At 36.5% G+C, this 225,000-nt stretch overlaps 5 protein-coding genes and 1 long non-coding RNA gene across 8 annotated transcripts in view; 1 reads left to right on the top strand and 5 right to left on the bottom strand.

Annotated features, from left to right (window-relative positions):
* The window catches only part of LOC136846479 (uncharacterized), a 191,342-nt gene extending 170,124 nt beyond the window's left edge, over nucleotides 1-21,218 (bottom strand). Inside the window, exon 1 of the mRNA XM_067117339.1 lies at nucleotides 21,156-21,218. The gene's annotated coding sequence lies outside the window, so the exon portion shown is untranslated. The remainder of the gene's footprint in view (nucleotides 1-21,155) is intronic.
* A 14,224-nt stretch (nucleotides 21,219-35,442) lies between these two features.
* LOC136846444 (uncharacterized) lies at nucleotides 35,443-37,369 on the bottom strand. The gene is made up of 2 exons (XR_010855396.1): nucleotides 36,699-37,369; nucleotides 35,443-36,375 (listed from the first exon to the last, which is right to left on the bottom strand). It is a non-coding gene; the product is annotated as an uncharacterized lncRNA (long non-coding RNA).
* A 3,537-nt stretch (nucleotides 37,370-40,906) lies between these two features.
* LOC136846466 (influenza virus NS1A-binding protein homolog B-like) lies at nucleotides 40,907-74,394 on the top strand. The gene is made up of 13 exons (XM_067117267.1): nucleotides 40,907-41,869; nucleotides 59,516-59,643; nucleotides 64,799-64,909; nucleotides 65,123-65,254; nucleotides 65,463-65,603; nucleotides 65,940-66,119; nucleotides 66,415-66,549; nucleotides 66,692-66,821; nucleotides 67,193-67,651; nucleotides 69,557-69,682; nucleotides 69,837-70,010; nucleotides 70,158-70,328; nucleotides 70,567-74,394. The coding sequence occupies exons 2-13, from the start codon at nucleotides 59,521-59,523 to the stop codon at nucleotides 70,839-70,841; spliced, it is 2,157 nt and encodes a 718-aa protein (XP_066973368.1). The 5' UTR covers nucleotides 40,907-41,869; nucleotides 59,516-59,520; the 3' UTR covers nucleotides 70,842-74,394.
* Nucleotides 74,395-77,537: 3,143 nt separating this feature from the next.
* LOC136846472 (uncharacterized) lies at nucleotides 77,538-91,889 on the bottom strand. Its single transcript, XM_067117281.1, has 7 exons — nucleotides 91,758-91,889; nucleotides 89,104-89,223; nucleotides 87,943-88,103; nucleotides 87,648-87,742; nucleotides 84,098-84,283; nucleotides 82,494-82,658; nucleotides 77,538-79,011 (listed from the first exon to the last, which is right to left on the bottom strand). Exons 2-7 carry the CDS (start codon nucleotides 89,198-89,200, stop codon nucleotides 78,051-78,053), a joined length of 1,665 nt encoding a protein of 554 aa, XP_066973382.1. The 5' UTR covers nucleotides 89,201-89,223; nucleotides 91,758-91,889; the 3' UTR covers nucleotides 77,538-78,050.
* Nucleotides 91,890-94,255: 2,366 nt separating this feature from the next.
* LOC136846455 (mitochondrial ribosome-associated GTPase 2) lies at nucleotides 94,256-107,535 on the bottom strand. 3 transcript variants are annotated; one of them, XM_067117247.1, is made up of 10 exons: nucleotides 107,418-107,535; nucleotides 104,804-105,092; nucleotides 103,971-104,117; nucleotides 100,787-100,903; nucleotides 99,057-99,184; nucleotides 98,468-98,558; nucleotides 97,879-98,017; nucleotides 96,734-96,881; nucleotides 96,331-96,415; nucleotides 94,256-94,641 (listed from the first exon to the last, which is right to left on the bottom strand). In XM_067117247.1, the coding sequence occupies exons 2-10, from the start codon at nucleotides 105,056-105,058 to the stop codon at nucleotides 94,510-94,512; spliced, it is 1,242 nt and encodes a 413-aa protein (XP_066973348.1). In that variant the 5' UTR covers nucleotides 105,059-105,092; nucleotides 107,418-107,535; the 3' UTR covers nucleotides 94,256-94,509. The 3 variants fall into 3 exon arrangements, with proteins under 3 accessions (XP_066973348.1, XP_066973358.1, XP_066973338.1); XM_067117257.1 differs by having other exon boundaries at nucleotides 107,441-107,493; XM_067117237.1 differs by having other exon boundaries at nucleotides 107,186-107,492.
* Nucleotides 107,536-111,057: 3,522 nt separating this feature from the next.
* LOC136846432 (uncharacterized) lies at nucleotides 111,058-170,073 on the bottom strand. Its single transcript, XM_067117219.1, has 15 exons — nucleotides 169,907-170,073; nucleotides 167,375-167,479; nucleotides 166,426-166,938; nucleotides 166,160-166,279; nucleotides 157,982-158,221; nucleotides 155,055-155,125; nucleotides 148,687-148,755; nucleotides 134,840-134,870; nucleotides 120,656-120,731; nucleotides 118,921-119,132; nucleotides 115,467-115,506; nucleotides 114,741-114,855; nucleotides 113,458-113,574; nucleotides 112,697-112,966; nucleotides 111,058-111,577 (listed from the first exon to the last, which is right to left on the bottom strand). The coding sequence occupies exons 1-14, from the start codon at nucleotides 169,920-169,922 to the stop codon at nucleotides 112,697-112,699; spliced, it is 1,995 nt and encodes a 664-aa protein (XP_066973320.1). The 5' UTR covers nucleotides 169,923-170,073; the 3' UTR covers nucleotides 111,058-111,577.
* Between the last annotated feature and the right edge of the window lie 54,927 nt (nucleotides 170,074-225,000).

Genomic DNA, 225,000 nt, shown 5'->3' with positions numbered 1-225,000 from the left:
ACAACCTCAATAGGGGGTTGTAGGCTCCAGAGGTCTCTCGGCTTCTGTTATAACCAGTCTGACGCCCCACTGCCAGCACACGTGATCTCTCTCTCTCTCTCTCTCTCTCTCTCTCTCTCTCTCTCTCTCTCCTCTCTCTCTCTCTCTCCTGCAGAATATTCAACACTTCCACACATGTAACTTGACACAATTCGCATTCTAAAACTGAAGTGGACATTTAATTTTCAAACTTTTCCCAAGCATGTTTGTAGTCTTATATCCCCACGGTTCTGATTGTAGTACATCCAGTTTTTAAATATAAAAGTATGAGAACAAGCATACATTTCTGAGCAAATATATAAGAAAAACGTACTTTGACAAAACTGGCTTCACTTTGTAAAGTTGCCTTTCAAATATACTTGGTCAGCCACAGCGAGAATGCTACTTCCCAAAAACGTCCCTCACTGAAGATTCACTCTTGTTCCTAGGCCACCAAAACAATTGGTCATCTCTTGGTGATTATTATCGTACAAATGACAAACAGCAACAAAAGTTATATAAACACAAAGCAAACCATTACAGTTTTAACCAGATTTCAACGTAAACGGAACCAAACGTCTGACAGACGTTCTTTGAAACAGATCGGTAATGGTGGCAGTTATAACCGGAGGGTGGACAAAAGCTAGACTAAACAGAGTTTAACTCTCGTTCGGCCTTTCGGGGCTATTCCAAAGTCACATATAGGCCTATGGCAGTTATATCTTAATGATTTTTCTTTGTGTTTTTATTGTTTTCTGGGTACCCATATGCTTATGTGATTACTGATTTACCCTTGCTTTTTCTTAAGGTTATATTCCGTTTGTCCCCTCTTGAACTCGCCGGTACTCTAACCTTGACGGGGACTTCCCGAAATGTCTATACTTTATTCCAGAAGTCTGCTTGCAGACAGCGACTGGACTTCTAAATTGTTATACAGACATTCTACATTTGTGATTCCTAAAGTGTCTACATGATTCGCATGGTACAAGGCCAAATCACATTAGACGCTTTCTATAATCTCTTCATAACTGCGCAGAAACGATTGCGTCACATCCGAGGAATTTCTCATTCACAAAAACATTCTCTCTTATCTGAAACTGGGATTATTTGGTTGTTTTACTTTTAGGTATGCAATGAAGGGGAATTTAAAAGAAACATCGAGTGGTCTGGTAAACTGTCTATTTAAGCTGATGATGTTGACAAGAGAGCATTAGCAAGCAAACTAATTCATAGCAACAGAGATCTGACCTAACCTAATCCCACTAAACCTGGGACTAAGCTCTTCCCATTTCTTTGTTACTGGATGTAATTGCCTTGGGAGTAAAAGAATTTGGATAAAACATAAAACTGCTATTTGATAACTGACTAAATTTTCACCCACGATCTAGCTTAAATGTCTGATACTGCCTTCTGAAAAGCATTCTGACAGCATGCAGTTAGTCTAAGTTCGTGGTGATAACAAGCAAGGAATAAAAGTCTTTTTGCAGCCAAGTGTCATAAAAAAAAGTGTGAAATAATACGTAATAAAAAGCCTTAGGGTGAGACGTGTAATAAAACGGACGAAGTGCTCTGCAACACTGGTTTTCTTTGAATTCAGAAGCGACAGTCGCTTTGTATGAGACTAGTATCAGTATCCTGAGATAATGTGTGAATTCGAATCAAAGAATATTATAACTAAGGACTTGTTCCCTGGGTAATGTGACGCTATATCCAGTTGCTTGAACTCTGTAAACATGCATAAGGATCGATATTTAATATAACCTCTGTCTTGAAACACGTAAATGTCTCTTCGCCAGAGTCACATGCTGAAAAATAGATTCGAAAGATTCATTGCAAGGAAATTGAAGAAAGCATCATTCAGTAGAAAACCACTATGAAAGGAAGATTTCTAGAGAACTTAGGATAAGGAGCTAGTTCGAAAACAAGCAGGACGGAATTACTGAGTAGGAGAAATTATCATTAACAGGAAACAAATGCCGAACAATCATTACTAGAGAAGTTAAGAGGAATTACAAGGTTTCCTGTTTGGCAAGATATGCAACGAACGCAAACAAGGTCTTGGATAAAGGCAGTGGCGTGATCTCGCTAGGCATGAAAATATTGGAATAAAACGGCCACTTAAAGCTCAGAGTGCAAAGGGTGAACTTGGTTATTCAAGGTCAACATTTTCAAAACGTTGACTTGTAGAGAATAAAAGTTGTTCAGGCAGTTTCAGCCGTAATATTAGACACGATTGATAAACTTACCTACATCACGTGTTCAAGAACACGGTCTATAGTCTCTCTCTCTCTCCTCTGACACCACCTTTACTCTACGAAACAGACTCTCTCTCTCTCTCTCTCTCTCTCTCTCTCTCTCTCTCTCTCTCTCCTCTGACACCACCTTTACTCCTACGAAACAGACCTCTCTCTCTCTCTCTCTCTCTAACACCACACCTCCTCTACTCCTACTCTCTCTCTCTCTCTCTCTCTTACGAGTCCTAAGCATTGATGCACCTAAACGGACCTCTCTCTCTCTCTCTTCACCTCTCTCTAACACCACCTTTACTCCTTCGAAACAGACTTCTCTCTCTCTCTCTCTCTCTCTCTCTCTCTCTCTCCTCTCACCACTCTACTCCTACAAACAGACCCCTAAGCTCTTCACCTGATGCCACCTTTACTCCTTCAAACAGACTAGACTTTTCTCTCTCTCTCTCTCTCTCTCTCTCTCTCTCTCTCTCTCATACGAGTCCTAAGCACTGATGCCACCTTTACTCCTTCCAGACGGACCTCTCTCTCTCTCTCTCTCTCTCTCTCTCTCTCTCTCCTCTCTCCATGAAGAGGTGAGAGGTATAGGAACCAACCAGCAGGGTAATTTTCTTTTTTTGTCTGTCTACTGGATCCCGGGAAATTCCTCAGGGGGAGCATCCAGCAACATTCAAGTGGGCCATCGCCAAGAAGGGTTCTTATCCATCCACAAATCTCAAGTTCTCGGAGAGAGAGAGAGAGAGAGAGAGGATTCCTGTCCTTGATACGCCAGGATAACTTAACGAAAATGCTTGTGGGTTTTCAGAAATAGGACTGAGTGTATCTTGGAGAAAGATCAAATTATTCGTTTTAGAACATTTATCCCGAGCGTTGAATCTGCTTTTAGGGAAGGAAGTGTTTAGTTTTGATTATTTAAATTATTGTGTTCATACCAAGCAACTACACATTTTGTGTGTTGGCTGGAAAGTGAAGAAATGACAAATGGCCAGGTAAGAGAGCATTAAGCCTAATTGCTCATTCATGCACTCCTCTTCTAGACAAAATTGAATCTTAAGCAAATTGCTAAATAAAACGGGGGTCATCTCAGTCACCAGGTAGCCTCGCTGTCTCTTTTGTGTAGGTATTGTTTTGGTCATTGTTCCACTGGGCTAAAAGAGGGCCTGGTCTCCGCCCAGATAGTACCACTTTTACCCTTCTCAAGTCTTTTCTCTCTTTTTTCATGTGTTGGGTAAACATGGGCGATATTTATTCATTTCTTATTTCTGTTTCATTTAAAGAAACTGAAATAGTTGTCAGTTTTACCATAATGACTCGCAACATTAACAGTTTTGGTGTTATTACTGTAATTGACATATTCTTGACATCAAGAAGCATTGCCATTTGACCATTGGGAATATTATCAAGAATATAACTTTGACTTTTTTTTAGGGCACATCATCCGACTATAAAATAAGTTTTTGTTCAAGGAGACACATAATTTTGGTCCTTTTTAGGGGCTACCGCTCTGAAGATATTGGCAATAAAATCTTTCCATTCCCTGTGGTCCTGTGACATAACCATCTCTAAGATTTATACGTCTTATTTTTCTTCCTATTTCCAGAACCTCCTAGAAATTGCCTCCCTTTCCTTGAAAAGAATTCTGATTGAATACTTTTTTCTAAGTAAAAGCTTCAGAACTTTTAGCGCTTATAGAAGAGCAAGTCAGAATCCGCTGAATTTGAGAGATAAGCAGCACTTACTGATTTCATGAGATATAACGATAAAGATTCTTCCTCATTCACTTAATAAATCGTGACATACAAACCCTATCCATGTTTCGTTTCTGTGGCTTCTTTTTTTTCCGAGTCATCACGAAAGGTCCATTGGAATTCCATAATGACCCATAGGCCTATCCGTTTCTAGCCGCCATACAAGTTCAGTCGATATTTCCTGTTCAGTATCTGTTGTGTTCAAAGATCTCTTGATCTCAAAAGAGCGGTTGGAATTCACTAACGATCTCCCCAGGCTTATCAAATCCTGGCTGTTCTACGTCTATAAGAAGAGGAAAAGAAAAACATGTAGTTCGGTAAGAAAACACTGGCAGAATCTAAAGGAAAAACTTGTAGAACAACATTTTCAAGGACATTTCGCTAAGCCTACGACGCTGGTACAGTCTTCATGTCATAAGTATGCATGGCCATTCTGAGAGAACGAAGTGCTATTGTCATTCGAGTGGCTTCTTATCTTTTGTCATGAATCTCTATTTTTAACGGGTATTTTCCTATATAGCTCTATGTGCTTGGGGAACTACCACGACATTAGCGGTTCAAATGCCTATGTAAATGGCACATAGACAACAACGTGAATCTTCTATGTAAACTGCACCATATACCTCTATGTTTCACTCCCCCCACGCCCCCGTTAAGTACTTTTTAGATTTCTCTCTCTTCTCATTAAAAAAGAGAGAGAGAGAGAGAGAGAGAGAGAGAGAGAGAGAGAGAAGAAAAGTTAGAATGCAATTATTATGAACTAATGAAGAGCTTGAATAACTAGGTAGAGAAATACACGCATAGTAATACGGTGCTTGAGAGCCGCATTGTAGTACCATACTATCCCTCAGTTAACCTTTCTTTATATAAAATGGCCTATCAGGACTTAAATTAAACACAAATGTCAAAACAGATTGAGTTTTTTGTCTCAGAAGAACATAAAATATAAGAGAATCTGTCTTTCGAGTGAAGTTTGGTCATGGTCATATCGGAGAAATCGGAGTCTTGAAACTAGGCTTATAGATAGCGCCATAGTGATTTTAACATAACATTTCTTTGTGTTTAATAATTTTTATCAATCACGTACTAGATTATTAATGTATTATTATTATTATAATTGGAACATTCCATGTGAGCTTTCCTGACCTTTCTCCGATTTTCAAAGGGAAACAAATCAGATTTCGACTAATAACAGAGACCTTAAAAATCACAAAATTGCCCAGCACCACTCTGAAACGAAATTTATAAAAGAATAACAAATTAGAGATTAAAATTATTGGCCAATCATTCAGTCGTTTCCAGAAGGAACACGTAAACATCTCTCTCTCTCTCTCTCTCTCTCTCTCTCTCTCTCTCTCTCTCTCAACAGCAATATGCCATCATAGTTTGCCGAGGCTGTAATATGTACAGCATTCAAAGCTACATTCGCTCAACGAGGGTGAAATGGGAGGAACCACCGGCTTTTGCAAGAGAAGAAATTGGTCACGTGGATTCGGCTTTGCTCGGAGGGAGGGTGTGTGGGAGAAGGGGGGGAGGAGTTCAACTGAGGGTCATGTTAAAGGAGGCGGGGTAGGTCTAGGCGTTGCGTTGGTTGAATGAGAAGTAAAACAGTCACGTGTATTTTGACCTTCGCAGGAGGGATCAGGCCTAGACACTGGTTGAAGGAGACACTAAACATGCATGGGTCAAATGTCGAAGGAATTGTTCTAAGAGTTGGTTAAGGAAATGCTAAATAGTTGTGTATTTTGACCCTTGTCGTGAGGGAGTAGGGCCTAGAAGTAGGTTGAAGCAGAAGCTAAATAGCTATAGGTCAAATGGTTGAAGTTAAATGGTCAATTGTATTTTGACCCTGTCAAAAGGGAGTAGGTCTACACGTTGGCTGAAGAAAAGGCTAAATAATCACGAGTGTTTTGACACTCATGACTCACGTGGGAGTATGTCTAATTGTTAGTTGAAAGAGAAGCTACAGTCACCTGTAGTTTGATGATTGCTCCTTTCAGGAAGGGATAGGTCTACAATTTGGTTGCAGAAGAGGCTAAAGAGTCACGTGTATTTTGACTCTGTCATGAGTGAGTAGGCTTAGACGTTGAAGAGATGATAGCAAATAATCACGTTGCTCACAGACTAAGAATTCTATGGGCGCGTAGCCCGTCAAGCCGGAATAATCAGGATGCACAGGTTTTTCTCGGAGGCTGAACTGAAGTTTTTCGAGTCTCGTTTGTACGCATATATTCATATTTTATGATTTCCTCATCTTTATTCATTATACTTTACATGTATACTTTCTTACTTTTTACTTATACTTTCGCGTTATGGAAGAAAACTGATCTCGGTTGAGTAAAGATATACTCCCATAAGAACTACGCCAGGCATAATGTGAAATTTACCGCTTTCAGGGCATAGAGAAGGGAAAGGTCCGGAAAAATCTAAAAAAAAAAAAAATTAACCTAACATAGCTTTTAGGACTGAATATATCGTACTTTCACCAAATTTGTCCTAACGTGCGGGTGTATAGCCAAGTTTTACATGTACCAGATACGCATTTCATTCAATATCATTTATGCTATTTCTTGTAATGTAAAGGATAATTTGTACGTATTTATTTACTTGTTCGTAACGGCTTTTGCCAAAGTCTTCTTCAGGGCTTGAGCAAGGCTTAGGACTCTTGTTTTACGAGCTTCAGTCCTGAGACTGCAAACGGTAGAGTAGGCTTAACCCATTTCTAACACGACGAGATAGAATATTCAAGAAGGTCTTGCATTCTCTTGGCATTAATTCGTGCTTCGTTAACATAATGAGAGAGAGAGAGAGAGAATCTAAAATTTTTACCAGATGTGGGAGTGAGTATGAAAATTCGCAACACTAATCGATGAAATAATTGATTAATCACTCAAGAAGCATTATTATTATTATTATTATTATTATTATTATTATTATTATTATTATTATTATTATTATTATTATTATACCGAGAGGAAGGAAAAAATACGTTCCGATGTATTTCAGAGTCTGTCACTCGAATGACAACGCAAGACGTCTTGCCAACGGGTAATAAAAGATCTGTGTAATCTTGCATGTCTGTTGAAGTACCTGTCGCAAGAAAGAGCGATACCATAATTCTGTCGCATTGCAATCATACGTAATTATTACTGAAACGTGTGTTCCAAGTCGTTCAGGGAGTTTCCATTTCATTTTCGCGATTCAATTGCATTTTTAGATGTTTCAAGAAGCATTTTCCTATCACTTTGTCTTCAACTTTCGATTTTTTAATTGTTCATAAAAATGAGTTCTGCACCAAGCGAGTTTTGGAAGTCAAGATCCAGTGTAAAATAGTGGGAATTAAAAGTACTTGAAAGTTGTTTAAGATCGACTTTGAGTTAAAAAAAAATGGATCTTCGAGTCAGGCTGCTTGGCAGAGCATTGCATATTTATACTGGGTATAATGTCATTGGCCCTAATAATGAAATGCCACAGACAAACTGACAATGAACGAGGACATTGTATTAATTTTATGTCTGTCGTGGACTGCACCTGCACATGAGTCTAGTTGCTACTTAATATCACGTGAACCAACGCTCTCATGAACATGGCTTTTGTAAAACCTGTTTTTTGTATTCAGTCATGTTCCATCAACAGCTCATCTTGTAATGCACGTAGTGTTTTGGGAAATCAGTTCCCAAACAATGAGAGAGAGAGAGAGAGAGAGAGAGAGAGAGAGAGAGAGTTAATACGATGTCAGCTCTATAAGCGCAAAGCAAATGGCTTCTTTAGTCGCATACCACCGAAATTTTTGCACCAAAGGACAAATACAGGAGACGAAGTTATATTATCGTCCTGAATATATTCGAGTTGATCTGAGACTGACATACAGAACATAACGAATCCAGTTTTGCCGCCAAAAGAAGAAAAAACAAAAAACAAAACTTGATCTACCCAGACATGCCCGAGTGACGCCGCGCGCCGCCAGGGGAGTGACGTCACGGCCGTCTAGGAGTGGCCGACCTGTTTCTCTATCGTAAGACTATCACGGGTCTCTCTCAACCTTTTCCTGTCAAGTATCCCCGATGTTATTAAACCTTACACTCTTACCCATCTTGACCTGGAGGTAGATGAAGAATGGTTATGGACTAAGGCTAATGAAATATAAGCAAAAGGTTAAAACAAATTTTTTTGAAGTATTGTGACTATAATCAGTCGCTACCATTAGCTATATCCATCGCCCCACACCTCTCTCTCTCTCTCTCTCTCTCTCTCTCTCTCTCTCTCTCTGTGCGCGTGTGTGTGTGTGTGTGTATGTGCGCTCCTTGTCTTGTTCCTCTAGAGGCCTTGGTCTGTAGAATATAATGCATAAATCTATGAACCTTGAGGCTGATTAGGCCTACAGAACAGGCCCTGGAGTCGTAGCGAGTCCGGATCTTAATTAATGTCTTTGCGCTATGGCTTCTACGAGGTAGCACACGTAATAAATCCTCATACATCCCATTTGGAAACTCGGAAGTGTTAATTTAGAATTCAGGGAACCACATCCATTCTGTGAGAGCGTACAATTGGTAAGCAATGTATGCATAGTCAGAGTAATTCAGAAGGGCATATAGTCACGTAGCCACCGATGAAACACATTAAATTTAGTCGTAAGTTATCAAAATATAGTTTACACCATAAATCACACAGAACATACATGCAAATATGCGTTTATATATATATATATATATATATATATATATATATATATATATATATATATATATATATATATATATATATATATATATATATATATATATATATATATATATATATATATATATATATATATATATATAGCTACAAAATACATATATATATTATATAGCACAGGTATATATATATATATATATATATATATATATATATATATATATATATATATATATATATATATATATATATATATATATATATATATATATATAAATATGCGTTTATATATACATATATATATATATATATATATATATATTATATATATATATATATATATATATATATATATATATATATATATATATATATATATATATATATATATATATATATATATATATATATATATATATATATATATATATATATATATATATATATATATATATATATATATATATATATATATATATATATATATATATATATATATACATATATATATATATATTATATATATATATATATATATATATATATATATATATATATATATATATATATATATATATATATACATATATATACTGTATATCTATATATATTATATATATCAATGATTATACAGTCACATACTTGGGAAAGTATTAAATGCAGCGAAATGGTCTTAACAGACTGACATAGAAGCAGCAATGAAGACCATAGGTTTGCACCAGATTAGTAGTAATGGCTTGTTGAGAACTGGCTAGCGAGGGCCTTTAAGATTCACCACAGGCAACCCTCTGCCGCCCCACAGTTTAGAAAAATGCAAGTTGAGAAATGCTATGAATCACTAAGGTCAGACGAAGTGCGTTTAAGGGAGAAAAGACCTTGGGTAGATCTGTTACTATTTTGGGGTAGTCAGGCGGGAAGGGCTAAAACTCTGACGATAGAAACAGATAATTTAATGTTTTCATTTTGTCTCCCGATACAGAAACCCGTTTTAACAATCGGCAAGGACGAAATTCTAAGGACAAACGATTCATATTTGACCAATTCTTCAAGCCACTATCTGCAAAACTTGCGGATACAGGCATAATGTCAGTTTTAGTCTAAAAACAAAGACATAAATATAGAAGTGGATATTCTAAATCCTGTACGATAATTAGGCTTACATTTACAAACCTCCGCCTTTTCTAAGGTACATCTATGAAGTCCTACTGCTGTATATGTGAATTTTAGAGTATCAAATAAAAAGATAAAAATACCATTAGAGAATAATGCAGTAGTAGATTTAAACCCTCCATAACGCCTCAATCAATCATCACTTTCAATTCGCCTGACTTTTCAATTATCTCACTTTCATGCCTCTCAACACACACGCGGTATGTATATATGTGGTATATATATTAGTATATATATATATATATATATATATATATATATATATATATATATATATATATATATATATATATATAGTATATGTATATCATTTTAATGATTTACACACACACAGAAGAACACATAAAAGATATTCAGAGGTCTATATATAAACAAATCATTTATAACTAACTATCATTTTTAATGAACTCTTTACATTGATGTTCACTGACCAATCTTTCTCTTTTAGTTTTCTGTAAAAGAAAACTATTGTGCCGGCTTTGACTGTCCGTCCGCACTTTTTTCTGTCCGCCCTCAGATCTTAAAACACACTGAGGCTAGAGGGCAGCAAATTGGTATGTTGATCATCCACTCTCCAGTCATCAAACATACCAATTTGCAGCCCTCTAGCCTCAGTAGTTTTGATTTTATTTATGGTTAAAGTTACCAATAATCGTGCTTCTGGCAACGAAACAACACAGGCCACCAAAGCAGGGTGAGAGTTTCATGGGCCGCGGCTCTAACAGCATTATACCGAGATCACCGAAAGATAGCTCTGTTTTCGATGTGGCCTTTTTGTACGCTGTAGCGATCGCTTGAACTCGAAAGCAGGAACGTAGCGCGCGCGCGTGTGTGTGTGTGTGTGGGGGAGAATGAATGTGTATGTGTGGTGAGTGACTGAATGTGTATGTGGCGAGTGAATGTGTGTGCAGGTGAGATGAGTGAATGTGTGTGTAAGCGTAATGAATGAATGTGTGTATGTGGTGAGAGAATGTGTAGGTGTGATGAATGAATGTAAATGTGTGGTGAGTGAGTTAAGCATACCTTAGTTTTACCAGACCACTGAGCTGATTAACAGCTCTCCTAGAGAGGGCTGGCACGAAGGATTAGACTTATTTTACGTGGCTAAGAACCAATTGGTTACTTAGCAACGGGACCTACAGCTTATTGTGGAATCCGAACCACATTATAGCGAGAAATTAATTTCTATCGCCAGAAATAAATTCCTCTAATTCTTCATTAGCCGGCCGCAGTAGTGTGGTGAGTGAATGTGTGTATGTGTGTGTGTGTGTGTGAGGAGAATTGAAAGTGAGAATTGACTGAGGCGTTTCGAGGGTTTTACTCTACTTCCATTGATCGAAAAATGTGATTAACGTTGGATTTAAAATAGGAACTGCACAGGAAGTTTAAGTAGCAAGCAGACGGGTCAACTCGGATACTAGTAATTACATTTTTAGGAGTTTCGTATGGCGCATGAAGGCTCAGCTGAGCTCTTTATAGTAATTTGCCAAGCGTGGGGACTCTCTAAGCTTTTAGACTCACTCTCTCCATGAAATAATACTGTCAAGATAAAAAAAAAAATAGCCATTCACATTAAATTTCTGAAAGGGTTTTCGTTTCAGAAAAAAAAAAATACACCAAAACTAGACGGGGTGTGAGCGAGAGTTTGAGGATGTTATTTACGATGGGTCTTAAATTAGGTATCCTGTTTAGATTGCATACTCCGCCTCCCCCCATCCCCGCCACTCCACAGCATCTCTCCTCCTCATTATCCCCTTCCCTCGCTCTTGTCACAAATCTAATCCCCTCTCCCCTGACCCTTTAAAACTCGACCGGCGACAAAAAATAAGAAAAAAAGGTATAACCAAAAAGTTTATACAAAGTGCTACCGAATCCTAGCTTTGGCCTCCTGACAGAGGCCAGCACATCACATGACAAAAGCTTATCGAAACGAATGAATTAATGAGATTACTTTAAATCCTCTAGGATGAGAAATGAGATAGAAATTTGGACCAGATTGAGAAGATTGCGTACATGTATAGACTTAGTGATTCGCCATTCTAACCGAATGACGTGCACTCAAAGTTCGGTGCTGCCCGTTCAGCCTGTTTCTTAGTACTATTTTTGTACTATGTTTTGTTCTGGTTTCTTGAAGCCATTATTTACTCGACAAAATGTTTTCATGCGTTTATATCAACGCGTTAAAACGTCGTATCCTCTCCTTATTTAGACTAAAAAGGGAATGTCACATGTAATCTACACGGTGATAATTATCGTACACGTCAACTTCGCATCGTTATGATAATGAAGTGAAAGTAATAGCGAGGAGTACTGTTATTATTAGCATCTGAATATTTTTTCCTGCCCGCAGATTAAAATCGGCGAATTTTAGGCGGCGGAATATATTTGGATGTGTTTTTTTTTTACTACTACAAGAAAAGTAGTCCCTGCCTAAATTATGATGTCTTATTACACTTTACAGTCTATACACAATAACTAAAGGTATTAAAAGTTTGACATAACATCCCGTTGCACAAATAAAAACCTGATTTTGTTTGAGAAAATGGTCTAGTTGAATATAAATGCTGTGCAAAGTTCCACAGCTGCCATTTGAATGGCCACCAAACCTAGAGAGGCCTGAACCGGCTTAGTGCCTTCAACTAGGCGCAGATAATTTACAGAAACCGAACGTATTTTTTTCATCTGCCGACAACCATATCTCATTATCACTCTTCATCAACTGGATACAGATAGAACACGTTTAGAGAAGACGGTTTAGCCGCGCAAGTCTGCAGCTCTATAAAACCAAACAAAACCGGTCAGACAAGTTACCTTGCTATATGCCGGCGAAGAGCAGTTTGCGGTTGCCAAGGTTCTGAAAGTTTTCAACAAAATTTCCACATTCTAGCAGCATTTCAAGTCTTATTTCTAAAGTTTAATGTGATATTCATCTTCTGTGAGACCTTGGGCAGTGATAAAGTGCCTCTAAGGAATCGTTAAATGCGTAGATTATTCCAAAGCGAAATTTGTTATCCAGACATGGCCTAGTCCTACATACGCCCACGTTCGCCAACAGTCCCTCAGAGGCATTTATAATAATCTGCTCGACCAAATTCAAGAAATTATATAATGATGGCTTTTTTTCATTACATGCTAAAGACTGTCTCAGACTTTGCTTCATGTGATGCGTGCATTAAAAGATGAAGTAAGTGGACTGCGGGCTAACCTTACCAGGAACAAATGAGAGGCTGCCTGCGCGCAAGTGCAGATGACCGTTTTAAATGCCATGATGCAGAGCTATCAATTTATCTTCTCTTAGGGAGTGGGTTGCTTTGCGTGGGGGAGAGGTCACTGAATTCATATGTGGGAAAAAAAAAAACAGCACTCTGCATACTAATTGGCGACATGTTATATGTCGTTTAAACGAGATGGTACTAGTGCTATGTAATTTAAACGAGATGGCACCCACTCTCTAACTTACGCCAACGTTTATAAAGGAAAAAATGTCGGTTAATATTCATGGGAATTTACTGAGAGCTGATTTTCCTGTAAAGAAAGCACGTGCAAGCAATAAAAACTTGTCAAACAGATGGGGTAAGTTGATTATTTTTACTATTAACTGGATATCGGTTAATACTGCAGCAATATCGTCCTATAGTTGTGGTACGATTTGAATCTTTCTTCTGACTAATTCAGACACGATGAAAATAAAGCGTTACTGAAGCACATTGACATTTTAAAGCCGTGTCAAATTACAATGAATGTTGGATGGAGGGGCGGGGTTTGAAACACAAGAAATGCACTTTTTTTTTTTTTTTTTGGTAAACCAGTGTAAACTCGAAGTACAAAGGGGGAAAAAATAGTATTAGACTTGCTTCCGGATGGAGTGAAAAACAGAAGTGATAAATACCAAGGCTTTTCCTTCATTTCCGTGTCATCTAAATAGAGGTCCATCTATTTTTGCAAAGTTAATACCCCGCTGAGTCCGCTACACTACACCTGCTTGTATGACAGGTGGACAATGCGACGAGTAAGCCTGGTTTGTCGTTTCCAACCTTATGTTTCGCTGATGTTTTTCTCCTGAAATACAGTGTTCGAGGAGAGGTATCCCTGGCCCATTCTGTTTTTCACAGTCACTATAGAAGTTCTAGTGTCTATTCTGGTTCTGTAAAGATATTTCAACTATCTTCAGTGCGCCGGTTCTAACCTCCCTGGGCTGAAAATGCCCCAGTGCTTGGCTCTATAGCCTAAGTTTCATCGGATTCATTTCTCTTACTGACCAGATATGTCTGGTATATTGCTTCCCTGTGATGCAGCCTCGTCTTTCTTTCTTCATTTTTGTTGTTTTTGTTGATTTTTGCTGTTGTGTTTAAATACTTGGCTGGCAAAGGACATTGGGTTGACCCCCCATAGGCCTAGGAATTAACAAAAAAGTCTAAGAAATGGATAATTGTTGTAAAGCCAGGAATCTGTATAGTGAGAGATCATTTCTCAAAGGCATTCCTCACACCCCTCATTCCCTTTGTCCAACAAATGCAGGAATTTAATGCCTTCTTCTGTGTCTCCAAAGTTTACTGCATGCTTACGTCATTATTTTCCCTCGAAACATGAACAGAGACAAACAGTGTTTGCAATGAATGGCGTAAATTGTATTATATACGCGTTTCTGGATTAAACACAAAAAATTCAATTTACTCTCATAGAACTATGAATTATGTTTAGACTTTCTTAGATTCTTTGTCTATATGAAGATTTCTCTTGATTTTAACTTTAATTCAGATATTTTCTTTCTGTTTTCTTAAATTTCCACGGACAAGCGTTTTACTCTGTAGAAACTGACCTTGAAGATTTGAATACCTTTTAGGCTAGTTCTACAAAAATTCTTGTTAATGTTGAACAAATAATAATAATAATAATAATAATAATAATAATAATAATAATAATCGAATTCGAAAAATTTGGACAAATCTTCATTTGTTTCAAATTTTGGTCATGATGAAATCGTGATACCTGATAATTACAATAATAATCCTCAAAACAAAACAAATATTATTTATATATATATATATAATATACAATATATATATATATATATATATATATATGTATATATATATATATATAATATATATATATATATATATATATATATATATACAAATCCCAGTAAATGGGACTAGAGTGTGTTCTCCAGCCAAACGTCCTACGTATTAGTCACCATGGAAACAGGCGTCGTAGCTTTCGGACCTCTCTCTCTCTCTCTCTCTCTCTCTCTCTCTCTCTCTCTCAGCTCATCCTTCCTCTCGCCAACATGGTCCTAAATTGGTTGTTATCAAGAGATCTCTTTCTTATTTCGACCACGTCCCACTCTGTCCCACACAACCTCTGTTGTTTGGTCGTGGTTTCTCGATCCATTCGTCACACAACCGTCTAGATCTCTCCCGTATGTGTGCTGTCATATATTTCCTAACCTCTCTCTCTCTCTCTCTCTCTCTCTCTCTCTCTCTCTCTCTCTCTCTCTCTCTCTCTCTCTCTCCGCGTACATGCACAATCGCAGGATCGCATCGTCGAGACGCGCCAGATTTGACATTAAGATGTTAATCGTATTTGTTTGGCTTTTTCATTTGTCTCATAGTTTATTCCTCGCTTTCCCTGTTGGGACCCTTGGGTTTGTAGCATTCTGCTTTCCCGACTAGAGTTATAGCCTGTCTTTTTTTGATGATTATGATAATAATAATAACAATAATAATAATACTTTATAGTTTGACCGAGAAGTGCTCGGTCACATGTGTTATCGTGTATTATACATGATGATATATCTTGTATTAGACTTAAACCCAATGCTAATGACAGGGATAGTGCCACAATGTGGCTCAATCATTTTACATGTTATGTTTATGTTTTGGAGATACTAGTTCCCCATTTTCTCTTTCAATCCACTCAATTTAATCTCATGTATATAATAATTTCAATTTCAATTCTCAACCTCGGCTGCACTCATTGCGGGTGGATAGTTCACTGCTTATTGTCAACATAAGCACGCTGACTGAAGGAAGCATTCCCAGATCGTTCCAGCCTTGCTCAAGGTTCGAACCCGGGTTACCTAACGTAAAGAGAGAGAGGGAAATAAACCTCCATCTTACCTGCCTTTTCAGCCAGAACAATTTGAATGTTCAGGAAACACAAAGGAAGGCACGGAGTTCTACAGTCTAGACCTGATTGAACCGATTGTCTCTCGTCTTTGTAACCTCCACAGGACGTGATTTAAAGCATGAAAATTATGAAGTTTTTTTTTCAGGCCTCTTACTGAAGTTTCGTTAACGTAAAAATAATCCTTATATATACAAACAAATATCTGTATTAACTACATTCGTCCAGGAGATTATAAAAACTTGCATCATTACGGAACAAGGAAGAAGGGCATTGATACACAAGTATTGCGAAAACAAAGTGACACCTGATAAACTCTGCCGAGAAATTCCCTCTGTAGTGATATTTCAGCTAAGTTATTCCCTCGGTATCTGGGTTCCATCCTCACCTTTCCGACTGTCTCTTAAATCACGCCATAATCTAGTGCAATGGGTTATTATTTCTTGTGTACTTCGAGTGTCAGAGGCAGAAGAGGAATAAGCTTGACATTGAATCTCAACTCCTGTCATCACACGGGATTTCGAAAGTGGGTGGAAAAATCTCTCTCTCTCTCTCTCTCTCTCTCTCTCTCTCTCTCTCTCTCTCTCAATGATAGGTAATGACATGATAGCATTAACGTCTTTGTTCTTCCACTGTAAGTTAGTTTAAACTAGTTTTCCGTAAACCTAAACATCGTCAGGCCTGGACAGATAACCTAAGAGAACATCGGCCTAAGAACACACTTCATAAACTATCGCCCACCTTCATTTGTTTTCTTAAACCGATCGACTTTCTGAGTTGTGCGTTCATTATGGGACGATGTATACAACGCTTTAATAACGTTTAATCACGGGAATGACGCAACAACACCAGCGTTTAACACGACAAATCAGTTCAAGGGGAAAAAAATAACGCCGATGGCTCTGTGTTTTGGCAGCTGTTTACCGTGTTTTGGCAACGATGGATTGAACTAATACGTTCACAGGTCGATGTTATTTAATACGTGTCAGACTTTGTCACTGTTTGTGCCAGACAGCGTTCTCTCTCTCTCTCTCTCTCTCTCTCTCTCTCTCTCACGCAAATCTTGGCTACGCGTTCTTATTGAGTGGAGAAGCCGATGCATGCAAAGAAATTATTAATTTCATTATTCTTTTTTGAAGTGATGAACTGAGACTAATTCTGTGCATAATATTAATTTATTCAATGTTATTTCATTTTCGTCTGCTCAATGTTTGATAATGTTTACTGACTGACAAACATGAAAACGAGAGTGGGATCTCTCTCTCTCTCTGTCATATATACATTATATATACAATATATATATATATATATATATATATATATACTATACATTCACTAGACACTCGAACGTGTATATAAAAAGCTAAGAAATATACATGCGTGTGAAGTGTCAGACACACCCACCAAAGGTTTTGACATTCACCACCATTGATTCTCCTTCATGCATCTTATACGAAGTGAGGCCAATCGCCAACACACACGATAGTGACGTAGCGACCAAACATGGCGACCACGTATCTACGAGAACTGGGATACAAGTGGCGCTTTCATAGACATTTTAACAATTCTCTGGAGTTGAATTTATTCTTGCGTACTTCCTGGATGAATTCGGATGTAGATGGGTTCAATGGTTGCTGGATTCATCGAAGCGAAAACGAAAAAAAAAGCTTCATTATTTCTATTGCCCGTATGTATTGGTAGGCCTATAGCTTACTTCTATTACCCTTATGTATTAGTAGGCTTACTGATGTTTGACATTTTGCCCGCATGTACTGGTAGACCTATTAATGACTTCTATTGACCATCGGCCCATTGCTTTATTGCCTGTATGTATTGGTAGGCCTACGCTGACTTCTATTGCCTGTACGTGTTGGTAGGCCTATTGCTAACTTCTATTGACCATATGTATTGGTAGAGCTATTGCAGACTTCTATTGACCATATGTATTAGTAGGCCTACTGCTGATTTCTACTGACCATATGTATTGGTAGACCTATTGCTGGCTTCTGATGACCATATGTATTGGTAGACCTATTGCTGACTTCTATTGACCATATGTTGTGGTAGACCTATTGCTGACTCCTATTAACCATATGTTGTGGTAGACCTATTGCTGACTTCTATTGACCGTATGTATTGGTAGACCTATTGCTGGCTTCTATTGACCATATGCATTGGTAGGCCTATTGCTGACTTCTATCGACCATATTTATTGGTAGACTGACTTCATTCCTCTTATATAATGGTGGTTCTATTTCTGACTTCTATTGGCAAAACAAATGTAAAGAGGAAAGAGAAGGTGAAAGGCGAACGAGAAAGGAGGAAAATATGATATCCCACTGCAATTTATAGCACTCATTTTGCGAAGTAAAAAGAAACTAAAGTACAATGAAAATCAATGATGAAGGAAATAAGAATGCAACAAAATCATTACGGGAAAGCGTAACAATGAACTAGATAAAAGTTAAGTAAAATCAGGCAAAAGGAGTATTCCTTTTGTAAAAACGTTGCAAAAGGGGAATTCGAAAATGCAAAATAGTAACATCAGCCTAAAAATTCATCCAGCGAAATTATAAATTGCATGCTAGCTGATTCTCCTTACTTCGTCTGCTATGAGTTTTCCCAGAGAGAGAGAGAGAGAGAGAGAGAGATTCTAAACTGGTATCAGGACTACACAGTATCAGACCAGCGCGAAAACACTGGTACTAGCTGGGTCTCGGAACACGTGCTCGAAGTAGACTTTTAGGTACGAAAGGCAGACATAATATGCACGTAATGCTGTATATGACTGTGTATTTACAGCACAGGAAGAGCTACTTATTTAGTCTGACGAATCCCATGACTTCTTTGCCTTCAATACAGCAAACACACCTTCAGGGGGTGTTTAGAAATGTGTCTTTCATCATACATTCGAAAAAAAAAAGAGCCGATTTAACGGAAGCATGATTTGGTGTTCATGTGTATCATCTTCATATGCTTCTTTGTTTTCCTTATGAAATTTATTTGTAGGAGGCGTTTAGCTTTCGTTTCTATTATTTTTATCTTTCTCCCTTCATTTTTCAGTCTCGAATGCATTTACAAGCATTTTATCTGGCGTTTTTCTCTGCTATCGTAATGTCCTCTCCGAAGGCATGACGTCAGCACCAGGTGAGTCACGAAGAGGTCGATTTTTCAAATCGACCGTGCATGACGTCACATGGTGCACTCATCGGTAGCTCTAAGCAAGCCAGTACCTTCTTTCCCTAGCACGTGGCAACCCGTGGGCGGGAGTTTTCACGAATTTGTGACAAAATCTTGAGGTTTTGGGGATTTTGTACGTTGTTGCCATGGTGAAATGTGCTATTTACGAATGCTGTAACAGAAATGGACAATGTTGGCCGTGAACAGGTCGAAATATGTAGGAAGTGGGTGAACATCTGCAGAAGAAGTGACCATATAAACACCAAAAAGAACGTGTTCCGTTCATTTTCAACAGAGCGGTTATGCAAGAAACCTCAGGCATGAATTGCTTAACTGCTGCCCTGCGAATGAAAACAAATGCAAGAAAATTGAAGGATGACGCCATGCCGAACCAACGTTTACCTCTGCATGATAGGGCCATTGTTGACTCAGGTATTTAATATCTTGACTCTAGTTTGGTCTGGTCTACCTGTTGCATTTAAAACTGTGGATAAATTTATTAACTATAGATTTATATAGACTTCTATCAACTAAAATGCATAGATATATCTCCCGTTCGATTCCTAATGCAAGTAAACCATAGGCCTATTTACCTGGTTAAGTGTGATAATACTGAATTAGGCCTAGACCTATATATGTGTGGTTAAGGATAACTGCAAAGGGAATATACTAGTCAGCATGAGAGATAAAGACGCGAATATTTTATTGAAATAGACCTACTTGTCGGGCAAAGGAAGGGGACAGTTATTTGCGAGAGAGAGAGAGCGTTTTGCGTAACTGAATGAATCACATGTTTATAAGGATGACTCCAGCAATTAAAGAGCATATACATTATGTAATGTCATCCATTCGATTCCTAATGCAAAAAAAAAAAAAAAAACAATGTTCGCAGTCAAGATTGACAATTGTAATTAGGTCTAGACCTATGCTGTGTTGGGAATAACTTCAAAGAGAAAATGCTAGTCAACACGAAAGCGAGAGAGAGAGAGAGAGAGAGAGAGAGAGAGAGAGAGAGAGAGAGAGCAACATTTTATTAGAATTGTTTTCAAGTGTATGAAATAGCCAGTTTGTTTGGTAAGAGGAAGATTATGAGAGAGAGAGAGAGAGAGAGAGAGAGAGAGAGAGAGATTGATTTTCTTGCATATGAATAAGCCTGCTTTTATCAGGGGTTTAGGAAAATGAAAATGATAGTTAATTATATATATGTGTATATATACATATATATATATATTATATATATATATATATATATATATATATATATATATATATATATATATATATATATATTATTTACAAAGCCTGTACAATTACGAGGATTTCATCGAGTGGGACATTGTGTCAAGCAAGTTCCGCGAGCACATAGACTCATTTCTCATGATAATAATAAAATTACTACTAATTACAGTGAGAAAACAGGAAAATCAGCCGAATTCTCGCCGCTATCCACTTAGATCTGTATCCAGGGGACGTTTCAACGCACACGTGACACTAATGGCTTTGTCTTGTGTTATCTGATTAAGCTCGGAGCTCTCAAGTACCATGAGACTCGTGACGAACGTTTGTATATATATACTGTATGTGTGTGTATGTATATATATGTATATGTACATATATGTATATGTGAAGTGCTGGTCAGAAACAAAATTATTAAACATGACCTGTCTCTCACAGAATCGCCTAGTTCTTAATACCTAACCAGACATGAAGTATTCTACTAAAAGTCAATGAACCAGACATGGTAAATACCAGCAATAAGCCATATCAAAACGCCTGTCATTTTCAGCTTTGTAGAAGTTTAAGATAGCTCCCATAATATATATTATACGTAACCATACACAGCTAAGAAAAATTTACAATTCACTACGCGGCCACCGATAACCATCGACCAGTGGCAAATGCCAGTAACCACAACCACTTATAATCAGCAAAACAGTAAAATTGATATAACTGTAATACACTGATCCGGAACTATTATAAGTCTTACCGTGATGTTGATAAAACCAGTTAGTAAATCCAGAAGCACTTTTTCCACTAACACATCCAAATAGACACTGATTTTTCCTCTTTTACTGGTTTCTAAAGTAGATCAGATATAAAGGAAACAAGGACGCCTAACTATTTGAACTATAGCTAAGGGTACGCGACTGCCATCTATTGGCCAGATGGCAAAATATCTGGGTCCATTCCCTGAAAAACAAATCTATTGGTTCCCCTGCTGAGCTAATCAATGAATTATGTACCTGGTGGCTAGTCGACTGAGGTGAGTCGTATTCAGAGTAAAAAAAGAAGTGTATGGGGCTAGCAACTTCATCCCTGTAAGACCTTCAAAGAACTGGCTAGCAACTTCTATATAATTTATATACACATACATATTGATATATAGACACATACATACGCACACACATATGTGTATATATATATATATATATATATATATATATATATATATATATATATATATATATATATATATATATATATATATATACCAGAGGGTGTTCGTGTCCCAGTCCTTTGCAGGTCTTACAGGGGTGAAGTTGCTAGCCTCATACTCTTTCATACTCTGACTTCTACTCACCTCAGTCGACTGACACCAGGTACATAATTTAATGATTAGTTCAGCAGTGGACCAACAGATTTTTGTCACAGGGAATAAGCCCAGTCGCCCTACCTTTGTATAATATGTGTGAGTGTGTTTTCTTACTTTTGTAAATAAACCTTTTATGTTTTGTCATCTTGCCAACAGATGGTAGCCTTGTATACAAACCCGTAGCTTTAGTTTGAATAGTCTATAATCCTTGTTTTGTTTATATTTGATTTACTTTAGATACGAGTAAAAGGAGGAATAAGTCTGCTTTGGATTTGTTTGTGTAACAAGTGTTTCTGGATTTATCTACTCAAGACAGCAACATTTTGGTAAGACATATAATTGTTTCAAATCGGTGCATTTCAACCATTATCTATTTGAATGGTATTGTCAGTTATAAGTGGTTTTATTAGTTGTGCATTGGTGGTTGGTTGATAATTATTCTTAACCGCATAGTGCCTCCGTATATATATATATATATATATATATATATATATATATATATATATATATATATATATATATATATATATATATATTTCCCGTGCAGTTACGACGTGCTTTTTGTCGTCATTGATCCGTTATCTTCCGTGTGCAATTGCAAGCATGTCTTTGTTCGTTAGTTTTTGTTAGCGTCACTCGATATTCACCAGTGTCTTGTTTGTCATTCTTTTTCTTTCTCCTCGCGTTATCCATGTTTCTCTCTCTCTCTCTCTCTCTCTCTCTCTCTCTCTCTCTCTCTTATCTCGGTCTCTCTCTTCTCCGCTCTCTCTCTCCTTTTCTCTCTCTCTCTCTCTCTCTCTCTCTCTCTCTCTCTCTCTCTCTCTCTCCACCCTTTTTTCTCACCCTCCTCTATCTCTCTTTCTCTCTCTCTCACCCCTCTCTTAGTCTCTTTCTCTCTTCTCCCCCTCTCTCTCTCTCTCTCTCTCTCTCTCTCTCTCTCTCTCTCTCTCTCTCTCTCTCTCTCTCTCTCACCCTTTTTCTCACCCTTCCCTATCTCTCTCTCTCTCTCTCTTAGTCTCTTTCTCTCTTCTCCTCCCCCCTCCCCTCTCTCTCTCTCTCTCTCTCTCTACGACCGTTACCCGACACGTGTTCCGCGAAGTAGGGCACGTTACTCCCGGGAATGGGCGGGCCGGGGCGGGGGTTAGGAAGTGGGGGACCCTTCGAATTTTTCTTTACACTGGGTCCCCTAATCATCAAGGAGCAAATCCATTTCAGTTTGCGCATGCGCGCGTGCGTTTGCGTGTGTGTGTGTGTGTGTGTGTGTGTGTGTGTGTGTATGTACGGAAGGGACCGTTTCATACACTCAAAACGGTTACTGGACGCTGGGAGTTGGGGGGGTATTTAAATTAGTTATAAATACTTTTTTTTTTAGGTATCAATAAATATTAGGGGAAAAACGGGAGTATGTCTTATATAATGTCTTATACAATGTCCCTTACGAAGACATCTCAATATGTGAAATATCGCTTTCGGTAAATAATTTTCCAGCTGAACATTAAAACTCTTTTTCTTTCTTTCTTTCATATTTCTATAAAATCTGGTGATTAAATCACCTTTCTATTCTCCTTCAGTAAAATCTGGTTTTAAATCCCCTTCCTATACTTCACCACTAATTTGATGGTTAAATCATATTTCCGTTCCTCACAAATAAGATCTGGTAATTAAATCACCCTTCCATTCTCCACCAACAGACTCTGGTGATTAAATCATCTTCCCAATCTCCACCATTCAAATCTGGTGCTCTGAATGATTCTACTTGTTTGCCTTGACTCTCGAGGTGATTCGTCTCCGTTGGTCGGTCAGAATTCTGGGGTCCACACCACGCCTCTCATCACATAACACCCCTTACCTCACTCTGCTTTGGTCAAGGTCTCCTGCTCCCCGTAGAGGGGTAGTGCCGTCAAGGGTCTTTGCAGCGTCCCTTCTGCCCCTAGCTGCAACCTCTTTCGTTCCTTTTACTGTGCCTCCGTTCATATTCTCTCTCTTCCACTTACGTTCCACCCTTTCCTAACAATTGAATGACCTCACAGGTCTCAGCGCTTGGGCTTTGGCCTAAACTCTATATTCGATTCAAGGTCTCCTGCTGGCATGAGGTCAGTCTAGCCTGAAGACCACAAGGCAAACCTATCCTTCCATTTCCTTTTGAATTATCGGACGATGTGATATAAAATCCTAATTTCTCGAGAAATCGTTTTGATGTATAAGATTATATTTAATAGGAAATAGAATTTAAAAATGTTAATTTCAGAGCTTGGTTAGATTAAGTCGTTAAGCAACGGGACAAAACACCAGTTTTGCAATTTTCGGAATGCTACTGTGTATATATGTATATGTATATATATATATACTATTTATATGTATTATACGAGTACATATATTATATAAATATATATATATATATATATATATATATATATATATATATATATATATATATATATATATATATATATATACATATACATATAAGCGTATAACTGACAAAGTGGCTTCTGGATTCCCCAGCATTCCAAAACTAGGACAAGAAGAAGAAGAAGAAGAAGAAGAAGAAGAAGAAGAAGAATAAGAAGAAGAAAGAGCGACAATCCTATTCAGGTTAATCTGATACAGAACTTGCCAAGCTGAGATGGATGTTCTCTCTCACGTGGTATCCTGAGACGCCTTCTTTCAAAGTTTGAGAGTTTTCCCCGGTCGAGTACGCTATGCACTTTTTTTTTTTTTTTTTCTATTCTTTTGCCCTCGTTATTGGCAACACCGCTATGACTCGCGCACCTGAGATTTCGACGAGGTAAAAAGATTAAGATTTTTACGTACCGAGGAAGATGTCTCAACGCGAGATTCAATCGCGTTTTGATCCTTCTGTGAAAATATTAGCGGCAGTAAACTCGCCCTTTTTTAAACTAAAATTGCAAAAATGTTTGATCTATCTGTGAAAATATTAGCGGCAGTAAACTCGTCCCTTTTTTAAACTGAAATTGCAAAAATGTTTTGATCTATCTGTGATAATATTAACGGTAGTAAACGTGTCCCGTTTTTAAACTAAAACGGCAAAAATGTTTTGATCTATCTGTGATAATATTAACGGCAGTAAACTTATGCCTTTTTTAAACTAAAACTACGAAAATGTTTTGATCCTTCTGTGAAAATATTAGCGGCAGTAAACTTGTCCCTTTTTTTAAACTGAAACTGCGAAAATGTTTTGATCCTTCTGTGAAAATATTAGCGGCAGTAAACTTGTCCTTTTTTTTTTTTTTTTTTTTTTACTAAAACTGCAAAAATATTTTGATTTATCTGTGAAAATATCAGCGGCAGTAAACTTGTCCCTTTTTTGGAACTGAAACTGCAAAAATGTTTTGATCTTTCTGTGAAAATATTAGCGGCAGTGAACTTTTTATTTAATTAAAACTGCAAAAATATTAATATAAGTTTGTCAGTTGTGTCCTAGTGGATATAAGTGCGTTTAATATTAGCTAATATTTCATGTTTAGTTGCTTTAGCATACAATTAACCTGTTCTGCGCTTGCGATCATAAATTATGTAAAATATTATATTATATGTTACGTGTTCTGCTAGTAAACAATACGTCTAAACGAGTGTTGAGGGAAATAAGTTGCGCTGAAATATGAATTTTCCACAAAGAATCCTCTCAGATTTTGCTAAGGAATCTCAATGGATTCCAAACTTTCAAAAGTGATATGTATGCAACTGGTCGGAATTATGATTAGATTTCGTGCGTGGAAATTCTGTTGGGTAGACTTTATTGATGCAAGCAAGCAAACAGGGAAGCAGTTTCTAATTAACCTTAATTAACCTGCCTAATACGAAGGCAGCAATTTTAACCGACCCCGTAAGCGGGGTAGCGCCGCCAGTGCACCTCACGCGGTGCACTGTAGGCATTACTTAAGGTTCTCTGCAGCGTGCCTTCGGCCCCTAGCTGCAACCGCTTTCATTCCTTTTACTGTACTTCCGCTCATATTCTCTTTCTTCCATCTTGCTTTCCGCCCTCTCCTAACAGTTGATTCATAGTGCAACTGCGAGGTTTACCTCCGGTTACACCTTTCAAACCTTTCCTGTCAATTTCCGTTTCAGTGCTGAATGACCTCATGGGTCCCAGTGCTTGACCTTTGGCCTAAATTCTATGTTCAATTCAGTTCAGTTCAGTTTTAACCGAGCTCTGGAGATCCCCCATTTCTCCGACTGCGTTTTTCTTATTTTAGTGTCTCAGAATCTTTCGAGTGCGAAGAAGCTTCTCTATGGCTGAAATTCTTAACCAACAGTGACGTCATTTCCTGTGATGACGTAACGGGAGTACGCAGGAAGTCGTTGTTATGTGGTGTTATAATCTTTCGTTAGGCAACGCTCAAGTGACATTCTCCGAATGCAGAAATGGAAGTTCCATGGCTGCTAGTTGATTTGTCTAGTTATCTTTTTGGTTAACTTTATCATTCTGTATCTTTCTCGCGTTTCTACAGTGCATATTTCTTTATTGTTTTTACACAGTCTACATACATATATTTAAAGTTTATTGACGGGTTTCAGCGTCGTTGAGTAAGAGAGTTTTTTTTTGCGTGATTAGAAAATGATAAGATTTTGAGCTCTTTCTAGACTTTGGTTGTCTTATCACAAATGATGCTTCACCTGTGTTCGAGAAAGAATAGTCGATTTCAGAAGATACTACCTTATTTCAGACTGCTACTTCATATATATATATATATATATATATATATATATATATATAGAGATATATGTAAATATAGGATATCATATTTGTAAACACAGTTGGGTAGTAATGTTAATGTTTCAAACTCCGATGACACCAGTCACATCTGGTGGGTATGGTCTGTTTATCACAATGTCCCCTGAGTCTATTGTGATTTTTAGCCAAATGAGTTTTAAGGCCACTCCTACACACCGGCCTATGGGGATATGGATCTAACGGTTGTGTATGTTCGTCAGTACTGTTCTTGTAGTATATATATTTGTGACTTCTCACTCTGTATCAGTCCTTCGTCAATGGCTTGGAAATAAAGTCGAAACCGGTCAGGACCTACACCCCCGTTTCTTATTTTCACCTGTGTAATGTGTGATAAATGAATCTATCAAAGTGATAATAATCATATATTATATATATATATATATATATATCTATAAATGCATCTATTTATATCTATACCATATATAATATATATTAATCTATATATATTCTTCTCTTAGAAATTGTCAGATAGTTTCTGATACATCTCAGCACACATACACATACATACATACATATAAATATATAATATATAAATATATATTATATATATAAAATATCCTATATATATGACATTAATCGTAAATCTGTTATCAAAAACTATTATTAAGAATTTTCTCTAGTAAACCATGTCAAACGACATTAATCTCTCTCTCTCTTCTCTCTCTCTCTCTCTCTCTCTCTCTCTCTCTCTCTCTCTCTCTCTCTCATACAAATGTCTAAAACAGTCCATTGCTTTAAAAACCTTTCTTATCAAAATCCTAACATTAATCATTAAATCTTCAAATGTTCGATTCTAAATCTTCCATCATTCCTTTATTAAATGTCTAAAAAGTCCATTGCTTCAAAATCCTCATTCTTTGGAAGCTCGAATTTCAAGCGAATGGCCCCTGTGGTGGGCTTGTTCCATATGAATAGGGTTCATCTTCTGAATAATAATAATAATAATAATAATAATAATAATAATAATAATAATAATAAAGGCATAGTTTCACCGTTTCCTCTCACGCTAAGCTTCCCACATTTTATCTTTCCTCTTGTTTGTTTAATTCATAAAAAAAACTAAAAACTAATATCGCTATTCCTGAAACTCGTACCATTCACCCTCGAGCAGATTTTTCAGAAGGAAATCGTTTTTTTTAATTACGTCACCATTGAGACATTCCTCTAACGTGATATTTACCCAAGGAAGGAAATACTTTCGATAACTGGAATATCTTCTTCTTGCCTACATTACGCAGAAGTTACGGCGTGCCAAATACCTTGCCTTAACTCAGCATTATAAACTATTCTTGATGCGATCCAAATTGACTACGATAATCCTGTTATTCTGCAGCAACATGGAGAGAGAGAGAGAGAGAGAGAGAGAGAGAGAGAGAGAGAGAGAGAGAGAGAGATTACGTCATAAAATCACGATAATTGGGCCAAGATTTACAGTGTGAATTGAACACAGTCACACGCCGGTTTATGATACTCGTTATCGATTTGCTGGTCAAAAGATTTTGTCGACACACATGTGTGAGGTACACACACTCTCTCTCTCTCTCTCTGACGGCGCTTATTGGTGCGGTGTAAACCAAGCTTATTCAGCTGCTCGCTCACAACAAACACTCGCACGTGACGAGAGAGAGAGAGAGAGAGAGAGAGAGAGAGAGAGAGAGAGAGAGAGGCGATTAAAACTTTTCACTAGTATGTCGTTTAAGCGTGGTGATTTTCAGTAAGATTTCCAAACAAAATTACTGAAAACAATTCTTTAATTAGAGCAAAAAATTAGTCACCAGGTAAAGTATGCTACCTGCAGAGTAAGTAACAAATGTACTGTGCATAATCAAATGTGTAGTGCATTAAGAAATGTACAAAATATTAAGAAATGTATAGTGATTTAAGAAATGTACAAAATCTTAAGAAATGCATAGTGGATCAAGAAATGTACAAAATATTAAGAAATGTATAGTGCATTAGGAAATGTACAAAATATTAAGAAATGTATAGTGCATCAAGAAATGTACAAAATATTAAGAAATGTATAGTGCATTAGGAAATGCACAAAATATTAAGAAATGTATAGTGCTTAAGAAATGTACAAAATATTAAGTAATGTATAGTGCATTAAGAAATATACAAAATATTAAGAAATGTATAGTGCATTAAGAAATGTACGAAAAATTAAGAAATTTATAGTGCATTAAGAAATGTACAAAATATTAAGAAATGTATAGTGCATTAAGAAATGTATAGTGCATTAAGAAAGCCTTTTATTTTTGTAGAATCTCATTACAGGTGGAGGTAATTCGTGGTGTGGTGTCTTTTTAACATATTTCTTCCTAAAAAACAAAAATGATCATTCTAGCAATGCTGAACTGGAAATAACTTAATTACACACACCTGTGTGCATTCCTCTGTGAGTTTCGAGTCTTATCAGTGAACCTTTTTTTTTTTTTATTTCCCTGGCGATATGAGTTCTTCTGTATGAGCACTGGATAATGAAAATAAAGGTAAAGAATATATTTTTAATACGATCTATGTTCGAGCTTCCGTGCTTTATATCACTTAAAATTCAGTAGAGCAAATGAGACGATTATCAATATGAATATGGAATACACCGATTTTAGGCTGTCAAAAAATTAGGGGTCACTTTTCATTAGACAGTAAATTTTACTTGTATTCTTTGTTCATATATGGTCCAGAAATGTCCAATACAAAGTTAGGGTATAATAAGAAATGTGCAATAAGTGAAGAATATAAGATATTTGCCGCGCATAGAGAAATGCGTAGAATATTAAGAGATGTACAAAATATAAGCGCATAAACAAATGTATAGTATATTAACAAATGTGCAAAATATTAAGACATGCACTGCGCATAAACAGATACATAGCATATCAAGAAACGTACAAAATATTAAGAAATGTACTGCGCGTAAACAAATGCATAGTATATCAAGAAACGTACAAAATATTAAGAAATGTACTACGCATAAACAAATGCATAGTATATAAAGAAACGTACAAAATATTAAGAAATGTACTGCGCATAAACAAATGCATAGTATATAAAGAAACGTACAAAATATTAAGAAATGCACTGCTCATAAACAAATGTATAGTATTTTAAGAAATGTACAAAATATTAAGAAATGTACTGCGCATAAACAAATGTATAGTATATCAAGAAACATACAAAATATTAAGAAATGTACTGCGCATAAACAAATGTATAGTATACTAAGAAACATACAAAATATTAAGAAATGTACTGCGCATAAACAAATGTATAGTATACTAAGAAACGTACAAAATATTAAGAAATGCACTGAGCGCAAACAAAAGCATGTTATACTAAGAAATGTTAAAAAAAAAGTCTCTCTCTTGTGACATACACTGCGTATTGTGGCATTGATCATTATCACTTCGTATCTGTATATCTCGTCACTTCAGTTAGACAGGAGATCTGCTCCCCTTCCCCCATTATCAGTCGACTAGTTTATGAGCCAGTGAGGGGATAGTAGGTTGTACAGTTGTGCATAGTAGGTAGCTTCGTCAGAAAGGGAAATAGTACTTGGCTCAATATATATATACATATATATACATACATATATATATATATATATATATATATATATATATATATATATATATATATATATAGAGAGAGAGAGAGAGAGAGAGAGAGAGATCAGAGAGAGAGAGAGAGATTTGGTAGATATATATAGGGAAATATATTTATATATATATATATATATATATATATATATATATATATATATATATATATATATGTGTGTGTGTGTGTGTGTGTGTGTGTGTAGAGAGAGAGAGAGAGAGAGAGAGAACACACAACAACCATTGAACTTCATCAAGCCCACAATTCCGTGAAAGTGCCCGTGAACAAACATGGTGGGCACAGGTGTTTTCAGAGCACCGGCAGCGGCAGAAGCATCTGTCTGGCTCCCCCCGACCCCTGTCCTACAGCCACGGAACGACAGGTGTCGCAGAAAAGCGACGAAGCAATTCAGACAATAGGTTTGGTTCTCCGAACGCGGAAGTACTGTATACGTATAGGGTCGTTCGTATGTCGAGGAGTATATAATCTAATATTTGGCATATCTTCAAATATGTTCTCCCCCACCAGTCCTCCTCGTCTGCTCTTGAGTTTTCCTTCTTCTTCTTCTTCTTCTTCTTCTTCTTCTTCTTCTTCTTCTTCTTCTTGTATTCATGACCGCTTTCGTAATTGAAAAGAAAACAGGGACGTCTAACATTTTTTGATTTGTTTATATCTCTTTCTATTCTCGTTTTCCGTTTATTTTTTTATATTTTTTTTATATTTCTTTCTATTCTCGTTTTCCGTTTTTCATTTTGTCTTTCCCTCCTGTGTACAGAAAACGAACCATTCGAAAAAGGCTTGAAAAGTCTTCATGTTTTTTTTTTTACAAGTTGATTGAAAGAATTACATTCCCGACTTTATTTTTCGATTTCCGAAGGCCTCCGAGTGACAGCGCTTGGAGATTCCTGTTATCGTATAGTTTCATTCCTTTTGTACTCTGTAAACTTTACTGATATATATATATAGTGGTCTGCGCTACACGTGTACGTATGTATATATATATATATATATATAATATACATTATATACCTATGTATATATATATAGTATGTATATATATATATATATATATATATATATATATATATATATATATGTGTGTGTGTGTGTGTGTGTGTGTGTGTGTGTGTGTGTGTGCGTGAGTGTGCTTCATCAGTAGCCTCGAACAAAGAACACCTGAATGACCCATATTCTTGGTTTATGGCAACGTGATAGCCATGAGTTTAATCACATCTTTCATTAGACATTATATATATATATATATATATATATATATATATATATATATATATATATATATATTATATATATATATATATATATTTAATATATATATATATGTTTATATGTTTATATATATATATATATATATATATATATATATATATATATATGTGTGTGTGTGTGTGTGTGTGTGTGTGTGTAGAAAGAGAGAGAGATAGAGAGAGAGTAATCGTCTTTCGCAGTCCTATTTTTAAACGAAATCCGTACTACGTGCATGTCATCATGTACAGTACTCACGCGCGCCAGAATTCGCATGAATGACAGAGTCCTATCCTCTTGGCGACGCATTTTCCCGTTAGGGAGACTCCCTAATGACGACAGGGGGTTTTGCATACATTCATATGACTCTATTCTTTCGTGTGTCCTACACTGATTGGCAAACTGCCCAAAACAAGCCCTGCCCCAAAAGGACCTGTTACGTATGTATAGATATATGTGTGTTAAAACTAACTTATCACAGGAACTTTATCGTTGGCAAAACGTTCACTCTTCATGAAGATTTAAATATCTTTTCTCAGCATCCTCGGGTCAAATAAACCCCTCCCCCCAACCCCCAATGTCGTTTCCTCCATCAGTCTAGAGCCACATCCAAAATTCATGGATCCTTTGAAGGGGAAGAATCCCCCAGAATCTGTGACGAGCGAACAGTTCTTCCCCCTTCTCTCTCTCTCTCTCTCTCTCTCTCTCTCTCTCTCTCTCTCTCTCTCTCTCTCTCTCTCTCTCTCTCTCTCTCTCTCCCATTATCCGTGATCATCAAAAACTCCTGCATTTGCTTCCAAAATCTCTCGGAGTTAATATCACGCGATAGACAAAAGCATGCATCCTCTAAGTTTGAAGTTTCAAGAACCGTACACTATATATTTTTGTTGAAATCAGAATAGAGTTGTCTACGTCACGTATTCTCGTTCGTGTATAATAATAGCACGCGCCAATGGAATCTTAGAAAAACAGGAACTTTGGGTCAGTAATGCTAACATTATATTCCTTGAATTCCTCTTAGAATTTTGAAGTCGGCTCGAAGAGAATAGAATTACATTTTTTATTATTATTATTATTATTATTATTATTATTATTATTATTATTATTATTATTATTATTATTATTATTATTCAAATAGCTTTCTTAATGCTATAGGTCCTCTGCTGAAGTCTGTTTTGATGTGATTGACGAAATTCACATCAGTCCTGTTCTATACACGTTATGAGACCATGCCTTCAAACAGAAAAAGTAAGTATACCTTAGTTTTACCAGACCACTGAGCTGATTAACAGCTCTCCTAGGGCTGCAGGCCAGAAGGATTAGACTCATTTTACGTGGCTAAGGACCAATTGGTTACCTAGCAACGGGACCTACAGCTTATTGTGGAATCCGAACCACATTATAGCGAGAAATGAATTTCTGTCACCAGAAATAAATTCCTCTAATTCTTCATTAGTCGGCCGGAGATTCGAACTCGGGCCTAGCGAGTGCTAGCCGACAACTCTACCGACTCATCCAACGGGGAACTGCTTCAAACAGGAAATAACCATCATCCCACAACTCGCAACAGACCTTATGGGGTCTGATGCGAGTGGCAATGACTGACAACGAAGCCACAGGCATAAAATCTCCCGACGAGGATTGGCTGAGAATTAGGAATTCGCGAAGTTACACAAATTCTCAAGCCAGTAGGACTAAATTCTGAGAACAGCGGGCCTCCTAAATTCTCTCCCACCATTTTTGTGGGCTCCTGAATTTCACAGAATTATTTAAAAAAAACTTTTTTCAGCGAATTATCTGAATCGTTGAGTTCCACCAGGGAATTCTCTCTAAAGATGAACTGTCATAAGTATTAAGACAGACTGGGAAGTTGAACAAGTTGCTGGGAAGTTACAGATATAAGGGCGAAGCGTGTCCTATCAGTACTTCTGGTTTAGGCAGACAAAAAATGACACATCAATGTATTCATCAATACAGGAAGAGGATTGATGTAGCGATAAACCTATTTTAACGGAAACAATCGTCCAAGCTTATGGGGTCAAGCGAGAACAATAGTCCCAGATGAATGACGTAGGTAAGTTTCGAATCTCTGTCATGTCTGGATCAACCAGGATCCTGAGATCAACGTAAGTCTGAAGTGACTCCGCGAGTGAATAAACTGCTCCATCGACCATGAATGAGCATGGTATGAGAACACCTTAGCCGTCTCAGCGGCATTAAAAGGACCAGCAACCATCACACTGAGACTATTCTTGCGCACACTTTTGGAAAGCTCACACGCCCTCAGAATGAGACTAAGCCATCAGCCTTGCCTAATATCGTTATTTTTCCCACTGAGCTGTTTTTGTCGTTGTTGTTGTTCTTGTATGGTCAAAGAAAGGCGGAGACTTCGAAGGTAGACCTTGAATACCTTCGATTCCACGAGCACCAACTGACATCGACGTCAGCGGACACGGTTTCTGATGAGACTACGGAATATTGCACTTGCCATTCGGTCATCTGAATATCTCAGTCTTTCTTTCTATCTTCCCTTTATATATATATATATATATATATATATATATATATTATATATATACAGTATATACTGTATATACATATATTGTATGTATGTATACAAATGTGTGTATTTGCGCATGAATGTTTGTATGTTTAGACTTCCATGAACAAGTAAGATGCCAGTGACAATTAAACAGATTTTAAAAGTAAAATGTTGGGTTAATACGCAATACAAAACTGGTATAAATCTTCTCATATATATATATATATATATATATATATATACATACATATATAATATATATATACAGTATATGCGTGTGTGTATATATACATCTAGCAACGTTCTAGAACACAGTACATTCATGACATCGTATATACTTCAAATATATACCAAACTGACCTCGTATTTATAAAAGTCATCCACTCCAAATAATGAGATTAGCGAAGCGCTATCTAGACCGAAGTGGTAGATCTGTGAGAATAGGGGAAGCACTATTTAGACCGAAGTGGAAGATCTGTATAGGGAAAATGACTCACGGATGTCATTGTTTATCAATTTTTATATTTGATATTTGTTCTGTCATCTTCTAATTCAAAGTTTTATGATCTTCTCCTTTCGACCGTTTTTATCTAAGTGTAATTATTTCAAAATGAACACTTGTTTCACACATCGTGTGATTTCCGGGAGCTCAGAGCAAACTCGGCGGGAATGATGACTCATCAGCGCCGTCATTTTTACGAATATTCCCAAATTTGTCGACGATATCACAGCAACCAGTTCCTAGAGTCGTGAAATAAACCTTTGTACCCTTGGCACGATCATCACGAGGGTATTGGAACCGCAAAATGTGCTCTCATTGTCTGGGATCCTTTGTAACCTTAGTTATAGACTATATACTCCCCCGCCCTCAACATACGCCGTTTTCCCCCCGTGTAGGAGTCTGGTGCCATAAAAACATAGCCTTTTGTTTCTCTAGAGTTAAGGTTGCTTGCTTGGGCCCTATTTTGTGACTCCAGCAGGCAGTGGTGCTCAAATACAACTCAGTGAACCGGTGGCCGGTAGGCCGGTACGATCCTCGGCCTAGCGACCATACGGCGGGAATTGCGTCACTCAACCTCGGCGCACACGTGCTTGATTTCATCATCTGAAGGAGGGTGGCGGAATCGTCCCATCCCTCAAATGGCGGGTAAGGGGGAGGGTCCACGTCGCCTCCCTCATATAGGGGGTGAGGGGGGAAGTGGGTGTGGGGTCGGTCCTCCACTATACGAGGGGCCCAGACGAACACATCCGTCGCCTAACTGTTATTTAAACAACTAAGACTTTCCTTTTGTACAGTAAAATAATGACATAGTACAGAACTTTATAATAACAGTTGTTTCAGTCAGGAATGAGTCAAATGAGTCACTTTATTAACTTCAGGAATGCCACCTTCATTAGACACTTTTTAATATTCTGAATTCTAAAAAGAGGAAACTACTGGACTCCGATTTGTATTTTGATGGCTCGCGCACATTAAAGTGGCCTTAAACGCTGAAATAGGCAACAAGAAAGACTTTGGAAATCATATATACATTTATTTCATTCATTACATTTTCGTAACATCATTAGCTTGTCTTCACTCTTCCTGATAAAGTTATACAATAACATTTACGTATTAGGAAATTAGTTCTAATCTACATTCCATTAACACATGTATTATAAGAGCCAGGCTCGCTAATAGCAACCACAATTATAGAGATATGTATCAAATATATTTTTATGGCGCATGGCTGGCATCCGGGAATACATTATAACCCTGAGAAAATTTGTAAATGAGAGATCACAACACCACAACCCAGTAGAGTAAATTACGACAAATAGCTTGTAAATCAGAACACTTCCTAGGCTTACTAGAGGGCGGACTAGCTAAATAAAATAATGACTGCAGCGGAAGGATGCGCGCCTTTCCAAATCTCTCGTACAGAGAGAGAGAGAGAGAGAGAGAGAGAGAGAGACTGAGGAGAGAGGGTGTGAGGATGTGGGATGGGAGAGAGAGAGAGAGAGAGAGGAGTGACTGAGGAGGGAGTGAGGATGGGAAGGAGGGAGAGGCGAGTAGAGGAGTGGAAGGGAGGGAGGGAGGGATAGAGAGTACTTGAGATGAGAGATGGAGAACTGCGATTTATTTTTCAAATGGTGCAACAGACATGTGAATGTTACCCTTTTTATAAATACAGGCATTTCTACTGTACCTAGCAGAGAACTCAGTAGCCTCTATCATACCAATAAATATTCAGTAAGCTACCTCATATAGTGTAAATAAAATACTAAATCAACTGTAGAATCGGCCACGGGAGACAGGTGTGAGTCAGTTCTTGCGACGAATTATTCTAGACAGGAGAACGCCTAGAATGTTCCACGGCAGATGTTTCCAAGAACCTCGGTTGTTTCCAAGAACTAGGGTTGATGTTCCCAAGAACCGGGGTTGATATCATGGCCAATAAGCACACCAGTATCTGAGGGCAAACGGAAACTTCCTGTGATTACTTATGACTCTTACATGAGTGATCACTGCTTACTTAGGTATAATTTTTTCACAAACCTCTCTCTCACTACACAAGATTCGTTCAGTGTTACTTAACCAGATTCTTCAACGGAGACTTTTTGGATCTTGAGAAGTCTAATCTTAAAGCATATATCATTTTTCATTACTGTTGTTGTTATGCAAACATTTCTCAAAAGGAATAAAAATTGAGAATAGAACGCCTTATGTAAAATAAAAAAAAAAAAAGCAAAGGCAAGTTGTGCATGAAAGACGGATGGAATGTGAAACACTTACCTGCGTTGTCAAGAAAGGCAGTTTCGTCACAGAAGTTCAGGCGGGGTTCATCATCAGAAGGGGAAACAGTCCAGATTACGATCTAGGTTTGGTCGGTAACGATGAACGTTTTGCCACCTGCACTCTGTATAGTCCTTCACTTTGAGTTCACACGCATAGGAGATGTCCTCTTTAGTCATAGTAAAGCTAAATGCCCTCATCCTGCCGAAGTGCTGATCTGGAAGGCACTGGTGATCAAAACCCGGGCGGTATCTGGGATCGTCAACGCAACCGTACATAACGAATCCTCCCGGCCCTGTCTTGGCAGCACCTCCGATAAATTCGGAGAAGCGATGTATCTTCTTCATGGCGGTACAGCCGAGAGACGCTGGGTCAAATGCGTCAACTTCAGTTCCACCTGTTGTATCGCCAATAACATTGCCACCGGTGGAATTTGGGGACAAGCACTCTTCCGATGCTTGGGGTGTGGTCACATTTCCTGAGGCGTTTGGTGGTAGACTCTCATAATGTGAGCTCACAATGAAATATGTCACCGCGGCACTGCTGAGACACCCGATAAAAAGGACCAACATCGTCAGGATAAATAGACCAAAAAGTGGCCGCTTGTTGAAGAATTTTTTCCAAGCTCCTACGATCTCCATCCTTGCTGTGAGAGGCTGCTACAGCAGACTGGCAGGCGGTTAAGAAATATCTCTCTTTTATACCTTCTGAAAATGTCTATGAGTAATAATACGTATCCTAGTTACGTATCTTTCCCCACGTGTACGTACTAACCAAGGGGCAGCCCTCCCTCAGGGTTAGGCCACACCAGACGCGGCAAGCGTGGAGGTTGCAGGGAAGAGGTTCCCGCGACCATTTGAAATGTAACGTATCTTAAGTGAGTGGCCACACCGGGCCAGCGGGAAGACTCGACCCTCTGCAGTTACCGCCAAGCGATGTAACATGTTTTAAAATACCGCGGCGGTTCCCGGCGTCTTCGCCCAGGACCACACCATTTTCCATCAGTTGCCGAAGTGTCACGTATTCAGTCGGTCGTGATTGGACATAATGGCGACACAAGAATTATTTGGGGATGGGTTTCGGAGGAAAGCTTTGTGGAATCCCCGTGATCCACTCCACAAAAATATATATATATATATACACGCATCCAGAAAGCAATGACCTCATTCCTCACTCCTTAATTATTTCCTTAAATTTCCTAAGGGTCGATGAACAAATAAATAAAGGCAGAGAGATTCTCTCTTCAAAGGCTGCGGCGGTGGCGGTGGCGGTGGCGGCGGTGGTGGTGGCGGTGGCGGTGGCGGTGGCGGTGGCGGCGGTGGCGGCGGTGGTGAGGTGGCGATGGCGGTGGTGGCGGCGGCGGTGGCGGCGGTGGTGGCGAAGTGGCGACGGTGGTGGTGGTGGCGGCGGTGGCGATGGCGGGCGGCGGTGGCGGGCGGTGGTGGTGGCGGTGGCGGTGGCGGTGGCGGCGGTGGTGGTGGCGGTGGCGGTGGCACACACTAACCAGTCGGCCACAAGAGGTATAAATGAATACCATCTCCCATCAGCCCACCCGTCGAACTCAGGTGTTTCGGATATCCACCCACCTCTGCCATGGTGTGCGTTTGTCGCGCGTAGCCATATTATGACTATTTATCACATCACCGTGATTCATATACAATCAGAAAGCTACAAAACGTCCTTTAATATCCAATTCACTCTACCTCGGAAGTAATATATTTTCATATATGTTACCGAAGGAAATTTTAGGTGATAATAAGTCCACCCGTCCGTGGGATCGAACCAGCGACGGACGGGGAATCAGGACTTACAGTGACACACTAACCAGTCGGCCACAAGAGAGGTATAAATGAATACCATCTCCCATCAGCCCACCCGTCGAACTCAGGTGTTTTGCGTTTGGAGACGATATCCACCCACCTCTGCCATGTTGGCGTGTAGTGCGTTTGTCGCACGTAGCCATATTATGACTATTTATCACATCACCGTGATTCATATACAATCAGAAAGCTACAAACGTCCTTTAATATCAATTCACTCTACCTCGAAGTAATATATTTTCATATATGTTTACGAAGGAATTTTAGGTGATAATAAGTCCACGTCCCGTGGGATCGAACCAGCGACGGACGGGGAATCAGGACTTTGACACACTAACCAGTCGGCCACAAGAGGTATAAATGAATACCATCTCCCATCAGCCCCACCCGTCGAACTCAGGTGTTTTGCGTTTGGAAGCGATATCCACCCCACCTCTGCCATGTTGGCGTGTAGTGCGTTTGTCGATGTAGCCATATTATGACTATTTATCACATCACCGTGATTCATATACAATCAGAAAGCTACAAACGTCCTTTAATATCAATTCACTCTACCTCGGAAGTAATATATTTTCATATATGTTACCGAAGGGGAATTTTAGGTGATAATAAGTCCACCGTCCCGTGGGATCGAACCAGCGACGGACGGGGGAATCAGGACTTACAGTGACACACTAACCAGTCGGCCACAAGAATCACGGTGATGTGATAAATAGTCATATATATATATATATATATATATATATATATATATATATATATATATATATATATATATATATATATATATATATATATATTAAATGCATAAATGGTCTCTTTGGCATAGCATATGATCATAGTCTCCAGTTATCTGGACACCAAAAAACAAAATCAGCTGGCTTGCTCAGAAACTATATGCCTGGCGGTAAGGTTACGAGCGAAAGCACCGGAATGAGCGTATTCTCTAGACCTTGGAGCGTAGAATGTTCTCGTCAGCCTTAGAAGGGTATCATCAATAATGCAACAAAAACAAAGCCACGTGTGTGTCAGAAAAAGATTCCTCCTCTTCCTCCTCTTCCTCCTCCTCCCTGTTATGAAATGCTGACAAAATAATCAAAACCATTAGGCTTCGCGAGCGTGTAGCGGAACGAAACTGAAACATCGTAGGTAAATATCAGGACCCACTTATAAATATATACAGCATGTATGACGTAATACGATGGTTCTTCATGTATTTCTTGGTATCTTTCCTAGATAGTGACCCCCAAAGGTTTTCGGGGGTCGTAATCTAGGTCTCATATTTCTTGGGGGTCATTATCTTTATGATATTCTCAGTCTTTTGTTTATATTTTTCCGGTAATCTGCAAAAGGGCTTTTTACTAAACACGCCGCAAAGGTGGATACATACCGGGTTAAAACCCGTGGGGGTCACTATCTAGGAGAGATCCATATCTTGAAACAAAAAATAAAGTACGCAGAACACAAATCTCACGGCATCACAAATGCAGTGGTCAAGAAGAAGAAAAAAAAAAATATGGTATCCGGCGTTTAGGGAAGGAGGATGACGTCACCAGGACTAATTCTCTTTGTCGCTGCGTGGGAAGGGCGAATGGGTTTGCTTCCCCGCCAGCGTGGAGGGATGTGGCCTCAGGTGCCGATCATTGTTTTTCCTTATACTGTTTTCTTCCTTTTATCTTTCCCGTTTGTGTTTCCCTTTTACATTTTAAGTAAACGGCCTACTCTTCCATTTGGTCGTACGAATGACTTTATTTCTTTAGGAAAACATTTGGAGAATCAAAATAAACTTCATAAACCCGACTTAGCAATCTCTGCCATTGTAGCCGTAAGCGGCGATACCGCGGATGTTGTAGAAAATTCGATCTTATGATTTTTTAAGGTACCGTCAGTTTCTGACTCGATAAATGAAATTTAGAAGGATGATTACATGAAAATGGAGTAATTTAATTCCACAGTCAAATTCAAATGTAGAACAGAATAGGCATGGCAGAGAAAAACGAATGTTTCCTGTGTTTATGTTACCTCACCTCCGCCATCTTCCGAAAGCCAACGACATAAATTCTGCCACGCCAATCGCATCTACTTTATTATTTTTTGCTGTTTTAGTATGTTATAATTTGTTCTTGTTAGTTGACGAATTCTATTCCAAATGAAATGTATATATTATGTCCAAAAATTCGCTATGAGTAACGATTATGTTAGCGAAGAAAAAGATCTAGACAAATATGGCAAGAGCGCCAACAGCTTTCGTTCGTGTGTTCTGGTCCAGTTAGTCTAGAAATCAAACAGTGAAGATGCTTATTTATATTTCCCATCATTCAAGGTAACAACAGTTATAATTAAATGTTCAATTTATTCGCCATTATGAACCATTCTCTCTTCTCCGGTATACCTCCGCAAAGACTGGTCATGCGTATTGGGAAGGTCGAACCTGTAGTATTGATCAGTTCCCTTCGTGGTGGCTGAACCGTACCTCTGTCTCTCACACAGAGCCCAGCGCCCTTCGTCAACACATCGTTATCAGAGGAGCATCCTCCCGACTCTATTGTCTCTCTCTCTGTGGAGAGAATCAGGGGAAAGGCCTCTATCTCGACTTTTTTTTCATATTACCCGCCACTCCAAGCTGAGTCTCCCTGCGCTGGGTGGACCGTGCGCGAGACAAGAGAGCGGCTGCTGCTAGTTGGTCGAGTTCAAATCTACGAGCTGCACCAGTCCCACGGACGGCCCTTTTTGACAACCAGCCAAAGGCAGTTGACAGGCCAGCAGCAGCTACTCAAGACCCGAGCTTGGCTGCCTGCAGTAACTCCACGTGCGTCAGACGTAGAAGAGGTAGAGTGAGAGTAGTCGGACTTCGTCTCCTCTCTTCTACAGTTCCTCTCTTCTGAGAAGCACGGGCTTTGGTTTTTACCCTTTCGTATCCCGCATGTATTAGTCTCGCAGTGTAATAACAGTTTGTGATGACAGTTTAACCAGTAAGAAAACACCGAAAGACATCATTGTTTTCATGAAAGAGTGAAAAGGAGAGTCGACGTCCATTGGAAGGAAGCAGCTCTACTTCGTCGGACATTGGAGAGTCGCTCCCTGCCGCCGTCATCCTGTGAACCCAATTTCTATATCTCGTCTGCCACCCCATCGCAACATCAGAAACCTGGAGGGGCGTAGCGTACCAAGGCTGGCTCAATTCGTTTTGCGTTTTTTGAACAATATGGACGTTGTGCCCGTCATTCTCTAGCATTAGCTACACAAGGAGTGGCTCTGTTGGGGAGGTTCCAGTTTCGACAGTTGGAATCGAAGGAAGAAGAAGAGTGACAATCGGAATTTTGACCCTGTGCTTCAGTTCTTACAATAAAGGTAGGTCATTCTGTGATCTGTTCTTTCCAGTGACAATCCATTACGATTGACACATTTTTATTTAACAATTTTAGAAGCTATTTTCGGGGGCGGTTAATTGTTTTGACAACAGCCGTAGGACGAAGCAATGTTAGTCTACAAAAGTGAAAGTAAAGGCATATTGTATTCCCTTACCTTTTTAGTTCTATAGGCCGTGACTGTGTTTAGTTTATAATAATTTACGCAAACCTTGATAACCTAAAAAGATAAAATATTAAAAAAAAAACAGCCAGTAGCGCAAATGATACCAAAGCCCTCTTCGTAAAAAGAATGGGCTTGATTTAACTTAGATACTCAGAAAATGGCTTATTTTAATTTCACATCAGAAATCGAGGTGCGACTTGCAACCCGATTGTTTTAATTTCAGATCACCAATTGAGGTGTGACTTGCAAGCTGCATATTTTAATTTCAGACCACTAATTGAGGTGTGACTTGCAAGCCAAATTGAACACTGATCAGTTTCTTTTGAATGAACAAGCAGAAATAGGCCTAGCGGCTTTGATCGTCTCTGTGCACATGCGCGGCACGAAATAAGGCCACATATTGTGCCCATTTTTCAGGAAGCTGTGATACGCCTAGTATACTTGTGCACACGAAATGTGGCTAAATCTACACTTCCATGATTAACGATGTAACTCACAAGTTAGGTTATTATAAGAAGTTTTAAGTAGGCTTATTTTGTATCTAGAAGTCACAATTGCTCATGGATTTTTGCGATACAGATGTCGATTTTTACAAAGATCCGATTTCAGGTTGTGAGTGACATAATCTGAAGAGAGGTGTTTGAACACAGTAACTATGCAGTTGTTTAAAGCGTTGGATGAAATATTAGATAACTGGGAAACTAGTGAAAATAAAACATACTTAAACCACTAGATTATACCACTAGGCTAGTGCAAGTTTTGAGGTTCAAAACTTGGAAAAGAAGTGAGCTTAGTTAGAAATTGCCATAATTTTTCTGAAGTTTTTCCTCCCATCCTTAGCATTTCAATGTGGACAGATTACCAAGGATCCTATGTGTAAACCATTATTATTATTATATTATATGATTGAGCTAAAATCTTTGGGGAACAGGCATAAAAAATTGGTCATTTACTTTCAATCCAAGCTCATATTTTTTTCATTGTACAGTCAACGATGAGTGCTCCATTTTAAATGGGGAAAACATTATTGGAATTGACTATGAAATTCATGAATGCCAAACCCTGTGGGGACATGACCCCCTCACTTATTAATTATTTGTGCTCAGCAACCCCCAAGCTTATGCAAAATTAAACTTCCATAATGTTTTCAAGCGTAAATCACAAATGGTGTGTACCAGGCCAAGTGTATTAACTTCAGTATTTTAAGGTCCTCTTGACTCCAAATGTATTATCTTAATGTTTGGTTAGTAGACCCATCCGTAAGTTATTTTGTGTATTTTGTAAGAAATGAAATAGCCGAGCTGTTTTCCTAATGGCTAAATGTGACATAATATTCAGTGGTTATGCTCTATGTAGGTACTTTGTAATAGCATGATATATCAAGTCACCAGAATCCCCCTTCTAATTTTCCATTGTTATGCAAGTTAATATTTTCTGTAAACGATACCTTATATATATATATATATATATATATATATATATATATATATATATATATATATATATATATATATATATATATATATATATATATATATGTGTGTGTGTATATATTGCAACTGTCCATTTTGTCAGAATTAGCTGAAGGATTGTGCAACATTGCCAATTTGTTTTTCAAAAAGGACAACTCCATCAACAAAGGAACTACGTTCATTACCTCTGGCTTTGTTGGTGGTGTGTAAATTGATTGGCTGGTAAAGGCAGACAATGTTTCACCAGTTACTCTATGAACAAGTAGAAAAAAAAATTGTAATCAATCATTGATAAGCAGCTCTTGTCTTACTTATAGCGTGTGACACGGCAAACATGCAGTACCCTTTTGTTTTTAGTGACTAGAATGAAAATATAATCAATATTTCGTCGTTTTTAGTGAGTAGAGAAAAAAATATGGCAAATATACCCTCTGACAAAACGGTAACAGAAATGTTTTTCTTACTCTGCTACATTGAAAGCACACCCTAGGCCTAGCCGGATAACGTTTCTAGTCCTTTCGCTTATCCGGACCCAAGCAAAGCCAGACGGTCCGGGATCGATTGGGGAGAGGAATGGACGGATGAGTCATGTTCTCTCTCTCTCTCTCTCTCTCTCTCTCTCTCTCTCTCTCTCTCTCTCTCTCTGGCGAAATTCAGCACAGGCGATGACGTAACGAATTGAATCAAAGGATTTCTTTAAGTTTGGCGTTTTCTAGATTCAAATGATCTCGTAATCTATAAATGGAGATTTTGGATCCGCGTTTAACTTAAAATGTTGTGGGGGTGTGTTTTGGTGTATGTTAAACACTGATCAAAAGTAGTCGTAAAGTAATTTTTATACTGTAAAAACCTTCACAGGTGTTTAGCAAAATAAACGTAAATTTATCCAAGAATTTTTTTAAAAGCAGTAGGCGGCTTCCCGGCTGCTTCATTTAAATTCATCAGTGAGACCAACCAGCTTTGGTAACCAGATCTCTCTCTCTCTCTCTCTCTCTCTCTCTCTCTCTCTCTGAGGGCTGGTAGCCTTACATGATTTGAGCATTGTATCATTGGCAGTTCTGCAACGCATGGTTTTCCTCTTGACTTGTTTGAAAATAATGCCAATTTGAATTTTCTTTGTGTGTATGTCAGTGTGCCTGTGGCTGAGAGAGAGAGAGAGAGAGAGAGAGAGAGAGAGAGAGAGAGAGAGAGAGAGAGAGTGTTAGCCGGCTCCTGTAGATCACGCTTAGTGCTGTCTTTGAATTCTGCTGGTTGCGTCATCCAAACTGTTATTGTTCGTGTTATAAATGCGTCTTGCTAATATTTATAAGACACACCTCGAGTTGATTGCATATTAATTGATTTCAGAAGCCTTTCGGGAACTTCAGAAAGCAACAGATTTGCGTAGGTTCACCATCGATCAGCTCCTTTCAAAGTAGGATACTGTTTTAACACTTAGCCTATATACCCAATCAAGTTGCATCCGGTTAGTCCTGGTAACCGTACAGGTTTCAAAGACACGACAACCCCTCCATTTTAAAGTGTGCTCTTAAGACTTGGTTTCGCCTGCGCGTCCATACTGCAAGGCGGGCGTGGAAAACTCTACGGGATTTGCACGCTTGTTTCCGTTGCTCACACTGGGCCTATAGTTGTGTTTTAAGTTTTCTCGTTTTTTCTCCTCTATTTCCTCTCTACTTGTAAGGCATGTTTTCTTGTGCGTTACGTTTCAACCCGTTCTTCATCCTTTATGCTTTATCATAGTTTTGTATTACTTTTATTATATAACGTGACCTTGTAGGTAACCATTCTTATGGGAAAGCAAGTGGAAGATGAAGATTAATATACAGATTTTAATCAGTCAGTAAACCCAAATGTAAGTAATTTAGATTAACTAAATCTCAGTTGAATAATAGACAACTGTAACTGCTAGGGAGACTTGTCAAGTTAAGAGGAGAATTTAAGTGCCTAGCGTTTAGTCAATTGTGGTAGGTTGGAGTTGTGTTGGGTGGTGGGGGGTAGATGGGAGAAAGGGGGGGGGGAGGGAGTATTACCTCGACGAGGTAATACTTCCCGGAATGTAACCATTCACCAGCTCTCTCTCTCTCTCTCTCTCTCTCTCTCTCTCTCTCTCTCTCTCTCTCTCTCTCTCTCTCTCAGGATGGAAGACGACTGTATCGCGGGATGCTTCCGTTGTTTACTCAGTAGAGTCTAGGTTTCGAAAGATATTGACGAAATCTTAAAAAAAAAAAAAAAGCCAAGACCCTAAGAGATGACAATTTTCCTGTGGGGTTTGTATTCTTCCACAATAAATAAACACTGGAAGGAGAATTTCAATCAAATTGTCCTCGAAAAACTTAATTAACACGTGTAAAGATGGCTTTGTTTCTTTTGGAAGTTTTAAAAATGTAGAAATAATCTTAGTTGATTTTCAGTATTCTAAGGCTGAGTCCTATAGTTTCAAGAGTAGGCAGATGGCTCCTTGAATTTTATGTTCTGCACAGTTTGCTCGTGCAGTCTGCCTCGAATTGTATCACAGGGATGTAAGAGTTTTGACATGTCCCAGGCTAAAGAATTTACAGACTGTAGCCTCTCGTGTCGAATTTAATTCCAGATATTCAGACCACTGACTGTTCACAGTACCGTAAAACTCTGAAGCACTGACTGACATTGTCAAGGTTGTTGATGGACGTAAGCCTATTAAGCGATTCTCCCTTTATTTTACAATTACTTACATTTTTATCTATATAATTTATTTTTTTCTTTTGTAGTAACTGATCTCTTCTTTCTGTATTTCTTATTGCCCTCTGTTACGTCTTTCAAATGAACGCCATATTTTTGGAAGCTTGAATTTCAAGTCAGTGGCCCCTGTGGTGGGCTTGTTTCATATGCATAGGATTCATCTCCTGTATAATAGTAATTCAGGCTATGTTTCTGCATTTAAATGTCCACCCCCCTGTAATTTTTAAATATTTGTGTTTTCTCGGCAGGTTTGTTGCAGACTGCATAAAAATTAATAAATAGAGGCGAAGAATTTTCAGTATAACTGTTGGCAAGGTTTTCATGTTCCAAGGTTGTGTGGTGTTGAACCTTCACGCGTTCTTTCAAAATGACGCTCAATTTTAAAGTACAGTGAAGCTAGAAGCTTTTCCTTGCTGACATGGCAGAGTTGTGACTCTCTCTCTCTCTCTCTCTCTCTCTCTCTCTCTCTCTCTCTCTCTCTCTCTCTCTCTCTTCTGTGTGTGTGTGTGTGTAGGAGTAGGTCTATTTAGTTCTCTCTCTCTCTCTCTCTCTCTCTCTCTCTCTCTCTCTCTCTGTGCTAAGCAGTGTGTAGTTGTATGCCTATATGCCGTAATGAATGCGCAGTGGTTACTAGGTTTGGACTCATTTATATGCCCCTAGTTATCTGTTGTTGCATAAGGTACAATTTTATTTGGAAGTTAATGTCAAGATCGTCTTCAATTGTATGCCTTTGGAGATTCTAATGAGAGAGAGAGAGAGTTATTACTTAAAAATATCTGAGCATTAGGAAATGATTGAGGAAGAAGTCTTCACTTAAAAATCAGTAAATAAATTACCAACACGTTCCATCTCTATGTGCGTTAATGCATTGGACGCAAGCTTGCAACATGCAAAGCACATTTTTTTCTACCAGTATTCTGCCAGTGAATATCACGAGGCCAGAACAGGAAGTCGGAACAGATGTAAAATTTGCGTGTGCATTCGGAAGATTGCATTGTCAGAGCTGTATTGCAAAAAAAAAAGATTCTCGCTCTTGCAACGTGACCTATGTTTTAAAGGGCCACTGGCATAAGCCTATTGGAGCATCTCTTCGGCTCCTAGCTGCAACCCCTTGCGTATTACCATTCTTCCATCTTATTTTCCACCCTCTCCTAGTTGTTTCACAGTGCCACTGCGAAGTTTTCCTCCTGTTACACCTTTTAAAGCTTTCTTCACTCTGTTTCCCTTTCAACTCTGAATGACCTCATTGGTCCTAGCGCTCGGCTTTTGGCCCAAATCTTATATTCCAGTTCTGATTCAGCGCACAAGCTGTCCTGGGAATAAGGTATTTCACCTGAGTTAAGAGTAAGTTGTGATGAATTGAAATTATGATATTTTGTGCAATTTAGGTCGGTACATCTGTTAGGTGAGATGGGTTTTGACTTTGTTTCATATGGGTACACTTGATGTTTCATGTGGGTATTTGCTAGTGGTCCCCCCCCCCTCTCTATCTCTCTCTCTCTCTCTGTAAGTGTGTGTGTGAAAAGTAAGATTATGCTTTGATTTTGTTCATATGGGTATATTCTCTCTCTCTCTCTCTCTCTCTCTCTCTCTGAACTAAGATTAGGCTTTGATTTAATTCATGTGGGCATTTGCTGAACACACTCTCTCTCTCTCTCACTCTCTCTCTCTCTCTCTCTCTGAAGTAAGATTAGGCTTTGATTTAATTCATGTGGGCATTTGCTGGAACACACTCTCTCTCTCTCTCTCTCTCACTCTCTCTCTCTCTCTCTCTCTCTCTGAAGTAAGATTAGGCTTTGATTTAATTCATGTGGGCATTTGCTGGAACTCTCTCTCTCTCTCTCTCTCTCTCTCTCTCTCTCTCTCTCTCTCTCTCTCTCTCTCTCAGTAAACTTCACTGATGGAGCAGCAGATGCCTTGGGATGGAGACGAAAGGAGGCCTTGATCGAGCAGCAGTGAGTAGTCAAAGAGAGTTCAGTGACCTCACACACACCTGCAGTAGCAGCAGGATCCAAGATGGAGGGAGGTGGTGGGTGGGTAGGGGAGGGTGATTGGCGGTTTTCGAGGATTGGGTGCGTTCCGTTGCGTGTATATGAATTTTTAAAATTTAATTTTTAGTTTTTTTATTGTAAATGGAAGGGCTCCGGAGGTCCTTCTGTTGACAGTGCTTTTGTGTTGAAATTCTGACGAAAGCTTCTGTCTAGAATTGGGACAAATGTATAATCGTTTGAGATTCGCAGATCTCTCTCTCTCTCTCTCTCTCTCTCTCTCTCTCTCTCTCTCTCTCTCTCTCTCTCCATCCAGACAGAAGTCCTTCTAAGTTGACAGTGCTTTTGTGTTAAGATTCTGTCGAACGCCTTTGTAGGTCTAGAATGGGGACAAATTTATAACCTTTTTAGATTCGCACATGTATACTTGACTCTCTCTCTCTCTCTCTCTCTCTCTCTCTCTCTCTCTCTCTCTCTCTCTCTCTCTCTCTCTCGTGTAAAGTTACGGTGAGTATTCGCATTCAGCTGTGTTCGCACACACAAACACAACACATGACTCCACGCGTACTTGGTCTGACTCGCATTTGTAACTTGAATAAATGTCAATTTGCCTTTCTTTCGACCCTAGGTAGACTACATAAACGATTTCAAAGCCTCCGTGAATGAATTTCGATCTCTGGAAAGTATATAACCGGCAGGGAAAATGCTCTTAGAGGCAGCGGCTTCCAGGATTGTAAAAAAAAAAAAAAAAAAAATTATGCCAGGCGGTTGGGCGCCATCTCAGCCTTATTTCGCCTAATGCCATTAACCGGGAGACGGAGCGAGCGAAGCCGTACTGGAGTAGGATGTGGCCGGTAGGGGGTGTGGTCATGGAATGGCCCCCGCCTTTTTTTAACTCTCCCGCAAACGGTCTGGGGAAAATATAGCAAAGAGCTCTTGTCTTTTAACCCAGTTATTTATGGGTTGGTGACTCGATTTCAGTGCTATTCAACAGATGGCATTTACCGCGGTTGTTGAAGAGTAGGTCTAGATGGTACAGGTTTGACTTGATTTTTCTCTCGGGGGAGGGGGCGGGTCCAATTTAAAGTTTGGATTTAAACACAGAGTCTTGAAAGGGATATATGCATAGATATGTGGTTTTCATTAAATTTTAAGGCCTAAAAGAACCCTCCACAGCAGGTGAGTCTGACCTTGCTTTGCTTTGTGTATCATTGTCTTACGAGTGGAACTTTCAAATCGAGGAGGAACAGCTTTTCATTTCAGCCACTGCATTTCTCGTCATTAACGACCTCAGTTTGTGTGACGCCAGTGTACGTATGGTACAAATAAATCGATGAGGATTTTCCCCACCTACGCTTCCTGGTTTCTTATTCCTTGTTGTTGGGAGAACGAAGTGCTGGTTGATGCAAAAGTGGCTTTACATGCTACCTAAGGCTCAGTTGCCTGTCTTTTGTTTGTAGGCTAATATTACTTAAGGGTCTTTGCAGCGTCCCTTCGGCCCCTAACTGCAACCCCTTTTCATTCCTTTTAATGCACCTCCGTTCGTATTCTCTTCCTTCCGTCTTACTTTCCTTAACCTCTCCTAACAATTGATTCATAGTGCAGCAGCGAGGTTTTCCTCATGTTACACCTTTCAAACATTTCTACTCTCAATTTCCCTTTCGGCGCCGAATGGCCTCGGGTTTCAGCGCTCGGGCTCTGGCTTGTATCTTATATTTCAATTTCTGTATTTTAATTTCTATCTGTGCTCTTTTTTTTTTTCATCGAGTCGCAAATTCATGGGATGTTTGCTTAGCATGTTGCAATGTCGGGTATGATGATGTTGAATCATTTTAATTCCAATATGTGTTCCCAAAAGCCTTGGAAAGCTGTGATATCGATTGGTATAAGTAATGAGGCTCGCTTTTAGTGAAGTGTTAACTTCTTTTAATTTTCTGTGATGACGTCAGGAAGTAGACTAATTAATATGGAGTCAGGTTAAGGAGGAAATGTTCCACTGAGAGAGAGAGAGAGAGAGAGAGAGAGAGAGAGAGAGAGAGAGAGAGAGAGATATTGTGATTGTGTTTGTACGCGTGCTCTGCCCCTTTTTGAACGATACGTTTCTTACAGAATATATTGTGGATTTCAGATAAATCTGAGTAAGTTGACAAAAAATTGAATTACAGATATATCGGAAGATAGGCTGATATAAAAAGTGCGATGCGCGCTCTTTAATGTGAAATGTGGAAATGTATCTCGAATCTGGCGCTGAGCGATTGCATATAGTACCCGGCAACTGGACTGTGAATGTGTTCGGACACGGTTGGCGTGGTTTGCTCGACAACCAACCCCTCCCTCCTTTATTTATTTTTTGTCCACTTAAGACTTCCAACCCTCCCCCTTTATTTATTTTTTGTCCACTTAAGACTTCCAACCCCTCCCCCCTTTATTTATATTTATATAATTTTTGTCCGCTTAAGGCTTCCAAGCTGGCGAATGCATTCGTAGACGGCTTTGAACAGCCCGATCCTCTCGTCAAGTTCAAGACTGGGAACCGATCACTGTAAGCCTTCAACAGCTTATGTATTTGTTTGTAAAATTTTCTTGATATGATTTTTAAATAAAAAAAAAAAAAAAGCGAACGGTTACAAAAGTTTGTAAACCTCGCGGTGACTGGAGCTTAGAAAATCGGCCTATAAATCCAAAAAGTTGGCGTCATATTTGTAAGAGTAAACGCCCTGAATGTGGGATTCCGACGTGTGAAAGGTCGATTGAAGAAAGGAAGTTATTTGTTGTTTTATTTGTCTTTTTTTATTGAACGGTTAATCCTTTTAAAGTTTGGGTTATTGTAAACTTGTATTCTTTGGAAAATGAAACTAGGAACTTATGACTTTTTAATGTGTGTATTTATGGTACTATGAAAATGTTTTCTTCGCTTTCAGATACGAAAGTTAGATCATCCGAATTTTCAATTTTCCTACTGTTATGGGAGAGGGCAAGCTTAAGTTTGCGTTAGATTACAGTCACTGTAATATAATACAGGTTGAAATTCTAGATGATGCTGTCTCGAAAGTTGAGCGTAAATCTTTTATGGTGCTATAAAGTGCCCATAGTTTCGGGAAACCGAAGCCTTACTTTTTGGCGTTCAATAGACCCAGGTCATATGACACCGATATATCCTAATGTAAAGTTGATTATTTTTTAAATGTTTATTTACCGATCTCTTGATCCTGCGAAAAGATAAAGCTCATTTGTGTAATATCTCTTCATACTCTATATTTTAAATTATACAGTTGCAGTATTAAGGAAAACAGTGATATAAAAATTCTTCACATGACTGGCTGTGTAATTTTAGCCTATAGGAAGTCGTATCCTTTGGAGTGGCTCGTGCTTAAAATAATAGTAATTACTGTGATAGCAATTAGTTTGAATTAGTTACCTACTCACTTTTAAAAACACGCTGACGTTCCTTTGAGGTGTTAAGTAGGGAGGTGCAAAGTACTGGCATGGGTCCACTGGTCAAACAATGCCAAGGTTGGCTGAGCGCCAGAGAGAGAGAGAGAGAGAGAGAGAGAGAGAGAGAGAGAGAGAGAGAGGGGGCAGCAGAAAGGAAGGGGATCTCTCTCTCTCTCTCTCTCTTCTCTCTCTCTCTCTCTCTCTCTCTCTCCTCCTAACTCTACCTTCATTAACTGATAAACAGATGTAGGGAGAAAATGACTCTCTCTCTCTCTCTCTCTCTCTCTCATTAACCGATAGAGAGAGATGCAGGAAGAAAAATAACTCTCTCTCTCTCTCTCTCTCTCTCTCTCTCTCTCTCTCTCTCTCTCTCTCTCATGTTAATGAAAGTAGAGTTAGGATCGAAGATTCAGCTCTGGTCGTGAGTATAGTCACTATAGTGTGTAGCTGTCCGTTCTTCAGTCTTCCAAACTGTAGTTATAGTTACCACGGCAACGAACGAGTCCTCCTCCTCCTCCTCCTCCTCCTCCTCCTCCTCCTCCTCCTCCTCCTCCAGTTCGGTAACTCTTCTTTAAGGTTAGGGAACCCTCATACACTACTTTGGAATGGCTACAACCTCTCTCTCTCTCTCTCTCTCTCTCTCTCTCTCTCTCTCTCTCTCTCTCTCTCTCTCTCTCTCTCTCTGTGTGTGTGTGTGTGTGTGTGTGTGTGTGTGTGTGTGTGACACAAAATCTTATCTTCACATGAATAACATATGTTTTGCAAGTGCTGGGAGGGAGTCAGCCTTCATGTTATTATAATGCTATCATATCAAAGATGTCAGTTCCCAGAAAAGCTGCTGTGGTTTTGTTGTGCCCTATTGTTTTTCTTCGCTTTTTGTTGTTTTTCTTCGTTATTTGTTGTTTTTCTTAGTTTCTCACAGTTTTTCTTCGTTCTTTGCTGTTTTTCTTTATTTTTATTCTTCGTTCTTTGTTATTTCTCATCCTTTTTGCTCTTCGATCTTTGTTTTTCTTCATTGTTGCTCTTCGTTCCTCGTTGTTTTTCTAAGTTCTTTGATGTTTTTCTTCGTGGCTGTAGCTAGCGACCAGCGGGTTGTAGCGACCGTGACATCAATGGACTTCATTGATATACGTTGTTTAAATCCATGTTTTTGTACTGAGGATTCAGGTTGCGTGACTTCTTGTAGATTGTAGCGTTTCTGTGGCCCTGTCTACTTAGTACCCCTTTTCTGGTCTGGCACTGTATTCATGGTATCCTCTTCTGATGTGGCACTGTATGTGGTATCCTTTTCTGTTGTGGCACTGTGTTCATGATATCCTCTCCTGGTGTGGCACTGTGCGTGGTATCTTTTTCTGGTCTGGTACTGTATTCATTGTATCCTCTTCTGGTCTGGCATTGTATTCGTTGTATCCTTTTCTGGTCTGGCACTGTATTCATGGTATCCTTTTCTGGTCTGGCACTGTATTCATGGTATCCTTTTCTGGTCTGGCACTGTATACATGTATCCTCTTCTGGTATGGCACTGTATTCATGGTATCTTTTTCTGGTCTGGCACTGTATAAGTGGTATCCTTTTCTGGTCTGGCACTGTATACATGGTATCCTTTTCTGGTCTGGCACTGTATACGTGGTATCCTTTTCTGGTATGGCACTGTGTTCATGGTATCCTTTTCTAGTCTGGCACTGTTTGTGGTATCCGTTTCTTGTATGGCGCACTATTCTTGGTATCCTTTTCTGGTCTGGCACTGTATTCATTGTATCCTTTTCTGGTCTGGCACTGTTTGTGGTATCCGTTTCTTGTATGGCGCACTATTCTTGGTATCCTTTTCTGGTCTGGCACTGTATTCATTGTATCCTTTTCTGGTCTGGCACTGTTTGTGGTATCCGTTTCTTGTATGGCACACTATTCTTGGTATCCTTTTCTGGTCTGGCGCTGTACATGGTTGGCACTATACATGGTTTCCTTACCTGGTATGACACTGGATTCGTGGTATCGTCTTCTGCTGATGTGTATTGATATGGTACTGTATTCATGGTACCCTAGTCTATGATAGGGTACCAAATTCGGTAACCTGGTTTTGCATTGTACAGTATTACTGGTATGGGCGGTACTGTCAACACTTTACTTGAGTGTTTGCGTGAGAAAATCATTATGGATTTACATGCACATGCGATACTTTTATGTAAATCATTCTGGTTATGCACGCAATCTCTCTCTCTCTCTCTCTCTCTCTCTCTCTCTCTCTCTCTCTCTCTCTCTCTCTCTCTCACACACACACACACACACACACACACACACACACACACACACACTATCTGCACGTGAATAACAATTTTTTTTCGGAAACCAAACCGAAAATAGTATTGAGATTCTCTCTCTCTCTCTCTCTCTCTCTCTCTCAATGCATTCCTTGACTGTTATTTTTTTTTACCTCCCGTCCACTCCCCAGAAAAAAAAACAATTTACCTATATACCAAAATCGTCTATTCAGTCCACTAGAAATTATTTGTTTCTTGACGTAGTTACGTCTAAACGACGTCATTTATTTAGGGGTGCTCCTTAGTAATTCGTTCTAATGACGTACACCTTGATGAACGCTGCGTTTTATTTTGACTGTGTTCTAATTGATTTAATTGTGCCTACGTCCACGTCACGTGCTGTAATGTCCAGGATAAATATAGAGTCTACTGCTGCGGGCGCCATCTATAATAATCCAGTAATGGTGATATGGATTATATAATGCTCTCCTTTATTCCTTGGTGACGCGCAGTTCTTTGTACCTTTGTTTTTTTTTTTTTCAAGGCTGAAAATGCTTTTATATTATTGTTTAATAAAAGCGTTTTCAGCATCGAGTCAATTCTTGTCATACTGAAACAAAAAATAAATATCTTTCGAGCTGGAAGAAGGCTTTAGCAGTCTGATCAAGTTTTTTTCAACATGAAAGCTATTTTTAAAGCTAATATGTTCTTTTCATGCAGATGGGTTTATCAAGCTGAAAAAGCTTAATCTGGAATAATAGTCTTAAGCTTGACAAACCCTTTTCAAGCTGGAGAAAACCCTTTCAAGCTGAAGACTTCTTCAAGCTGGAAAAACCCTTTAGGGTGAAAACTTTTTCAAGCTTAAATTAAAGTCTTTTTAAGCTTAAAATTTTTTTTCGAAGCAGAAAAACTGCTTTTTTCGTGCTGGAAAACAACCTTTTCAAGCTGAAAAACTTGGAATAAAATTAACAAGCTGAGCGCGCCAATTTCAAGGTAAAACAACTTTCTTTTTCAAGCTGAAAACGCCATTTAAGCTTAAAAAATTTTTGTTTTAAGTTGAAAAACTTCCTTTTCCAAGCTGGAAAAACTTATTTATTCAAGTTGAAAATCACAATTCAAACTGAAAAAACTTCCTTTTTCAAGCTGAAAAACTCCATATAAGCTGAAAAAACTTCCTTTTTTAAGCAGAAAACCCCCATATAAGCTGAAAAAACTTCTTTCGCTGAAAACTTCCTCTTCAAGCTGGAAAACTCTCCCCCCCTTTCAAGCTGGAAAAACTTCCCTCTTCAAGCTGGAAAAACTCTCCCCCTTTTCAAGCTGGAACTACCCTTTTCTAGCTGGAAAAACTTTCTTCTTCAAGCTGGAAAAACTACCCTTTTCAAGCTGGAAAAACTTCCCTCTTCAAGCTGGAAAAACTTCCCTCTTCAAGCTGGAAAAATTCCCTTTCAAGCTGGAAAACTCTCCTTTTCAAGCTGAAAAAGCCCTCTTTCAAATCAAACACTGGGGAAGTAACTGAAGACGAATATCACGTCAGGGTGTAAGTAACTTAGTAGCCATTGATTGGTTTGTGGTGGATTGCTCGAACCTTGAATCCCACGACGTGAGCTGGAATAGACTCTGAGAGATTGCCGTGTCCTTGTTTGCTGTTGCTATGAGTGTTTTTTTTTTTTTTCTTCTTATTAAAGGAAGCCGTGCCGTGTTTGTGGTTTTCCAGATTACCTTCGTATATGACATACGTCTGTGTATATATACAAATTAGGGTGTGTATATACATATATATATATTTACCTGAGGAGAGAGAGTTTTGGTCTCTGAAATATAGCCTTTATTTTCAGCATTTTGGCGTTTCTATGGGCTCTGTTATATTTGATACAGTATGTACATATATATTTATATAAATTTGTGTATATGAAGCCAAAATGTGTAGGGAAATATAAATACCGGGTTATTAAAATATTTTGGTTTTTACAACCGTGATTAAAACGGTATGGTGCCAGCAACTTAATCCCACTAATGACTTGTTGAGAAGCTGGAAAACTAAGATAACCCCTCCCCCCAATCCCCTAGTGGTAAAATGACCCAAGAAATTTTGTGACAACACTCGAATAATTTTTCAGAAATTGTACAGAATTATGCGCATAATTACATAAGCGAAGCGATTGGTAACAAAGCTCCTGATTTGACCAAGACAAGAGAAGACTTTTGAATCAACTCTGTCAGCAAAAAGACGCTTCGGTAGTTTTGAAGAGTATTTTCTAAGATTTCTCGTATGTTCAGACAGCCAGTGTACATTCCAAGTCGCGTGGATGTGGGAATTGGCTCTGTCCTGCAGTTGGAGGGTAGTTTTAGGAGACGTCAGGGAAATAGTAAGGAAGAATTACAATGCTAGCTAGCATCGGAATGCTTCAAGAGAATCAGTGGTCTGCAGTCATGTTGCTGTTCAAATTTGCTGTCAACATTCTTATTGAAAAAGATTGCGACATGTAACTTGTTTCAGATGATGGCTAAACCAAAATAGCTTTAGTTTTAAGTTAGGGTCATGTGATTAGGAATTAACATACGTCACAGATTTTCGTAGCTGGACCTCGTACTAGTGAAGTGCGCACAAATCCCTACATAAGATACAGAGATACATTACATTACTATCCCTTCAATTGAAGCTCTAACATAGGTAACCTTGTAGACACCAGTTCTCGGCATTTGCAACATGTTTAAGTCTCATTAGGTTTCCTTAGGCCTAAGCTAGCCTGGAGAGATGAACTAGTTTTGTTAGGCCTAACCTGAAGCCCGCATATGCTTTTTTGTTTGTTCCTGAGCTGTTCTTGAAGTTCCTTTCGTGCCAGTTGTGGAAGTACACCAACCAATACGAGTCTCTCTCTCTCTCTCTCTCTCTCTCTCTCTCTCTCTCTCTCTCTCTCTCTCTCTCTCTCTCTCCTGGGGAAGTCCCAGAGACACTTTCGGCGCGCAACGCAAGCTAGCTTCATTGTGCACTGTTCAGGTCTTGTTCGTAGCTTCAAGGAAGCCCCTTTGTTCAGTAAACACTAGACACATTATTGTTCTTTTTAGTTACAGAGCTGTCTCATCAGTTGCATTGCAATTCGTAAATAAGGGTGATTTATTTTTCAAGAGTTAATAATACTACGGCTCAATAAATGCATACATTGAGCTTCAGGAGAGGGCCATTGCCGACTTCTGATTATATTTATATCTATATTCCAGTTTTAGAATCTTAAATATTTATCTGCCAGGGAACACCTTCACACAGACACTGAAGAATAAACTGCAAGGATCATCTTTACCCCGAACCGCAAAGGCCATCATTTCTCGAAAAACATTGTTGCTCAGAAGATGAGAATGGCCTTCTCATGCCATTGACGAAAAAAAACCGGCAGTGCAACAACTTTGTTCTTGTGTTTAGTAACGAAACAACTTTGTTCCTTATGTTTAACCCGTAGCTTGTTATTATGAACAATATAGCAGATTTTTAAGAGAGAAAAATTCAAATATAATGGCATAAATGTGCCACCAATTTGAACAACAAAAAAAAGTTTCGATTAAACAAAACTTTTGATAAGAGGCTCAGTATTTGTGTACATAGGTCTATCTCTCAGGAATTGTGTCCATAGGTCTAAGTATTTGTGTACATAGGTCTATCTCTCAGTATTTGTGTCCACAGGTCTGTCTCCCAGTATTTGCGCCCATAGGTCTGTCTTAAGTATTTGTGCCCATAGGTCTATCTCTCAGTATTTGACCCCATAGGTCTATCTCTCGGCATTTATGTTTATATGTGTTCATAGTTCTATCTCTCAGTATTTGCGAAGAGGCCTCGACAAGATAGAAGAAGCAAAATCGAGAGAGAGAGACTGATTGGCAAGTAATTAGCCAATGAAAGTAACCAATTTCGACGGTGTCTTTGGAATCGAGTTGTTCGTTGTATGCAACAAAGTCTTCTGACAGGAGGGTTTTTTTTTTTCCACAGCGACGATGTGACTTTTTTTTTTTTTTTCCACGTGACGGGAAACAGAGGGACAACCTGCCCAGGACCGGAGGAGGAGGAGGAGGTTAATTATTATGGAACTCTTCCTCTTTAAATGTGACCCAATTAACTTTGGCCCCTAAAGGTGATAGGACCACCGTGCTTGTGACGTCTTGGGTATTTTGAGAAGGAAGGGGAGGGAGTTTTTTTTTTTTCGTAGGGAGTATGTATGATACTTCCGTACTCATTTTTTTTTATTTTTTTGTTGATCTCTTTCCGTATTTTCCTTTACCTCGTCTCACTTCTTTTAACGGACACCATATTCTTCGGAAGGTCGAATTTAAGTTAAAGTCAATGGTCCCTGTAGCCTTGTTGCATAAGAATAGGGTTCATCTTCTGAATAATAATAATAATAATAATAATTGATTTTCACTATCATCTCCATATGTGAACTGATAAGATGCAGCAAATGAATGAAACTTATCAGCAAGCTTCCCTGTCTAGGTCTGCGCATAGAATTCCACCTTTTAAACCACCAAGCTTCATTTGAAACTAAGAAAGACACTTAAAAGAATGTAGTTTAATTGTGCTTCGTTTATGGGTAGCTAGGAACGAAACAGTCATTATTATTATTATTATTATTATTATTATTATTATTATTATTATTATTATTATTATTATTATTATTATTCGGAAGATGAACCGTATTCATATGGAACAAGCCCACCACCACCAAGGGAGCCACCGAGTTGAAATTCTTCAAGCTTCCGGAGAATACGGTGTGCTTAAATATTTAAAAGGAGTAACGGAAAGTAATGGGAAATGCAGAAAGAAGAGATTAGTAATTAGTAATGAAAAATAAACAAAAGGAGATAGAAAATGTAAAAATAATTGTGATTTAATCAGTAGTTATTACCTAAACCGTAAGGATTTGATTCAGTTAGTTATACCAACTGGAAACGGCGTATACAGGGAGCGAATCATGACCTGTGCATGAATATGGATCCAACCCCTATTAGGGGGAACCCCACTCCCTACCCTAACTCCCCCCCCATTCCAACCAACCAAGTACTTGGTAAACATCGTCACTGTGACGACGGCTTTAACTGATAACGAAGATACAGACTAATGCGATAAAATTAATAGTGTATAGCAGACGTCTTTTGATTTACTCGCATGTCAGCGCTTCTTTATATATGCATACTTAAACTTTTCAAGTAGCAGTTTGCGTATTAAATGAATACTTTCAACGTTTTATTTTTTACCTGTCCTTAAACATTGCTAAATTCTGTTTCGATTTATTTAGCTATTTTACACTGGGTGTGTGTGTGTGTATGTATGATCTCTTTTGTGTTATTTAAAAAATTAATATTAATTATTATTGTCATTTGTTTTGAATGTAATTTAGGAAAATGTATAAATAAATAATGGTCAATAAAATATATATATATATATATATATATATATATATATATATATATATATATATATATATATATATATATATATATATATATATATATCCTCTGTACATAGAATGTTAGGATTTCCGGTGTATCATTGGGTGAAGATAATAACTTATCATATTAACAATTTTTTTTTTTTTTCCTCCGCAGGCAAAATGGTGACCGAAGGCAAGATTACTGGTTTGGTGATAGAGGACAGCGTCAGCGTCCTGAACCAGAGGTTGGGTCAGCTGAACCAGCTTCGCAAGAGTCGCCATTTCTGCGACGTCGTTCTGCAGGTACCTACGTTCGACTGACTTGCAGTTTTTTTTTTTTTTTTTTTAAGTTTTCCTTTTTCATATGTAAGAAAATTGCAGGTATATTGACTTGGCAGTTTCTTTTTTTTTTGGGGGGGGTGGGTCTAGAAGTTTTCGTTTTACATTTGTCTGAAAATTGAAGGTATGTTGACTAGCAGTTTTCTTTCTTTCCTTTTGTCTAGAAGTTTTTCTTTTACATTTGTCTGGAATTGCAGGTATATTGACTTGGTAGGTTTTTATTTGTTTAGAAGTTTTCGTTTTACATTGTCTGAAAATTAAAGGTATATTGACTTGCAGTTTTTTTTTTCTAAAAGTTTTCCTTTTACGTTTGTGTTCAGGTATATTGACTTGGCAGTTTTTTTTTTTTCTAAAAGTTTTCCTTTTACATTTGTCTAAAAATTAAAGGTATATTGACTTGGCAGTTTTTTTTTTTTTAAAAGTTTTCCTTTTACATTTGTCTGAAAATTGCAGGTATAATGACTTGGCAGTTTTTATCTTTTTTCCTTTAGAAATTTTGCTTTCACATTGTCCTGAAAATTGTTGCAGCCATATAGAATATTTTAACGTCATGGTGCATTTCGATTGTTAGAACAAACATTGTATTTACTGTCATGTTAGATTTTTTTTTTGATGTGTCGTAAATGGCCCCCAGTTTTGTCAGCCTAGTTTTAATTCTTTTATTTTCGTTTCTGGCAAACGGAACATTTTGCCTTTTTATTCAGTAACACTTTCAAATTGAGGTCGTCATCTCTCTCTCTCTCTCTCTCTCTCTCTCTCTCATATATCATTGTTGTTCTGTGACTTAAATATTACAGCGTTTAGTTGAAAACTTTTTTTCGTAGAAATTTTTCTTCTTGTTATATCAACATGTGAAAGCTCTCTCTCTCTCTCTCTCTCTCTCTCTCTCTCTCTCTCTCTCTCTCTCTCCCAAACATGACAAGAGTATCTCAAAAGGCTGCAATATTTTAAATTTATTGCAGCTCAGGATTTACGCCCTATTCTGCCGTTGTAGAATAGAATGTCTAACACACACACGCACCACACACACACACACACACACACACATACACACACACACACACACACACACACACACACACACACATATATATATATATATATATATATATATATATATATATATATATATATATATATATATATAACTTAAGCATTTCCAGTAGCAACTGATTTAGATGTTTACCACTGCTGCTATAAATTAATATTATTATTATTATTATTGTTATTTTAGAAACCATATGGCACCATTTTTTTTAATCTTGCAGAGGTTCGTTATTTCTCCTGTTTTCCCATGACCCAGACTTTTCGTACCTTCTGCCCGGGTTTAATTTAAACCGCCTGGTTGCTTTGTCCTGGTTGCTTGTCAGCCGCACTGTAAGAGAACTCCGGCAGCTTGGTTAGACTACTCGTAAGACCTACTTCCTCCTCGGGCAGGAGTGTGTGAGAGAAACCACAATTACCGTAATTGCTGCTGGAGGGAATTTGATTGCATGCAAGCACCAGGTCAAACCGGTTTCGTTAGAAACTGTTCGTCTAAACTTAGTTCCTCCTGTGCGTCTAATGTTCGTTCCTCTTGTGCTCCTAACCCTGTGAGTCTAATCTTCGTTCATCATATGTCGTCTAATCTTCGTCCCCTTAATGTTCCCCTTCTTTACGTCTAATCCTCGTTCGCGTTCCGACCTACCATAATTTTCTTCCAACGCAATTGAAGATTAGAAGATTATATGTTTAAGAATCTGCGAAAGTGTTAGGAGAGGCATGATTCCGTGGATCTCTCAGATGAAGACGAAAATCAATCCTTTCTTTTATTATTACTGGGATTTGGCTGGCATTTCAAAGAGTTGCAATGCTCAGCTTTGTAAAGGGCAAGACTCAGTAATGCCACGTTTAAATTTTTTTAAAGAAAATTGTTGTATTGGCAGAAATAATTGTCTTTTGTGCTCTTAGTGACTTATGTTTTATGAATGGTGTTGGTGATGCAGATTTTATTTTGAAAAATCACCAAAAACTAAATAGCAGCCTTAGGAAACTGGTGTTTTCGGCGTATAGTCAGTGTGGACCACAAGAATGAGTGAATTACCTTAGAATAAATTACTTGCATTAGGCGTGTAGGCAGTAAGTTTATTTGTTATTGCCGATTGAAGTTGAGGCGCCTTCGTTTTCATTGCGTCATTGATTTTTGGTAAAGGAATTTAATGTTACAATTATTTGTATATGAACGAAAAACTATTGTTCTTGAAGCATATTCTTATAACTCAGTTGGTCTGTTGGAGCACACGATTGATTGTTCAGATTTATGAATTACTGCGAGAGAGAGAGAGAGAGAGAGAGAGAGAGAGAGAGAGATACCAATTCATTGCGACTATCGATTGGGAGAACAAACCGCAGTTCATGATACCCTTGCGAATCAGGTACCAATTCAAATTTTATCGGTGTGACGTCAGTCGCCCATCTGCTTTCTTCGTTCTCATAATATAATCGACTTTCTCTCTCTCTCTCTCTCTCTCTCTCTCTCTCTCTCTCTCTCTCTCTCTCTCTCTCTCTCGTTAAACAGTTACATATTTATTCCAGTTAATTGTGTTCACGTAATGAAGAAACTGTTAAGAGACAACCTATAGAACATTATATATACAACCTATATATATATATATATATATAATATTATATATATATATATATATACATATATATATATATATATATATATATATATATATATATATATATATATATATATATATATATATATATATATATATATATATATATATATGAGTTAAAAGATCTGATAACATAAATACAACCAGAGAAATATTATCATCAGTTTACCAGTCATCAACATTTTACAAATCCTGGTCAACGAGAGAATGGCATTAGGTCTAGGGGTTGTTCTCATGACGTCAACGCTGATGTCTTCCGTCAGCCATAATGGGAGCGTTCTCTTCCTCCTTTGTCGTCCAGTTGCAAGAGCGAGTTGTGGTTAGACAAAATGAAAAAAAAAAGATAAAGAATTAAATTGGAACGCGAAAGTATTACGACTCCATTTGGTCTTGAGTATATACAAATGCATTTGGTGAATTTAAATCGCCAGTGAATCTGTTATCGTGTTCGAATTCACCAGAAGCCTTTGAAAGACGCCCGAGAACCATTTTTACTTTTCGTTCACAGCCTCATTTTCCTTATTTGGTGAGGCACAGCCGAACACGTGTCGGGAAAACAGGATTGCCAAAGAAATTAGGGAACATCTTCCCCTAAAAGGGATTAGTGGATTACAGGTTGTGACAAATATGAATTTGGACGATGCTATAATAGAACGGTTAGAGAGAGAAAGGCCGGTGCGTATTATTTTATATATATACGCCTTGTGAATTAAACTGCGGTTAAATCTACATAGTTAAACGCGTTTGTAACCCTGGTAATGTTCAGATATACTATATTCGGATGGTCAGTAGCTATAGATAAGGTCAAAATAAAAACATTTGCGGACAGACCATTTTGGTGAATTCAGAGATCCTCTCTCTCTCTCTCTCTTTTCTTTTGGAAGGGGATAGTCCTAGACGGGAATGGAAATTGTGAGGAGGAAAGTAATGAAGAAATCGCCTTGGCTGAACTCTGAAATTCTCGTTTTTTGCGTAATTTTTGCCGTAGTTTTGATTCTTACTTTCCTGGTGATGGGGCGTCCTTGAATCTCCCAGGTATCGATCTACGAGCAAACATTATTCCACGCGAAAAGGTGAAATGTCAATGGAGCAAGTGTTTTAGGAAGCCAACAAATAGCAGGAGCTAACGGCCAGAGAGAGAGAGAGAGAGAGAGAGAGAGAGAGAGAGAGAGAGAGAGAGAGAGAGAGAGAGAGAGAGAGAGCATCGCTAATGAGATTCTTTCCCCAATTCCCGCGGTGCGTTGTCACGGCCTTAAAGGTTTTGTTGACAAAAATATTTGTTATTCTGATTTCGGCAAGGATTCTTTAGGTGTAAAAATTAGAACTACTTTTATTCCACACAATAAAAAAGAGAGACTGCTGTGTACCTGAATGAACAAAGCTCCTTTAAAGTAGCAGTTTTGTTTCATATATATTCGCAGTCCTAATCCCGTGAACAACAGCTTTTTTTTTAAATTATAGGCAAAGTTTACAAATATTCGCATTTCTGATCGCAAGCAAGGTAAATGAGTGATTATTTAAATTAATTCATATGTAACACAACATGTGTAAGTAAATCGTATATAATTGTCATGGTTAAGGAGAAAAGTACAGTAGAGCAGTGAGGGTAGTCGGCAACTCCAACTCGGCCATGAAGTCAAATCCAGTTAGGGTTTTAAATCGTTCACTTTAGAAACCACCTATTCAGCGTACCCGCATTCAAGAGTACATTCTATCGAGATGTCCGAAATCGCCCTGTATTTGTTTATTTTCGTACTGAAACGGCATAAATAAGTGTTTTAATATACCTGTTTTAATATAGAGAAAACGGAACTTGCCCTTATTTAGGAAGTATGCAAGGTCAGCTGTGCATTGCAGCGTAATGTCGTAAGGATGTAACTTGACAAAGTAATGTGCAGGAAGCATTTTTCCTAATGAGATTAGATCTAGTTTGTACAGCCCTCGGGTTTTTCATGACTCGGCAGTAGCGATGAGCAATTTGCGTTCACGTGTATTGTCTAATTTGGAGACTACCTTTTGTGGAACAGTGTGTTCTAGTGCACAGAGTGGAAAGTGTAGAGCAGTTTCATCTAATTTGTATTTTCTCACCTGATGAATAGCCTAACGCTCAAAGAATGGTTTATTGTATGTTTCTGCCAGATGCACATCTCGGGAAAATGCCATAGTTAGATAGATACAGAGCGTTGTAATCTATTGTTTATTAAGTCCTTTTGATGGGAAAGCCAGCCATGTGTATCCTCTAGACCTTGGGGAAAGCATCTAATTTATGATAGAATACAGATGAGGTTACTACTTTTGTATCCAATGTCAACTGAAATTGGTTAGTGACTTCATGCTCCTTACGTAGCAGTTGAGGTTGCTGAAAGGAAACCCTCTTTTCCTATATAAAGAGAGGGGTTGACAGCCAATGTACTGTACGTATACTAACAGAGGCTGGATTTATTTTTTTATTTTAGGTTGGGAGTTCGGAAATCCATGCGCATCGGTCAGTGCTCGCTTGTGCATCTCCTTACTTCTTTGAGCTATTTACTGCAGAGGATGACCGGAAAACGGCAAGGGAAGGAAAGGTAATATTTGCAGCCTTTGAATGAGTCTCTTACAGAATGTTCCCTATTGCTATATATTTCTCCTGGCTCTATCAGAGCACGGTTAATTTGTAAGTGAAATTCTTTTAAACATGAAAAATAAATTGCTCTGTGTAGTAGTTCTCATTTTATTGGTGTAAATGCAAAGGACTGAATCTCGAAAGCTGAACATTGTTCATTTTCTTCTATTTGCAGCTGCTGTATAAGCTGAATGGTGGTTTCGAACGGGACTCTGTTGAATGTCTTGTCCACTATGCGTACACAGGATGTCTGGATGTCCAAGATCATTTGGTGAAGTCTGTTTTCATAGCTGCCAATCGATTGAAGGTAAAACCTCGACTAAAACCTTCTAGCCAAGACAGTTTCCCAACTGTTTTGGTTACCAAGTTACTGTTTGGTATAATTTGTCCTTCAGAATGGACCCCACTTAATCGTACTTTGTTTTAAGGAATAATTTCATTGTCATACCTTTGCCACTTTGAAGATACTCGAAGTAATAATTCCGATTGCAGTTTCTAATTCGTTTGCTTGGCAGATGGAGACTGTCTCGCATGCTTGTGGCGAGTACCTGGTAGCCCACTTGACACCTGAAAGCTGCTTAGGGATTAGGGCTATCAAAGGCATTGCCTCAAATGCTAAATTAGCTGAGCGCATAGATGAGTACATTCAACAGCAGGTAAGCTCTCTCTCTCTCTCTCTGTCATTAGCTTTTCTTGTGCGATGTGCACTTTTATGCAGCTTTGAATCCATCATAACATGCTATTCCAAAATTCTGGTGAATGAAATGGGAAAATTCCATTCTTTATTATGACGTACTGATTTTTTTATTTGAATTTATCACAAATCTTGTGCTAAAAAAATTCACATGAATTATATATCCTCATTTCACACTTATTCGTAAATAGTTTTATAATATTACCAGCAGTTTTATGTCCAATGAACCAGAGAATTGCTTTAAAAATTTCATTCTTTCCTCAGTAATGAGTTTTTGTTCAATTTTTCATTTACTCAGAGTGACTTGGTATTGGTTACTAGAGATGCCATGGGCGTACCTAAGCTGCAGGTGTCCGTCATCCACATAACCCAGGATGAGGCCAACATTACAGGGCGGGCTCTTTGTAACCTTGTTCTGGAGTGGCTCAAGAAGCAGGTTATTGAGGAGGACTTTCAGCTGGAATTATTGAAAGAGAAGGTAAAACTATGAGGAGATTTTACCAAGTCTCCTCCGGGTTATGATCTGATGTCTTTTCCATGATGGTTAATAAAGACCTCTTTTAATTTGCAGTGCCCCACATGCAGCAAGATTGATTTTCTGAACCATAAGAATTTATAAATGACTCGTTCCCATCGTCAAATAAGTGAATAAGTACGGCGCGTAGTGAGAAAGTTTTCCTAAAAGTGGCTTTTGCAAATTCTCTACCTCATAGCTTCCTGCCTCTCTCTCTCTCTCTCTCAATTACTCATATAAGAAATGTCTTCATCAACAGAAGCACATGCTGTACCTGAACATGGACAATTCGCTCCATGATTGCACAGATATTCAGTCTGGTGAACTCAATGATTCTGATATCGTTCAAGACTACAAAAAGATGTCAAGAAAACTCTCTCAAACAAACATCAAAGTAAGTTTCTTGCTTAATTTGATAGTGATGTGAATATATTTCCTTTTCATTATCTTATAATTTACTATACATACATGTAAAGTGTACATTCATTACTTTACTATACTTCAGTTGGTATATATTAAACACTGGTTTTGTACAGGTACGTAGGAAATCCACCACACCACAGCCTGTGAAACCTCGTTTGATGTTGTATTCTCGCAGCATATCTGACAAAGATGATTCAGAACAAGATACAGAGTGGAAACTCATAGCATATTCTCAAGTAGCTGGTAAGTTCTTTGAACATTCTCATTAAATTTCCAGTTTACATGAAATTAAGCAGTCAGCTGAGAGAAAATAATTTGAGAATTTGTATATTTGAGATTAATACTTTTTTTTTTTTAGATCAGTGGTATTATGTAGTAATTATGTAGTGTTTCAAGGAATATGCAATAATTACACACTAGCTGGTCTGAAATTAAGTTAACTATAACTTATTTAGTTGCAGCTCTGTAACAAGTGGCTTGAACATGTCTGTTTTGAGGTGATTCAGTTGAAAGAAAAAAAAAAAGGACATTAGGCAGGAACTCCCTTCATCCAGGCTAATGATTTGTGGTTTTTGGTTTAATCAGAATTTCAATGTAAATATTTCTCTCACCAGATGGCGCTTGGGTGGCTGTTATCACACTAAAAGGCTCTGTGGCTGTTTTGTCTGTGCAGCAGAAAATGGGTAACTCTTCTCCAACATCTACTCCAATGTCATCTCGCCCATCTTCAGTTGAGAAAGTGGATTTCTATACAGTCATCCCTCACATGGCCTCCCCAAAATGTGCCACTGGAACTGGGAATCTCAATGGACGGCTGTTGGTTTGTGGTGGTTATGACAGAGGTGAATGTTTAAGAACTGTGGAGACTTACTCTCCTGAAACCAATATCTGGACAGCAATGCCTGCAATGCGTCAGGGTCGTGGACGTTTTGATTTGACTGTTCTGGATGGAAAGGCATATGCTGTAGGTGGCTGTGATGGATCAAAGGAACTAAGTAATGTGGAAGTCCTTGATGAAACTGCCTCCAAGTGGATTAGTGTCGCTCCTCTTCCTCTGGCTCGTTCTAACACTGGTGAGGCAATTGCATGTTTAAAGTTCATTTCTACTGATGTTTCTTCTGCTGTTTTGCAGGAAAACCTGAAAAGGATGCAGGAATCCTAAGGAGATTGCACTAAAGTGCAACAGGTCTTGTCTGTACAAAAGGAGTAGTGCTAAAAAGGCAAGTGGCTGTATCATTGCTGAATCAGTATTAGTTCAACAGTAACCTTGTGAGGCTCAGATGCTTTCCTTTCTCATCTAGGCAACCTGGATTGATTGACAGTTTGGCATTAATAGTCCTCTTCCTCTCTCTTTCCAACAGGGCAGTCAAGTATCATGGAGTCTCAACTTGCTAAGTGTGGGCAGGAAACGGGCACAGAATCATTTTTTGTCCTGGCTATGATCATCTGTCATTTGAACAAACTACAGGCAGATTTATTGGCCAATTTTGCAGATGTTCATGTGCCCATTTCTTGACCTATCTCTCGAAGCAAGTTTAAGGTAGCACTGTTAGTGGGGACGCAGATCTACACAACACTTGGAGAGTAACCTTTTGGCTCTTTATAATATGACACAGGTAAGTAATCATGATGAGGTGTTATCGTTTTGCTCACCAAGCACTCATAAAGGGACGTCATTGCATTATCTTGCTAATGCTCACATATTTCATGATATTCCAATATGTTTTCCAGATAGGAGACATAATTTGTGACGCGCTCACAACTGGATGCCTGGAAGCGAAGCCAGAGGAGTTGGTCTCTTTTTTTCCGTAGTTCCAGTTTTGGGTTAATGCTTGTTGGAATATCCCAGGATTTATTTTCCCATCTCAAAACACCAACTCGAATAAAAGTATCCCGATTTAAATGGCAGCAGTCTAATTCACTGTTGGATTTTGTATGTAATGGCTTTTCATGTGTACTTTTCTATAGGTGCAGTGTAAGAGTTGGCTTTTGAAGGTGACTGTTTTTACCTGCATTTTCCCCTTTCTGTGGAGTAGGAGTAGGACCCTTCTCACTGTCAAATATTAATGCTGCTTTCAGGAGTTACAGTGGCGTAAGAGAAATTCAACAAAGAAACTTTGTTTCAGGGACAAATATTTTTATTGTAAAATGTCTAGTTTTCTAATGGCATTTTCTTTTCATTAGTTTACACCGTACAAACAGGATTGTGGCAACAGTGTGGATGGGTCCTATTCAAATAAGAGTAAAACCTAGTTTCTGATTACAGTACTGAAGTTAAGATCTTAGTAAATTTTTTCTTGAAAGCACTGTCAAAGTTTGCTAAAATCTTTTTAAGCATGGGATCAGTAGTTTTAGCTTTCTATAAATTGCAATGACATTTACAGCAAGTTAATTTTTAACCTTTATACAATCTTTATAAAATCAAGGTTTGCAAAATAATGAGAATAAAATCATTCTGCATTTAGTTTAATAAAAACTTTAATTTATTTTATGAAAATTTGTTGTACTGTAGATTTAATTCACTATTCTTGTTGAGAGTGTCACCAGTATATGGTATTTATTTTTTTTACTTTTTAAAATTTGCATTATTTGAAGGTGTAACCTGCTCTTTTAGGTATGTTTTGTACTTTCCATGTCATCTGCCAAGTATCCTAAATATCTTTCAGTGATTTTAGATCTATATTTTAGAAAAATAATTTTTTTGATTCAAGAGTTTGCCTGACTTTTTTAGTATTAAAATTAATGAAAATTTTATTCCTAAGTAAATATTTTATTGTGAAATTTGAGTATTTATAATAAAAGAATGCTGTTCCCATGCTTACTGCAAATTTTACACTGTAAAACAAAACAACATTACTGTACTCAGAATCTTCCTATTAAACCATGACTGACTTTGGTAAAAATGGATGGACAATCTCTTCATGGATTGTTTGTTACTAAGTAAGTCACTAAAGTACATGTTTTTTCATCTTTTGTAGGAGTTTGCAGTGTTGATGGCAGGGTATTCTGCATAGGTGGATGGAATGGCCAGTATGGCATCAAGCAGTGTGATGTGTATGATCCGAAACTCAATCAGTGGACAACTATTGCTCCTCTGCATGTTGGTAAGTTTCTTGAACTGTAAAGCTTTACTTTTTACACATAATTTCAGGAAAAGGAGATAATTGTTGACGATTAAAACCCAGAATTTCAAGAAAATGAGATAATTTTTGATTATTAAAATCCAGAATTTATGCATTTCAAATATTCACTTTTCAGGTCGCTATCAGGCAGGAGTTGCTTCGCTAGCTGGAAAAGTGTATGCCATTGGAGGCTGTGACTCTTGGAACTGCCTCAATTCTGTGGAAGTTTATGACCCAGAAACAGACATGTGGAGATTTGTTGCTCCAATGTCAACTCCAAGACGAGGCTGTGGAGCTGAAGTGTTTAAAGGTGAGGAAGTAAAAAAATCACATATACTTCAATGCTGTGATACAGTAAATAAAATAAACATGAGCAACTTGAAAGTTTTTCATCGTGATAATTACAAAGGCCATTTAGCTTTACAGTCAAGTAAGAATTGTTGCTTTATTTCAATAGGTAAACTTTATGTAGTAGGAGGTTCTGATGGCACCCAGAGTCTGTGCTCGACTGAAATTTATGATCCAGAGACAAATTCTTGGATGCCTGGTCCACCCATGACTACCTGCAGAGCCAATGTTGGAGTTGCTGTTGTCAAAAACAAATTATATGCTGCTGGTGGCTTCTCAGGTAAATAACATTACATTTGTTTCTGACTTAATTCAAAGACCCTTTGAATTTTAATAATTTTCAAATAGGAATGGATTTGAAAAAAATCAATTTTAGTAAACTGCACACCCCATTTAGAAGCAAGTAGAATTAATATCACAAGGTAGCAAGCTGTTCTAATGGAATTCACATGTATTGAAAAAGGATTTCGGTAACTTGACTGTAGCCACCATATTTTAATGTTTTTTTATTTTTGCAGGTAAAAATTTCTTAAACAGTGCAGAATATTTGGATCCCGATACGGATGAGTGGACCAATTTCACCCCAAAACCTGAGCTTTTGAAGTCTATCCAAGACAAAGGTGAAAGTATCACGGGGAATGAGCATAGTAAAACAAGTAATGGACTGAACCACTGCAACTCTGAAGAAGTCTTTGAGAAAGAGCCTATTACCACCCACCTGAAGATGGAGAATGGATGTAATGGTATTACAAATGGTATTCACCCTATAGCTGCCAATGGTCAAAGTCTGTAAGATGTCTTGCCCATGTCTTGGGGGGGACAGGCACAGGGGTGTTTTTCCTCAGGTGTAATGGCAAAACTGTTGCAAATCATTTTTGCAAAATGCAATCAAAGATAATGCTATTTTCTGATTTGGTCTAGGATCTCTTGGTAAAAGAATTCGATCGTGCTTGTTGACCAGAACGGAAAACTTCCCTTCCCAGATACATGTGCCTTCTTGTACCTCTTGCTCTGAGGCCCACCCCCATTAGTTATCAGACCATGATAAGCTATATCAGTTATATAGAAGAAAAAGAGTATTAAAAACTTTTAACTTGAATAAGTATATACCTTAATCTCATTATGGAGAATTTTGATGGGGTTTACTCCTAATTTCTGGTGAGTTTTCTTGCCTGTGGTAATGGAGAATCCATTAGACCTATATTTTATATCGCACTACAGATTTATTATTTTTTAATTGTTTAACTTTTATGGCTGTGGAAAACCTTTGTTAAATATTGTAGGGATTGTCTAAAACTTCTGAGATCTTATCTTGTGCCTCTTTATTATATAGTTTTTAAGATCATTTGGGAGAGAAATTTTAAGACATTGATGTTTATGGTATTGTTTCCAAAATGGTTCATGGGATCAATTATACACTTAAGCTCTTTGCATATGATTTTTGTTTTTGTTGGCTTATTATGGCAACTAACTGTACCCAAAATTTAAAGTGCCAAACTGGATTTATGGGTTAATCTTGCATCACTCAGAACGTATTGACAAAGTAGGTACTGTAAGAATGAATACTTATGAAAATTACAAAAGCTCCAGCAAGTGCTTTCATGTTCCAAGTGTTCTGATTTTCCAAGAGGGACAAAATGTACAGTAGAATAAAGACCCCTGAAATATCAAGTATGCGGAAAAGCTGTTGCTTGTGTGCTCAACCAATGTAACTTCAGAGGATTGCAAGACCTGTCTTCATCAGACAAATGTGATATGTCATAATTATTATTATTATTAATCCTTGCACGAAATGAGTTTAAACAGTGGAGTAGATTGTTAAAATTTTAATATAAAGAGAAACTTTAATATTTAAAGTTCTGTAGAGATGCACTTTAATGGGTTTTTCATTTCTCTATACCGGAAGACATATCACAATCTTGTTTCCAACATACCGACGCGAGCCTGTCAATTCCCCTCTCCGTCCAACTATTCCTGCTGTGCTTTTTATAACTTCTTTTCCTCAATGCAAGTTGCTCATAGATAACTTTTTGTGCACTTCTTAAAAGTATTTACTTATGTACAAGGTAATATCTTGCTTTTCTGTATGTCATTAAGGTGTACATGCCTATATATAGTATACATATGTACTCTATTGAACAGTATGTGTACTCTTTAAGTGTATGTGTACATGCAGTATGCATGTGCAAGTTTGTATTAATGCATATTTGTATATTTACACACACACAGGAAAGCTCCTTGCACAGTAAAGGCAGTATTTAACAAAATAAAAATGAAAACTGCAAAATTTGTAACAAATCAATTGCTTAGTAGCAAATGGCAAAGAGAAGATTTGTGTTAATTTTCTTAAGTAAACTGACCCTCATGACTGATATCCATGCAAAGGGTTGTGTTTGTTAAAACCAAAAGCGAGTTTTAATATTAGTCTAGAATTACATGGGAAACTTTTAATTTATTAATAGCAATAATTTGTTCTGTCTTTTTATCATCAAAGTTTCAACTGTAGGTTATACAGGTTGTAGCATATTTTTTTCCCCAGTGTCATGACTTCAAGTATGTGAAAGTTCCCACAGCAATGGAAGATGAAGTGGATCTTTTGTAGCCTCAATATTATCAGCCTTTCATTTGGTGCGAATAGTATTTGTCACAGGTTTCTGTCTGAGAAACTGAATCACATGTAGCAGCATTGTTGAAGTTTGTCATATAGGGAAAGTCTTTTAAATTGTTCAAGTGAGGAAATGTACAAGTTTTATTATCCATTGATATATGTTTAAGCTTAAGAGATTCTTAATGGTCTAACTCTGGGTAAATCAAATAATCTTGTGACCTTCAACAATTGAAAGCCTTATACTGCAAATTTTTTTTTATTTGGGTGGCTCAAGTATATAGGTGTTTATTATACTATCTAATATACTGTACCATTGACTGCTATGTTGTTCAGTTAACTGTGTTGTCCTAATTATAGAATATATTAAAGATAAATCCAGTTCATAACCAATATCAGCATAGAAAGGCAGGTTTCTATATTGTATGGGGTCTTACATGAATATATTTTCAATTATATAGTTTTAAACTGAGATACGATAGCTGTACTTGGCATAGATGCTCTGGTAGTTATTGTATAAATAATTACATTTGTTTGCACCCAAACAGGCACACCAATACTGCAGAAAGTAATGTGTGATATATAATGTATACTTCAAAAAGGAAGAGCCTGAAAAAATTTTTTTATTCTTGGCTTACAATGTCAGAAAGGATATTATAATACCAAAGTGTAAATAGTTAGTGGTTTTTTTAATGGCAATGACATTTGCGAAAACAGAGACTTTTAAGAAGCATTGTAGGGTCAAAGCCTTTTAATTTGCTACAGCACTGTTTTGAGTGCAAAGTTAATAATATATGAGATATAGGATTTTTCCAATATTGTCAAGACACAATTACCAAGCGCTTGCTGGTCGGTTAGCACTTCTGAATAAGCATCGCATTTTGACGGTGGCTTTCTTCATAATATACCTCACTTTTTTTATATATTTGATGGGAAATAAAGACTGAAATATATACTGCAATACATGAGGCTTAATGAAAAAAAATGTAAAAAAAAAAAATTAGCAAAAGCTGTGATAGGACAAACTATGAATTAATTTATGTTGAAAATTATTCCATGTTTAATCCATGAAATGGGGTACGTTATTACCTCTAGTATTATCTGTTTGCCCAACCAATAATTTTTCCTTTTCCACTTGACTTCCAAAACATATCTACATAATTCATATCCTAATGCAACGAAATTCCTTTAAACTTGTTTAATGCTGTTTCTTATTGAAGTGCTTCCAAGTGCTGCAAACTGTCATTTGGTCAAGTTGAAAATTGCAGTCTTGAAAGAGTACTGCTTTTATTATGTAAATTTATTAGGGAAAACAAAATTATTTTACAAATGTATTGGTAATACATGTGATATTTTGCATACCCAGTATTTGCTGTGCAGTTCAACATAGTCATTGTGCTTGAAACATTTGCATAAGGAGGTGCATTATGAATTTTTCCTGAAGATCAAGTGGGTTTTTTTGTATTTTGCATTTGAACTGAGCAAGTTATACTTGAAATCAGCATTTACACAAATATACCAATAATGTTGTAAAGTTGGGTGAATAACTTGTTTTTTAAGATAAGTGAAGACAAATCGTTGAAATTTGGGAATGCTGGTCACCCCAAAAAGATTATTTTTTCTATTAAAACTGCAGTATAAGCTACATAGATTATATTGCACTATTCTCTCTAACCTAAATGGATGTTTGGTATATCAACCAGTCTGTAAATTTGTCTGAATAATACCAGCACACAAACTTTGTCGTCTTTTTTTTTTCTCCTTACATATATTTTTTGAAGCAACAGTACTCCTAATACTGTGTTCATAATGAGCTTAATTATGGTGCAAGCTCAATGAGTAACTTTTATTTGCGAGGTTCTACAAAGCCTGTGTTAAAAGGTATGATAAATAAAAACAATGTCTACTGAAAGTACACTCATCATGAGAACTCAAGGTCGGGCAGCTCATATAATGCCAAATTTGTACGTGAGAGATCATGATCTAAACAAATGACACTCGTCAGATGAACAAAATAGCTCAAAATTAATTCTTAACGATCATAAAGTGATGCCTAAACATGCATCAAATTTTTTTAACAGCCCTAAACCCTTACCCAAATGGCCCTACTTACGTGAAGCATGGAAGCAATAGGCAGTGGTAGCTTTCCTACCTGGGATACAAGGTCTACCTAGCTGGGGAAGGGGTTGCTTTGGCCTCTTGGAATACCCACCCCAACCTATTATATGGGGAGCAGGGTCTTGATGTAACTGGCTAGGAGGGGGTGGGAGGAGCATTAACGCATAAACCACTCTACTCCCTAACCTAAATTAGGGCACTGGGTCCTTATCTAGCCGGATGGGCTTTCCTACCACCATCCCATCCCGCCTTCCCTGAACCCACTCAATCTAACTTAAGGCAATGCTAATTAGTTAATTTGGTTGCAAACTAACCTAGCCTAACCTAACTTAACTTAACCCAGCCCCGGGTGTCAGGTCTCACCTGACTTACACTATCATAGCCTTGGTTACCAGAAGATGTCATTTTAAAAGCCCTTGAAAACCCTTGCCTTATCACAATCAGAACTTTCAGAAGTATCATGGGCATGTTACAAGATATCTTTGTATTTTACTTTTGTATTATCCCCCTCACCCAAAAATTGCATTTTCCTACTGCGGTTCCATTACTGTAATTGCAGAATATAAGAGAGGGGGCCCAGTATCTCTTAAACTAGGCCTAGCCTACTAATTTGCCACCAAACTGAATGTCGGAAACATAAAAAAAAAAAACTACAGAGAATCACAACTTAAACTGAATATCATTAGTTAATAAAATTTACCAAACGTTCAATAAACCTTACCTTGACCAGAATTAGAACTTGAAGAAATAAGCTATTCTGACAACACAGGTTTCAGGGGAGGATGGGCTAGGACAGTATGCCTTTTCACTTACGAGCAGACTGAATGCCTTTGGCCAAAATGCATAAGGACAAGACTGCCTAAAGGACCATACGCCTTGGTAACCCACTGCCTAATTATTAAAATGCTTACGGAAAAAATATTAAACAATAAGGTTAAAAAATCATATAGCACTTGGAAAAAATACTACAAAGCTACAAATTATGTAAGTATATAAAACAAGGTTTACCATTTACATACAGTAATCTAAACCAGCACTTGATATACAAAAAAAAAAAATACAAAAAAATTACGGGAAGTTTCAACTTTATGAAAATTAAAAATTCTTTTAAAAGCAAGCACAGAATTGCATGGTTAGCTCTAACTGGGAATAGAAGAACTGATTATTTATGAAAACGTCTCCTTGATCAAACAATCTTTGGGTAAAAGAATCTCTTGCTTAACTCTTTATTCTTGAAGGCAATCAAGGTAATAAACTATGCACTGCAAATGGGGGAGCAATATTACTTGCACAAAATAAAAGAAAAAAATCCTGGAAATTACCAGTAGTAAACAATAGTTTAATACAACTGCAACGTAAATAAAAAAAAATACAGACCACCGACATTCAACACATTCTCATCTTACAAATTTAAAAGATGAATGAAAATACTTTACCAATTAAGTAATAGCTGTTCATAAGGAACATAAGACCTATCAATCATATTAAGCCCATCACTGAAGTCTGTAACGTTCCAAGACTCAGACTTTTGTTCTCTAAAAGACAAAGCAGCACACACACTCACAAAACTGCTGTGACCTCGACCCTCAGCCACTGTTTGTTTCCCTTGGCTTTGCTTGCATTTAATTCTGTTATTTTACTCAAGCTTTTTTTCCACTTCTTTCTCAGGCTAGTAATAAGATGACTTAGTAAGTATTGCTGGAATATAAACTCTGCATCTCATCAGGTTTTACTGATTGCTGGTACTTTAACTCCCTTTTATCACTCCAAAACCACTGTACTGGGAATATTAAAGATTTATCACTTCAGTCAAGTTATTTATACTTTACAATGTTTGTTTTCTTGTTTTTCTGTTCCTAATCACTGCCTACAGTACATAATGTGGAACTGTTTAAGTAACCAAGTAACCTGGTCCTATTACTTGGACTTCTTACTGCAGTAATCTTGCATTCAAGCCCTGCTCATTAATGGCAACACATCTTTACCATCTCTATGAGCCTGGAATAGAGGGTTTTGGAGGAATGGGGATATTTACCCCTGCTGTTTCCTCAACAGACAAACATTTACCTGGTTCCTCCATGTCCCTACGAGGATGGAGAGGAGGCTTGGTTACTATCATATGTGTGTAAGTTTACTCACTACAACATTGTGCAACAGTGCAATAACCTACGCTTTGGCTTTCCAGCTTATTAATGACATTTAAAACCCACATTTTTTCTGGTCTTACTTCCTCACAATTTTTTAGTAAAGGTGAGTGATTTTATTTTTGCATTTTCATGTCTTTTCTGAGATATATCAACTAAACTGATTTGTTATTTGCTTACTCTCAGTCATCCCATCTCCATTCCATTATTTCCTTTCTTACAAAATTGTACAATATCTTTTTATGATTTTGCTCTTAGCCCTAGCAAACCACAGTAATCCTACAACAAATTCTCTAAGCTTGTCTTGCATATATTATGCAGTCTGGTTTCAATTGAGATCTCATCACTCTCTCAAAGGCATCTCCCAATATTTCCAACTTATTATTAAATATTACAAGACAATTTTTATAATGCGTTCACGTTCTAAGGGAACAAGATAAAAGACCATCAACTTCACTAGCAGGCTTTCATAAAATAGAATACCTGTATGTAAAGAGACAAAGGGCAGGAAAAGACAGTTACTGTAAATAGATAAAATCAGTAGTAGACAAACATCATAATACTAACAAATCTGCAAGGACACTTCTATTTATTTAAAATAAGGGGGCAAAATAACAATGTCGTAAATCAATATTTAATAATTTCAACACTGACCATTGATTTCATTATATTTTCCTATTAGTATGGTTGTAAACTTTCTTTCCTGTTCTTTTATAATAACAATGCTATATTTCCATTTATCCTACCCAATCATTCAAAGCAGATGTTCTATCACAGCTACCTATCGCCTTTCACTGCATTCTTAATTGGTTCATCTTTACAGTATACAGTTTATATTCCCAACTACATCCTTATAGTCACCTATGTTAAACAAGCTTAAACATTCCTCCACTTGTCTTTATTACCTTACTTTATTTTTTCTGTAACTGAGTTTTTCCTTTTCAAACAATAGAGCAATTACCTTGTTTTTTTACTCCTTTTCAACGGTATTTATTTATTAATATGTTAGAATCACCCATCTTATACAAATCAACAGACATATTTCAAAAACTATTCTTGTCAGATATCTCATTCACAAATGAACCTTTTTTTTCACAGTTTGTCTTTATTCACTATTACACTATCAGTGGAAAGTTCACTGAAAACACTGACTATAAACTTTGACTATACATCTGTTTACTTTTTTTCTTTTATCTTTTTTTATATGAGAGCTACTTTTTTCCTTTTTTATTTCAACTGATTCATGAACATTTTGTGATACATTAGATTCTGTTGCTGTTCCCCAATCCCCTAATCTATTTTGAACTCTATCACCATCTTCAGCTTTATTCTGACTTTTGTGCTTTTTGTTTTTCAAAATTTTGCTTTCATTTGCTGCCACAGAAACTACACAATCATGATCTTTATCGTGCTTACGTTTTTTCTTTTTAGGACTAAAGTTTGATTCCACTTTCTCTTCTTTATCATTTACAGTCATCTTACTAGACTCTTCATCTGTAGCTACAGAACCAGACTGATGTAAATGCTTTTTCTTTTTTTTCACACTTTTTCCCTCCTCAATTGCCTTCTCACCAGAAACCTCACATTCACTAATCTTTTTTTTCTTTTTCTTATCTTTCTTCTTTTTATTTCCTGTTCCATTAATATCTACGATCTTACCAAGATCTTCTGACATCATTAAGGAGTCAACAACATCTAATGAACTCTCGTTCTTACTCTCTGTTTCATTGGACTCGTGGCTATTTAAAGTAAATTCTGCTGTATTCTCTTCCAGATTATCATTAAGAATATCAAGTAGATCTAAAAGCTCTTTCCCCTTCTCCGAAAGTTTTAATTCCTTCTTTCTTTCAGGTTCAGAAAGACCCATAACTTTTTTTGAAACCTTAACTGTTGGTGTAAGGCCACTCTCATTCCCAAGGTAATCTGTATCGTGTGATTCATCACCCAAAGTATCCTCCATGTCATCATCACTTTCTACCTCAAAACCGAGTTTCTCTCCAAATCTTGATAAAATATCACTTACTTCTAGGGCCATCTCTTTGGACTCCTCAAAAATATCCAAAACTTGTGACTCAGTCTTCTGTGAAGCACCACTCCTGAAGATATACAAGATTCATGTTAATGTTAGAAGAACGAATACCTTACAATGCATTTCAAGTAGTAGAGTTCAAAATCTGCCTCTGCATATGGAATCAATTTTCATATTGCAGCCCTAAACACCAGAAGGCAGAGTCTCTGATCCTACTTAACAACTGGGCAGTGTTAAGACCACAAAACGTAGTCGTGAATAAAGTAAAAAAGTACAAGTGAAGCCAATGATGGACAACATAAATATACAAGAGGTGCATGCATATTTATGCTATACATTCCTTGTACCATCTATCATTGAGTTCACTTGTAATACCCACAGGGTACATAGCAAGTCACAGTCCTCAAATGATTACAGTACTGTACGTGTAATATAAAATATAAACATATATATAAAATGCTATAAACAAATAACCAAAATTAATATTACATACATATATACAGTATAAATAATTAACTACCACTATCAAAGCCACTACTATATTTCAAGTCTTCAGAATACATAATGGACCTTCATAACAAACATACAGTAGTTATGATAGTTAAGGTAGTTGTATACTTATATAAATATTTATATTTACATATATAAAGAGTATTTGGTCACAAGGTATGTGAAACAATAAAGTGCAAGATCTTCCTTTCCTCTATGGCATTCTCAAGGGAAACTGTAAATCCATCCTAGTTTACAAAAGTCTAGGCTGAAATACTATTAGTGTTAAACAGTTGAAGCATACTGGAATACAATAAACAACTGACAAAAGAAGAAAGTAATATTAAAAAATTTTCAGGGAGAAGAAGAATGCAATTAAAAGATGCCAAATATACTTAAATCTAGATAGTGGAATGAAACAGTGCAAGAAATACAAAGAGGATACATGAAAAACTAATGGATGATGCTGACAAAACCATGTTTTCAGAAGCGGTACTGGTATTAGGGTAGCCCACAGAATTACAGTAATAATGCAATAACGAAGGGTGAAAAGAAAAGGAAAATATCTACCTGAAAAAGATATAGGTCAATGACAATACCAAAATGCTTTGTACATTTGTGTTCTTGTTTTAATTCTTATTATAATTTGTATTTTTCTTTAATATTCTAATTTTTTCATACTCACATAATTCATTTCTTAACCCCTGTTGCTAATTACTGGTATAAAATTTCAATTCTATTATCCTGTATAACTGTTCTGAGGGCCTTTCTTCTATGCTGCATAATTTGCCGCTGAAAATAAATATATCTTTGGCAAAGAGTTTTCTTTCTTCTTATAGAATTCTAGAGTTGGTTTTAATACGGGAAAGACAAAATAGGTGAAAAACAGGCAATGGGGTAATCATCTCATTAGAGTACAATCCGAAAGATTGACAACCAATTCATATTTCTAGCTCAGTAATTTGATCCTAAAGATAATTATTATAAAAAAGGTTAACAGAGGAGATGGTAACTCTTGGTACTTGACTGAATCCATAGATGAGATAGTCAGAATTAAAATGAGACTGGTAGAGAAGCTTCTCCCCCACAAGGAACTCTGACAGAAGATCTACTAACGGCATCAGAAGACCAGCAAACCCCTCTTGCAGAGGAAAAAGTGGAACCACGTAAGTTATAGTCTGGTTGTTGCAGTTCCACACCTTACTCAGAACAGACCTGATTAGGCAGAAACGTGAGGTAGCATAAATATCCAATCCTCCTGAAGCATGCAAAGCTACATGTCTTCCTGCCAGCTGCATCCGTACTAATCCAACAACAAGTTGAGAGTTTATGCTTGAGGCTAGTTGCACTAAGTCTACCAGAGGTACCTCACGCCTGCCACAGAGCTTTGGATAAAATACTTATTTCAAGGCAAAAATCTGATCCTTACTGATTAGGTGAGTACATTTTTCCTCCATGACACTGTAAGGCCCTCCGGCACTCACCACCAAAACAACAAAACACGACCCCCATGGAATGTCAGGTTTCCCAGAAAACACAAATTGATGACTGATGGATGAATCAGTGATTTTTATGTATATTCAGGAACTACAGTATTTTATTTGTAAAACAAAAATCAACCACGAATGTAAAACATGTAAAGCTTTCGAGTCATATGTATGAGAAACTCTTCTCGTGTTGGACAAAGAATTATTAGGTATTTTTCAGGTGTGAGAAAACATAACTGATCATAAAATTATGCCCTTCTTTCTCTAATGTCCTACGCTGCTTTTCCACTCACAGAAACAATGTCTCGTCAGAATTCTGTGATAATAAATCAGCTAGTAGTTGACCATACCTCCGTCTGCGCTCGCATCCTAAAATACAAACCTTAGGATGATCTTTTCTTCACTGACTCACATCCAGATAATTGTAATGGCTGGGTGACACACTTCCTGACTTTGTACCACCTTGACTTTTCAAGAATTCTATCATGTAGTAGTGTTCTTTATTATCCAAACAGTCCTTCCTCTGGTATAAGGAGCGAAGGCTTGCAGAACTAGATTTAATGTCATTAGTCATAAGAGGCTTCTGTTACTCCCTCCTTTGTGGTGACCAGGCCCCAACGGCCTGGAAATGCAGCTGGTGAGGTTCCTGTACTCATGCTACCAAAGTGCTTATAAAATGGATTTCCAAGAAGATGGGAACTAATTGGACTACTACCTTAAGGTTTTGAGGACCTGCTAACAATGACAATATTTTTGCAAGTAATGTAGTTGAAACTTCAAAGAGCAAATCGAAGAACAACCCAGACTGACAACTATTGACCATCAGATATATACAAGCAAGCACAGTCCCAATCAACAGCTGTTGCTCTTTTCATTCAGAGAATTTGTGTTTGGGAACATTTTTCAGTCATGAGTTATATAAGTAATTAGTTTGTTGTGGAGCAAATAGTATTTTTACAATAACATTACCCAGAAATATGGTTTTAAAATAATTTTTACATTCCTTAAATAAATAAATTAACTGACACCTAATATGTGCTGTACTGGGTGTCACTAGCAAACGTAAGGGAAAGGGTACAACACTGTATGGAGATACCACATTACTGTCCCCAGGGTTTAGGCTGATTTTATTTGATTTAATGAAACTTTGGCTGTCAAGCCAAGCACTGGACCACTTTCGGCCATTCAGCTCTTCAGACAGTGAAAAGGAGGAGTTGGCGTGGTTGGACAGCATGACAGAGGTATCTGGGAAATAACGGAGGTGAAGGAAAAGGATCTAAAAGTAGAACTGCGAGAGCAAAAACAACATTAAGAATAATAGTTAAAGAGGTTGGACAGCAAGGCTTAAGAAAGGAAACAGGAATGAAGGTAAAGTAAAAGGCTAAAAAGTGGGTGTGGCTAAGGGTTGAGGGGATACTGGAAACACCCTATAGCAAGACCCACTGCACTAAGTGATGTGCACTGATGACACTAACCTCCTAAGGGGCTCAGGTTTTAGGTACCAACAGCACTATTCTACACATTCCAGAATAAAGACATAAAGTAGTACATTTAATTTTGCATAGCTAATTACCTTTTATCTACATCCTCTTCATATCTGCAGTGATCTCTCAGTTCTTGTAATAGAGATGAACTCTGACTCAAGCTGAATCTTGGACTACCTTTTAAGTAGTGAAGAGTGGGAAGAATGTCATCATAAAAATCAGCTAACCGCTGAGCATAGCTAAGACTGAGCAATCTGAAAGAAAAAAAAAAGTACTGTACAATACTAAAAAAAAAAAAAAAAAAATAAAGACAATCTAATTACACCCCAGAAACTGCTTGTCTGTAACCTATATTTTCTTATACTTCTGTCATAATCCCTCTCCTATTTTTAGGATCAAACATGTTTAAAAATTGTTCTTGTAATCTAAACAAGCTAAGAAAGAGGTATTTTGTACAAATTTTAATGTAGACAATCCAAAAGTGTACAACCCAAGTCATGAACTTTTCATGGTAATGTTTTTAAGTCAGGCTTTCCCTTTCAGGTTATATTGTTGCTTTTAATTAGATTAAGATGAGCCTTGAATCATATTTCTAGACCTTAAAAGAACTTGCTAAAAGGACCTGCTCTTAAACGTGAGGTTAAAAATTAAAGCCGAGTGAAAGCTGAGGAAGTTGAACTGCTATGTGGGAAGAAACTAACGGAAATGGATAGAAAAAACAACAATGCAAGTTGGGCCAAAGGGCTGCTGCAAAAAACCCTTAGCACTATCTACAGCATAACATACAGGGCACATTGTAAGTGATACCCCCTGTTTGTAGCATAGCTATCCAAAAAGTGTAAAGTGAGATTCACTTGGGCATTTTTAAATAACTGGTGTATGTCAGCCTGGAGAAGAAAAAATTATGATTTCGGTCAGTAAGAAACGATCATGAAATTATTGCCCTACTTTTCCAACTATGCTCCAGGCTTGGACTGTTTTAGAAGAAAATGGTATTTGGCCCAGAATCCACACAGAAAATACACAAGACAAATGAGAGTAGAGAAAACTTTCACATCTAACCAAGTAGAGACCTGTGATACCCCCACCTGGACTAGGATACACCCAGTAGGTAACAAAATCCAAAAGACTGAGGTGACACTATCCATATAAAGACAAAGGTTTGCTCCCTAATAAGAACAAATGTGAATTTTGCAGTAACACTGCAATTTCCTCAGAAATGTTCTTTTTTCTTGTTATTTAGGCAATTTTACCACGACATATTTAAGGGGGGTGTTTCAGCCGCAAACCACTGCTGCATTTATTGCTGGCAAGAACCTTCAATAATTATGAAATGTTCCAGGATTCCCTACCTTTGGGCATTGGACAAGGACTATATTACTATATATAAATCTATAACATCAGATTTCTATTCACACCAGGATACCTTTACATTGTGTAAATTTAATTTGAAAGAAAATTAACTGTGCACGTGTTTTCAATAGAAATTTAAAATAGTCTAAATAACTCGAGTCTGATTAACAATGAAAACAGTAATAATATAAGATGCTTTTTAGGTACCAAGAACATAAACCTTTTATATTTTTAAACAAGAGATTAAGACTGCTCTCCGAGATAGATAACTGCTTAACCACAGGTGCTTTTACCTACAGTTTCCCTCATTCAATGACTTGGCAAGCTGATAATTTCTTACCTTACTCTTGCTACAGCTGGGAGAAATGACAATGCAGCCTTGAAGTCATAACCCGTTTTGAGATTTCCAATAAGAATCTTTCCAACCTTAAGGCACAGACTGTCAATTGTGAGAAGCAGCTGGAATGCCCCAAATATTCTGATCAGCAAATACTCAAACAACTGCCTTGTAGGTAGACGAATATTCCTGTTGAATAAATGTAAAAGGATTAAAATATGACCTTAAAAACAAATAATCATATGAATGTTTTCTTTACATTACAAAAATAGTACTTTAAGCATTACAAACTAAATCTGATATTCTACAACAAAGCCACCTATAACTATTCATAGATATAACTGAACACTGTAAAGTGCTGATCCCTGACGGACACTAACATTGCAAATTCTTTCGATAAACCCAACACTGGCTTCATTCTAAATCTGCTGTTAGGATAGCAAAATTACTAGTTTAATGAGACTTCCTTGTAACCCATGCCCTCGTAAGATCTCGAAGCAAAGTACATCCAAACTAGTTTTCTAAAATGAATGCCACACAAAAGTAACTTTGCTTTGCCTTAGAACTGGTTCACTCTTGTTTGATCCATGTTTTATGTTTCATTATGAATATGGCAATGCCCCGAGGATATGGTAACACTGTATTTTTCCTGCCTCTGGCCATTGCACAAATTCAATGTATTGTCCAGTCTTCATCCATGACAGATGTCTCTCCGTCCACTTGTATATAAACACTCAAATGAACCTACTAGCTTATACATAGTGTTTCCTTCCTCTCTTCATGAGAAACAGCCACAGCATGTAATAAGCCCTATTATGGCTTGATAAGGAGTCCCCAACAGTCTTTTCCTGCTTCTACTTAGTGTAAATGAATCTCTAGATACTTTATTTATATGGGGCAAGGTTATTTTTCGTTATACGAAGTGTTGTTAAGTCGAAATATAACTTATATAAGTCTCGTTGTGAAATTAATTTAGCTATATTTTTCGTTAATAGATGACGTTGGCCGTTTGGAGGCATGTTTGTTTTGTGTAAAAAAAAAAAACTCAAGATTCTGTTTGCTTTTTTCACTTGATTTCATCATAATATGAGCTTTACGTATTTATCGTTTATCGGCGTAAAAATAGCAGTAATTTGTGTTCTTTCATGCCCAGTATTTTGATTAAAATACTTTCTCTCCAATTTTAATTACGGTCGAGTTTCATCCACTTTACCGATGCACGATAATTTATAGTCATTAGCAGCTTGAACATTGTTTTCTCAGCTTCAGCTACAACTTGCAGCTTAAATTTAACAGTATATTTCCTTGCCGGTCTTTTATCCATATCGAATAAGGGTATAATGTAAAAATATATCAGTCATATTCTACTTAACGTCATTTGTACTATAACTACAGTAATTGTTTACGACCGTACGATGGTTGAAATACAAGCAAAATGGCTGCTGTTATCCGATTTGGTTATAAGCAAAACAACAGTTTCTAATTCGGTTATTTATGGCTGTACGCATTTACGCAAGAGCATAACGTTACTAATAATACTTTTATCATTCCTTTTTACTTTTTTAACTAGCAAATGGGATAAAGAGATGGAAGATTTAGTTAGTTATAAATGATTTGTTTAACCAGACCTCTGAACTCTTTTAGGGTTCTTCTCGGGCTGGGAAAGAGATGGAAGAAAAGAAGCTGATCTATTGCAATTTGGTCTCTCTTGCTGCCTGATTGTATGCTGCTGCCTGCGCCACACGAAATTTAAAAATATTTCATGAATACTGTCGTATCGGTATTAATTGCTTACCCATCGCAAAATCGAATTATCGTAACTAGAGCACTACCTGGGCACCTAAGTATTTTCAAGATATATCACAAAAAGTGCATTTAGTCATGAAAATACAGTAATTAGTGAATATTTCTCATTGAAAAATACTGCAAATGGGCGAATTTTCAGCGAATAATGCATACAGTATACTGTATATATGTTCCATAGAGAAATCCGCGAATAGGTGAGTCTCCTAATACGGGGGGGGGTTTACTGAATGCCTAATGGATGGAAAAGCTTTAAAGGTTTGAGTACTTGCCAACTAGAATTGGCCCTCCACCTCTTTGCATTGTAGAAGGAAGATAAATATTATTTTTATTTTAATGGCAGCCACTTGGTCCAAATTTTCATTACGGGGAAGTTACTCATAAATGGTTGAACTTGTACTTTGCTTCGACTTACAGCCCGGAATCAACTGATTTTTATCCTCCTCTTAGCTTTCTCTTCTATTTCACTTTGGCAGCCTCCGTGAAGTGATTTTCTTGGGTTGTTCATCACTAAACATTACTTACTTGATATGCATTCCAGCTCATCCACTTGGCTGATGTAAATCACCTTTCCAAATAATTTCTACCTATTACCAGAAATGAACCTTCAGGCCAATCCTAAGAAATTACAACACTTGAATCATTAGCCTGAGTGAATTACTATATAATCTTAAGTTCACTTTCTTTGATGGTACAGTATGAGTATGCATGAGTACTGTATTTGTAATTCCTGCCATAAATTAAGTAATTTCTACCATAATTAATCTCAGTTCTGAATCTCATCGTATTTAAACCCCTTGTTACCTGTTACGACACACCTGATTTACCCACAGCAAAATAGGTTGAGACATGAAAAGTTTATTTTTAGCACTTCAACAACCATACATAACCTCATCCATTTATCCAAATAATGTTCAAGAAAATCACCAAATATTATTATTATTATTATTACTATTATTATTATTATATTATTATTATTCAGAAGATGAAACCTATTCAAATGGAACAAGCCCACAGGGGCCACTGATTTGAAATTCAAGCTTCCAAAGAATATGGTGTTCATTAGGAAGAAGTAAGAGGAGGTAAAAGGAAATACTGATACAAGAGATCCCACTTATTAAAAAAAAAAAGTAAATTAATAATTTAACAACTAGCCGGTAGATAAAAATGTATTAAAATCCAAGGAGAATAATATTAAGGCAGTAATGCATTGCACCTTCCCTTGAACTTCTGAAGTTCCAATTGCATGACATCCTCTGGGAGGCTGTTCCACAGTCCGATGGTGTGAGGAATAAAGGACTGTTGGAACACAGAAGTTCAACAGCACGGCACATTTACTGCACATTGGTGCTGCTGCTCAGCAAATCTGGTTGCTCTCGGCAGATAAAGGGATCAGGGATCAATTGTAAATGCGAAAGATCTCTGTTGAAATACAACTTATGAAAATAATGTAAGAGTTAACATTTTCTAGCGCAGCCAGGTTCCCACTCGTTTACTTTCTTTCAAATTAGCTGTCCAACTTCTTTAATTGGAGCTTGCTCCAGTTTTAACCGCTCTTGCAAGGAAAATTGTTGGGTAAGTACTCCTGTTGATAAACAACATGGTTCATTTATGTTTTCCAGTTGTGGATACTGTATCCAATTCATCCTTTTTGACCAAAGAGTGTCAGACTGCCAAGTGCTGGCTGATAATAATGAGATAAAGGGACATGAAACTCTAATTATATATGAGAATGCTAAATTCAACTTACCCTCTATGATTTTCAGAGAATGGTATCATTTGCAAAATTTTTGAGATTGTGTAAAACATCTGACCTTTGCTCAGCCTTCTCACACACCTCCTTATCTGTGAATGAAGAACACTCCTTTAACTTTCAAGTATGACCATTTTTATTCTTTACAAAATCAGATCATAAAGGCAAGTTCTACATTTTATATTCTAGAAAATACTGTATTACAATGTCACAGCATATCACAAGCAGCACAGATACATTACATTACATTACAGGTACTTTTCATGGACGTAAATTTCTTTCAATATCTTACCTTTAACAGAAGGTTATAGAACTTCTCTTTATGATGTCGATCATGACGGGATATCATTGCAGTAAGAATTTTACACTCGCTAAGGAAACTATAATAGCGACCTTTGTTGTAATATGTGACAAGGCATGAAAAGCTCTCTTGCCAAATAGGTAGATAATTACCTGAAAGATGAAAAAAGAATCATTAGTATGATAAAACTGGAGAAAAGTATCCCAAAATGTTTATGCAATACAAAAATTCACATGAAAAATTACAAAATTTTTGTCATACTACCATGAACAACTGGGCTTCAGCTTTTGAAAGACCACAATTTAATGATTCACAAATGCAGTACATTTAGACCAAAGTCTTAATTGGTTAACCCACACCATCAGTTGACTTGTGTTTAATCCTGCCATGCCCTCCCCAAAAACCAACACAAGAAGAAGAGGAAGAAGCCTCCCTTGACCAAGAAGGCTCCAAGGCAGCATCCCTAGTGATATTAGCGATACAGAAGCTTTTGGGGTTGGGCCTCCTGATGGGTAGCAAGGAATGCATACTTCAGCCAACTGTAAACATTCATGATATCCCAAAGCTAACGGTAATTCCATATAATGTCTAGTCTAGGCTAAACTGCATTTTACATTCATCATTCAATTTTGATATTATTAGCGAAATACGTTATGTTTAAAAAGGCAGAAGAGAAGAACCAACATAACACTGAAGCTGAAAAGTTAAGAGATTACTTTTTGAATCATAATCTGCATGTCCCTCAAACAAGGCACTACACTACAGAACTTGGCTTTGGTCCAGAAAGCTACAAGTCTTGTGCTCTTTTACGTGTTTTTTTTTGCTTCATCTGGATTTCAACTGGGATTCCAGTCCTTACCCTTTGTTAATAATTTGTGCATAATTCTCCCACATTCATCAAATACTGACCATATTTTTCCTTTGCCATCTGGAAGTTCTGTAGGTGCCTTGTTATTACTGTGCCAGATTTTGATATTTGTTTGCTATATTCACAATCACACACTGTTGTCCGCAGTTACAAATGGTAAGATTTGTTATTCATTTCCTCCATAATACAACTGTGTATATGTAATCATTACCTGAAAATAGCCTTAAAAAGATACACAATTCTTTTTTAATTATGGACACTGGACACAAAAGGCCAATACTTACGCAATACTTCACTATCCTCATCCCATGAATATTCTAGTGTTGTATATGGAGGAGAAGCAATATCTACCCTATTCCAATCATCTGTCAGACTCTCCATCTTCCATCAGTCAATTACCAATACTGGAAAATAGAAGAAATATAGTGAGTAAATATACGCTTTAGGAGATATATTACATCTGTAAGATGTCACGTAATTCCTATGATTAATTCTAGGTCAGAAGAATAAAATGATTACATCATGATCAATAAAACCTCTCTTAAAATCATATCTCATACAAGACATTTTCATCTTGCTTATGCTGTAACGTTTTAACCTCTAGAATATCTATATTTAGGTTCATAATTTGTTTCGTGGGACTCTGTCCTTAGTTTAGATTTCAGTCTAAATCTTTTCCATGCAATTGGGTTTTTACTTGTCACAATTATCCACTCATCTTTTGTAGTATCACCTACCTCTTTATAAATGGCAAATCAATTGCAGGCAGTCTCAGTTACTGGCAATCCGGTTTTACAGCGCTTGTCTAGTGATGAAAAGCAGTGATTTCTGCTTATCGGCACCGATAATTTGGTATTGGCGCCGATACATACCTAACAGAGGTGCCGATAACCGAAAATCGGTGCTTTTCAGCATAACCCCCGAAAATCACCGAAAAAGCACCGAAAATCGCCGATTTTCGGTTATCATCACACCCTCAGAAACGGAACCCCGCCGATAACCAGGGACTGCCTGTACGGCAAAATTGTAACTATACTAAAACTCTAATGAAATGAGCTCTCCGGCATGGCTGTTTGGATCTTCTCCATGTGTGTTTAATCTTCACATATCTGCCAAATCTATAACAACAACAATGAGATAACACCATTTCTCCCCATTATCAAATACGGTACCATCTTTTTTATTACACAGAATTCTAAGTCAATTACATAGGTTCACAACTGATAAAGTTTTTTTTATTCAATAACAAGAAACGGAATCAGAATTTCTATCAACATGGCATTTCATTTTGGCACTGTTGCCAATATTTCAAACAGCTCCACGTGTATTTAAATCCATGGATAAGCAGCTTAAGACTGTCTCCAGGGGCCACTTTCAGTGGTCACGGTATGTTTGGAGGCATTTCCGCTTTCTACAAGTATCTTGATTTCTTAATATCATAGGTGAAGAATAAATTAGTTAGCAAGGACATATGAAATAAAGCATAACACTGAGCAAGTTGGATGAGTGAGAAAATAAACAATCGTATACAAACACATCTCTCTCTCTCGCTCTTTGTTGGAAGAACAAAAATATCATGTGCCACTTCACCATTTTACAAAGTAATCAAGTTACTTACATGTAAATACTCTATGATGTTTCTTGTCTAGATGGAAATGTTAAATATTAATAAATGAGCTATACACAGAACATTAAATCTTTGTAAAAAATAAGAAAAATATGTTATCATGCATAGGCTGTGGAGAAGAAATGGACTGAAGATGAATCCTAGGCAGGGCGGAATAGGAAGGTCATTAAAATATCGGGAAACCAAAAACAACCCCTACAATCTTATAATTATAGCCACACGGTTTGTCTCAAAGACATTCAAAAGCCTGTCACACACGTGACAAGTTGTCGTTTTGTAAAACTGGCAAGAAGGCAGATCTTTAAACGCCACACCAGAGAGGTCTCTACGTGAGTGGAAGGGTATAGTACATACCCATAGATTATGTCAGGTTGGTATTTTTAGGTTCTTTTAGTGCCCTGTCATCTCCTAAATATTTTTACATGAAAAAACCCAAAAAAGGTTTTTCATGCAAAAATGGCTGGCTGGAGTCTTACCTAACTTATTGGCAACTCATAAAAATTGACCCCAAATTTTACCCTTTGCATTTTTCATTGAATTATGTTGATACTCTTTGGATTTCCTACCTACCAGACTGACGCACTGCAATTGCGTTAATAATTTTTCGAAGACTCCAGCCAGCCATTTTTAGCATGAAGAACCATTTTGGGTTTTTCATGCAAAAATAGCTAGTAAATGATAGGGCACTAAAATAACCTAAAAATACCAACCTAACGTAACCTAGGGGCGTTTAATGGTTACAATTTTGCCGTATTAGCTATGGAGGGGGTCGGGGGCCGGTACTGTCATACCTCATAAGTCGTAATTTGATTGATTAATTTTCTCTGTTATTAGGCATTTGCGAAGGTCGTGTATTGATATTAAATTTTGGTACTAAATTATTTGTTTTGATGTTTTACACACGAAAAATATATAAATTATAATGTGGGAGGTAGCTGGAGTCTTCCGAAAAATAACCGTGCTGGGTTTCTTCCAATCCAAAATCCCAGTTTCCCATTGAGGTAATTAGACCCCATCCCGCAACACCAAACCCACTTGAGCCGTGACCCTTAATTCTGCATTCTACCCACATCATTTATCCATATCATTTAGCTTTTTTTTTTTTTTTTACATAGAATCTTTCACTTTCCTACAAAATCATTCGTACGGCAATGTGGCATCTCCTCCAGCCACCATCTTTTACGGCAATCGGCGTGATTAAATAACCTGTTCTTGGTCTTCTCTCCATTCTCCCACATTAACAGCAACTATTTCTGTAACTGTTCTCATTGTTAACTCTCATTATCCTAAAATCCATCAGTCTTTACTTACCGAGTTTGTAGTAGATCGCACGAGTGAGTGAGTAACAGTAGTAGTAGTAATAAAGGTGGACGTTTGAAACGGCTCTCCAGCCCGTTGCGGTGCTCGTTGAAGTTTAGTTTTCTGTGGTGCTTTACATTTTTGGTAAATTATTTCCGTTTCAGTTCAGTGTGAAAATGATAATATTACCTATCAATTTATCTATATCTCATCGGTATTACTGCTGCATGGAATTAATCTACTCACAGTATTACTGTGCTGGGCAATATAGGTGGCAATGCACTACATTCTCATTTACGTCTAATGTGTTTGATCTATTCATGTTTTCAGTTTTATCATGACAATTTTCTGCTTGTTAAATTTCCTATCAGCATCCAAGGTCACTTTTATTTCGTCATGGTTGTTCATCACAATTGTTGATAATTTCTTTAATTTGCCTCCTTCAAGTTGTTTAATGTATTTAGATTTAAATCTTATTTCATGTTCTTTTAACTTTCATAGTCTCAAAATATATTCATGGTAATTTAATAAAGAAGACTATTCCTGCTACTGTTAATAGTATGCTCCAAATGAATGGGTCCTTATTTTGTTTCCCTCGAGTGGCTGAATGATGCCTACACCTCAGAAGAAATGAATAATGAAATTTAGGTTATAAAACCAAGTACTGGGGCACTTTCTGCCATTCTGCACTTAAGACAATGAAAAAAAGGAAGTTGGTGAGGTTGAACAGCAGGAAAAAGATATGTAGAAAATGAGGTGAAGTAATGTATAAAGATCTAACAGTGAAAGTGGGAGAAAAACCAAGTTGGCTTAAGAAAGAATAATTTCAAAGGTTGGACAACAAGATGCAGGAAAGGAAGTGGAGATGTAAAGGGCTGAAATTGTGATCTATATTATTTCTTTTAATTTCTTTTCTGATCAACTTCATGACTTCTACAGCAAACATAAATGCTGATATTGCTGGGCCTTTCCAGTGCCACTTCAACCCTATTTTTGATTTTTCTAGTTTGATTCTTCTCTGATCAGTTAAAGTGCCACAGTGTTTCAACCCTATCTTTGTTTCTTCTAGCAATTCTCTGATCAGTTACATTACTAATAAGTATATAACCAACCTATTGTAACCGTGCCTTACATCATTTGTTAGGTTTAATTCCTCCTATCCTAAGCTGTTTGACAGTGTAGCTGTATCATTTATATAGATTTCATCTAATGCATCTAATGAGCTACGAGATCTCATAACCTCTCAACCTCCAGCCAATGAGGAGCTGCCAAGGTCATCCTGAATCCTTGTGTAATCTGAACCCAGTTGATTAGGGAGAATGAAGGAAAGGTATACATGTCCAGATTGTATCATGGGTGTGGGAAGAATTCTTGATTGCACTCCTAGGTCTGCAGATGGGATCAGAATACTGGGAGCTTCTTGCAGAACTGTGTTGCAAGCATAACAATTTCTTAAAATTAATTTGCATTTTTCCTGGGTATACAAACTGGCACCTTTTATAAAGGGGTATTTCCTCAGCCCGAGCTGGAGTAGTCGTTGAACTTGGTAACAAGATTGTTAATTACGTGGTTATAGGGGATGATTGGGGGAACAACCTTAACGTGCCTTACATCACCATTCACTTTTTTTTTTCCCCTTCGACCACAGGGACAAAGTGGTTCTGCATGTAAGCAAGAGAAATTAGAAAGTGGTTCAGCATGTAAGCATGAGAAATTATGTTAAATATCATCAAAGGAGGAACTAAAGAAGAAAATTAATGAAGAGAATGAAAAGACCCTGGATGAGAAGAGGAAGCAAATGATGAAGCTGAGGTTCGTAGGTTTCAATAGGAACAAGTATATTAGAGAACTTGCAGCAAAGGATGCTGTCATTTAACGAAGACCAGGTCAATATGTTAGATCTGAAGGCAAACTCCAAGGAAAAATACAAGGAGAGGTATGTGATCTCTGTAGAGCCAAAGAGTGACAACACTGAACATTTATTCTCTTGTACGGAATTACAGACAATAAAGGATCAGGACATAACCTTAGACACCATAATATCTCCTGAGAAAAAAAAAGATAGCACTGGTTGTTCAAACTAGAGACATAGCAGTACAGAACCTCAGTAACTTTTACAAGGAAAAGAAAATGTAAAAATGAAAGTAAATTAATACAGTAGTGTTAAAATGACAAAAATCTAGCAGAGTAGAAGCATGCTAAGTTTTAGTAATAAAAATTAAGTAAAGTAGTAACATTACTGTTACGAGGGGGTACTTGGACAGGGGCATGAGACTGCAAGAGTACAATAGTGAAGTGTGTGTTCAGCACTAGTTACAGGAAAGGGAAACAGTCCTTGAATAGAAGTACACAGTCAAATGAGTTAAGTCCTAAATGAGAAAGTAGCTATAAAAAATCCCACAAGTGAAAAAAAGCATTAATTACCCCCACTTATGGATACTTATCTTTCTTCTGTCTAGCTACTTTCTTCACTTTATTTTAGTCTACTGGAAATACTGATACAAAGTCCAAAAATTTCAAAACATTTAATTTAATAAGCAAAATAAAATGCTATTTCAAACATCATCTTGCACAGTGAACATGAACATACAGAATGTAAGATTGAGTTAATTTTTCTCTAACTTTAGCCTATTACATAATGACTGAAAAAACTCAGTTAACATGTAATTAAGTACTGTATATTCTAACAGTTTGAAAAAAAGGAATTTGGAAAATATATATACACAAATATCATTATTTACATAATGGAACACTGGTATTGATATCAAGTTGTCTTGTCTTTTTGATCCACAAGAAGTCGCAGTAGAGAAAGCAGTGGTACTAACTGATGACCCATTTTAGCACTGACAGGTACAATGGGCAAATCAATCACTTTTGTAAGAGCAGCAACATTTTCCTGTGGAAATATAATAACAAATTTCAAATAACAATTTGTATTTTTCCCAGGTACGCAAACCAGAGCCTTTTACATAATCTTTCAGTGCAAGCTAGAAACCAGTCAAAACTTGGTCACAAGGTGGAAATGGAATGACTAGATTCCATCCATCTTATTCCATGTTTTGACAGCATATAGGCTGAAGTACATACTGGAGTTGGGCAGGGCACAGGTAAGGGCACTTCGGGCATCCTCTCTCAGTCGATGACTGGTAGGCATCTCCCTCGTCCTCTCTTTTACTAGGGAGAGTTTGGTACAGCACCCAATTCTGGGTTTAACCAAGACCAAACTGCATTCTGATGTAAATTCTCATGCAGGAGATGTCATGGTTCTCTAAATGGTCCTTAATTGAGTGAAACTTTCTCACCTTGGAAGGGGCACTCAGGCCAGGGGCCTTACTACTCTGGCCAATTACAGTATTTTGCCAGACTGATAGGGGTTCAGGAATTACGACCTTCCTAGCTTGCAAGGCAAGCAGGATCATGGCAATTCTGTGGTGGTTCTCAGCTCCAGTCAGTTAAAAGGGGACTGATCTCCTGCCTAATAAGTAAGTGTCCTATATACAAGGTAATGGCTTGTATTCCCATAAGAACAAATAACAAATTTTGGATAACAATTTGTATTATTCCTAGGTATATAAACCACAGTTTTTGTATTCAGTCCCACCTCAACCGCCGGGCTTAATCCCTGTAACTGAAGGAAAAGTGAGTGCAACAGTTGGTGAGTGAAGGATACTCCCCAACACACTTCTCATCTCGCCCAGTTAACCACCTGGTTAATCACCTCTTTACCAAGTTTTAACTGTTTCCAGCTCAAGCTGAAAGATACTTCCATATAAAAGGCAATGGTTTGCATTACTGTAGAAAAATTACACATTAGAACTTACATCAAGTTACATCAAAAGACAAAATACAGAAACTGTAAAGCTTTGCATTGTTTCATTTAGCATAATAACAGTAGTCCTTGAGAACATTTTTCCATACTACTTGTAAGATATCTATAAGTCGTAAAACCCTTGCAATATTTTGCAGTATATAACTATTGCTTTTAGAGCTTAATTGCTATGTGAAAGCCTCAACACACCAGTCAAAAGTATCTGTGGTAATTTAGTGTTCGATCAAAAGTAACCGTGGAATCCATTTGAGGCAACATGATAATAAAAAAAAAAGTAAAAATTAAGAAAGTCAGAATCATACCATTAAAAATTAATATAATGAGGAAGTCTGTTATGAACTTTCTCTACCTAAAACAGCAACATCTCACACGTTCAGTTCACCTGAAGGAGAGAGTCCCTCCTCTTTTTAGACAGACACCTAACACCTACTAAGCCACCACATTTATTGTCTATGGGTCAATAATCTCTGGAATGCTTAAGTGTCTTTTCCTCCCAACTACCATACTTTGGAGTCTCTTTCTCCTTCCTGTGACCTGAGTTATATTAATTCAATCAATAAGCATTGTATATCAGTAAATCATTTTCTTTGATGATTATAAATACATTTTTTCCTTATCCTTTCTTTTAGGCCATGGAGGTTGCCAGTTTATAAATCCTGACATAAAAAAAATTACATAAACTTACTACTTACAATGTTTCACAGCAGTTTTGAAAAACACTGACATGCATCTGCAAATTTCATTTTAAGCACTTACCTCTGAATTCTGCACATCGATTTTGTTTGCAACGACAGCATGAGGACGCAGTGAAAGCCCTTTCTGATATTGCTCTAGTTCATACCTTAAAAATATTTGAATGACTTATATCAGTATCATCACCTTGAATGATCATAATGAACAAAAAATAATTTGCATCACCAGTAAAATTATCATTAACCTCTTACATCCCTATGAAGTAAACCTAGATTATGTAAGTATACAATGATAAAATACTTACAATATAACATAAATATAAATAACACTGACCATGTACTCAATATACTGTACATATACTCTTATCGGATTTTTCACAGCTTAAACGTAGCAAATGGCAATACTACTAAGACACCTCCCTAACAAAAGTATGCATACAAACATCAACTGAATAGTTTGAACTCACATGAGAATTTCTAACTGCCTCCAGGGTTCTGGTTGAGAAACGTCTAACACATAAAGAAGACAACTACATCTCTCTATATGTCTCAAGAAATCTATGCCTAACCCACGATTTCGATGAGCACCTTCAATTAAGCCTGGTATGTCAGCAACTGCAAATACAGAAAGGGGATAATCTTACTACTGTATGCATGATGATGGAGAGAGTTACAGTAATTTAAACATATGATCAAGTGTTAACCTTCTGATAGTCTGATGATGTTAAATGGCATCAAGTGATTTTCATCCATTGATGTTCCAAATGATGTCATCCATGGTTTATTAAAAAAAAACATACAAAAATATTTTGATGTCTGGTAGCATTGGGATGACAACTAGAGGGTATCAGGAATGGCTCAACACCATCTTCCCCAAAAATTGGACAGATCAAAGAAAATTATAACTTTTTTGCATATTTTTCCTTATACAAAAGCTTTTTAATGCAATACATAATGAACATAAATTACAATTCAGTACATATATTGAAAAGGAAATTTATTAACTTTTCCATGATACAAAATGAACTTATAAATCTTTAATATGTTTTTTCTTAATATCTATTCATGGAACATAATGAAATTTATGTTCTTGGTTACCTTAAGAGAGTTACTCTGGCTGTGTAAGTTTGTTGATGCCTATATTCAAACACTACAAGAAATCAAAATTATTTGGCTTCAAAATGAGACTAAAATAAGCAGGCAATTAAAGTAAGCAAGAATGAGTGTTTTACCAAAAATGAGTTTTGTAGTGCATATATACAAAACCTTTGTAATGAAATATCACCCAGCATATAAATAAAGCAGTTAAAAAAATTAACAGATGTTTTCTTCTACCTATCCAAAAGACACTGTTGGTCTGAGTATGAATGTGATTATACAGTGACCTGTCTTACAAAAGGCACCTGAATAAAAGGCCATTCATGTCATTGCATCCCAAATACATAACAGGAGCTCTATGGGGATAATTTAAAACTATATTTTCGTTTTCAGCAAATGATCACTAGATTAAATGTGAACACTGTACCCAAAATGTAAAATAACTTTCTGTGAATACAAATGAGCTTCAGTGTATCTGATATGAACAACAATGATTCATTAGCTTAAAACTTACCAGCCAGCTGATGATAATCTGCATACTGGACCATACCAATATAAGGATTTAGAGTTGTGAATGGATAAGAAGCAACTTTTGGCCGAGCTCTTGAAATTGCGCGTAGCAGAGTGGATTTACCAGCATTAGGAAACCCAATCTGAAAAGAAAGACCCGTATATAAGGAATTCCTCAAATTAAGAGAGGATGAATGAGTGACAAAATGATTCCTACCTTCTAAATGTCATCCTGTTTATTAGAATACGGAAATTTTAGAAATTACCAGGAAGATCTGTTTTAGAGTATTAAATATCTTTCATATTCAAGACTCAAAATAAAAATAAAGACTTTGGTAATGTTCCTAGAAATGACCACCCCACAGATTGTGATTTTAGAACTCTTGCTAGTCTTACCACTGAACAGCACATCATTTCTACATAATTTTCTTAGAGAAGAAAAGCTTCATTATAATGTTACACAATGCTATTTTAGTACTTAAATGGTCGACTGACTAGAAATTTTTATTAGATGGCAATGCCTTTTTATCTAATACAGAAAGGACAATAATCTACATAAGAGATTAAACACAATGCTTCACATTTTGTCTTACCAAACCAACATCAGCCATTGTTTTTAGCTCCACTTCATATTCAAATATTTCGCCATTTCCACCAAACTCTGAAACGCGTGGAGCCTGATCCCTGAAAGATAGGACACTTATAACACCAAAATCCCTAAGCAGAAAATTCAAAGAATTTCATCTACAGTAATATGGCAGATAAAGTGATACTTCCTGAGAAGAGAAACAGAGGCTGAAGTACTGTTGCATGAAAGACAATAAAAATTATTTCTGGTACCTAATATCATGATAGTGTTTCTATATATCTAACATGTGTTGAGTATTATCCAACCATTAATTAAAAATCATAAAAGATCAGTTAGTACCATTTTCATGTACAGTATTCATGTTGGAAATTAGAAGCAATACAAATACTTCTGTTCAGTAATACAAAATATCAGCTTAATAAGAAATGTTTTGCAAGTACCCACTACATATTTATTTCTTTATACAGTAAAAATACTGGTATCACTTAAATGTGTGCACATTGAGGTTCATTATGAAAAGAAGTAATTTTGTGAAAGGTCACCCTACTCTTTAAAAGAGATATCCTAAATTCATTAAACATGATTACACTTACACATCTGTTTTGAAAAAGGCATTACCCTTGCCACCTGCACCACCACGTGCCGCTACAAACATGCTACCTTCTTCTTCTAGACTGGCAACTGTAGCACCTTTATACTTGAAAACTGTTCCAAGAGGTACCTAAAAGAGAGTATAATGATGAATTGTGCAATAGTTTCATAATTACTATATTACTCGAAAGCCTTTAAAATGTTATGATCCATTTTGCAATTTGATAATGACTGTATTACTGAAAGTCTTTACTATGCAGAGTCAATAAAAAAACTAAAACCAAAATAACATGATCAACAGTATGTCATAATTTATACAGCACGCATTAAACAATGCCATGGAAATATGGGTCAAGTTGTGAATACACTCATCAAGTTTTTAATAAAGCCAAAAAACAAACGGTCACATTTCTAAACGCTCATCTCCTACACATTCCTATGACCTCTTCTGACTTTCCTGTTAACATCAGGTTATCTGCATATAGCAGCTCCCAAGGCTTCCATTTCTACATTCTTTGTGGCAACCTTCATTGCTATGATAAACAAAGAACTCAGTGCAAATCCTTGATGTGTATTAATATTCATCTCATATCAACCACTATATTCACTCTAGATATCTGTCCTCCAATCTAATTGGGAATGTAATTTTTGAGAATATTTAGGTGCTAATTCTCCATTGCCTATTCACTTGCCTGTTGCTGATCCTGCTACCGAATGGATTTATGCCACTTCTGTGACTTTAAACATGTTTATTCTCCTTTCATCACGAGATATATTAAATCTTTCACAACTATTCAAGCAGGCTATGGTGTCCTTATCTGAAAAGTATATCTTATAGATGGAAAGTCATACCACCCCATCTTCCTCCTTTACACGGTTTGCATTTAGAGGCACTCTAACTATAACCTGAGTCAACTGGTTTTTCTAGGGTTGGCAAAAAGGATTTGTTCTTCAAGGTGATGAGATGAAAATTGAAGAAGGGAAAATTTCCAGATGCTGAACACTCAAGTGGGAAGTGAATAAAGGGAATATTATTACCAATTGTTCATCTCCAGGTAAACTGCATGCAGCATCTTCCTAAGGAACTTTACTTCATGAAAAACTCATTTGATATTTCTATTTCCACTTGTAGACTTTAAGCATCACATACTGTACATACAAATCATTGCAAATCATTAATGCAGCACTCATTCTTTTTTATACTGCAAATAGTTCCTCACTGGGTGAGCGGGTTCCGTTTCAGCTATCTGTTGGTTGCAGTTGAATCTCCGGACCGCCACAGTGAAGAACAAGATGAATTTGTTTCTGGTGATAGAAATTCATTTCTCGCAAATGTGGTTCGATTCCACAATAAGCTGTAATTGCTAGGGTAACCAATTGGTTTCTTATACAAAATAAATCTAATCCTTCGCAGCAGGAGAGCTGTTAATCAGCTCAGTGGTCTTTTACTTAACTATACTGCAAACACCTGAGGTTCAAAAAGCTATCACTAAGAGTCAGGCACGACAGATTCCAAAACATTATAAAACAATCCTCAGGAAAAAAATCAATATTTCCCAATTATTCCTACTTTATCACAGGTTCTTTCTCTGAAGCAGGAACGAAAAGCAATCTATACCTCAACAGTCAAACAAATGGTTCAGCAGTTAACTATGAAACAACTACCACAAAATTAAATACATAATGTGTATATCAAGTACTTGCAGAAAAACTGCTTACAAAATAAATTTACCTGAACCACCAAATTATCAGCATCCTTTCCATGACAATCTTTATTACCACCACTCTCCCCATTTGGTGCATGAATGAAAGAACTCAAATGTGATAAGCTTCTCAATCCTTGCTTTGCCTGTGGAAAAACATAAATACTTAATTTAACATTATTTTTTACATACTTACCTCTCCATTGTATAGCTTGAACTACTGCTGGTGCAGAAGTAAAAACTTTAAAATGGAGAGGTAAGGTTCATTTAAAAAATATCCAATTACTATCACGAAGTCAAAGTTATTAAGATGCACTCACACAAAAGGGAACATCACTCTGTAAATAAAAGTAATGTCTATTCATTTAAAAAAATATTTCAATCTATCATCAGCATTCAAAAGTTCATCCATCTATTCATATAAAAAAACCTATTTCATTCCTTCTTCTATGTTTCAGCACAAATATATATCAACTTTAAAATATGACAATGAATTTTTTCATAAAAGCCTATCACTTATAATTAGTCCCACATTCACACTCTTCAAATGCCCAAGATGATTCAGGCTCTTGCTTAATGGACAAAAGAAAATGGCAATGGCCCTGCACACACACAGAAAGATCCCCTGGTTCCCCAACAGTTAAATGTCTTAATTTTCAATCAGCTGCCAGAAATCAGTGGGGTTGGGAGGCTGGATTCTTGTATCAGTAAGCTTGTAGAAATCATTTTATTTTTAAAAAGTTAGATTTATAATTTGCCTGAATTAGAATTTAAGTGGGAGGGATCGAGCCACTGAACATCCCAGAATTAGCTGATTTAGACTTTTAGAATTCATCTTAGAGCTACTAGGACTGAGATTAGCTATTAAACCCATGGCCCTATGAGAAATAGTCACATTTATATGCCAGAAACCCTGCTAATAACAGTAAATTAAAAAGTTTGTAGCATTACGCTCACAGGATACACCTAAAAGTATATGTCGCAAAGGAAGCCATAATGGGAAATGAGAGGAGGACTAAAGTGATATGGCCACTGAGCATAGCGGGTCTCATCTCAAACCTTAACTGAAGAAGGTACATCTGTCCTGATGCTACTATAGGTCCCATGCTAAATGATCAAGTGGGTTTTAGTGCTTGGTGTTAGCCTAAATTCCATTCCTATAACAGGTCCTATTCCGTGCACTTCCCAAAATAAGTTTGCAAAGGTTGTTTGGCATCTCCTAGTACCCACCATTCAAACTGAGTTGACATCAAGATTTTGTTTAAAAGAGGTAACGAGAGCTGGGATTTCATGGAAAAACACCTGCAGAACAGGCTGGACATCCTTTAAGTCTAACTGAACAAGTGGAAGGTTCACTTCATTATTAGCGAGCATTGAGAGAGAGAATGGTCTTAGCCATCTTGGCTGCCATATCTTAGGTTTGTGTCTGTTAAAAAGTCAACTGGTATTAGTAACATTATTAAAGAATGAAGTTTGCTGTTGCATTCAGCAATGCAAAAGCATGAAGAAATGGTCTCCAGTATAAGTAGCTATGAGATGCTTGATCTAAAGGTTCATAAGGATGATAAGAGAGACTTTTCAGAAAAATGAAAGGTGTCCCGTTTAGGATGTTTATTTGCCTTATGAGGGACTGATATCTCAAAATGTTGCTATAACCTTTTAAGCTCTACTAGACATCCCATACCTAGGCCATGTTTCAGAGAGCCGTGAAATAGCAGACCTTCATCCTGTAGTTACTGAGAATGAAAGCCTCTTCTGATATCTTTAAAATAAGCAAAATTCAGCTAGGAGGATAATGGTATTGGTTGGATTAATACCACTCACATTGCACTACTACAGAATTCATTCAATTTTGCTTGGTAAATTCTGAGCACTGAAGTTCTACAAAGCTTGGAGGAGGTGGCTTCAGCTCCTTCTGCTGAAAATGCTCTACTTCTGAGACTTTGTTGGATAACTTCTAGGAGTGAATAGCAGAAATCCCCAGGCTAACATGTACCTGGCAAAAGAAGGTTGATTCTGAAGCTCCTTCCACAATGAAGTCTTCTCAGAATGTCCACAAAAAGAAATATTAGTTGACCATTACTGCTGCTGTTAAAGAAAAGCAACCAGGAGCCACATATTCTTGAAGCCATGAACTATGTCTAAAACTGCCCTGATCATACTTGATAGAAGAAAGGCTATGTCGTGCATTCACAGGGGCATCCATCTTCTAAGGTGCTACATATGAGAAAGCACATAAATTAAGATCTTCTGGTTAGGGCTCATTGCAAATAAATCAACTGGAGTGACCCAAAGTTGCCACAGAGTCTTGCAAATGTCTGGATTTAACAATAATCCTGAAAGAGGGACCAGATTCCTGCAGACTTTCTATAACCATGTTGTGACTCCCTGGGACAAACCCTAAGATGACTTACACACACACACACACAAAAGTACATTTTGTTTATGACGTACAAAGTGTGTCTATGTGGTACATTTTGTCTACCATATTGGAGAATGAGAACTTTAAATACTACTTCTACATAAGTGGATATATCAACTGATTCATAATAACCAATGGATTTCCACTCTGTTTCTAAATTACTTGCTCTGTTTATTTCTTTATGTTCACACTGACATCAAGCTCTTAGATGGCACTACCATGCATTCTTGCAACAGACAACTTCATAGAAACACGTGAATAAAATTAATGCTATCCTAAGAATACGTATTTAGACAGTGGGTATGTATTTCTTCAGGTCTAACATTACTAAGAATACAATTACCCAAAATATGTCATGATTACCTTTTAAACTGACATTTATCTTGGGCTTTTCTATGATCATTCTGAATATTAGTTATGGTCTACTAGCAACTTTATTATAGGCAGTCCCCCGCTTACTGGCGGCATCAGTTAATGGCCTTTCAGTGTTATGGTGCTTGACTAGCGGCATCGTTAACCAAATTTTCGGCGCCAGTAAGCAGTTTATCAGCGCTGGTAAGTGGTTTGTCGGCATCGGTAAGCAGTTTAACAGGCCTGATAACCGGTTAACGGCACTGTTAAGCGGTTTATCAGCACTATTATCAGTGATTTTCGGTTATCGCGATTTTCAGTTAGCAGCGCTCGGCCAGGAACGGAACCCCCGCCCTTAACCAGGGATTGCCTGTACCTGTATATGGATACAATTTCTTAAGAAAATAAAATTTTTTTTAAACAAAAATAATATACTGTACCTGAAACACTACATGACCACCATTGCCCCCATCACCTCCATCTGGACCAGCCCTGTCGACTTTAAAAACACTTAGAAAGGATATGGAGCCATCACCACCGTTACCTCCAACAGTACGAATTTGACGATAGTCAACAATATGTCGAACCTATAAAAGAGAAAAAAAAAATGACATATGTGGTATATAAAATAAATAATGTAATTCTTTTCCCTGCCTCCACTTAGAATTTTAACAGAAGCTTCAGCAGCAGTGATCCTGCAAGGGAAGTCCTCAGTGATGGTGACTGCATGAGACATGTTAAAGTACCATTGTGCCTTAAATATAAAGGTCCTCAAAACTGAACAAACATGCAGATATGGTACAGTACTGTACAATATGAGACTTGCTAAAAATTTTTAATCCTTATAAAACAATGGTGAACTTCAACATATTAGACATAAGATGCGGGGCAGACTGTCAAAAATATCTATGCTAATACAATGTAGTATATAAAGGATTAAATAGAAAACAGTAATGTATCATAACACCTATATAAATGTTATAGATACTAAAACACAATGATAATATGTTACTTAGTAAAGAGAACCACTACATTATGATGTAACTGACCAGACAATTTACTTACACCTGATGAGATAATGGGCTTTGTCTATTAGATGTCTCAACTTCTTTTTATCTATAGTACTGTTCAACTTTGTTATACCGTACTTGAAATTCAATAAAAAGCTTACCAACGTTATATAGCAGCTAAAATATCTTAGAATTTTAATTTTATAGGAACACAATCTGTAGGGGATACTGTATACTACAGAAAGAATATTTTTAAAATTTACCTCTGATGCCTTAGACTTTCCTTTACTGCTTTTCATTGGTATATACTTTGTTTCTAAGCTTTTTGGATAATTTGTAGCTTCTTGAAGAAAATTCTTTGCAAGATCTTTCCAGGGAGTGCATTTTGTATCTGAAGTTATGTGGGCACTTGATATAGCACTGCAGTTTCTAACAAATGTTGCCTCAGCTGAGCGACAGCGACTCTGAATTTCTAATCTTAAACTTTTAAGAAACAGTACTCTGATAGGCGACTGCATAATGTAGCTGGTCAGTCAACAGCTGACCTTCCACCTGAAATAAAGAAAAATCTATATGAAGTTGCAAACTACAGTAATACATATACTGCACTATATATACTGTACATAAATCAATGACAAAAAAGGGGGTTTTGTAGTTGCACATTTACTGGAAGGCTCAACAGATCATAGAACCATAACAAATTTCATAAATTGTCTGATCTGGACTGACTCATCAACTGGCTGATTTTATGTAACGTGTCACCCAAATATGTTGACTGCGCCAAAGATAAAGAATATAGATTAACGAAAAAGAAAGAAGTTAATAAAAATTTTTTATTAAACATCAACTCTAGTGTTTTTGATTATATAAGCTAAATGTGGGAGAGTTCATAACTTCTCACTGCAAGTTGGGGCTTTTCCTTAGATCTTCAATTCAAATTCAAGGCTTTGTATTGATAAGCATAAACTAAAAATGTTTAGAAATTGAGGAGTTTAGGAGATATTATAGCTCTATACTGAATATTGTTTATAAACAGTTGCTAACATATATAGGCTATATTAGCATCTAGGTATTGAAATCTTTAAAATGGTGTTCCAAATGCTTGTTCCTTAACTGTTAACAATTCAAAATTATTATTTAATTTTTGCTGGTCTTGCATATTTAATTAATGCTTGCAGCCTGTATAGCCATTCACATAATAGGCCTAGTACAACTGCTGTGAATGTTTTGGTAATATTTTATTTCCAACCATTAGTTAACACTGGAGTTTTATGCTGTGATCATAAGTTTCCTTAACATGATTAGTGCAAAACTTACACTCAAATCTATTTACTCTTACTGAGATATTTATTGTCTTTGTTTGTTTTACCATTCATTCCAATGGGGCTGGTACTGAACACAGCGCTCATTAGAACATATAAAAATGTTATTTTCAAGTCCAAAATGTGATAATGGTTTAAGTAAAATTTACTCTTGCTTCACACCAACATAATCGCACACTCATGACAGGGTATGACAAAGAAGCATGCGGCTTGCTGGAATTGGCTACAGTCACCAGAAGTTCAGAGACAGCTGAAAATAAAAGTATTTTTTTTTATTTTAATACCATCACCATTCCCACGGCAAAACATAGACAAATGATGGTGCATATCTCGGTAACAGTAAATTTGCAGTAGATATGAGCGTGAGTTTTGTTCTAATCGTGTTAAGGAATCTGAGCATAAAGACTCCAACATCAAATATCAGTTTGAATTGAAATAATACGGAGCAGATGCAGAGTAGGGAGACAGAGGTGGGCATGAGAAATCCCAACCTTTCCTAGAAGTTCGTGTCCTGGCATAACCAGACCTTACCTTCTTAACCTAGCTTAGGGCGCCATGCCCTAGCCTGGCCAGGGGTCTTCGTCACTTCTTGGCCCAAAAGTAACACTGAATACCCCTGTCTCCCTACTCTGATACTACCCAATAATACTTTGGTAATTCTAAATATTAGCTCTGTGCTTTTTTACCTTGGAAACTGGTTTTTTCTACACTTTCAGGGCTACTGATACTAGCTGTGCATTTGTTTGTTGTCGACAAATGGAATGTCCCTTCGCTGTGTTTAGTACTGGCCAGGGGAGGGGAGGTACCCATACGTTAATAAGTTATTGCACTTGCCGGAGGGGATATGAACCGTTCCAAACAGCCGTACCTGCTCTGTCTCGTGAAGATCGCGTATGGAAACCCCTTGTTGGATGGACTTTAGGGTTAATTACAGGTTAACTATCTGTGGGACAAAATTGAAGTAAATCCATAACTAGCAAACCAAAAATCTGTAAAAAGCCGGGGAGGGCAGTCGCGGAGCTACTACTCCAGATCTACCAATGGTAAATATTTAGAAGGTAAATGACCCTTTTCTAGGTGATTTTGATGTGTTTTGCATCACCTTCATTTTCCTCGGAAATTAATGGTTTTAGACTTTACTCGAGCACCTAAGTTTCCCCTGGCGCACTTGACCGCCGACCGAAAGGGGAAGAACACCAAAACCAACATGTCGTGCTTGCCAGAATCTTTAAATATGCGGATAAGGCGCGAATCCCTGTGGCTACTTAGATCTACTGTTGTGCTTTCTTCTTTAAATATGGGATCCAACTTACAATGACTTACTGACAAAACACGACATGGGTCTATCGAGTATAGGAAAGACCAACAACATCCTGGATCGAGGTCCCTGACACCTGGTCTCCTGGATATCGACACCTTCTCCTTATCGTCCTGGGCTTATTTGCCTACACTGGCGCGATGTGGCCTATGAATAAAATACGTATATCACAGCCTACTTTCCATATACCAGTTACACCAAGTGCTTTCTGGCTTCATGGACGGTCATTGAACGTACCAACATAATCAATTCTCACATACTCTAAATAAACACGATCTGGTAGTGGTATAGTAGTAGTAGTAGTAATTGAGAGGCTCTTCTTTAAAACGGCTCCTATATTTTGTCAACTAAGGTGCGCTTATCTGAGTTTCTCTTTGATACCGTACGCTTTTCATAAAAGCTTTCTCATTTTCAACTTATCTAGTACATCTCTTATAAACAAAATAACCAATGATTTATCTTTTTCTTCTTTGTAAGACTACTGCAGGAAACCAGATCTAATGTTATATGCTGCACAATCGATTGAAGCATAATTTCACTTTCATTTACTTTTTCGCATTGTAATTTGGTTTGTTCACATTTAATTTTCCCTTATCATTTAACACTAACGCTTTTGGTTTAACTACTTCCTAACAATATCCTTTCAGTTCTATAGGTCAGGTTTTTCTCTTTATTGTTCTTTTAAAATTTCCTGTAGATTTTCAAGACTGACCTCCCATTCGTGTTTTTTTCTTATTTATCGGCTTATTTAATTAAACTTTTATTTACCATGTTCAATCATATTTTTTTCCTATACTCTTTCATAGTTCAAGGTGGTGTTTTGCTTTCAAATTTGTCCATACCAGTTTCATAGGGATTATTCTCGTTGCTACGGAGACCATACTTCAAATGAAGTACCTTGTTTTCATTTCTCTTGAGTGGTTGGATGAAGCCTATATCAGATCTTAAGGCACAGTATGCTCTAGAAGAGTCTAGACCTCGGTCCTCCAATAAAGTTTTCTATAATCAAGTTTTCAATTTTTTACTTATTTCTCATCTGTTAACCATCATTTCCATGGAGTACACAATTGATGGTATTGCTAGTCCTATGGTGTACAACTTGTCTATCACACCCTGTTGAAAATATTACGTATGATGAGTTGTCCATGTCAGCATAGTATCAGTCTTTTCATGTACTTTAGCTGATTCCTGTGTACTGACAGTAACCTAAATACCGTATACATAAAACTCCTATTTGCTTAATGTCATCATCTATATTGTAACGATCATTATATAACAACAAGTTACTTTTATCTTTGTATTTAACCCACAAGCACTATTTTTATATGATGGCAGGACTGGGTGAAAAACGATACCCAAGGGAAATTATGGAAGTTCCACGTGTTAAGGAGATAATGATAAAAGGGAAATAGACACATAGCAAAGGTATGTCTGCCGAACAACGCCTGGGAGAATAGAACTTGATAGCTGAGCTCCTACAGACACCAAAAAGTAGGAAAACCCAGACCTACTGTAAATGGATAAGGACTATAAATTCACATTGCAGTTTTCCATCCACACAAGATTTTTCCTTTCCCGCCACTTCTATTTTCCTTGTCTTCACGTAGTTATGTGACTTTTTAATTTCAATTTTTTTGTCTTGTACAGTCTCTATTTTAAATAATCATACATTTCCACAAAAATAAGCAGTTTCCAAATGCAAGCATGTTATCTGTCTGTATGACTCTGAGCAATATTACCAATGCAACAAACGTCATATACTTCTTTCCGAACTTTATAGTGAATTAAGGTTCCTTTATTGACTTTTATTGGAACCCATTTATCATAACTTTTTTTATCCACCTTTGTCACCATTTCTATAATTCTCAGTTGTACAGACATTTCTAAAACCTATTTTTGTTTTCCAAAACTTTGGTTGTTTCCCAATAGTTCATTATTGCCAGAGAATGCCATTGAATGATCAAGTTTTCAATTAATTTCTCTTGTTTTACAGATTATCCTTCTCCCCTAACACAAAATGTGTTTTATGATTGTTTGATAATTGAGTATCCTTTACATTACTTTCTACATTGCAAAGCATAGTCATTCAGTCAGCTGAATGACAGCCCTGAATCTGGCTTCCAACAGGTCTTAACTTTTGATTGAAGTGTGGTACAGTAACAATTAATGGTTGATATTGGGTATACGACAACATAAACTGAGTTTACATTACAAACTTACAATCACCATATGTTTGCAGTGTGCAGTCTTGTAGTAGCTGAAAAGAGGATTACAAGTACATTTGGATCTAACAACGCTTTATGGTAAGTGAAAACTTGGATCCTTCCATTTTCATAAACTTTTGTAAATTGTGAATTATATGAATTCAAGGTGATGACAGCACTTGAAAAAATTAAGTTAAAGCCAGAATTTGGCACTAGATGTAAAAACACTTACGAAGTTGCAGTAATGGCTCACCTTAACAGTTCACAATTTTGAGAACTTTCGCTAGGAAATAATGCATTCAGTATAACAGTTTTCGGGGCGTGAACCAAAGAAAATACATAACTATCAGTTGGTCAATATATATATTTAAGCAAAGTTAACCTCATTAAACCTGAACTACAAGAATATTTTAATCATTTGAGTTATTCCTCATCCACAGGCAAACAGGTGGTTTTCAAGTTAAAGCTTGGGCATATAGTCCTTCATTTCTAGTTTTATAATGCATCACTACTTGGCTTGGCCAACCTATATGTGTATGCAGGGCACATACATTTGAAGATATTACCTTGTCACGGTACAACAAAGATGCTTCTTGCATAAAAAGAGCAAGGGGTAGGGTGACCAGGTACCAGAAACAAAATTACTGGGTACTGAATTAATGGGAATATTTAAAATTTTTAATCCACTGTTATTACAGTAACCCCTAGTTGTATATAGTATTTAGGCCAAAGGCCAAGAACTGATTTACCTACGAGGTCATTCAGCGCTGAAATGGAAATTGACGGTAAAAGGTTTGAAAGGTGTAACAGGAGGAAAACCTCGCAGTTGCAACATGAATCAATTGTTAGAAGGGTGGAAAGTAAGATGGAAGAAAGAGATATGAAAGGAGTTACAGTAAAAGGAACAAAAGGGGTTGCAGCTAGGGGACAAAGGCACCCTGCGAAGGACCTCAAGTAATGCCTACAGTGTATAGCAGGACATGCACTGATAGTACTAACCCCCTACGGAGAGTAACTCCCTAGCATGTATCGAGTTGTTACAAAATTGACAGTTGTATCACCTCTCATTGTTGATAACTGGTATTCTTGTTTTACTAATCCTTAGTACTTTTGAAATTTTCCTGTAACTGATATTACTGTACTTAATTCAGAGCTTATTTACTTAATAACAAATTTAACCTCAATAACTTGACATCAACGTTGTATTGTATTCCTTCTGTTATTGAAGGATCACACTGAGATGGGTAGCCACTGAACAACCTCAAGTTCAATTCCAAGTCGGACTACTGCTTAGCATTTTTATGTTTTAATATAAGCCATATTCTCATGAGCTTAATATGCTTGTACATTAGATACAAATTCCAGTGCCATTTATAATGTTCAGCACAATATTTCAGAGTTGGCAAATAACTGAGCTTTAATGTTTTAGTTTTAAAACAGATGCTGCCTTCTATCATGGTTCTACTTTCCTCTTAATGTCCGCCATATGGCGAATCTAGCAGTTTGCTTGTCATACCACAACACGAGGAATTCATAGTTAGCTTACCCCTAATGCAAAGATAAATCGTAAGAGCTAAAATACAACAATGACATTTTTAATTACATACTTATGATTAGTAAGAGGTCTCCATTTTACTCCTACTGGAACTTTCAGGTTACATAAACAATTAAAAGAAAATCTTTTCATATATTTGAATAGCTTCAAAATAATGTCTTAACTCGAGTGGAAAATAAAATACACAGAACTAACAATATCATAGAGGGATGACGAGAAATTCACCTCGTTAAAGACATTCTTGAAAGAAACAAAACTGAGCTCATTTTCAGCAATGCATCCCCTTACATAAACAAACATTAATGACTTTACAAATAACTGAACATATGGCCTATAAGCTATGGTTCTCATATAACCTCAATTCTTATGATAATAGCTTGTACTACTGACACTATAACTCTCAAATTAAAAGGAAGTGGCATTTGTGGGTCACAAAACCTGCTTTATACTGTACATACATAACTTTGTACCTCAATAAATAGTTTATAAAACTCTAAATTCTAGGTTTACTCTATTAAAACCACTTTGGGTAAGTTTTTTTTTTTTTCTTCATCAAATGCCCAACTGTCTTCTTGTGGTTCATATCAAGGTTTCCAAGTCTTCCATTATTCCTCCTCACCAGGTATGCCAATTCACACCTGCAAGGATTGTAGCTCTGTGGGTTAAAGTAATCACATCATACGTAAGACTGTACTCAAACATACTGGTGCAAATTCTGTGATTGTGCTTAACATATACAAATGAAAAATGTTTAGATCAATCATGTTCCATATCATGTTATCATACTTACTGCTTTCTCTTGTTAATGCTTTGATCATTATTCAGAAAAAATAACAACACAATTAAGGTGCAAGATCGGAAAACTTTCCATTTTATAAAACTTTTGCTTCACACTATGTTTATACCTGTTCTAAGTGTAAAGTTAAATTTCTCTAATTTAGCTACAACAGCTTGAATACTGCTGAGAATTTTCAATCTTTCATGATAGTTCTCTTACTTCACGATTATGGCTTGCATTTCTTTTTTTTTTATGCTTCAGACTGTGTTAACAGAAACATAATGAACATCCATGGGTAAATCTAAAGCTCCAGCAGCATTCAGCCTCATTCATCATGTCATTACATTATCTTTGATCTTTATTTATAAAACAAAATCTGGATCAGATAGAAAAAAAACTCATATTAGCCTGATTCAGACAAGTTAATTCTCTGCTCTGCACAGTTAAGTATAACATGAACAAGTACATATTTCTAAGAATTACTGAGATCAGGCACTGGCAAAAATTTCACAAACAATATTCACATTGGGAAAGAAAACTGTGGAGTTAAGCCTAGGCTACACACAACAGCCACAAGGAAATCAAAACTTTAAAGAAAAATATCATTTGAAATATGTCACTGCACAATCACAACTGAGAGAAGGATGAGAATATTGAACTAGGATGGTAGAATGTAAATGATAATGTAGATCACGACTGACAAAAACTAAATGGAAATGATGAGAAAGTCAGTTCATATGCCATTTAGAAGCAAACCGGATATTGCTTGAAGCACTAGTGGAACCTATCAATAAAGGGCTATGAGCCCTTCGAAAAACTAAGCACCAGTAACTGGTTCTCATAAAGAAGTATTAACTTCTGTATGAACAAATACAATATAATAAAGAATACTGACATGGCAAAAGCATTTTCTAACCTGAATTACTTTTGTCATCTTTCAGTTATTACCTATACAACAAGCCGACCTCCAATTACCTACCTATCGTCCAAAGCGGCCCATGCCACCTCCCATTCCGCCCATGCCGCCGCCCATTCCACCCATCCCGCTGCCCATGCCTCCTCCCATCCCGCCGCCCATGCCTCCTCCCATTCCACCGCCCATCATGCCACCCATTGGTGGAGCTCCCATCAAGCTGCCACCACCCATTCCTCCTCCAAAACCTTGCGCATCTGAAGATCCAGAAAGGTACTGCAGTCCGACTTTGAGGGCTTTGATCGTACTCATTTTTAGTTCGGCCTGAAGTAAGAGCTGGAAAATAAAGCACTTCCCAGGCAAATGATATCCACCAATAGACAAGTAACTTTAATAAAATGCATGCCTTCTCCTCTCCCAACCCAATCAGCAAATTTGGTAAACAAACTGGAAGCTTCTGACTTTAGCAGTAGTTCTTTGTTCCTAGCTCAATTGCCTAGTTCCTAGGCAATAAAAACATTATACCAAAGAGCTTTACTGAGACAATAATAACCTGTAAGGCTGAGGATGTCATTTCAAAAATTAACTTTTTATTCACTTTCCCCTTAACAGAGCAGAATATTTACATTTATTATAGAAACAATGGCCAAGCATAGTTTGCTTCTACAATTTTAATATTTTAAGGAATGCTTATCCTAAAAAAAAATATGTAAAATCATACCATTAGAAATTATTCAAAAACAACTTGAATATCTAAGATAAATCAAAGAAAATACATTTAGCGATACATGTAACCAGCATTCTCTATCCAGGTGCATAGTACTTACTTCTGCAACTTTTGATTCTCCTTTCTTCATACTATAATCTTTTAGTGACTTCAACAATAGACCTATTACATTTGTAGCTAACTCTGCATCTCCTTCACTCTTCACTGAACAATCAGCCTGAAAGTAAGAAAAATAACATTATGGTAAAAACATTACCTACTACATTTGCTGGATAGAATATTATATTTCATCCACTCTATCAATCATTTGTATATTTGTATTTCCAACACTGGGCTCGCAACATAACTAGGACCAAGAGTCCTTTTCTTTGTCAAGCACAACAAAAGCAGGAAGGTGGTAATCCAAGAGAAAAAGATAGAGACAGCCAATTCACTGCTTGCACAACCTTCGCAGTCTCTCAGGTCTGTATTATCGAAAATTCAATTTTTGTGGTCGTACGGTGCTGTCACCAAGAGCTACCACAGTTGGCTGTGAGTTTTCTCCAGGATTATTTTCTAGCATTTAATCTGCTTTTCCATTTTAAATAGCTTATTTCAGTATTCCAGTCACCTTAATCATGTGATATTAGCCAGTTCCTTAGTCTAAGAATCAACAAATATTACCTTTTTTTGTATATACATTCTGTGAGTGTAGATCTTAGCAGTGCAGCTTCATTCAAACTTGTTAGTGGTGTTCTGTGAACTGTTCATATATTTCTTACTAATTTAATTTAATTACAAGTGAAAAACAATTTGTATGATGTTCCGAATGTTCAAATGTACTCTTACTAATTTAATTTAATTACAAAGGAAACACAATCTGTAAGATGTTCTGAATATTCAAGCGTAGGCTACACTTGTTTGCCCATGGTAAAAGTACGTGTATATTGGTGTCACAGCAACTGAAATCAAAATGTTAGACACCCCTAAGCACCTGACAGGTGAGATTTTGACCTTTGTACTTTATCAGACAAATAATGTTTCATGTAATAGTGACATTTCCATACAAACCCAGACATGTCTTGCTAGTGCTATGATATTCCTCTATCGTTATTTTATTTATATATTTGCTCTGAACTGGTATGTATGTATTAGCTTTGCTTCAAAGTGTTCATCAACGTGACCCATTTATGGTCTGTCATAATATCTTCATGTCCTTCCTGAGAATGTTTTTTTCACCCTCCTCCAGCAGCAACAGGAGAGACTGTGAATTTCCTGCACAAGTCAATAAGGCAACATACACATGATCAATGGGGCTAGGACAAAACAATAAAAGTGTTTCCTTCCTGCATTACTAACACAGTTCAATAAATGTAGATACAATATCTAAGCTCTATAACTTACAAGTTTGGTTAGGAGAGTTCCAGTAGGACCACCAGTCAAACCAACACCTGACCCACCGCCAAGACCACCCCCACCTCCTCCAAACTGACCCCCTCCAGACTGACGATCATCTCTCCTGAAAAGATTAACAAAGTATGCATTAAAATATTACAATATTACCAGCACATTAACCACAAGATGCAAGAGAGAGAGAGAGAGAGAGAGAGAGAGAGAGAGAGAGAGAGAGAGAGAGACTTCAACAGTGCAATAATTGTTAGAACCAAACTGTGTGTTGTCAGTACCATTTTCATTTTTTTATGCTAATACAGTATCCAAGATGGTTGAAGAAAAAGGCCATGAAGGAATTAATGACAAAGATTTCATACGTGAAATTGGCGTCAGAGTTAACCCTATTATGACTGAAATAAGGTTTAGCTGGCAAAATTCCTATTTTATATTTAAAGGCCTTTCACCTAGTGATAGCTTTTCAGCAACATGAAAACAATTCAATTTAGCATTTCCATATAGTGAACTGCAACTTTCTAATTTTAAATAATAATAAAAAAAAAACCCTTTCAATCTAATCATGCAGATACAGAAGTAAATTTCCAATGATACTGCAATGTGGCTTAACCCTAATTTGGAAATCTGTGCCGTATGGCATCTCTCAACTCTTAAATCTGTCATAGCAAAAACAATTACTTCATTCAAACAGAAATTTTGATGGAAAAAATCAGGAACACTTACCAATCTCCACGATTACGATTGTTAAAGTTGTCATTCCCTCCTGGAAAGAAATGTTAAGTTATAACTAAATCACATTCCAAAATACAATAATTATACATGTGCTTTATGAACAGTCTAGCTGATCCAAGTTTAAGCAAAAAATTATTTAAGATCCCAGCAAGGAGCCTCTTCACTTTTGGCTACCTTTTATATTTCATTTTTACACTTGACACTGAGTTTGTTTTTAGTGTTGTCTGCGTGAACAATTTCCTATTAACTACCCTATTGAACCTAACCTTCAGCGGATACTTCTCTCAAACCATAAATATTTTCAAATTGGCTATTAAAAAAATGAAATATTCTGACTCTACTTACTGGTGTGTGTGTGTCCAAGGCAACCCATTAGAGTGGATGGAAAATTATACAGAATACAATCAAATACCTTAAACAAAATGATGTAATTCCCTAGACGAGGTATTTGTATACATGTGCATAACCTACATAAAACCTCCTGTAGTCTACACAGAATATGTGCTACAAGTCATGTCTGAATGACCTTTTTTTAACTAAACAATGTCGATACTACATAAATAAAACTGCTGTTAAATCATTCTTCTGAGGAAAAATACAAATTTGTTTTATTTAGCAGACTGTTTTTAATATCCTGAAAGGAAACATGTAAGCATAGAATTCAACAAAGAAAGAATATAAATTAACAAAAATTCAATTTCTCTGAAGTGTTTTTATAAACATTAAGACGAGATAAATTTGATCAAAACCTGTACAATGATTATAATATCAAGAATAGCTAAATACTATACTTAAATCTTGAACTATGCCTTGGCTAGACAAAGTCTACTAAACTGACACACATTCACTGTTTCTGGTGAACGTTAAAGACAAGGAGAGAAGAATGGTAAAATTAGCCCAGGTGAAAGTTAGGAACAGAGTTGGCCAAATGTGATTCAGGTCTTTTATCAGAATCCAAACTGACTGCAGCACCAGATGGACATTTTTGGCTGAAACAATACAAATAAAGATGTGGTGTTCACAGTGAAAAAGTTAATTTTTTAGTTTATTGTATGCAGAGAGATCTCTCTTAAAAAATACTGTAATGTAAAATCAAGAAGTATAGTATGTCTAAATATAGTTCACCCTATACTTAGACATCTTTCCTTAAAAAAAAGTATATATTGGCAACATTCAAAAATCATATAAAACTTTATATTTTCTAACTTTCTTTCTTGATTTTACATTACAGTACTTTTTTAAGAGAGCTCTCTCTGCATACAATAAACTAAAAAACTAACATTTTCACTGTGAACACCACATCTTTATTTGTATTATTTCTGCCAAAAATGCCCATCTAGTTTTTATCCTCAGGAAGTACAACCACAAAGATGAAATGAGCACTTTTCATTTGCTCTAGTGAAGATGAAATAGCCAAAGATCTGAAAGAAGAGCACCAAACAAAAGAAAGAATAAAGAACAACAGGCTGACCTTAGGAAAGGTATTCACACTTTTTCAATCAAGAAGGTTATAAGAGCAAAAATTCTGGAGAAAGTTTTTGGATGCAGTGAAAAAAGTCCTGCCATCAGTTTGGATACTGATAAAAGACCTAAATCAACACACATGAACAGAGATGGTTTTAAGGATGCTAAGGGTCCATATGGCCTACCAGGAAGAAGAGTTTAAATCAGTATTGAAACTTAAAACAGGAATTGAAGCTGCCTATCAAAATGTTTGAGAGTCCAGAGAAAATCTGATAACATACAAAAGTGGAGAAACTACAATGCAGATTGACTATTTTGATGAGAGATATGCAAATAAACAAAAAATAGTTGCATATGTTAATCCTGCTGAGGTTTGCCTAACACAATGTAGGCAACTGATGAGATGAGCCTTCAAGTTCTAGCAGATGAGTGGTAGAGAAAGGGACTGAGATCCATAAAGGGGAGAGGAGGAGGCTAAAAGGAAGGTGGCAAAGGCAAAGAGGAGATGGAAGAAACTTACTCTTCACAAAGGATGGCAAAAGCAAAAAGGAGGAGTTGCAAGAAACTTAAATCAATCTTGACACGAGAAGCAAATATAAAAATATTCAAGACAACAAAGTGGCAAAGGTAAGATGGATAAGATGTAAAAGGGGCAAAGTATAAAAAGATGAAAATGGAGAAATTAAATTTTGAAATATACAGATACCAGAACAATGAATAAAGTACTCTCCTTCTAGGTGAAGAAAAAAATGAACTGGAGGATGCTGACATAATACCACCAACATAGAACCTAACAGCTTAGAGAGGTTAAAATGGATCTTGGAACGTGAACAATGGAAAACCCCTACAATCATGAAGAATTACGAGTTAATAAACAGCTGGAGAACTGGTCATCCATGAGCTTAACAGATTAGATAAAACATGATAAAGGAAGATGAGATTTGGAAAAGATGTGACCAACGAATGTTAAGATTCACTGCTGGAGTTCACTGGGAAACCTGTATTACAAATGAGGAATTGGGAGACTTGTAGTGTTAAGAAGCTAGAAAAAATACAGATCTCAAGTGACTGAGATGGTTGGGATATGTGATGAGAAGGAGCAGTTGATCACAAGACAATAGACATTAGTCAAAGGCTGAACACGTGTAGGATGACTCAGGAATCACTGAAAAGGGATATTGATGAAGCTACACCAGTCATGACTTCCAGCAGAAACAGCACAGGACAGAGAATGGTGGAGTGAAATTTTATTATCCAACCTTATCAATATTGTTTGAAGATGATTTGTAATCTGTATTCTTCACCCATTACTATGTCTCAAACTTTTGGGTAATTTTCATAGTCACTGCTTAGTAAATGGAAATATTTGCTTCAAGTTGTGCCTGGCGATGTGTTTGGTAACTTATATAAGCCCGTGTATACTCCATATGCTTCATTGATACAATATGGAATTTTGCCATGTTTCTCAAGTGTATTTATAACACCTTTGACAACAATCAGGTTTGTCATCTTAATTGCAGAGAAACCCAACGACTTATGATTTTATTTTACAGTAGCTGAGCTGATGTTAATCTCCTATAACTAATAATCTTGCAAATACTTTTAAACAGCTATACATGAAACCTTACTACAACAATACTGTTATAACATTTAGTTAATGAAACCAGTATATTGACAGCTATGTGGGAATGGACCAAAGGGAATGGATGAAAAATGACATTTTTATCATAAAATAAAGTTTTATATATACTTACCAAGTAATTACAATGCTATAGAAACTATAACAATATAATTACTTGGTAAGTTACTTATATAAAAGTAAAGAGTATTAAGTAATGCAGAAGAGATCAGAAAGAATACTGTAAAAAGAACCTTCAAATGTGGGGCCAATCAGTACAAACTGCCAGACAACATTAATAAGAAATAAGGGTGATATGAACTGTGAAATCTAATGTCGCTAGCTAAGTAATGTAATCCTTACCATAATCATTACGATTATTGCCTTGATTCCAGTTACCCCCACCGCCGCCACCACCACCACCGCCGCCGCCAAAGTTATCTCTATCTCTGTTACGTCCCATATTTCCTCTCCCTCCTCTGTTGTCATATGAATCATCATCGAATCTACTATTTCTATTATTTCTATTTTGACGGTCCCGATCCTTTCCACGGTCGCGGTCATTTCCACCGTCCCTGAAATAAAGTACCAATCGTACAAAAATCCTCAGTACAAGGCTGAATTTCACCCAGTCCCATTTGACAAAACCATGTCATTTAAGCAAGCAAACAAAAAATACTGATAGACTGGTACATATCTCCACTATCAAAAGAATTCAGAACCTGGGTTGTGGAACATGCTTGCCCCTGCTTCTATGTAAATAAAATAGAAATTACAGTAAACAATTGAAAATCCAGACAGTATAAGACTCACTTTGCACAAATCTGGATAATTTTTTTTTATGAAGAAAAACATTAAACGGGGCAAGACAGGGATAAACTATATGTAGGAAACCAGGAACTTTAACAAACAATTAATTATAAATTTGCTACTTTATTTTCAGTTAAGTATTAAGTATTGATAATAAACCATAACATATAGTACCTGTTCAAAAAAATGTAAGAGAGGAACACCAAGATCTAAAGACTTTATAACTTTATGGAAGAAAACTTTAAAAGCTTTCAGAATGTTTTAGTTTTAACACACTTCTACAGCAATACTTTGGTATTAATTTTATCATAAATACACTACCATGCAAAAATATTTTGTCTTATCAATTAAATGATAAGGTTTTATTTTACTCCAGCCTCCAGCAAACTTATTTTTTTAGAACAAAAATAAAAATATTAATCTTATCATTTCTAGTAACTTAACTGTGTGATGACCTAGGAAAAATATATCAAAGTATTCTCACACAAGATGGCCAGCTTTCACTCAACTTTGCAAAGATCTGGACAGGGTTCTCCTAATTCTAGGGTTTACTGCAAATTAATTCTGCCCATTTGGTTCAAGTTATCAAAAATTAAAATAATCTAACTTTTTGCATTTCCTTTTTAAAAGTGCTTGCTAACCTGCTTGTTCTTGTTTCTTGTGCCAGTTATCAAAAATTAAAATATTCTAATTAACTTTTATGCATTTCCTTTTTAAAAGTGCTTGCTAACTTGCTTGTTCTTGTTTCTTGTGCTATTTATTAATCAAAATTTTTGGCAATGGTATCTCAATAAGTCAAAATCACTGCTTTTTTCTGTTGTTCTCCCAATTTTCTCGCTTTTACCTCATCCTCCTCCCTTAATTCCCCACTTACCCTAGATTATATGAAAAAAATTCTCTTAAAGTCTTGCTGTATTTTGAACTTATGCATATAAACTACATTTTTTTTTTCCATTACCTCAGGGAACTTTTACCATCGACTCAACAAGCTTTGAAAAATCTCCTCTTATATAAACAAACGCAGTAAAAGTAATCTACATGTGTGAAAGGAGAGAAAGAATCTGTGAATTACTAGCATCTTTCCACGACAAAATAAAATTATGAGCCAAAGTTTCTTCTTTGTCTGATTCGAGAGAAGTGAGGTATTTAACATCTCTTCTGAGAACATAATTAGAATAGTTTACCAGATCAAACCCCATCAGGACATGTATGCTTTTTCTAAAAGTTCATTCTGGCACATGAATAAAATATACAGAGCTTGCAAAGACTGCAAAACTATGCAGCTTACCGTCCAAATGCTTCTGGGGGTAATAACCTTGGTCTTGATCCAGAACCTTTATCTTTCTTCTGGTTTTGCATTGGTTCTGCAATAAAAAAAAATACACATCAGTCCTTTTCAGGTTCAAATATAATCAGAACAATTCTAAAACTGTTTTAAAATTCTACCATGTAAGAGTAATGAAGCAATAAGAAAAAATTTCAACAGGAGTTTAACACACTTCCAGTCAGAACATCAACCTTCATAAGCATTATAAACTTTTCACCAGATTGCTCAGCTTCTAACATGCCTGTCACAGGGAGTTATGAAGCTGAAAACAACTACATATAGTGTTGTAAGCGAGTGCATGTTAGGGTCTATAACCACAACCTAGTTCTATGCCCAAGAACACTTTGTTTCGTGACAGTTTTGACCGGTTCAATCTTGTGCCATTTTTTTTTAACCTTTATAATTCAAAACTCATGCCTTCTTTTTACTTTTTCATGTTTTAATTAAATAATAATGTTATAAACTCATTACTTTTTTTCTCTTGCACTAACGTTCTACAGTACTCTATATTACATTTTGCTGTTCATTATCCTTTCATTTTATTTCAACCTTACTTCAATATGGCAACAGACATTTATGCACAGCATGTGTAAAAATACTTTTAATGATATGATGATTAAATTGTAATAGGATACATTTTATAAGGTAAAGCACCCTCTCATAGCCAATAGCTCATGGAATATATATGAAAAAATCAATTACTCACGTCATTCAAAGTCTACAGCTTGCTTTTAAAATGGGTTTCAGAACCAACTCCACATTCTGAATTTAATTTTTAGCTCATTATTTAGCTTATGCAAACGACTGTACTCTTTATTTGCATCACCCAACAGATGTTCAGCAAAAACTGGTGCCACAGGGCAATCTTAAAAAAAAAGTGCGAATCTTAGTAGGTCCAGGAAACTGGGTCCTGCAAACCAAGGTCTTTTCAGCGGCAGTGTTTCTTTTACTGCACGCTATATATTTAGAATGCTGTGCTATTAATTGCAGACTCACATCTGCCTAATATTCCCAGTTTCTCTCTTCTTCAAAGGCACAAAAAACTACCAAGCTGAAAAAAGAAATTTGGACTTATATGATTTTTGTTCCTAGTTGTTTTGCATGCTAACTGTTGGACAAAATTAATCTAAATCACATTTTGCATTTCAAAGTTTTAGCCATCCATTGTTTACAAATCTTCCTAAACTGCAACATCTTTTACAAAGTTTTTAACTTCTGTAATTTCCTGGATGGGGATGCTTTCCTTATTGGTGCCCTTGGGCTTGCAGCATTCAGTTATGCCAACTACAGTTGCAACTCTGCTAATAAAAATAAACGTTTACTGGGAAAACTTACTAAAAGTTAATAATAATTATGATGGTTCTTAAAAATCTTAATAATAATGATAATGGTTCTTTAAAAATTCTATAATAATGATAATGGTTCTTTAAAAATGTTAATAATTATAATGGTTTTTAAAAATACTACTAATAATTATGATGGTTCTTAAAAATACTAATAATTATTATGATGGCACAAAACCAGGCAGTACGCTGATTGCACATTCTAAGTCCAGTAATAAATTTACTAACTGGTGGCCAGACAGGTGATACACTGCTGCTAAAGAGGGAAACGGCACATAAAATAGTGTCACGGGAAGGGCTATTTATCATAAAAATCACCTTAACTCAATCTTCTTGGAAGAAAGTTTTTTTGCAAGTCTAAATTCTATATGAAGACTTTCATATCCAGTCCATTCAGTGTTTTTATGGAGTGCCTTTTAATACTTTTTAAGTTTAAAAGCTAATCAATGTTATGGTAATATTAAGACACTGATGACGAATGGCTTCTCACTCATGACTACACTTCAGGATGTTTGTTCTCCATTTACCAAGCTAAAATGAACATGAACAACTGTTTAGAACCAATGAAAAGGATGATTATTGTAAGTTATAAAAATTCTTATGTATATTTGTTTAAGAGCTTCAATGTGCTGACCCAAACTTCATTTCTTTGTGCAGTGGTAGTGTCACATACAAGGGTAAGCACTGTGTTTGGGGATAGAGGTCCCCGAAAATATGTAAGTTGGAATGTAGGGAAACCAGCACACTGGGGATAAGGGTACTGACACCTAGGGTGTAGTTCATATTCCACATAATCTGAGCTTTTTGGTACAGTAATTTATATCATAATGGAAAGCATGGCACATGGATTATCTACTTGGAAAGAAAAACATAACAGAGGATACACTTACACCTTGGATCTGCAAAACTCCATTCTGACAACTTTTTTCTTTCAATATTTACAAATCAATGAAAACCATGCACTTCACCAAGACTAAAATCTGGTTCTTTCCATGGCAAAATATATATATAAAATTTAAGATTTATTTTTAAAATACTTACCTCTCCATGATATAGCTTTTACTTCCATGCCAACAGTAGTTCGACAGATTGAAACAAAAAATGAAAACACTCGGTTTTCTATGAATATCTGTTCCTATCCAACAACTCCCCCCCGCCCAAAACGGGGAACGATAGGTACAAACAGTCTACTTTTGTCCACTTTGAATGTGGGGAGGTAGGGAGGGCAACTGACATAATGAAGAGGTATTTAAAAAATAAATCTTAATTACTTATATTTTTTAAATGAACCTTACCTCTCCATTAAATATAGGTGATTCACAAATTTAACACAGAGGTGGGCAAAGTGGATATCAGTAGGCCCTTTAAAGGCTACTTAATGCAGTACAAATATGTACAAACAGGTCTATGAAGGGGGACCCCACAGCTTCCACAATTTGTTGCACACTGGATGTAAGGCCCACTCTGTCGCTATTACTTGATCCTTGCAACTGAGAACATCTGCTAGAACATTCATTCTCCCAGGAACAAACTGAGGCAGTACAGTGATGTTCTTGTTCTCTAACTGTAAGGGGATCTACCTTGTCAACTGAAAGAGAGATCGGACTTCATCCCCCCCTGGGTGCTTTAGTTACGCCAGCGATGTAATGTTGTCCAAAAGGACACCACTGTTTGATTGCATACTAGGTCCTCAAGCTCCTGCAGTCCTTCCCATATTGCCAATAGTTCCAAAAGACTGATATGCAGCTGCTGTTCCTCTAGAGTCCACAGACCCAACAGCTGCTTTTCAGCAGCAATCGCTCCCCAGCCTTTGTCCAATGCACCTGTGTACAATGACAGGTTTGGTTCTTGAGAACCTACAATTCTACTTCCCGAACATGAAGTTTCTCTCTCCACCACTGGAAAGTTTCTTCCAGTTCCCTGGAAACTACCACATGAGATTTGGGGAGCACCTGATCCCAGTGTTGCCTCAGAACAATCTGCATTGGCCTCATTCTTAGCCTTGCCCCTGGTACAATTTTCTCCAACAAAGACAAGTTGCCCTAACAAGGACAACCAATTCTTTGCAGCAACAGGCCTGAAGCTTCAAAATTCTTTGAGAGTTGACAGCAACGAATCTACACGTTTCACTGTAGGGAAAACCTTGAAATTCAGCGTTGACCTCCATCCCATGATAAGTAATCTCCTGTGAAGGAGACAGGGCCAACTTGAGAAATTTACGACTATCCCCAACAACTGAGCTAGAACAGATACCTTGGCCCTGAGGAAGAAGAGAGTTTTCTTTGTCCTGCCAGGGCTTCAAGGTATTACCTGAACAGGACCGACTCAAAATCATTTCTCTTGCCCTCAAAATGCTCTCCAATGTGGGAGCCAGAATCAGCCAGTCATCCAAGTACAAGCAGTCAGGGTTCCCGGTTGAATTACATTTCTAATATTGTAGTTTCAATTAATACTATCACAGGAATGAAGTCTTGGGTGGTCTTCAGCCATCAGCAGGCAAACAGCCTTATCGCCAGCAACCTCCTAACACAGATGACTTCAAACACAGTCTACAGAGGCAGGGGCCAGGAGCAGTTACTATGCCTGTTCTCGGGAAAACGCTAAGACATAAGACCTAAAAAAATGATTGAATACGATAAATCTGAATAAAGACAAGAATGTCATACCAGTTCTCCTGCTGCTATGGGTCACAGAGTGGTCCTGGTTTTATGCTGGGGGTTCAGTCTGCTGATGCCACATTGTGTTTTTGCACCACTACAACCTGAACATAGCTCTAAATCGTGAAAACTCATTTAACTTCATGTCTTGGAAAACAAATATACCCTGCATTTTTATTGGTTATTTCATAAAAAAAAACTCCATTCTGCCATTTTGGAGCCATACTTCTTTCGTTGGATCGTAAACCTGGAACGTGTTGTAACCCAGGAAATAATTTATGATGAATAAATTTGAAGAGCTTTGTAAACTTGGAACGTCATAAGACGAGCCTGTCATATCCCGGGGAATGCCTGTACAGGATCATCTTTATGCCCAAAAAATGGGCCCACCTTCCTAAGGGAGCCAAAAACCTTGTGACAATTTGTGGAGCTGGGCTTCGGCCAAATCACATCACCCTGAACTGAAAAACTTTGTGCTCAAAAACGAATCTCAGGTATTTCATGCACTCCATCTTGATGGGAATGTGAAAATATGCATCCTGCATATCTATCAATACCATCCAATCCATTCTCCAAATGAACACTAGAACTCCATGGAGAACTTCACCAGCTTAAAAAGGTAATCTAGACGCATCCGGAACAGGTCTCCATCCCCCTGTGGTTTTGAAGACTAGATTGTAGAAGCCAGGGCCTGGCTCTACAACTTCTGTTGCCTCTCTCTCTAGAAGTTCAAGATCTCCAACTGAAGGATTTTACTCTTCTCCTGATTGCGGTGATACGAAGAGCAAGTTACTGGAGAATCTGACAGCAGAGGAGGGTTTACAAATGGAATCGATCAACCCTCCCTTAGCAGCTCCACAACACAGGGATCTGTGCCCATATCTTTTCATACTGCTCAAAAATGGGAAAGCCTTCCTCCTACTGGCAACTGAGGGCTGGAAACTTCATTTCGATAACTTAACAGGTACCTTAAATGACTTACCGGAGGATCCTCGAAATGTCTCCTTAGACCTAAAAGGTCTAACTGAATTCCATCCGAAACAAGAAACTCCTGCTGAAGTAGAGGGCCTACAGAGAGGAGGGAGCTTGGGCATCTGAGTCTAACTGTCAAAAGATCATGTTTCCGTCTTCTCTACTTCCTGTGCAATGGATGATGAAGCTTCAGAACCCAAGATTTTACCCAATAGAGGTTGAAAAAAGACAGCAGCCTTCTGTGAGTCTGTCACAGACTTGGCAAGATAAGAACAAAACTTCACTTTTCTTATGAACCAAATTGGTTTAAGTGCGAGCACCCTCGCCCACCACATCCTTTCCTGCTTCATCTAAACAGCCAATAAAATCCGAAACTTCCTTGCCTGGAGCAGAGTCCTGAGGGACCAAGGAAGAAAGTTCATGGAAGCAACCATCAATCACTCCCACAGACATAGCCATGAACGAGAGGATCTTCAAGGTTCTAAACATACCTTTGATGAGCGAATTCAATTCTGCATGAGACAACACTACCTTCCCTTCGTTGATCATTCTCTTTTTCAACAGATACAAGAGCAATAAGAAAGCTGAATCCTTCACTGAAGCTACCTCAAGTCTAGGAAGAAGTCCAGTACAGTAAGAATTAGCTCTCCTTTTACCGATATACAGCAGCAGCACAGAAGGGGAAGCGTTCTTGGATGAGGATCTCTGATCCAAAATATGTCCAATAGCCTTGTATCTTCCTAAAACAGCCTTAGTGAATTGAGTAGCAAAAGAAGGAAAAAATTACTGGCCCAGGTTTTCCTCCCTACATGAAAACATGTCAGGCTTATTCTCTTCCATAAAATAATTCAGGAAATTATATAAAATCAATAATTTCTTAAAAGAAGTCGTGTCTCTCTCTTCATTAGGTGAGCCCATTACATCACCCATATAAGACCGACAACGTGTACCTCTGACAACGAGGAAGAAGAAGGGGGCTTAACCAGAGTCAGGCTGAAAATATCTTCAGCAACCAGGGCCGCAACCTTCAGTGAGCGAAGGCAGAAAAGTAGCAGTTGGTTGATTCAAAGTGAACACTCCAACAACTTATCCCCTATGTACCATCACCTCCTTAACCGCCACCGACAAAACGGCTTTCTCCGACTTGAAAGGCATGTGTCTTGGTTATTGAACATTTCCCAGTTCAATGAACAAATCTAAGTTCTGATCAGGAAGCAACTCGCAACATTGAGCCAATTCCTGAGCCTCAGGGGAAACTACAGCCAAAACTGCAATCCCTGCAATTGAGGTGCTAAAACGCGAATGCGCTTAGCTGAAGGATCTCTAGGTGAAGAATAATCCAAAGACGAAAACTGAGAAACATCACTGCTGGTCCAAGTCTGACAACCTGAAGCACAACCAGTCTCTCAGAGTCCGAGTAAGATATAACGGAACGTGACGCACGGAGTTCCGACGCACGGAAGACCAAGAGCGAAGATTAACAGAACGAGAGTGCTTAGTAGGCACTAGGCGCACAGGTGAATGCCCTAAAGCTGAAGGTAGCACAGGTGCTGGCTGCATAGGTGAAGCATGCACTGTTGAATGTCAAATAGCAGAAGGTAGCGCAGGTGCTACCAGTACAGGGGATAACCTCATAAGTGATGCATGCACAGGCGAAAGCCACATAAGGGAAGTACACGCAGGAGACAGACTTAAGGAAAATGAGAGCAGAGCCTTGTGTTCTGACCAACAAGAGAAACCTTCGTAGAGGCATACAGCACGGATGCCAGGATGTGTGAAGTTAGAGCAGAAGGTGCAAAACTGTGCTAGGCGCAGGAGAACTGCCCATGGCCGACTGTGCGGTGCACACCTCTTGCATAGCCAATGAATCCGAGAAAAATGGGAAGAGGAAGAACCTCTACACACAGCCCTCTAAAAACTACGGGATCTTTAAAACAAGTCCTATACCAAGAATGATCCTTACTATCATTCATTTTAACATTATCAGAAAGACATGAAGAATCATTACTAACAAGATGTCCCGATGCTGCCAATCTTAAGTGAGGTCAAGATGACAGGCAGCTTCTATTTACTCTACATGAGCGATCCTTCGGTGAACACAGTCTGATGCCTGCACTGCTCTCAGGCCGACCAGAAGAAGGGGGACAATGGGCACAGATCAACATCGTTCCCTGCCACGTCCCAGTTCCCTGTTACTCCAGGCAGCGAAGGAGCAAGACAGGATGAGCCAAGAGCACGACTATTCAGGAGCGGGGGCACTGGCCCTTCCTCTAATACATTAACTAAAACCAACCGAGACCCCAGGGAGGGCAACGCCGATAAAATATTCCGTGAAACTTCAGCTAACTGATTTACAGAGTCCTGTAAACCCTTATTATATGACTCAATTCCATCAAATCTTACATCCTGAATTGACTGGGAAGCTCTAGTAAGAGTTTTAGAATGAAGAGAAGAAGAGATCCTAACAAAGTTACTATAAGGGGAAGGAGACAAATCATGCACTCCCTTAGCACTGGCCTTAGCAGATTTAATGTCTTACTTCTCTTGCTGCCTTTTCAAATGATCAGCCTCTTTGTTTACGATGTTTCACCAAGTTTACCATGAATTCATTTGACCAACATTCATGTACTTGACAACGGTTATTCACATCACACTCTTTTCCTTGGCATATCACACATCATGAGGATCAGTGGAACTAGAATAAAGCCTAATACGACAACCTCTTGCCTTACAGGTCCTTATTCTATCATTACTATTCATATCCAAGAGAAAATACAAACCACAATGTCAGCAAAAAACCAGCAACAGAAGTAGCCTGACCAGATATTGGTGTTTGTACCTTTCATCCCCCTGGTGGGGGGGGTGGGGAAAGTAGGTGGACAGAAAGATATTCACAGAAAACCGAGTGTTCTCATTGTTTGTTTCAATTTGTCAAACTACTGCTGGTGCAGAAGTAAAAGCTATATAATGGAGAGGTAAGGCTCATTTCATAAAATAATTTTACATAATGTTTTCAGCCAATCTATATAAATTAATGCTTTGTGTAATAGGTCATTTTTCACTCCAGATATTCAAGCACAATGCAAAAAAAAAAAAAAATTATACATCTGAGAACATTTTTTTTTTTGTAAAACTTAGGTTTGCATTTTTTCTTTTAACCCAACAGTAAATATGTTCCAGTCTTTAATTAACCGCTCAGTAAAATCTGGGTTTGTATTTTCTTTGAAGAAGAGATAACAGAAAGACCCTTTGTTATCTCTTTCTCTCCAAAGGAGCTGAAATCCTACCTCAAATGCTCTCATTTACCGCTTTGTAAAATTTAGGTTTGTATTCTCGATGAAAATTTGAAAACTACCTTAAGAGATAACAGAGAGACACCCTGGTATCTCTTTCTCCAAATGAGCTGAAATAATATTTCAAACTCATTCAGTCTCTCAAGATTGCTACACGACAGTGTAGGGAAAATGTGAAGAACGACCCTAATGCCCTAATTGATTTATCCACAGAAGGGACTGTTTAAGGTTGGGTGACCATGGCTTAACTGGACAAAAAATGGAATTTTCATTCATTCAAGTACTCCAATTTTTTGTCCACACCATGGATTCAACCAACAACTATCTGATAATACGCCAGCAGCTTGCATGGGACGAGTCTGAAATGAAATGTAAGATTAAGTATGATTTGATTGGTAATAATGAAGTTGGTTTATTAAAATCCCTTCATAAAATACTGAAAGTTGAAAAATTACTCCAAAAGATCTTAAGTACATCTAACAAAACACCTCTATAAATAACTGCATCTACCATGCCCTTTCATATCTTCTGAAAAAATACTGCAATTCAACTACACCCTAACAAATAAAGAAACTTTAAGTACAATAGACCTAAATAATGAAGTGTTAAAGGATATTTTTTTCAAAACTGGTTTGTCTCTGAAATTAGTTTTTCTTAACCCAACTTACACAGAGCTTCTTTCTCTATCATGTAATGACAAGCTCTCTCAGACAAAAAAGGGAGCCTCACAAAATTGTAGGAAGATGGCATTATATTTGTCCTAAACCGACAAATACTATTCAAACAGTCACTCGAATGATACAGAAATAAATGGAAGAATTTCAACCTAAAATATTAAGAAACAACTAAGTTTAAAAGATTTTCGCATTTTCTTTCACAACCAGAATGAGGTGTTCATTTACATCTTGGCTTCTTGCATCATTTACTTCATAATCTTCAATTAATCATTGAAATTTATCCTTATTTAGTGGCCTGTAAAGATATGCAACAAACAACAGAAGTTCACCTCATTTGAGCCACAGTCTTTTACAATAATACCATCAAATATTGAAGAAAATGAACTGATATGATTTTTTGAAGGTTTTGTATTCAATTTACTAACAGCAGCAAGACTAATGGAAGACATCTTGACCTGTTTGGATATAAATTCTATGAATTTCTCAAGTGAAATGTATATACATAGAACCTCTACCATGAAAATTATATTTCTCAGAGTTAATGATTGACCACAAATGTTTCAAGACAAAAAAAAAATAGATTATTTTAAAAGAAATACAACAATACAACAATACCACAAATCTATGTACAGTACTACAGCACAGCTATACAATAAGCAAAGGGATTTCGCCAGTTTGTTGTAGAAAGTATTTTGATAAATATTCTTCGCTCTGCCTTTCACTTAATTCTTGATTACTGATCGGTTTCTCATTTCATGCTGCCACCTGCCACTTAAGGCTGTATGCCTTCTTCCTACAGTTTTGAGTTACTTTCTCTTGTGCTAGTCATACTTGTAATTTTTTATAAAAGCTTTCCTTTTCAATGTGACCCATCTTTTAATGACAATAGCTTTTACAACGTAATGAACATATTAAAGAACCAAACTCGAAGAGGAGTGCCCCTCATGCTACATATTTTCCTAAATTATACCAACTGAAGCCCCTTCTACCAAACAGACCCATTAACCTGCAAAGGAAGTTAATACTGTAAAATGCTAAAACAAACATAAAAAAAACCTTTTCTGACATGGGCTCATAAAATACCACTTCAAAAAAAACAACAAAACAATATCCATACATAGAAACATACGGTACATTTATAATAACGGAATAAAATTTCCACGTACAATAAAACAACAAAAACGAACAGAACAAACTGTTTCATGCACCATCACCACACAAGAAAGCTACGCCCATATTCAGGATAAGATTTTTTCTAGTGTTTAAAGAATTTCTGTAGGGGGCTAAAACATTATCATGATTCTGTCACTTCAGTTGTGGAAAAGGAAAATTGCCACCTATATTTGGAAGGTTGATCCCAGAGATATATGACTGTTTGAACCCTAACAAAGTACGACAGGATCGTTTTACAAAAATCTCCTTCCCTTCTATATCATCCACTACATAAGACAGACATACTGTGCATAAACTTCATCTGTTGAAGGGCATCATGATATCCAAGAAAATACCAATGTAGAGTATTCAAGACATGAGGGAAAAGTTTTCTAAAGTAAATAAGAAATATCACAGAATCACATGTGTACAACCACTTGTACAAACTGCATATGAAGCTAAATATGAAAATTCCACATCTACACAAACTAACTATATTTACTTTTGATACAGGCCTATCAAAGGAATAAAATGTTTCCATAACCAAAAAAGTCATCTAAATGCTACCCTATTTTCAGCTATGAGTTTCTGACCAAATAATGTAAAGGGTTAAGTGCCTTTTTCTACGTAACCTAAAAATTTCCCTTGAGTTTATGTAATGTGAGTCATAATCATCTATTTTGTATATCACATTTCAAAAGAAAACCACTCCACTCTGTAACTGGCTAAAAGTAAAAATAACAGGATTTATACAGGTCAAATACAATTGCAAAAATATGACTGCAAAAGAAAATTCAATAATTTATACTCCTCACACCCTGATGCAACTTGTGATGATTTCTGAGAGCTAACCTGATATGAAGAATAATCAATCCACATAAAATACATAAATACTATACAATTTTGCTAAGAACAGATAAGTATATCAACAAGCATATTAACACAGCTAAAATGTTATCACCCTACTTTAATTCTAGTCATGACGGAAAGCAGATGCACTCATGTAAAAAGTACGGAATACAATTGTAACCAGCTATGAAACTATTACAACTGATACAGGAAAGGCTGAGAAAATCTTTTAGAACGAATTCATGAAAGAGAAATATGGACAGCTTCTATAACGCAAGCAGCTACGAAAAAGTATGAAAAAAGGTGGATCTTGAGAAAATACCTGAATACAAAGATAACAAAGATAATCATTTAGATGGGCATCACAAATGCAAAGGGTACCTGATTTAGAGTTAATTAGTAGCAAAAATATCTGAAAATGGAGGCCCCTTGGAGCAACTAGATGCAGATGACTAGGTGTTACTGCATAATTGAGGCTGCAAATTTCATTCAAACAAGGATTAAAGAAAGAAAAAGGAGGGCTGAAATTAATGAAAAGGAAATTTGAGCACAGTGACCAGAAAATAAGCAAAAGACTAGGTCCACTCAAGTAAATGGCAGTATGAAAGTTGTGGGCGAGGTGACTGGATAACATGATGCGAAGTCCCAATTTAACAAAGTGTCACAAGAGAGGCTCATGATTGCAAAATATACATTATTTTCACTGACCAAATGTATATAAAGAGAAAAGGAGGTGAGAACAAGAAGCCAACCAGGCTTTGGTGCAAGGATGGGCCCTTTGAGGAGTCAAGTTATCATTACTTAAAGAGTTTACCTGGCTGCTAAGTTGACAATCAATTTTCATAAAGCTAGCCCGAGGCTTTTGATCTACAGTATATACTGCAGGTAAGATTTTAAGGCCTTATACCTTAAAAAAAAATTGACAACAGGGTATACAAAATCCAACTGACAAATTGCTTTAAGGGAATTATTTCAAACAGCCGATGTTTAATTATAGTTAAAAACTAGAAAATCACATTAACATACTGAACTGTAATAACTGCACAAACATTGGGATTAGGCCACTCTTATTCATCAAACACCCAATGATAAATTACATTACTAACTTAGAAGAATTTACAGTACTCCAATGTGGCTTTCATGTGAAATGAAAACCACCAGAATCCAACTGCTGGTTTAATTTGTTCTAAATTGTAACAAGGTTCACAATGCAACAGAGCTTGTAACTCATAAGTCATTAAAATAATAATTTTATTAGAGATGGAAAAAAATTGCTGACAGCAATACTTGAACCTGGTCAAGGTAGTCGGAGCTTTAGCCGCCTAATCAGTATTATAATTTCATTAATACCTTCTATTACATTTAGGCATTTATATCCAATTCACATAACTTGCTGACTGAAAAAGTCTGTTGAATAAAAGTATTTTCCAGTCAATTTTGCAGGGATTCTAATGCACTTCTGGCAGAAAAATTGTTGGAGCAAGTTTTGACCATGCTGCTGAGTTCTGCCATGAAAACTGAACTGTCATTTGGTAAAGTATACCGTTTATTCCATTTGACAGTGCTGCAGTAAATCCTACATGATATGGAAATTTGGAGCAACCAGTTAATAGAACCTGTATGTCTGCTTCTCATGATGTTGGGGGTCAAGTATTACTTTGGATAAAATATACAAGTTTTCAGATACACATCATGAATAATCCAAAGGGAGGATGAGTTCTAGTCTTGGAAGAAATTTTTATATTCACTGACAAAATGTCCTACTTCTAAATGGTGGCAAAAGACTGTTTATGACCATGAATTTACCATTTTTTTTAAATGGCAAGTCATTTCCGTGTCTATAACTCTGCATGACTACTTGACCAAAATGTCAAATCTAACTATGCATTACACTTCCTACTCTCTGCAAAAACAATCAAGGCACTTGAAAACAGAAGGATAGTTTTTAGAAGCTTATGACCACAAAGTACTAAGATTCAAGGCATGAGGGTGATCTTATTATGGATGAGGACGTTCCTGAGATGTGAGCCCAGAAGTTAGAAAAGTTACAAATTAAAAAACAGATGGTTCAGGGAAACGTGGAAAGGAAAATATAGAGATACTGCTAATATTTAAGCAAAAGGATAAAGGCCACCAGAAATGCTATGATTATCATGGATGACAGGCATAGATGTAGACCAAAACTAAGTGGGAATTTAGGCAGTAAATACAGAGGAGTGAACATAATTTCACATGAGAAAATATAAACGGAAAAATATGACTGAAATATTTTATGTGATGTTAAACGTGTGAGTGTTTTTAAAATTAATATGGATTCAAATTTGTGTATAAATAATGATTAAAAGACCAGAACAGGGAAAAGAACAAGAGGAATGCCATTTAAAATTTCCTTACACTGGAACGAGAGAAGGTAAAAAGTTACAGTCACCCCTCAAAATGAAGCCTCTCTCTGATACCAAAATGTGAACAATTCCATGTCACATAAAGTGCAGATGTTTAGTTCCAGGTGGCAACTTTGGAGGAAAAACAACACATTAAGCAACTTGTAAATATTATCACAGTATTAAAATTCTATTCTAAATTCAACTTTAGCAGACGATTGACCTATGACAAGAATTTTATGTGGACTCCATTGGACTCACTCAGCAAGAAGGGCAGGGGAAAAAACACAATACTAATGAGCAAAATTTCCCACATTTCTGAATTAATTCAAGAGAAACAGAAAACAACCAACCACTTTTGTTCATCAGCTCTCCTTCAATATAAATATGTAGTGATTTTCAGTCAAGCTAGCAAAATAACACACAAAGCAAGGCCAACTCTGTATCTTTACTTCAGATGAACACCAGAAAGCTATGCTACAGAAATGTATACAATATAAATTTACTGTCCTAACAACAGCTTCTTAAACTGATGATATACCATTACTTTTCCTGCTAAGAAACAAACACCCTAAACACTTATTTTCATTTCAGGACAACTTTTATGACTTGCAAACCAAATTACCCATAACAACATAGCAAGTTTCCTAAATTCCAAAAATCTGAACCTTGCTAATTTCCTATGCTCAAAGCTTAACATCTAAACCATACATTGCAAAACTCAAACGGTAATTCCTAAATAAAACATAAAACTTTCAACATGTGAACTGAATTATTTTCAAGTCTTGAAAAGAAAAAATACAATTACAGTATACACATACCTGGTGTTGGATTATCTCTCTTCTCCTTTTTCTGAAAATAAACAAAAGAAATCATCAGAAAGCTATGGTACACAGATGCATACAGTATAAATTTACTTTCCTAACAACAACTTCTTAAACTGATGATATACTGTACCTTGTCACTTAAAAAAAATCTTTTCATCTACATCGAAAACTCTCATTGCTAAAAACAGTGGGTTTTTTTTATCATCACTTTCCCATTCCACAGTAATTTATTACCTATCCAGTTCTGCCAAGTAGCTACAGAAGATGGAAAAATGGTAAAAAGATAAAATTCATAGGAATATACTTATTATCTGCCTTCCAAATTTACACCATGACAACTTTTTTATTGTACAATGGCTGGAATATGGTCTATATTCTGTAATTAAGTAGTCCCAAAAGGTAGCTAACAGAGTAATTCTGGAAGGGGATAAAAAATAGTAAAAACTGTTCCAGATACATATAAACCTTTACTCTAACTATTAGGCTGTTCATTTGGAATTTTTTTTTCAAAGTACATATAAAATCCAAGGCATAAACAAAGTTTAAAAAATCCTATTTAATGTGCTTGAAATAGTTTAATCAGAAGACTTTTTAAATACAATTTCTAGACTTCTCACTTTAAAAATCCCAAAGCTCAGCCTAAATACCATTTTTACTTCTTGGCAATACTAGAAAAAAATGATTTCACCTTCAGGATTTTACCTGTTTAAATTTTATTCTTTTATGAAATTCTATGCTTCCATTCAAGTTATGAAATTTTCCTTTTAATGCCTTCCCTCACTAAGGTACAATATGTATCCCTATGCACATATGTAACCATCTACTTTGCAAGAATATTACAATTCTAGAGAGCTACCTGGTTTCTGGAACATATTTCTATGCTCATCCTTTATTGCATGAAACCTACTAATAACCGAATACACAAGGACACTGCATCCTGATCTTTCAATTCTCTCATTTTTTACTCTAAAATTAATATCTGTTTTTGCTACACACACAAACTGATTGAATCTAGCCTGTTTTGAAAATATCTGCACTTGCAAATACAGTACCTAATGCTTTCGGCACAAATGCTCTGATATGTTTGAACATGAAAACCTATATTCAGATGACAAACATACAACAAAAAACAAAGCCATGGCTAAATTTATTAAGAATGCTTTGAATTCAATGCTCCTTTCTGTAGTCCAGCAATAACAGTGGCATCCAGTTATCACTGTCTGAATGATTTTCAGTTTCTCCTACTCTCCTGATTCCTAAGAATGGTAGGAAACCATTTTCTGTCACTAAAATTCTACTGCATAAACTGTTATTTAAACTTAGAAAAAAAATAAGACAAAATTGGATAATGAAAAAGTACACGTATAATTCCCTGTAAACACCTAACCCATGTTGCCATTATTTTGAATAAAAAGTAAAGGAGAGCACGCACATCAAGCATGAATACTGGGGAGTCAAAAGTGGCTCACACAAAAACACAAAAGAATGCTTATTATCTTGTATTAACAAGAAAAGATCTTCCTTTAACAAGAAACACTTCCTATAATTCTGATGATGGACAAATCCACATCTTTAAAAATTCACAATTTTCAAAAATTCATTAAGGACAGTGAGGGAGCAAAGCCAAAAGCCTCAATATATTGCAAGTGAATGTGATGTTCAGACAGCATGACAGCAGAGAACTATATAAAACGAAATACTGCGTGATGACGAGAGAGCAAAAAGATAGTAGAGAGCTACATAAAGGTTAAGGATCAATCAAGCAACAAAACCAAAACAGATGTCAGAAACTTAATATTTCCATCAAAATTATAAAAGACCAAAATAAAGCCTTCAAAGATTAGGGAAAAATTCTACTCAAGAGGATGCTCACATGTCCAACAAAATCTTTTTAAGAGAGAATCAAAGTAGTTTGACATTTGGAACCCCAGTGTCCCCATTACGTAATAACACTGCTATTTTTACACAAAAGCCAGCAGACGAAATTCTATTTTAACACAGCATACACGCTGATGGAACATGGTTTTGAAAAAGTTAAAACCATTAAGAAATATGGAAAGAGAATAGACCAGTGGTAAACACCATAAAATAGGCCATCGCACACTGACTGGTACAAATTATACAGTGGATAAACATGTAAATTTAGAAAAGGGTTAAAGACACAACTGGAAAACCAGTTAACCAGACAAAACCCCAAGATTAGTATGATTTTAAAAAGGTAAGCAGTGTAATGATAGAATAGAGATTTGTATATTATTACAGTTCTCTTTTCTCTTTAAACACCCATTAACATTCCCACTTTTACCGCAGACTAGATCTCTTCATCGTTCAAGAATTATGTAAGGAGCTGGTAAGGTCTGCCATGTGCATGTGGTTGGGTGGTTTGAGATCTCAGGTCGTTTAACCCACACTTCCTGGTCCTCGTCCTAGTCTGCATGTGTTTAGTATTTCCTTGACTGCATTCCATCTAATGTGTTAATGAGACTTGTTCTTTATTGTGCTCTATGTTACAATTTCATACCTGTACCCAACATGTAACATTTGATCTATTATGTAACTGATAAAGTACAATATCAATAAGATTACAAAGTAAATAATAACATTAAGATGCGGAACAGCAAAGCAGAACAGAGAGAAAAAAAGTGCAAATGACTGATCTGACAAACATCAAGCTTACAGAACCAGGATATGGGGCAATGTAGTCAAATCAACATCCAGGGACCAAAGGAAGGTCACATGCATGTAAGTGTAAACCCTTCTGCTCGTTCTTGGAACCATCACACCCTTTACTTCTCCTTACATCCTCACTTTCCCTCTTCTGTTTGCATGAAGAAAACTCACTGTGAAGATGTTGGGTAAAGGTAAACTTGTCAAGGCTATAAGGCCCTGTTTAGTCTTAAGCCTTAGTCCTTGATGTTCCAATTTATTATTCTATTCTGCCCTTCAATAAAATTTACTATTTTACTTTTTATCTTGTCTCTGTAAGCCTAATGTTAGCTTAAAAAAAAGAAAGAAAAAAAGCGCAAAAGTTTCTTCAGCGCAATAAAGTTTTCTGTAAAACGTATAATGCATGAAACTCTCAGCCGTGGCCCACAAAACTTTCAGCCACGACCCAGTGGTGGCCTGTGCTGTTGGCACCCACAGCGGTGCCAGACGCACGATCATGACTAACCTTAACCTTAAATAAAATCAAAACTACTGAGGCTACAGGGCTGCAATTTGGTATGTTTGGAGGGTGGACAATCAACATACCAATTTGCAGCTCTCTAGCCTCAGTATTTTTTAAGATCCGAGGGACGACCTACAAAAAAAAAAAAAAAAAAAAAAAAAAAAGCAATCTCAATCATTTTCTTTTACAGAAAACTAACAATGTCTACACTGGTATTAATCAGTTCTACTTTGCATTCCTGTCTTTTACTTTGTAATCTTACAGCACTTATTATTTTTCTTTTACTTTGTTATTCACTTACATAAGTTTACCCTAGACCTCTGTCATGCCAGAATTCTGATTTCCAGATTTTTTTCTTTCTCATTCTTCAATGCTTTCCTCCTTTACAAGCTTCATGATTTTACTTCTTTGCGTATTGAGTAATGTAAATAACTTGACATTACTATATTTAGAAAGATCACCACTATGGGAATGTGACAATGTTTTCAGCAGAAAGTCATCAGCAGCTCAGAGCAAGCAAACACTTCATAGCTGCAAGAATAAACATACCCACAAAAATGCCAATCATACTTACTGGCCCTTTAACATTAGGAAAACTTCTACTTAATATGTGAAAAGAAAGCATAAATAAACAAAGATGGCACAGATGGGCTCAAGATCATACACAGTAATGGGTCATCCTGTCTACCATGACTAGGTCAAATATAAAAATGAAAATGTACACTTTACATACAGATCTTTACCGAGGCTTTAAATGTAAAATAGGCAGTCAGTGGTCTTGCTTTGTCATGGTATGTAGATTACCCCAAAATAAATAGCAAGGACAGGAGCTGTGACTGTAAGCATACTTCACAATATTTCAACCCTTAAAGCCAAGCAGTCCAACTCCAAAATTACTACTCACACTGGAAAACCTTCACTTGTGTTTGACTGGAAAATTTGAAACATACAGTGTAGATGGAGCTTTATAAAAGAAATTTTTCAACAAAATATTTCTCACCTGAATACACAGACAACTTCAAGGAATTGAAATTAGAATGCTAAAAAAAAAAAGGAGAGAATTCTTTAGCATTTGTAAATGTACCTGCCAGAGTTTAAGGTCTTGTGCTGTGTATACTGCACAAAAAAGGCAGGAAAATAGAAATCAAACATGTTCCAAAATTTGCACGAACCATATCAACTTGCTAACCACCAGTAACAAAATTACAGTGGTTCACATTAAACTATTTTGTCCTAAAACCATTGGCAAGAATTAAGATCCATCAGTAGGGTCCCATAATTCTTGCAATCCATCAGCATGGCCACAACAGTGTGGGGATGAAATAGGCAACTCTCCCACCTTCACATCATGGCTACTTGCTTATCCTACCCAAACCTTGCTCAAAACACTCTTAACAATCACTGCATATCATCTGTAATCCTCCAGTATGTTTCTTATATCACAAACAGGGTTATAAACATCAAAGCAGAACATTTTCAGGCCACTATTGTTTCTGAGGGACACCTTAGAAAATGTAAAACTTGGTTATAAGCATTTTTTCATGACCACAATATACTCCACTAATGCTGTAACACCCATTTATCTTACTTAGTTTACCCTGACATTTACAAAAGGATGGTGCTATTGAAGGGAGGGTTAGCAGAGGGACATGTGGTTTTTCCAAGGTGTTGAAAGTCAGCTTTTTCCATTTGTGATCTCATCACAAGATACCAAAAGTTTGACAGGTAAAAGAACAAGCCATTCCCATTTTCTCATTCTTATAAGTATTTTTGTAAGACACTGAACCACACCAATGAATCCCATTCCTTTGCACTCAAAGGACTTTTAATGCAGCAATAAACAAAACCACCACATCAAGATTAACCAGTGTTCGGTGAACAAAACAACTGTGTGAATAACTGAACAAACATATGGAACTTGCATCATGTGGCCCAGAACTATGGCCAGGGAGGACCATCACAGCCATCACAGCAGAAGTGCGGGCCAACTGCCCAAGGTGACTACAGTTTTAGTCCACAAAATTACTACATAATTATCCTACGAAGTATCCAGGCCTCAATAGCTAATTTTTTCATTTTAATGCCTTTTATGGTAAGAAAAGATTATGATATTCAGTACTGTACAGATCCTTAACTTGGTTTCACTACAAAAAATAACAGTGCTGGTAAAACCAGAAAATAGTATGACAGATTCACAAAACAGACTACAAGGCAGTAATGGTAACACATTTAACAAAGGAAAGGATGGAAAAAAATGCATAAAATGTTATAAATGCACGCAAAAGCAAGCCCCAATTACTGGAATAAATAAATTACTTCCAAAAACCAAATATAACTAAATGCACAAATTTAAAACACTTCATTCTGTGAAACAAGAAAATCATAATTAAGAGTACAAACAGTGCTGTATGAACAATCAGAAGGTGCAAAAGACATGGCAACTTGGACAGACAAAGAATCACAGGGATTTAAAAAATATGCAAAGCACTATAAGCATAGAAGAAAAAATGGTAATGTAAACAAAAGGATCATAATAATTTGTGTAACTGTAATATTATCCTTGTGAAGAGTAATTAACGATGGCCTGAAATTCAGCCATGGAAGCCATCATGTATGACACAAGTAAGCCAGAGACCAAATTTGTATAGAGGATTAAGTCTGAAAAACAATACAACTTTTGAAGAGCTTCCCTGTTTAGTCAAAATAATAATGCCAAGAGATATGCCCAATCTGAAGAGTACATCATCTTTTAGAAGTGTACCCCGATTTCAGAGACATTAAGGAACGGATGTACAGGGACATTTAATTATTTTGCTTTTTCCTAAGTCCAAAGCCATCAGCATTTATCACCATGGTGAAACAATGACAAAAAAACTATTTTCACCAAATGAGGTTAAATGGAATCATTTATTCATTTAGGCCAACAAACCCATTTACACTATTAATGGGGTTTCATATATCTGAGTAATCCATGATTTTTTAGCATTATACATTTCAGTCTACACAAGCTCCACATTTTTGACATTTGGACTGTTGCCTCATTGTATGTACTAGAGAGAGAGAGAGAGAGAGAGAGAGAGAGAGAGAGAGAGAGAGAGAGAGAGAGAGAGAGAGAGAGAGAGAGAGAGAGAGAGAGAGCACGACTGCCATTTAATACTAATTCAACTTGGCTCTTACAGCTGCCTAGCACTTATTTATGTGTACAACTTGTACTCAGTGTTTTATCACCTAAATGCTACAGTATTTGTATAAAACCGATCATACATCTCTTTTCACAAGCAACAGTATCAAAACACAAGTACCTTTCGGAATAACTTACTGGCATATATTTCACCAGTGGTAATGGTAAATGAAAAGAAAACCAACAAGTTTATTGGCTGTACTACATACTGCAAGTTATGAAGCTACCAAAAAATAACATCCGAATACTAGTTGAAAATAATTCCGAAATTATGTTAGAAGAATAGAATATGAAATTTAAGCCAAAGGCCAAGAGCTGGGACCTATGAGGCCATTCAGGGCAAAAGACATTACGTTGGTGCTTTACCCAACTATGTTTGTATGCCCACCATGGCTAACTTTCATGACCAATCAAACCGACATATCATAATGAGAAACTACAAGAGTCCGGTCATAAGTGGAGACCAAACATATAAGAATCAATATTCATTTTCTACCATAATCCATTTCCTGAACAAGCAGGAAGGTTGGCACTTGGAGCTTGCTTCCTCAAGCAAGAGTAAAAGTTTTCAAATTCCATGTAAGCTCCACTATATTTGGTGCTTCACCTGAACATGACCCAATCAGACCTAGGGTTCACTCTGAGCTTCCATACCAGAGGTTGTTTTATTATGGATGTCCTGTATTGCTTCAAGAGTTAATCCGTTTCATATACGTAGTTAATTTGGAGCAACAATACGTACAAATAACACAGAGAGATAAACTGAAGTATAACATCACAGTTTAATCACATGAGATATGCTAACCTCTCCATAGGATTGAAAACACTTGCAACTCTCGATCTATACAAGTGTCCAAAACTTATGTGATGCTATTTAACTGAGATTGTTTTCTCTAATTTTACTTACCATTTAATTTCACCAAATAGACACCAAACTAACACTAGGTACACATCTTACATAACATATCCACATACAAGCAGACACTTATCCCTGTTTGGCCGACATTTTGTAAAAATGGTTTATATTACACATTCACTGGTAATGAAGCAGCGACGAGGCAAATAGGACTTTTCAGAATGGGAAACAAGCTGAATTCCTCAAACCAACTTTCTCATCCCTCAGGCTTACACTGCCATAAGGACACCCAACACACAAAAGTTTACTGAAAAGAAAAAAGGAGCATGCTTTCTCTCCCAAGATAATCTTTAACCTAGTACTGGAAAAATTATAATTTCCCACACATCAAAACAGCTAAGGTCATTGATGACAGACAACTTTTCCCCATATACAAATTACTTTGGGAAAAAAAGCATGGCAGAAGAACTCTCCTGAACAATTCAGGTTCTTAAGAATGTTGGCAGATTTTTTCTTGAAAGATTTCTTTCTCTGCCTAGCACTCTGAACATTCCATGTACAGTTTAGTCAAACTAAACCATTACACCGATTCTGCACTGAGTCGTGGGAGTGGGAAACAAACCCACATAAAATGTGGTTCAATGCTCAAGAAATTGTTCCAAGCCATTCCTGATACAGAAATTATTCCATTCTTGGTACCTAATATCAACCATAATCGCCTGAAATACAGGACTGACTTGGAATGACACAAACACTCGTCATTAACTTCGGATAACATCTGTAACATAGATTTACTGACATGGTCAGTATAATGCCTTCACAGAAAAACAAAGGACAAACACACAGAGCAACTATATAAACACCATATATACCAACATTTACATCTATTGTAGCTAAACAATTTAGTATTTTTAAAACGTAAAATGCTTTCAACATTGCATTTAAATCTATCAATGACTTTATATTGTTGTGCAACACAAGCACCAGGTTGTGTTCTCACCTGTTAGGAAAACGCTTTATATCTTGATGATAGAAAATGCAGCCCAATCAAATCAGAGACCTCATCATTTTACTTTTGTCATATGAAGGGCCTGTAGGGAATTTTTCTATGGTCACCAAAGAAAAAATACGGACTGTTTCCCCAGACCAATATTATCATCCTTTTCCAAAGTTCTGGCCTACCAATTCACTCAAATCATTCAACTACACTTCTCCCCCTTTCTTGATCTTGACTTAAGGCATAAATTACTCAACTTACAGACTTCCAATGGTAGGGGGAGTATTAAGATTCCAAACATATTTCAATATGAATATATAAACATAAGGCTCCCAAAAACGACAAGCAGGCACGAGCTCAAGGATGCCTGGGAATGGGAATGCACCAATCCTTCTTATGAGCCCTAAACTTTTGGAAAACTAATAAGTGTGATATTTAGGGCTGAAAACAGAAATGAGGTCATGAAAGGCAAGTACAAAGTATGCATAACAATCCTGCAAAGAGTGGAGAAAAAAAAAAGCCTGAAAGTTTATTCACAAAAAGTACTTTCAGGATGAAATTTCTTGTAAGACACCAAGCCTCATGATGTTAATTCAATTATTTTCTCATTTTCCTTGACTGTGATCAATCAAGCTTGGGGAGGTGAACTAAATTCGTAAGCCTGTAAAGTGTCTATAAAGAAATCTGGTAAAAGTTCAATTAATATAAGAACCATACCAAAGAAAAGTCACTGTATTATTCCTATTATTAAAAATTTTCTTATTAACAATGTCACATAAAACTCTACTTATCAAAATACTAAAAAATCAAATCTTTCAGCACTCAACTGAAACTCAGGAGAGCATTAGAATGCAAACTGCTGAAGCTAAAATGGATATTTTTAACTGATGTTAAACTGCCGATGACCAAGTTCAACATTTAATAAATGTAATATGCTGCTTTCATTTACATGTGTACCCACTAAAACCAGTCACCATATGTACTAAATGCCTCTGAACCACTAAACCAGAATCACACCTGGAGTGAAAGGAATATGGCAGAGAAAGGCAAGTATCAAAAATTATCCATGATACCGTATAGAAATAAATATTGAAGCCTCTCATGAGGAACCTTGAAGAGTGAAAATACCATTTAGCAAATGTTCATCATTCATGCAAATAATTCCGCAGAAACTCTGCCATCTTTGTAAATAAGGACATTTCTATGTTTGTAGTCTTTTTAATCTAAAAACACAACAGAATAAACCTTTTTTTTTTTTTTTTTTAGGGGGTCAAGTTTATGAAACCAAACAGTCTCATTTTGAAAAACATTTAAGAGCAGAAAGCTTTCAGCAACTTTTTTTTTTTTATATATTCTGTCAGTGCATAGCACTTCCCTTTAGTGTTTTTACTCTCAAGAAAGAGAGAGGATCATATACACCCTAGAGAGGTTATGGTGTACTGTTCATTTTTAAATGGTTGCTTCAAGTGCCGACAGTTGGAAGTCACAGTAAAAATAAGCTAACCCCCAAAAATGTTGTTCGTAATAGTTTAAGAATTTTCTCTCTTTACACTTTAATTTTCATCCCTCACTATACCTGATAGCACTTTTGTAATTTCCAAGAATCTTCAAGTATGCTTCTTGTTAACAGCTGTTTTTAAACAATACCCCAGTAAACATTTAATTTATCATATACTTCAAGCATCTGGCCTTCTGATGAATACCAATGACCCTATTTGTAAAGCCTACATTTGAACATTATCCAGCCTAAACTGAACTGTATTCCACAGTCAACCCACCATAATAATGTATCTGGTAGGTAGGGAACTCTAAAGTTGAGGTGCTCATTTCTATAGACAAGGAAATTCCCAGTCACTTTATACTGAATCTGAAAAGACTATGAAGCCCCTACTGCGCACGCCCAGTCCTGCTTAAGATGCTCACTTTACTTTTACTAACAACGTTACTGTTGTAGAGTCAACATAGTTGCTCTTTTCAGGATTTTTCTTCACCGAATTTTTGTCTAGCTTTCAATAATGTCCATTTTCACCTGAGGTGTGTTGCTTTGCATGTATTTATGTATCTTAATCATGTTATTAAACAAAGCTTACGTACGCTGCGTCCACACAATCAAACTTTGTTCAATGGTGGACGCAGCCTTAGTTTTTGTATACTGTACCCGCTTTACTGATATTTGAGAATTAAATGAAAATTGAACAATTGTCCCATCACATAAGACCCCCACCTATTTGCAGTTCCAGATTCGAGGATTTTTCTTTGGAACATATACACACTATTCGCTGAAAATTCGCCTATTCGCGGTATTTTTCATAGAGAAATATTCACTAATTACTGTCTTTTCATATTTTCGTGACCAAATGCATTTTTTTGCGATAACTAGTAAAATACTTGGGTATAAGCACTTTAGAGGGTTTTTTTTTTTTATGGTGTTTGAACTACCAAAATAGGCGGTTATAAGCATTTTTAAATCAAAACAGGTGGTTAAAGCGTTTTTAAGAGGGATGTCAAGTACTCATGGATTTTAGCTATTCGCTGGGGGTTGGGGTACGCGTCCCCCACAAATAACAAGGGTCGACTGTACAGCACAGAGCTATAGGGGTCAAATGCCAGTATACGGTATACATAGCCACTGGTATACAAAAATAATAACCACTGGTTGCCAGTGCAAGGTCCTTGATTCATCTATGGGCAGTAGTTGCCTGCTGATCTTACAGAGTAAAAAAGTTAAGGCTGCACAATCAAAGAAACCATTTAAATACAGTATGCCATTAGAACTTAGGAAGTTCGTTCTCCAAGAACATATCAGCATGTGATAAAAGCTATAAATCCTATTTTTGAGTTGTTTAACAGAGGATGTAATACAGCATATTTATAAGAGCTGAACTTGAATACGATTACAGCTAGAACTTAAGACGACAAGGAGAAACAATACTTTAGAACTGAGGAAGGAAGTCTAAAGAAGTCTTTAATAAAACTGGGATCAAGCAACATAAAACCAAACTTAGCAAAATTAAATGGGTGAGATAACACTTTGAAGGATAATTTCAAACCATCTGAATGCGGGTGACTAGAGATAATTATAAAATTATATTTTAAATCTAAAAGCCCCTTGAAATAAAGTTAGCATAAATCCTAAGCAGAAATTCAAAGCAAAAGGCATTGCTGTAGACTATCAAACCTTTATCAATGATTAACATAAGCACAAAGGTTTTGTGAGATGTGCAGACCAACAGATTTTGCTTGGCAAAATCCACTTCTAATTAGCGTTCCAGAATGACAGTGCTATTAAGCAGAGAGCCAAAAAATACAGTACGAATTTCTTTGAATGCCCCACTAAAATCATCCTCTATCAGTTTTGATGTTCAGCATCACTAATTTTTGGTGGCTTTGGCTTCATTAATTGCCAGCAGAAAAAGTAATAAATTTAAAAACTTTGCAATAGTGTCAGCAAAAACCCTAAGCAGAAATTCAAGACCACTGAGGTGTGTGGACCAACTGTCTTGCTGGGCAAAATCCACTTCTGACCAGTGTTCCAGAAAGTTATGCTATTAACCGCAGTTCCAAAACATAAAAGCACAAAATTTCTTAGAATATCCCTATAAACTTGACACCATCTTCCTTCAGTTTTGGTATTCAGCAATACTTTCTTAATTTTTGGCAGCTTTTGTTTTCTGTAATTGCAAAGTTATTGTACTGGAAACTGAAGTAACAAAGTCACATTCATTGCAATATCTTTAGAACCATGGATGAAATACAATGGACAAGAGTACTACCATAGAGAGTAAATATCTGGAGATGGTATCTGTATACCTGTACTACATAGTTTGGTGGTCTTCCACCAGGGCAGCACTGCAGAGACTTGTGGCCATCTTGAAAGGTCTGGTAACGACGCAAATTGAACAGGGGCTTAGTGTGATTGTGAATTTTTTTTTATCCTGAATGTTTAATGAGTAAGTGTTCAGTGAATGTTTGAGTTAAGTGTTTAGTGAATGTTTAGTGAGTGTTTAGGGTTTAGTGAATATTTAGTGTGTAAGAATTCATCGAATGTTTGGTGAGTGTTTAGGGTTTAGTGAATGTTTAGTGGGTAAGTGTTTAGTAAGTGTTAGTGCTTATTGTGTGTTTGATGAGTGTTTAACGAGTGATTAGTGAATGTTAAGTGACCATTTAGTATTTAATGAGTGTTTAGGGGTTTAGTGAGTATTTAGTGATTAATGAGTGTTTAGTGATTAATGAGTGTTTAGTGTATAGTGAGTGCTTAGTGAATGTTAAGTGAGTCTTTAGTGTTTAATGGATGTTCAGGATTAAGTGCTTAGTTAGAATTTAATGACTGTATGGAAGGAAAGTCCTATAATTTACAGGAACCATTTAAGCTAGACATTGCTTAGATCCAAGAGCAGATGCTTAGGCCCTGACCACAATGGTTGGAGCGCTTAGGTCCACCTGTTTTTGTACGGTAATTTCTGTGAAATTGGGTAAGTAATAATAATAATAATAATAATAGTAATAATAATAAAATATAAACCAGTAAAAAAATTAAAATAAAATTAATAATATTAATAATAATCTGAGATTACATGGATTAGAATGAAAAATTCTGTACTTCAAGTACAATAAACCTCAGAACAGAAATATTTGAACTATATTCTTATAATAATTAAAAAAGAGGGGGGGGGGCAAAGTTGCAATTGTGCTTCATCATTACAGTCTAGTACTGAGCTAGACCGAGACCTTTCAATATGGCTGCCCAAGGTCACCCACATGGCAGGGAGATCGCCACTCCATGTTATTGACACTCTATGAGTACCACATATTTTTAGCACTTACATCCATGCTATTATACTGTGTATCAGCTCCACATTGTCTGGTCAAAATCTGGTAGTCATGACTGCACTGATTGCCACTAGCTTCTCCCAACTTTTGGCTAAGGTTTACCTTAATGCAGAATAATTGGATTTTATCTTGTCGTACACTGCAGTGTCACTACCGAAATATTCTACACAATGCAATTAAAATAACCCCAAATCAGCAGGCTCTTAGTGTTGCTACTCGGAACACAGGTCATAAAAACCTGGTACATCACACTATAACCAATCAAAACCCTTAACCAAATCATTCAGGTAATCTTTTCTCTCAAAGGCAGCAACAGCTCCGTAAACTTCGTATAATCAGAGCATACCTCCGGAGGAATGTGTAATATATTTGCACATACACTGCTGAACATCAATTTTAAAACTGAAATGTAATAATCTGGCCAATGTGCAGTCATCTGGGGCTGCACAAAATCAGGTATAATAAATTATTCCCTGAGTTAAGATGACTTCTCTTTGGTTGTCTGCATGGCAGCATAATTACCTGCTGCAAAATTGTGAGAAAATATAATTTCTATTTAGAACACACCAATGTGTTTAGAGTAAACGAAGCTTTCTTCATTGTCCTGTATGTACTAGTTAGCAAGTGTCATTGGCTGTAATGCCTCATCATCGATTCCTTCAATATCCCAAAATGTAGTTCCTCATGGATGTTGACCCTTAGTCAAAGTTTTCTTACCAAATTCCACAACTAAACTGGTGGGACATGGTCACACCAACATGAAATCAGATGAAAGGTTACACAGGCAACCCTGTTATTCTCTCATTACCTTTAAGTGCTTCATACCATTGCAGTGTAGGTCTAAGGGCTTTTCCCCTGTCATTTCAACGTCACATATCTGAAAGGAAAGAGAAATCCCACATCATTTCACAATTCAATTTCACCCATCATCACAAAAAGCTCACAATGACCTACGATACAACTCAAGTCGACCTACAATACTCTTCTATACATAAATTACACATGAGATTCTTAGTTGCTTGGCATATCTTCTACAACTTCTTTGATGCAAGAACTTTACTTATGGGAAGCTGAAGAATATGAAGTGTAAATATGTAAACTTAAATATGCTTATTGCAGTAGGGAGGTTATGAAAATTTACATATAAAGAAATGGCAGTATTTATGGAAAAGGCACCACGAGTAAGAACAGAACCATATTATTATATTAAATAATCAACTGATTCACATTTGGTTCCCTAACTACACGACAGAAAAGTAGTAAATTACGTATGCGTGTAGACCTGGATCAAGCCACATGCTTTCACAAAATGTCATTGTTACCAGAAAGCCATGTCACAGGTTGCCATGCTTCAGTGAAACGAAATACCAATCACAACTACAGTACTTCTACCATTCAAGATTGAGGTTCAAACTACATTTGCTCAGACCTATGACACTACTCCTAATTCTCCATTGTTACTTGAAAATTGACATTGTCCCTCTTCCCAGGAGCATTGTTTGAAATTTGCATCTGCATTAACCTTTTATTTTGGATTTAGTAAAATAATTGTTTTTTGTGTGCACTAGAGGGCCCACTGTTACCAGCACCCTACAGTTAAATATTTTTGGAATCCACTTTACCTATTTCTCATACTTCATTTACTGTAGTTGGTAAGCTTGCAAGCTGGGTGAGAATTTTGGTGAAGCGTTTGATCTCGGTGATTTGTTCCCACTGCATTGTTTATTTCTTCCCAATGCATTGTTTATTTCAAATTTGGGTTCTTGCCATCACATTACCGTTTCCTTCAGTCCTTTAAATTTCTTCTGGTTATTGTTAGGTTTCGTTATTTTTCCTAAATATTCAATACCTGCATGATTGTGCTTAAAAACGCAAGCCAGTGATGTATCGCTGTGCGTAAGTCACAGAGCTGTTTGTTATATTTGTGTTGTCCTGGACTTTCCGTCATGCCTAAACATACTTGTCATGGAGATCTTGGGAAAAACTGTGGTTTTGTTTTGGTTTGATGACGACCACAAATCTCGTTTTTGCCTTGCTGGGGTCAACAATATCTGCCTCAGCTTGTGTGTGCTGTGTTGCATTTGGTCAGTGAATCAATATTTTCTCTTCATCCAAAAGAGGTACACTTGCTGCAAACAAGTCTTCAGTGGATGCCTCTATAGACACCACTTTTGCTCTGATTGTGTCTCCCTCTCCTGTTCCATTATCTGCAGTATATAGACAAAAACTCATCCATTGCCACGCTCCTCCCCTCTGGGAAACTATGGAGTTGCATTACAAATCAGATCACTGATAGCTCTTCATTTGCACCAATTGTACTACATACAAGAGGATTCTCCTTGTGAGATGATAGCTCACTCTTGCAGCAAGTGTTTATTACTCCATACGCTTAACAGTCCCGAGAGGGACAGCCCATCTACTACTACTGCTTCATTCATGCCACCAACCCTGCTGTTTCTGCCTCTGACTCCTCCAGGCCTCTCTCCTCCTACATTAGCTTTCAGTGCCAAGTTTTTTGTGCTATGGGCATAGCAAGAGTCTCCTTTTGCTCAATCAATTCCTCCACTATTACAGTAATATGTTCCCTCTGCCTTCAGCTCCTGCTGTCATGGGTGGCCTGGAGGCCTCTTCTAGAGCACCTGCTATTCCTTAGGCTACACTGCACACGAGAAACTTTAGTGGAAAATGGCTCGCCACTAAGAGGTCAGCTGATAATATCAGCTTGTACCTGCAAACGAGACTATTTGTGGTGGCCACATAATTCCTGTCTCCTAAGGCAAGGGACAGGTCCATGTCTACAAACCAGATACAGTATACAAAAACATAAGATCTGTGCCCAAGGCCGTTATCCACTGAGACCTAAGGAACAAGGCAATGACAAAATTCTTTTACTGGTCTCCCTAACAAATTGCTATCCAAGTAAAATACGATAACAGTACAAGAACCACCTTCTTTAAGCCTCCTCTAAGCTTCGGATTCTGTGGGCCACACAAAGAATGAGTGAAGCTATGAATCATGTGGGTGTGGACATGGACAGAAGGGGGCTCTCAAGCTTGAATGGTATAAGTTGGAACTGACATTTTGTTACACCGAAGGCAATAATTGATTAACGGGCCCTTATGGAATGTTCCTGGTATTATATAAGCATTTTACCAACTACTTCACACTTTAACTAATGTGCACTGAAAAATATTGTGTGGAATTAGTTTTTCACTGCTTTGTTCTCTTTGTGTGACTTGTCAATTAGCAGATTACTTAAATAGAGGTAACATGGTTCTATTTTCACTCCTTTCCTTTTCCTAACATACTGCCATTTTCTTCTTTCAGAAGTTTTCCCATTTTCCTCCTACTTCGCATGCTACATTAGTTCCACTAGAATTGGTTAAAGATTACCACATTCATGAGTATGTTAAATTGTATTATTCCATTCTTGTACCTTTAATTCTTTCTTAGTAATATGTAACCAATGTACTGATGTTTTTGTGAATAAAAATATAAAACAGGCATATTTTGACAGATTAAACAATTATTGTGCCGAGTGTAGTACACTTTGACTGGCTTATTGAAACTAAGCCAAGGAATTCTAATACTGATTTGTGACATTCATAAGAAATAAGAAATCAGAAATTATACAAATAAAGACAATTTTACAGAATGTTCACTGATAGACACAATACTGGAAGTTATACTTATTCAAGATATGACTAGAAATAGCATAGAGTAGAAACTCCAAAAATTTTGTGATTCACCTAAGCAGGTAGTTCCACTTTATGTGGTCTATCAAAAACATTATTAGGCATTTTAAGGACATTACTGGGCCCACTTACATCTACCTATTTTGGGATTCCATCCTTAACTTCACATTTTACTCCTGCTGTATTGTTCAAAGGTCTGAATTCTTGCAAAACACTAAATTTTAGATTTAGTTTTAAGAGAACAGGGCAATTTTGCACACTGAAGACAGCAGGTTGCATTGTTTACTACAAAAATCTTTTACTTAAAAACACATGCATATGACATAGTATATGTTTCCTTGTAAACTAATACCTGTGACACAGCACGTTATCTTATTGAAGAAGGAGCCTCAGCAAAAACACATCTCAGATTTTGCATACAAAATTTTTTTTTTTTTAAGTTCTAACTTTTAACTTTCCTTCTGAACTTTTATTTGGTTAATCAGTGAAAATACGCCTGATTTACACTTTGATAATATGCAGCATTTTAATCTTTTTCATATAAAAAAAAGTCTTTTGTGCGTTAGTACAGTTAAAATACCAATGACACCAAGGCGATGAATTGAATTATGCATCATCTGTTTTTAACTCTCACTTTTATTATTATTTACTAGAATTATTAGTCTGAATAGCTCCTATGGTTCAATAAGCACAAATATTTATATCTATCAATATATACAGTAAAACTTCAAAGATCCATAGCTCAAATTTCTAGATGTGGCAAAGAGCTGGACATACCGAGATTGCATTTACGTTTGATAAAGAAAATTTACTACGAAAAAAGTTTGATACAGGGGAAAAATGCTAAAATATATTATAAATCTCTGTAGACTCAGTAAAAAATTATTAAAATATCAATAATTAAATAAGACAAATAGAGTAAAGAAAACCCCTACACATGAAGTGAATTTTTAGTACAATATTGTGGTACCCCTTCATAGAAAAGTCAAGAACAAGGGGGTAAGGTACGAGTTCCTTGGTACAGACAAAAAGTTTTCAATCTCTCATACCCAAAATTTCAATTGTTTTAGTATAAAATTTTAACACTTTTCTAATTACCATACTAATACACTACTGGGAAATGAGAAACAACTAAATCACTGTGCTCCATCTTATGATTATACAACCGGTTTTCTCAAGAACTAATTTTTTATAATTTTAATCAAAATCTACTAAAATACCTCATATTCACTGTATCCTTATTGATAATTTTAACAGGATATAAAGTTCAAATACTGATGTCTTTAGATCACATCACAGGGTATCAGGCCATATGGTAACTAACAGAGGAATTAACAAGCACCCCCGCCCCCTTCCTCTTCTGATCTTTGAAGTTTTACTTGTATGCATAAGTCATGCATCATTTTAACTTGTGGTACAGCAGCATATATAAATCACATGTTCCTATAATTTAGTATGCGCATACAGTACACTCACACAACTACTAAGCACACAAGCAACTTGGTTAATTTTCAGACATCAACAATATCGTTTCTTATAACTATATGACCGATGAAGAAATTTTGATTTAGATACAATTGGACAACAGCATTTTTTTTAGCTTATATGACCTTGAGTGTTATGCAACAACTCTAACTGCCCACTTTAGGTCAATAACTGCCTCCATAATGGTTTTTCCCCCTGGGCCATTCAAAAAAATTTAATAAAGTAAATTATAGGAATACAATATCACAAACTATAATGATGTCCAAAATTAATATTTCTATGAAAATCCCGACTAGGTTTTATGTACAGCTGTAAAAAACATTGCAATCAACAGACTAACGGCTTTGATGTTTAACTGTGCCATATTGCTGTATAAAACATAGTTGTACAGACCCTTCATACACATTTGTAAATAATTTGTTCCTATAAACATATTTACAAATTCTGAATTGAATTAATAATATACTTTCCTCCTATATAATTAAGATGTCAAAATACTTGTGTCTATAGGCACCACTCCCCCTTTTTTTTTATCTTATTATAAAGGTTATTTGATTTTGGTCATTGGCCCATTGGCATAAAAGTGGAAGGGCAACTGAATGTACTTTTTATCCATACTTGTAATTCTAAACATTCCTGCTTCTATTTTGTTCATACTGTCTACCCTATCCACGTTAAGAATCAGAAACAGCTGTACCAACTGTGGGATGATGAAGACAAACTCAATGAAGGTCTTAGAGCACAACCTGGTCCCAAGTCTTGGTACTGAAGGAATACTGGTCCTTAGTTACCGATTCATTTAGTGAATATGCTCTAGCTAGGAAGAATGGAGAATGGTTATTTGCAAAAAACTTTTTTTCCTAATTTATAAAGTCCGCATGAAAGTCTAATAAAATTAATTGAATTTAAACAAAAGGTTTCATTTGAATTAGACCAGTCTATTTCTTACTCATGGCTGACAAACTCGAAGTTTAACTTGTATTTTGTGTATTCATTAATGTATGGTAATGAAAGTGAACTCAAGCAAAATCAAGACTACAAGTATGATGATCAGGTACCAAAACCCCTACCTCACAACTCAATGTGAACTAGTGAATTTATAACAATGTACTTTGTGATTTGGAGATCTAAATTTTTTATGTAACGTTCATTGTTTTCTACAGCATTTATTAAAATCTAATAACAGTGCTGGAAAACTGAGGACTGTTCACAAAGCTTACCAAGCTTACCATATGTAGACACAGACTCACTCCCGATCTATTATACCTTAAATACTTTGCTTCGATGCAAAATTTAGAAAACTTCTCCAATTTAAAGCTACAACGCATTTGAACAGCAAGTAACTGTTACCTACATATATACAGTATACTCTTTGCATTCTATACCACATCAGTCCTATGTTAGAAGTTACACTGTTTATTATATATCAAATATATTCTCATGTTGCTCTTGGAAATGAAATTTCTCTTGCATCAACCAATGGTATACAATAGTCATGTCTTCCCCATTTGCTTTCATGGGAAATGCTTTTCTCTCTGTGTCCATTCAAGAGTTTTTCTGTATAAAAAAGTGAGTTGTATTTTCAAACATAACACAATGCTATGGAGATCCTCAGAATTGCGTTTATGCTTTTCCTAAAGGATTTTGACAAATGAAAATACCTCAAGAGTAACTGTAAAATGATGCCACATAATGAAATGTGAAGACCTCTACGGAGAGTATTTTAGTATTCTATCCTTTGCAACGCCAGCATCAATAACCTAGATGGTGAGACGCCAGTTTTAATAGACATAATCCTTTACAAGGCATAGTTTTTTGAGTGAATCTTGAGTTTCATGTCACATTTAAAAAACTGAAACAATCATAAACGTATCTAGTCACCTTAATAAATTGAAACAATAATAAATGTATCTGGTCACCTTAAAAATCAACTTCATAACTAACGTTTACAGGCATATAATACAAAAACGTTTCGTGAAAGTTGTACAGTACTTACCATACAGTAATACCCGACCACTCCCTGGTTAGTGTAGCGCACTCTGACTACACCTTCACCAAATCGCTGAGCTGCAAGGATCCATGCATTCAAGAAACTTTTATTAGACAAGAGGGGCAATGACATTTTTGCATTAGCTTAACTGTATTTTCCTAAACCCACCAATAATATTAAATGTACCTACTTAAGCCCTTATCTACAAAGATTTTGTGGGAGGCCCACTGCCTAAAATAAATCTCTGTAATTTCATCATAATACAAATCAATCAACTGCATCCTAACCTACAAATGTAAAAACAAGAGCAGAATTTAGTTTCAATTTAACCAAATGTTCATTTCCTCCTGATTCAAAACTATCATTCCAAAAGTGCAAAATATTAATATAAAACTAAAATAATGAAAGAAAATATCAACAATTTCAATTATCCAATACTTAAGAATACTGTTTACTGCAAAGACTCAATTTCATTTAGTGCCCTGAATTCTCTCTTAAAATTCAGATTCTCCTCAGTCATGGATGCTAACTTTTTTCAATGGTCCTGCTAACACAATATTTTCTGTTTTTAAATGTAAAGGAAAAGCTTGAAAAACATGAATCTCAAAATACTTTAAAGAATCTACACTGGCAGCCATTTTTACTTCTGTGATGCAACGGTTGATCAAAATGAGAATCCATTTCATGAACTTCTTTAAGTATGTACCTTTTCTGTAAGTAATGGACATGTAAGTGAATAGTTGCATAAGATAAAACATCTCTTTACTGGAACATGGGAAGTCAAAATTCGATGGCTTTATTCAAAAGGTTCTGGTTTTATATTTAAAAGGTTCTGGCAATTAATAAGAGTCCAACAAACTGGCTACTGGTGTACTTCAAGGCAATATTGTATTTTAAAGCGAATATATAAGCAAAATTGATTTTGGTGGTGTTTACTCTCACCAATAATTTCTAAAATGTATGTATGATAGGTAAAATTGTAAGATCCTTAAAACTTAACTACCACTTGAGCACTGGATAATAGATAAACACTACTCCTACTCTGACAGTAAAACTGCAGCAAAAAAATAACATATTTCAAAAGGTTTAAAAATCATATAACATCAAGCACCAATGTATACTGTGTGTCTATAACAGATACTAACACAAGGACCTATAAAAGTACAAGAACAATTCCTACCACAAGACATATATGTAACACATCCCTAACAAATGAACATGAGCTGTGTAACAAAATAGTGCCTAGCACAATGTGGACTAACTAACAAGTCTTCAATTCCAAGTCTAGTTTATACATACTAATGATAGTTTGATTAAATTAAATTGCAGTATAATAATAAACAGTTTTCTGATTCGAAAATCCTCTTCAGTCCTAACCCTTACCTACTAAATTCAGGACCACAACCACTTAAACTACAAAGTACAAAGCATTAGTGCTAATGAATCAGGACATCCTACCATGAAATTTTTTACACGTCACAGTAGAATGTATGACTACAATAATTACCAGTAAATGTTACTGGCTCATGACTCGTATATCCAAGAGAACTATTAACCAGAAAACCATCAAATTTCTACCTCCACAACACTGGCCTACAGAATAATTACTAATAAGATAAACAATAAGAGGCATTCACTGATCAGTCAACATGCAAATTCAATTGTTAAGATACTGAAAATACAAGACCTAAAAACCTAACCTGAAATTACGTAATATAAGGCTAGACTAGTTTGTTAGCATACAAACAAGTAAAAAAGGATTACCTTAAAAAAAACTAATTCTGCAGGCATACAGTAATGGCAAAGGAAGGGTTACAGGAAAATTACTAGTGAGATAAAAACAGGTAATCATATAATAAAGAATTAATACCTTATAGGAGACTAATTCAATAGATATACACCTGAAGCAAAGGAAGGGTCAGCACATGCATACTTCAAAGACAGAATCCTACACATGGAAAATTCTTATTCGTTCTGTAAAAAGCACAGGATTATTGAAGGTGCTATATGTAAAAGTTGAAATGTTAGCAAAGTTCAATTTGCACATTAGCAAAAGTCAAACTCAAACTCAAGACTATCTTTGCAATAACAGACCCTAAGCTATGAGCCAACTCAAACTAAGGATTTTTTAAACTAAGTATTAGCATTATCATATGATCACTAATTTTCATAAAGTCCCAATAAATATCTTGCTATGAACGTATTCCTAGAGAAGCACAATTCGCCTACTATTCCTCCATCCAGTGTGACAGTAAATATTCTAAGCACCCAGATAACGTTTTTCTGCAGACCCTCACTTTCTACTTAATAGTATATATATATATAGTATATATATATATATATATATATATATATATATATATATATATATATATATATATATATATATATATATATATATATATATTCTTGGAGATTGAACAAAAACATATTGACAAAGTTACTGTCAACTAAACATACCATTTACAGAACATGAGTGTTAGCCATTCATATAAGACCAGTTTCTGCATAAAACTTGCTACAAGATAAAAAGTTGTTTCAAGTGTGAATTAAACATACATAAGTATAGTAACAACCTGGGTATCTACTTTATTAACTATTTCCAATATGATACGGCGAAACACCGACTTATAGTGGGGTGCTGGAATGGATCCCCCACCCCTGCAAGTCGAGGACCTACTTTGAGTATGCTACATCATAAACAATGAATCCCTATTCCGAAATTATCTTTTAAATGCAATAGTAGTTTGTACTTTAAAGGTCTAATCTATCTTGCAAACATTACAGAAACTAGAGTGGAATGGGCCCTGTTAACTTTCTACCAAATTTATATGTTACCTGTCAGCTTACAAGAACAATAACAATGGCACTACACATGCAAATGAAAGACTACCAGCTACAAAAAGCAACAGGAAGATCCACAGTTTACTCACCTAGATACTGATTTTCTTCGGTGAACATCTGTGCATCATGATCATCATCATACTCTTTAATATCAGTCCAACTTGTGATCATGGGCGGACCATAGATATCTGCATCTAACTTGGACCGTTTTTCAGGCTCCTGTTGAGGCTCATCCTCTGGGAGGTTTCGTTTTCCAAGAGAACTGGCATTGCCACCAGCCATGTTACCAAAATTTCCACGGTCTTCAAAGCCTGAATCCCGGCGCCCTCCTAACACATTTTTAGGTGAGAGATAATGTCAATTAAACCACGAACCTAGCAGGTAAAGCACTTTTAAATACAGTACTCCCCTTCGTGATTCCACATTCCCTGATGCAGACAAGGAGTATAAAGATTTGCAGCTGAAGAACATTTTATCACCATGGCCACCAGTATTAATTCATATCTGAATTTGAGCTCAAAGCACTAAAAATTCATTGTATGAATTAATACAAGATTAAAAATATTGATGAATTTGCTCAGATTTCAGTAAAAGGCACCAATGAATTCATAAAACTGCCAAGTAAATGACATGGGCCTCTTTACATAATGGATACGAAGAGGCTGGTTAGTCCACTTTAGGGAGTATTTATTACACTGTCAAGCTTTTTTTGCAATCAAACCTGTCCAATATCAGCAAAATTCTTTTTAAAACTTGCTGATAGGACTCAATACTATATACCACTTTGTATTTATATGCAGAAAGAACTTATTAACCTTGAGTGGTCTCACTTATAACCCAGAGTCAAAGGAATGTTCCTCCAACATGAAAGGATAAAATTCCAATGAACTGGGTGTTTTTTGGACCATTTCCCATTTCAAGGTTATAAAGTTCTACTGCCCATAAAAATGCCCCGAACAACAATGAAATAAATCTCCCTAAAACCCTCTTCTTCAGATCTTAGCAAAAAGTCAGTTTTGCTCTTCAACTTGCCTAACAATGCCACATCTTAGGGACTCAACATAAGGTTATCACTTGCCAAGGCTCTGGGCAATTTCCAAGCACATCACAAGTGATAGCTTTTATCCCCATATTTGAATATAAAAGTAAAATCCGAATAAACAATACTAGTGATATTAATATTGCATAAACAGTACAAGTTATAAAAACCCGGTAAAAGGTACCAAGATCATTATAACACTTACAACAGCATGAATTATGGAGCTACAGAGCATCTACAACTTTTAAATGCCCCACACTCCACTATGGATCCGAGGCACTTTCCTTCAAAATCCATACATTTTTAAGTAAAACAATTTCATCTGTATTTCAGGAAAACCCCAAACTCCATTCATGGAAACAATTCATATTTGATACTTTTAGAAATGCCTTAAATGTTAGCCCAGATACATAAGATTGATCTAGACAACATTTCTATAGTTTTTTTGTGGCCAGAGATGCACTACTCTCTGAACCTCTCAATTCCCATCCAGACATTCATGAGATTTATCTATGGCAAAAATTGGAAAATCGGTAATTATGGCTAACCTCCAAAAGTAACGGGTAAATATGGCTTATGTGCAAAAGTAATGGGGTTACTAGTCCTTTGAATTAACAACAAATTACCAACTTGATCAGAAAAAAAAAAAAAAATAAATAAATACAAAATAAAAACATAAAACTTCAGCCTCAACAAACTGCACATATCACCAGTTTTGTTTGTGCCTAATTCATAGTTTTACAACAGCCTGCATAAAATACTATTATACTACAGTCTGCAGTAAACAAGAAAACTTAAATAGAAAACTGTCAATAGAAATTAAGGCTACAAAATACAAAAATAGAAACAAAGACAGAAATGTAAATAAAAATTAAAATAAAATACACTGGAAAATGAAAAAAAATATCCAGAAGAATGTATAAAGAGCAATCCAAGTGGGGACCGTAACCAATAACAAATTTGTTCTAATATGTACTAAGTTCTTAAAATTATATATTTTTCCCCAAAGAATCCCATTAATCATCTATAACCACATTTGCATCCCAAATGTTCCCAGGAACACCAGTCCTGACCCTAAGTTTGTATTATCCAGTCACCTTACTTTTAAGGAAACCCTATACAAAAAGCATGAAACTCAAGAGGATGAGTGGCCCCAGCAGTTACCTTGGGCATTGTAAGGAGTCAAGAACAAAATCTAGTACTTAAACATCTGTAAATGGTATGGTTCAAAACCTATAATATATAAAGTGTGTCACTTGTAACAGGAAGTGTATTTCAGGACATGAAAATGAACACTACTGGTTATGAACAAGAAGTGTAGCAGCCAAAACTATGAGGATATCTCTCAAATGCCATGAATGATCAGCAAAGATGGAAAACTAAGTCTCTAACCTCTTCCCATCCAGGTCTGCACATGGCCTGTCATGTGACCTTAGCAAAGTAAGAGACCATGATCCAAGCATCCTTCATCCTAGTAATTCAGAAGAGGTACTGCTTAGAGGTGTTGCCCCTTAAATATCTGGTCACCAGCAAGTAAGAGTCTCATAGCTGTCACTGGACACTACACGAAGTCCAGTTCATTTGCTGGTGATACACAAAGAGGATGGTATGGCAAAAGGAGTTGTAAAAAAAAGTCCAAGCTACCAGTTGTTTGGGTTTTAGAATGACGTCTAGAACAAATAACAACCCACCACTGACCACATTAGTGTGAGAACTACCCAAAAGAAGTGCCAAGTTATGAATGTTGACAAGTAAAAGAAAAGAAGAAAGTTACAGGAAGTCAGCAGGTAAGTGGACCTGAAAGGAACAGCACTCCTCCCACTGGACCTTCAATGACGGTAACAGAGACCTCCTGCAACAGGGAGTTCCACTGGTTCCACCATACCTGAAGTTCCGATATCTAATGAAATACGAAATACCTAAAATTAACTATAAGCGGGTGTTCCAAGCATCCAAAAATTCATGACATACTTGGAAGGATGGAAAGTCAAGAATCAAGTCTGACAACCATGACAGCAACTTTCATGCAAGTTCATGAGTAACCCACACAAAACCAGTATGTCAGATGGTCATTAAAGTCTTTGTGAAGCTAAGGAACATGCCAGCCATAAATTATGCTCAAAAGACTTCCAGAGGTCAGAAGCAAGGCTGATGAACAAGTGCACGGCATGTTGATAGTTATGGGGTACTCCACTTGATCTCTGCACAACATTGCAGATTTACTGACAGTCCCAACAAGATCAGGCAGCCCAGAAGGCCAAAGTGATGGTGCAGAAGTGGTAAAACCTAGGACTCACGCTTTTCCCTCTTCAGCCAGATCAGAAAGCTCTTGGTTAAGTTGCAAACATTGATGAACACCAAAATGACCTTTACTGATCCATCCTAGCACCATCAAGAGTGGTTTGCAAACTTTCTGTATTTGCCCACGGTTCTTCTCTTGGATCATGTCTACTTAATTTGACTCTTTCAACAGTTTCCTTCCAGCTCAGCCTCTTCAAAGCCTTAATGTGAGCTCTACACCTTGTCTGGGGGATGCAACCCTATCACATTACTACTTATCTAATGAGTTTTTCTTCACCCTGTATTTCACAGTCAAATGACAATCTGCCAGTACTACCCACTTGAAAGTAACTCCATTTACATTTCCTTCTCTGTGTATAACTTCTCATGGGGAGGCCCACTATATTCAATTTGGAACATATTCTGTTTTCTTGACTTCCTTTGCTCAGTTCACAAGGAGAAACAAATCCCAAAAATCCCCTCTTTCTGGCCCCACTAGGTAATCGTGACAGCTAAAATCCTTCTGTATGATGCTCACTTATCTTGACCGAAGCTGAAAACATTTCCCACAATGTCATTTTTCGTGTAAATGTGTACATGTATTGTATGTAGGTTGGTTGGAAGGCTCCCTTATGATTAATTCTGCATTCCCACTTTGCAGTGCTATCAAGAATAAATTGATCACCTAGCAATCTTTTTTTAAAGAATCTAATGTACTCATTTAGCAATAGTTGCCTGTACTTAAACTTTGCTATGAATGAATGAAACATAAAAAGGAAAAAAATTCAAGTGAACAGGAACTCACTTTAGAGCAGCTATTGGGTTATGATTTGTCAGCTACTTAGGGTCACACAAAAGAAAAAATGAATCCCTTAAATCATCTACAATATATGTATGTCAAATCAGACCAGGCAAAAACACATCCTGAAACCATTATCTGGAACGAAGCAAACAAATAGTACAGTATATTCATCATTATAAATTCACCTTTTCATCACTGACCAAATGCACCTAATGAAAATGAAAAAAAGGACACAATTAACAGAAAAATATATTAAGGTACTGGAAATACAATTCAAGATTCAACAACCTGGAGAATAACCATAAAAGATGAGGTTACTGGTTAATACACAAATGAAGGCCGGAAGATGAGTGTGTACCATGACTACATCTCATTTGTCTGCAACACATAGCAAATGTCAATCCTGGGGGCATTTGGGACACAAATATAGGCTCCTGAATAATGCAGTTGCACCCTTCCACTGTCAATAATAGCCCAACCCTGTTAACCCTACCACTTCTACTAAAACTAGTCATCAAGCACTTTAGATCACTGAATATTTAACTAGAAGTGTATAAAAAAAGATGGTACCATACAATGTGTGTGTGTGTGTGTGGCCAATAACAAATTATTAACCATCTCTCTCAATCTGCTAATTTAAGATCCACATCACTTTTGAGCCAAAATCTGACACTGCATACCAAATACTATAATTTCCCTGAGATTCAACGACAGAGTTTCCAGGATCTTGGTTTCAGATATCGTGCATCACCACCATCACACTGTTAATAGATAAACTGACCTTATGCCACCAAGGACACTTGCTTATACTATCAACCTGTCTTGACTTCAGAGCCACTGTACCAAAGATTAATAAACCTACTGGGGATTATTTATACCTGGGAGTCATCCACTTTTGAAAGAGGAAATACATGTGTTGCTAGAATCTCACCACTGTTGTCTGTCCAAGGCAGTTTGGTATTAACAGATTTCACAGTATGTGCAGTAAGAAAAATCCCAATTGTCTCTAACAAAAAAATCCATTAAAACTAAAGAGCAACCAGGGAACCCATGACCTTTCTTCCGACCACATTAGGAAAGCAGAAATTAAGGGACACTAAACCCTTTGACTCTTTATAATTTCAAAAAATCTTTGGTAATAGAAACTGTTAAATTATCAGAGGGCCAATAACAAGGTCTAGCAACTACAGTACTTTTAACTAAGGGTAGGTATGACAATGTCTCATCTTTTATAGTGCAACAGCTCTGATGGATATAACCCATGGTCTATACCCTTTGTTAAATTTATAACTATTATCAAATTTATAGTTGAAAAAGCCAGAGGCATCACATAAACCAGAATTTACTTCATCACAACACCATTAATCTTACAGTACCTCACTTTCATGAAGAGGAAACCTGTCACACAAAAGTAAGTCAAGAATGATAGTGTTATACTACAAATACTCAGTCCTTGAGTATGACATACACTTTACTCCTATGGTAACTGTCGAAAGAGAGAATTTCATTATTCTCCTCGGGAATGCCCTAAGTTTTTTAGCAGTGCCTTTATTTACTTATTCACCATTATTTTAATCAGATTTACTTTCCCTGGGCTTTGCTATTACGTTACATTTGCTTGGTTTTTCTAAGTGCTGCTGGGAGCAGCATTTGATGCCCTCCCCATTGTGTTACTCTGAGTATTCCTTACTTTTTCTTTTTCCACCCACACAATTAATTCTATTTTTCTTGCTTGCAGATATGTAATGCTAATTTTTTGCAGCTGCATTATTTTTCAAAACTAGTATTAAATTAAATATTGAAATACTTCCCCTCAGCATAGCAAGGACGAGTGTTGCCTCCAATTTTGTAACCACAACTTGTATTTCTCCATAGAGTGCCTTAAGATAAGGGCTGTGACCACTTAGATTAAAGAGACAGCTCCAAAATAAGTATAACGACAACAAGCTCTATCCTAGCGGATCAAGCCTGTGAGCTGTTATGGCAGCCCATGGTCACATATTTGCCTTACTCCTCCAATTATGTCTACCCTTCTCATATGAGAAGACATTTACTTCCACTTACCATCCTTCCAGTTTAAACTACCCTAGACCATACCTGATATCCACCAAAGACCCCTATATCCCATCCCTCAATACTCCTCACCCCCCCTTCCAAGATAGCAAGTTTGATTCACTCCATAATAAGTTCTATGAATGGATGACTTAAAAGGAGGGACTTTCTTCACTGAAGAACTGGACTACTTATATATCTTCAGCTTTGGATGTCCTTTCCAACTTACTAAGGAAGCTTGAAAGTCTTTCTATTGTATGAAGCCTTCAAATGGCCAGCATCTAGGGTCCTTCACCCTACAATGCCAGTTGCTGTCTGTCCAGTTGGGGAGGCTGGTCATTAGCCAAGTCACCAGGTAAGAGACGGAAGGAGTAGATGAGGTGGTTCTTATTCTCAAGTAGGGCCTAGTCTCTAGGTTCACTTGAGAAACTGGAGGGACATTAAATGCAGTCAAGTCATGCCTCATGTAGGGACTTATCTCTAGGATCACTGAAGGGCTTTGAGGAATATTTAGTGCACAGCCAAGGGTCAACATTGCAGTCCTTCACAATGGGTATCAGCTTCCCATTCTGGAGATTTAACACAAGAATAACTGAATGTATTCTCCTAGCATGCCATGTAGTAACAATGAAGGTAACATGCTCCTTCATTTGAATTCATATCATTTATTTCCAATAAATCTCATCTCTCAGCAATCTTGTGAGGTGTGGCTATCTTCATCCCAACACTCATGGTTGACTACACAATCACACACTCATTCATGTTACCGACAGATGTTTTGTGTGCTCATAACCTTCGCATCTAAAATACCTTTTACCCTTCAGTTAACCACAAACCTTGTCTGGGAGGCCACATCTCCTTTGGACTCCTAAATTGTTATTCAGGCAACAGTATAATTAATCAGGTTATGATGGAACAATGTATTTATTGAACAAAACAGGTTTTTTCATACAAGACCATTAACATATAGAGGAAGCACTGCCTCCCTTACCAGTTCCCTGGTTTGTTCATTTGGTATTGAAAGAGAGTAAAGTGGGTGTCATACACAGAAATGAACGTGAGTAGAGACATGTCAATCTGACTGATACAAAGTGATGTTTAGGATTTCCTTGTCACTATAAATAAGGCGACGTACAATGAACAGGTTTGCAGTAAAAACATGTATCATGTGTTACAAACATGATACATGTTTGTAAAACTTACAACTGAGGCCACCCAAAAGACCAGTTTTAATTTTCATAGCCTTCTATGCAAAATAAAGCTATTTTATCCCCACATTCCTGTAATATATTTTCAATTACAGAAATATGGCAGAAATATATAACCAGTAATACTTTCCATTTTCCTTAGTACCACTGTTTCTTCCTTGTGAAAATATTTAGAACTGCTAAACCAATTTTAACGCCACAAACTTATAACACCCATATAGAATGACAGTGTTAAATGCAGTTTAGTACTTTGTAAAGCAATCAGTCTCTTCCAATGCCATTATTGCTATATAAATCTGAATTTCAGTCCTTGGTAAATCTTTTTAAATCTTATGCAAATCTCAACTCCATTTACTGAGAACTGAACAACCACTCAAATTTCTTAGCAGAATGATTTCATTTGGTATCAATTGTTTGAGCACACCTAGAATCTATTTATACTGAATGTTTCTTCTTTTGGCAATCGACGTTACATCTGTAGAGTACATCCAAACAAATACACCCTCAATTTCCTTTTTCTTTCAGGTGTATAATTAACAACCTTAAACATTGCCTACAATGGATAATTTACACAGTAAGACCCTTTATTCGCAAGTGTCCCCATTACCAAACCCCACAGGAAAAGTCCTGTACAATGTAATTGTAAACAGGATCAGTATGCATGCAAGTTGTGGTGTACTTCTGTTCTCTCCCCTTACCATGAGAGGCCAGTTACCATCACTGCAATGTCATTCACTATACCAAAGGTATTTGGCACAAGAACTGACCATTTGCAGATTTCTGCCCTTAATTTTGTTCTGGCAGTGTACAGTATATCTGATGTTACGGTCTCAGTTTCTCTGTAAAACTGAAACGGAAAACAAACCAAATTAATGCTCTCACTAACCTCCTCCTCCTCCGCCTCCCTTATTGTTGCCCTTGTCTGCACCGCAATCGAAGCACTGAGAACGAGAAGCGAAGTTATCAAAGCCACATGCCCCGCATGTCCAGTCTCCTGGCTTCTTTACTGAAAAGAAAGAAAAATACCTAACATAACTACTAGTTCCGTACCTCAAACACAACTGCCATTATAAATCCAGAGAAAATATTACTATCTAAACATATGCTGCAGGAATGCAGGTATCTGAGGAAATAAAATAAAAATGAACTTACTGTTGCCACGATCTTTTCCTCCTCCTCCTCCACCACCACCTCCACCTCCACCACCACCACCACCTCTTTCTCGATTGGGTTTCTTCCAACCTCCGTCATCATTTCTGTCATCATCATCATCATTCTGTTTCCAGGAATCATTGTTGAAGCTGTCTCTTCGATTTCCTCTGTCCCTGCTCTGATTTCTTCCATCCCTGTCTCTTCCGCCGCCATCCCGGTCTCTTCCACCACCATCCCTGTCTCTTCCGCCTCTCCCTCCTCTGCCACCTCCTCTTCCTCCACCATCTCTGTCTCCTCGATCTCTGCTGCCGACACCTCTTCCTCTGTTATCTCTTCCTCCACCTCTATTGTTGCGACGGTTCCAGCCACCACCACCGCCACCATCATCATCATCATCATTCTTGGAGCCCATATCACTATCTCCAAAACCCCAGCCTGAGAAGTCTCCCATAGTCCCCATGGACGAAAAATCAAAGCCCTGGTCCATATTTTGGAGATCTTCAATCAAAGAACCTGCAGGGATAAGAAAGCTATTGAAGAACTGGCAGATCATAAAGCAAACATATGAACAATGAAAAAACCCTACACACAATGGTTTCTTTAGCTACAATTTTCAGTACCAATCTTTTACATTAAATTACTCAATGGAGGTGTTGTCCAAAAACTAATACTATGGTATAAACAATAATTTACACAAACTGATTGCTACATATCTCAATTAAATGCTGGTTAATGTATTAAAAACAAAAATCATGCTATGTTTTACTTTTACACTGAGATATACACTAGAAAAAACTTTGCTTTAAGATTTTAACTGGATAACAACCCATATTAAATATAGTACAACCTTAAAATATATGACTTAAACTACCAAACAAACAGATTCTATTAAGAGTGACAGTACTGTACACAATACACCGAAAGAGAAAAACTGAAAATAACTACTCACTTTTTGCTCTGGGTTTTGACGGAACATCATCTGGACCATCGTCATCATTATGACGTGCACCAGACAGAAGAGCTCCAATGCTATTCTTGCGCATTCCTGTGTTATCTGTAAAAACAATTCATCTTTTACCTTCTTCCTGTTATAAATAATACAGTAAGTAACATACAGTTCTCGAATGATTTTGTTTAACTCCATGCACGTACTGTAAATAATAATACACAAGTAAAATATGCACTAATAAGTAAAATATGCATTAAAGTTTCTTCGCCGCAATTAAGTTTTCTGTACAGTGTATAATAATGTATGAAACTCTCAGCTACGGCCAATGAAACTTTCAGCCACAGCCCAGCGGTGACTTTGTTGATGGCACCAGTAGTGGCGCCAGATGCACGATCATAGCTAACTTTAACCTTAAACAAAATAAAAACTAATGAGGCTACAGGGCTGCAATTTGGTATATTTGATGATTGGAATAGCTTTTAAGACAAATAGACATCTCAACAGTTTTCTTTTACAGAGATTAGTAACCAAACTTGGCAACCTCACTATACTGGGTATTCAAGTTTTGAAAACCCATATAACTAAGTTTGACTAGTGTGAATGAACTTTTAGGGGGGTTCAAACTAAAGATTCAGTTTATCTAGCTTTCAAGATTCAAAATGCCATGACTAAGTTTCTGTGCCATGCCTGACCCAGTCAATATTTGTATACAACAGTATTTTGCATTACAAGAAATCTGTACTTTGGGCAACGCAGAATGATGACTGTGCAACTATTCTCCGTTAATACCGATTGGAATATTTCATTTCAATGTAGACTTACAGCTACCTAACAACCAACATATAACCATACATGCATGAAATTTTCAGTAAAACTGTGGACTTAAGGCATCCCTCTACTTCGGTAACTGGAAGTTTACGTGTAAAATGGGCGCTGTGTTTAGGCCAAAGGCCCAGCACTGAGACCTATGAGGTCATTAAGCACTGGAAGGGAAACTGAGAATATTAAAGTTTGGAAGATGTAACAGGAGGGAAACTTCGCAGTTCAACTATGAAATATTATGAGAAGGTGGATAGAAAGGTGGAAGACAATATGAACGTGATACAGTAAAGGGAATGAAAAGGGTTGTAGCTAGGGGCCTAAGGGACGCAGCAAAGAACCTCAAATAATGCCTGCAGTGCATTGACGGCACTACCCCTCTATAGGGGGTTTAATGTTTTCTTAATGTCTTTCGTGTTAATGATATTTATTGTCACTTGTTTATGTTTTCAAGTTCAAACCCTAGGGGGGGCTGGTACTAATCTCAGCGCCCATTTCACGTGTACACTGGTAGTTACCGAACTAGAAGGGTGCAGTAATCGTCTTCAGTTTTACCACGTAATGAACTTCAAAGGAGACCTCAGTGCTGAAATGTTTTTGAGAGCCTCTGGCAATTAACCTGGTAAACCTGAAGACTGCCACTGGGCCCCTCTGGTTCGGTAGCTACCAGCATGTGCAAAACGGGTGCCATGCTTAGTCCCAGCCCCTTGGGGAAGAACATAAAAACGAAAAAGAGAAAGAAAATAATCATAAGCATGAAAGAAAGACATTAACGTGAATAAAAACAAACAAAAGGCAGTAAAGATTCCTATCAGCAACCGGCAGGAACCAGGCCGCAGCAGTAGCCTAGTCGTTCACGATGAAAAAGACATCGATAGGCCTATGTTCATAATAAAAACATCAATAGGCCTATGTTAATACTGAAACCAAATAAGGGTGATACATTAATTTCTGCATTAAAGACTCCACCAAATTCTTAACTCAAGGCATAACATCAGTCCCCCCTCAACATCAAAACCCCCTTTTACAAAATCCCGAGGAATTAGGCTAGGCCTACGAGATGATCCTACAACGTCAGCCTACGAGCCTATATGGCAGTCTCCTATAGGCCTAGCTCATTATGTTAATGAAATTTGAATCTATTTAAAGGTTTTCTCAAAAGTTTGATTTATTTGTTGCTTCAACCATTAAATACCGCGTGAAAAGCGACAATTCAGCGACCGATGTCTCGTGCCCTAAGGACACTTGGTTAAGCCTAACGTAGGCCTAGCAATGTAGGCCTAAGATAGGCCTAATATACGGGCTTCGTTATACATCTCAAAATTTAGTAAATTTTCGTGACATTCGTCAGTATTTAGGCCTAAACGTAAAAGGCGGTTTAGACGCCGCGCCCTTCGTCGATATACCGAAGGTGTAGGGTACGCCTCCGCAACCTACGGCGAAACAACCCCAACCCGAATGCAACTGTTTAATAACCCCGACGCAAGTTATAACTACAACCGGCGAGGTAAAAAACGGCCGAAGTCACGTAGATAAAAGACAAAGACGCAGGTGCACGACGCCGCCGCTTACCTACCAAGGCCAAGCAACCAAGACAGCGAGGAAGGAAGCCGCCATTACGAACTGGCAAGACTTCGAACGAATTAACTTTAAACCTCAACAAGTATTTAATTCGGTTGCATTTCAGCGACGGCAAACGAAAAGGGATCTCACCGTGGTCCACGTCCATGTCTGGGGCTCTGCGACAGACCGAAATAAACGAAACTGGAAGGGAAACGAACGCGACGATGGCGTCTGCGAGAAGCTACTGTGTGTCTGTCTCTCTCTCTGCCGCCCAATACTTTAACGTTGTGATTGTGTGAACTCGCTTCCAGCTCCTCACTTCATCAGATGCTTTAGCTGTCGGACATGGCGTTCGGTTTGCGAAGCTAACTAACAAGTGTTTTTGTTTGCTTTTTTTTTTCTGTTGTTTGTTTTATATAAAAGTCCTTCCTTTGTTTTTTTTTATTGGTTTTGTTGTCTTTGTTGGTTTCTTCTTTCTGCGTTTGGTGTTGGCTTCTGTAACTTCGTTCGGTTTGCGAAGCTAACTAACAAGTGTTTTTGTTTGCTTTTTTTTTGTTGTTTGTTTTATATAAAAGTCCTTCTTTTTGTTTTTTTTTATTTTGTTGTCTTTGTTGGTTTCTTCTTTCTGCGTTTGGTGTTGGCTTCTGTAACTTCGTTCGGTTTGCTAAATAACTAACAAGTGTTTTTGTTTGCTTTTTTTTCTGTTGTTTGTTTTATATAAAAGTCCTTCCTTTGTTTTTTTTATTGGTTTTGTTGTCTTTGTTGGTTTCTTTCTTTTCTGTTTGGTGTTGGCTTCTGTAACTTCGTTCGGTTTATAGCTAACTAACAAGTGTTTTTGTTTGCTTTTTTTTTTCTGTTGTTTGTTTTATATAAAAGTCCTTCCTTTGTTTTTTTTTATTGGTTTTGTTGTCTTTGTTGGTTTCTTCTTTCTGCGTTTGGTGTTGGCTTCTGTAACTTCGTTCGGTTTGCGAAGCTAACTAACAAGTGTTTTTGTTTGCTTTTTTTTTCTGTTGTTTGTTTTATATAAAAGTCCTTCCCTTTGTTTTTTTTATTGGTTTTGTTGTCTTTAGTTGGTTTTCTTCTTTCTGCGTTTGGTGTTGGCTTCTGTAACTTCGTTCGGTTTGCGAAGCTAACTAACAAGTGTTTTTGTTTGCTTTTTTTTCTGTTGTTTGTTTTATATAAAAGTCCTTCCTTTGTTTTTTTTTATTGGTTTTGTTGTCTTTGTTGGTTTCTTCTTTCTGCGTTTGGTGTTGGCTTCTGTAACTTCTTTCGAATGGGGGTTTCGAAGTTTGAAGTTTCGGGTCGGTGATGGCGACACACTGTATAGGTTTGTTCTGGCATGGATAGCTTTGTTTATCTTCTGAATAATAATAATAATAATAATAATAATAATAATAATAATACTAATAATAATAATAATAATAACAGCAACAACAATAATAATAAAATAATGTTAATATAACAACAACAACAACAATAATAATAATAATAATAATAATAATAATAATAATAATAATAATAATAATAATAATAATAATAATAATAATAATTTACATGCAATTCGTAAAGGAACAAATTAATTTCCCGCTCCTGTCTTCGTAGAGCCTTTAGTGAAGAGACTCTTTTTTCTTCTTTTAAGGCCAAATGTATTGTTGCATGAGCATCAAATGTGCACTTAAAACTGATTTTTGTTTCCAAAATGACGCACCGAAACATGAATGGAAGACTAATTATTACCTGTATCTTATTTACATTTTACGGCTTCTACGATAGGCATCACATTTTACTAGGCACAAAGATAAATTCCCTCTTTGAGCAACTGACTGATATAAATTACGTAGCCATGATGGAACTGTGCTTTTAACATAAAACAACTCAAACTGCATGCACAAATAGACAATACCGAATGGTGAAATATTAGGGAAAGGAGGAACGATCTGTCTCAAATTATCACATAGTCATCATAACTATCCATAAATAGGTTCTCTCTTTTCACAGAAAGCTGTTTAACTCTGTAGAAACGTGGATTGATAATTAATAGCAGGCGTATCACCACTAACATATAGTTTTTCCCTCGGTTCTCTATAGCAGCCATGACGTCAACAGACGATGGTCTTTCAATGACTGGCTTGCTGACAGCAACAAACGATAATAAATTCTGAAAATGACATCCAGTGAAGGAGTTGCTGTTATTCACTGTTAACACATGATGCATAGTCTTCTTTCGTCTTACTTTGTTCTGTTACTAAGTTGAATAGTATTTTGTTCTCATTTTAAAAGTGAATTACGTGCATGAGGCATAATCATGAATGGACACACATAGGCTTATTCTTGTTTTCCATTACTTCGCTAGATTGAATATTGATTCTCCTTTATAAAAACTGACTTGCATACATGGTTTATGACCATGGATAAATATTATAAATATTCTATCCTTAACAACAGCAGATCAGTCTCCTTTAGGTTTTCGATTAATTTAGAACATACAGCCTTTTTTTTTTATCTGTTTAGTCTTTGGGCTTTACCTGCCCAAGAAAAGGCTCATTCTTATGGGTTTCAATGAAATCTTATTTTTATTTTTTAAATCTTCACGACATTCAGGAATGAGGCTGCAACTTTCAGCGTTCAGTAAACACAATTATTCTTCCTATGGAAAAATTACAAAATTATAAATATATATGAGTCTAACAATCCCGTCATTTATAAAAAAAAAAACTCCGATTCATCTTTAATTTATATATAAAAACTTTTAGATTCAACAGAGTTCAGTACTTTTTGTTTCTGACTGGGACATTCTCTTCGTACGAGGTCGGGAAGAAAACTGAACAAAAAAGTACTTGGTGGCTTCGCCACGCTAACCTTCAAGTGCGCCTGCGCAGGTCGTTTAGACGCAAGCCAATCGATTGAGAAGAAGTATTTGCTTAGGTCGTCTGCGCAGGCAGAATAACCGTGCAGGTTGTCTACATTAACGTTCAGGTGTGCCTGCACGGGTCAAATGGTGGTAGACCTGCGCAGGTACACCTGAAGGTTCATGGCGGCCTGTGAAAGTCTGGAAACAGAAAAATCTTGCACTGGAAGCAGCGACTGATTATGGAACGTACTTACTTTATCTTATTTTTATATATATTTCCCTCTAGCGTCTCCCTTTTTACAGAAAGATATTTAATCTTGCAGGAACATGCATTGTCAGCTAATAACACTCCAAGTTTGTTCTTTGTTAACTAATCTTGAGTAAAACTCACATATTAATAGAAGACCAGAAAGATATGGTGGGGGTGTGAGCCTTGAATCCTTCAGTAAGCCTGGTTCACAGACACATTCATACAGGAAATCACATTCACAGTCTCTCTCTCTCTCTCTCTCTCTCTCTCTCTCTCTCTCTCTCTCTCTCTCTCTCTCTCTCTCTCTCTCTCTCTCTCTCTCGTTATGAGCCACTGTCTCCGCTGCTGCATTATCCTTATAGGCATACCAAGCACAGTGTCTATGCCCTATAGGATTTTTGAAGCATGCGAAAAACATAACCAGAACTTTTCTTCCCACTTTTCTTAGGAACATTAATAATTCATACCAATGTTTTCTTGTTAATTTATTCATTATATAATCATCATATTAAGTATTTTTCAATAGAATTCCATTTAGATATGTGATGGTCATAGCCTAGATAAGATTAAAGCGGTGGCAGGAAGTTGTTGCAACCTGAGTATACGCAATATTCTGAATGTTATTATCTGGCAAATACGTGATTTTTTCTTCTGCAATATGGTAAAAAACGTTATCAGTAGGAAAGGATTAGTGCACACCCCTATGATAAAACAATTGCTTCTGAATATTTATGGAAATATGATCATCGCTGTATTTTCACGGTTTTAATCACGCTTTTTTTTATTTGTGATTTTTGAATGGCTTATCTTGAGTTTGCACATAGTTTGCAAGTTTCATTACTGACATTTACTACTTTTGATTCTTTAACAACACAAAACTCGTACGAGTTCCAGTTTTTCGCCCGACCTATGAATGCTAAAGTCTTACATAAACTATGGACTATAGAAAATGTCTGTAAATACTTTTAAAGAAAACGATACCTATCTATTTATTGGTATTCTTAAATATATATTTAGCACGTTTCCTTCCGGCCCACTCATCTTTTCTTGTTACACCTCACTTATGGATAACTGATTTTGTGACTCGTTTTGTGAGATATGATTGGGGAATTTTTATGATAGTTTGGTTTGAGGAAACACGATAGAGAAAAAGAAGGATTTATAATGGAGGAGCAGACTTCAGTGGCGTCATTTCAGATTTTTCTTGGGGGGAGCCAAAGGTATAGAACTTCTGGAAAGGGTGGGGTGGGGAGCGGAGCGAGTCCTATCAGTGCATTTTGGAGCAATTTGAAGCCATATAAGAGCTGTATTGAGTTAATAAAGCAACAATATTATTATTATTATTATTATTATTATTATTATTATTATTATTATTATTATTATTATTATTATTATTATTATTTCAAAGAGACTAGGGGGCAAACCAAGTATTGGGGGAACCATCAGTTTCCTTTGGGGTGGGGGTCAAGTGCACCCACTTCCAAACGCCCCCAAATGATGCCCTGGAAGAGCTATACGATTTACAAAAGAGATGGGATACGTGGATCAAGCCTTGCAGATGAAACAGTTGTGTGATAAGCTCGAGACTGAAGAATGAAACCTACATCTGGTTTGAATAATTCTTGAAAAAGCATGCATTATAATCAATAATGCTACCATGTGGGTCACTCTGACCTTTAATTGAGCAGAAAGCTGATGATAGTGGTGAGGGAATCTTATGGTGAAAGCGAATCATGTATGGGAATACCTAATGGGAAAGTGACTGGGTTTGGGTAAAACTAGATTTTATACCAAACAGCATCACCTCAGTGGCAGTGCTATTTTAGAACTTGGATCCTGAGAAAAGTGTTAGAGTCTGAAAGCATTTGTAAGAGAAGAAAGCCGAGAGTGAATATTATTATGAATGAGGTTATGAAAATTTCATTTCTATATACGTGTGTATATATATATGTATATATATAATATGTTTTGGTGTGTGCACAGATACACACACACACACACACACATATATATATATATATATATATATATATATATATATATATATATATATATATATATATATATATATTATATATATATGAATCACGGTGATGTGATAAAAAGTCATATGTGTGTGTGTATGTATATATACATACATTTATTTTCATATATATAATATATCATATATATATATATATATATATATATATATATATATATATATATATATATATATATATATATATATATAGTTTAATGATAATATTATTGTTAAGATAAATACAGGAAGAACATTCTTTGTGTACAAGCTTTCGAGGTATAAAAACCTCATCATCGTTGAAAAAACCGACAAGATGAGAATCAATAAATTACAATAAAATGAATTGTCATAATAAATTTCAGCAAAAATACTAACGAAATATAAATGAACAAGTAAATACAAAACTAAAAGGGTGTCGAGACGCAAAATAACGAAAAATTAAAACACAAACATAAAAAATATGAAATAAAACTAAAAAATGTAAACAAACTACCACTCACAAAAGTAAAATATTTAACGACCTAATTGAGTACCTACTATGAAATTACACGATAGCTAGTTGAATACCAGACGAGTTGTTCAATTCCGGCCTCATCTTTTTAATAGTCAGCGACTCTGAAATTAAAAGGTTCAGTCTATTTGAACAAAAAGACAGTACCCGAAAATCCAGGTCAGTGAAAGGATGGTCCTGTGCTAAACTGTGTTCTCTAATGGCAGAAAAGGGTGGTTAGGAAAGGGGAAACCTCAGTTCCCTAATAGAAAGACCCAAAGTTGTATAAGATGAACTCAATACGCACTTTGATTAATAGAGCCTACAATGTTTGTTGTGATTTTAATTTATTTCATCAAGATATGGTTTTCCTCCAGAATTATTTTTATGAAAACTCATATCCCATTTTTTGTATTTTACAAAGTTCTGAAAATTTTTTAAATGAAAAGTTTTGTCCCAGACCGGTGTACAGTACTGCTAGTAAAGGTGTCAAGTACATTAAATTGCCTTACCTTGGTCATAGTAGCTATATGGTCCGGAAAAAGTTACAAGAAATACTTAAGCATTGTTTCCCTCAAATCAGTTTCCGGTTTGTTTTCTGTAATCCTTTTACAATAAAATCACTTTTGAGAGAGAAGCCTACATCTGCCTGTGGACCTTAATTCCTGTGTCGTTTACTTGTTCACTTGTTCGCAGTGTGGTCTGCGATACGTGGGATCTAGTTCCGCTGGCTCAGACACAGAATTTGGAACACAGGAGGTCTTTCTATTAGAACTAGGTTTCCCCCTTTCCAAACCACCCTTTTCTGCCATTAGAGAACACAGTTTAGCACAGGACCATCCTTTCACTGACCTGGATTTTCGGTACTGTCTTTTGTTCAAATAGACTGGACCTTTTAATTTCAGAGTCGCTGACTATTAATAAGATGAAGCCGGAATTGAACAACAACTCGTCTGGTATTCAACTAGCTATCGTGTAATTTCATAGTAGGTACTCAATTAGGTCGTTAAATATTTTACTTTGTGAGTGGTAGTTTGTTTACATTTCACTTTAGTTTTATTTTCATATTTTTATGTTTGTGTTTTTAATTTTTCGTTATTTTACGTCTCGACACCCTTTTAGTTTGTATTTACTTGTTCATTTTATATTTCGTTAGTATTTTTGCTGAAGATTTATTATGACAATTCATTTTATTGTAATTTTATTGATTCTCATCCTTGTCGGTTTTTTCAGCCTGATGATGAGGTTTTATACCTCGAAAGCTTGTACAATAAAGAATGTTCTTCCCGGTCTTGGCAATATTATTTATCATTAAGCTAAGATTTCCAAGTAGCCGCCCAATTACCGAGACTATATATATATATATATATATATATATATATATATATATATATATATATATATATATATATATATATATATATATATATATATATAAATTGCTTTCTAGCGATAAAAACCCCATTTATTTCCCTGTTTTTTGAAATACAAGTATTTTCCATTTCGTTCTCAACACACGATGCTCAAACGAATCCAAATTTTACAGCTGAATATCAGAGAGAGAGAGAGAGAGAGAGAGAGAGAGAGAGAGAGAGAGAGAGAGAGAGAGAGAGAGAGACGTACACTTTTTCATCTCCCACGCCTTAGTAGCGTATTAAGCTCCCTGGCGCCAGTTTGTCTGTCGAGGGGAGATGGGTGAATCTCCCGGACGCCACGAAGTCCGGCATATTTACTTTTATGGCATTCTGGGACTTCCTGGTCTGGGCAGTTCACAGTCAAAGGGAAAAAGCGCCATTTACATTGTAATGAGGCACAGACGTCTCTCTCTCGTCTCTCCTCGAAGACAAGAAGAAGAGGGACCGAGGACGATTTTAATGGGGCTGTCGTGTCCTTGAAACAAGAATGGAGAATATTAATATATGTTTAAGTTTAACTGATTTTCTCTTTTAAGTTTTTTATGTTTTGTGTATGTTTACTTTTAACAATGTGTGCTGAATGTCCCTTTTTAATTTATAACTAGAGATGTCCTGATGATGTGACCACGGGTCAAGAAACGCGTAGACAAGTAAATGTATGTATTGGATCTGTGTGTGTTCCTGCCCTTTCTCCTGCCTACTATAGTGTCCTCAGATGTGTGGATTATATATATATATATATATATATATATATATATATATATATATATATATATATATATATATATATATATATATATAAATAAAGCATGCATTACCAGTTGTGTTCATTCATTTTATGTTGATGTAATTCAAATTTAAGTCATAAATTATTTCTGGGACACAGTATAGTTTGTCCCTCCCAACAAAAGAAGAGTGTTAATATGCATGACACCCTGACTGCAGGATTTGTGTTTGCAAACGAGGCTTTTTATGCTTCTTCAAACAGTTTTTGTCACCTTGGTTGAAGTGAATAAAAGCAGTTTTGTATAATTTTTCCTCTCTCTCTCTCTCTCTCTCTCTCTCTCTCTCGTCTGGGGGACTATCCTTCCTTTTTGTTGACTAATTTTTGCTTGTAAAGGATCTCAGAAAAGAAAAATCCTAAGTTTTTATTCAACTTCAGTGTTCTATGTCTCGCACAGAGGGGGCTGTAGCACAGAAGAAATTATGCTAATGCTAAAAAAAAAAACTAATAAAAATGTCATTATCATTCTGCTGTCTGTTAAACGGGAAATAAACTGAGTACGAAAAGAAGCCAAAAATAGAGTCCTTCTTCTCATGTTGGCCGTTGGAACGGTAGGATTCGGGAAGGAGAGGAATAGAGAGAGGGAGAGAGTTAAGGAGGTAGAAAGGGCTGGGTCTGTCCCCGACGGAAGCGAAGGGTCTGATTCATATATGAGCTAACTAAGGCTGAGAAAATTTGGGACATAAGAAAACAAAAAATTCGCCGAAGTTTCTTCGGCGCAATCGAGTTTTCTGTACGGCAAATAATTAAGACCAGCGAAAATAGATCTGTCTCTAGGTGGTCTTGGTATGATGCTGTATGAGTAAAGGTCCATGAAACTTTAACCACAGCTCGGTGGTGGCCTGTCCTATATCGTTGCCAGAAGCACGATTATGGCTAACTATAACCTTAAATGAAATGAAAACTACTGAGGCTAGAGGGCTGCAATTTGGTATGTTTGATGATTGGAGGGTGGAAGAGCAACATCCCAATTTGCAGCCCTCTAGCCTCAGTAGTTTTTAAGACCTGAGGGTGGACAGAAAACAGTGCTGACGGACAGACAAAGGCGGTACAATAGTTTCCTTTTCAGAAAACATAAAAATGTAAAAAAATAAAAAAAGAAGAAGCCCGAGAGACATTGAGTTAATTCGTACGGGTTAGTTTGGCTAACAAGATATCCTTTAGGACCAAGTGCACGAATGTAAAAAGGTTAGGTTTTCATTCGTTCCTGAGATTGTCAAGATTGTCATTATCATGAGAGAGAGAGAGAGAGAGAGAGAGAGAGAGAGAGAGAGAGAGAGAGAGCCAATGGAAATGTGCTGGTGGGACATCAAAACCTGAAGGAAATAGTTTTACTACTATTATTATTATTATTATTATTATTATTATTATTATTATTATTATTATTATTATATCAGTCCTTCGTCAATGGCTCCGGAAATGTCGAAACCGGTCAGGACCTCTTATTTTTCACCTGTGTTAATGTGTGATAAGTGGATCACGTGTTAAAGTGACAATAATCATATATATATATATATATATATATATATATATATATATATATATATATCATATATATTATATATATATATATATATATATATATATATATACTATCGTATATATATATATAAATATATATATATATAAGCTCTAAGTTTACTCTTGCTTCGCCATTAAGTTTTACTGTGACTTCGTTTCCCAAATAAAAGGTAAAACCTCATGGATGATATCTTTCACAGAGACAGGTAATAACGACCGCCCCCGCCCCTTGTTACGAAATCTTCATGTCGAATTAATTAATATAATGTCAACTGCAGACAACTGCTCCGTTTTAATTAGTGTAATCGTCTTTTGATAATACTACCTTCACTTATTGCACAAACGTTGTAATGGTCAGTATATGTATATATATATATATATATATATATATATATATATATATATATATATATAATATATATTTATATATACATATATATAATATATATAATATATATGTTTGTGTGTGTAGAGAGAGAGAGAGAGAGAGAGAGAGAGAGAGAGAGAGAGAGAGAGAGAGATAACAATTCACAGAGAGAGAGAGAGAGAGAGAGAGAGAGAGAGAGAGAGAGAGAGAGAGAGAGAGAGAGAGAGAGATTCAGGAGAGAAAGAGATAACAATTCACAGAGAGAGAGAGAGAGAGAGAGAGAGAGAGAGAGAGAGAGAGAGAGAGAGAGAGAGAGAGAGAGAGAGAGAGAATAGTCAAGTTACAATGCTTTTAAAATTTTGATCAATGCAAAATTAAAGTTAGATTTCTCCTAACATGCAACAAAAATACAGTTTTCTATACAACGTATATACTGTTTACATTACCTTTGACAATGGTTACTGTAGGCATTTGTTTACAAGTGAAGTTTGCCGTTTACGGTTAATTATATAAAACATTATTATATAAGAATTTACATTAATTTAAAATACTTGTTGTTATCGATATTATTATTTTCTCTAATTTTCCTTTTTTTGTTTATGTGTTTTTATCTTTTCAATGCCGTGCTTTGCTATTTCATTGGAGACTAAGCTTGTTACATAATAATAATAATAATAATAATAATAATATAATAATAATAATAATAATAATAATAACTAGACTTTTCAGTTCATTCACGTCACGTAATGGGAAAAGCAAGCAAGCAAAAAAAAGGAAAGATAAACAGGTCAATTTTTGCAGTTTCTACTCGCGTGAACATCACCAAACGACGGAGATGACGTAATCAGATCTTGAAGACTCCGAGAAAAAATGCATAAAAAGAAGAGGAAGGAGGAGGAGGAGGAGGGGGAGGAGGAGGAGGAGGAGGAGGAGTAAAGGGGGAGGAGGAGGAGAAGAAGAAGAAGAAGAAGAAGGAGGAGGAGGAGGAGGAGGAGGAGGAGGAGGAGAAGAAGAAGAAGAAGAATGGCGGTGACTCTTTCCATATTCACCACAGTCTCAGAGCGAGACCTCTTGGTTTCCTGATCTGGCGCGCGCCCCCACAGTGGGAATTTCACAAGTCTCTTTCAGTTCGTTTCACTCCGCCTGATTGGCTGCTGCGTGTGAGGAAGATCTCCTCCTCCTCCTCCTCTCCTATTCCTCCTTCTTGGAATGTTCGTGAGAGGGAAGAAGAAGAGGAAGAAGACTTCAGAAATGCAAATGGCACCCATCCTGAACGCCCCAACCCTTCCCTAGAAGACTACGAAAACAACTTTGGAAAAAGAGAGGCGGAGAAATTGCGTTGGTTCCAAAAATAAAGTACTTTTTTTTTATCATGCGGCTTCTCCGAAAGGAACCAATTTTATTTCTGGCCTGTTTTTGCTTAGGAGAACCTCAAAATAAACGGGCAAACTTGCGTATTCCTGTGAAAATTAATATTAGACTACTTGAAGGCACCCTCGTAATGAAATTCAAACTAAGAATAAAATTACGAAAATTAAAAAGTTCGCTGGAATTACGCAGTACAGTATTTTAGTTTTTGTCTTTATTTAGCGACCGCAATGAGTCTAACTAGGGATTTTTTGCCTATCTCCATCTCCTTGTCCCGAAAAATATCATCTCTAAGCTAACTTTATGATCTCTTAGGCCTACGCGGAGGCTTATGGAAAGAGAAAACTGCCATTTCCTAGTACAGGCCTGGAAAAAAAGACTGAATATGAATGGGGCCCAGCGAAGCAATATATCCGCCTTTATAAAGTTGGGGAAAACGAAAGAACGGTGAGAATTCCAGAACATAAGAGATATTAAGCTATGATCTCAGTGACCTTGTCGAAAAAGAAAAGTAAGGTGTCATGTAAGGCTTTTCTCTTGGTATGTTATGTAATGCTATGCTAATTGCCATTACAGAATATCCCTTCTTATTGGTTACAGTTTTATATTGAATGGGCAAACAGGTCTTCGAATCTAACCAATAATCTTTAGCGAGAGGAAGTCAAGAATAGATGTGTCTGCTGACGTCAGCATTCTCAGTAAAGGAATACACACCAAATAGACCTGTTCTGCATTGGCGTTCAATCAAGACACGTAAGACAAAACATTGGCCGAAGCGAATGAAGATATAACCGATAATAATAAGCCACCTGGACAAAGGCGAGAGAGAGAGAGAGAGAGAGAGAGAGAGAGAGAGAGAGAGAGAGGTTTAAATATCAGCAGGAGGAGTTACGGAGAGAGAGAGAGAGAGAGAGAGAGAGAGAGAGAGTTTAAATATCAGCAGGAGGGTTATAGAGAGAGAGAGAGAGAGAGAGAGAGAGAGAGAGAGAGAGAGAGAGAGAGAGAGAAACGTTTAAATATCAGTAGGAGGAGTTACTAGAGAGAGAGAGAGGTTTAAATATCAGTAGGAGGAGTTACGGAGAGAGAGAGAGAGAGAGAGAGAGAGAGAGAGAGAGAGAGAGAGAGAGACACGCCATTGAAAGTTAAGCAATTAATAAAAAGCAATATATATTTCATATAGGTTTATGACCAAAACAAGCGACAACGGGCGTCCCATGCCTGGCATACCTCTGCTCCAATTTCGCCGGCAAAATTCGAACCTGAAAGCAAATTCTTTTTCTCTTTTTTTCCTCGGCAAATTGCGTCATAATCCTCCAATGAGTGCCCGTGAAGCTATACGCTCCTGGGGATGGTGGGGGTGGGGAGTGCTATTAAAATGAAAATTTCAGCGGATAAGCCCCTGCTCCGCAATGTGAGGTATTTTGCTTGTAACCCGTTAACGAATATACATGTATATATTTTTTTTTTTTACCCTGATGGAAGTATTAGAGCTTTATTTTATGTAGCGTTTTTCGATGCAAGGGGATTTCATGGCTCTCGGGACTTGTTGTGACCCACTGCTACTCATGCCAGAGACCCCTCGTCCCGCGTTTCAGGTGAATATTCAAGGTGGAATTTGAGCTTTCCAAAATAAATAAATAAATGAAAAAGATGACGATTATTATTATTATTATTATTATAATTATTATTATTATTATTATTATTATTATTATTATTATTATTATTATTATTATTATTATTATTATTATTATTATTCAGAAGATGAACCCTATTCATATGGAACAAGCCCACCACAGGGGCCACTGACTTGAAATTCAAGCTTCCAAAGAATATTATGGTGTTCACTAGAAAGAAGTAAGAGGCAGTAAAGGGAAATACAGAAAGAAGAGATCTCACTTATTAAAAAAGAAAAAATAAATTAATAAATTAATAAACAGATAAAATGTATTAAAATGCAAATGAGATCAGAGAGAATACATACTGGAATGTGTATCATCACAGCTTTTTATTTGTGACGCTTGTTTTAATAATTCGTAATTCCTTATTGCTTTCGGCAATTATATTTAAACCCACTTACACTTCAGCCATAAAAATACATTTTTTCTCACACTTAGGTTTTCTGGGACGAGTCCAGTTAGAGTTTGAATAAAGTAGAAGTGAATATTTAGGACATGCAGAGACTCGAACGGACTGATAATAGGAATATTTACCTGTTATTCTGTTACAACGTTTTTAAAGGTCACCTGAGTGTAATTTATCATTGAGTTCAGAGCTGTATTTTTTTGTTAACCTTTCCTCAGAGTCATGATGACAACTGCGGTCTTCAACCTTTTCAGATTGCGATCAGGAATTTTGTTTTTAATCTCCCCTGAAGTCGTGATCAGAACTATGTGTTAAACCTTTCCTGAAAGCATGATTAGAACTGTATTTACCAACGCTACAAGCATAATCAGAGCTGTATTTACCTACGCTGAAAGCATGATCAGAACTGTATTTACCAACGCTAAAGTATTTACCAAAGCTAAAAGCATGATCAGAACTGTATTCACCTACGCTAAAAGCATGATAATCACTGTATTTATCCACACTAAAAGCATGTTCAGAACACTGGGGTTTAACCGTTTAATTCTTTCCTGAAAGCAAATGCAACCCCCCGGTTGCACTAAGAAGTAACGGTTAGAGAGGTTGGATAGCAAGATTGAAGAAAGAAGCTTGAATGGAGGTAGAGTAAAAGCTAAAAAGTGGGTGTGGCTAGGGGCCCGAAGCGACGCTGCAAACGCCCTTTAGTAACGCCTACGGTGCACCACGTGAGGTGCACTGACAGCACTAACCCCCACTACCCTTCCCCTTCACAAGGGGTTTACTGCAGAGTAAATATTGATGCGATGCTTCCAGTTCGTATATTATCATCGTAATGTCAATTCAAGTTTCCCAATGTTGCCCCTCTTTCTAACTTCGAAACATTTCACATTTCGTCTCCAAATTCCTCTCCTATTCTTTCATTTTTCACCGACGCCCCTGGAAAAACTAACTATATCGGATATCGCTGTTCCACTAAATCTGTTAATGGTAAAGCGTTCGGTTAAACCCCACCCCGCAAAGAGTAACCTTCCATTCGCCCGCTCTCGCGCGCTGGCAAATTGCCCGCCTCTTCCGCTTGGCACTCGGACGCCCAGCCTGAAAGAATTCCCTCTCTCACTTTCCTAGAGAGAGAGAGAGAGAGAGAGAGAGAGAGAGAGAGAGAGAGAGAGGTCGTTGCTATTAATGGCCTCGTCACAGAGCTGAAAATTTCCATTTCTCTTTTTTCATGAGTGTTTCTCACTATTTTTTTTCCTTCATTCACAACTGCGGTTGCAATTTCGTATAATTTTTTTTAAGGTTGGGGATTTTTATATTCCATTTTTATCTGGCATTTCGCGATTTTTCCTCTTGTTTATTACGCACTCTGTCAAATATTTTCCGACTAGCTTTGTTTCTCGTTCATTTCTGGTTTACGTTTGATTATTGGTCATGACTTAGCTCGGTAATTCTTTTGTCAAACCGGTTCAGTTTTTGGCTGAATTTATTCGTAATGGTATCTTGAATATTTTCTTTATTTACTATAATATTTAGGATGGTATTTGATCAGTAATATTCGATATAATTCATCTTGCATAAATTCCCGGATGCCGAAACTTGTTTGAAGAATGTTCTTAAAAATATCCTTTGGCGGACAGAACTACCGTTTTATTTGGAGGTAAACCTCATTCTTTCTTTCCTATAATCTTTCTTTTTCTATATATCGGGTCTGGGCTAGAGAGTGGCATTGGGTTTTCCGTCTCATAATCCTATGCATTAAATTATTATTATTATTATTATTATTATTATTATTATTATTATTATTATTATTATTATTATTATTATTATTATTATTATTATTATTATTCAGTAGATGAACCTATTCCTATGGAATGCTTCTCCACCACAGGGGCCATTGGCTTGAAATTCAAGCTTCCAAAGAATATTAAGGTGTTCATTAAGAACTAAGAGAAGATAAAGAGAAATACAGAGAGAAGAGATCTTACTTATTAAAAAATAAATTAATTAATTAATAAATAGATAAAAATGTATTAAAATGCAAGGATAATAGCGTTAACGAGACGACAAGGCTGCTGCGTTTCGTACTCTGGAAATCAAAATTCGTAAGGCATCTCATTCACCCAGCCTGTTTTAGTGCTAGGAGGTACGCAAATGGAAACGTTGCAGTGGGCTTCTCCAGTGGTTCTTAACCTGGGGTACCTGTACCCCTCAAGGGGTACGAAACCTTAAACCTGGGGGTACGAGAACACTTTCAGATATAGCAAGGGGTATGGGCGCTGGAAAATGTTAAGAATTATTGCTAATGACAATGACAACCTTGTTTACTGAGGATTCATTAGAAAATTCTAGAAACGTGGATGGCGGTAGAGATTACCTAGCTTAGAGTGGATGGTCGGAGGACCAATGACACAGAGAGGTCTGTCATTTTGAATCTGTCATTTTCGAATATCTGAGATTGAAGTATTTAAATTTTTTTTTTTGCGAAAGGAAACTATTGTGCCGGCTTTGTCTGTCCGTCCGCACTTTGTCTGTCCGCCCTCACATCTTAAAAACTGCTGAGGCTAGAGGGCTGCAAATTGGTATGTTGATCATCCACCCTCCAATCATCAAACATACCAAACTGCAGCCTTCTAGCCTCAGTAGTTTTTATTTTTTTAAGGTTGAAGTTAGCCATAATCGTGCTCTGGCAACGATATAGACCATGCCACTGGGCCGTGGCTAAAGTTTCATGGGACGCGGCTCATACAGTATTATTGAGATTCACCGAAGATAGAGCTGTTTCCGGTGGCCTTGATTATACGCTGGCGGCGGCTGTACAGAAACTGACTGCGCCGAAGAAACTTCGGTGCATTTTTACTTGTTAGTTTTCGCGCTGTTTCGCTGAAACGCTACCTCTGGTAACACTTGCTTTGTGGAGATTTCGAATCTCAAGTTAGTTCTTTTCTTAAGAACATTGTTGAAAGACTACAGGAAGATTTAAGACTAACAAGAAAAAAATCTACCGAAGTTTCTTCGGAGCAATCGAGTTTTCTGGACATCGTATAATCAAGGCCACCGAAAATAGCTCATCTTTCGGTGGTCTCGGTATAATGCTGTATCTGGGGCGGCCCATGAAACTTTAACCACGGACCGGTGGTGGCCTGGCCCATATCGTTGCCAAATGCACGATTATGGCCAACTTTAACCTTAAATAAAATAAAAACCACAGAGGCTAGAGGGCTACAATTTGATATGTTTGATGATTAGAGGGTGGATGATCAACATCCCAATTTGCAGCCCTCTAGCCTCAGTAGTTTTTAAGATCTGAGGGCGGACAGAAAAAAGTGCGGACGGACCGACAAAGCCGGCACGATAGTTTTCTTTTCAGAAAATTGAAAATGGTTATCGGAAGAAACAGATCAGTGCTGGATAGCCATTTACAAAATGCTGAAAAATTAATTTAAAAAGGGAACGATTTTCAAAATTGTGGCAAGACTTCGAAGTCGTCAGAGAACATCATGAAGACAGTGAGTGATAATGATTGCTGTGTGATTATGATGATGATTGTGATGGTGATGACTGCAGCTGGACAACAGAAAACATTATTTGAAATAATTCCGGGCCCAGTGACATACTTGTTTTCCCACAGCAACAAAGGAAAATTAGCGCGCAGTTTCGTATAACTTAATTAGTTGAATACTGGTGAATAATTTTAGAGAAAGAGAGAAACGCAATAGAAAGAATATCAGTTCATATGCCAGTATTATATATATATATATATATATATATATATATATATATATATATATATATATATATATATATATATATATATATATATATATATATATATATATATATACATACATATGTATATATATATATATACATATATATATCTGTCTATCTATCTATCTATCTATCTATCTATATATATATATATATATATATATATATATATATATTATATATATATATATATATATATATATATATAATTATATATAAATTTCTGACTCACATCAGGATCGAACCCAGGTCTTGCAATCAAAGTAGGCAAGGGCGCTGTACTAGGCCATACGAGTCATAAAAGAGGTTGGAAACTGCGCCCTTGCCTTTCAATTGAAAGACGTGGGTTCGATCCCCATGTGAGTCAGAAATTTATTTCTGTTCCATTAATGCTGATTGTGTGTTGATTATTTCTATATATATATATATATATATATATATATATATATATATATATATACTATGTATATGTGTGTGTGTGTGTGTGTGTGTCTGTCATCCTCAAAGCGTAAACTAAAAACCAGGAGTAATGTCGAATTTTGATTTCATTTTCCACTAATGAGCGAAATACCTTGACGCTTACTTTGTTTAATGTATTGCCATTAGGATTCGCCAAAAAATGGATAATTCGCAATTAAAACCATGGCACGAATTAATGGGAGATTAAATTGCTTTGGAAATGAGTTGCTTGTCAGAGGCGCTTGAAGATATCAGAAAACGGAATTAGGGAATTCTTTGCTTTCCCGCATTCTAAAATATTTTTCTGTCATTTCCGTTGAATATTTCTGTCTCGTAAATAGCCTTTGGTAACTCTCGTCTAGGTTAGCGCTTTTTCTTGCACGTCAACCCAAGGCCAAGAGGGAGAGAAGGTCTGCTCACTTCCCCACCAATCCCCCAATAGGCGGAGCCTTTGTCTACCTCATTATTGCGTCAGCAGGTGAATTGCCGTAATGAGCAGGTACCTCTAAGATACGTCATCGCCTACGTAGTTACCCCAGGTGGGAGGCGACTCCGCCTAACTGGGTAGACCTTAATTGTCTCCTCTTGGCCTTGCGTCAACCTGCCCCAGATGGTTACTGAGTTACGCCCATGCAGGGTATGGGTCTTCGAAAACGACTGGCCTCAAAGGAGTAGCAGAATGATGATACGAGGTACGCTCGCAGAATAGCCGCACCAATATGCAGTAAATGTGCCTCGCTGTCAAGCTTCTCCAGAGTTCCAGAGGTCCTTTATTCCCCACCGTTGGACTGTGGAACAGTCTCCCAGAGGATGTCGTACAGTTGGAACTTCAGAAGTTCAAGCAAAGGTACAATGCATTGCTACCCTAATACTATTCTCTTTGCATTTCAATACATTTTTATCTATTTGTTAATTTATTAATTTTTTCTTTGATAAGTGAGTGGGATCTCTTCTTTCTGTATTTCCCTTTACCTCCTCTTACTTCTTTCTAATGAACACCATATTATTCTTTGGCAGCTTGAATTTCAAGTCAGTGGCCCCTGTGGTGGGCTCGTTCCACATGAATAGGTTTCATCTTCTAAATAATAATAATAATAATAATAATAATAATAATAATAATAATCCGCTATTTCAGTTTAATATTCACAATGGCGTCAGTGACAAACAATAGATATATTCAAGCAAACCATTTGCTTGACCTTAATATCGGAAAGAAGAGGTGGTCATTTTAATATCCTAATATGCCTGCTGCATAAGAAACTTTGTTCCGCTAGCCACCAGGCAAAGGGTACGCCCAAAGCCAGAGAATAAAAGTAATAGGGATGAATTACTCTCATTTATTTCTCATTCAGATGTCAATATTTTATTAAAGAAACGTGAAAAAAATTTAAGAACAAAAAATGAGACAGTTCAGGCAGGATAAATATATGCGATAAATATATGCAGTTCTGGTACAAGCCACTTAACAAAAATAATGGGAACGAATTACTCTCATTTATCTCCTATTCTTTACAATAAAGAAACTTAGAAAATATATGAATAACAAGAAATAAAACAATTGAGGCAGGATGAATATATGCAATAAATATATATAGTTCTGGTACAGGCCACTGAACAAAAACAATAGGGATGAATTACTCTCATTTATTTCCTATTCGGATTTCAATATTTCCCTAAAGAAACTTATAAAAAATATAAGGAGAACAAGAAATGAAAAATTTGAGCAGTTAAATATATGCAATAAATATATATAGTTCTGGTACAAGCCACTGAACAAAAATAATAGAATGAATTACTCTCATTTATATCCTTTTCTGATTTTTCATATTTTACATAAACTTTATAAAAAAAATAAGAATAACAAGAAATGAAAAATTTCAGGCAGGATAAAAATATATGCAATAAATATATACAGTTCTTGTACAAGCAAACAAACGATTCCATTCGAACAAAATTATGGGAAATGTTTCACATAACTTGATAAAGTTGGTGGCCCTCTAGAGTACGGCCGCCATAAATTTCGTGAATTTAATTTCCTATCGCAAACGACTAATATTTATGTTGCAACGAACGAGCACAAAAATAAAACAGCGATGCTTATGTAATGAATCAGTGAAGCGAGACTCGATAAGCTTAATTTTTTTTTTTCTGAATTTGGGTTTGCATTTATATAATATATATATATATATATATATATATATATATATATATATATATATATATATATATATATATATATATATATATATACACACACACACATATATATATATATATATATATATATATATATATATATATATATATATATATATATATATAATATATATGAATATACATACATACATACATATATATATAATATGATATACATATATAAATAAAACATATATATATATATATATATATATATATATATATATATATATATATATATATGTGTGTGTGTGTGTGTGTGTGTGTGTGTGTGTGTACACGTGTGTTTATACGAGTCGTGATAATGTTATAATGTCATATTTGAAGATGTTAATTTGCTAGTATTTAGTGAACTAAAAGCACTCCTAATTATTATTCCCGGCATCCCTTTGATTCCAACCAGGAATCCCGATCACCATAGCTTAGGTCATACTTGTCATATGTTCAATATTCATATTTCTGTGAATGTTAATCATGTTTTCGGCATCATAGTGGTCCTGATACGCTCTCTACTGACGAAATGAAATGAGGCGGAAGGTTAAGTTAAATTTGAATATTCATCTTTATCGTCAAGGTTGTGTGTTGGATATTATTATTATTTTTTTTTACCGGTCAGTAAAACACGAAAAATCCTAAATATTACTTTCCATGGAATGATAAGGCTAAAATTCTGGATAAAATTTTGTAATGTTGATTTCCAAGTAATTCGTTCGGTTATATTCTAAAATGATTCTGGAACATTACAGAAATATTATTTCAGGTTCGGTTCTAAATAAATTTTGAAATATTGCTGAACACGTAATAATTCACGTTAAATTCTAAATGAGCTAAGAAATAGTTTTTGAATCATTTTCTATGTAAGGAGTCAGCGAAAATCCCGAATAAGGTACAAAATATTGCGTTTCAAATGACCATTCAGTCAAGCATCCAAGTAAATCACGAAGTCTCTTACTATTATTATTATTATTATTATTATTATTATTATTATTATTATTATTATTATTATTCAAGAGATGAACCCTATTCGTGTGGAACAAGCCCACCACAGGAGCCACTGACTTGAAATTCAAGCTTCCAAGGAATACGATGTTCATTAGAACGAAGTAACAGAAGGTAAAAAGGATATGCAGAGAGAGAAGAGATCACTTAATAAAAAAAAAAAATAAATGAACAAACTAATAAATAAATAGCTAAAAATTATTAATATCTTAATGGCCGTTTCAGTAATAATTTCCTAGTAAGGGGACCTGACCAAATTCCCCCCCTCGATGAAATTGAGCGAATCTACTAAGCTTAAAGAGAGCCTTCACATTTAGGCTTAACTGCACCAGAGGACCCGCTCTGTGTAATTTATCACACAGATTTACCTGGAACAGACTCTATTAATTAGTACCGAGATGTGAGTGTGTGTTTGTTTGTTTGTTTGTGTGTGTCTGTATGTGTGTTTGTTTGTGTGTTTCTTTGTGTGTGCATGTTTGTTTGTGTGTCTGTGTGTGTTTGTGTGTCTGTGTATATTTGTTTGTGTGTTTGTTTGTAAGTGTGTTTTGTTTGTGTGTCTGGGTGTGTTTGTTTGTTTGTTTGTTTGCGTGTGTGTTTGTTTGTTAGTGTTTGTGTGCTGTGTCTGCATGTGTTTGTTTGTGTGTGTATGTGTGTTTGTTTGTGAGTTTGTTTGTTTGTGTGTCTGTGTGTGTTTGTTTGTGTGTTTGTGTGTGTGTGTGTGGGTTGGGGGTGGGGTAAGATGGAAAGGGAGAGAGGAAGGATGGGGCTATACAGCATCATCATTCTCATCATCATCATCATCATCATCATCATCATCATTATTAACATTATTGAATGTTAATGACAAAACATCACTATCAGCAACAAGATTTTTTCAGAACTTGCTGTCAGCATCGCCAGAATTATTACCATCATTATTTTCAAAGTTATCGGCCTTTAATAATAATAATAATAATAATAATAATAATAATAATAATAATAATGGCGAAGAAATCCACAGTGGTGTAAATGTCAAAATATATTAGAAAAATATATGCATATTTAAATTTACACCACAAGATTTCTTCACCATTTTAGTGACTCGTGCCATAATGAGATTTTTATGAATAATAATAATAATAATAATAATAATAATAATAATAATAATAATAATAATAATAATAATAATAATAACAGAGGAATTACAGATCTACCATCAGGTAAGAGATGAATACAAGTAATAATTTTCAATTTTTTTTTTCAAAAAGACATTTTTTGCTAACAATATATTCAGTGCTTCTAAACATGGATTGATTCCATGTATTATTCTCAGTAGAGCTCAAATCCATCATACCACGAATATCGAAGAATCGTATATCAAGTCAAAAGGGAATCTGAGTTTAGTTCTTTCCCCGTGTACAATTTGATACCCAGAAATAATCAATATTTAGAGTCATCCTTTTATCATAGAGATCATCCGTTACTTCATGGTAGAGAGAGAGAGAGAGAGAGAGAGAGAGAGAGAGAGAGAGAGAGAGAGAGTTCTTTACCCGTAGACAATTTGATACCCAGAAGTAATCAATATTTAGATTCATATTGCCTTTTATCTTAGAGGTTATCCACTACTTCATGAGAGAGAGAGAGAGAGAGAGAGAGAGAGAGAGAGAGAGAGAGAGAGAGAGAGAGAGAGAGAGAGAGAGAGAGATATTCTTTATCCGTAGACAATTTAATACCCAGCAAAAATAAATATTCAGATTCATATTGCCTTTTATCACAGGGATCATCAGTTACTTCATGGCAGAGAGAGAGAGAGAGAGAGAGAGAGAGAGAGAGAGAGAGAGAGAGAGAGAGAGATCGTGCTGCTAAGCTATTCCTTTGAAGCTACAATTTCCGGAACTCTTGCTTTTTAGGTCCTGTAAGAGAGAACGGAACTTCCGAAACAGTGTTTTTGGAGTTGGTTCGACGCGGATCGTGATTTATGAAAAATACCGAATGATTCTCAGCTTAAAAGGCTAAAAAGTACCGAATGGTTCTTATCTTGAAAGGCTTGAAAATACCGAATGATTCTATCTTAAAAGGCTAAAAAGTACCGAATGAAACTTATCTTGAAAGGCTTAAAAATGCCGAATGATTTTCATCTTAAAAGGCTAAAAAGTACAGAGTGAATCTTATCTTGAAAGGCTTGGAAATACCGAATAATTCTCAATCTTAAAAAGGCTAAAAAGTACCGAATGAATCTTATCTTGAAAGGCTTGGAAATACCGAATAATTCTTATCTTAAAAGGCTAAAAATTACCGAATGAATCTTATCTTGAAAGGCTTGGAAATACCGAATAATTCTCATCTTAAGAGGCTAAAAAGTACCGAATGAATCTTATCTTGAAAGGCTTAAAAATACCGAATGAATCTTATCTTAAAAGGCTAAAAAGTACTGAATAAATCTTATCTTGAAAGGCTTAAAAATACCGAATGATTCTTATTTTAAAAGGCTAAAAAAGTATCGAATGAATCTTATCTTGAAAGGCTTAAAAATACCGAATGATTCTCATCTTAAAAGGCTAAAAAGTACCGAATGAATCTTATCTTGAAAGGCTTAAGAATACCATTTGATTCATATCTTGAAAGGCCTTTTGAAGCCTTTCAAGACATGAACCATTCTGTATTTTCGGATCATTGAATATTCAGATAATTCGGTGATTTTCAAACCTTTCAACAAATGAACATATTAGTCTAGTTTAAGTCTCCAAATACTACTCAATCGTCGTTTTGTAAATCTGTCAAAATGGGAATCACTCGTCGTCTTTCAAGCCTCTGAAGACGCAATTCGTGAGGAACTCCTTTGCGAACCTCCGCCTTCCGCTGCTTCTTAAAATGTATGAAAAAAAAAACATGAAATCTTCTTTTGACAAGACAAAAATGGAAAACGGATCTGACATCTCCTTTCACTCGAGAGACCCTGGAACACCACTCTGTCTTACTCATCTACCAAAAGTCCTGGTTTTGGCGGCCGGACTGAGAAGAGTCTGAGGCCGACTGGTGGCCGTGTCCAGATCAATCGTTGTGACGCATAGACTACGTTAGTCCGCGACGCACTGCGCATGTGCGGGTCTTGTGCAATACGGGAACCGCGCTGTTAACATTTTCATAGTCCCTCGAAATCTCCCGTTTTGGGGAGTTGGTTTTTTTTTGGGGGGGGAAGGGAGACGGGGGGATGCCGATATTCAAATGTTAGTTGGACAATCTGTAGCACTTTGCGGAGTTGGGTGGAAAGGACTCAAGATTGTCTTGGGAAAAAGGAAAAATATATAATATATATATATATATATATATATATATATATATATATATATATATATATATATATATATATTCTTTCTTTATATATACATATATATATATGTAGGGTTATATATATATATATAGACCACTATTAAACAACTATATATATATATACATATATAGATATATCTATATGTGTATATTGTATACACACATGTATCTATATAGGTTAAATGAAAATATTTGAAACGTCAGCAGCTAAATAAAGCTCAAATAAAATATTATAACTTAATCATATATATATATATATATATATATATATATATATATATATATATATATATATATTCCAATATGAACAAATATATTCCCTTAACACAGTGATGAAAATATCTGATTCAACATGATCAATATATTCCTTAATACAGTTATAATAAAGTTAAAAACTGTTTTGTCTGAACATTTGTGAAATTATTAAGATCTATAATAAACGCATTGGTACAGAGATGCACTCTGAGAATGTATTCATATATCTGTAAAGAAAGAAAAACCACTTGAATTAGACCTCAGCTACCAAATACAGGCGTAGGAGCATAAGATTCCACATTAGTGTAAAACAACAAACCTTAAAGTTTTGTAATTTTTGTAATTTTCTGGAATTTCCGTCTTTTTCGCCCACACGTTTTCTTGAGATTGATCACCCTTGCGTTTACGTGGAAATGTGGAAATGAGTCAATGGAACATTTTCTCTACTGTCGTGTAACGGGTGCCTGGAAAACCGAAATTGTTACACAATGATATCCAGACTTCGTCAAAGCTGTAGACCAGTGGTTCTTAACCCTTTTATTACCACGCCCCTTCTAAGAGTTGGCCCTTCCCTCCACGCCCCCCTTGCATCTGTGAAGAAAATTCCCTCCCAGATTTAAAGGAAAAAAAAAAAAGAGAGAGAGACAGAGAAGGGGTGTTTTTATTCTTTTGGGAACGAATTAGTGAGATAATTGACACTGCTTCTTAGCGACTCTTGTTAAGAGAATATAACGAATATATTTAGAGAATTTTTAATTTTTCCCCAGGGCTCGCGACCCCCCCCGGGTCGAGAACCACTGCTTTAGACGTTTATTTTGTTTATCCTCCTTATTCATTTCTATCACCACGATTTCTTTTTATCTTTTCTAAACTGGATTCCAGCAAAATCCCCCACCCCCGCCACACACACCTCCTTTCTCTCGTGGACACTTATTAAATCACCCCTTTTGTTTTCCCAGCCAGAGCCATTGTCGGAACTTTGAGGACTTTCTCTCTCTCTGAATGAAATAAAACGTTTGAGACTTTCTCCCGAAATAAACGAACGTTTCCTTTACGTAGGGAGGATTCCTCCTTTCTTCCTACCTCTCTCTCTCTCTCTCTCTTCCCTCTTCAATAGATGCCGAGTCTAAACAAATAATAAATGAGCCGAAGTTTCTGCGGCGCAATCGAGTTTTCTGTACAGCCGCTACAGCGTATAATCAAGGCCACCGAAAATAGATCTAACTTTCGGTGGTCTTGGTATAATGTTTTAAGAGCCGCGGCCCATGAATCTTTAGCCACGGCCTGGTGGTGTCCTATCCTATATCGTTGCCAGAAGCACGATTATGGTTAACTTTAACCTTAAATAAAATCAAAACTACTGAGGCTAGAGGGCTGCAATCTGGTATGTTTGCTGATTGGAGGGTGGATGATCAACATACCAATTTGCAGCCCTCTAGCCTCAGTAGTTTTTAAGATCTGAGGGCGGACAGAAAAAGTGCGGACAGAAAAAGTGCGGACCGACACACAAAGCCGGCACAATAGTTTTCTTTTACAGAAAACTAAAAACTGAAGCTTCCCCACCAACTTGCATCTGGTACCAAAATTCAGTCTTCTGTGTGTGTGTGTCTCTCCTCCTCCTCTCATGCTACGAATGAAAATGTTTCTGTTCTTTGAGAACTTCTAGCTTTTGTTCTCTCTGGAAAATGTTCTACAGAGACCTTCGGAAATTATTGCCAGGAGCTGTTATTTAGGACTCTGTGCGTCTGTTTCAGACGGAATCGTTTTGAAATATCATTTACAATATATTCAGTCTTCCAAAACGAATCGGTTTTGGGCAGAGACCTTAATTATTATTATTATTATTATTATTATTAATTATTTATTATTATTATTATAGCAAAAAGAGGAGGGTATTATTATTATTATTATTATTATTATTATAGCAAAAGTTACTTTTTTGTTCAGGAGGGCTGGAATTAGGTTTAGGCAGAAATTCATTTCTCGCTAATAATAATAATAATAATAAGCTGTGGGTCCTGCTGCTAATAACAATGGTTCTAGCCATAAAAATATAATAAGCTAAGAGCTAATATTATTATTATTATTATTATTATTATTATTATTATTATTATTATTATTATTATTATTATTATTATTATTATAGCAAAAGAAGTAACATTTCTAGGGACGCCTGGAAGTCTACCTACATCATAAGTTCGATTAAATAAATCTGTGCCTTTATTTTTAGACTTTTGTTTCCCGGGCGCTTTGTGATTCCACTTGGCAAATCCTCCTCTTTTTACCGGCCGTTTAGTTTAGTCTGCTTTTAAACTCTTGCTCCTCCTCCTCCTCCTCCTCCTCCTCCGTGAGACTCCATTACCTGGAAGCGTTTCGCTGAGAGAGCTTTTGCCCCTCATGGACGGTTCCAGTCCTCGTTTTCTCTTGTGAGATTAACAGGCGCTTATTGTAAACACAGCTGTTTCCGTCTTTCTTCCAATTTTCATTTTTAGTTTTCTGTAAAGAAAACTATTGTGCCGGCTTTGTCCGTCCGTCCGCACTTTTATTTCCGCCCTCAGATCTTAAATTTAAGACTACTGAGGCAAGAGGGCTGCAAATTGGTACGTTAATCATCCACCCTCCAATCATCAGATATAACAGATTGCAGCCCTCTAGCCTCAGTAGTTTTGACTTTATTTAAGGTTAAAGTTAGCCATAATCGTGCTTCTGGCAACGATATAGGACAGGCCATCACCAGGCAGTGGTTAAAGTTCCATGGGCCGCTGTTCATACAGCATTATACCGAGACCACCGAAAGATAGCTCTATTTTCGGTGGCCTTGATTATACGCTGTACAGAAAACTCGATTGCACTGAAGAAACTTCGGCGCATTTTTTACTTGTTAATGGTTTACATTTAGAAGGTCATTCCTTTGTCGTGAGTTTAATAGCACTGAGGACTGACTAAATACACACACACACATACACGTGATTGGTCGATCTTTTAAAATACGCATGCTAATCAAGTATCAACTAATTCTTCGTTAATTTTTTCGTTTCGTTAACCTTGAGTTATGCTGCGCCATTTTCCACTAATCACAGATTTAACTTGTTATTACTTTTCAGTAGATGGTGATGCCAAAGATACTTATATTTAGTAAAACACTAAAGGATTTTATTACGATTATACTGACGGTAGAGCCATGTGCGACTGTGGAAAATATATTCGCCAGTTCGAAGGAGGATGAAAAAGTTCCTGTGACTTTGTAAAGATGAACCTTCCTGTTTTATGGCTATAGAAGACGTAAGAATGTTCTTCTTCTTCTTCTTCTTCTTCTTCTTCTTCTTCTTTCTTCTTCTTCTTCTTCTTCTTCTTCTTCTTCTTCTTATTATTATGTTATTATTATTATTATTATTATTATTATTATTATTATTATTATTATTATTATTATTATTATTATTATTATTATTATTATTCAGGATTACGAACCATTATTCATATTATTCAGAGAACAAAACCACAGGGCCATTCTCAATTTTCATTATTATTATTATTATTATTATTATTATTATTATTATTATTATTATTATTATTATTATTATTATTATTATTCAAGAGACGAACCCTGTAAATATAGAACAAGGCCACAGGGGCCATTCTCAATTATTATTATTATTATTATTATTATTATTATTCAGGAGATGAACCCCATTCATGTAGAACGATATTATTACAGGGGCCATTACTCGAAATTAAGCTTATTAGAGAATTATTACTCATTAGGAAGTTAGAGAAGGTAAAGGAAAATATAGACAGAAGAGATCTCACTTATTACCTCACCTATTATTATCTGGCTATCGAGAAAGATAGAAGAACAAAGCACCATCCACATTAATAAAGAGGGAAAAGAAGAGGAAAGCTGAATTCCAACGAGATGCGTCAAGGAGAGACCCCTTTCAAACAATTCCTGTGGAGAGATGAGAGGTGCAGCCCCGGGAGGGAGGCAGTTATAATCGGGCTAAAGAACGGGCTGAAAGAAAAGGAACAACATAAGGGAGAGGGGAAATATATAAAAAAGCAAAGAATATCAAATGCGAGAGGCTAGACAAAGGGAGAAGCTGGTGAATGGAAAACATAGTGAAGAAGAAGTAGGGGAGATGAAAAGGTTTTGAAACTATAATATCATGAGTACCGTCTGGTGTAAAGGACTTTCCGTCGAGTAGGGAAGCTTTTTGAAGAAGAAGAAGAAGAAGAATAAGAAGAAGAAGGGGAAGAAGAAGAATAAGAAGAGGAAGAAGAAGAAATAGAAAGAGAAGAGGAAGAAGAAGGAGCTGAAGGAGAAGAGGAATAAGAACGAGCTGAAGAAGAAGAAGAAGAAGAAGAAGAAGAAGAAGGAAGAAGAAGAGGAAGGAGGAGGAGGATGAGGAGGAGGAGGAGGAGGAGGGGAGGAAGAGGAGGAGGAGGAGAAGAAGAAGAAGAAGAAGAAAGAAGAAGAAGAAGAAGAAGAAGAAGAAGATGAAGAAGGTAAATAATATAGACATTGCGAATTCAAATTATAGAATTACAATTTACAAAGCAGATAAAAAATAACTACATTAAAAGAAATTGAATTGATAACTGAAACTTGAAAACTAAATCTAGAGCAGCCAATGCAAAAGAGAGGAAGACAGATTAGTATAGTTTAAATACATACGTAGTGAAAGCCATCACTCGCTCAAAGGGTGTGGAGAGATGGATCGAAATCCGCAAATAAGGTTAAAGCGGAACCCATTTTGATTTCAACCATGTACTATAACGTATATAACTCTTCTCCTCTTATTTCAGCTGTGGTAGTACGCATAAAGTATTCGGAGGATGTTTCGACGGTCGGCGGTTTAAATCCCGAACGCATTTTCCCGGGATGTAGCCGAGTTACGGGACCTTTCCCTGAAAAAAGCGGGACGCCATATCTTAAAAACTAACCATAGAATTTTCTTGAAAATAATCTCATGATGTTTCCCACACCCAAATCACTGCAGAGGACGTCATCTAACTTTACCTACTCAACCTAACCTAACCTAACCTAGGGGGCATGGCATAAAAACGGGAGCTGATGCAATATACTAGCATACATCTCAAGAATTTGCATCCCGAGAAAAAGGGTATTGTTTCTCACCCATTTTCAAACGTCATTGCATGCTGGCAGTGTATACCCATAAGTATATGTGTTGTACATGTGAATTTTCCTTTCTTCCTCTAAATTTCCCTAAGCTTCTGTTGAGCTTTTAAACCGTGAAAGAAACTAGTTACGGTATCCTTAGGGAGTTATGAAAAAATTATACGTTTTGATCTTTTGAAAAAATTAAACTTTTTGATCTTTTTGATCGTCAAAGTTGAAGAAAAATGGTCATCCTTCTGTCTGTCTGCCTGTTTGTCTCTGTTTACATACAAACATACATGCACACACACACACACACACACACACACACATATATATATATATATATATATATATATATATATATATATATAAATTTCGTTGAATTCTATGGCTTTTTGATTGTTGATCAACTGCTATTAGTTTGACAGTATATGTATATATATATGTATATCAGTATATTTTTACAAATGCGTATATATGTACATATATATTCATAGATAAATATACACACAGATATATATATATATATATATATATATATATATATATATATATATATATATATATATATATATATATATGTATATTATATATATCCACTAGTGATTATCTACCATATATATCTGATCCTGCAGGTGCTTCATATTACAGGCAAGCCTGACCTATCACCTTTGTTTTCAAGCATATTACTATCGCCGTGTGACGTCAGCTCTCTCTCTCTCTCTTTTTTCCCCCTCCAATAGCAATAACTCACCTTCCTCGCCTCCTTTTTTTCTTTTCTATTACTTCTTCCCTGTCATTATTAGTTTTCTGTAAAAGAAAACTATCGTGCCGGCTTTGTCTGTCCGTCCGTACTTTATTCTGTCCGCACTTTTCCTGTCCGCCCTCAGATCTTAAAAACTACCGAGGCTAGAAGGCTGCAAATTGGTATGTTGATCATCCACCCTCCAATCATCGAACATACCCAATTGCAGCCCTCTAGCCTCTATAGTTCTTATTTTGATTAAGGTTAAAGTTAGCCATAATCGTGTGTCTGGCAACGATATAAGCCAGGCCACCACCGGACCGTGGCTAAAGTTTCACGAGCCGCTGATCATACAGCATTATACCGAGACCGCCGAAAGATAAATCTATTTTCTGTGCCCTTGATCATACGCTGTAGCGGCTGTGCAGAAAACTCGATTTCGCCGAAGAAACTTCGCCGCATATTTTTACTTGTTTATCGGTGATTTATTCTCCCTTTATTATTGACAGATGACAAATGCCTTCAACTCGAGTACGTCTGTAATCTGGTCGCCCTCGCTTGCCTACGCTTGCGTGAAGAACGATTGCTTGGAACAGACAGACAGACAAGCAGGGGATTAAGGAGCATACCGACGCTGCCGCTTGTTTCATTCAGGACGCTAAGTGACGGGGACGTTAATCCTACTTTGACATCCTACGAGCTTCTCCCTGTGATATCCTGGGAAGGATCTGCTGGATTATGGTTCTAGAACAGAGCTGACTGTGTTTCCTTGTGTAGGATTTGCCTCTGGTTTAGTTCTGTCGAAAAGGAAGATGAAAATGATAAGTTTTCCATCAATCTAGAATATCTGAAAACAAATATTAGGCTGATAGAGGCTTAGACGAGAGAGTAAAACTGGGATATTAATGGTAAGGCTGACTGAGGCTAGCCTGAGTTATTTTGGTGGCCCCTGAATCAATGCTATGACGACGAAAATCACGTGGAATGTAAGATAGTCAAAAGAAGCTTTCATAAAACAGTCTCAAGCGCACCGTCTTGCGAATTAGAAATGCAAAAAAGGGAACGAAATGGAAAGACAAAATTTAGTATTACTGGCACAAAAGCTCTCTTATTTCCAAACGAAGATTTGCGTGTTTTCTAGTGTTTTACATTTGTTCATTGAGATAAGGAACTGAAGTGTTTTACAGGTGCTTCTCAATCCTTGCTTGGATGTGCAGGTTCCATGATGTCATGGGCAAGAGGAATTTGATAATTGTGAAATATCTGGCAATTCGTAAAGGCGACAGTGTAGAAATCCCCCCTAATTTAACTAAGCAGTCTGTCACTTTGGCTAATGCATATGCTCTCTCTCTCTCTTTCTCTCTCTCTCTCTGTCCTCTATCTCTCTCTCTCTCTCTCTCTCTCTCTCTCAATCTTTCGTCTCTCTCTCTCTCTCTCTCTCTCTCTCTCTCAATCTTTCGTCGCTCTCTCTCTCTCTCTCTCTCTCAATCTTTCGTTTCTCTCTCTCTCTCTCTCTCTCGCTCCTCTCTCTCTCAATCTTTCCTATCTCTCTCTCTCTCTCTCTCTCTCTCTCTCTCTCTCTCTCTCTCTCTCTCTCTCAATTTTGGCGTCCACGAGCGACAGTTGAGGGGAAAAACATTCTTCGTCTGTCCCTCTGAAAGACATTTTGCAATCCTCTCCAATCCATCTCTTTAGACGGTAATCGACAGCGAGTAACTCTATCTGTGTTCTGTCGGATAATTGAATTCTTTTCCGTCTCGCCGGGTTTATATTTTTGTTCCTGAAGTTTTTCAGATGGCCCCGGTTCACTGACTCTTCTGTGGAGAAGAAGAATGGATTCATTCACTGGGATTTATTTAACGTTATTCATTTGCTGTTGCATGAAGCTGTGTGTGGTGTATATATATATATATATATATATATATATATATATATATATATATATATATATATATATATATATACATACATATATTCACTATATTTATTTAACGTTATATACATTGTATGAAGTTGTATATGTATATATATATATATATATATATATATATATATATATATATACTGGATATATATAATATATATATATATACTGTATATATATATATATATATATATATATATAGATATATATATATATAGATATAGACATTTGTATTTATGTATAGAATTAACTTGTAAAATATGCTTCTTTAAGAAAAGAGTGCCAGATCTGAACAAGATGAAAACACGAAGAAAATGAAACTATTATAAAGAAAAATTACAGATAAATCAGCAAAGAGTAAATGAAAAACTAAGGCAATGTAAATATACAGTTATGTATATATATACGTATATTATATATATATATATATATATATATATATATATATATATATATATATATATATATATAAACATAGATAGGTAGGTACATAGACAGACAGACAGATAGATAGATAGATAGATAGATGGAGAGAGAGAGAGAGAGACAGACAGACAGATAAATGCAAAATATGCTTAAATCATCTGACTCACACCCTTCTCTTCGAAACACGAACACAATTGCCTCTTGCCACGAGCCTCAAGTGGTCCTCATGGAGAGAGAGAGAGAGAGAGAGAGAGAGAGAGAGAGAGAGAGAGAGAGAGAGAGAGAGAGAGAGAGAGACTCTCAAAAATCATTAAAGAATAGAGCTAGCAGGGGGAGACCACATGGCGCTGTCTGGCGTCTGGGACTCACATCCTTTTTCCTTGTACAGCTAATGTCCCAGGGAAAATAAATAAGGGTCTTGCCACTGGGGGGATATATCTGTTCATAAAGCAAGCGTGCCCAAGATCACGGTTTTATGCTACGAAAATAAGAGGGAGAAACGAGCGCGGACTGAAAGTAACTCGTCTCTGAGTGCTAAGGAGAATGAAGGATGGTCAAAGAGATTTAATTTTTCGTGTTGAGAGCTTTTAAAGTACTCTTATATGTTAGGCGACAGAAAGCAATTTTTGTTGAATACTACGGAGAGTGAACGTTGGCCAAAGAGATTTCATTTTTCGTATTGACAGTTTTAAAGTACTTACATTTATTAGGCGACAGAAAGCAATTTTTGTCGAATACTGCGGAGAATGAACGTTGGTCAAAGAGATTTCATTTTTCGCATTGACAGTTTTAAAGTACTCACATTTATTAGGCGACAGAAAGCAATTTTTGTCGAATACTACGGAGAATGAACGTTGGCCAAAGAGATTTCATTTTTCGTATTGAGGGTTTTAAAGTACTCTTATATATTAGGCGTTGACAGAAAGCAATTTTTGTCGAATACTGCGGAGAATGAACGTTGGTCAAAAAGATTTCATTTTTCGTTTTGGAGGGTTTAAATTATTTATATATTTAGTGTTGACTGAAAGTGATTTTGTCGAATACTGGGAGGAGAATGAACGTTGGTCAAAAAGATTTTCATTTTTCGTTTTGCGAATTTTTAAATTATCATTTTTTATTAATCGCTGACTGAAAGTAATTTGTCTTTAAATGCTACGGAGAATGATGGCTGTTCAAGGAAATTTCATTTTTCGTATTGCGAGTTTTTATGTTACTCATATTATATCATTTATTGAAGTTATATATTTTCAATCAAGCCAATGTCTTGTTGAATAGCGATTACAGAGGAAATGATAAAAATTTAGAAAAGAAACTGACCTAATTTTTAAAAATGACAATATTCAAAGACGCTCAGTAAAAACAGTATAATTACCCTAATAATGTAAAATTTTACTATGGGAATGACTGCGCAAGCATGCACAATTTAAAATAAGCACTTAAGAAAAAGGTTATAATTGCCATCATACTTTAGAAGTAAAGAAAAGCAGAGGCGCTAATCATCAGAATAATTTTTTTTATATCTAAAAAGACTTTGAAAATCCATACTCTTTTTGCCAAGCTTTGGTGCCAAAACATTTGACCACTGGCTTCTAACAACTCTGTTTTGGAAGTGAGTCGGCAAAGCTCCAATGGAATTGCTTTAGGGAAAATGTTCGACCAAATACAAACTCAAACGACGAAGAGAAAGTTGTAGAAAGTTGTAGAAAGCTGTCGGCATGCTGTAGAAAGCAAGCTCGTATTTGTGCACAGACAAAAATATAACTATATACTTATTTATAGATGTACATATATATATATTTATATATAAAACAGGATATATATATAATATAGAATATATATATATATATATATGTATAAGAATCTATATATATATATATATATATATATATATATATATATATATATATATATATATATATATATATATATATAGATTCTTATACATATTTATATATATATCTATATTTTTATATATATAAATATACATATATATGTACATCTATATATATACTGTATATATGTATATGTATATATATATATAAATAATATATAATTATTATATATGTATATATTTATATATATATATATATATATATATATATATATATATATATATATATATATATATATATATATATCACCATTATTCGCATCTGGGAATGAACTTCTTCTCTCCAGATGCCATTAAACTAACAAGATCTTTTCCACGAAAGCTTTTTCCGGTTCAACAGCGGTCATCAGTCCACTCTCAAATATCTATCCCTTCCACGCAATACAAAACCGCATCAGCTAACTGCTGGAATAACGTAGATATTTCCAAAGCTGTCCAAATAAATACTTTCCTGAGAAATAATCAGTTGAGGCGAAGATTCTTGTGCTACAGATATTTTCAATCTAGTTTCTGTCACCGGAGTTCTGTGCGCGAGGATATTTTCCACTTGAAAAACTTTAACTTTATATTTCATCAGGTTTTGTCTAGCTAATAAAAAGTTGGAGGCAACAAAATACACTTTAATTCTAATTAGAATTAATAATTACATTCATCTTGCTCAACTTTCATTTGGTATTTTTTAAAAGTAGAAAGATCATCTTGGGTGTCTTTTAAACATTCATATTATTTTGCTGGAAGTATATATAAACAGTTCCTTTACTTTAATGCGAAAAATGTTTCATTTATTCCAGTTTTCCATTAAAACTGCCCAGAATTACCAACTAATGCAGGTCAAATCTACTTTTGAAATTCTAACCAATTTTAAATTCATCTTTTTAGTTTTCTGTAAAAGAAAACTGCTGTGCCGGATTTGTCTGTCCGTCCGCACTTTATCCCGTCCGCACTTTTTCTGTCCGCCCTCAGATCTTAAAACCTACTGAGGCTGGGGGCTGCAAACGAGTATGTTGACTATCCGCCAATCATCAAACATTTTAACTGCAGCCCTCTAATCTCAGTAGTTTTTATTTTATTTAGGGTTAAAGTTAGCCATAATCGTGCTTCTGGCAACGATATCGGGTAAGCCATCACCAGGCCTATGATTAAAGTTTCACGGGACGCGGCTCATACAGCATTATACCGAGACTACCGAAAGATAGATCTATTTTCGGCGGCCTTGATTATACGCTGTAGCGTCCGTACAGAAAACTCGATCGCGCCGAAGAAACTTCGGCGCATTTTTTACTTGTTTAAAATCAAACTTAATTTTTCAAACATTATTTCATGCATGAAATTACTGTCATTGTCCCCATTGTTTTAAATAAAGGATTTCATTAATAATTCCGAATAGAGGAAATATAAATCTTCTGAGGGACACTTATGTATTCTCCTAATTCACGATATATTCCAAGAGTAAATACCAGGACGAATTATTGTTGTCCAAGGAATATAATTAATGGCCGGGGTGACGCGGAAATCCAAGAGAAATATATTTGCAAATGACATTGGTCAAATATGACACCGGGATAACAATCCATGAATTCCATTTGTCTCCATTTTCATCTCGTCTTCTCGAGACGGGTGTCTTTGTGACCCATTGCTCGTCGCACTAGTCGCCAAAACATGTCTGTTGTAAGTGTCAGTAAGACGTTTCTTTAAATGGTAACTCGTCTGGTTTGAGCTTTGATTTTTTGGGGGGATAATGTTTCTAGGGCCAGTCACATGGACTCATAGATGGCCACTAGATTATAATGACCGCCAGTGTTGGAATTTTTATTGTTGGTCACCCGTCCAAGCACTAAACAGACCCAGTGCTGAAATGCTGATCATCCCAATATTCATTAACTTTTTATATATATATATATATATATATATATATATATATATATATATATATATATATATATATATATGTATATGTACATATATATGTATACATACATACATATAATATATATATATATATATATATATATATATATATATATCTAACTATATATAAATAATGTACACACACACGCACATATATATATATACAAATTGATAAGAGAAAGCTTCCTACTAAAGTCGTTTCGGCTTCAAACAACCAAAGGCTTTATCCCTTTAATACATAATTACACATCTGTCTTTAGACGCGATGTTTGGGAAAGGTCAGAGTTTGAAGGTCGCTCTCTCTCTCTCTCTCTCTCTCTCTCTCTCTCTCTCTCTCTCTCTCTCTCTCTCTCTCTCTCTCTCTCTCTCCGTTTGGCTGCTAAAAACAACCTTCTCTTTAGTTTACCCCGTTCGTTTGATAAATGAGATGTATGGCGAGGAGACAAATTTGATTTGGTCAAGCAGAAATCGATGACGAAATTGCCGAGTTTTTGAATCGGTTATTTTTTTGTTATAGAAAGCGATAATTTTTCGATGTCTGCTCTTATAGATAGATTATTATTATTATTATTATTATTATTATTATTATTATTATTATTATTATTATTGATATTATTATTATTATTCAGATGATGAAACCTATTCATACAGGAACAATTATTATTACATATTATTATTATTATTATTATTATTATTATTATTATTATTATTATTATTATTATTATTATTATTCAGCAGATGAACCCTATTCACACAGAAATATTATTATTATTATTATTATTATTATTATTATTATTATTATTATTATTATTATTATTATTATTCAGAGATGAACTTATTCATATGAGACAAATACCATAATATTCCAGAGAATATTATGGCGTTCATTAAGAATTAAGAGAATGTAAAGGAAATACAGAAAGAAGAGATCTCACTTATCAAAAGAAAAAAAAATTAATAAATAGATAAAAATGTATTAGAATGCAAGAGAAATATCAATAGCTTTATTTATTTCAGAATTAAATGTTTCGAGAATTGCAACTTACCGTAGGTCTCTGATTTGTGTTCAATGGACCCCGATGATGTGTAACTAATAGTCTTAGTGATTGGGACATTTCAAAAGGATTGTTTTAATTTGAAAAACCAGCCTATTTCTTCAAGACATATAAGTTTAACAATGAGAAGTAGCTAGATTCCCTGACGAATACAATATAGGTCCCCCCCTACCAACTATTCAAAGAACCAATTGAAGAACTGTATGTAAATTATACGACATCTCCAGCTACTCTTCACCCCGAATAAGCGTGGCAGTATAAAGTATGGTTTCCCCATGAATATTAATAAGACACAGCACCCTTTATTGCTCGGCATCTGGATAAGGGCTTGAGCAACCACTTAACTCTGTCAGTCATTTGGGAGCCAGGTAATGAATTATAATATGCAGATCACGTAGTTACACAAAGCGGTCTTGTTGGGATGTATTGAAACGCGGGTAGTATTATCCGTAGACTTTTTAATATTTTCACTTGTTCCTTTTTCAGAAGCTTTCTTCTTTGTTATTAAACAAATAAAATTTCTTTGACAGCCATCTTTTTTCTTATAATTTTTTCATTAAGTTTGTAAATTGCTTGATTTTTTGTACCGCTCTGTTTTTTTTAATATTATAAATATTCAAAGGCTAGCCTTGGAAAACTGATTATTTTATGAAATGCAGTACGAAATATGATCAGCTTTAAAAAGTGTGATTTCCGGGTGTGAAAAAATTCTCTTGTCGCTTGCAAATTTGACAGAACTTTACCAAAATGCAAGAGACGTGAACTTCTGAAAAACCACAGTGATTGTCAGTGAACATTTTTTCTTACAGTTTTACTTTAACATTACTTTTCTAGTTCAGTCGCTCGGTTTGATAACGAAATAAAACGTCTCAAGCAAAAATCTCAATTGTTGACAACTTTAGATTATCAGTAGTTGTTTTTTACCAAGGTAATGCACTTCATTTTATTCGTTACATCATGATAATTAGTGATGAGTTAAGGGATGGGGATTATTAGAGCAATTAAGATCTAATGGAAAGCTTTCTCAACACAGTCAGCAATGCATTACTACCCTAATACTGTTCTCCTAGCTTTTTAATACATTTTCATCTATTTATTAATTTATTAATTTATTTTTCCATTTTTAATAAGCGTGATCTCTTCTTTCTGTATTTCACTTTACCTCCTGTTAGTTCTTTCTAATGAGCACCATAATATTCTTTGGAAGCTTGAATTTCAAGTCAATGGCCCCTGTGGTGGGCTTGTTCCATATGAATAGGGTTCATCTTAATAATAATAATAATAATAATAATAATAATAATAATAATAATAATAATAATAATAATAATAATGATGATGATGAATTTTCTCTCAGCAACTCGAAGAATTGTATTCTCGAATTTGGCTTACAATACAGATTGTGGTGTGGATATAAGTACACAAATGTGCGCATACATATGCAAACACGCGCATAAACATGCACGAGTGAACACGCCTGAATACATACGTACGGAAATCAGTGTTTTTGCTAACTATCGCGGACGTACACACACACACACACACACACAAACACACACACACGAACATTAGTACGTCCCCACGAGCCAGTCCGAGCGCCGTGCCGAGGGCGAGATGGAAAAGTACTGTACAAAAGTTCAGCAAGGGCCGTAATGAATGATGTCACGGCCCGTTTGGGGTGGTCCTCTTTAGAGCGCAGACTACCCCTTCGAGGCCCAACTCCGGGAGAAAGTTGTGTCGAAGAGACGAGGAGAGGAACCGCTGCCTCAGGAAGAGGAATATTAAGGAGGAGGATTTCTGGCCCCAAAGGAGGACCTCGGGAGAGACTCTCAGTACAGTTTTAGGTATAGATGTTTTGGTTCAGAGATTTGTGTAGTTTTTAGGGAAATAGGGAGTATTAAGGAGTATTTCCGCTCTCAAAGGATGACGGTTAGGTATAGATGCTTTGGTTTTGAGATTTGTGTACTTGTAAGGGAAATAGTTAATGAGCATTAAGGAGCATATCTGTCCTCAAAAGAGGACCTGGGGAGAGGGTCCCAGGACAGTTAGCTTTAAATGTTCTGGTTTAGGAATACGTTATTTAATTTTTTTTTTTATAAATAGCTGGGGTTTCAACGCCTAACGAGATTATGAATCTAAAGTTTGTATATTTGTAGGGCAGTAGCTAAAGGTCCAACTGCAAAAAGCGAGATTATGAATGATGGCGTGTAGAGAGTAAAGACTAATTCTGATTTTCTCAGTTATAGCTCAGATTCGTATCATACATTTTTATTAGGAGACCAGTAGCGTTTTAAGGCTGGAAGTAGGACAAATGACAAGAAACGAGGTCCAGAGACAGCTATTCTCCACTTGTCACTTTCCATCCCTGTGGTCCAACAGCTGTTTAATAAACTTTGCCGAGGTTAAAACGACCAACATAATGACCGTTCGTTGCGTTCGTTATCGTCATATTAGAAGTGAAAATATCTCATATTTTTTCCCCCCTTCTGTCAGCTGTTTACTAAATATCCTGCATCTGTAACCCATCCTCAGAATGAACTCACGTTCCAAGCCAGGGTTCTTCGCAACGTTATTTTGAAAATAGAAGTAATTTTCATTCATTTCCACATGCTCTTCGACAAAGGGAATTGACAAGCGATGTACCGCATTTGGGGGACAGAGGTTCTTCAATTCGCTTCTGGTCGGAGTTAAAGCTGACAACGCTGCAATGAAATGCAACGTTTTTAAAACTGGGACCAAGTCAATAGAAGGAAGGGACTTGTGGTCAAAACTTCCAGTTTTTTTTAAGTATTTTTAGTATTTTTAAAGGAAGATATTTCTGAATCTATTTTCCAGAATAATACATATCTATTATTTGTTAGCTATCCAACGTATTCCGGTTTTAAAATTTGATAATCTTATGTCCCTGAGAGAGAGATATATATATATAGTATATATATGTATATATATATTTATATATATAGTATATTCATATATATATAGTATATATATATAATATATATTATATATATATATATATATATATATATATATCTATATATATATATATATATAATCACTTGCCTTCAAACTATGTCCTTCTTTACTGGAGAGCTTCACTGAAATCTAAGAACGAGTCCCATATGAAAAAATCCGTTTTTCTTTAACTGTTAGTACTTAAAGGTCCATTTTTAATTAATAATTCTCTCAAGGCCTTTAATTATTTCCCTAGTCAATCATCCTCTTTCTTTTGTTACTATCATTATTCTCATTATTACTATCGTTATAACTTATACTTATATACCTATGAGAGAGAGAGACTAGGGAGAGAGAGAGAGAGAGAGAGAGAGAGAGAGAGAGACAGAGTTTTGCATTCCTTCTGGGAGTCCATTTCGTTTTAAAGTGTTGTCCTTTTCATTCAGAACAACAACTGACACGAAATGGCATCAGGACCAGTTGTTCTTTTCCCCTATTTCAATTGTGGAAATGCTGGGCGATAATCACAGTCGTTTGGAAATGGATGAAAAAGGATATTATGCCGTCTAGAATGTCCTGGGAAGGGGTAGAGTGGGGAGGGGGTGGCTGGGAGGTTTCGGGAAAGGCACACACACACACATGTAGTAGGCTAGGAGGACGAAGCTCTAGGTCAGCTATCCACAGGCCACTTTACTATTGATTCTTGTGGACTCGCTTAGATGGCTGATGTCTGATAGTCATTAGGCGACTATCGACGACTACGGCGATTTAATTGACACCCTCTCCACGATCTCAATCAGACAGGAGTCTTGGCGTGTGAGATTTAAAGCGAACATCACTTTTCCATTCATTTTCCGAAGCCCCCATGCGAAATTTTCGCGCTGGGCTCGATGGCAGGTGGAAATCATCGCGCATCGCGCAGCGATCTCTGCAGCTGCATGGAGGTCCGCCCACAACCGAATCTGGTATGTCAGTCGAGGCCAGGCCGTTGTGGGCAACGTGATACCAGCGCTCCGACTAAGCACACTCACTCTCGTCTCGCGACTTCTCTAGTGAATAACTTGGTTCTGTTTCGTTTGCAGAGTTTCCTCTCGACTGAGAAATAACTCAGAATGACACTCTCTCAGATATACACTCTTCGGAGAGACAGTGTTTAGTAGTTCTAGAGACAGCAGATGATACACTCCTCTTTTTAGCTCCTTTCAGTTCATCATTCAAAAGTCTGATAGCTCTTCTGAGATCTGCTGATCATTATTATTACCGAGGACAGATTGTATGTTCAGATCACCATCATCTGGGGATCAAGTCGGATTGATACGAGAATTTCTTAAGAGCTGGTTTTTGTTTATCTATTCTAATTTTTTTTTCTTCCCAGATATTCACCACTCACATCTTCTATATCGTTACCACCACCACGAGGCTCACCCCCAATATTACATTTTCTTTGATTCAAGGATACTAGTCTCTCGTTCCTTTGGGCTTCTGTTCCCGTTTATTTATTTTTACTTACCGTGCGGTTATAATAACATCACACTGACACTTCTTGAATGAAATTAACGCGTCAGAAACTTACAAAAAAAAAAAAAACTGCATTCACAGCAGACTGACTTAATACTTCGCGCAAATCAATCCGCGAACCCCAACAGACAACAGAGAACGGTGAGATTGCAATTTTCAGAAATTCGCTCTTCGCAAGGAGGTATTCTAGACTTTTTTAAAATGATTCTTCTTTCAACTTTATCAATTCGTTCCCGAAACTTTAAGGAATCCCTTTAAAGACTGTTCCGTGTTCTGTGTCATGGAATCATTCCAGTTTTCTTTTTCGGAGAGTTGATTCTTCGCTCTCTCGATTCTGGGGAACTCGTGGGTGTGGCTCGGTAAGGTTGACAACAATAAATCGCCCGTAATGTTTTCAAGGTCGATGGTGTTTTTAAAGGCGCGTGTTTGGGCGTGGAAGGAAGGAAGGAAAGAGGGAAGAAAGGAGGGGAACGAAGGAAGGGAGGAAAGGTGTCATCTAAAAAGCGCTGGAGGCTCTTGAATGGGATTATTTATAGCATCTTTCTTTGATGTTGTGAATGACTTTGGGGATGAGCTGACTCTTTCATTACGAAGACTTTTTTCTTTTTTGCTTTTAGATCTTTCAATTCTTTACTTATTCATTTATGTATGACCTTCTTTATTTTAAGAGTTATTGCATAATCTTGCAGAGACGATCCCTTAATTGTATAATCGACTTATTCGTTGGCTGACACAACTTGCAAAAAATCCTTCATTCAAGAAACGAAGAAGAGTGAGTACCCGATTTGTCATGGCTTAAATTAAGAAGACTTAAAGCGAAATCTGATTAAGTAATTACTTTACGATGTGTACGCAGACTTATATTAAACTTATATTAATCAACATAAACATGTATACCCACATACACACACTTTATATATATATACACATGTACTGTATATATATATATATATATATATATATGTATATATATATATATATATATATATATATATATATATATATATATATATATATATATATATATATATATATATATATATATATATATATATATATATATATATATATGTATGTATGTGTGTGTGTATGCACGTGTGCAGAGAGACGCACATGCGTGCGCGCGCGTGTACGTTACTGAGCCTCGAAGTAAGTTTCGAATTTCACGAGTGAGAGCAAAAGACTCTTCAACAGAATTCTTCAGATCTCATTCCCTGATGAAAGCTGCCTCTGGATTTGATGAAAAGGATACTTTATATATAAGTCCAAGAAAAGATTTCTCTTGGTAATGTTAGCTTTGGCCTCCGGTTTATGTGCCTCTTCTTCTTCTTCTTCTTTTTCTTCTTCTTCTTTCTTTTTACTTCTTCTTCTTCTTCTTCTTCTTCTTCTTCTTCTTTCTTTCTTTCTTTCTTTCTTTCTCCTTCTTCTTCTTCTTCTTCTTCTTCTTCTTCTTCTTCTTCTTCTTCTTCTTCTTCTTCTTCCTCCTTTCCTTTCTTTTTCTGTTTCCTTCTCCTCCTCCTCCTCCTCCTCCTCCTCCTCCTCCTCCTCCTCTCCTCCTCCTCCTCCTCCTCCTCCTCTTCTTCTTCTTCTTCTTCTTCTTCTTCCTTTCTTTTTTAATTTTCTTCTTCTTCTTTCTTTCTTTTTTCTTCATCCTCCTCCTCCTCTTCTTCTTTTCTTTCTTTCTTCTTCTTCTTCTTCTTCTTCTTCTTCTTCTTCTTCTTCTTCTTCTTCTTCTTCTTCTTCTTCGTCAAGAGCCGCCCAGGTGAATGGAACCAACCAACCAAGCAATGTCGAAAGATGAAAGCACGGAGAAGAAGACAGAGAAACGGAAGTAGAAGAAAGAGCAAGGCGGAGAAAGGAATAGGAGAACGAGTGTGTAAAGAAAGGAGGATTATGAGGTGAATGAAGAAAGAAATAACAAACAGTGTCACTTGTGTTATGAAAGTGGATCTCTGATTCCAAGTTTTTTTTAGAAAAGAGGAAATAAAAGGAAACTGAAGTAAGAATATATATATAAGAATATACAAGAAGGTAAATACCTCAAATATACCGACTAGGAGAAAAGGAGAGACATTTGGAACGGTAAAACGAGAATTGTAAATATGTGAAGAGTTGTAGAAGAGACGAAATATAAGATAAGACGTAGACAGGATATCATCATGTAAAAGGCTTTAAGATGTAGAAAGGCCACAAAAAAGATAAGATGAAGAAAGGAATTAGAAAATACAGCTGCTGGCAGATGAAAAACGAGAACAGTTAGCATAAGAGAATGAAAAATGAAAACATTTTATGAGGACAGGATAAAGAAGAAATATTGATAAAACGAAACTAATGTGAAAATTTTTGCAAAAGTGAGAGAGAGAGAGAGAGAGAGAGAGAGAGAGAGAGAGAGAGAGAGAGAGAGAGAGAGAGAGAATTGATGTTCTCTAAAGTATGAATATCGTGTCAGTTACTGGGAATATATATATATATATATATATATATATATATATATATATATATATATATATATATATATATATATATATATATATATATATATATATATAATATATATGTATATACATATACGAATACATACACATATATATACATAAATTTCTGACTCACATCGGGATCGAACCCTGATCTTTCAAGTGAAAGGCAAGTGCGCTACCATCTGACCCACACAAGTCGTTTTAATGACTTGTGTGGGTCAGTTGGCAGCGCCCTTGCGTTTCACTTGAAAGACCTGGGTTCGATCCCCGATGTGAGTCAGATATTTATTTCTGTTACACACGTGATTGTGTGTTCGTTACTTAGGTGTTGATTACTTGTATGTTGATAAATGCATATATGAGCACAAACACACACATATATGCACATACAGTCCAAGCTTCACTTCCAAACTGGTAATATTACTGTTAGAAAATATTAATATAAATGAATTTATCAATGATTTGTGGATGGAGATAAAAAATTATACAACCGTTTGGGAAGTAATTGTGTGAAATCGTGTGCATGTAGATAAGCTTTCACAGATACGTGTGTAATTACAAACTGGTGTTTTAAATGCATTCACACTTACAAACATACAATAGCGCATGCGTCATGTGTTGTGTCTTGATACATAGAATTGTTTAAATAGATGAACACGCCTGAGTTTACTTTATATGTGAGGATTTATCACTCTGAGTCTTTCGCCACCTGAGCAGCCAAATTCATTCTGTTGACAAAACACAGGCAAAAATACACTACGCTTCTGTTATTGTTAATTTTGATGTTGTGGAACCCATTTCATGCGAATAGATTAAATAAATAAGATTTTGGAGCACTTCATCTAAGGCACACCGACTCTCTGACAAGATATGAGTCTTCGTTGTATTTGCATGACGATCCATTATAAGAGAATGAGCATTCATTACCATCGAGTGTTGATGAGTGTTCATGCCCCTTCATTATCATGCTGTCAGTACTCATTACTGAGACATGACGTTTTATTATGTTATCCGTGGACTAATGTTTGATAAAAGTTTGATTTCACACAAAATGATAAAACGATAAAAAAACTGTTTCACTGTGCAGAGACACATCATAGCAACGTACGGTCTTATAATCAAAACCGAGCAATTACCATGACTGAAAATATTAGAATATGAAAAAGGCGGTATCACTATTTTATAAGTATTCTTTGTCAGAGTATAATATCTCTTTGGAAAAATACTGAGGGGCACAAGGACCCATTGTTAGTGCAAAAATTTGATCTTCGGAATTGTGGAAATTCATCATCAAATTGCAAAATCTATCATTAGTGTTCATGTTTTAGTCACAGGGCAGCATAGAGCCATTCTTTTGAGTGAGTGAAAGTTGATTTATCAAAGACGAGAAAGAAAATAAAATACGATGTACGAGCAGAGAATATGTGACCCAGTTTGATTTTCTTTCTTCTAAGACATTTCATAGATAATTTCCCTTATGATTATTCACTGGTTCTTATTGATTTTCTTTCTTATCAGACATTTCACTGAAAGCTCTAAAAAATGTGATTATTTATTGACTGTCCACGAGGGCTCATTACACGATGGCTTTTCAAAAAAGACTTTATCAAGATATGAAAAAGCGATTTATCAGTGTATCAGAACTCCGCCAGTGCATGAGTTGGAACGAAAAGGCATTAAACTTCATTATCGCAAATGAAGATATATTACCACTTCGCAAAGGTTCATTAACGGCAGTGACTTCGAAGTTTTCCCTTTCGTGCAAAAGAAAATTCAGTATCAAGACTTTTCATTAGTGTTCTGTAAAAGAAAACCATTGTGCCGGCTTTGTCTGTCCGTCCGCACTTTTTCTGTCCGCCCTCAGATCTTAAAAACTACTGAGGCTGCAAATTGCTATGTTGATCATCCACCCCCCAATCATCAAACATACCAAATTGCAGCCTTCTAGCCTCAGTAGTTTTTATTTTAGCTAAGGTTAAAGTTAGCCATAATCGTGCGTCTGGCAACGATATAGGATAGGCCACCACGGGGCTGTGGATAAAGATTCATGGGCCGTGGCTCATACAGCATTATACCAAGACCACCGAAAGATAGATCTATTTTCGGTGGCCTTGATTATACGCTGTACAGAAAACTCGATTGCGCCGAAGAAACTTCGACGCACTTTTCACTAGTTTTCTTTCGTGGTGGATTAAATTCTTCGCGGCAAGAGGAAATAACCCTCCATTCAATAACTTTAATCGACCTAGTATGGAAAAAAAGGCTGAAATGAATTATGAAATCTCATTCAAGAGAATGGAGAAACAAATATATATATATATATATATATATATATATATATATATATATATATATATATATATATATATATATATATATATACATATACATGTATATATATTTCAAGATAAAACTGTACGGAGAGCTTTCGGGAATCTATTCGGTTCCTCTTGAAAAGCCATCTATACAGTTTCATCTTTAAATATATGTACACATATACATAATTGTGGATTTGTTACTCCATATTAAGACTCATGCTACTATGAGTGTTTTTTAATTCAAGAGAATAATATACAAAGAATGATTACTTCAGTTCACTTGGGATAATGCAACTTAGATGACTAACATTCTCTTCAGAGTGTTAATTATTGTTGCATCGAGCGAGAGCTCTCATCAGCATGAGAAAATGTTGAGGGTAAACCTCTGTGTACACATTCAAGAGGAGAATGTTGCAGAGACGAATGAAGTTTTGCAGAGAACAACAACATTTCATGAGGATATTATGAGTAAGAAAGAGTGTAAACCTTTGTATACACATTCAAGAGCAAAATGTTGGAGAGCAGATTAAAACTTCACAGAAAACCACAATATTTCATGAAAATATCAAGAGCAAAGAAGAGTGTAAACCTCTACATACACATTCAAGAGCAGAATGTTGGAGACCAATAAATTATAGAGAACCACAACATTTCCCGAAAATATTAAGAGCAAGGAAGACTGCAAACCTGCGTATACACATTCAAGAGCAGAATGTTGGAGAGGCGATTAAATCCTTACAGAGAACCACAACATTCCCCGAAAATATTAAGAGTAAGGATGTGAACCTTTATATACACATTGAAAAGGAGAATGTTGGGTAGACCATTAAATTATCACAGAGTACCACAACATTTCTCGAAAATACTAAGAGCAAGGAAGACTGTGAACCTCTGTAAACACATTCAAGAACAGAATGTTGAAGACCATTGAATTCTCATAGAGTACCACAACATTTCCCGAAAACATTAAGAGCAAGGAAGACTGTAAAGCAGGCCAACATCCCACTCAACATTTTGCTTGTGAATGAGGAGGGGGATCTATATCACCCTCGGATCCGAGGCAGCTCGAAAGAGCCATCTTTTGTTGGCCAAGGTTGCAAGTTGCCACTTTGAATGTGAGGCCTATTCACTGCCTTCCCCAATAATTTCTGGAGGGTGAAAGCAGCTGGGACCCGAGTGGCGATTCCGAGTCAATACTCGAGGACGCCTCGAGGGCGAAAGCAGCTGATGCTTGACGTCTTTGGAGGAGGAGGAGGAGGAGGAGGAGGAGGAGGAGGAGGAGGAGGAGGAGGAGGAGGAGGAGGAGGAGGAGGAGGAGGAGGAGGAGGAGCATGTTTAATTTCCTAAATTGTTAAAGAGGAGGAGGTCTAATAAGGAGGAGGAGTCGATTTCTAATATAATTTTGAGAAGGAGGAGGGAGGAGGAGGACGGGGAGGAGCCGAGGTTTAATTTTCTAAATTGTTAAAGACGTTTGGATTGAATGTGTGTCTAATAAGATTTGGGAAAGTTGAATTAGTTGTACTTTGAGTTATGGGATGTACTTTGTAAAATGTCGATTTCTAGTATAGTTTTGTCTAAGAAGTAGTTTTAGTTTTGATTTTATAAATTGCTAAAGAGGTTTGGTTTAAAAAGACTTTATAAATATACTTTACAAGATGTCGATTTCCAGTAGAATTTGGCGAAAGCATTAAAGTTTTAATTTTATAAATTATTAAAGAGGCTTGGTTTAAATATGCTTTTATAAGACTCGAAAATATACTTTATAAATATACTTTATAAAATGTCGATTTATAGTAGAAGTTTGTAAAAGCGATAAAGTTTTAATTTGCTAAATTGTTTAAGAAATTTGGTTTGAATATGCTTTCATAACACTCAGAAATAGACTTTATTTCATTCTGAATGTTGAAATATATACATTATATAAGATGTTGATTTCCTGTCGAATGTTGTGCAATTATGTCAAGTGTGACTGCCAACATCTTCTATGACGAACTTTTTAGTTTTCTGTAAAACTATTGTGCCGGCTTTGTCTGTCCATCCGCACTTTTTTCTGTCCTCACTTTTTCTGTCCACACTTTTTTCTGTTCGCCCTCAGATCTTAAAAACTACTGAGGCTAGAGGGCTGCAAATTGGTATGTTGATCACCCATCTTCCAATCATCAAACATACCAAATTGCAGCCCTCTAGCCTCGGTAGTTTTTATTTTATTTAAGGTTAAAGTTAGCCATAATATTGCTTCTGGCAACGTTATAGGATAGGCAACCACAGGGCCATGGTTAAAGTTTCATGCGCCGCGACCACCGAAAGATAGATCTATTTTCGGTGGCCTTGATTATACGGTGTAGCGGCTGTACGGAAAACTCGATTACACCGAATAAACTTCGGCGCATTTTTTACTTTTTTTTTTTTTAAATTATGTATGATAAATCGCGTGTAAAACTTATGAAATAGTATTTTGAATTTCAAGAGCGCGTTAATTCTCGTACCCAAAATGATATAATATCTTCAAATCTAGTCTTTAACTTTCACCTTCATACATTAACGTCACTTTCACGAGTCCCAAATTTCACCCTCGGCCGTTTGGCCATGACAGCCAAGTCCTTGTGTATATCCATTATCATCGCATCATCGAGATTTGTGATGGCACTTACGCCATTAGTAATTACGGTGATCCGGTGGAGGCGCCGAGGAACAGAGGAGGTGTTTCACTAATTGTAGCAATTAATCCAATTCTCGATCATTACCGAGTCATCAAATGTCTCCAGACTCGAGGGGGGGGGGGCCGTCTCGGGGAGAGAGAGAGACACACAGAGACAGAGAGAGACCGAGAGAGACTTGAGACTGTCATGATTCGGTTTGCTCTTATGGTGAAATAGCTCTCAAATAAGATTCAGAATCATACTAATACCCCATTTTGTAAATTGGCATCCTGCACTATTTCTTCATCGTAGGGGGGTAGTGCTATCATTGCACCTCAAGAGGTGCACTGTAGGCATTACTTAAGGTTCTTTGCTCAACTATTTCCTTAACAATTGTCTCAACATTATTTTCAGCGCTGAATGACATCATAGGTCCCAGCGCTTGGTTTTGGCCTAAATTCTGTAATCCCATATTCCATTTCCTACACTCTTTCTTAACTCTGTCTGTGGTAACTGAACAGTTTAACAGGCTCTTGTAATTGGCAGAACATTTAGTAATATTTTCTATTAAAAAAAAAAAAAATAAACTGAGACGGTTCTCATTCAAGTCAAGAGTGAACGGAACGCCGTGACGTCACAATCGCGGTGATCCTAGAGAAATGACTGGCTCATTGGACATAGCAATCCTCTCCATTTCTCAAGTCCCATTTAGGATGAGGAGAAGAAGAAGAGCACTCAGGAAATTGGCCTTCCGGTCACGGAATTGTGATGAGCCGTACAAAACCCTACGAATAGACCAGGCCTAAAATTTAGGTGTCTCTGAGTGCGTCTGTATCACTTGTCTGTGGTGATACATATATGGGGACACGTAAATCTTTTTTGAGGCAGTGAAACGCCTCTAGAAGCTTCTTTGTTTTATTCCTTTATAGATAAGTTGCAAGGTGCGTTTGAAATACCCGATGTAGTCAGAGAGAGAGAGAGAGAGAGAGAGAGAGAGAGAGAGAGAGAGAGAGAGAGAGAGAGAGAGAGAGAGAGAGGAAGAAGAAGAAGAAGAAGAAGAAGAAGAAGAAGAAGAAGAAGAAGAAGGAGAGAGAGAGAGAGAGAGAGAGAGAGAGAGAGAGAGAGAGAGAGAGAGAGAGAGAAGAAGAAGAAGAAGAAGAAGAAGAAGAAGAAGAAGAAGAAGAAGAAGAAGAGAGAGAGGTAACAGAAGTTAATGGCCTGCTAAATGAGAAAATTTTTAATTCCGAGATTTCATTGTGGTCTCTGAGTCCGAGACCAGTACAGGGACCCATTGTCGGGTGCGTATTATAATGAGCGAAATTGGAAAGGATTCTTAATTATCGTCAAGATAATGACGATAATGAACTTAAAGAAAGTCTAGAGTACCTTTATAAGTAATTATAGATGATTAATTATGCGAACGGATTTAATATTCAGTCTTTTAATTGGGTGTTTATACAGCCAATTTTCATTGGGAGATACATATTGATGCACAAACACACACACAATATATATCTATATATATATATATATATATATATATATATATATATATATATATATATATATATATATATATATATATATATATATATATATATATGTGTGTGTGTGTGAGTGTGTGTGTGTGTGTGCGTGTATCTTGATTATATCTTACTTACATATAGCTACTTGTTTCATGTATAACAATCACTGAAATGATAAAAATTTCTCTAGCTTTTTTCTCTGTAAAAGATAAAAAAAAAATCGCTTACTGAAGGGAGAGATATCCTGGAATGTCTTTTACAATAACGAATATTTATATAGAATTATTCTCTTACCTCTTCACTGTTGTATTTCATTCGTTTTAAAAATGTCGTGAAGGCATTATAAGTATTTCTTCAATTTTAATTTCTTTAATTACATGTAACGGCGGATTCTTGTGTATATTGCTGTTTAGTTGAGGCTATTATTATTTATTTAGTTTTTTTAAAAGATTCATTGATTTCCTTAATCAGACATTTACGACGACTTTTTCCTTATTTCTAAAAGAATAGTTTCATTATGACCTATATTACATAAACTTACATTTCCATTATTCACGTCCCATTCAAACTGTCTATACATCCATCTACCCATTTGTCTTCCTAATCTGTCTACCTGAATGTGTGATTTTAAATAGAATACAAAGTTACTCAACCACATACTGCAAAATATTTATTTACGACACAACCAATTACACAAAAAAGAAAAACCCAACCCGTTCATTTTCATTTATAAAAGATAGTTTCATTATGACCAATCTCACAAAAAAATAAATGTATACTTCCATTTCCACATCTCACTCAGCCTCTATCTATCAGTCCATCTATCCATTGATTTTTTTTAACTATCTATCTATCTGTATGTGTCGTTATATATAAAACACGAAGTTATCCAACCATTTACTACAAGATCTGCATATTTATTCCACAACCGACGAATCAAAAAAAAAAAAAAAAAAAAAAATCGGATATACCAGACGGCACCGAACGATAAACTCTGAATTATGGTCTAGCGGCAACCTCGCAGGAACCTATTACTAGAAGACCCGACGATCTTCCAGTCCAAGTCTGCACCCGACGTTCCTCAAGGGCGTCACCAGACACTCGGTCACCTCTCCCTGTTACCCCCAGCTTCTCCTCGTCACGCTCGGCGCCCCCAACTCATACAGGTGAGATGGAAGTCTTCTTGTTACCTTGTTGTCAGTTTAGTATGTGGCCAGGTAAGGTATGGAATGGGGTGAAATTTAGTATAAGCCGGGTAATGCATGGAAGGGTGGGAGTTGTGTGTGGAGTAGGTTTGGGGAGGGGTTAATAGAAGTGGCAGTGGGTATGATTGATTTGATTGATTATGAAATTTAGGTATGAAGACCAAGCCTCAGGACCCATCAAGTTATTCAGTGCCGAGGCCAGAGTATGGGAGAGAGTTTGTGTAGCCAGGTAAGGTATGTGGAGGGAGTTTAGTATGTATTTGGAAGTTCATGGAAGGGAGGTTTTAGTATGTGGCCAAGTAAGGTGCATGGAAGTGGGAGGGGGTGTTGTATGTGACAGGTAAAGGTGTGTGGGAGGCGGGAAAGTTTATGTAGCCAGGTAAGGGATTGGGGGCAGGGTGGGAGTTTAGTGTAGCCAGGTTGGGCATGGGAGGGAGGGAAGTTTAATGTGGTGGGTAGGTATGGGGAAGGAGGGGTGTAGTATATGGCCAGGTAAGGTATGGGAGGGAAGGGTTTGGTATGTGGCCAGGTATGGGAGGTTTGGTATGTGGCCAAGGGGTCGAAAGCCTAGTGTGATGTCGCTCAGGTTTGTGGCAATTGAGTATGATTTGATTGAGGTAAAGATTAATTGCGATCTTGTTGATTTTTATCTATTTACATATTAATATGGTAATTTATTTTCTCTTTATTAATATGTCATCTCTTCTTTCTGTGTCGCCCGTTACCCTTCTGTTGCTTCTTTCTGGTGAAAACCATATTCTTTGGAAGCTTGAATATCAAGTCAATGGTTCCTGCAGGCTTGTTCCATCATATGAATAATAATAATAATAATAATAATAATAATAATAATAATAATAATAATAATAATAATAATAAATAGAAGATGGTCAAAGTTTATGTGTTTTCATGAGTCTACGACATATAACATGATTTTGTGTAACCCACTTATGTACGTGATGTGTTGTTTCAATTATCTCATAAATTTCTCTTTCATGTGAAATAATGTTTACATAATTTCATCAAGGCCACAGACGTTACTAATTTTTTCATCATTTGTACGGAACATAAAAACTCACGAATTATGTACGACAAATGATGTGTACGTATATAAAAAAATAGAAATGATGTGTACTTATATAAAAAAAAATATGGAAAATAATATGAAAGTAGTATGCCAATAAAAAAAGCAAAAGAATAAACATGTGATCAATGATCAAACGTTACAGATCTTGTTTTTCAGCTCAACCTACCTGATAATGTCACGGGAACGATTCCTTTAAAATTTCTTGGGTTTTTCCTATATTAAAAAAATATACTGAATTTATATCTCCTAGGTTTTCAGAAACTTTAATCAGGGACGTCTCTTTAATCGTATTTCGATCAAATCCTAAAAATAAATAAATAAAAAAAATTTAGGAAAAGAAAATTACTTTCAAACTCACGAGAACTTCAACGTTAATTAAGTCATTTTTACCTGTCAATCTGAAAGGGTGTTTTTGCGTGAGCATGAAATGACATAAACACCCTTAGTTTCTTTTGCACTCTTCTAGAATCCTATACTAGTTACTTTGTCTGATCTTTTTGCTTTCAAACAGATGTTATCTTGATTATAGTTCTTGTAATTAGATCTTAGTTTCTTTTGCACTCTTCTAGAATCCTATACTAGTTACTTTGTCTGATCTTTTTGCTTTCAAACAGATGTTATCTTGATTATAGTTCTTGTAATTAGATCTGCAAAATTATTTTATTATTTCATTAACTACTACATTTTTATATTATTTTGAGATATGATAAAGCACCACTAACAAAAACAAGTAAAGATCAAAGCTTTTAATCGAAGTTTCTGTACAGCCGAAAATAGATCCATCTTTCAGTGGTCGTTATAATACAATATGAAAGCACAGCCATGGCCTTCAGCCTGGCGCGGTAGTGACCTATCTAAACACTTCCAGAAGCACGAGTATAGCTAGCAACCTTAAATAAAATAAAAACTACTGAGGCTGAGAACGCAATTTAGTATGTTTGATGACTGGAGGGTGGATGATCAACATGCAATTTATGGCCCTCTAACTATGTTCGTTTAGATCTGAGGAGCGGACAGGAAAAGTGCGGACGGAAAGACAAAGCCGGCACAATAGTTTTCTTTTACAGAAAACTAAAACATGTTCAAGGAATTGTGGAGACTAATATCAAGTCAGTGTTTATGAATCCTTTTCCAGTTTATTTGGAGAATCTTTTAATGTTCCCTTCTGGAGCTATTCAGATGCTAAGCAAATACCCAGTCGTGTCATGTATCCCGATCCTGGAAGAGATCCATCTTCCGGAAACTGCTATGAATCATGTTTCGAGAATTGGATTATTCCCATCAACGCCTCCCCTGAGACGTTCGATTCCTGAATTCCTTTCCTTTTACTTTTGAGTGTGTGTGTGTGTGTGTGTCTGTGTGTGTATGTGTGTGTTAGTATTTGTACTGTACTGGAGTTGTGTGGGTGAGTTCTAAACATATTTGAATATTTTACTTATTTGCGAATTTGCATAAAACTATAAGACTTTAAAATCTACTACCAATATGGTTCAGTAATCAAACACCAGTGAATTTTATGCATATGCATCATACTTATTCCTCTTAAAACTCAATTGCTTATCAATATTCTTAAACATCATCTAAACAATAAAAGAAATCCTGAAAGGAGAAGAAAATAGTTAGTTAACTGATATGCCATTATTTGATAATGATTACAGAGCATATTGCTTTTGTTGTAAAACTTTTATCTCTGCATTTATAATTCAGTTGAGATATGAACTGTTACAGAAAGAGAAACTGTTATTTTTGTTGGACTAATTAGCCAGTACCGTTGTAATATTTTCATATCAATATTTCTCTTAATACGTCCTTCATTCTCTCAGATAAAATTTTCTCATGTTTATGAAACGAGGCTGGATAAGACTTTGCATGAAGTCATCTTTTTTTCATGATTTTGTGCGCTAACACTCTCCCACTTGAAATGTTTATTAATAAATACCTTTAAGGTTTAACTTGAACGAGTGTACAGATATCTAATTTCCACATGTTTCATTTAAAACTGATCTCAGGAGGCACGTAAATACTCAGTCATTAATTAGTGACAGTACTTAAGAGCGTATTTAATTTCCTAGTCTAAAATCTTTCTAAAGAGGCTCTTGCTTACTTTAAACAGCTGGAGGTCATTCTGGCAGATTTATTCGTGCAATGTAAATAGAATATACGCCTTATGCTGCATCAGAATTCATTCATAAAATCCCAGAAGTTAAGGAAAGATTTAGCTTGGGTCGAGTACCGTGAAAGAACGATCGTCGCGTGGCGAGTAAGTGAAATGTGGGTTTTATCGACCGTAGATATTATCATGCCTGGATGGTTTCTTACGACC

Source organism: Macrobrachium rosenbergii, chromosome 2, assembly GCF_040412425.1.
Source record: "Macrobrachium rosenbergii isolate ZJJX-2024 chromosome 2, ASM4041242v1, whole genome shotgun sequence".
In the NCBI taxonomy this organism is placed as follows: Eukaryota; Metazoa; Arthropoda; class Malacostraca; order Decapoda; family Palaemonidae; genus Macrobrachium; species Macrobrachium rosenbergii.
Note: the sequence above shows the minus strand (reverse complement) of the source record. Positions and strands in the feature narration are given on the sequence as shown.

Excerpts from the sequence above, each read along its gene's own strand:
- LOC136846432 (XM_067117219.1), bottom strand. Across the intron at positions 120,732-134,839 it reads GAGAGATAATCCAACACCAG|AACCAATGCAAAACCAGAAG; the intron begins GTATGTGTATAC and ends TTTTTATTGCAG. Across the intron at positions 119,133-120,655 it reads CCCCCAGAAGCATTTGGACG|GGACGGTGGAAATGACCGCG; the intron begins GTAAGCTGCATA and ends ACTTTATTTCAG.
- LOC136846466 (XM_067117267.1), top strand. The coding sequence starts at position 59,521 with ATGGTGACCGAAGGCAAGATTACTGGTTTGGTGATAGAGGACAGCGTC. Across the intron at positions 64,910-65,122 it reads AAACGGCAAGGGAAGGAAAG|CTGCTGTATAAGCTGAATGG; the intron begins GTAATATTTGCA and ends TTCTATTTGCAG. Across the intron at positions 66,550-66,691 it reads TCTCTCAAACAAACATCAAA|GTACGTAGGAAATCCACCAC; the intron begins GTAAGTTTCTTG and ends GGTTTTGTACAG.
- LOC136846455 (XM_067117247.1), bottom strand. The coding sequence starts at position 105,058 with ATGCAGTCGCCTATCAGAGTACTGTTTCTTAAAAGTTTAAGATTAGAA. Across the intron at positions 98,018-98,467 it reads CAATGGCTGATGTTGGTTTG|ATTGGGTTTCCTAATGCTGG; the intron begins GTAAGACAAAAT and ends CTTTCTTTTCAG. Across the intron at positions 96,416-96,733 it reads AGGCAGTTAGAAATTCTCAT|GTATGAACTAGAGCAATATC; the intron begins GTGAGTTCAAAC and ends AATATTTTTAAG.
- LOC136846472 (XM_067117281.1), bottom strand. The coding sequence starts at position 89,200 with ATGGAGAGTCTGACAGATGATTGGAATAGGGTAGATATTGCTTCTCCT. Across the intron at positions 88,104-89,103 it reads TGAGGATAGTGAAGTATTGC|GTAATTATCTACCTATTTGG; the intron begins GTAAGTATTGGC and ends TTCATCTTTCAG. Across the intron at positions 79,012-82,493 it reads GAAGAGGATGTAGATAAAAG|GAGTGGTGCTTCACAGAAGA; the intron begins GTAATTAGCTAT and ends GTATATCTTCAG.